A 285672-nucleotide genomic window follows, 5' to 3' on the forward strand; every position below is an offset into this window, starting at 1 on the left:
CTAACAGAAGTTACTGTGACTTCTGTATGATTGGTCTTTACTTAGCTGACTTGCATTCAAAGACAAATATTTTCTTCAGCCTCTTCTCATGTGCGAGTTTACAAAAGAAAAAAAAAAAAAAAAGATAAGACCTTACGGAGCAGTGACAGGTTCAAAGACGGTAAGATTTAGAATGCTGTATCCATAGTAACCTGTCATTTCAGAAGCAATAACGCTCATCTCCCAGTAGCTGCAGGATAGTGGACAGGATCGCTGCTGCCTGTGCCTCACAATAAGGGACTGGTATTCCTAGTCTGTGCAAGTCCTACCCAGCTCTGTCAACTTCCATTTAACTGACTATTTCTCAAACAGCAATTTAGAGAGAGAGAGCGAGAGAAAATTGAGACGAGTTCCAAAGTGACACCAAAGAGTTGGTCAGCTTTCAAATAAACAAACGGTGGTCTTGTTTCCACAACCTGAACTCAAAAACAGCACTGAAGGAAAACAAACGCATTAGCCTGCAGATCTTCCAGGATTTCTACCCGCTGTGCCGACACACCAACATCCTTCACTGCTCTGACACAGAAACACTTTAGAAAGCCCACGTGCAACCCAGAATCTCTCTGCATGCACTCCACTCACCCTACCCGCGTGAGAAGTGCAACACATTGAGCAGTGCAAGGAAATAGATTGGGTTAGATTCTCAGAGCTGTTTATTCCAAATGGTCATTCGCATTGTTTTATATATATATATATATATATATATATATATATATATATATATATATATATATATATATATATATAGAGATCGTAAGAAATGCCCCCAATAAAGTTACCGAACCAGAAATAAATAACCGAGGCATTTCATTAAGGGGTCTGTAAGTAGTCTGAAGTTGCTTCTTATTCCTTGTAGACTTGCGCTAATGACAATTGCAGTAAATAGCTTTGAGAATCCAGACCACTGTGTGCAGCATGTTGTATTGCACAAGATGCTAACCCACTAACCCTACCCCTTTTGTGATACAATTGTGTACTTGCATATATCATGCAAAAAGATGCACACATGAAGTACACTGTAACTATGCATAATAATATTGTGATGGTGTGTTTCCATCCAACAAGACACAACCTTGCAGCTCTAGCTCAAAAATGAATGTCATCTCCTAGGCCTGGTCCCAAAACCCTGCCGGTAAAACTCCTGCTATTCTCCTTGAAAACACAGATTTACAAATTACAAGCAAGCGCCAAAGAGCAACCACCAAAACAACACCTTAACTAACATCGAATACAACCTGAACGGAGTGAGCATGTTATTATCGTTAAAACAATCTGCATAAATCTGAATTGCATTGACTTGAAAATGACTGTGTGTTCCACACAGTAGATAATATGGATATATTGCAATCACTGCACTGCATGTTCTGAAATGAATATAACACATTATAGTGCTCTGTATTTGGGCTGCATTTAACACGGAACAGCTTTGAGTTTTAGGTGCACGTTGATTTCCTCATTCATTTCGTATGCATTATTCAAACCAAGTGTGTTGATTGCTGAAACTTTACAGTTTGCAAAAAAAGATTATATATATAACGATTTGAAAACCGAAAAATCTGAAGACAGCAAGATTTAAAATATATGATCAGATAATGGCATCATCGTAAGGCATTGAGAAAATGCAACTGGAGCCTGCTATATTGCTAATTAACCAGCTGCACATGTGCTGCCAATTCTATACAATATCAATACAGTGATTTTTTTTTTTATTTTTGCATTACAGAACAGGGAGAAACCTGACAACAGATCTGTGGCATTTATAATGCAAAATGGCCCACATGGATAGAAATGTGCTTGCTAGCACGTATGTGATTTGTGCCTGTTGTCTTCTGAGCCCTAAGCTATTGGATTTATAGCTTGCCTTTGCTGAAGACAGCACACTAATCCAGAGTGCCATCTTCTGGCTATATGAAGCATTAGTTTGTCTCTTTGCAACTGAATTAATCATCCACACTACATGCACAACGATTTAACTCGCAGGGTATTTAAAGCCTGTCTTTCTGTTTCTTTGATAAAGAGTGAGAGTCTACAGATTGTATGTGAATTGTTTTCTTGCATTTCTCTTACTATTTTACTGCATGCTGAGTGATTCTGGGTTATGTCAGTCCAGTATTCACTTGTTATATTTTTTTTCTCTAATCTTTCTTTACGTGGCTTTGAGTTGCCTTCTGCTTGTCTGGAGAATCCTAACTGCCAGCACTGCACAGCCTTCCTCTTCCATTCAGATCATGTGACAATGTGACCGTTCAACTCTGCTATTAAAAAATAAGCACTTTACTTTGTATTGAAACTTCATAAATCACATTTAATATGTGGTAATTGCTTTACATGATATGATTTATTACATTAGTATGACTAGATTAGGAGTCAATACCTTTAATAGAGCAAATCAGACAGGTCATGCTGAATGCTTTAATGCTGACTGTGCTAGAACTGTATATGTAATGTTCTGGTTCAGTCATCGACGCCACTCGCTTCTTACAGTATCCAGGTAGATTATATCAGTAGAGAACTGATAACTACTTCATTCTCATGGACAACACAGGCAGAAAAATAAGAAGCAAAAAGCCCCCTTATTAGAAGCAAGGCAGGAGAGATCCTTTCTCAATGGGTGGTTTTACAGCAGATATAAATATCCTGAGCCCCAGATGAGCTGTTATATCAGTGGGAAGGATTGCCGGTGTGTTAATGAGTGCCTGCTCCTGCAAACGCTGGTCCACATTAAATATAGAGACTGGACGCGGGAGACGGTAATCAGCACTTCACTTATTGTGCTGCTTTTACACCCTTTAATAAAGCCTCTGTTTTGAACCCTCGCTGTGTTCCGTTCCGAGTCCCTTTGTTGCCATTGCGGTTCATGCCGTCTTCACTCGCTGCCTAGTTAAACAGAGAGCTCTCAGATCATCCTCCCAAGTGCTTTGATCTATGCAGATACAGTACGATGCTGTATTCCGAGCTGCTCAGCTCTGCCTCTCTGTGAAAACTTCTCTTTTGAGCCTGGCCAGGTCCATCTGCTTATCCGCAGGCCTGGACTGTTAATATTGAAACACCAGCTGTAAATAACACTTTGCCAGGTGGCAGGATCGCCCGTTTAACTGTCTCCAATAACAATGTACACAATCAGGTGTAAGCATGACGCTATTAACTGGCTATTAACGGGGTGATAATCATTCTGGTCGCTGTTTAGGTTTCATTTTTACTCAGCTTCCATAGACACCCTCTTGCTCTTTCCCCTGTGTTACATTTGAAGGCTGAAGAGATTTCATTCTCTTCTTGTTTAGATTGGGGTCACTCCTCTCTCAGAGGTCACGATAAACATCAATATGGATACACTGTAATGTTTCAGCATTAATGTCCTCTTATTTGCATAATCTACCCTTGGTTCCAGATCGATGTGGACATTCATTTCAGCTTGTCTGGCGACAGACAGGACAGGGTGTTATGATGTGTTGAGATGTTGCAGCAATGTGGCTGTCAGGGTTACATTTAGAGTTTACTGCTGGGCTCACAGTCAGGCAGTGCTGTTAAGAGTCTATAGAATCCATTGGAATCTTCGAGGTTCTATGGAACTATTGTCACAGAATCCAATTGAATGTTCCAAGCTTGTATAAAACCCAGTGTTGATATTTAAAATATTCCTCTATTTACCAACACCACACAACTACAGTATCATATTGACTTACACAATATATATTATATATATATATATATATATACAGTATGAGAGAGAGAGAGAGAGCGAGAGAGAGAGAGAGAGAGAGAGCGAGAGCGAGCGAGAGAGAGAGAGAGAGAGAGCGAGAGAGAGAGAGAGAGCGAGAGAGAGAGAGAGCGAGAGAGAGAGAGAGAGCGAGCGAGCGAGAGAGAGAGAGAGAGAGAGAGCGAGAGAGAGAGAGGGGGAGAGGTGCAGAAACAGATATAAAGGGAGAGTCTTTGCATTTATGCACTGATTTTTCTGTGAGATTGCGGGGGACCATAAAGTCAAGAGCGTTTTTTTGGAATTGGTTTTAAGAAATCCCTTACTCTTCTTCATCTCCAATTTTCTATAACTTTTTATATCTATAGAAAAGATGGATTCTGAACAGATGTTTTCAGATGCAAGACATGATCACATACAGCTACAAGCTGCAGTGCACTGCACAGTAAGTGAACAGGACGTGCTCGCTCAGAGATCTGGTTCATGTTTGCAGGTTGCAATAGAGACTCATTGATCAGTCTCATGGTCCTGCTGCAGTGTGTTCAATGGAACAGAATTCAGAAGACCCCATTAACAGCACCATGCTCCATTGCTAACACTCATACACCCACACATGTTTCTATTTATTCTATTGAAACCCATGTTATTATTTCTATACAATCCCTCATCCTCCCACTTAATAGACTCTTCACTCAGTGGCATGGTCTGATCAAAGACTACAGAGCTATGTTTTTTAAAACCATAACACAGTGCCATTGGGAAGATCCATTCTTTTTGAAAAGTTGATGTTCCTAACGGGTTAACGCTGCTTACTTCATGCCATTTCTTTAACATACAAAAAAATGTGAAACGCAGAAAGCAACAGAAATTGATTGTGAATTTCTTCAATATAATGTAATTGGTACAATTTTTTTTTTTTTCAAGTGTTCTTTCAGCAGAATCATCCTCACAGTAATTGGGCTCTTTAAATCAGACCAGTAAAGGGTTTTTCAGCTCTTCTCCGCCAGTCAAGTTGTTTTCACAATACAGAACCCACACAAGTGGTTTGTTACCTTTCAGCAGCTCAGCCCGTAGGGTGCCGGTAATTTGAATAGTTATCTGGAATTACTTTTACTAGAAAATGCCCACCCAGATTTGGTCAAGCAGGTAGTTGAGCATAGATAGATGTAGGTTGGTGATCACGAAGGTTCAAAGGGAGGCCAGGCAACTTCACCCTGAAAGTTCAAACTGCCAGCAAGCAGGAGTCATTTATAATAAACCAAAGTCACAATAAACAGAATTACTGCAGCAGTCTATCTGTGCTTTTACTGTAGATGTGTCCAGAAATGTAAGAGAGCAGAGGCTGAGTGCGAGCAGTCGACCGCAAACGCCGCACATGAGCCCCTTAACCGCTGTGCAAAACAGCCGGGCTGGACTGCATTCTATAAAGCTTTTAACCTCATCCCACCACACTAGCCGACAGGGGACAGAATCTGTAAAGGCAACACATCACACACACGCTGCCCATAGATACACAGGGTCAGAACACTGGACAAACCCACACAGGTCCTGCAGAGGAGTTTCAACATGTAAAGATGATCTCATGACCACGATTTATAACAACTTTATATTCAGCTAATTCACTTGTACCAGGTTCTATTGTGTTTTACGCTCGGTTTACCATCTGTATATAGCAATGTTTGTGTGACAACGTTATAGAAGCCCACTCGGACTCAGACACAAAGGGGTAACAGGTGTATCGGTTTGCTATCACATCAACACACATCTTCAGATACAGTGCAGGGTTTTTTTGTGTTTGTTTGTACCGTACAACTTCTCTGCCATTTCACTGCAGTTTATCAGGCATTATTTGTCACACGAGATTCACAGATATTGCAATTTTTATGACAAAGTGTTATAAAGAGCTTAAAAAACCCTTAGGCGCCGCCTAACAGACTGCAGATCCCCAATTGCAAATTACCTTGGATGGAAGTGCTTGCTTGTGACTAACAGCTTTCTCTACAAGGAATATCTCGAATGATAAATGACTTATTACTTCCAGCCTTTAAAAGGCACCGTGCAATTTAGGGTGTTATATATCACTGAAATTGTTTTCTTCTGTAAGTTACTGAGCATTTCAAACAGCATACTTACAAAACCACACCAGCTGTCATAGCGGCATATAGATGGCAATGTCAAAAACAGCCATCCCGAGTGGCGCATCTGGTAAAGGCGCTCCGTGTGGCGTGCAGGATGCGCCCTATAGTCTGGCGGTCACTGGTTCGAGTCCAGGCTATTCCATTGCTGACCGTGGACGGGAGCTCCCAGGGGGCGACGCACATTTGGCTGAGCGTCGCCCGGTGGGGGGAGGGTTTAGGTCGGCCAGGGTGTCCTCGGCTCACCGCGCACCAGCGACCCCTGTAGTCTGACCGGGCGCCTGCGGGCTTGCCTGTAAGCTGACCAGAGCTGCACTGTCCTCCGACGCTGTAGCTCTGAGGTGGCTGCATGGTGAGTCTGCAGTGTGAAAAGAAGCGGTCGGCTGACGGCACACGCTTCGGAGGACAGCGTGTGTTCGTCTTCGCCGCTCCCGAGTCAGCGTTAATTGATGATTATATTCCTCAATACAAGCTGCACATGGCTTACTAGCTTCCCAATCATTAGTCTTGGCCACTGCAGGTCACATCTTACCTGCAAACTATGGGTATGTTTCCTTGTTTTGCAGTAGATAAAGATGTTCTGTAATATACCGTGGTAAGAGCATAGCAACGTGTAGTCAAGCATAGTGAAGAATGGTAAAGCACAGGCAATCCGTACCAATCACCAGTAAAGCATGGTAAAACTCCATGAACCCGCCAGGGCCCCCTTGGAATGAGATGTCTGTCACAAGGGTTCTATCCTGGTTAAATAGATACATTTCAATTTGAATGATTAACGTTGGGAAAGCATGGCACGCTAAGAGCATATATATTGTTCTTTATAGAATCTAACCGAAACAGGAGTCCCAGAGAGAGAACCATACTGTTCTACAGAGAATGGCCTGGGCCCTCTTTGTGTGAAAAAGCTTGCAAATCTACCAAGTAAACTGTTATTGTTTAGTTGGGGCAATCCTTTTAAAAGTTGACCACAGTCAAAACATAGCAAAGTGTAAAAAAGCAATAGGAAGCATGGCACCAGATGGGTATGTAAAAAGCTTATTTAAAAACAAAAGAACATGGCAAACCATGGTAAATGCATAGTATAATCACTGGAAAAGCAGGGCAAGCTGCAAAGTAACTGTGCAGATTTACCGTGATAAACTTGTATAAGGGAATTTAATTAGATTAATAGCTGCAGAATCACCCTTTCGGTAATGGGTAATGTTTGGTAAAAAGCCACAGAAGTAAGTCTGTCAGAGAGAAGTGAGGCTGGTCTTCCAGTAACACTGATCTGCTGCAGGTGTGCTGTGTAAATCAGTCTTCTGGAAGAGGGGTCCTTCTGGGAGGCAAGGGGGCTTAGAAAGGCTTTGTGCGTCCGGTGCTTTGCCACTAAAACGGATTACCAGCCAACGCTCATCAGATTGGGAAGACAACCAGCTGGATGCCAGGCAGGACAGTCAGTGTGGCTGGGATTACGTTTCATTATCACACTGCTGTTATTATATTGGTTTCAGAGGCGTGCTAAACAGTGCTTATGTTGGCTCTTACTAGCTTTATTATCACTGTCCCCTGAACCCCCTTTTATTGCACTGAGAATCCTTTGGTTCTTAACTTTAATTTCATGTTCCTTTTGGATATGCAAAGATTGTGTTACAACTGTTTAAATAACGTACCTGTCCTTTTTCTTTTCATTGTTAACATCCTGACAACTTTTTACACTTATGACTTTAAATCTATTTTGAAAATGTCCACTCTAGTGCACTGATAGTGTCAGGATTACTGCTCACATTGTCAGACAGGTAACACAGCGAGAATGATCCATGATGTGGTGCGGAACAGAAAAGCCAGAGCACTTTTTGTGTTTTTTTTTGTTTTTTTTTCAAATCGCTCTTCCTGCAGTGATTTAGCAGACAGATCTCCAACCCCAGTGCACAAGAGTGGACATTTTGAAAAGAGCTTTGAAACAGACTTTACAGTTATAAGTGAAAAAAGATGTTAACAATGAAAAGAAAAATGGCAGGTAGGTTATTTAAACAGTTGTAACGCGTGGGGACGTGCAACGCGATATTTTTCGGAACCCCGCTGCTTACTTTAAGGTACACGAGGAACTGAGCGGTTGTCAAACATTTTCTTCTTAAAATACACTTGAGAGCGACTTGAGAATCACGAGGAGCAAACCGACACTTTGCAGGACCAGATCCAGCCTGCCAGTACATTTTAAACCCTGTTTCGTGCACCCCACTGCAAAAATAAGAACGTTAGCATCATTTTTATTTGTGGGGCTCGTATGTCCCTTGTACCTTAAACAAGGTCCTATTGTAAGTGACTCTGCAGCAGCAGTTGTGATGCATAGTTCATCCCCCCAAGTCTCTGTAAGTCACTTAAAATGTACAGGAAATGATAAAGAAATATATATGTATATTATTCCTTCCTCTCTAACTACATTGGTTGTTGTTTAAATACAGAATGTTGGTAAAACAGTTATCTGATAGACTATTTGAATTGCCATAAAATACATATTTAAAGTAAAGAAAAGATCTTAAAAAATAAAGAAATTAGAAAATAAGGAAATTTATGAAGCACTTCGACTTTAATTAGCAGGAACCAGGCCCTTGATATAGTTCATCAAAGTGAATGTTAATGGGAAGAGAGAGCTTATCTATATGATTAGCATCAATAAGCTTTAAAAATATGCTTGCAAAAACTTGATTAACCATTGCTGAATTTAAACGCCTTCCTAATGCATTGTTAATGGTTAATAAATTATTTGCGCATGGTTCATGAATCACGAACTGTGTGCAGAAGTGTGGCGTCCGTGCAGCAATGACATGCTTTGTATTAAGTGATTGTGTAACCAGCATGCAGAAGAGTTTAACAGTGGCTTTCTTTTGTACATTAAGCATTGATTACCATGTTTTTATTGGCAGCACGTGTTTGCTTTTGCTTTCCTTTCACTGTATTAATGCTATCCTTCCTTAGCTGCCCGGTTCTTACAGTATATGACTACTCAGCGGAGTTCTGCATTAATTCAATGTATTGATTTTACAGCTTCAGCCACCAAGAAATAGGGTTTGGACCCAACTCCCAAATGCCACCGCATTTCCCAAACACTTCTGTTTGTTGTTTGTATATTTCTTTAAAACAAAAACAACAACAGCCTTGGAGATTCTTCAGCCACTGCCAACCCAAAGGTGCAAGAAACCGAGCCAGGGGATTACTGGACCTTAGCGCCTATCGAGCAAGCTCTGGAGAAGTTCAATGCAGGACCTTGGGTTACCTGATGCTCAATGCTGCAGCTTCAGCACCAGCTTAACTGCATTTAAACTTAACACAAAGGAATTGCTGCTTCTGGTAGAATTACAAAGCAATTTTACCAAACTTCTGGGAGCTTCTCTGAAACAACTTGGCTCATGAACAGCTAGACATATTATAAAATCGACGCAAAGTAGTTTAAAGCTGTACTGTGTCTTTGAACTTAGATTGAGGAATACCTAAAACAGGTACTGGTTCAAGTTTATATTTGGCAGCTAACCCACTGAAGAGAATCTGGCAGCTCTACAATCTGAGAAAGATATTTAATGACGAGGTTATTATCCACCCTTCCATCAGAGCTACACAACAAACACCGGCTTACTGGCAGTGACATCCCTTATTGAATACCCAAGTCATTCATAAAAACTCTTGCTTTTCCTAAACAGAACCTGGATTTCAAATGTAAACTATTATAAAAGTCTCACCCCCAGCACCCTGCTCCCTCATACCGCTCCATTACTAAATATTGGTTCTGCCTTTCTAATTAGGGTTATTAACATTGTTCACTTCCAAATCCAGGTACAATACCTGCAACTAACCTGAACAGCTGTCTACTGAGATTTACTTCAAGCTATCATGAGGATGGAACTCCTCCATACATTAACAAAGTCATTTTTCCCGATCACATAGTCAATAATGTAACAGAAAGTGTAAGTACAGATACAGTGATGCACCAGTGTAGTTAACGCACCTGTATTTCAATGCGTGTCTGAAAGTTCAGATGACCCTGCACCTGCGTCTGGTACACTCTGCTTGTCTGACGCAGACAGTGCTGGTTAAAGTTGTAATTCATTTTCATTTATTGTCTAAAATAAAGGTCCTGTGCAGCTGCTTTCATCAGCACAACGTTTGGGTCTCCTGTATATTCCTTCACTTGGAGGTTTGTTATCTCTCCTGCATGTAAAACGCATCACACTGTCTGGCACAGACTTTATTAATGTCTGTTTCGATTGCACATGGCCAGTTTAGATATGCAGTCCCTGGAATTATAATCTGTATTGTTCCTGGTAGGAATTTCAATGTGCACAGCCTGGGAGGAAGATGACAAAAGGAGATTTCAGAACTTGGATATTGGATTTTCAGAAACGTAGATAGTTACTATACAGTACATACATCTTCAATCCCATGACTGCTACTTCATGAAGTCTCGTAATCTCAGATTGAATCTTTTCTATTAAAATCTACACTGACAGACTGAACACAGAGAAGGAAAAAGGTTGTATTACCTGTAAAACACAAAGGAACTGGATTAGAAAAAACAGAGCACAGAATACCATTTCTTACGTAAAACTAATTTGGTAACATTTTACATTAAGTGTCTCAAATTACAGTGTATTTACATAGCAGTTTCTTAGTAAATACATCTGTACTTACACACAATTACAATGGTATTATGCATAGTTACAATGTACTTAATGTGTAATCTTTTTGCACAATATAACCCTAATCCTAACCCTATCCCTAATCCTAACCCTAGCAACTGTGTATTTACATATATCATACAATAAGTACACGTTAAGTACATTGTAACTGTGCATAATAACATTGTCATTGTGTAAGAGCACATGCATTTAATAAGTAACTACGATGTAATTACACAGTAAATTAGACACTTTATGTTGAAGGTTATCTTTATATAAAATACCACACTCTGTAAATGCTGTCCACCCTGCCCTTTCTCTTACCTGTATATAAAATACCACACTCTGTAAACGCTGTCCACCCTGCCCTTTCTCTTACCTGTATATAAAATCCCACACTCTGTAAACGCTGTCCACCCTGCCCTTTCTCTTACCTGTATATAAAATACCACACTCTGTAAACGCTGTCCACCCTGCCCTTTCTCTTACCTGTATATAAAATACCACACTCTGTAAACGCTGTCCACCCTGCCCTTTCTCTTACCTGTATATAAAATCCCACACTCTGTAAATGCTGTCCACCCTGCCCTTTCTCTTACCTGTATATAAAATACCACACTCTGTAAACGCTGTCCACCCTGCCCTTTCTCTTACCTGTATATAAAATACCACACTCTGTAAACGCTGTCCACCCTGCCCTTTCTCTTACCTGTATATAAAATACCACACTCTGTAAACGCTGTCCACCCTGCCCTTTCTCTTACCTGTATATAAAATACCATAAACCCAGCCGTATGTTTTCCAGTATTAACTACCTGTTTCACGCCTCCCACAAGTTCCGTGAAGGCTTTTTCAATGTATGGTAATTCTGTTTGATTAGATTTCATACTGATATGACTGATGCATTTCATCTGCCACAGTATAACTGCCTCTTGAGAGGTAATCTTTCAGTCATTGCTCACTGCAAAAGCATGCTGCTGGCTCTACCTGTAAACTTCCTGCCACAGAATGGCCGAACACTACAACATTTTTTTTTTTTAATTCCTATTATGATTTGTGATTTGAAAAAGAAATGCAGAAGCAGTTCAGCTCTTTATCTGAAGGTTTATTAACTGTACAGCATGTTTACTAGCAAATGTTGCTCATGTTTTGTTAATAATTAGATAATATAAAGTATAAACTAATCGGTATAATATTATAAAAACCTGGTCTCATTGGCAAAAACATTACCACAGTACCATCTTTAAAAGTTACACAAGCTTCACCTAATTCCAATGATCCTCTTGGAGTTGATAGCACAGAAGTAGGGAGCTGCTGTTTGCAGAACAGTTTCATCTGGGCTTATTTATTTATAAATTAGTTATATATACAGTATTAACTAATCATTAACAAAAAAATGACATCATTTGGTAACACTTTCCATGAAGTGTCTCTAGTTACTGTGTATTCACATAAGTTACTTGCTATAGTAAATACATGTGTGCTTACACAATGCTGTTATGCATAGTTACAATGCACAATGTGTCAATCTTTTTGCACGGTATATGTAATTAAACAATTGCATCAGAAAAGGGTTCGGGCTATATCGTGCAAACATATTTACACATTAAGTGCATTGTAACTATGCAGTAACATTGCAATGATGTGTAGATGCACATGTATTTACTAAGTAACTACCCTGTACATACAGACAGTAATTAGACACAATGTAACATCATTTGTTAACCTGTTCGGAAGCTGGTTGGTATCAGTTAATAAACCGAAAAAGCACCCCTAAAATAAAGACCCGTCATACAAACACAAGGAATGAAAGTAATTCAAAAATTGCTGAAGACTGAACAGTGAAGAAACTGCTCATTGATGATAGCACTGGAAGCACCCTTTCTTCTTGTTTCCATTTTAAAAGCAGCCTCTTGGCATTTGAATGATTAAACAAGTCGTTTTGAGAAAAGATCCATTAATAAAAAGAAACCTAATGACCGCTGAAACATAAGGGTCCTCCTCAAACACAATGCACAGCAAGAAGACTTGGCAGAGATGAAAGCTTCTTCCTTGCTGAGCTCTGACTATTCATGGAAATTATGAATGCCTTCCCCATTCCATTCACTGGCGGCTGCTGAGATTGCAATAGATTACACCGAAGAAAACTGGTCTCCCGGTCAGCTCTTAGCTTTTCTGATGCTCTCGACCGCTATGAGAATTAATAAGAGACCAAAATAACAAAGACTTAAATTAGCCAACCCATTGATGTAACAGAATACTTTAAAAAGAACACAAAGTTCTGCTTGACTGAAAGTTAAAAAATGTACTTAAATGCTGATGAAACTGTCCCAGGTCGTACGGGGGGGGAAAAAAGGCAGTAAAACGGCCTCGGAGCTGCTCAGAGCGACTGTAAATATCAACTGTCATGTGATTATGAACCTAGCATGAAGACTCAAACCCTCTTACAAACCATGAAGCTAATGAGTGCACTGATCCCTCGCCACACCCAACACAGAAATGAAAACAGGGTGGAGGCTGAGCACACACCAGCAACCCTGCAAGCCACAGGCAAGCACCTTAACCACTGTGCAAAACAGACAGGCTCGTCTGCATTCAGGGTTCTAGAGCATTTAACCTCCTCTCATCTCACCGACAGGGGACAGAACCCATAAGGGCAGGGCATCACACAGCACTGCCCGTTGCATCTGCCTCCAGCAGGCAGTGTTTGCCTGATACACTGCAGATGGCAGTCTCAGTGAGAATTCATACCACATGCCTTTGCTGTTATGGTGACGCAGAACCTAGATTAAGAGTTTGTTTGGCAAGATGGCATCACCAGCTTTCGGTATGAAATAGTAAACTGTTTTGCATAACTCCAACACAAGTGGAAAGGCATTGGAGACGATCTATAGGGCTAAATCCAGGGAGGGACATCGGTGCTGATTTATAACTTCAGGAAGGTTTCTGTGCAGTTAGTTAAGTAACGATGAGAGACCATTCCTGTTAGGCTGTTTGACTGTCTGAATATGAATGAAACAATAAAAGGAAATGAGTCTTCATCTAAACAATTTCAGTGTTGTATTCCGGACAATTGGATGAGCAGAATAGCCCCTGCTCCCAGTTAGACTGGTTCTAGATGCTTTACTGGACTGCTATTCCTGTCTGAAGAATAGATTTAAGAATGCACCTCCATCACGCTGTTCTAGGGATCCTGCTCCTAACCCTTCATTAATCACAGTTTAGTTTAAAAGACTTTGGAAGTTGCTCTTGAAGTGTTTTGCAACATTAGCAGGTCCTGTATAAAAATATGTTTGCACTTTATTACACTCAGCTATTCTTTTACTATGGGAGACTGTGATAACAGGGGTGCTTTTCTCATTTGAATGGATGCTAATGACAGTTTGGAGCAATCCACATTGTGAATTTCCCCTACAGTGTTCTAGTGTATAACACCAGCCTCATAAACCATGTCTTTATAACAGTCATTTTCACAGACGCAGGGGGGTTCTTTTCATGTTTTTAATATAATTATCAAATCTGGCTGCATTGCTAACCACTGCTGTGTAATTGCTATGAAAATAAAAAAAATGAAAATGTTACAGAGGAGCAGAGTAGCTGAGGAAATCAAGAAGCTGTCATTCCGAAAACAAATGAACGCAGGGTGCTAAATTCACACGACGTCACTCGAGCTTGAAGGGCAGGTACTGCGGAAAATAATTTAGAAGCCGGCGATGCTTCGTGGCTTTAACGCGCATCACATGACCTTCGACCTACAGTGATAAAAAAAAAACACTGTTGTGACGTGAAAATAAAGAATCGTCTGTTAAACTGAGACAACAAGCAATTCCCACAGAGCGCATCAGCTATACCAGTTTACTGACAGGAACCAAACTCTCCCCACTTTCCTTTTGTGTCCCCAGCATGCAGGCAGCACCCACCGGTGGTTCCATAATGTAACTGAGGGTTCCTTGAATTTACACTTTGCAAACACTGCCACCTGCTGGCTGAGCATGTCAGGGATCCGAGTTTTCTGCACGGAGCCAAGCTCCCTATACAGATGACACAATAAATCACAATCGCTGTTTTGTCGGATAGCTACAGCTGGAAGCGAGATGGCGGCTGCACTCCGTGTTAGCTTTGCAATGCTGAGCCATCGTGCCTCCAAGTAGAACCAGGAGAAGCAGATACAGCACGCCTCTGACTGGCGGGCTGGACTTTTTTAATTTGGCCAGTTAGCAAGTGTGCAGACGGGAACTCAGCAAAAGGCACCTTCAAAGCGTTGCGCTCCAGCGAGCAAACCCAGTCACTGGAATAATGTAAATCTGATTAAAAGAGGTGAAAGACAATATAGAAAAACTCCCATCATATTAGCAGAATAATTTTGCATAAATTCCTTTATAATGAGTGCATATGGCCAGTATAATACGTTTAATCCACCAATCATTTTGTGGAAATGGTCCCTTCTGTTAATGTTTGTGTTTTTACACAATCTAGGACAAGCAGAGGCTGTGCTGTGTGTTACAGAACAGATGCAGATTGGATTTAATGATCCAGGTGTGCCAATTCCATCTTTATCTGCCTTGAGAGCGCGCCGGTCCTTTTGGAACGGATTCCTCTTATCCACGGAGCTGCGGCGCGCTTCCTGATTGAGCACCACACTGTGGGAGGAGAGTGGAAGCTGGGGGTGTTGCAGCCTCAGAGAAGAGGAAGGTGGAAGCCTCTACTTTTTCCCCACTTGCATGCAGAAGCCTCGCTTTTTTAAAGCTTCTTCATCTTTATTCTATTATTGAATGCAGGCTGCAAATCTATCAAATAAACGGAAGATTTCTTAACAGAATGTATGCAGTGGGGAGCAGTACAGTTCTCCTGTTCTCTTCTCTCAGGCAGTAACCCCCTCACCTTCTACTCACTGGAGTTGCAATGCCCAATGCTGAATTCTCAATGAGTGACAGCTCCAAGCAGGTGGTGTAGGATGCCCTCCAAATTACAGAGCCAAACTTCAACGTGATGAAGATTAAACTTCCCGAACATAAAACCCGGATCTCAGAATTCATCCTAAACAAACACCACATAGCTACGCTGGTTATAGCAACCTGAGGAAATAAACCATTCCATAAGCAGCCACGCTTTACCATAAGGGCCACTTTTTTAGTTTATTCACGGTTAACAAGCGTTGTTCATTTTGAGCGAAGGGTTCTACATGAAGATCAGTATAAACCGTCACAGTGTTGTGTGATGCAACGTGCAAGGCTTAAGAGTTGTAGATTTAGAAGACATCTGATTAGAAAGGGAAAGGCATACCCTGAATGGCTTGTAGTTTTAGAACAGATCGAATTATAAAATAAATAAATAAAGGAGAACAAATGGGGTAGAGAGGACTAGGAGCCCCGCCTGCTGCTCCTGCATCCCTACACACGCCTAACATGTTTAGATACCACTGCACTCGTAAGATGACAAAACCATTACTTACCAGTGAAAAGCACCACATTTCAAAATCCATGCATTTCATTTCCCATATTGATGTTAAGAACAATTAATAATAATAATAATAATAATAATAATAATAATAATAATAATAATAATAATAATAATAATGACCCGGTCCTCCGTCTGTATTGTCAATCGGATTGCCACTTCAGTGCACACATGCTATACCGCACAGAAACTTTGGAGTAACAGATCACTTTTCATGAAGCCGTTTCTGTGCCGGGGCTTCTGCCAGCAAAGCTCCTGCTTGTTCTTCTTGTTGTTCAGCATGCGTGGCTCATCCCAGGCTCTGCAGTATGATTTAACCTTTCTGTCTGCCCGCTACGCCTGTGTATCTCCAAAATGTCATCCCTGTGTCTCATTTACTTACATCTATTAATCACAGCTCCTTCAGTACTCTGCGGAAAATCAATGAGGACAAGTCCATAGTGCTCCGAACTGATTCCTATTATTCCTCATTATTCTCATCGTTCCAAATCCCTGCTTCCCGCCTGGGGTTAAATACCGAGACACCGCATTTAAACTGTCCTTTCTCTCTGGTGGGACAGCTATGCTTTAATTCTGCGATCAATTAGATAAGAAACACACCACTGATTTAAATGCTTTTTCTCAGAGGCAGTTTTATTAAGAAAAATGACTGTGCCCCCCCCCTCCCCCCCCCGTCCCATAAAGAGAACGAGGAGGATTCCGGCTGCTGGGCAGATCAATAGCTCTGATATCCTGATGATGTTTCACCATATAAATATTGACAGGGCCTATGGGTTCTCATCCCAGAGCTGGCGTTTTAGCAATCCCGAGAGCCCTGTGGAATCTGAGTCCAAGTTTCTACATGCAGATTGCATTACCCCCGCTGTGACCCCTTGCATACCCTGCGGATCCTGATCAGAACAGGACGTCCTTGCAGAACAGAATCGTCTTGAGAATGCGCTCTTTGTTGGTCTTGAAATGAAGACTTCTTCTCGAACCCTTGTCGCCAGGTTATTTATTTTTCATTGGTTCAGTGAGCAGCTATTCCTTTCAATTAGAGGACGAGATTAGGTTCACTTTCATTAAGTTTTAACAACCCATCTGCGATAGCAACAGGCAACACAGTGTTAGTTTCAATTAGATTTAATGCATGGAGGTCCTGTATTGTGAATATGTTATATACTGTATATAATTCACCACCAGGGCTCTATAGAATTCCTGTTTATATCTGTTGCACAACGGCTTTCCCATTCTTGGTACATCAGAAACACTATATTATCATTTTGTATTACAATAAACACAAAAACAATACAGCTACAGAACATTCCTCTGGGGAGCAATACAGATACAGAACATTCCTCTGGGGAGCAATACAGATACAGAACATTCCTCTGGGGAGCAATACAGATACAGAACATTCCTCTGGGGAGCAATACAGATACAGAACATTCGTCTGGGGAGCAATACAGATACAGAACATTCCTCTGGGGAGGTCAGTCTCTCATTGTCCCTGTTTAGAGAAGAGGAACACTGTCAGCTCTAGCTGTGATACAGAACATTCCTCTGGGGAGCAATACAGATACAGAACATTCCTCTGGGGAGGTCAGTCTCTCATTGTCCCTGTTTAGAAGACAGCAGCAGTGACAAGGTTGTTAAAGTAATTGTAACTTCCATTACATTTCTCCGCCATGCACATCTATCTATTGTATCGTCTCAAACAGCAAGCATGCATTTCCCACCAGCGAGAAGGCTTCTGTGTTACAGAACTCTTAAGCATGGACGATGATCAAGGACACTTCCATTCTCTTTACATAAACCACCTCTCTGCAGACCAGTAATAAGAATCTTTTTAAAAGAAAAGTTGCAGTGGCTGGATAATAAATCTAAAACAGTGACTAAAACAAAAAAACCCCTCTGGGTTTCACCCTGACAGCTATTGCCATCAAATTCAGTGCTGGGTAATCTGGCTCATGAGTCACTGTGTTCTCGTGTTGTCTTCCTCTGCAGTGCTAATGGCAAGGGGATACTGTTGTCTTTTGGGCTCGTCCTATCTGTCAGGTTTTGTTTTTTTCCAAAGGTAATGGTACATTAAACACGGTGTCTCCTGTGCAGCCACAATGAAAGCGGCTGCATTTTTCAATCTGATAGGCGACCAGCAGTGGTTCACGCTCTTTCTTCTGTTACCGGCTCCGCTCAGATACAGTGATAGATTTGTTTGTGCAGCTATACTTCAACTGTGTCCCAGCAGCCATTTAAAGATCAGAGGATCACCGCTCCCCGCTCCCCTCTCCCCTCTCCCCTCTCCCCTTCAGGTTTATTGTGGAATTTGCGGTTGGAAAATGAATACCTTCTGTCCTCTACACTTTCATAAGATTTCATTTTGTTCGTGCATCCTTTCTGTTTACTTACCATGTTTACTAACCAGTCCTGCACAAATGTTCATTTTCCAACTTCTCGGTTGTCCCTACTGAAATTGAGATTTTTTTTTCTTCTATAAAACAGGAATTCTGCACAAAAAATTACTTTGTTTCACCTTTAATGGAACCACCATAAGCTATATTTTTTGGGCAGAAGTTAACCTAAATATTGTCCCATTCTTATCTGTGTCCATGTGTATCTAATTCCATGTGTGCTCACGTGTGAAAGTCTGCTCATTTTAAGATCATTCTTCCTGCTTTGCATCCATTATGTAATTATTTCCACAACCCCATGTTTTAGTATTTGTCTCATAATGGCCAGCAGCACACTGAATGCGTTTTTGAAGATAGCAACCCCATTTAACAATGGATGTATAACCACTGAGCCGTCCTGGTCAGACAGGACCCTCGATGTTTCTACAGCTTCATTAACACCTGAAAAAGAATCCCATTGTCTTAATGAGGGCTGAGATGACTATGAGCTGGGCTCAATCCTTACGACAGTCACCGGAATAAACAAGCTTATTTAGACTAGAAGAGACCTTGAGCCCAGGCCTCTTACTCAATCAGGATGCTACCTGTTGCCGTGGAAACAGCAGGATCTCTTATCTCGTCCTTTGTGTCTGAGCTGCTTTGAGTCGCGTGTTCTTTAAATTAACTTCAGCTACAGAGATAAGGCAAAGATGGACTTGAAGATGTTAAGACTGTAAGATGAAATTGTGGCTCTCTTTTCTGTTCTCATTATTTGTTAACACTACTAATATACAGTACTGTGTATAACGCCAATGGAATTTACAAGAAGCTTTGAAGTTTGAAAGCATTCTTGTTTTACTACTCCCTTACGGCCTCGGGGATTTTCAAAGGGAGGGCTGCCTCTCTTAATACAGACACAGACCAGCTCTCTCACGGCTCAGCTTCTGCCTTTCCTGAATCTGCATTCACTGCCTCTGAAACAACTTACTGCAGCTTAGCCTTAGGAACCAAAGTGACTGATACATTCATTGGTGAATTCATCACTTGGTCAACTGATTGATTGATTGTCCAACCCATCAGGGTCCCAGTTTGTTCTCCGCTCCACCCACGGGGGAGACTGTATTCTCATTGGAAAATGGGATTGTGAATGAAGTGGATGGCAATCCTGTGATTTCAGCACGTGCTGATTGTTGATTATTGACGTGGCGCTAGGGTGGTAGTCCAGAATACATCTCACTTCAGCTAGAGATCCTTTATTTGTTTTGCTCCAGTGAGCTTGTTATACAAATGAACGTTGGAACCAGTTTAACTGATAAATGGCTATACCGTTCTAAAAACAAATGCCTGAAGGATGGCATCTGTATTTCAGCCTAGCACCCTTGTCACTGAGTGTAGCCCTCTTTATGATCCTACTCCATGGTGTTCAAAAGCCGAAGAAGCTGCACGGATCAGGGAGGTAGTCAATATAGAAATATATGCCAGTCAGGAAAGTGCAGCCTGTCCAACACAGGGCTGTGAAGACAGGAAATACATGCTGCAAAAACTGAATTTCATCACTCATGACAGTATGGACGCTTATTGACACACGGTTAGATTGACACACGGCTAGACTGACACACGGCTAGATTAAGTGAAATTCAGCAAGAACAGCCTTTATTGCTGGCTGTCACATCTGTGGAAAGCCAGCCACTGACAATGAGACAAGGTGACAGGATGTGTTTTTTGTAAGCACCTTTCAGCATAACAAGTTTTGAGATTTTAAACTAATGTGCACTGTCTGTCGATAGGGAATAACTGGACTGAATACTAACAAGAGACTCTCTTGTGAAAATGCATATCGACCGGAATACCTTTTAAAACATACAGAGTGGGATGATGAGTAGCGCTCTAGCCCTTTCCTGAGACCATTATTTCCTCGTTCCTTGTATTATGAGCTGGTAAAAAGCGGGAGAGAGCACTACTGTACAACTGCTGGAAAATGAAAATGCGTCTTGAAGAATCCTGACACTAGACTGCACGCTGCTGCAGAGTGAAGAGAAAGGGTGCAGCTAATGAAGTCTGAGCACCTGAGAGAAGCGTTCTTTAAAGGTCACGGCCAGGAGGGCTTAACTCTCTCTTTACCTGTATGTTAATATCCTGCCAGCAAGAAGTGCATGTGCTGGCTTCTCACGCCCACGTCATTTCAGCTCCTTCGTTTCAATACGTTTGTTTGCACTCTTCTTAGTGTCTCTGGTAGTCTGTCAGGTTCGTAAAGCGACTGGCCTTCCAGACACTGCAGAAGCCCTTCCCCCCCGCCCCAGTGTGGAAAGCATCTGTCTGATTAATTCAGTGCAGCTCGGTTTCAGATGTGAGGGTCTATTGAAATTGGCATTGGCATGCATACTATTTTAAACACGGCACTATTAGGAGCGTAAACGAGAAAGTTACAGATTGACGAAATCAAGATGAAACTTAGAAGAAAGTCAAGCAGATAAGTAAACAAATGTTTCGGCTGGTTTTTTCACCCGTGATAAAGTCAAAGCTGTTCATCCAGTCTTAGTTTAAAAAAAAAAAAAAAAAAAACATCTATTAAACAACGTAGAGAGTTTCTAGCTATGTGTCTGCGATCACTCGGAGCGGTTCTGGGTTTTCATTGCTGTTAATATTGTGTTGTGTTTGTTTGGGTGGCGTTTAGCGAGCGTTACCTGCTTTCTGTTTGTAGTTCACAAGGCTAACAAGACCCTTGTCATTTTGAATGTGTTCATAAAGGTGTTTAAACTGGGGATAGAATTCCCATCAACGTCACCACTATTAGAAGAATGCACATTGCATATATTAAAAATGGGATATATTAAATATTGTGGTCACAAAATAAAATCAAAAATCAAAACAAAAAATATTAAGAGTGGGGAAAAGGGCAGAGTAAATGCATAATAGAGATGGTTAAGAGTTATAAAAGCGTGGTTAAATGTAGCAAAGCAGCAAATACATGGTAATGTGCAGCGTTACCGTGCAAGTTTAACCATGGGAGGGACAGCCCAGTCTCCTTCACCTGCTTACAAAACATCCTGTGCTAGTCAGTGGAGCGTTACTGTAAATGTGCACAAATACAGACACCTGTAACCTGCAAGCACCTTCCCTCCACAGGGAGGAAGCATTGGATTTGATCATCTCTCTGCTAACCTTCACTGGTTCTGGACAAATTATACAGAAACACAGAATGAAAAACAATTCTGCTTCGGAGCTGAGAACCCACAGCCCCAGAAATAAATGGCTGACCCCAGGGACCGCTGCCCTGAGTTTCAACTTGAACTGCTTCGCGTGTCTTTCAAATTCCATCAATGATGTACATTCCTCAAGAACAAACCGAGCATCGCCGGTCGCTTTTATTGAGCTTCGTGCAAGCCTTTATGTGTGTATATTATATCATCAAGAATATGTGACACGATCAAGGACCATATAGAAAAATATTATATATCATTTCTACAGATGATTTTTTTTTTGCTCTGTACTATTACTAGAGTAAGTTTTTAGAATAGTGCATAAGTGGTCAGAACTGAATTAAAGATATCATTAATTCAGAAGGCCTAATTAAATGTGAAACCTTTTTTTTTTTTTTAGCATAAGAATGAGCGTTGAGAGTAGCATTTGAATCCATGTGTTTTTGCTTTAACACATTCCTCTCACTGTCGTTCATGTGAATGTTATTTCTGGGATGTGACTCTGCTGCCACCTAGCTGTAACCCTGTGCAAGTGGCCTTGACGCCAGCCTTGGACCCCAGCATTCCTGCAATGATTGAAAACTAAGGATCTGATCACATTGTCACCCTGTGGGATTGCTCATCACCCGATCCAGCGCATGCTGCTGCAGACGCAGCGCACACACACACACACACACACTGCTTCAGAATGTACTTTCTCTGAGCTCTCATGGTTCACATCTGAACTGGAGGTCTGTTTAAAAAGCCAATGTCCACCCCTTTGCCACAAATCACCCTTCCTGGACAAACTAGCAGATTAGTCAGCCCATTAGATACTATCTGATGCGTCACCTCAGATGGATGGCTTTAGCTGGACATTTAGTCAAGAGATATATAGAAGCAAGAGGTATTTAGAAGCAAGCAACGAGTCAGACTAAAGTCAGATGCGGTACCTTCAGTGCATGTCAAATGTTGTTTTTTTTTTTTTTAATATCATTGAGGTTTTATAGGAAACCACCATGAACACACACACACACACACACACACACACACACACACACACACACACACACATACATATTAGTCCAAATATTATAAAGGCACGGTTTTTTTTGTTTTGTTTTGTTTAAATAATATTTGAAAAATACAACTCGCCTCAAGTCAAGGCTGTTGCGAACGTGCGTATTGAGGTCAGTATACAATAATGAAAATGGATCAAACTAGCTGCAGTGATCATGTGGATAAGAGTGGATTGAAAAGGCGTCAAGTATCAAAGGGATTACGAAGAAGTTAAGATGCAATTTTGAAGATCGCGGTTATCAGAAAAGCTGATTCACCCAGCAATTATCGTGCTGCAATTATCACCTAAAACAACACAGGCGGGGACAAAACTAGTGGTATTGAACGCCCACTCGGGGGAAAAGGTTTTGTGCACTGTGGGCTGTCTGTTTCTTAATGTCCCTGCTTACCTAACGAGTAAGTTACAGTATTTCAGTTACATTACTATTTTTGACAGAAACCTACGTTCATAATATCAGCACACATTTTATAATTCTATAGACTTTAACTATTGTGTGTGCATCGTTGTTCTGGCATTACCATACTGGAATATAAACCAGTATGTCTGGATTACAAACAACCATCCCAGCTTTACTGCATCAGAAGAGTCATTGAAGTTATCTTATCATCTTTATATAATGCCATTTTATCAACCCTTGTGTGTGCTGTACATTACTGTAATGTTTGTAATTTATCGTCTTTGAAGATTTCAGTGTCATTGTCAGTGATCTGCTGCTCTGTGACAGTCTGTGACCTGTGATCACAGACAAAATATGACAAACATGGGTATTACAGGCCATAACACAGACAACCGCTAAACTAACATAAACTAATTACAGCGTATAGAGGCTGACGCGTATATTATAATCAAACACTTTACAGTTTTGGAGATTACACTCACCGTGCAGTGTTGCTGATCCGCACGGGTTTTGCAGGATTCACAACTCGATTTCTTGTCGACCCCCATTTAGTCGCTGCCTCTGTTGATCAGTGGGATCCCGCTGCCTCGCCGGGGATTAAAAATGTAGGGTTGTAGCGCCTGTTCCCTAAACTTAATCGGGTCTTCGACTTCATCTTCTGTGTTTTCAGCGGCAGTCATGTGGGTTTACCTTTTTGTAAGTAGCTTCCAGTTTTATTCCGGCCAGCACGGTTTCTGAGTGTGATCATACACACAAAATCCATCATATCTTTGTTGTTTATTAATATTTTTTAAACGCATAAAAAGTTTTTCTATTAATGAAATCTATTGGATTGGTGTGTTTGACCTGCAAGGTACACTTTAAATCCCAATTCTACCCCAAAAACCATAACCTTGAAATCACTATCAGATTGCAATACTGTTATCCATTCTCCCAACAGGAGGACTGAAACCTTCCTCTCCATACAACAACACTGCTATTCAAAGTGTGGAGGCTCCCAGAGCGTTTAGTGCTGGAGCACACGCAGCTCATTCACAAAGACACTGCATACAGCTCATTGCTATATGTACTGCACAGCGGTGCCTGCTTTGTGGTTTCAAGGATGTTCTCCTAACACTACTCCATAATCAGAGCATCAATTCATTGAGAGAATGTGATTCCAGTTTCTGACCCAATGGTTTTAGTGGGTGCCGTGTATTTGACCAATTGTGCAATTTTCATGTTTAACCCTTCATTTACTGCAAGGGTGGCCACTCAGTCCAGGACGGTCACTCCACTCCAGCTCTAACAGGTAACACTAGATAATCAACTACTGCAGGGTCTGGATGGTTTAATTAAACAATTTAAAACAAAGACCAGCACTGGAATAGCCCCCCAGGAGCGGGATTGGCCACAACTGGCCTAGAGGGATGCATTAAATCAGGGGTTCCCAATCCTGGCCCTGGGGACCCCGTGTCTGCTGGCTGTCATTCCAGCCCAGTTCTCAATTACTTCATTGAACTATTCATTAGCTTAATTAGACCGTTTTAATTCTTCTCAGCTTTTAAACAGATGGAGGTTTCAAGTTAACTACACAGTTTTATACATGTAGCTTGAAATCAGAAACTTTATAGGCGCTGAGAACAATTAAAAAGGTTGTTCGAATTAAGCACATTATTAGTTCAATGAAGGGTTTGATTAAGTAACTGTGAACTGCGTTTGAATATAAACCAGCAGACACAGGAGTCCCCAGGACCAGGATTGGGAAGCCCTGCATGCAGCAGTTCAGGTTTCTAGTCCCTGCACCTGACTGCTACAAGAACATAAAGGATGTGTGTGGGGAAAAGTGGAACTAAACCAGTTCAAACCTTTGATTTACGGTAAACAGCCATCAGAGGAATGGAACATGACAGTTACAAGCATGGAGACTCAAACTTTCTTTGGCCATAATGTCATTTCACTCGCCCCCCCCCCCCCCCCATTTCATCTCCATTAGGAAGCAAGCTAGAAAATGCTCTCCACAAACATCCAGATAGACACAGGACGCATCATTGGACTGCAACAGTTTATTTAATTAACAAAACACAAGTGTTAAATGTCCGTCATACAGATGATCCTTTCCATATTCCCATGTGTGTCTGGAGCTGCAACTGATCCAGTCCATTCCTTGTGTATTTAATCAAGCTGCAGGAGAACAAGACAAACAAGCAAGCATGGGTACACATCCAACACACTTACACAATGCAAAGAGATACCACAAATACTAAGAGAAACAGCATTTAGAAGCAACATTAAGAGTTTGAAATCTAACATCAGCGTGTTTTACACAAGATCCACACAGTACGTTTGTGGATGTAAACATTTGAAACCACTATACTTGCTAGACAAATTCAAATAAAACAGAAGACACTGTTGAAGCATTCTGAACTCTGCAGACTTTCACATCTCGCACACCGCATGATGCAGAGCACAGACTTGTATAGTTTCAGAAACCCAATGAAGCTTTCATTGGTTCAATTAAACCTTTTAGAACAGAGGAGTGGAAGGTCCATCTTCCTGCGGAGCGCTGGTACCAGGTTGAGCGATAGGATCACACTCGTTTGCAATGAGAATACGTGGACAATTTTACACAGCAGTTTATAAACTACTGCTGCTACCGTCCCATGCTCGGCGTACCAGTAACTCACTCGCTGGACATCCTTCGGTTTTAGCCACGAAAATACTCCCAACTGCTTTTTACTTAAAGTCCGTTATGTTACAACTCGACTAAGTAAAATTTGCCATAACTGCCATTTTAAAAAGATGATTCACATTTCTGAATGAGTTTGTATCACTTTGAACCATGTGTGCGACCCATACAGCTGAAACAGGACACTAGAAACCTCTACAAAACAAAAGTATCCATCTTCTACTAAAGGACCTCCCTTACCTTGACGAAGCCGATGTCCTTCGCATACTGTCTGAAGCACTGCCGGCACATGTTCAGCCCATATTTCCGGATCAGACCGTGCCTGTTCGAGCACACTCGACTACAAAAAAAAACAAAGAAAAAAAAATCCACATGAAACGACCACATAAACATTTGTATCGTGTAGTTTCTGCGCTTTACTGTACTCTGAATCGACACCCAGCCGCCCTCCCCCCGCAATCCACGCACACCCGCCATCTCCCATCCAGCTAACCCGCATCTAAATCAAGGAGCCCGGCACTGCGCGGATCACACAGCCCGCTGTGTCCTGGGTAACACTGCTGCGTTTCAGATTCAAGACTATTGATCTTAACAGTGTGGTACAACAACACAGACATGTCCAGTAGTGTTTCCACTCTGGCGGTGGCGAAGCGCCGCCATGTTCCCTCTCCCCACGCGGGACGGGTTTTTTGTTCGTATCAGGCGAGGTATTTATTAAATACCTGCCCCGGATTCGAGCCCACTGCTTTAAAGTGAGTTAATTCGGTGATATATGACGGGGTAACTGACCAGGAGCGGGAACCCTGGCCGTATTTTCTCGGGTGACTCCAGTAGAGCTGCTGATGGCCCATCTTGTCTCTATCGCTCGGATATCGAAAAGGAAGGCCGATTCTCACGCATGCGCAGCTCAACCGTCCGGCCACACCGACTTCCGCTCTTAAGACTCCCACAGTGCACTGCGAGCCACCGGAATTGTAGTTTTTTGTGTGATTTATTTGTAGGCTCTCAAGCAAGACAGGGGTAACTGGTCTGCTTGCTGCAGGTCCCACAATCCTAGTTTAAACGTCCATCGCATTCATTAGCGCACGCTTCGTACATGATTCCATAGTGTAGGCTTAATCTAATCTAATTTACCAGACAGAAGAGCTTGTTGATTGTCCGGTTTGTTTGCGTCCATCAGTTATCAGCTGTGAACAGTTCTGTCGATCTGTCGTGTGATGTTAAATAGACTGTAATTAACGCGCGGTCCGCTTTGATCAAATAAAAAAAAACAACTGTAATAAACGTAACCAAAATCAGGATAGGAACGCTTCTGTAAAAACAGAGCTCGCTTCTCAACTCACTGTAGTAAAACCAAGTGACGTGCCAGTGCAGTGAACCGTGCTCCTCAGTGCGCCATTCAACAAACCTCTAGATGGCGCGCCTCTCTTTTTTCAGATTTCCCCCTGCTTTTCAAAAGATGATACTGCACTTGGGTTTCAAGAGTTTGGGATCATTTATTTATTTATATATCTTCTATACATATATTAAATAAATGCATACAGACATATATAAATCAATGCATACATACATGAATAATCGAGGCAAACAGATCTGTTTTAAATAACTAACCTTGCTACATCACTTCAGTGCTATAACTTTTCACCAATCAGATTACTATATTCACGGTGGTGGCTTCGAGCGGAGTTGTAGCCAATCACAGAGCGGTTTATTGTTTCAATGGTAATCGCCTGGTTTTTGCGCGGGTGTTGGTGTTTTGAATCGAGGATGTTTCGCTCCGTGTAATAAACTGTTTTCAAAGCTTTCTGTATCCCGTGTTGTGGTGGAAGCAGCGCGCACGTTGAGGGTTTCGGTGAGTGTAAAGGCTTGATCGAAGCTGCGAATGGCGTGTGTTATTCTGGAGACACGTACTCGTCTTCCCAGCGCTGTGTGTGTGTGTTTATACGAGCTGATCACAATCAAATTGCACAGAAGAGTTACATGTGAACATACACTGTGAGCTGTCATGTGAACATACACTGTGAGCTATCACGTGAACATACACTGTGAGCTGTGAGCGATGTACTCCGTGTGTTTATACGAGCTGATCACAATCAAATTGCACAGAAGAGTTACATGATGTGAACATACACTGTGAGCTGTGTGCGATGCACTCCGTGTTATAACGATGAAGACATGCCGTATTCAGACAGTGTGTTACAAACACTCGGATCTAAAGGATGCGTGTTTTGTCGAAACAGCTTTTGTGGTTTTAGGGTTATTATAAGCGCTTATTTTTTGCATAGCCACAACAGACAGGTTAATAATATATAAACAGTTAGTTGTATTTGTTTGAAACATCTGTAAATACACACGAGGCTATAATTGCTTTCATTGGAGGCATAAATTAAATACTAGTTTATGCAGCCCTCTGGGTAAAGCTGACATTACAAAGTAAAGCTGTTCTCCTTCCTCGGATCTATTTACACATTATCGTCTCATAACGTTAAATATGTTGCATTTTATGGTGTCTGTAAAATTAATATACTGCATTTTGTTTAACGTTGAAATCCTGCCCACAATGTACACGTTTTCGCTGCTAAAACCCTTCAGATTGCTTGAAGATCTGATCTCAAAGCATCAAAAGCGCAAGGTTTCTGTGCGTGACTCGTCAGTTTAACGCGAAATGGATGAATAGTCACCAAACCCACGCTGCGTCACTGTGATTTAGGAAAACAAATGAACGGTGGCACTGCACCAACATCGGCGATGTGGTTTCGAGGAGTCCGTGGTTATATTTATCCATTAAAACCTCTGCGAGATCTGGTTGAGTTTAGGACAACACGGAGACGGCGAGTGTGTCCAGCAGGAGGAAATGCCGACCCGATTCTACAGCGGTTTGTGAAGCGATTGACCAGTGGGCGTGATGGAGGCGTGGTCATGCTAGAGTTGCATCAGTACATCTTTTGGTTATAATTTATTTTATTTTTTTGGGTTGTTTGTTTGTTTGTTTGTTTTTTCTAGTGGCTTTCAGCTTCCTCCAGAGCTAATGGACTATGTTAATACTCGCTTTGTTTCAAAGCCCCAGTGTCTGTGACGTGCTGGAGGAACGCCCTCAGCCTCAGCGTGTTTTCAGTGTTGTTTTTCCCATGTATATAATGCCCCCTATACTTACTCTCGCCTCGTTTTATTTGAACCGAGACTGACGATGAAGCTTCAGTGTGAGGTGGAAGTTATCAATCGGATGCTGCCGACCTTTGGAATGAGAAATCGAGGCAAGGCAGCGAGAGCAGTGCTGTCCATCGGGAGACATTTGGACAAAACGTCGAAGATACAGAACATATATCTCATGATCTGCACCTTAAAGGACAAAGCAGGGTGCAAGTACAAGGTCAGTTGCTTTTGGTGCGCTTGTGTTAAGACCTTCAAGGCTTGGCTGATTCAGTATCATAACGCAGCACCTGTGTATCATCACTGTGCGCTCGTTTCGTTTTGGAGAAAGCATTGCGCTGGTTAATGAAGGGCGCAAGTTGCAATGGGCGACGGTAAAATGTTTGATATGCCAGGATTGGGTAAATAATGTACAAACGTACCATGTTACTGTACTGTGGAGAGCGCTACACCATAGCGACACTCCCTGCAAAACAATCCCTTGTTACTGTACTGTGGAGAACTTACACCATAGCGACACTCCCTGCAAAACAATCGCTTGTTACTGTACTGTGGAGAACTTACACCATAGCGACACTCCCTGCAAAACAACTAATTGTTTATTGTCGGAGAAAAACGAAAACAATACAAACACACTATGCTCAGGGCTGTTCCCTGTTCTGTTTTAAAGTGTATCTCTTTGGTTCCAGGTGTTAAAGGGTGGTAGTGCGATAGGATCCAGGGTTCTTGCTGTATTATAGTAATGCTTTGTGGTGACAGTATTCTCAGCATGTTCATGTATCAGAGTTGGGAGTGAACACTTAACTGTTTGGGGGAGTGGTGCTCATAATCAAGGCGGCTCCTGCCAGCATATTTGTTTCTGCTGAAACTGGGTTGCCTTGGAAATGGCAGCTGTATGGTCGAGATGTGCCAATGACTTCTCCTTTCCTCCCAATACAGTTGAAGGAGAACATAGAACAGTTTTTCACCAGATTCGTGGAAGAGGGGAAGGCCACAGTAAGACTGAAGGAACCAGCGGTAGACGTCTGTCTCAGTAAGGTATGCTCAATATAAAGAGATTCTTTAATAGCAGTGAGACTGAAGGGACCAGCGGTAGACGTCTGTCTCAGTAAGGTGTGCTCAATATAAAGAGATTCTTTAATAGCAGTAAGACTGAAGGGACCAGCGGTAGACGTCTGTCTCAGTAAGGTATGCTCAATATAAAGAGATTCTTTAATAGCAGTGAGACTGAAGGGACCAGCGGTAGACGTCTGTCTCAGTAAGGTATGCTCAATATAAAGAGATTCTTTAATAGCAGTAAGACTGAAGGGACCAGCGGTAGACGTCTGTCTCAGTAAGGTGTGCTCAATATAAAGAGATTCTTTAATAGAAGTGAGACTGAAGGGACCAGCGGTAGACGTCTGTCTCAGTAAGGTGTGCTCAATATAAAGAGATTCTTTAATAGAAGTGAGACTGAAGGGACCAGCAATAGACGTCTGACTCAGTAAGGTGTGCTCAATATAAAGAGATTCTTTAATAGCAGTGAGACTGAAGGGACCAGCGGTAGACGTCTGTCTCAGTAAGGTATGCTCAATATAAAGAGATTCTTTAATAGCAGTAAGACTGAAGGGACCAGCGGTAGACGTCTGTCTCAGTAAGGTGTGCTCAATATAAAGAGATTCTTTAATAGAAGTGAGACTGAAGGGACCAGCGGTAGACGTCTGTCTCAGTAAGGTGTGCTCAATATAAAGAGATTCTTTAATAGAAGTGAGACTGAAGGGACCAGCAATAGACGTCTGACTCAGTAAGGTGTGCTCAATATAAAGAGATTCTTTAATAGCAGTGAGACTGAAGGGACCAGCGGTAGACGTCTGTCTCAGTAAGGTGTGCTCAATATAAAGAGATTCTTTAATAGCAGTGAGACTGAAGGGACCAGCGGTAGACGTCTGTCTCAGTAAGGTGTGCTCAATATAAAGAGATTCTTTAATAGCAGTGAGACTGAAGGGACCAGCGGTAGACGTCTGTCTCAGTAAGGTATGCTCAATATAAAGAGATTATTTAATAGCAGTGAGACTGAAGGAACCAGCAATAGACGTCTGACTCAGTAAGGTGTGCTCAATATAAAGAGATTCTTTAATAGCAGTGAGACTGAAGGAACCAGCGGTAGACGTCTGTCTCAGTAAGGTGTGCTCAATATAAAGAGATTCTTTAATAGCAGTGAGACTGAAGGAACCAGCGGTAGACGTCTGTCTCAGTAAGGTGTGCTCAATATAAAGAGATTCTTTAATAGAAGTGAGACTGAAGGGACCAGCAATAGACGTCTGACTCAGTAAGGTGTGCTCAATATAAAGAGATTCTTTAATAGCAGTGAGACTGAAGGGACCAGCAATAGACGTCTGACTCAGTAAGGTGTGCTCAATATAAAGAGATTCTTTAATAGTTTTATACTTTTCAGAAGGTTGTTTAATTCCTGAATTAGATTGTAATGTCAAAAAACAGTCTGAAAGGTTTTATTTTGAGTGCACTAAGGGCTGTAGAAAAATGCACAGTAGTGCCCCGATGCACTAGTTATAGTGTAATATTGAACATGATGTGTGATACTGCAGATTGAATTCACAGTAGTGTAATATTGAACTTGATGTGTGATACTGCAGATTGAATTCACAGTAGTGTAATATTGAACTTGATGTGTGATACTGCAGATTGAATTCACAGTAGTGTAATATTGAACTTGATGTGTGATACTGCAGATTGAATTCACAGTAGTGTAATATTGAACATGATGTGTGATACTGCAGATTGAATTCACAGTAGTGTAATATTGAACTTGATGTGTGATACTGCAGATTGAATTCACAGTAGTGTAATATTGAACTTGATGTGTGATACTGCAGATTGAATTCACAGTAGTGTAATATTGAACATGATGTGTGATACTGCAGATTGAATTCACAGTAGTGTAATATTGAACTTGATGTGTGATACTGCAGATTGAATTCACAGTAGTGTAGTATTGAACTTGATGTGTGACACTGCAGATTGAATTCACAGTTGGTTGGGAGATTTAAAGTGTATTATGATTATGAAGTTACATTCTTCTAGTCTGACACAATTGTTCATTGTTGGCTCTTTTGCTGTCCAAAATTATACAAAAAGATGTCATGAGGGGTGAACTGACCATTAAAACTCCTGAGCTGGATTCTGTATCGCTTTTATCTGTGATCAGCATGTTGCTTTTTAAAATGAATTAATCGTGTATTTTGTTTGTCTTTTGGTATCTAGACCTGTGAGGGGCTGCTGTTTCTTGTGTTTTTTTTTATGCAGTATCTATTTCTATAGCGGTGATGCTGAATGTGTAGCACAGCCTTTGTTAGTCTGCAGACATAGAGAGCATGCTGCTGATGTGTGGGGACTGCTGTAGGACTGGCGTGACCTTTCCTCCAGATTCCAGGAACACAATCGCGTTTCTCAGCAGCTCCGTTTTACCCTGTGTGTCGTTACACTACAGAAAGGGCTGACTCTGGGTCCGCAGGGCTTGTACTGGGAAAGGGCTCGTTTTCATCTTCAGCATTGCACTGCTTTATTTGATTTCTTTTCGTACTTTTTGGCACAGCATTTGGATTTTGGTGTTGTGCATTCCTTGCTTGCAGATCTTCAGCCCTGCAGGCCAGTTTCACTGAGATTGAAAAGGAGAATTCTCCCGGATGGAAGGGGAGGTGATTCTAAGTGAGAAATCCTTCCTGGTATTTCAGAGCCTGCTCACTCATGCCTCATAACGCTGATGAAAGCACGTCTTGTTCGCTGTGGGGAGTTTTGACTAGGAGTGCTGGCTGAAAATGAAATATTTCCTGTGGAACTATGGCAGGGTGTATTTTCAGAAGTGAAAATGTCTAGTATTACCACATTGAATCCTGAGGCCCCTTTCTGTGATTTCACACATGTTGTGTTTATCATAACCCCCTGTTTTAGCCTCATCACATGGATAAAGGGTGAAAGTGCAGTTTTGTGCTTTGAATGAACTTTCTCTAGAAGAACAAAAGACATCAGGGGTCTGATTTGATTGGTCTGGGGTGTGATTTAAGAGCTGTGAAAGAATGGGTCTGCCATGAGACTGAAGCAATGACCTTGTGCCCTTCCCCCTTCATTACAGCCTGTTGTTATTCCTCTGCAGTCTGAACACACCCACACACACATCACACACGTACACACACATCACACACGTACACACACACTCATTCAAGCATTTCAGCTGGCTTCAGAGTCATACAGAATTTTCGCCTGACCCTCAAAGGAAACAGCATTACACAGCCTGCAATGAGCAATGTCGATTTTTCCTGATGGCTAGTTCACTAATAAGGTCAGTGCTGATTTTTAGATTCTCCTTGGTCTTGGATTACTTTAACCTGTTCCCAGTTTTCCAACCAAATAGTTCTATAGCCTCCCGTTTGTTTAGTGTGGGTTAGGTTGGAAATTAATTCCTTCTACTAAACAACAACGGATCCATTCAGATAATAATATGTGTTACATGGGTGGCAGTAAACATTTCCACTCAAGGAAGACAAGTGTGCAGTCTTGTTTGGGTAGGAAACAATCTGCGACTAAGATGTTCCCAGACACAGCAATATGTTTGATAAAATGATATGGCTTACAGGGTGAAAACCATTTTCTTTACACAATACCTTTTGGCCCTCTGCAGTACCAGGTAGTTTTAGGAAGGTGCCTTGTGTTGCAATCTCCTTTCTTATTCCTAATAATTGTGTACTTCCTGTTCTTGTCAAAAGAATATGCTGTTCTACAGCCACAGGCCAAACAACACAGGTATGGCAAATGCTGTCTGCCTGGCTAGGAGATAAGTATGTGAATAAGTTAGGCTGAAACTGACTCTCTCTCTGCTCTCTCTGCTCTCTCTTGCTCTCGCTCCCTCTCTCTCTGCTGTCTCGCTCTCTCTTTCTCTCGCTCTCTGTCTCGTGCTCTCTCTTTCTCTCGCTCTCTTTCTTTCTCTCTGTCTCTCTCTCTCTTTCTCTCACTCTCGCTCTCTCTCTGTCTCTCTCTCTTTATAGGCAGATGCCAACAACTTGAAGAACTTCCTGTCCGCTGCCAGGCTGGCTCACAGAGGGAGTGAAGTCGACGCGTTACCCTTGACTGCTCTGGCTCCCGCCCGGACCCGCGATGTGGAGAAACCCAAGAGCAAGATGAGCATCACCTCCAAGAAGGACTACCCGCTCACGTCCTGCTTCCCCTACTCCCTGGAGCAGCTGCAGGTGTCCTACTGCAGGCTGTCTCGTGTGGACATGCGCATGCTGACCCTGAAGAAACTGAGGAAGCTGGACCTGAGCAACAACCACATCAAGAAGCTGCCAGCCACCATCGGGGACCTGTGCTGCCTCGCCGAGCTCGTTCTGCACAACAACCACCTGGAGGCCTTCAGCACCGCCCTGTGCCAGTCCACTCTGCAGCACTCCCTGCAGTACCTGGACCTGGGCCAGAACAAACTCCGAGCCCTTCCCATTCAGTTCTGCCAGCTCCGAGAGCTCGTGCATCTGAAGCTGGATGACAATGAGATGCTCTGTCTCCCGTTCAAGATCGGGCAGCTCAGTAAACTGCGCTTCCTCTCCGCAGCCCGCAACCAGCTGCCGTACCTGCCCGCCGACTTCCGCAGGCTGTCGCTGGAGAACCTGGACCTTTTTGGGAACCCTTTCAAGCACCCCAATCCCCTGGATCACACTATTCAGTTAAAATTCCCCTTGACCTTGCTGGAGATGGCTTCACGGGCAGCAGTCAACTACAGGTTGGTATTGCTTGGGTTATTTCAGCTTTCCTAACTAGAACGTAAAAAAGGATCGCGAAGGGAAGGAGGGGGGCTCCTAACGGCCCCTCTTTAACTGTGTATGTTTGTGCCTTTCTTAAATTGAACTTGGATCTTAAGCAAAGGGAACACAATGCCACTTGCAACTTGGTTTCAGGAGACCAGATTTCGGGCCACTGCACGGTATACCAGGGGAGACTTGGGGTTTGATCGAGCCAAGTTGCCTCAAACTAGGTATCCCGGTCTCCTGAAACCAGGTTTCAAGCCACTGTAACGTGATACCTATCTACCTATCTGTCTATCTTGGTGACTGTGTTTCTAATGGTATCCTCTTTTCACTTTCTAACAGAATACCATACGGCCCTCAGCTCATTCCTGCGCACTTGTGCCAAGACCTGGAAGTTTCCAAAACCTGCAGTTGTGAAAAGGCGTGTCTGAACTTCTACATCCAGACCACCGTCAGCATGAACCTGCACCACGTGTCCCACACCGTGGTCTTGGTGGACAACATGGGAGGCACAGAGGCCCCCGTCCTCTGCTATTTCTGCTCCCTGACTTGCTACTCTGAATTCCTTGACAAATGCTTGCAGCGAGGCAGGTGATCGGAGGAACAGAATGCATTGCTGATGCACTTCAGACGAGTGCCACTGCAGCCACACAGACCCAGGGCAGAAGGGATGGAAATAACTTGTGATGACCAGGAGACAGCTGGGGAGGGAAATCTGAATGCTGGCTTCTTGTGAAAGTATTTTTTTCTGGTTTGTATTCTGTAGTGGATAGACGTGAGCCTAGGCTTGTGTTCTGTAGATCTGTCTGCCAGGAATTGGATGATCTGCTATTACAGTATCATTTACAAGAGTGGGTTTACCTTGGGGGGGCAGGGGGGGGGGGGGGGGCAGCATGCAAGCTTGCACACTGAACATGCTGAGGAGCATTGGTAGCTAAAACAACAATCTGGTATAGGATGTAATGTATTGACTGGTCAGTTTGGTTGCTTTTAAAAAAATTAAATAAATAAATAAATAAATAAATATATGAATGTATGCATTTGAAACGCAGGCTGTTCCTGATTCTATTTGACTGCAGGACTGTTTGGGTTAATAATACTGGGATATATTAAGCCATTGTTACTAGTGTTAACCAAGCCAGCCTTACTTATTGAAGATCTGTGTTGTTTTAAATTGAATATGCAGAGGGTGAGTCTGGCAGTGGCACATAAATTAGCAGCAAGCAACAGGACAGCATAGTACAGGCAGTACAGGAGACACAGTATTATACAGTATGTTTACATCATTCAACTGCAAGGATCATGCAGCATTAGACGTTCACTGAAATGATCTCAGTAAATGTTCCATCCCTGTGCTCTTAACTTGGTGGGGTGTATTGCACTGAAGTTCATTTGAACTCTTGATAGTTTTTTTAATTGGAAAGGGAAATGGTATTATTGAATGTTGGGGTATTTTTGGTTTCGTGAATTGTTTTTGAGGCCCGGGGTAATTGCAGCACAAACCAGTCAAGCTGTGTAAATGAAGCTCTTTAGAGTTCTGTAATTTGGAGCAGCACCACATTCCCATTAACTGCAGCATGAGCAAGTTAGAAAGGGTGCTTAATAAACTGAAGTACCACCTCAGACTGCCTAGGTGGTGCTCTTGCACTAGTACTGACCTCCTCACACTGGTCATAAGCTGTGTAAACCTGAGCCCCGTGGCTTACAGCAACCTGCCTTGCATTGAATCCACAAGCCGCTCTATCAGGAATCGCATCAACAGTCATCTTGTGAGACTGATCCCCTCCGGTGCTATCAAATCAGACCATTTCAGCTATGGCTACTTCAATATCAACCATTTAACTATTTCAGCTGTTTAATAATTGCTGCAGCGCACGCCTCATGAAAAACTTAACTGAGTGTGCTCTGATTCATGATCTGATTTGGTCCAGATACATTTTAATGTAAGGCAGTATTTCAGTTTTTGATCTTTACAAACATTACTGTGCTGATGTCCAGTGGTTATGTGTCTGATATGGACAGCAGTTAGCATGCTGGTCTCATAAATGTGCGTTCTTGTTATTGGCAGCTGTAATCTGGGTATGTAAGCATGTTTGATATCCAGCACTTCATATTTTGTCAGTTGCACTTGATATTAAGAACACATGTTAATTCTGTTGAGTGTGGATTCACTAGCAGTAGGAATACAGCTTGCTGATTTCAGGGTCGGAACGCCCCTCAATGTAAGTGTGTGTGGCTTGGGAACTGAACCACATTGAGGATGAGGGCTACTGGCTTGCGTTTGTTAGTGTACTTAGTTCTTTTAATAATATAGTGTGTATGTATATTCACTGTTATGTGAACTGTACTGTTTGCTCAAGGTCTTGTATTGAAAACCCTGTTACCTCACTACAACAAAAACAGTATGGCAGAAATATAAAACCTGAAAAAACTAATGTTTCCAGTTTTGGTAGTAATGTTTTGGGTTTTCAGTGCACCTGATAATTTGCATGACAACTGAAATACATGACAACTGAAATACATTACCACGTGTGTCTTTGTAACCAAACGCACTTCACCTCCACTAGCCAGTCTTCAACGTGTAGTCCTGGCAGTGAATTCAATTATTTAATAAATGTAATAAAATGTACTGGGTTTCTGTTTTTATTAATTACTTTAACTAAAATCACTTTCTATTTTAGCATTGCTTTTAAGAAAAATGGCTCTTTTATTTTGTAACACATTTGAATGCCAATAGCAATTTCAGACCTCTAAACTCTAGCTGGGACCCTGGGTTTTGTATGGACAACCAAATGACTCTTTTTTTTTTTTTCAATGTCTGTATACAGAAGGAGTTTAATAATTGGAGCCACATCTGTGCAACGGTTTCAGTTGCACTGAATTATGTACCAGTAATTCTACCCCTTTAAAAACACAAGTGTTAAAATGCATCATAACCCTGGTTTAGAAACCGCTTTAGAAATCTTGCAGCTTGGAACTGTATGCAGACGTATGCGTTCCATGAACTGTGTGCAGACGTGTGCGCTCCATGAACTGTGTGCAGATGTGTGCGCTCCATGAACTGTGTGCAGACGTGTGCGCTCCATGAACTGTGTGCAGATGTGTGCGCTCCATGAACTGTGTGCAGACGTGTGCGCTCCATGAACTGTGTGCAGATGTGTGCGCTCCATGAACTGTGTGCAGACGTGTGCGCTCCATGAACTGTGTGCAGACGTGTGCGCTCCATGAACTGTGTGCAGATGTGTGCGCTCCATGAACTGTGTGCAGACGTGTGCGCTCCATGAACTGTGTGCAGACGTGTGCGCTCCATGAACTGTGTGCAGATGTGTGCGCTCCATGAACTGTGTGCAGACGTGTGCGCTCCATGAACTGTGTGCAGACGTGTGCGTTCCATGAACTGTGTGCAGACGTGTGCGTTCCATGAACTGTGTGCAGACGTGTGCGTTCCATGAACTGTGTGCAGACGTGTGCGTTCCATGAACTGTGTGCAGACGTGTGCGTTCCATGAACTGTGTGCAGACGTGTGCGCTCCATGAACTGTGTGCAGACGTGTGCGCTCCATGAACTGTGTGCAGACGTGTGCGTTCCATGAACTGTGTGCAGACGTGTGCGCTCCATGAACTGTGTGCAGACGTGTGCGCTCCATGAACTGTGTGCAGACGTGTGCGTTCCATGAACTGTGTGCAGACGTGTGCGTTCCATGAACTGTGTGCAGACGTGTGCGTTCCATGAACTGTGTGCAGACGTGTGCGTTCCATGAACTGTGTGCAGACGTGTGCGTTCCATGAACTGTGTGCAGACGTGTGCGTTCCATGAACTGTGTGCAGACGTGTGCGTTCCATGAACTGTGTGCAGATGTGTGCGCTCCATGAACTGTGTGCAGACGTGTGTGTTCCATGAACTGTGTTGATAGTGGAGCTGCAGCGGGATCTACCCGCGGGCCATTCTTGTTTACGCTGCACATGAATTATTGAGTGTAACATTCATAATAAATCGGTAGTACAGACCGCGGGTGAATCTGCCCCTGTCTGTGCTGCTGTACTGGACATACAGAAACACCTGTACAATCTCCTGCAATGTGAACGCAAGGAACACAAGCAGTGACAGTGTGTGAGTGCTGTCTCCATACGGTATGGACAGTGGCTTTAGTGGCAAATGCAGCATTCGGCACACCATGGGAGTTACATGTTAGCAGCACAGTGCTGATAGACACACAGAAACATTGGAGTCGAAATCCACCTAAGAGGAGGAAGTGGTGCACCTCCCTAATAGAAAAAAAAAAAAATGTTTTTTTCTTCTAATATTCTCAAATGTACTAATTAACCAATTCATTTAGACGTGGTATTTGTATTCATTTTTAAAATACAAATACATACATGTAAGATCAAAATCCCTTTTCACGGTCTCCCCAGCGCACTGCTTGTCGAATCAGTGAATTTGGAGGTCTGCATACCCCACCGTGCAGTGCTGAAGCCGTGCTGTGACGTCACAGACGGGCTCTCTCGACTCTCCGGTTATCCGGAGCCCCCGGCGGCGCGGTGCATGGTGGGGGAGCGGTGGCAGGCTGGGTTCAGTTCAGCTATGGAGGAAAGTGAATGTGTAAATGCATCGCTTTATTAATCACAACGAAACTCGAATCGCAGCCGCGGAGACGAGGTGGCTGTAAAGGTACGTGAAAATATTATGAAACGAGAGAGAGGGTGCGGCGAACCATTGTGATACTGTTATTAATCTGGTGGGATCGCTAACGATTCAGTTCCAGTGCACGCTTGCATTGCAGCCTGTGTTGTGTACTGCAGGCATGTTAATGAACGACGACGCGGGGGGGTTTCTTGTCAGTTTACTTACTTAATTTTCTTGAAGATTAAATTGTTAATTATGCTTTTCACAGATGTTTTTATTTAGTTCTCTGCACATTGCTGTTTGTTCTTAATACCTGTAGATGTGTGTTTTATAACAAAGATAAATAGGGGATATGTCATTGAAATAATTCGGTTTTTACTGGAGTTTATTTTTAGTCTGATATGACAGCCGTGTTTGGTTTACTGTACGTTGAACGACACGTCAGTCTAACACTGGAAAAGGAGGATTGGTTAGAAATGTTGCGCCACTTTTGCAGTTTTGTCATTTTTGTATTTTTTTTTTTTTTTTTTTTTGCCACATTTCTGCTGTGTTTTATCTTGTTGCAAGACCGGAAACCTTCAGTCGGTTAGAGGAAATGGCAAGATACAAAAAAACAACAGCTTTACTTTACGTTTGCAGCGCTGCTCCGTAACATCGGACTCCTTATTCAAGAACCGATGCGTCACCGAAGTCCCGCTGTGCGTTGAGCGCAAAGAGAGATAGAGAGATCGAGAGATAGATAGAGAGATCGAGAGATAGATAGATAGATAGATAGATAGATAGATAGATAGATAGATATGTGTGTCACGTTACTAGCGAGGCATTGCACTATGCTGATATCCGGAGAAAGAACATTTAAACGGAAGAGGTTCACTGATGCGCTTTGTTCATTGTTACGAGTGAATACAGTAGCTGCTGAAGACGCTGGCCCGGTACTGTCAAATTAGTCTTTTTATATACATGTCTAAATATGTAGCGTGTGTGTGTGTGTGTGTGTGTGTGTGTGTGTGTGTGTGTGTGTGTGTGTGTGTGTGTGTGTGTGTGTGTGTGTGTGTGTGTGTTTTTCTCTCCCGGTTTTACACATTGCACACGTTTTGAATGACAATGTAGTTTGTTGTAAGTGCATGCTTGGACAGGAAATAAACACCTTCGTGTAATGTGGCTGCCCGTTACGCAACTCGAGGGTACTGAGATGTGATCCGCTTGCCTTGTGTACTGGTAGTGGCTGCTCGGTTGGCAGGCGCTTCCGTATAGGAGTCTGCACATGTCTTCAATGCCTGTTGTACATTTTGATGAACCCCTGGCTGAGTTCACCTCCACACTGGTCCAGGTTCTATTACATTGTTATTTGTTCCAAACTCACGTTCAGAAGCTGTTGTAAACACACCCAACACTCTCCATCCTTCTAAAGCTGGTCAGAAACGGTACACAGTGTCTCAATGTGACGAGCAGCCCTTCACTGTCCGGTGCTGAAGGGCAGGGCAATCTCTGTATGAAATCTGAGTGCTTCTGAGTGCCGTACGCAAGGGCATTAGGAACTACATTCGATTCTACAGTCAAGGTAAACACTCCCTACTTGGCTGAGCGGAGTCTGTCATTAGCAGCTGCTCGGACCCATGACTCGATTACTTTATTCTTTTATTTTTATATAGCGCCTTTCATCGTGGACCACCATCACAAAGTGCTTTACAAAGGTATGCTGTGAACTGTGCATTACATGCAGAGTCACTTACAATAAGACAGTAGGAGTTGTGGCAGAGGTAAGACTAATGGTAGAAGACACAGGTTAGCCAGTTTGTACTTTTCCACTTGACATGGCTTCTTGTTAGCTTCACTTTGTATGGCTGCATGTTGATAAATGCATGGAATGTCAATTCACATTCTGCCACACTGCTGGGAGGGGGTGGGACGACACAGCCCAAACCTTTACGTGTGAAGAATGATTCGTATCTATGTGCTTTGTTTTTCAGAAATCGTCTGGGACTGGGTTATTTTTGCAAGCTTGGACTCTGTAAATTGCTGCCTAATTGAAACTGGAAACAGACCATGGCCAGCTGGATATGTTTTGCATCAACAGCCTACTGAGGGGATCAATGTTTGTCAGATTTCAAGAGTCAAAAGTGAAGAAAAAGCAAGGATAAGATCCCTCGCTTTTATGTTTGATTTCTTACCCCATGTTGTAAACGGTGTCTTCCTCCTCTGAGTAGAGCACAGCTCACCCTGGGCTTGGGTCCTCTTCTGAGTAGAGCACAGCTCACCCTGGGCTTGGGTCCTCCTCTGAGTAGAGCACAGCTCACCCTGGGCTTGGGTCCTCCTCTGAGTAGAGCACAGCTCACCCTGGGCTTGGGTCCTCCTCTGCCTTTCTTTCTCTTCTCTTTTTTTTTTTACGTTTTCTTGGCTCGGTCACTGCCTGCCATGAGATTCCGAATTTACAAGCGTAAGGTTTTTATATTAACTCTGATAGTTGTAGCCTGTGGCTTTGCCTTCTGGAGCAGTGGGAGGCAAAGGAAAGGTGAGGTGTTCACCAGAGACACTGAGGCGGGGAGAGGTAACCGGGGACAAAGCACGTCTGTCAACAGAAAAGCATGGAACGAGACGTTACTGGACAAGGTGCAGAAACCCGAGGTGGACAACATGACCTTAGTTTATCGGGGGATCGTTTACCAGCTGAACTTTGACCAGACCATCAAGAATGCGGAGAAGATTACGAGCCGTCCGAAAGATGACCTGGTCGTGGTGGTCCAAGTCCACAACCGACCCGAGTACCTGAGACTGCTAGTAGACTCTCTTAGGAAAGCCAAGGGCATTGAAAACGTGCTGCTAATATTCAGCCACGACTACTGGTCCCCGGAGATTAATCAAGTTGTTGCCACCGTCGATTTTTGCCAAGTCCTTCAAATATTCTTCCCTTTTAGCATTCAGTTGTACCCTCAAGAGTTTCCCGGAAACGACCCTAAAGACTGCCCGAGAGACATCCTCAAGAAAGATGCCTTAAAACTGGGCTGCATCAACGCAGGCTTCCCAGATTCGTTCGGCCACTACCGAGAAGCAAAGTTCTCTCAAACTAAACACCACTGGTGGTGGAAGCTGCATTTCGTCTGGGAACGGGTGAAAGCCTTGAAAGACCACAGCGGGTTGGTTTTGCTCATTGAAGAGGACCACTACCTGTCGCCAGACTTCTACCACCTCCTCAAGAAGATGTGGAGCCTCAAGAATGAGCAGTGCCACGACTGCGACGTTTTCTCGCTGGGCACTTACACCCACGCCGGCTTCTCCAACAAGGCTGACAAAGTGGAGGTGAAAGCGTGGAAGTCGACGGAGCACAACATGGGCATGGCGCTGAGCAGAGAGACTTACCAGAAGCTGATGCAGTGCACCGACACGTTCTGCAGCTACGATGACTATAACTGGGACTGGTCCCTGCAGTACGTCACCGTCACCTGCCTGCAGAGGTTCTGGAAGGTCATGGTCAGTGAAGCCCCGAGGATCTTCCACGCTGGAGACTGCGGGATGCACCACAAGGAAACCTGCATGCCCCAAACCCAGAAGACCAAAATCATGAGCATCCTGCAGAGCAACGGCAACCAGCTGTTCCCCGAGACCATCCTCATAACCAAGAGGCTGCCTGTAGCTGCAGTTTCTCCACACGTGAAGAACGGTGGCTGGGGAGACATCCGAGACCATGAACTTTGCAAAAGCTACCGCAGGCTGCAGTGACATTCCTTTCCAGGAACTTCCGACAAAAAGCCTTTTTGAATTGCTTTTTTTTTTTTCTTTACAGACTGTTTCCATACTTAATGTTTTATGGAAGTGAAGCAAATAAAGTACAATGTGTCTTTTAATAACCAAGTAAAAAAAAAATCTTGTGGAAATTGACAGGAGTGTTGTGGTTTTATTATTATTACAGGCATGCTGTACAGGCTTTTGTAGTACTAGCCCCCCTTTATAAGTGCTCCTCCTAGCTTTCTGAAGCGAGAATCCAAAGGCTGATCTTAAGTTGTTTGGAAAGCGAGCTTGAGTCCAGCATACCCAGGCTTATAAATGGGGAGCTCATGTCTGTATCATTCAGCAGCAGGGTCATTCCATGGTGTGCAATTTAAAACAACATTCTATTTAAAATGATAATGCAGTCAGACAAATACAGCGGAATTACCTATTACTGATACAACAAACCTGTTCATTAAATAACTGTAGGGACTGCTGTCTTTCAGCTGTCTTTAAGGTACCAAATGATCTTATTTTATTATTGTATATTTTCTGGGGTGTTTTGGGGTAATGGAGATCTTTCTGAATTGACTGGCCAGCCCAGAATGTGTTGAGATTTGGTGAGGTAACTTGTGTTCACAACCCCGGGTCTTTTTTCAAGAAGTGCTAACCGCAAATCTAATTTTATTTCTTCTTTCCACTAAATAACTAGATAAAGGTGCTGCTACTTCCTTGTCTATCTGCAAGCCGGTCAAGTGACCTATAACACAGGAAATTATTAATTACAGGCTTGGAAACAAGACTCCCATTGCATAGCAGCGTGATCCATTTCCATTATACTATGAGTTTAATCAGACACACCTGAGATTGTTACACACCGTGGCTAATCAGGATCATGTTAAAACTTGGAATGGGGGAAAGTGCTATGCAATAGGAGTCTTATTGCCATCCCTGAAATACCAGGAAGAACCCGTTCAATTTGTTCTGATGCACAGCATTGTTTCTGGAACAATCTGTGAATTAAACTATAAAATACAACAAATAAACTGTACTAAGAGGGCAGTTTAAAACCTTGAAGAGCACTCCTCTTCTGAGATCCAACAGCCGTTTACAGACCTGAGAAAGTATAGCACCCTAAACAAACAACAGTACACACGCAGTTCAAGTTATAGTAAACAAAAGCATAAGCAATATTAATGTATTTGCATTTAACATCTTTTCATGTAAATGCTGTGTACGATTCCATGGAACCCGAAGAGACCCTAGATCCACGGGCGTGGTATGAATGTGTCCATTGTTTCTATTATAATATCTATAGATTAAAACGTTTATAAAAAATGCAGCTTAACAGACGTCTGCTGGCAGGCGTAATAGCAGTACAGTAGTATATCATGTTAGATTTCGAAATGTTACATTTTTCATCAGTTTTTTGATAAGTATATGGAAAACTACAAAGCGCTGGTATGTAATTCAGTATGGTAACTTAACATTATTCAGCAGGTTTCATTCGACTTCAGAAGCAAAGTTAGTTAATTCTATAGGGTGATGCAACACTGATGCTGTACTGCAGTACTCTGAGCTGTGCTAATGGAGGTGTTAAGTGTGGTTGTATTTCAACAGCTTGAGTAAACTAGCAATTTATTTAAACATTTTGGTCTCGTTGTGCACCCCATGGGCCCAGTTTTCCACTGTGGGCTAATTGCCAATGTCATACATTCGCTATAGTGGGGCCAATTAAGCTGCGATATTTCCCATAGGGGAAAATAAAGGGCCATGTGTCTTGAATGTCGCATCACAGGGAAGCTGCAGCTGAAGACTGGGTGAAACCTGGGAGACAGGGAGCTGTGACCTAACCCAGGGACTTCAACACGTTTAAAATACATGCAATGACAGCAGTGTGTGTGTGTGTGTGTGTGTGTGTGTGTGGTGAAATGGGGTAAGGAAAAAACACCAAGCAAAACAAGTCAGCTTTGCACTATAGAAACCTGTGGAAAATGACTGTGAATGTAGCGTGACATGTACTGGAAAATACAACATGATTCTAAATTATGCACAAGCTTTCAGCCTTGAAGGATGGTAAGAAGCAAACACTTTACCAGGAGCTACGAGGCCTGCTCCTCACAATAAAGAGTACAGGGTAAATTCTGAAGCCCTTCTGATACGGATGATTAACTAGATAGGACCAGATTTACACAATGCTGTTTAGAGAACATCTACACAATGGGAGCTTCCTTTTCATTCACTTTTTATTATCATTAATATTATTATTGTAAGTCAACACTAAGAACAATTACAGGGTAAGGCTCGCCGGTGAATTCAGACTTCGTATTCTACGCAGTCTTTTCCCATTATATAAGATGTTTGTCACTACTAAGATTTTTTTTTTTTTTTTTCACGCTTAGTCCAGTTCAAATAAAAGGTTATTTTGAAAAGAGAATGCAGAGCAGGTGGTGTGATTGCTTATAATCGTTACACTTCCATCTTTGTTAGTTTCCTCAATGACTGGCGGGGCAGACACGCAGTCCACTGACCCCTCCTTCTGCTCCGCGGGCAGGTCATCCTCGTCCAGCTCACTCCCGTCTCCCAGCGTCACCCTCTCCTCTAACCGGACCACTTTCTGTGCTGTATTAGCTGTGCCGGCGTCTAATGCAGCGTCATGGGGAGGGGAGTTGTTGCTTACAGATACTGGCTCCCTTGGTGTTGCTCCATCCATGGTGTTTGGCACTGCAGGTGGGTCAGCTGTTGCAGAGCTGTTAGTTAACACTGGACCCTTTCCATTGGCCATTTGAGACCCTGGCGTGACTGCAGTATCAGAGTTGGCAAGTCCCTCTGCTACGTGTGTGTGGCCCTCCTGCCCCGTCTCTTGGGTGAGTGCACCAGAGGAAGATCCCTCGTCATTCACATTGCCGCTGGGATTAGACATGACCACAGACGCAGCTTTTGGTGTTTCATCAAGTATTACGTTATACTTGTTCTGAGATTGGAAGCAGATGCCAGGCTCTTGCTGAAAGAGAAGTTATTAAAATGATTAATCTGGGCGACACAATGGATAAAAACAGGATTGTAATGCATCACATGTGATTTATAAATACAGACCAAAAGCTATAATGCTTGTATTTAAGTTTTGAATAGAAAATGTGTAGCCTATCCAGTGTGTGTATACTGTAGCGTTACCTGGGTTTCAAGGTTGTCTTTTGGGAACACTTCACTTGCAGCGTGGCTGTATAGACTTGTCTGAGTGTCCACAGGTGGTTTCAGTGCATTTGTAGTTTCCATATTGTTAAAAGAACGCTCCTTAAATAGAAAAGGCACATGCAAGATTTAATAAAATACAACACACACACAAAAAAAAAAATCAGCATGCACAACTTCAACATAAAAAAAAAAAAATCAAACTGAAACTAAACTGGGCCCAATGCCCTGAAGGTTAATTTACACCCTTCCTTTCTTTCCTAAAAGCTCCTAACACCAAGAAGGGCTTGGAGATGCAGTAGGAGCCAGCTCACAGTCCTCAAACACTGCCATGGTGGACTGCTTGCAAGAGCTCTCACAACTTCTAATTGTGATTTGACTGAAAGGCTGTCAGAGCAGAGGACATCGCTTCAGACAGCTCCACTCACTCTGAGGGGCCAGAGCGTGCTGACAAAGAAAGGAAAGGCTTAATTAACTACCAGGGGAACTAACTTTTCAAAGCAACACAAAAAAAAACCTGAGCCCAGAAAAGATAAAACATACAGAACACCAAAACTTACTACTGATTGAAAAAACTTGAAGATCAGCGATGTTTCCACAATTTCTCATTGTAACTTGAAGCATGTCAGTATTGTGTATCACAGCAGCTGCTGTTAATGCTGTCTTGGTAACTCTGGGTTTTAATTTACATAACAATATCAGTTACAGTGGGCTAAGCCAGAAAGCCATTAAGTATTGAAACAGTGTTAATCCAATACACTGGCACCTGTCTACCACACTGCATAAAACAACTATTACACAGCACATCTATCCTGAAACTACCAGCTTTCATTGTGTGTGTGTGTGTGCGTGCGTGCGTCAGTGTGTGTGTGTGTGCGTGCGTCAGTGTGTGTGTGTGTGTGCGTGCGTGTTTTATGAAACTAGCATGCAGGACTAAGATAGATTTTTACAAGGAATGAAAAGTGCTTTCACCACAGGAACTGTTGGCTAATTATTACAGATTCCATTTGCCAGCAGACCTTTCAAGGTTTCAGAAAAGTCTTTGCCGACCTCTTACACAGATGGGTTTTGCACATCACTTTACAGCAATGACTCTAGGTAAGCAAAGTGGTAATTTAATGACAGCTGCTGAAGGGGCTTTACTGGGTGGAAGCAGAAGCATGAACCAGTCAGTGCATTCTCCCAAGAGGAATGGCATGAACCGCTATCACTTCTGAGCTGCATCACATGCCATTTCAAGAGGATCAGTAACCTCGTCACTGCATTCTAGAGGGTTTCATCACTGGCCGCTGTGAGAATACGGGAATGCACTAGTTTAGGGTCTCCAGTGCTACAGACACTCTTCACAATGACAGGGGATATTGTAGCAGCCTGACAGGCGTTCAATAACTGTAGTATTGGCTTTCCTGGGTCTGGGACTTCACCCTGCATTGCCAGCATCATTTGTAGAAATTGTAATTATTTGGCCAAAGAAAGGGGGGTGGAGTTTAATGAACTGTTTTCAATTGTTTTCTGGTTTAAAAGTCATATTTTGAGAGAGCTATTGGTTTTAATTATATGAGCTCATTTTGGTCTTGATAGGTGACTAACATAATTAATAATAGTGACTAGGCAGGGCACAATGTGACCAGTCATTTTTACTGTGACACATCTGAACACCGTTTCCTGTCCGGATTTGCATTCAGCTTTGTTATTAGTAGTATTGGTTATATTAATATTTGTATGCTCACCTGCAGGTCCCTTTCTGTTATGCCAAAGCGAAAGGTTTGCCACAAGCCAACGCTTTGTGGGGACTTGGACAACACCACAGACACGGGAGCGCTGTGCTCACACACAGCCGCAGCACTGTGACTGCTTTGTAAATGGCATGCAGGGGGGAACTGGAGAACCAGTGAATAGGAGGCCTTCTCCAGCTCGCTGGTTCCAAATGAAACTTTATACGCTGTAGCTGTAAGCACGCTATTGAAGCTCTCGCGGACAATGCCTTTAATATCTATGAACAGAGTAACAGACGTATTATCTTGACTCAAATGGAAAGTAGGGCACCGAGGCTCGCTTTCAGACGGGCAGTCTTCCAAACTCTTCTCAGAAGCTTCGGCTTTAACTCGAGTCTGCAAATGATTTGGCAGTGCGTCGCAGTAATGAGCCGTGCCCGCTGCCACTTCGCTTTTCTTAACGGGGGGAATGGGTTGTGCTTCATCACTTTCATATGGCAGAGTTTTTTCTCCGTCTGAACCGCTTCCTTCCATAGAGTCCTCGCTACGTACCCCTTCCTCCCCTCGGGCTACGCCGCCTGTCGGAAAGGCAGGAAGCTCGCTTGTGTTTTTATTTGCAGTTGTTCTGAGATTGTCGTGCACCTGGGAATCACAGGCTGGGATTGTGTCACAGCTTCGGCATCCCGCTGTGCCGTTGCTGTCGCTCAGATCCTCCTCCACGGTACCGCCGGGTTCACTTTGCACTTCACAGACCGCCTGACTGCTGGCTTCGGGGACCGCCGGCAGGACAGGTAACGTGACAACCAGCTGCTTCCTGGCTTTGATGAATGTAGCTGTCCCTTGGTTTTCATTAACAGGATAAGGCAGTGGGAAGTCCAGTCTGTAAGCCGGTTTCTGGGACTGCAATAAGAAGCGGTTCTCGGTCACATCCAGGTCTGCGTCCCCAGCACATTTAAGCAAAGGCAAGTCAATGGTAATGACCAACTCTATGGGTCTGGTGCTGGGCGCAGAGTCTCGGGAGTATCGGTAATCTTGAAAGTCAACGAAAGTCCTGTATTTGATCGCATGAGTTGGGGTGGTGGGTTTGTTTTGCTCGTCCGAGTCTGATTTAATTTCGCCCTTCACGTTCCCGGCTTCATTTCGGCTCTCCTCCGCTCCGTTGCCGGCAGCACGGTGTGTGTTACTGTCATAGGGGTAAGGGAATTGCAAAGCGCCCTCGTCATTCGGCTCAGTTGACGGCTCCGCTTCTTTCGCACCGGACAGCGGTTTGCGAATGACAGTGGGGTGGGGGGCGCCTTTGTACTTTGTTTTCAAGGTCTTGGTGTTTTTCTTGTCCAGTTTCACATTAAATTGCTTCTGGATCGCCTCGATGGCCGTCTCATCGACCATTTTCTTAAACCTGTCGTTTCTCCCAGCCATGTAAAGAGTATCCGGGTGAAAAACTACATCATAAACCATGTGCCTCTCCGCCCGGGCGCCCATGTCTTCTCTCCCTGGCGCCAGACTGTATGGCAGAGACCACAGCTGCCCTGCTTTGCCGTCGCCCGCCTTCCCCGGTTTACAGACCGGCTTGCTCAGCAGGTCGTTGCTGCAGATGTTAACGAAGCATTTCTGAGCCCCGTTAACACTGGTTTTCAGTGCGTGGCCCGGCTGAGGGTGAATGAATTTCACACCCATGCCTCTCTCCTGCTCCATCATGGTAATTTCTTCTTCGTATTTATTTTTATTCTCCGGATTGGAGATTTCTTCAGCGTATTCGCGCAGCAGCTCTCTGAATTTCTCATCTTTGAACGCTTTGCTGAAGCGGTCTATTTCATCTGAGGTTAAATTTAAATCTTCCAGTTTTGAACCCGAACTCATCGCTGCTGACAGTTTACTTTCTAGTTTGTTTTTTTTCACTTGACAGTTTAAACTTCCCTTCTGTTTCAATTTACGCATATTCATCCGCCGCCGGATGGTCGCAGCTAATTTACATCATATAAACATAGGTAATAAAATATACTTAAACCATTTTGATTTATTACGTGATACAGAAAATCGATCAATCTGTTATAATGCATTTTTTTTAACTTAATAATGGTATAATTTCTGAATATTTTCCATCAAAATGGGTGTCTATTTTCTGATGACGAAAGTTCACTGCGACCGGGATATTAGGCTAGCTAAGGAGTAACACGGTCTTCTGTTTATGTTGCCATGGTAGCAGTGCAACGCTCTTCGTTGCTAGGGTAATCACGTGGTTGTGAAGGCAGGTCTTTCTCTGATGTTATTTTCATTTGAAACACATTCATGTAAATGCTATTTCTTAATTGATATTTAATTTCCTATGACTCACATTTTCTAGAGAGCACAAACGAGGTTACAGAGACCCCATCTGCATGTTTATTTATTTGACGGTTTTAATTAAGTTTCGTGAAGGGCTTGTTTTAAACCCCATTGTGTTTAATCAAATCACGGTTGCAGGTTATTAAACTTTTTGACAGTCTGTCCAGGTTTAACCGAACAGTCTGTTGACACGGGATTTGATGGATCAAATAGTTGGCACAGGTACAGACAGAAGAGCCATCTGAGAGAATGCGAATACTGAGTTTAATTTTCAAATCAGTTTTTAACCCTAACGGCTCAAAGAGAACGGTTAATTTGTTTGAAAGAATGCGTCTTTCTAAACCTCTGTCAAATAGATTTATATTTATGAACCTGTTCTAGACTGCAATTTGATTTTTTCAACTCGGTCTACACATTTTCCATCCATACAAAATGTTATTTAATCTTTTATCTAAGCTAATAAGTATAATTTAATAACATTTCATATAACAAAAAAGTAGAGTCTGCTACATGAACAAAAAAACAACACGTGTTTTCTATTGTTTATTTGTTCAGAGTACTGTATTTATTTATTTTTTTAAAGAGGAAGTGCCAACCACTTACAATGCAACAGTAAACAAACACGCACTTGTTTGGTCTGTTTCCTGGTGGTAGCACAGCACAGTGCACTGAATATTACATTACGAAAGAATGGATTAAACCGTCGCCCTGAAATCAATACTAGATTAATATATAATAACGGAACATGACTGTGCAGCACATAGCCTCCTGGAAGTCAGTTATGGCAGATTAAAGGGGGGGCCTGCAATGAGGGTAACCCGCAGGGCCATGTGAAGCAGATGATCTGGTGCAGTTGAACGCATGAAGGAGGGACTGCCTGGGGGCTTCTATGGCAGAGTGTACAATTTCAAATCAGTAACCAAATGAAAGTCATTACCTGGCAAGGCTCCTGTTCCAATGTCCAACTCACATCCCCACACACCCCTTAATTATGAAGCTGCAGAGGGTCTTTCTGCATGTCAGCCTGGGTTAGCATTCTGTCATTGCAATGTGTGCTAGCTGGTCATTAGCGTGCAGGAGTAAGTGCTTCGTTTATTATGAATAATGTACATGGTTTTGTCAATTTGCTGATTATTTCCAGCTTGTATGTTGTGTTGTGTTTAATAGTCTCTCGTGGTGTATACGTTCTTGTGTTGGTTTTTGTTCCATGGAGTTTGGACTGGCCAGGCTGTTCCTGCATGTCTGATCTTGGGAGTTCTCAAAATGTTTCCCTCCAAGCATCCTTCTGTGTGACCCTTGGTAATATATATGCAACAGCACCACCTGCTGGTCTCACAGTTCTGCCCCCGGCAGTTTCCTGTTACTCGTGGGGTGTCCCAGCTCCAGTCCAAAATGAAATCTTGTCCTGAACTTTGTGAGAAAGTTTCGGCGGTAACCAGGACAGCTGTTCCTGAAGAAGCTTGGCATTTTTTCCCATGTAGTCTAAACACAACCTGTATCCGGAACAGAAGAGGGGGATTGGAAGATTCAAAAAGAAACAGACACAGTCAGGCACTGAGGCAGGCATGCTGTAGACACAGAACCTCTTGTGGACCCTGGACAGGAATCTCAAGCATGTCAGAGGAGCAGATTCCCATTTCCATGCGACAGCTTGTCAAGGGGCTTAACGGATATGAATTACAGTCATGTTAGCCATCTGGTCGGCATAACGACAACTCCAACACCACCTGAGCAGCCCTGTCTCATCGAATTACACACAGCAACAGTGCATGCGCTTCAATACAAACAAATTAAGAGAGAACGCTGCTGGTGGAGATTTTTTAAAAGTTACAGAATGATCTGTTACAATGTGAGTGAAGCCCAGGCAGCCTGCAGTGCAGTGACCTCCCTGGAGAGCGTGTTTACTTTGCATGACTGTCATTTAATAAGGTTGCATCTCCTTCTCCTTCTCCCTGCCCCCCCCCTCCACTCCCCCCCCTCCACACACATACACTGTTCACTGGTAATACAGACAGCGCTCCCTCTGCAGCTCCCCATTCAACAGCTCGCTGCAGCGGTTCATTCACTGTGAGGCTGGGGTCTGTATTCCCCTGTTTAAGTGGCGTCAGTAATTCACTGTGTTCTGAAGTGCGAGTCAGACGGTGCAATAACACAACAGAGCCAGCATCCTCACAAGAACCGAACCACACAGCGGTGCAGCACGCAGCTCCAGGGGGTTCATTCTGCTGTCTCTTACTGAAGCACAATACTTGCCTGAGCAGGGTGTAAGGCTGGGTTTGGAAGACCAGTAAATCATTGCAGTGGCCCTGGTAAAAAATGATGAGTGCATAGACAGTGTTTAGATTCAAAACACCTTTCCAAACAATTTACTGCTCCCTGCAGGAATGAAAACAAGCTTCCATTCTACTGACAGTGAAAAGGAACACTTACAAGTGAATTATTCACTCAAAACTACAATTGTGGAGTAGTGGTTAGGGCTCTGGACTCTTGACTGGAGGGTCGTGGGTTCAATCCCTGGTAGGGGACACTGCTACTGTACCCTTGAGCAAGGTACTTTACCTAGATTGCTCCAGTAAAAACCGAACTGTATAAATGGGTAATTGTATGTAAAAAATAATGTGATATCTTGTAACAATTGTAAGTCGCCCTGGATAAGGGCGTCTGCTAAGAAATAAATAATAATAATAATAATAATAATAATAATAATAATAATGACATCTACAGTATGCTAGCTTATTGCACTATATCAGTATTTAATCATATCTAATGCAGTAAAAGGCAGCCCGAAGATATCAGCATGCAACAATCTATTCATCTTGCATTTCTGTCACAACTATGCTGTGGATCCCTGATCAAGAAGCCATCCAGGGGTCTTTCCATACCACACCCATGTACAAGCATGCTTGCGTGAGCAAGACCATGCCAGATGTATGAGAGCACTCTGGTGAAGAAGAACTACTACAATATTGGGGAGATGTTTTGCTTACTCTGTCCACTGAAAGTATGTCATCCTGGCTTCCTCCAAAAACAAACACTTCAGACTCCGGTCCTAGACAGGCGGTATGCCACAGCCTGCAGGGTCAACATACACTTACTCAAAACAGTGGCTGCACATTCCTATGAATTTCAATGCATTCACTGCTATCCCTGTGTGGTTCCACTTGAATTCATTATGAATTCCAGTGCATTCACTGATATCCCTGTGCGGTTCCATTTTAATTCATTATGCTTCGTGGTTCTATTATTTTTTTTTTTATTATCTTCAGGACTAGAAACATCATTATGAAATAACAACGAGGCATTTGTTATTCACATGTTACTCCCATGCAATCCTACGAAGCCACAGTGTTGTTAGCTGTCACACTGTAATCTACAGTTCCATCTGATAAATGACAGTTCTATCGAGATACCCACACTGCAATGTCGGGATCATGTGATCTAGAGAAACACTGTGGAATACGGAGATCTATCTCAACATTATCATACCAGAACCAAATTGAAATGTTTAGGAACATTAATACCTTGTGATCGCAGTGTAACCAGATTGGAATATAGAGCTACGACTGCTGATCAGTAATGCCATTTTAAATAATGGGTGTTATTATTTACCTTGGCTTATTCTTGGGTAAATGTTGAAGTTGGGTCCAGTTTTTTGTCTGGACATTAAACAACCAGCCATCGTCTGTAACAAAGTATTGGAATATTTGTGTCTGTTACAAAAAAACATTAATTTTATTGTAAGTTAATAATAATAATAATAATAATAATAATAATAATAATAATAATAATAATAATAATAATAATAATAATAATAATAATAATAAGCGTTTTGCATTGAAGACATTTCTATCAGAAGCTATTGATATTAAAGTTACTTGCCTAGAGGTTCACTGTTTGCACTTAATCCACCGAATAAGAACATCATGCAATCAGATACTGTGGTCACGGTGTGCCAGGAGCGGCCAACAGGCCTTATGACAGAAGAGTGAATTCTAAATGAATGGAGAGAGAGAGAGAGAGAGAACAGAGAACAGAGAACAGAGAATTGAAAAACAGCAAGCAGCTCTATATCCAAGAAGAATCAGGATCCAACAGGGCACTCATCAGGCACTAGAGATCCTGAATGGTCTTAAAAAATGACACCAAGATCATTACAATTTGAAAACGAAAGGTTATGAAAATCAACTGCCTGTTACACATGACCTATGAAACGTATGTTACACATGACCTATGAAACGTATGTTACACATGACCTATGAAACGTATGTTACACATGTTAGACATACAAAAAAAAGAAACAGGGTACTTACATGTTTGACCAAGTCCAGGTACCAAGGTCTAGACAGTGTATGTCATTAGTTCTGGTCCCCTAGTGTATAAAAATACATGTCATTCTTTAGCAGGTTACATCAGTAAAGTGCATAAAGAAATAGTTTCTTTTTTTTATACAGAATTGTCAAGTACAACATTGCAGATGAATCTTTTGTAAAACTAAACTGTTTCTTCCTGGTATCTTTTCACATCCTGTATAGCAGCAACTATCACTTCTATCGTGTAGAGTCAGTGTAACCAAAATATCTTCAACAGAAGACACAGCTAACAACAGGTAAGAGTTTAAACCTGGTTACCTTAATGCTTCCTTCGGTAGATCAGCACTCTCCCTCCAAACACAGAGCCTTTGAGCTGCACCTACCAGCACTATCCCTCCAAACACAGAGCCTTTGAGCTGCACCTACCAGCACTCTCCCTCCAAACACAGAGCCTTTGAGCTGCACCTACCAGCACTCTCCCTCCAAACACAGAGCCTTTGATCTGCACCTACCAGCACTCTCCCTCCAAACACAGAGCCTTTGAGCTGCACCTACCAGCACTCTCCCTCCAAACACAGAGCCTTTGAGCTGCACCTACCAGCACTCTCCCTCCAAACACAGAGCCTTTGAGCTGCACCTACCAGCACTCTCCCTCCAAACACACAGCCTTTGAGCTGCACCTATCAGCACTCTCCCTCCAAACACAGAGCCTTTGAGCTGCACCTACCAGCACTCTCCCTCCAAACACAGAGCCTTTGAGCTGCACCTACCAGCACTCTCCCTCCAAACACAGAGCCTTTGAGCTGCACCTACCAGCACTCTCCCTCCAAACACAGAGCCTTTGAGCTGCACCTACCAGCACTCTCCCTCCAAACACAGAGCCTTTGAGCTGCACCTACCAGCACTCTCCCTCCAAACACACAGCCTTTGAGCTGCACCTATCAGCACTCTCCCTCCAAACACAGAGCCTTTGAGCTGCACCTACCAGCACTCTCCCTCCAAACACAGAGCCTTTGAGCTGCACCTACCAGCACCCTCCCTCCAAACACAGAGCCTTTGAGCTGCACCTACCAGCACTCTCCCTCCAAACACACAGCCTTTGAGCTGCACCTACCAGCACTCTCCCTCCAAACACACAGCCTTTGAGCTGCACCTACCAGCAATCTCCCTCCAAACACAGAGCCTTTGATCTGCACCTACCAGCACTCTCCCTCCAAACACACAGCCTTTGAGCTGCACCTACCAGCACTCTCCCTCCAAACACAGAGCCTTTGAGCTGCACCTACCAGCAATCTCCCTCCAAACACAGAGCCTTTGAGCTGCACCTACCAGCACTCTCCCTCCAAACACACAGCCTTTGAGCTGCACCTACCAGCACTCTCCCTCCAAACACACAGCCTTTGAGCTGCACCTACCAGCAATCTCCCTCCAAACACAGAGCCTTTGATCTGCACCTACCAGCACTCTCCCTCCAAACACACAGCCTTTGAGCTGCACCTACCAGCACTCTCCCTCCAAACACAGAGCCTTTGAGCTGCACCTACCAGCAATCTCCCTCCAAACACAGAGCCTTTGAGCTGCACCTACCAGCACTCTCCCTCCAAACACACAGCCTTTGAGCTGCACCTACCAGCACTCTCCCTCCAAACACAGAGCCTTTGAGCTGCACCTACCAGCACTCTCCCTCCAAACACATAGCCTTTGATGCCCAGGGTTGTGCCTGCATGGGCAGCTCGAGGTGCTGGGTGAGTGCCCTGAGAATAAAATACAACTTTTCAGACAGATAGAATCACTCCCTGTACCTACACAGAGAGAATCACTCCCTGTACCCACACAGAGAGAATCACTCCCTGTACCCACACAGAGAGAATCACTCCCTGTACCCACACAGAGAGAATCACTCCCTGTACCCACACAGAGAGAATCACTCCCTGTACCCACACAGAGAGAATCACTCCCTGTACCCACACAGAGAGAATCACTCCCTGTACCCACAGAGAGAATCACTCCCTGTACCCACACAGAGAGAATCACTCCCTGTACCCACACAGAGAGAATCACTCCCTGTACCCACACAGAGAGAATCACTCCAGCCAGGTCATCAGCTCTCAGTAAGAAATGAATTTCTCTCTGCATGAGGATTTCTTTAACTTCTAACTTGATAACATCTGATCTGCTGTCAAAATGACTGAGACTAGGTTATTTATACTGCCCCTAAATCAAATGACTGTCCTAACCAAACAAGCCCAGCAGCGAAACCTCCTCTTTTTCACAGCAGGGTCCTGTCAGACTCCAGATTACCCAGTGGGTCAGGCGCACTGATTTAAAAACACACGCTGCTTTGGGAATCAGTTACCGCTGCCATGCCTCTAGTCTCAGTAAAACGATGCCTGGCTTCCCCCTCATGAAAAACATTTCCGTTCGCTTACTTGTGTGACTGGCTGGGTCCAGGTTTCTGTAGCGGGGTCCAAGACATGCACTTCATTATTCCACCCCCAAAACATCTCCCCCACCTGCAAGAGTGACGTGAAAGTGCACTGCAGTCAGCATGCTGGGAATGGCTGCTGATTCATGAAGGGAACAGCAAGCTGTCATTGATACAAGGAGCTGTGGAGACTCGTTACCCAAGACACCTCGTCTGTGCAGAAGCTCATGGAGTCACTCAGTTCATTCAGTTTCTTGCAGCCATAACCACCGAAGTAGATAATCCTAAAAAAAAAAAAAAAAAAAAGGGGCTCCTTAACCCTTCATGTGCTGTTCCCTATATTTATTAATGCATTCATTCATTCATTTATTTATTTATTTAGCGCTTTTTATTATTATTATTATTATTATTATTATTATTATTATTATTATTATTATTATTATTATTATTATTATTATTTATTTCTTAGTAGACGCCCTTATCCAGGGCGACTTACAATTGTTACAAGATATCACATTATTTTTACATACAATTCCCCATTTATACAGTTGGGTTTTTACTGGAGCAATCTAGGTAAAGTACCTTGCTCAAGGGTACAGCAGCAGTGTCCTCCACCTGGGATTGAACCCACGACCCTCCGGTCAAGAGTCCAGAGCCCTAACCACTACTCCACACTGCTGCCAAAAGCACTGTACAGTACATAGCAGAAAAGAGCACAAACCACAATACATTTGTATAGCATGTCACACGTACAACTGCCACAATCAGACCATTTAAATAGGAGGCTGTGTGGTCCAGTGGTTAAAGAAAAGGGCTTGTAACCAGGAGGTCTCCGGTTCAAATCCCACCTCAACCACTGACTCATTGTGTGACCCTGAGCAAATCACTTAACCTCCTTGTGCTCCGTCTTTTGAGTGAGATGTAATTGTAAGTGACTCTGCAGCTGATGCATAGTTCACACACCCTAGTGTCTGTAAGTCGCCTTGGATAAAGGCGTCTGCTAAATAAACAAATAATAATAAATAACAGATTTAAATAACAGTATACACATAATGCTAAAGCAGCAATTTAAAAGTTACATTAAAACCCACTAACATAAGAAAGCCATTTTATTAAAGTGTGTTTTTAGTCTTGCCTTGAAAACTGCTAATGGTCCCAGCTTCCCTGACAAACGAAGGCATTCCATAATTTAGGAGCTCTACAAGAAAAAGCCCTGCCTCCCGTGTTGCTTTTGTTGACCCTCGGAATAACCAGCAGCCCCGCACCCTGATGATAGCTATGTTAAATATCCAGTGACGTTTTGTTATTCTATTGATTTTACAGACGTACCTGTTATCATACACCCAGCAGGACAGTTTGTCTCTCGGTGTTGGAGGACATCCCTTGAAATTGGTGATTTTCTTCCACGTGAATTTTCCATTATTGTCCTTTAGGTTAACACAATAGAGCTGCAAAAAAAACCAGGCAGGTATCACATCAATACTGAACTTAGCTGTACAACCCTTTTATATCCCATAAACTATTAAATGTAGGAAGTACCTGCTTCTCTGAAAAAAAGGGTCCTAACTCAGCCCTGCCAATGACACCCTGCCTCATTGTGAAGCCCAGGAGTCCCTCCATCAGGACACCCATGCTGGTTTAGGGTCACTGGCGTTGCACACTTAACCTCAAATAGACTTGTTTACTTAACCTCTTTGAAGAGATCATCGTCCCCTCTTCAAAAAACAGGGTTTTCCTAAGCAGTCACCCCACACGTGTGCACTGGCTGCCAATTTAAAAGGAGTCCCTGAACGGGAAAGAGATTCCTTCATGTAATGGGGCAGCCAAGACAGCTATCATGTTCAGTATTTGACCAGTTTTGGGGGTATAAGGAATATACTGTTCTATACAGTGTGTCACACTGATGTGATGTTGCTGCTCACTTTACATGCCACTGCACGTCTGCTACCCACATTCCTACCTGGTTTGTATAGCCATTGTCATCATATCCACCAAAGATGTACATGACTCCATTCAGACAGGCTTCACAACTCCCGGACATTGGAGGTGGGATGTCTCCTTCCATCGAATGGGTTTCCCTGCACAAATGCGCAAGCAACAACTTCAATCACTGACTAAACTCTTTTAAATCTCCTTGATTTCTGCACTTCCAGTGCGCTGCTCTGGGGTGGAGGAGGGGTGTGTGCAGTACAATGAATGCTCACATCAAGTCATGTCCTGAAGTAACCAGCGTGGGGGCTGCAGTACGACAGGTCTGAACCCCCCTGGTGTGTCCATGGACCTGCTTCAACAAGCATCCTCCCAGCATGCCAGGGATATGACAAGCTTGTACCACACCACCAGAACCAAGGGAGAAACCAGCCAATGCTACAGCAGGGGTGCACCGCTCCGGTCCTCGAGGGCAATTCCACCGCTCCGCCCCTCCCTAATCTACATGAATGAATAGAGCTACTGCTGGCTCCGCCCCTCCCTCATCTACATGAATGAATAGAGCTACTGCTGGCTCCGCCCCTCCCTCATCTACATGAATGAATAGAGCTACTGCTGGCTCCGCCCCTCCCTAATCTACATGAATGAATAGAGCTACTGCTGGCTCCGCCCCTCCCTCATCTACATGAATGAATAGAGCTACTGCTGGCTCCGCCCCTCCCTCATCTACATGAATGAATAGAGCTACTGCTGGCTCCGCCCCTCCCTAATCTACATGAATGAATAGAGCTACTGCTGGCTCCGCCCCTCCCTAATCTACATGAATGAATAGAGCTACTGCTGGCTCCGCCCCTCCCTAATCTACATGAATGAATAGAGCTACTGCTGGCTCCGCCCCTCCCTAATCTACATGAATGAATAGAGCTACTGCTGGCTCCGCCCCTCCCTAATCTACATGAATGAATAGAGCTACTGCTGGCTCCGCCCCTCCCTAATCTACATGAATGAATAGAGCTACTGCTGGCTCTGCCCCTCCCTAATCTACATGAATGAATAGAGCTACTGCTGGCTCCGCCCCTCCCTAATCTACATGAATGAATAGAGCTACTGCTGGCTCCGCCCCTCCCTAATCTACATGAATGAATAGAGCTACTGCTGGCTCCGCCCCTCCCTAATCTACATGAATGAATAGAGCTACTGCTGGCTCCGCCCCTCCCTAATCTACATGAATGAATAGAGCTACAACTACAAACTACTGCCAGACAAAAAATAATAATAAAAATCAATGATGGCAAGGAATCCGTAAGCAATTTCTAAAACAAAAAAAGAGCAGGAGACAGGAAGCTGTTAAGCACTAAGGAAACCTTTTTATTATTGATGATATCGTTATTACATCTTTATTTTTATAACAACAGATTAAACATTATGCTTGTATTCAGCTCTCACCCTTATAAAAGTGTACCATGGTAAATGTGCATGGTAACTTTGTAATTTCCCCCCAGTTATACCATGCATTTACCACAGTATACACTGCCATGTCGCATATGCTTCACCATACCTCTCTGTGCTTTACAGTGCTTAGCTGTTGTGTGCTTCAGCATGCCTTCACTGTGCTTTATTACACCTTGCCATGCTTTTACTGTAGGAAGCTGTAATAAGGCTGATTTCTAAGCATGGCCTCGGATCTTGGGGCTCGTGTGGAAGATGGGGGCCAGTCCATGGGTATGGAGTTACTGTGCATTAGCTTACCATATCCCCATGTCAGTATCATAGGTCCATATTTCATCACTGGGTAGATACACTTCATTTTCAGCAATTGACTGCAGAAAACACGAAATGTGTTATTATTAATGAACCGATGCCACAGAGCAAGATCATATACCTGTCAATGCTTTCCTGAAAAAAAAAAATATATATATATATATACACACACACACACACTGACACACACACACACACACTGACACACACACACACACAGGGACACACACACTGACACACACACACACACTGACACACACACACACACTGACACACACACACACACACACTGACACACACACACACACACACACTGACACACACACACACTGACACACACACACACACACACTGACACACACACACACACACACACACACGTTTTATTTGTATTATTTCTTATTGTTATTTTGCTGAAACACTGCATAATATTCGACCGTCATATTTGAAATAGTCGCTGCGACTACACGTACTTCCTGTAGTGTAAAATATAATATTTTAAAAATGATATGCATTTCTAAAAAATAAAAAAAAACATATATAATAAAGCTCTATTTCGGTTATTCTTTTTTTTTTAACTGAAACTTGTCGTCGTTTCTACAGACGAGTGACTTTTGCAATACCCCTAGCTGCGGCTGTTCATCCTGACTGTGACAAAACTGTTCCTGTAACAATGTAAACAATGATATCATATTTGAAAACGTACCATATATCCCCCCCAAACATAAAGACAATTCCCATCTACAACGGCACAGTGGCCGCTTCTCTCCTCGGCTACCATTCGCTGCGATTCGGCCATTAAAAAGCACCTTAAAGCTACATTTCAAACACACGTTGAACCCTCGACCGCGCTGCTGTCACTGCAGCTGAACTCAGCCTTCAGACAGGAGGAGGCAAAGCACTACGGAGCGCGGGGCGGCACAGAAAGGTGTGAGGACACGCGGATGTAAACGTTCTTACAGATGCGGTTTTACGCGCAGCACAGTCTCGATTACATTAGATACACACGCACACGCAGAAACACGGCCAGCTTTAGGACCGCGCCGCCCCCGCGGAATCCGCGGGTTGCCTAGTAACGTCGACACGTGGTGGGATGACGACTGATGTAAACGGAAGTCCAGAATTTAGCGCGAACTGTTTAAGATGGCGAGCAGCAAAGTGAAAATTAAAGTTTCGTCGGCTTTCAAAATGCGGGGTCTCGTGCTTAGACCGTGAGTATAACCGAATCTGTGAATCTGTGAATCTGTGAAATAGCTTTTGGGTTAGTGCGCACGGCGCAGTCTTCCCTGTCGGTCAGTGCAGGCTGCAGAGCTGTGGAGAATGAATGGGCAGACACGGAGGGGCCGCTCAGCATTGCAAACTTACAGCAGCGCAGTCACCGAGAAGAAGCAGTACCGTCCTAGCGGGTGTGCTTGTGACCCTGACCCTGACCCTGACTCTGACTCAGTTATTATGTCAGGTGCATAGCTTCGTTTTTGTCAGATCGTGTTTTATAATGTACGGTGCAGTGTTTCTGTTTATTAAGAACAAGCACCTGTTAAAGTTGTAAAACTAGAAGTAAACACAGCAGGTATTTAACTGTATTAAAAAAATATATATATATGAAATGTTTCAGTCTTTTACACCTGATTTCAGCCACCAAGACTAACAGCTAGAATCTGTAAAAAACAAAACAAAACAAAAAAATGAAAGTCCGATTGTGTAGTTCACACTTAAAGTAAAAAAGGCAGGTGTTCCTACCAGTATGATTTTCACTTCCTCTGCTGCCAGTAGATTCTACTGGTTGTAATCACTCTACCAAAAAAATGGACCATCACTCACAAGATTGATTCACTTTTTATACAAATGCACATCAGGCTGGTTTCACTGTCCACAATTGGTCAGCGCCGGTGAAACCAGTCGATTAAGTAATATATAAAAGCACAGCCCCAGGTCCTCATGTACTAATGAGTGTTGCGTGTTCTCGTATTACTGTTCTCAGCGAGGCCAGCAGGTTCCTGGTGGAAGTTCTGGTGTCGGTCAGTGATCTGGAACTGGAAGATGTGATCGAACGCATCACCGATGTTGTTGAAAAGCAGCCCTGTGAGTACAATATAAAACACGCATGAAGATCTATTAATGCGTGTTTACACTGTGTGCATGTGGATCTATTAATGTGTGTTTACACTGTGTAATTTCAACACACACTTTGATTACTTCTGTCAAAGTGGCATTTCACCTTGACTCAGCACCAGTACTTCACTACCCGCCTTGCCCTCTCTTATTTAACCTGCACTTGTGTAGTTTGATTTAAGCATGTTGTATTTGTCTGCAGTCTCGATTCTGCTGTTTTGTTGTTAATTTCTAAATGCGCTTGCTTTTCTAAGTGACTTCTAATATGATCGAGCTGTCGATGGTCGAGTCTGCTGTCCAGGAATGCAGTCAGTCTTGTGATGAAACCATGTGAGTACAAGAATCCTCCTCTTTGCTTTCAGTTTTCTTTGTATAGTTTTGGACAGCTCTGTTTGTCAAACCTGCAAGTGTCTGCATCCCTGTGTTTCAGAGACCACGTCTTCAATATTATTGGAGCGTTTGATGTACCCCGATATCTCTACAGTTCAGAAAGGAAGAAATTTGTACCGTAAGTACAGTAGTGCTCACACTGGAACTGGAGCTCTCATTGCATGTGTGCTGCTATTTATTATTATTTATTATTATACTCGTAAGTATTCTGATGCAAATATTTAAAAATATGAATTAAAAGGGCTTAGTCATGTTAAGGAATCATGACTCATAAGTCAGTGTTGTATTGAGAATCTAATTTACAGTTTGAAATGTATGCTAACAGCTTGTTCATGTATTGCGATTATAAACACTCCTCTTGTTCTTATCTCAGCATTGCTATGACCAGCCATCCTGCACCAAGGATATGTGGGACAGCCAGGGACAAGGCTGAACTGTTCAGGGAGCGCTACACTATCCTGCAACAAGTGAGACCTTATTCAATTACTAAAGAATTGAGCAGAACCAGCGCATGCACATACAGAGGGCCCTCCTCATCACATAATCATCACACAGGTCCGGAGAGGCTGCGATTATTGAAATGCAATCCGAGTGTGTCAGACAGACGGAGGTACGGACTGACTCATGGGATCAGTGCACAAGGATCCCCAAACGTAGAAATAAAACTCAACACTTTTTGCCAAAAGGCTCTTGAGCAGTTCAAAGATATTCCGGAGGGGGGGCGACAGTACGCTCTGTAAAGCATGACGAGCGACAGCTTAATAAATAATATCCAGGTTGTTTTCGTCAGCTGTTTTATACAAACGGGTCAGTGCTGTCTCACCCATGATCTGCTGTTGCTCCCTGCCAGGTCTCATTGCCCTGCAGTGCATTCGTTCTCCTGGACGGATTTGTGAACTGGTGGAGGTGCTTCTGAGTCGGCCTGAGCTATTGTTCCTCTACATGTATTTCAAATTCAAGTTGTTTCTTTTTGTTCCTCTCACCAGAGAACTCACAGACATGAACTGTTTACACCTCCGGTCATTGGCTCAGATCCTGATGAGGGCAGGAACAAATTCCAGGTGAGATGAAACCAGCATTGCGTTTCAGTGCGTAAACAAACAAGATAAAAACAACAAATAAACCTATTTCCCCAACAGTCGAATCCCAGCTGGTGTCCGCTGCTTTAAACATCATTATAAAACCACAAAGCCAGATTTCAGAGCAGTCTGGAACATCTTATGCAGCTTGAAATGTGGTCTCGTAAACGATAGACTATCGGTACCAGCTGGAAAAAAATCCTGGATAAAGGCATTAACTAGACTAATGCTTTTAATATAACCCTGTCAGTCCTGTATTACGTTTGTTGACCTGAAATAATGCAAAATGAAGTTATTTAATTCAAAAAGGCACTCCTTTATTGAGTATGAGAACAGGACAGAACTGTTTTTATTCTTACATATATTTTGGTCAATTGGTCCAGTTACTTTAAGAACTCTAAGCAGCTCGAAGACAAGGTTGGACCTGGAGGTCCCTCCAGGATGGAAAGGGTTCATATGTACAGTTGCCCCTGTCTCTTGCGGTGTAACAGTATATGTGTCCGTGCTTATTAAAGTCAGGTTTGTTAGATCGTTTTCACACTTCACATTTTGTTTTTGGTTGCAGTTGAAGACAGTGGAAGCCCTGCTGGGTAGCACAGCTAAGCTTGAGGAAGTCATTGTTCTGGGTATGATCACACAGCTGAAAGAGGTTCGTCAGAAAACATACTGTAACAACACTCAAACAAGACACTGCCATACTGTAACAACACTCAAACAAGACACTGCCATACTGTAACAACTCAAACAAGACACTGCCATAGTGTAACAACACACAAACAAGACGCTGCCATACTGTAACAACACTCAAACAAGACACTGCCATAGTGTAACAACACTCAAACAAGACGCTGCCATACTGTAACAACTCAAACAAGACACTGCCATTGCCATACTGTAACAACACTCAAACAAGACACTGCCATACTGTAACAACACTCAAACAAGACACTGCCATAGTGTAACAACACTCAAACAAGACACTGCCATACTGTAACAACACTCAAACAAGACGCTGCCATACTGTAACAACTCAAACAAGACACTGCCATTGCCATACTGTAACAACACTCAAACAAGACACTGCCATACTGTAACAACACTCAAACAAGACACTGCCATACTGTAACAACACTCAAACAAGACACTGCCATACTGTAACAACACTCAAACGAGACACTGCCATAGTGTAACAACACCCTCTTCCCGTGAGGTCATCATGCAGCAAAGGTAACGCACTGTCTCCTAGTCTCATATGAGGTCATACATTTGCTTCTGCTGTGTGTCATCATATAAACACTAGAAGAGAGTTTTTTTTTGTACCCGTCCCCATCTGAGGTCGCTGTGCATGAAAGGGTTAAGATCACCAAGCTTGCTCACACCAACGTCCGGAAGATGATCTGATTAAATGTATTTCTTGCTTCTAATGTGTATTTCTGCAAAGATGACCTGCTGACCAGTAATTAATACATTTGAATGATCTTTATATCTGCACCCTGTTCATAGTACTAAATCATACTGTTGTATAAATATTTAACGTTGAAGCAATATTTCAATAATTTAACAGTATAACTGTATTTTTAATGACAAATACAGTAGTGTTTCCCCTGATTATAAATTAAAACGTTAACAATTATTATGTTTGATTATAATTTGTGGTTTGCATCAAGTGTTGAATACACGTACAAAATATATATATCATTTTTTTTTTAAAGGGAAAGTTCTACCTGGAAGACCCCACAGGCACAATCCAGTTGAACCTCAGCAAAGCAATATCCTTTCCATGTGTGAATTCAGTGTGTACTGACTTACAAACCCCACACTTACCAACTGAGACCCGAAACAGGGTCCTGGCTGCTGTCAAAGACTCGACGCTCAGATTAAACTTGGCGCTCCTGCCTTGTTTCTTTTATTATTGTAATTTCGTATTATTAGGGGTTTGAATTGATTAATGATGAATTAGTGAATCACTCCTGTGGGCTTTGAGCGATTAAAAAAATAATTGATCGATTAATCTACCTGAGTGCGGTATCAAAACACAGTAAAGAAATGTTGAAAAATGCCAGAGGGAAAGTGTGAGATTGCATGTAATAAATCTGTGTATATCAAACAATAGCTGGCATTGTGAAACGTGTGCAGTAAATATGGCCATGTTAATACTTTGTATTACTTGGAATTGTCTTTCAATGTAATTTCATATCGCAGCAAACAGGAGTGATTCATCGATCTACAGAAAATGACTTCTTCCTCCTCATGGTGAAGCGCTTTTATTAATACAGATCACACCAGTCTTATTATTATAGGGTTCACACACCCGAGTCTCTGTAAGTCGCCTTGGATAAAGGCGTCTGCTAAATAAACAAATAATAATATGATTATTTATTAGCAGTCTTGGGAACATAATTGTGTTGGTAAATTTGGGGTCCAACTGTATCTCACAATATTTACTGCATTTACTAAAAAAAAAAAAAAAAAATTGCTTATTAACAAAGCTTATTTTATTGGAAAACCGTCAAAATCTAACTTGGACATTTGTTTGCTTTTGGCTGTTGTTTCTTCTATAATGAAAATAATATATATTCTTTTCCTTAACCTTAAAGTTTACCAGTTTCATAGTGGATTATATACTGAAGCTTGTTTTGTTCTAGCAGAAGGTAACGTGATATAATTAGATTTGATATACAGCATGTCTAGGCAGCCCATTCCATACCCTGGACAGTTTCTGTGTGAAGAAGTGTCTCCTTCCCTCTGTCCTAAGTGTCTCCACTTCATTTCTAACTGTTTCCTCTGGTCCCGGTTTCTGTACTGCGCCCAAAGTAATGGGTTCAAGTTCAGGTTAATTATGCCAACTCCTTTTAAGATGTGAAAGACTTCAGTCATGCCCCCCTAGCTTGCATTCTAGGTGTGCAGTGGTGAAGGGGCAGCGTGTGAGGGATGATCCAGGTATGCAGTGGTGAAGGGGCAGCGTGTGAGGGATGATCCAGGTATGCAGTGGTGAAGGGGTAGCGTGTGAGGGATGATCCAGGTATGCAGTGGTGAAGGGGCAGCATGTGAGGGATGATCTAGGTATGCAGTGGTGAAGGGGCAGCGTGTGAGGGATGATCTAGGTATGCAGTGGTGAAGGGGTAGCGTCTGAGGGATGATCCAGGTATGCAGTGGTGAAGGGGTAGCGTGTGAGGGATGATCTAGGTATGCAGTGGTGAAGGGGCAGCGTGTGAGGGATGATCCAGGTATGCAGTGGTGAAGGGGCAGCGTGTGAGGGATGATCTAGGTATGCAGTGGTGAAGGGGCAGCATGTGAGGGATGATCTAGGTATGCAGTGGTGAAGGGGCAGCGTGTGAGGGATGATCTAGGTATGCAGTGGTGAAGGGGTAGTGTGTGAGGGATGATCTAGGTGTGCAGTGGTGAAGGGGCAGTGTGTGAGGGATGATCTAGGTATGCAGTGGTGAAGGGGCAGCGTGTGAGGGATGATCTAGGTATGCAGTGGTGAAGGGGCAGCGTGTGAGGGATGATCTAGGTATGCAGTGGTGAAGGGGTAGTGTGTGAGGGATGATCTAGGTGTGCAGTGGTGAAGGGGCAGTGTGTGAGGGATGATCTAGGTATGCAGTGGTGAAGGGGCAGTGTGTGAGGGATGATCTAGGTATGCAGTGGTGAAGGGGCAGCGTGTGAGGGATGATCCAGGTATGCAGTGGTGAAGGGGCAGCATGTGAGGGATGATCCAGGTATGCAGTGGTGAAGGGGCAGCGTGTGAGGGATGATCTTGGTGTGCAGTGGTGAAGGGGCAGCGTGTGAGGGATGGTATGCAGTGGTGAAGGGGCAGCGTGTGAGGGATGATCCAGGTATGCAGTGGTGAAGGGGCAGCGTGTGAGGGATGGTATGCAGTGCTGAAGGGGCAGCGTGTGAGGGATGATCTAGGTATGCAGTGGTGAAGGGGCAGCGTGTGAGGGATGATCTAGGTATGCAGTGCTGAAGGGGCAGCGTGTGAGGGATGATCGTCTGTCCTGCTGTTTCAGGGTGGTACGAGGACGCTGTGTTTCATGTCAATGCTTTTGGATTTCCACCGACTGAGCCCTCCAGCACAACAAGGTTATTGTTTTATTCATATCCCTTCTCTCTTACTGTAGTATTGAGAGTGACCTTGAATATGTGTTGTTAGCAATGTACAAGTGATTGTGAGCGGTTTAGTCATTTTGTTTGCAGAGCTTACTATGGCGATGTGAATTTCTTCGGCGGTCCCTCTCCCGCGTCGGTGAAATCCTCTGCGAAGCTGAAGCAGCTGGAGGAGCAGAACGAAGACGCCATGTTCGTCTTTGTGTCTGACGTGTGGCTGGACAGCGTGGAGGTGCTGGAGAAAATCCACACCATGTTCTCGGGTACTTGCACTTAAACTGGCACAGCTCTGAAATATCCAGGCATGGAAATAAGACTGCTCTTGCATTCCAGGTTTTAGCTTGATTAGTCGCAGTGTATAGTAACAAGCGCAGGTGTGTCTGATTAAACTCCTAGTAAAACCAGGAATGGATCAAACTGCTATGCAGTCTTCTTTCCATCCCTGATATCACAAGTATCTGAACTAATGAACTGTTCTTGTTTGGATTCACTTTGTGTCTCTGGTGACTTTTTGAATCTCAGAAGTTTAAAGCACCCCTGTGACTCAACGGGGCTCTCAGACATTCTCTCTAAGTGCAGCTGGTACACCAGAGTGTAGCCATCAACCTGCCCCCCCTGCAACACTCTGTAACGGGGCTGAAGCTCATATTGTTGTACTGCCTGCTGTGTCCCACAGGTTACTCAGCAATGCCGCCAACCTGCTTCATTTTCTGTGGAAACTTCTCTTCTGCCCCCTATGGAAGAAACCAGATACAAGCTCTTAAAGGTGAGTTGGAAATCCAATCATGGCTTCCGTGTCTACACTGGACAGCTTGAGTTATACTAAACAGCTCCAGAAAACCCTCTCAAATCAGAGCGTTTGCTGTTGTGCTCCTCGTTTGTGGATCTCTATTCCGGGTTGACGTTCGGCAGGATGAAACATTGAAAACATACTTTATTTTGAATGTGCTTTTAGATAATTGGTTGCAGCTGGAGTGTATTGTACATATGAACTCTCTTGTTTTGTTTTTTACTTTGTACAGCGCTCTGGGATGCAATGGTATGAAGGGTGCTATTTATATATATATGTACTGTAAATCACTAGGATGTTTATTGAATTGAATATTTTATTGAATTGATTTCAGATTCACTGAAAGCCCTGGCGGATGTCATCTGTGAATACCCCAACATCCATAAAAGGTCTGTTCTTAACTTCATGAGATATTTGATTGTAGCTGCTGTGTTGGAGCCGGTTGTTGAAAGGTCATATTGTCCTGTGATTGGACTGGAATGGGAATGGCTGTTCAGCGCTATTGCTTAGGATCTCCAGCCCAGCTCTAAGCAAGCTGCAAGCCAGGCACAGGCAGATTTCGAGAAAAGTGTTCTTTGTTAAAATGACATTTAGAATTGCATGCTCTTTAAGAAGTGTGGAAGATTCACGTTCATGTTTTGATGCTAGTGAACACTCTGCTTCTTATTTAAAATGGGAATGAGGGGTGAGCAGTGCGCCTCTCCCTTGCTTGGCTGGCACTGCGGTATTCCTGTCTTCTAATTCAGGGGGAATCGGAGGCAGGCATGTAAAGGCTCAGACCAGCTGCGTCTGCCTTCAGCTGTTTGCTGTCCGCAGCTTTCATGATTGATTTTTATACACCAGCAATGACAGGCTGGAGCATTAGCCTCATGCTGCTCTCCAGATAAGCTTTTACGTATCGTGGATGGAAATAAGACTCCTATTGCATAGCGGTGTCACCCATTCCAGGTTTTACTACAAGCTTGATTAGCCGCAGTGTATAGGTAACAAGCTCAGGTGTGTTCTGTTAAAGGAGTGGATGAAAGCACCATGTAACGGGAGTCTGATTCCCAGCCCTCACTTCACACCAGTCTCACCTTCTTCGTTCACAGCAGCCGATTTGTGTTCGTTCCCGGGCCCGAAGATCCAGGACCCAGTACAATTTTACCCAGGTAAAAATAAATAAAAATACTACTACTAATAATAATAATAAACGCATGCAAATTATTGTAAACAGACCCAGTTCCTTGAGGTGGATTCCAGGATAATAATTATTCTGAACACTTGGCTCCCCTGCCATCTGCTTCCTTATTTTCTGCTCAGACTGTCGTGTGCTCAGTAGGTTGGAAGCCCTCCTTGGGCTTCTGCCTGCTGGTCACTGGATTCAGTCCATCTGTCTGCAAACCAGCACACATGCCCCATGCTTTCAGATGAGCTGCTCCACTGATTAAAAAAAAAAAAAAAAAAAAAAAGTGAAATACTAAAAGAACCTCAGTAAGTTCCATGACAAACGTTGGGACTAGAAGCCTTTCTCGATCTCTTCAATAGCAGTGAAGTTCATTTTAGTATTTCTAAATTCAGCACTGTTTATTGTTTTCATAGATCTGGAAAGTAATAACATAAAAGGTATCTGCACAAGTTAGGAGGAGGAGATGGTTTTTAACACATTGCTCGTATGTGTTGCTGTATCTAATATGGCATGTCCTGTAAAAGTCTAAGTTCCAATTGGCATCTTTCAGAACAGTTCTAGTGCTAGCCTGCAGGGCATGGCTCCGTGATGATTTCATTGGAATATACAATGTTACCATCCTGTCAAGCCATGGCGAGCACTTGAGTAATTGAGTGAAACATCATTCTGTTTAGCTGCTGAATGTGTGCAACCTGTGGCCAGTGTTTCAAACCTGCTCCATTCTGTTTATTTCTTTAAGGCCCCCGCTGGCAGAGCACATTACAGAGGAGTTCAGACAGAAGGTGCCTTTCTCTGTGTTCACAACGAATCCCTGCAGGTGAAGGTGGAAATGCATTGTCCTGAGTGGAAGAAAACCTGTTCTTTCAGGTCCTTGTTCAAGAAATGGGAACCGTTCTGCAATGCTCATGTCTGTCACTTTCTCCAGGGTGAACTGATAACAAGCAGGCTTTGAACCTTCCGTCCTCGTCTCCTGAAGGCGCTGCGGATTGCATTTGTCTGGAATGCCATTTAATTGTTGAATTTATTGTAATTGTACAAATATTTACAATATGTGGTTATGATGAGGAGACGAGGAACTGGTTCTGTTTTTATGTACTGTCATGTTCCCATCATGTTTCTGGAACAATGTTTGTCTTCATGGTTTTATTTTGTATATATAATTTGTACTTTTTTTTTTTTTTTTTTTTTTTAAGAATTCAGTACTGCACACAAGAAATGGTCGTGTTCCGGGAGGACTTGGTGAACAAAATGTGCAGGAACTGTGTGCGTTTTCCAAGCAGCAGTTTAGATATTCCTAATCATGTGAGTAGAAACACATGGGACCTGAAACCCAGATTCTCTCTGCTCTTCATTGCTATGTAGACCAGGCTGCAGCCCCTCTAGATCTGGGATGCAGGCTCACATTTGCTGCAATGTGTCTCATCCCTGTTCCTGGTTCTCGCTAGAGTTCCACCTGCAGGCAGCTGTGTGTTTTTGCAGGGCCTCTCGTTGCACGCGGTGTGCTTGTGGTGGCTGTTCAGACTTTCTTTACATTTGCTCTGCAAACCCACTCCTGCCCTGTCCTCGGGCAAACCCATCCCTCCTGCTTTAGTCTTGAGATGCACAGTGTGAGGTTTGCATGGCATTCACATATAACAGATTCATTCATTACAGTCACCTCCCCTGACCTGTTTAATAAAACATACTCATTACAGCAAGTATAACCCTGTTTGTTTGTTTTTTTTCACAGTTTGTGAAAACTATTCTGTCGCAAGGGCACCTCGCTCCACTACCGCTGTACGTCAGTCCGGTGTACTGGGCGTATGATTACACCCTGAGGGTCTATCCACTGCCAGATGTTATTGTTTTCGCAGACAAATACGATCCTTTCAACATTGCCAACACAGACTGCCTCTGCATTAACCCGGTAAGCACGCCACTGTGTTCTAGCACTGCCTCTGCATTAACCCGGTAAGCACGCCACTGTGTTCTAGCACTGCCTCTGCATTAACCCGGTAAGCACGCCACTGTGTTCTAGCACTGCCTCTGCATTAACCCGGTAAGCACGCCACTGTGTTCTAGCACTGCCTCTGCATTAACCCGGTAAGCACGCCACTGTGTTCTAGCACTGCCTCTGCATTAACCCGGTACTTGGTTATTAAGATTAAATAGAGCAAGCATGTTAATGTAGCTGTTTATGTTCTATGAGATCCCGGGACACCTTCTTCAAAACCGGGACCATCCAGGGAAAACAGGGACAGGTGGGATATAAGGTGTATGAGAGAGGCTGCTGGCCCCTCATGTAAAGCTCTTCCACGCTGAGAGCGTGTTTTATATTATATGCTCTCTGATTTGTAGGGGTCCTTCCCTAGAAGTGGCTTCACTTTTAAAGTGTACTACCCATCCAACAGGAGCGTTGAGGACAGGTGAGCAATCTAATTCCTTCTGGCTGTGTAGAAAGGCACAGCTTGTTATGGTGTGTTATAAAATGCATGACTGAACCGAGTCCTCTTCCTGCTGTGGTTCACAGTGGCCTGTATTTTCCACTGTGTGCAAATTCCCCCCCCCCCCCCCCCCATAGTAAATGAATGAAGTGGGCAATTTACCCAAAGGGGTTCAACCATAACTGTTATACATGACACAGGATAAATAATCAATGTGTTTGTCTGTTTTTCAGTAAACTTCAGGGTCTGTAATGCGGAGTGCCTTCAGAATTGCCCTGGAATTCAAACCCTGGAAGACGTCCTCCGTACCGCTTTCATGTATTTATTGCAGCTGTATAATAATTCTGTATAAAATGTCATTCGGGTTTATTTTGCTCACAATTTAAATGTAAGAATCGTGTTCCCATGCACCCCCCAGTTCACAGCATTGTAATTCTGTTTCTAATCGCATGTTCCTTTAACGTTTATGTTTTTATCCAGACACAACGACAAATGGAAATTATAATGTATTAAATCTAGTACAGTTTTTATAAATCTGTGTTTTCTTTAATAAAATGTATTTTTTTTTCTCTGAGTAAAGTTTCTTGCGTGTATCAACTCAAGTTATTCGGAAAGGAACAGATTTGCTGAGCAAAGAGGAATAAAATCATGTTTATTAATAATAATAATAATAATAATAATAATAATAATAATAATAATAATAATAATAATAATTCAAATAGAAAGGTTAGGAACCCTGCCCCTGTGTGCTAAAGTGCAGTTCATATCTGTATGGTAAAACACGTCCTGTCTGGTTGTTTTGCGCAGGTGAAATCTCAACAATCTTGGGTGCGTTTGCGTTTGGTTCATTGGGGCTGGTTGAGTGCGGTTGGGTTTGTTTTGGAAGCGTATGTGAATGCTCCAGAAGCACTCCGTCCGTTTCAGAGTGTGTTTTAATCTAACTGAACGGAGTCCTTCTCAACAGGTGGTCTCAGTCCGTTTGTGTTCAGTGCAATGTGAAAGCACCAGCACTTCAGAAAAAAATGTTGAAGTGAACCAGCTTATTGACGGGAAATCCCAGGATAACAAACAGACAATCCAGCTGTGGTTTATCTCAGCAGATTGTAGCTTAATCAAATGGACCCCCGTAGTGATTAGTTTTAGCTCAGAATTTATTTTGATCAATTCCAGGTTTTTATGGATGACATTATACTTGAGATGACATAGCACCCTATGTAATAAAGCAGGTTATTTATGTAACATTGTAACACCACAGCTGGTTTTGGTCCAGGACAGTGTTGCAATGTCCTTGGATTAGCTCCTCCCGCTCGCCACACGTGCCCTTCTCAGCATGGTGGCTCAAATGACGCCTCCAATCCTCAACAAAATGGCGAAAGGTTTCGGACGTCTGCTACGTCACGTCCTGCCAGGCCTTACAGAGTAAAGCCTGTCTCTGCTTCCGCTTCCAGTGTAAACAAGATAAGCTCGAATTGTGTTACAAAGTTTAATGTTACTCAAAAAACAAAAAAGAAACGCAATTTGCAGACAGTAACGGTAAGAAAAAAATGCAATTTGTGTCGAGTGTTTTAAGATGATGTCGACTTTCGGCGTGTTTTAATATTATCGTTAACCTTGTTTAACTGCGAAACAGACAGTCCTTTCGATGTGCTTAGTGTAAACACGACAACACGGCATGTCTGTACAACCTTTGTGTGTGTATACCTATTTCAGTTGTGAATTTCTTTCCCAATAATCGTTCTTTTGCATCATGAAATGAATTGCACAGTTGTAATGGCGAGCGGTGTTTTGCAGGGTAGGAGGTGCACGGTTTATTGATATTGAATATCATTTCAGTACATCACGCCTCATCGAGAGCCAGCGAGTTTACTTTTTTTGCTTACAGAATCAATTCCGTACTTACTGAATCTTGTTGTAAGCCACGCCAAGTTATATGTAAGGGCCCCGTGTGGCGAGATATATTCAGCTGCCATTTCTCTCTCCGTAGCCTTATTTTTATTGGTTTATTTTCTATTTCCTTCTTTTACAATGCTCTGATGCTCGATCATATTCCCTTCTGTAAATGTTACCTTATTTGTATTATTTTCTGTATTTGTGTTTGTCCAGGGACTGCCAATGAAAATGAGCTCATAGCTAAATCATAGTTAAAAATTGTACGTTGTCCCTGTAAAATAAATACAATATATATATATATAAAATTTGGAAAAAAAATACACAAAATGTTTCAATGTTGTCTTTGCATATGCACAAAAGGTTTAAATTATAAAAGTTGTTCAATCTTTATTCTATATACTGTATATATCAATCTTTATTCATATATACTGTATATATCAATCTTTATTCATATATACTGTATATATCAATCTTTATTCATATATACTGTATATATCAATCTTTATTCATATATACTGTATATATCAATCTTTTTTTTTTTTTTTTTAGTGTTGTGCTCAGTGTCTAAGCTGTGTTCAGTGTTTGATTTGTATGCTTCAATTAACGTGGTGACGTCTATTTCTGCAAACAGGTGAAGATGGCAGATGTTGACGAGGATGATAATCACATGCAGGTAGAGGAGGATCCCGAGGAGGAGGAGGAGGATGATGATGTAGAGGAAATCGACGAGGAAGAACTGATCGATATCGACACTGAACTGGCTTCGGCCCACGATGAGAGTGTGGAGCTTGTGGCCCCCCCGGAGCGCAGTGGACACGTCGCAGTGTCAGACGGGAATTGCATGTATATTTGGGGTGGATACAAGGTACAGTAAGAGACCATGCTGGATATTTTCACCCTTTCAAGTCCTGTGCGATTATGACCTGTATGTTTGCACTCTTTTAACATCAGCTTATTTAGTAAGAAGATTCTCTGAGGTCATACGTTCCTCTACTGGCAAAGTATTACCTCTGACCAGTAGAGCTGCACCAGCTGTATTGAGCTCTCCACAGAAACCGGGCGCTGGCAGTCAGGTCAGGCTCACTGGTGCCGATCGGGCTCCTTTACCATTCACAGTGAAATAAGTGAAGAAACAGCTGCTTGGGTTTGTGGTGACTGATGCTTTTCTTAGACTCCATGGAGAACAGCAATGCAGTTTGTAATTCACACATTTGGATGTTTCATAAATGTTGTTTTTTGTTTTTTTTCTCCCTTGCAGAATGCACAGACCACAGGTTTCTATGACTTCTATTTGCCAAGAAACGAAATCTGGATTTATAACATGGAATCCAGACGATGGTGAGCCATTGTATAAAGATGTTCTGTGCTGTGTATATTAATACAGATAACAAGCGCTTTCTCTTCTAGGCTATTTATGGATTTTCATTTTCTGTTTAACAGCAGTCATGCAATGTGTTTTTTCTATACAGCAATCTGTACATTAGCTAGGATTGTGCTTGTTCAGCACAAGGCTCAAATCCGGAAGTGGGGAAGATTACATGTTTCACTTATTTTTCACATTTTGTGTGAGTGCCCGTTGAAACCAAAGGGAAACAATGACATCTTAAAGGGGAAGCAATTTTAGCCGCAGTGCAGGATCTTCATTGGGACTACTCTGCAGCAGAGTCCCAATCTCCCCCCATGGAGACTCGGATCCATCAGGACAGAGTAGGACCCCAGATCACTCCTCACTCCACATCGCCCTGCCTAGGACAGAGTAGGACCCCAGATCACTCCTCACTCCACATCGCCCTGCCTAGGACAGCGTAGGACCCCAGATCACTCCTCACTACACATCGCCCTGCCTAGGACAGCGTAGGACCCTAGATCACTCCTCACTACACATCGCCCTGCCTAGGACAGCGTAGGACCCCAGATCACTCCTCACTACACATCGCCCCGCCTAGGACAGCGTAGGACCCCAGATCACTCCTCACTACACATCGCCCTGCCTAGGACAGCGTAGAACCCCAGATCACTCCTCACTACACATCGCCCCGCCTAGGACAGAGTAGGACCCCAGATCACTCCTCCTGACCCCCTCCTCACTCCACATCGCCCCGCCTAGGACAGAGTAGGACCCCAGATCACTCCTCCCTACACATCGCCCCGCCTAGCCCCTACCGAGTTCTCATGTGTTTCGATCTGCAGGAAGAAAAGGGCCACCGAAGGAGACGTCCCCCAGTCCATGTCGGGCAGCTGTGCTGTGTGTGTGGACGGGGTGCTCTACCTGTTTGGAGGGCATCACGCCAGAGGAAACACCAACAGGGTGAGTGGGCCTGCATAATAACAAATCAACCCATTTCACAGAACAATCGGGTGCAGGCTGAACTGACATCATGCACCACTACGTGCAAAGGATATCATGATTTTTTTGGGGTGTGTGCGATTTCAAGGGACATCATTTACAAAAAAAATATCCAATCTGCTTGCAGGTTTTTCTCACCCGCTGACATATTAATTGTTCATTTTTGCCCCTTTCTGTCAATCCACAGTTGTACAGGCTTCCTCTGAGATCCACAGACACGCTGCACTGGGAGAAGATGAAAGAATTGAAAGGGATGCCACCAACGTCCAAGGACAAGCTCGGCTGCTGGGTGTACAAGAACAAGTAAGAGTGAAAAGCCAAGACCTGTCAGTGCTTCCATGTTTCAATTACTTTGTAATCCAGGCTTGTAATTGAAATGTAATACTAGACTCCCCACCCCTACACCTGTGACCTGTGACCTGTAACTATATTTGGTAGAATGGAAAAAAAAGAAATGTTTCGGCTCTTGACCTTCAGGGGTGTGTAACGTGGCAGGGTAGCGGTTTGTTTCACAAGCTTTGCAGTTAGTTAGCCTTGCGCAAGATTGCACGTGCAGGGCTGGGTGAAGGAAGCACATCTCATGCATTGTTCTTTTGTATGCATTCATGGAAAATTAATAAAGCAGAGAAGCTACAAACTTACTCGCACTAGTTTTGTCAATGCACATTACTACATTGCATTCATGCCTTTGCAAGGGCTGCTGTATTCCTAGCATGCTTATGAGCTTTCAGTAGTGATTTTGGAGTGCTTCAGTGTTGTGGAGTGCTGCATGGTAATAAACACACATTCTTATAGTTTAACTCAGAATGTGTGATTGTTGAAGCCTAAGTTGTTGCAAAGTTCTGAAAAAGCTGAGATCCAGTAGTTATTAGTTGTGCCAGAAGAACAGAAATGCACGTTTTAATTAATTAAATACATACTCTCCACACACACACACACACACACATGGACCTGTGTTTCCAGGAGCAATGCTAGACCTTTTACTATCTCAAAATCCAAAACTGCGGCTATAAAACAATGATCTGAAGTGAGCCAGAATGCATTAGTTTGTTTAAATAAATACATAAATGCCTTTGGGGCAGAGCTGGTAATCGTAGGGTTGCAGTCATGGTTAAAGCACTATAATTAAAATAATCGGGCAAGCGCACCTGTTTTACTTACGGAGACGTGTTCTCCTTTCACAGATTAGTTTTCTTCGGAGGATATGGCTACGTTCCACAAGGGACACATCTTGGAACGTTTGAATACGATGTAACGTCCTTTTGGGTAAGACGTTGCCCGTGTCTGTCTGTGTCTCTTGTATGAGTAGCATTCTTGTATGAGCACCTGATGGAATTATATTTAAACTTACATCTCCTTTTGTTGTTTCAGGCAAATAATGCTCCTCGGGGTTGGAATAACCATGTGCACGTGCTGGACCTGGAGACGTGTGCCTGGAGTCAGCCAGTCACAAAGGTAAGCTGATTGAAACTCGAGTTTTCTTCAGAATAAAAGGAGGCTCTTGTCTCCCAGTATGGGAGTCTACCTCTTCCTTCATAGATACTGGGACCCAGAACGTTGCTACTGATGTGAGTGTAGCAACACGTGCTACTGTAGCAGCGTGCACTACGTATTGATAGTACTGACAATGTTAACACATGCCTGTGGACGTATTCTGAAAGCTCTCAACAGCTGGTCCGTTCCTGTTATTATTAATGTTGATGTGATTGTCCTCTCTCAGGGGAACCCTCCTTCTCCCAGGGCTGCACACGCTTGTGCCACGGTTGGAAATCGGGGTTTTGTGTTTGGTGGCCGATACAGGGTAGGCACACTTATGTAAAGAAATACACATTTCTCAGTTTGACAAAAACAAAACACCCAAATGCATTTCAATGATTATGTTTTCCAAACCCCCTTGTCAATAGGAGTCCCGGCTGAACGACCTGTTCAGCATTAACATGGATACCTGGGAATGGACTGAAATGTAGGTATAGAGTACTGGAGGATTTTATTCATTGATTTATTTCAGGGATGGAAATAGACTCTGGTTGCATAGCAGTTTGATCGATACTACGATGAGTTTAATAAGACACCCGAGAGCTTGTCACCTATTCACACTGTGGCTGATCAAGCTGGTATTAAAACCTGGACTGGGTGAAACTGCTGTACAATAGGAGTCTAATTTCCATCCCTGTCTTTGTGTGTTTTTTAAAGAGCTCTTTAAACAGGGCCTGGCTGAGTAATAGCTTGTTTACATTGTACAGCACCAATGTGTTTATTTGTGTATACATAGATACAGCCAATCAGCACACTTGTGTTGACTGTGCGTCTCTGTCTCTCTGGGTGTTGACGGTCTGTCTCTGTGTGTGTTGACGCTGCCTGTCTGTCTGTCTGTCTGTCTCTCTCGCCACTTTTAGGATCGTACCACACCAGGGCCCCGTGGGGAGGTCGTGGCACTCCCTAAATCCAGCGTCCCCTGATCATCTCTTCCTGTTTGGTGGTTTTACGACAGATAAGCAGCCGCTAAGTAAGAGTCCAGAGCAGCATCTTAACAGAGAGATCTGCAAAACCCTTTCTTTATTCTTAACAGAGAGATCTGCAAAACCCTTTCTTTATTCTTAACAGAGAGATCTGCAAAACCCTTTCTTTATTCTCACAAATGCTTTGTTTTTTATACCTAGTGTTTACCATCCTTATTCTTAACAGAGAGATCTGTAAAACCCTTTCTTTATTCTCACAAATGCTTTGTTTTTTTTACCTAGTGTTTACCATCCTTATTTTAACCTGTTCATGCATGAAATACTGTTTTGGACACAATTAATATATTTAACATTTTTATATGGGGCGGGGGAGGGGGAGTGGCCTTCTCACATGAGGTCATCTTGCATTTGTGTCTTCCATGCGTCCCCATACAAGTTTGTCGTGCATGAAGGGGTTAATATTCCTGCGGTGTTTGGTAGAAACGCAAGCTGGGACAGACATGGTACAGAGAAGCCTGGTAAAACACAGCAGCTTGTTTAATACTTGACCATACAGATTTTCAGTCACTTTTTAGTCTAATGAAGTTTTAAACCTTTTAAAAAACTATCTTGTTTTTTTTATTAGGTGATGGCTGGCTTTACTGCATTAGCAGGAATGAATGGAAACCATTTAAACACAACAATGCAGAGAAGCCCAGGTAAATTCACACATTTTCTTTTTTCCTTTTCTAAGTTTATATATCTTTGTATGGGAAAATATATTTACTTGAAAGAAAAGCAATTGAGAGAAGTTTAGCTACAGACAAAGCAAAGGTTTTGCATTGCGCTTCCTTTGATATATACAGACAGCTAAGGTTTTACACTGCCTGCTCTGATGTTGTTTCTCTGCCTGTGACATGTCTGTAGGCTCTGGCACACTGCCTGCTCCAGCGAGGAAGGGGAAGTGTTTGTGTTCGGTGGATGTGCGAACAATCTGCTGTCTCATCACCGTGCTGTAAGTCAACACCTTTCAGGATAAACACCTCTTAATGGAATTCCATTCCCCGACACAGCAGATCAATGCACATCAATTCAAACTGTCAGATCAATGCACATCAATTCAAACTGTCAGATCAATGCACATCAATTCAAACTGTCAGATCAATGCACATCAATTCAAACTGTCAGATCAATGCACATCAATTCAAACTGTCAGATCAATGCACATCAATTCAAACTGTCAGATCAATGCACATCAATTCAAACTGTCAGATCAATGCACATCAATTCAAACTGTCAGATCAATGCACATCAATTCAAACTGTCAGATCAATGCACAACAATTCAAACTGTCAGATCAATGCACATCAATTCAAACTGTCAGATCAATGCACATCAATTCAAACTGTCAGATCAATGCACTTCAATTCAAACTGTCAGATCAATGCACGTCAATTCAAACTGTCAGATCAATGCACATCAATTCAAACTGTCAGATCAATGCACATCAATTCAAACTCTCAGATCAATGCACATCAATTCAAACTGTCAGATCAATGCACATCAATTCAAACTGTCAGATCAATGCACATCAATTCAAACTGTCAGATCAGTGCACATCAATTCAAACTGTCAGATCAATGCACAACAATTCAAACTGTCAGATCAATGCACATCAATTCAAACTGTCAGATCAATGCACATCAATTCAAACTGTCAGATCAATGCACATCAATTCAAACTGTCAGATCAATGCACATCAATTCAAACTGTCAGATCAATGCACTTCAATTCAAACTGTCAGATCAGTGCACATCAATTCAAACTGTCAGATCAATGCACATCAATTCAAACTGTCAGATCAATGCACATCAATTCAAACTGTCAGATCAATGCACATCAATTCAAACTGTCAGATCAATGCACATCAATTCAAACTGTCAGATCAATGCACATCAATTCAAACTGTCAGATCAATGCACAACAATTCAAACTGTCAGATCAATGCACGTCAATTCAAACTGTCAGATCAATGCACGTCAATTCAAACTGTCAGATCAATGCACGTCAATTCAAACTGTCAGATCAATGCACGTCAATTCAAACTGTCAGATCAATGCACATCAATTCAAACTCTCAGATCAATGCACATCAATTCAAACTGTCAGATCAATGCACATCAATTCAAACTGTCAGATCAATGCACATCAATTCAAACTGTCAGATCAGTGCACATCAATTCAAACTGTCAGATCAATGCACATCAATTCAAACTGTCAGATCAGTGCACATCAATTCAAACTGTCAGATCAATGCACATCAATTCAAACTGTCAGATCAATGCACATCAATTCAAGCTGTCAGGCTTTGCTGTGTCTTTCCTTTTACTACATTTTTACTGTCTTTCTTTGTCTTCATCTGTGGGCACAGACTTGAACACGTACCCATTCATTCACTCTAATACTTTCTTTAAAGGAGTATAGACCCCGAACCAGCTGCTGTTGAGATTGTTCAAGACTGCACTGTGCATGTTGTTGGCACCAGCTATCCCAAATGCAGGCAGTGGGTTTTAAATACTGACCTGAATGAACAGATGCAGAGGTGAATGTTATCGGTATCCTGGCACCTGCATCGCTGAAGGTTTAACTGCTGTGATCTGCTACCAGTTGATTTCAGAAAATGATGCCTCATGATTTTCGTGTTTTAAAAACTCTTTTTGCTCATAGTTACAGCAGTGTAGATCTCGGTGTCTTAATAAAGTTTGCTTATTTTTGTTCCTCAGGCCCACAGCAATGAAATACTCATCTTTGCTGTTCAACCCAAGTCCCTTGGGAGGTGAGTACGAAGCACACATCTGGCAGTGTGTCAGGTAACAGACCCAAGGCAGAGGCTATTGTGTTAACAGCTTCACTGCTGTGATGGAGGAGCCCCAAGGCAGAGGCTATTGTGTTAACAGCTTCACTGCTGTGATGCAGGAGCCCCAAGGCAGAGGCTATTGTGTTAACAGCTTCACTGCTGTGATGGAGGAGCCCCAAGGCAGAGGCTATTGTGTTAACAGCTTCACTGCTGTGATGCAGGAGCCCCAAGGCAGAGGCTATTGTGTTAACAGCTTCACTGCTGTGATGGAGGAGCCCCAAGGCAGAGGCTATTGTGTTAACAGCTTCACTGCTGTGATGCAGGAGCCCCAAGGCAGAGGCTATTGTGTTAACAGCTTCACTGCTGTAATGCAGGAGCAGGTCCGTAGGGAAAAAGTGATGGATGCAGAACTTTTCTTGGTGCTCAGATCGATGCAGGATCATTAAAATGATGTCATAGCAGAACAGCATGACGTATACTGAGAATGATGATGTATAATGAGAATACGCCAGATTGTTACCTGATATTGATGCCTTTCTAGCAGTCCTGAAAAAAGTTTAAAACAAACAAAAAAAATAATCTCTATACGTGTAGGCCTAAAACATGGTCTAGAAAGTTTGATTGTGTATAATCATCAGTTAGTCCGTTCCACAGTGGACTTGTCGTAAATTGTTGCTACCCGTAAAGGCAGAGATCTCAATTCTGCAGCCTTCATTGGAGCACCCATCACACTGTAGACTGTACGGTTTGCAAGACCTGGAGCATTCTCTATTTTTCTATTATTATTTATTTCTTAGCAGACGCCCTTAGCCAGGGTGACTTACAATTGTTACAAGATATCACATTATTTTTACATACAATTACCCATTTATATAGTTGGGTTTTTACTGGAGCAATCTAGGTAAAGTACCTTGCTCAAGGGTACAGCAGCAGTGTCCCGTACCTGGGATTGAACCCACGACCCTCCGGTCAAGAGTCCAGAGCCCTCACCACTACTCCACACTACTTTCTAACCCTGGAATCACGTTCCATATCCACAGACTGTGCCTGGAAACAGCGATCCACTTCAAAGAGATCCTGTCCGGGTCCTGGGAATGTCTCCCGAAGCACCTGCTGAGGAGCATCAGCCAGCGCGTCGGCAGCAACAACACATCGGGCTCCTGAAGCCTGCCCGGGAGCGCAGGAAGGAAATAGTTACGGAGCCATAGATTTGTCAAGCGCTCCATCATTTTAGTTTTTGCAGGCAGGTGCAACATGCAACTGTTAAATGTTTTTGCATGTGAATGGCAAATAGAGAAAATATTTTTGTGTAGAATTTGATTGCTTATACACGTGTATATAAATATATATATATATATTGTTTTAATTAAACTCTTGTGTTTGAAAGCAAAGAATTTACTGTTTAAAAAAAAAAAAAAAGACTGCATTGTTAAGAGAGTCCCAGGGTTTCCCTGGGCATCTTTTAAATTCTTTATTGTAAGTTTATGTTTTTCCGTCGTGTGCACCCGTCTTGTATAGTAAGTTGTGTGCACTTTTCTATTGGTGATTACAAACTCATTTTGATGCAGGCAGCAGACGTTCCAGAATGTCTTGCAGCAACACTGTTCATGCACAATGCAGACTGATGCTGGAGAGGTGACCCTCCAGCACCAGCACGTCTAATTCACATGTTGATGAACGCGTGCAGGGGGAGCGCCCCACCATGGAGCCTCCCTTTCACAGCACACACTGATGAACGCGTGCAGGGGGAGCGCCCCACACTGAAGCCTCCCTTTCACAGTACACACTGATGAACGCGTGCAGGGGGAGCGCCCCACCATGGAGCCTCCCTTTCACAGCACACACTGATGGACGCGTGCAGGGGGAGCGCCCCACACTGAAGCCTCCCTTTCACAGCACACACTGATGGACGCGTGCAGGGGGAGCGCCCCACAATGGAGCCCCCCTTTCACAGCACAAGCAGAAGTGCCTTCGATGGATATCCTGTTAAGCACTGGGGTGGGGAGACTGAAGAGTGATTTGTTGTAGAAATCTGTATTAAAATAAAACGTTTAAGAACAGCAGTCATACTGTGTATTTTGCCTTTTTTTGTGGGGGTGAAACAGCGTAGAGTACCTTGTAAATCGAGCGATATTAGTTTTACAGTCTATTCAATTCCTACACTTCAGGTGTGCGGTATTATTTTTTCACTTTAAAGTCTTTTTTTGACAGCAGTCCCCAGCAGGTTTAGGAAACCAAACAAGCAGATTCATTTCTTTTTTGCTGCCAGCAGGTTAGGCGCCGACACTTTCACTTTTCCAGCTATATTTCGGGATAAATCCGTATCCTGAAAAAAAACACAAAAAGGCAAATTAAAATGATAAGTGTATGTGTAAAAAAAAAGTTTAATTTAAATGATTTTATGTTGCTAAGTCTGGCTCTTCACAGAGATACAGCCGTCATTGCTGTTGCTAAGTCTAGCCCTTCAGAGATACAGCCCTCATTGCTGTGGCTAAGTCTAGCCCTTCAGAGATACAGCCCTCATTGCTGTTGCTAAGTCTAGCCCCTCACAGAGATACAGCCCTCATTGCTGTTGCTAAGTCTAGCCCCTCACAGAGATACAGCCCCTCATTGCTGTTGCTAAGTCTAGCCCTTCAGAGATACAGCCCTCATTGCTGTTGCTAAGTCTAGCCCCTCAGAGATACAGCCCTCATTGCTGTTGCTAAGTCTAGCCCTTCAGAGATACAGCCCTCATTGCTGTTGCTAAGGCTAGCCCCTCAGAGATACAGCCCTCATTGCTGTTGCTAAGTCTATCTCTTCACAGTACTTGAGAAGGTTACCTTCACACTGCGGAACAGATCTTTTTCTCTTGGTGTAGCGTCTCTGGCGTGCATGAAGCTGTGCACAGCGGTTCTAGCAGCTGTTATATTTAAAATTAAATTAAAAAAAAAAAAAAAAAAAAAGTTAAAACTCATTCATATGTATTGGACAGGGGGAGGGGTCTTTTGCAAATGTATTAAAATCAGAGAAACTTCTTGGGCTGTTTCTCAAATGCCCGTAGACTGTTCAGGTTCCAGAGATCTTACCTTTTCCTTTCTTCTGAGTTCCAGGGGTAAGTTTCACCTTGTACCTTAAAAACAAGAGGTAACCCACACATTACATCTGTGTACTGTGAGCAAATAAATGATACTCCTTCAAAACAAGAACCCACACATTACATCTGTGTACTGTGAACAAATAAATGATACTCCTTCAAAACAAGAACCCACACATTACATCTGTGTACTGTGAGCAAATAAATGATACTCCTTCATTTTATCATAAAACCCAGATTTCAGTGATATCTAAAGTTAAATTATGCCTAAGCTCTTATTTTTTCAAAATTATATATATATATATATATATATATATATATATATATATATATATATATATATATATATATATATATATATACACACACACACACACGCAAAAATGTTAATTAGAAATATTAAAATGATACTGTACATTCAAGCTTACAAACGTAAATGTGGTTCAAAATTTCCTATACATACCAATCTTGTGAAGCACTTAAAAATAAGGCATTACCATACCAGGTAGAAAGTCTAGCCCAGGGATTCCTTTGATGGCACACAGGTCACAGGGTGTCAATTTCAACTTGGACCTCGGTTTGCAATTGCCCAATGGTTCATTACAACTTCTGAGTATCTAAACAAAACTGTTCATTTAAAAATGCACCTTTGTCTTAAAACCACTGAAAGGTAGATGACTCACTTGTAGTTAGTGAGTGCTGTATAGGGTGAACACACAGGCACGGCGAACAGCAGCACATCCTCTGGGTGAGGCTGGCCTGTCAGAGAGTCGAGCAGGTTCTCCCCTTCCTGCAACGACACCCCACGGGTTAGGGTGTGGGTCAGGGTCAAGGGTTAGCGTTTGTGTTGTGTGTGGGTCAGGGTCAAGGGTTAGGGTTGGGTTAGTGTGTGTGGGTTAAGGGTTAGGGTTAGTGGATTACCACCAGGGATTCTCAAATCCAGGGTCAAGGTTTAAGGTTAAAATCCGCACTACTTTCCAGTGACACGTTTAGAGAGACACACTTCATAACATCCCTCATACCGTCTCAGCAATTGCTCTGTGTAGCCTACTGGTACATAAACCCCCAACTGAAAAACAGAAACAGCAAGCTTCGAATAGTTCAATTATATTTCTAGACCTCTGATGAAGCGCATCTATCTGAAATAGATGTAACCGAAAGGCAAGCTGTAGATCTCAAGCAGTTTACCACCTAATCACTGGAGTTGCAAGCACTCTTAGAATGATGAGAAGCAGCTCTCTGTGAGGCGTATTGAAATGTAGATCAATGCCTCACCTCTGGTCCTTGTGGCTCCAGATCTTGATCTTCAACATCCTGGAAAGTAAACAGGTGCTTCTGTTATTTCAACACAAGCAAACAGATCAGGCAGTTATGCTGTAAAGCTTACACAGGCTATCATGAAAATCAATTGCTATTAAAAGCAACTCGTTACAGGCATGGTACACGGAACATCTGTAACCTCATTCTGCATGCGGCTGTGCCGTCGCTGGCTTCAGCCTGAACTCAATCTGCAGGATATGCAAAACACATTCCGTTCCATTCCACAACCCTGCATGCTGGAAACACGACTTCCATTGCACAGCTTAACCATCGACACACTGGCTGTACGCTGCAGGAAGGTTTACCTTGTCGTCCGGTTCCTGAGCCACGCCCTCCAGAGCCACCTCTTGCATCTCCTTGGCCACCTCCTCCACTAGTATCTGAACTGGTTTCCTCCCAGCGCTCCCCTGCTGGCTCGCTTTGGGTTTCTGCATGCTTTTTTTAACCTGCTCCTCTTTCGATTTTCCTTTTTTTCCTTTCTTAACTTTCTCTTCTTTATTCGACACTGCAGACTGAAGAAAACAAACACACACACATACTGTAAATATGAACACTTGCAAAGAACATGCTCAGGTTATCATTAGGATGCCGATGCCTCTGGGTTTTGAAAGTGAAGGTGGAACCTATTTTCTTGCTGTACGGAGGATGTCAGTTTGTCCGGTACTAATGCTCTGGGCTCATCTGCGCTTTGAATAGCCTCTGTTGTACAGAGGATAATATTTCAATCATCCCGCTGTGCAACCGAGTAGCAATTTTGCAGTCTGTAAGGTTAGGATTAAAGTAAAGGTTTGGGGGTGAAATTCCTGGAAGTTCCTGCAGCATTTACCTCTGCAGGAAGCAACAACGTGCTTTACACAGAGCTGCACTGTGAGGTGCAATAGCATTCTTCATAGAGATCTGCACTGTGAGGTGCAATAGCATTCTTCATAGAGAGCTGCACTGTGAGGTGCAATAGCATTCTTCATAGAGCTGCACTGTGAGGTGCAATAGCATTCTTCATAGAGAGCTGCACTGTGAGGTGCAATAGCATTCTTCATAGAGAGCTGCACTGTGAGGTGCAATAGCATTCTTCATAGAGCTGCACTGTGAGGTGCAATAACATTCTTCATAGAGAGCTGCACTGTGAGGTGCAATAGCATTCTTCATAGAGAGCTGCACTGTGAGGTGCAATAGTATTCTTCATAGAGAGCTGCACTGTGAGGTGCAATAGCATTCTTCATAGAGAGCTGCACTGTGAGGTGCAATAGCATTCTTCATAGAGAGCTGCACTGTGAGGTGCAATAGCATTCTTCATAGAGATCTGCACTGTGAGGTGCAATAGCATTCTTCATAGAGCTGCACTGTGAGGTGCAATAGCATTCTTCATAGAGCTGCACTGTGAGGTGCAATAGCATTCTTCATAGAGCTGCACTGTGAGGTGCAATAGCATTCTTCATAGAGCTGCACTGTGAGGTGCAATAGCATTCTTCATAGAGAGCTGCACTGTGAGGTGCAATAGCATTGTTCATAGAGAGCTGCACTGTGAGGTGCAATAGCATTCTTCATAGAGAGCTGCACTGTGAGGTGCAATAGCATTCTTCATAGAGCTGCACTGTGAGGTGCAATAGTATTCTTCATAGAGAGCTGCACTGTGAGGTGCAATAGTATTCTTCATAGAGAGCTGCACTGTGAGGTGCAATAGCATTCTTCATAGAGCTGCACTGTGAGGTGCAATAGCATTCTTCATAGAGAGCTGCACTGTGAGGTGCAATAGCATTGTTCATAGAGAGCTGCACTGTGAGGTGCAATAGCATTGTTCATAGAGCTGCACTGTGAGGTGTAATAGCATTGTTCATAGAGCTGCACTGTGAGGTGTAATAGCATTCTTCATAGAGAGCTGCACTGTGAGGTGCAATAGCATTCTTCATAGAGAGCTGCACTGTGAGGTGCAATAGTATTCTTCATAGAGCTGCACTGTGAGGTGCAATAGCATTCTTCATAGAGAGCTGCACTGTGAGGTGCAATAGCATTCTTCATAGAGAGCTGCACTGTGAGGTGCAATAGTATTCTTCATAGAGAGCTGCACTGTGAGGTGCAATAGTATTCTTCATAGAGAGCGGCACTGTGAGGTGCAATAGTATTCTTCATAGAGAGCTGCACTGTGAGGTGCAATAGTATTCTTCACAGAGCTGCACTATGAGGTGCAATAGCATTCTTCATAGAGAGCTGCACTATGAGGTGCAATAGTATTCTTCACAGAGCTGCAATAGTATTCTTCACTCACCCCCAAGAGCTTCATCCGAAGCTCCCGGTCTTCCTCATCCTGATCCTTGTACTTCTCTTTGATTTTCTTCAGTTTGTTCTGAGTGAAGGAAAAACAACACAATTACAAACACATTACAATACACCTTTCCTTGTATCAGTAAAATGAAATGAACTGAATCCATGCTATCTCAGTGCCCCTAATAAGCATTTAAGCAGTCTAGCATTTAAGCACAGTGTAGCAATATGCAGCTCATTTTGAGGGGGTTCTGGTAACAGCATTCAGACAGACCCTGTCCCTGTGGGTTCGGTGCAGTCCGTTACCTTCTGGCCTCGTTTCACAGCCGGCTGGGATGTGCTGGTTCTGGAGGTTTCCTGACTGTCCGGATTGACTGCTGAGGGTTTCTTACTCTTCTTCTCCTTCTTCTCTTTCTCTGCTTCCTCCGCATCATCAAAATCATTCTGCTTTTTCATTTCTCTGGAAATGACAAAAGATGTAGTCATATATACAAGACACACACACACGCGCGCGCACACACACACACACACACACACAGACAGACAGAGACACGCACACATGCACATATGCACGCACACACTTCCATAAAACTAAGCAGTTTCTTCACCTTCTCTGCTTTGCGGACACACGTTTCCTTCCCTGTGCCGTGCCATCATTCTAAACAAAGAAACAAAGAAATAACGACTGTATTGATTTGTTCTGCTGACTGGCAACACACCCCATCTCTACCAGGGTAACCCATTACTGAAATACAGAATCATGCTTCAGTGCGTTTCAATAGTGCACATGATGTAATTGGTAGCATCACTGTGGTATTTTCGGTTTGAATGTGAAGCACTGAATTCTTCATCACAGTTCAGAATATCACTCCTCATTCATCTTGTTTATTGAATGCGTTTCCTGAGAATCCTTGCAGTGAACTGAACTGAACTGCAATGTGTGTATGAACTGAAAGCATGAAGTCCTCACCTGGCTTGCAGGGTCATCTTTACAAGTTTGAGAAGCTACTGAAATAGGCCTGGAAAGAGGAATGGTAAAAACACACAGCTTTAAGAACTTGCATATTCAGAACACACCAGCATTACTGTTTCTTACAAATACGAAGGCCAGCCAAATGACTTCTGGTGCAGGCTTTCCTTTAAGTGCAATATTTTACAACACTGAAACCCCCCAAAACTAACCCTGCTCCAGGCCTTACAATACAAAAGGACTGCAGTGTCAGAAAACAGGGACTCTGCTGCTTACCCCCAAAGAGCCTGAGGTTTCTTTTGACACCAAATACATATAGGGATGGAAATAAGACTCCTACTGTACAGCAGCCTCACTACAAGCTTGATTAGCCACAGTGCGTCTAGAGAACAAGCAAGGTGTGTCTTATCAAAGTCACTGAAACCAGGAGTGGATCACACTGCTGTGCATTTCCAGCACAGACATGGATTCCAATGACTCTGAAGTGAGCATGGGGAGCGTGTCATAAACAATACTGGTCTACAGAGGAGTTCAAAGTTCAGCGTGTAAACGACAGTGGTAAATGTTCAGAATGTTGCTAAACGATGAAATGTTATTAAATGATGCAGGTCACATCAAGAAGTTAGCCTTAGGGTTTCCACAGCAGTAAGTGTAAGCCAGTTTACTGCACATTCACAATATTCTTCATTGTCTTTTCCATTCATAATGAAATGATGCACACACATGCTGCAGTCATTTATAAAGAGAGATGGGAGGGCTTGTCTGATTGGTTACAAGCATTCCCGCTATCTTAATGTTTATGTGTGGATTCCCTACAGTTTAAACGTTAAAGGAAAACCAGCAGCCCTGTGGTACCTCAAAGGCTGGAGATGCGACAGGGTGATAGTGGTGTCTGGGTAGCTGAACTCCTCTCCTTTCTCTTCCTGATTCACATGAGCAGCGTTGTCTGCTCCCTCCCCCTCCTCCTTCTCCTTCTCCTCCTGGGGCCCGGGCGCTGCTCCCTGCTCCGAGGGGCTGCTCTCCTGCCCCTCGAGCCCAGGCACTGCTCCCTGCTCCGAGGGGCTGCTCTCCTCCCCCTCCTCTCCCTCTGTATCGGATTCCTCTGTGGAGTTCTCTCCCGTCTCCTCCGGGTCCCTTGCCTGCCTCTCCTCTCCATCTCCACTCCTCTCTTCCTCCCCCTCGTTGCTGCTGTCGTCTCCTTCAGAGGAAGGACACAGAGATCTTTACTGCAAGCCCGATCGCAATGGCACCCCGCTGTGAAGGTTTCATTGTGCTGAATCAAAATAAATACCTAGCAGCTCGGTGTCTTCCGACAGCAGGTCAGTGTTAGTGCTGGTCACGGTCTCCATGTCTTCTTCCACAGCTCTCACTTTCCTCTCTCCTCTGTGTCTCCACACACAGGGCTCGTCAACCTGGGAACCACCAGCAAAACGCATTCTCATTCACTGAGCCCAATCCCATCACAATACACTGAACTGCTGCTACTGTACTACAAAATACACAGATAGTTTCCCCACTCTCTTTAAAACAGAGCCCTTACAAACTTTGCCAAGGCAAACTGATTCACCAGCAAGCCGTACGCTGCCCCCTGGTGGCTATCCATGTTTTATGTTTGTATCAAACCTTTCCAGTCTCCCCAGCACTGCTATTTCAATGCAATCCCTTAATGTTGTTTTACCTTGAACAGGAAGCCAAATCCCATCATGAGATAGGAGGGAGGGAGGAAGTTCTTTTTACCTGAAATGAAGATCGCAGCGTCATTCCTGTTCAGGAGCCTGGAGTCATGCACAGCAATGTACAAACACTTGCCTGAGTGTATTACACACATATTGAATGGATCTGAGGCTCACTGTGGAAAACTGTTTCCCTGAGCGGCAATAGTTCACAGGGCAAAAGTTATTTTATGCATACCTCCAATGCTACAATTATATGATTGTGTCGTCTCCTGTGTACGACTCTAAAGCTACCCTATAGTAATCTTACTATAAGAATAAAGAATCTGTAGTAATCATATACTGCTGATTATTTTTAATGAGCGAGTCTTTTCCAAAAGACACAATTCCAGACAGAAATGCAGGATGTTGCCACATTCCAGCCACAAGTCAATAATAATAATAATAATAATAATAATAACAGGCCGTGGCTGTGGATCAATGCCTTGAACAGAAAAGGAGCAGTTGTGTTCTTTTGAAACACACAAGATAAATGAAAGGAAGTGCTCTCATTCTCACCTCTGATCATGAAGCTTCCAGTGGTCAGGTACTCCCCAGTGGGTGCGGTTTTGGACACCTGCAGGACAGATTGACAAGCTGGTTACGGTGCTACAGACATCGGGCAGTAAAGGGTGATGAATGAGACAGGGTTCCGGGGGCAGCGCACCGCAGCGTACCTGGTGATGGTGGACCCACCAGGCGCTGGTGATGACCTTCGCGTCCCAGGCAGCGCTGTAACAGACCGCCATGGTCCCGGCCTCTGTCAGAGTGCGAGGGGGGATCGGTTCTCCTGCAACACAGCACAGCTCAGAACACAGGAGAGACCAGAACACAGCACAGCTCAGAACACAGGAGAGATGAGAACACAGCACAGGAGAGATCAGAACACAGCACAGGAGAGATCAGAACACAGGAGAGATGAGAACACAGCACAGCTCAGAACACAGGAGAGACCAGAACACAGCACAGCTCAGAACACAGGAGAGATGAGAACACAGCACAGGAGAGATCAGAACACAGGAGAGATGAGAACACAGCACAGCTCAGAACACAGGAGAGATCAGAACACAGGAGAGATGAGAACACAGCACAGGAGAGATCAGAACACAGGAGAGATGAGAACACGGGAGAGATGAGAACACAGGAGACCAGAACACAGTACAGCTCAGAGATCAGAACACAGTACAGCTCAGAGATCAGAACACAGCACAGCTCAGAACACAGCACAGCTCAGCACAACTCAGAGATCAGAACACATGAGAGATCAGACCACAGCAGATGAGAACAAGCTCACAATCCCATTGTGAAATGATTCCCACAAAGGAGCTACAAGAGCAGCTCCTTCAGCCAAGCTGGTGCAGGATTATGCATGTCCCTCTCCACGTTACAGCTCCCCATTGCTGTTAAATGCACTGTTTTAAAAAGACCCCCACTGCCACAAAGAGGTCCAGGAGCATCTACAGCCATTGTATTTAAGGGAGAAAAAGAAATGAATAAAATCAATCACCGGAATGGTTTTTGATGACACAGCTCGTGGCTCCGTGGAGATCAGCATGCACGTAAATATCACCTAAAAAAAAAAAAAAGAATTAGAGACGGGACATGGCATTGTCAAAGTAAATAAACAGCCAAGCTTCAACACACTGAACAGAACAGATTCACGTGCCGGAGCGCGTCTGCATGCACCTGCTCTCAGGTATCTCTTGACAATCATCTCGTTCTGCTGCTGGTCTCTTCCTGCTATTACGAGATAATTCTCTGAGCTGATAAACCACAGAAACTTTTCAAACCTGAAAGAGAAAAAAAAAGAAGGCATCTTTCACGTAGAAAATGATCTTTTGATATATCTTTCTGCAACTTAAATATACTGAAAGCAAATCACTTGAAATGATAAAAATGTTTTCATTAAAAGGTTGTCAGCTGGTGACATGATCAGCGATTGAAATGCATCGCTCATGGGATTACACGGTGTGCCCGAACGCAGCCTCCTCACCAATATACTTTTCTTGCTTTCTGGATAGTGATAACTGTCTGGACTTCTTTAAGGGTCTGTTTGGTCTTCTTCTCCGCAGACTTGAAAGCCTAAGAATAAAAGAAAGAAAGAAACAAATCCATTTCATTATTTAAAACTCGTTAACAGTTCACATCACCACTCAACAAGTCAGAGAGATCTAATAATCATCATGATGCTGATCCAGATCAATTAAACAGGCTCTCAATAAAACATGCTTGTTGTTTTGAAGATGTACACAGGGTTCTGCAGGGTGCATGACTGTCAGCCTCGCAGGGTTCTGCAGGGTGCATGACTATCAGCCTCGCAGGGTTCTGCAGGGTGCATGACTATCAGCCTCGCAGGGTTCTGCAGGGTGCATGACTATCAGCCTCGCAGGGTTCTGCAGGGTGCATGTCTGTCAGCCTCGCAGGGTTCTGCAGGGTGCATGTCTGTCAGCCTCGCAGGGTTCTGCAGGGTGCATGACTGTCAGCCTCGCAGGGTTCTGCAGGGTACATGACTGTCAGCCTCACATGGTTCTGCAGGGAGCCTCACAGGGTTCTGCAGGGTGCATGACTGTCAGCCTCGCAGGGTTCTGCAGGGTACATGACTGTCAGCCTCACATGGTTCTGCAGGGAGCCTCACAGGGTTCTGCAGGGTGCATGACTGTCAGCCTCACAGGGTTCTGCAGGGTGCATGACTGTCAGCCTCACAGGGTTCTGCAGGGTGCATGACTGTCAGCCTCACAGGGTTCTGCAGGGTGCATGACTGTCAGCCTCGCAGGGTTCTGCAGGGTACATGACTGTCAGCCTCGCAGGGTTCTGCAGGGAGCCTCACAGGGTTCTGCAGGGTGCATGACTGTCAGCCTCACAGGGTTCTGCAGGGTACATGACTGTCAGTCTCACATGGTTCTGCAGGGAGCCTCACAGGGTTCTGCAGGGTGCATGACTGTCAGCCTCACAGGGTTCTGCAGGGTGCATGACTGTCAGCCTCACAGGGTTCTGCAGGGTGCATGACTGTCAGCCTCACAGGGTTCTGCAGGGTGCATGACTGTCAGCCTCACAGGGTTCTGCAGGGTACATGACTGTCAGTCTCACATGGTTCTGCAGGGTGCATGACTGTCAGCCTCACAGGGTTCTGCAGGGAGCCTCACAGGGTTCTGCAGGGTGCATGACTGTCAGCCTCACAGGGTTCTGCAGGGAGCCTCACAGGGTTCTGCAGGGTACATGACTGTCAGTCTCACATGGTTCTGCAGGGTGCATGACTGTCAGCGTTGTGCTTGTCATGCAGGTGAAGCTTGGTGCTCACGGCAGCTTCCAATCCTGCAAAGCATCCTTCTAACTTTCACAGTGTGGGTCAGGATTTCAATACTCAAGTTATCTGGACTGTTGTACTATACTGTGCACAGCACACGACCAGCACAGAAGTAGTTCTTTCAAAATGACAGGAACAACTCAAACTAAAATGACAGCGAGTGCAGCGCAGGCTTCTCACTGCCTCTCATTACCTTTTCTGCAGCTTCAACGGTCTTCTGTTGTTTCTTGGCCGCATGGCGTTTATGATCATAGTATCTGAAATACAGGTTCAATAATACATTACACTGAGGGGCCCCCAGTGCAGCTCAGCCAGCAATCGCATCACTGCCAGACTGGAACACTGTCAGGACCTCCACCACCACCTTGAACATGTCATGTTTGCACAGGGATAAACACTGTTGTGCAGGGCTACTCAACCCTGGTGCTGGAGGGCTGCTGTCCCTCCTGGTTTTTGTTCCAGCTGTATCCTAAATGACTTAATTGGACCAATTAAGTGCTTATTAGAAGCGTAATTGGTCCAATTAATCATTTTAGTGTACAGTTAGAACAAAAACCAGGAGGGACAGAGGCCCTCTATGTCTGTGTAGACTATGTCTGTGTAGCTGCATACTGAATACAGCATGAAGCCAACAAACCCAGAGGCTTGCTGATGAATGCACCCCCACCTACGAAACAAACCCAGAGGCTTGCTGATGAATGCACCCCCACCTACGAAACAAACCCAGAGGCTTGCTGATGAATGCACCCCCACCTACGAAACAACAAACCCAGAGGCTTGCTGATGAATGCACCCCCACCTACGAAACAAACCCAGAGGCTTGCTGATGAATGCACCCCCACCTACGAAACAACAAACCCAGAGGCTTCCTGATGAATGCACCCCCACCTACGAAACAAACCCAGAGGCTTGCTGATGAATGCACCCCCACCTACGAAACAAACCCAGAGGCTTGCTGATGAATGCACCCCCACCTACGAAACAACAAACCCAGAGGCTTGCTGATGAATGCACCCCCACCTACGAAACAACAAACCCAGAGGCTTGCTGATGAATGCACCCCCACCTACGAAACAACAAACCCAGAGGCTTGCTAATGAATGCACCCCCACCTACGAAACAACAAACCCAGAGGCTTGCTGATGAATGCACCCCCACCTACGAAACAACAAACCCAGAGGCTTGCTGATGAATGCACCCCCACCTACGAAACAACAAACCCAGAGGCTTGCTGATGAATGCACCCCCACCTACGAAACAACAAACCCAGAGGCTTGCTGATGAATGCACCCCCACCTACGAAACAAACCCAGAGGCTTGCTGATGAATGCACCCCCACCTACGAAACAACAAACCCAGAGGCTTGCTGATGAATGCACCCCCACCTACGAAACAACAAACCCAGAGGCTTGCTGATGAATGCACCCCCACCTACGAAACAACAAACCCAGAGGCTTGCTGATGAATGCACCCCCACCTACGAAACAACAAACCCAGAGGCTTGCTGATGAATGCACCCCCACCTACGAAACAACAAACCCAGAGGCTTGCTGATGAATGCACCCCCACCTACGAAACAAACCCAGAGGCTTGCTGATGAATGCACCCCCACCTACGAAACAAACCCAGAGGCTTGCTGATGAATGCACCCCCACCTACGAAACAACAAACCCAGAGGCTTCCTGATGAATGCACCCCCACCTACGAAACAACAAACCCAGAGGCTTCCTGATGAATGCACCCCCACCTACGAAACAACAAACCCAGAGGCTTGCTGATGAATGCACCCCCACCTACGAAACAAACCCAGAGGCTTGCTGATGAATGCACCCCCACCTACGAAACAACAAACCCAGAGGCTTGCTGATGAATGCACCCCCACCTACGAAACAACAAACCCAGAGGCTTGCTGATGAATGCACCCCCACCTACGAAACAAACCCAGAGGCTTGCTGATGAATGCACCCCCACCTACGAAACAAACCCAGAGGCTTGCTGATGAATGCACCCCCACCTACGAAACAACAAACCCAGAGGCTTGCTAATGAATGCACCCCCACCTACGAAACACCACAAGCAGGACTCTTACTTCTTGGCGTTGGCATAGGCAGACAGGCTGAGGTCGATGTCCACCAGCACAGGCCTGTTCTTCTGAACTTTGTTCTTCGGCTGCCTGTTCTTGTTCTTCTTCTTCTTGCCTTTCGGCTCCTCTGTTTCCTCGCCCTCCTCCTCCTCTTCCTCTGAGGCTCCGTACGGGTTCCTGCAGAGAGACAGCACCCTTCATCACACTGAATCCCTGGGAATACGGGCTTGAATCAGGCATGCAAGCCACGGGCAGAGTGCTGGTCATGTAGCAGAGGCCCTTCATGGAACACATCCAGACAGACGGGAGCCAGGCAAGTCACATGACAGCATCCCGTGTGGTTTGTGCAAATGACCCAGCTGCCACTCCACAGCTCAGTTCCAACCCGTTCTGCAATACCGTTGCACATGTGCAGGCTAATCTGTAAGCAAAACATTATAAGGTGCCGTGCTAATGAATTGTGGTGCTTTCAAACTAATTAAGGCCATTAAAATAGCTCTGGAAAGCACGTCACACACTGGTGGCAGGGTATGAAAATGCAGACCGACAAACACACAACCCAGCCCAAATCTAAATACTAGAAGGGTAAGAAGCAGCAGACAGCCCTCTGGATCTGAAAGCCAATGTGCTGCTTCTAGAGCCCCCTGAGAGAGGGTGTTACACATACTGGAGCAGCATGGAGATGTGGCTGGATAGAGCCCTGAGAGAGGGTGTTACACGTACTGGAGCAGCATGGAGATGTGGCTGGATAGAGCCCTGAGAGAGGGTGTTACACACGTACTGGAGCAGCATGGAGATGTGGCTGGATAGAGCCCTGAGAGAGGGTGTTACACGTACTGGAGCAGCATGGAGATGTGGCTGGATAGAGCCCTGAGAGAGGGTGTTACACACGTACTGGAGCAGCATGGAGATGTGGCTGGATAGAGCCCTGAGAGAGGGTGTTACACACGTACTGGAGCAGCATGGAGATGTGGCTGGATAGAGCCCTGAGAGAGGGTGTTACACACGTACTGGAGCAGCATGGAGATGTGGCTGGATAGAGCCCTGAGAGAGGGTGTTACACACGTACTGGAGCAGCATGGAGATGTGTCTGGATAGAGCCCTGAGAGAGGGTGTTACACACGTACTGGAGCAGCATGGAGATGTGGCTGGATAGAGCCCTGAGAGAGGGTGTTACACGTACTGGAGCAGCATGGAGATGTGGCTGGATAGAGCCCTGAGAGAGGGTGTTAAACACGTACTGGAGCAGCATGGAGATGTGGCTGGATAGAGCCCTGAGAGAGGGTGTTACACACGTACTGGAGCAGAATGGAGATGTGTCTGGATAGAGCCCTGAGAGAGGGTGTTACACACGTACTGGAGCAGCATGGAGATGTGGCTGGATAGAGCCCTGAGAGAGGGTGTTACACGTACTGGAGCAGCATGGAGATGTGGCTGGATAGAGCCCTGAGAGAGGGTGTTACACACGTACTGGAGCAGCATGGAGATGTGGCTGGATAGAGCCCTGAGAGAGGGTGTTACACACGTACTGGAGCAGCATGGAGATGTGGCTGGATAGAGCCCTGAGAGAGGGTGTTACACACGTACTGGAGCAGCATGGAGATGTGGCTGGATAGAGCCCTGAGAGAGGGTGTTACACACGTACTGGAGCAGCATGGAGATGTGGCTGGATAGAGCCCTGAGAGAGGGTGTTACACACGTACTGGAGCAGCATGGAGATGTGGCTGGATAGAGCCCTGAGAGAGGGTGTTACACACGTACTGGAGCAGCATGGAGATGTGGCTGGATAGGGCCCTGAGAGAGGGTGTTACACGTACTGGAGCAGCATGGAGATGTGGCTGGATAGAGCCCTGAGAGAGGGTGTTACACGTACTGGAGCAGCATGGAGATGTGGCTGGATAGAGCCCTGAGAGAGGGTGTTACACGTACTGGAGCAGCATGGAGATGTGGCTGGATAGAGCCCTGAGAGAGGGTGTTACACACGTACTGGAGCAGCATGGAGATGTGGCTGGATAGAGCCCTGAGAGAGGGTGTTACACACGTACTGGAGCAGCATGGAGATGTGGCTGGATAGAGCCCTGAGAGAGGGTGTTACACGTACTGGAGCAGCATGGAGATGTGGCTGGATAGAGCCCTGAGAGAGGGTGTTACACACGTACTGCAGCAGCATGGAGATGTGGCTGGATAGAGCCCTGAGAGAGGGTGTTACACACGTACTGGAGCAGCATGGAGATGTGGCTGGATAGAGCCCTGAGAGAGGGTGTTACACACGTACTGGAGCAGCATGGAGATGTGGCTGGATAGAGCCCTGAGAGAGGGTGTTACACACGTACTGGAGCAGCATGGAGATGTGGCTGGATAGAGCCCTGAGAGAGGGTGTTACACACGTACTGGAGCAGCATGGAGATGTGGCTGGATAGAGCCCTGAGAGAGGGTGTTACACATGTACTGGAGCAGCATGGAGATGTGGCTGGATAGAGCCCTGAGAGAGGGTGTTACACACGTACTGGAGCAGCATGGAGATGTGGCTGGTTAGAGCCCTGAGAGAGGGTGTTACACACGTACTGGAGCAGCATGGAGATGTGGCTGGATAGAGCCCTGAGAGAGGGTGTTACACGTACTGGAGCAGCATGGAGATGTGGCTGGATAGAGCCCTGAGAGAGGGTGTTACACACGTACTGGAGCAGCATGGAGATGTGGCTGGATAGAGCCCTGAGAGAGGGTGTTACACGTACTGGAGCAGCATGGAGATGTGGCTGGATAGAGCCCTGAGAGAGGGTGTTACACGTACTGGAGCAGCATGGAGATGTGGCTGGATAGAGCCCTGAGAGAGGGTGTTACACACGTACTGGAGCAGCATGGAGATGTGGCTGGATAGAGCCCTGAGAGAGGGTGTTACACACGTACTGGAGCAGCATGGAGATGTGGCTGGATAGAGCCCTGAGAGAGGGTGTTACACACGTACTGGAGCAGCATGGAGATGTGGCTGGTTAGAGCCCTGAGAGAGGGTGTTACACACGTACTGGAGCAGCATGGAGATGTGGCTGGATAGAGCCCTGAGAGAGGGTGTTACACACGTACTGGAGCAGCATGGAGATGTGGCTGGATAGAGCCCTGAGAGAGGGTGTTACACGTACTGGAGCAGCATGGAGATGTGGCTGGATAGAGCCCTGAGAGAGGGTGTTACACGTACTGGAGCAGCATGGAGATGTGGCTGGATAGAGCCCTGAGAGAGGGTGTTACACACGTACTGGAGCAGCATGGAGATGTGGCTGGATAGAGCCCTGAGAGAGGGTGTTACACGTACTGGAGCAGCATGGAGATGTGGCTGGATAGAGCCCTGAGAGAGGGTGTTACACACGTACTGGAGCAGCATGGAGATGTGGCTGGATAGAGCCCTGAGAGAGGGTGTTACACGTACTGGAGCAGCATGGAGATGTGGCTGGATAGAGCCCTGAGAGAGGGTGTTACACACGTACTGGAGCAGCATGGAGATGTGGCTGGTTAGAGCCCTGAGAGAGGGTGTTACACGTACTGGAGCAGCATGGAGATGTGGCTGGATAGAGCCCTGAGAGAGGGTGTTACACATGTACTGGAGCAGCATGGAGATGTGGCTGGATAGAGCCCTGAGAGAGGGTGTTACACGTACTGGAGCAGCATGGAGATGTGGCTGGATAGAGCCCTGAGAGAGGGTGTTACACGTACTGGAGCAGCATGGAGATGTGGCTGGATAGAGCCCTGAGAGAGGGTGTTACACGTACTGGAGCAGCATGGAGATGTGGCTGGATAGAGCCCTGAGAGAGGGTGTTACACACGTACTGGAGCAGCATGGAGATGTGGCTGGATAGAGCCCTGAGAGAGGGTGTTACACACGTACTGGAGCAGCATGGAGATGTGGCTGGATAGAGCCCTGAGAGAGGGTGTTACACGTACTGGAGCAGCATGGAGATGTGGCTGGATAGAGCCCTGAGAGAGGGTGTTACACACGTACTGGAGCAGCATGGAGATGTAGCTGGATAGAGCCCTGAGAGAGGGTGTTACACACGTACTGGAGCAGCATGGAGATGTGTCTGGATAGAGCCCTGAGAGAGGGTGTTACACACGTACTGGAGCAGCATGGAGATGTGGCTGGATAGAGCCCTGAGAGAGGGTGTTACACGTACTGGAGCAGCATGGAGATGTGGCTGGATAGAGCCCTGAGAGAGGGTGTTACACGTACTGGAGCAGCATGGAGATGTGGCTGGATAGAGCCCTGAGAGAGGGTGTTACACACGTACTGGAGCAGCATGGAGATGTGTCTGGATAGAGCCCTGAGAGAGGGTGTTACACACGTACTGGAGCAGCATGGAGATGTGGCTGGATAGAGCCCTGAGAGAGGGTGTTACACACGTACTGGAGCAGCATGGAGATGTGGCTGGATAGAGCCCTGAGAGAGGGTGTTACACACGTACTGCAGCAGCATGGAGATGTGGCTGGATAGAGCCCTGAGAGAGGGTGTTACACACGTACTGGAGCAGCATGGAGATGTGGCTGGATAGAGCCCTGAGAGAGGGTGTTACACGTACTGGAGCAGCATGGAGATGTGGCTGGATAGAGCCCTGAGAGAGGGTGTTACACGTACTGGAGCAGCATGGAGATGTGGCTGGATAGAGCCCTGAGAGAGGGTGTTACACGTACTGGAGCAGCATGGAGATGTGGCTGGATAGAGCCCTGAGAGAGGGTGTTACACACGTACTGGAGCAGCATGGAGATGTGGCTGGATAGAGCCCTGAGAGAGGGTGTTACACACGTACTGGAGCAGCATGGAGATGTGGCTGGATAGAGCCCTGAGAGAGGGTGTTACACGTACTGGAGCAGCATGGAGATGTGGCTGGATAGAGCCCTGAGAGAGGGTGTTACACGTACTGGAGCAGCATGGAGATGTGGCTGGATAGAGCCCTGAGAGAGGGTGTTACACACGTACTGGAGCAGCATGGAGATGTGGCTGGATAGAGCCCTGAGAGAGGGTGTTACACACGTACTGGAGCAGCATGGAGATGTGGCTGGATAGAGCCCTGAGAGAGGGTGTTACACGTACTGGAGCAGCATGGAGATGTGGCTGGATAGAGCCCTGAGAGAGGGTGTTACACGTACTGGAGCAGCATGGAGATGTGGCTGGATAGAGCCCTGAGAGAGGGTGTTACACGTACTGGAGCAGCATGGAGATGTGGCTGGATAGAGCCCTGAGAGAGGGTGTTACACGTACTGGAGCAGCATGGAGATGTGGCTGGGTAGAGCCCTGAGAGAGGGTGTTACACACGTACTGGAGCAGCATGGAGATGTGGCTGGATAGAGCCCTGAGAGAGGGTGTTACACACGTACTGGAGCAGCATGGAGATGTGGCTGGATAGAGCCCTGAGAGAGGGTGTTACACGTACTGGAGCAGCATGGAGATGTGGCTGGATAGAGCCCTGAGAGAGGGTGTTACACACGTACTGGAGCAGCATGGAGATGTGGCTGGATAGAGCCCTGAGAGAGGGTGTTACACGTACTGGAGCAGCATGGAGATGTGGCTGGATAGAGCCCTGAGAGAGGGTGTTACACATACTGGAGCAGCATGGAGATGTGGCTGGATAGAGCCCTGAGAGAGGGTGTTACACATGTACTGGAGCAGCATGGAGATGTGGCTGGTTAGAGCCCTGAGAGAGGGTGTTACACGTACTGGAGCAGCATGGAGATGTGGCTGGATAGAGCCCTGAGAGAGGGTGTTACACGTACTGCAGCAGCATGGAGATGTGGCTGGATAGAGCCCTGAGAGAGGGTGTTACACATGTACTGGAGCAGCATGGAGATGTGGCTGGATAGAGCCCTGAGAGAGGGTGTTACACACGTACTGGAGCAGCATGGAGATGTGGCTGGATAGAGCCCTGAGAGAGGGTGTTACACGTACTGGAGCAGCATGGAGATGTGGCTGGATAGAGCCCTGAGAGAGGGTGTTACACGTACTGGAGCAGCATGGAGATGTGGCTGGATAGAGCCCTGAGAGAGGGTGTTACACACGTACTGGAGCAGCATGGAGATGTGGCTGGATAGAGCCCCCTGAGAGAGGGTGTTACACACGTACTGGAGCAGCATGGAGATGTGGCTGGATAGAGCCCTGAGAGAGGGTGTTACACGTACTGGAGCAGCATGGAGATGTGGCTGGATAGAGCCCTGAGAGAGGGTGTTACACACGTACTGGAGCAGCATGGAGATGTGGCTGGATAGAGCCCTGAGAGAGGGTGTTACACGTACTGGAGCAGCATGGAGATGTGGCTGGATAGAGCCCTGAGAGAGGGTGTTACACACGTACTGGAGCAGCATGGAGATGTGGCTGGATAGAGCCCTGAGAGAGGGTGTTACACACGTACTGGAGCAGCATGGAGATGTGGCTGGATAGAGCCCTGAGAGAGGGTGTTACACGTACTGGAGCAGCATGGAGATGTGGCTGGATAGAGCCCTGAGAGAGGGTGTTACACACGTACTGGAGCAGCATGGAGATGTGGCTGGATAGAGCCCTGAGAGAGGGTGTTACACACGTACTGGAGCAGCATGGAGATGTGGCTGGATAGAGCCCTGAGAGAGGGTGTTACACACGTACTGGAGCAGCATGGAGATGTGGCTGGATAGAGCCCTGAGAGAGGGTGTTACACACGTACTGGAGCAGCATGGAGATGTGGCTGGATAGAGCCCCCTGAGAGAGGGTGTTACACGTACTGGAGCAGCATGGAGATGTGGCTGGATAGAGCCCTGAGAGAGGGTGTTACACGTACTGGAGCAGCATGGAGATGTGGCTGGATAGAGCCCTGAGAGAGGGTGTTACACACGTACTGGAGCAGCATGGAGATGTGGCTGGATAGAGCCCTGAGAGAGGGTGTTACACGTACTGGAGCAGCATGGAGATGTGGCTGGATAGAGCCCTGAGAGAGGGTGTTACACACGTACTGGAGCAGCATGGAGATGTGGCTGGATAGAGCCCTGAGAGAGGGTGTTACACGTACTGGAGCAGCATGGAGATGTGTCTGGATAGAGCCCTGAGAGAGGGTGTTACACACGTACTGGAGCAGCATGGAGATGTGGCTGGATAGAGCCCTGAGAGAGGGTGTTACACACGTACTGGAGCAGCATGGAGATGTGGCTGGATAGAGCCCTGAGAGAGGGTGTTACACGTACTGGAGCAGCATGGAGATGTGGCTGGATAGAGCCCTGAGAGAGGGTGTTACACATACTGGAGCAGCATGGAGATGTGGCTGGATAGAGCCCTGAGAGAGGGTGTTACACGTACTGGAGCAGCATGGAGATGTGGCTGGATAGAGCCCTGAGAGAGGGTGTTACACGTACTGGAGCAGCATGGAGATGTGGCTGGATAGAGCCCTGAGAGAGGGTGTTACACACGTACTGGAGCAGCATGGAGATGTGGCTGGATAGAGCCCTGAGAGAGGGTGTTACACGTACTGGAGCAGCATGGAGATGTGGCTGGATAGAGCCCTGAGAGAGGGTGTTACACACGTACTGGAGCAGCATGGAGATGTGGCTGGTTAGAGCCCTGAGAGAGGGTGTTACACACGTACTGGAGCAGCATGGAGATGTGGCTGGATAGAGCCCTGAGAGAGGGTGTTACACACGTACTGGAGCAGCATGGAGATGTGGCTGGATAGAGCCCTGAGAGAGGGTGTTACACGTACTGGAGCAGCATGGAGATGTGGCTGGATAGAGCCCTGAGAGAGGGTGTTACACACGTACTGGAGCAGCATGGAGATGTGGCTGGATAGAGCCCTGAGAGAGGGTGTTACACGTACTGGAGCAGCATGGAGATGTGGCTGGATAGAGCCCTGAGAGAGGGTGTTACACGTACTGGAGCAGCATGGAGATGTGGCTGGATAGAGCCCTGAGAGAGGGTGTTACACGTACTGGAGCAGCATGGAGATGTGGCTGGATAGAGCCCTGAGAGAGGGTGTTACACACGTACTGGAGCAGCATGGAGATGTGGCTGGATAGAGCCCTGAGAGAGGGTGTTACACACGTACTGGAGCAGCATGGAGATGTGGCTGGATAGAGCCCTGAGAGAGGGTGTTACACACGTACTGGAGCAGCATGGAGATGTGGCTGGATAGAGCCCTGAGAGAGGGTGTTACACACGTACTGGAGCAGCATGGAGATGTGGCTGGATAGAGCCCTGAGAGAGGGTGTTACACGTACTGGAGCAGCATGGAGATGTGGCTGGATAGAGCCCTGAGAGAGGGTGTTACACACGTACTGGAGCAGCATGGAGATGTGGCTGGATAGAGCCCTGAGAGAGGGTGTTACACACGTACTGGAGCAGCATGGAGATGTGGCTGGATAGAGCCCTGAGAGAGGGTGTTACACACGTACTGGAGCAGCATGGAGATGTGGCTGGATAGAGCCCTGAGAGAGGGTGTTACACACGTACTGGAGCAGCATGGAGATGTGGCTGGATAGAGCCCTGAGAGAGGGTGTTACACGTACTGGAGCAGCATGGAGATGTGGCTGGATAGAGCCCTGAGAGAGGGTGTTACACGTACTGGAGCAGAATGGAGATGTGGCTGGATAGAGCCCTGAGAGAGGGTGTTACACGTACTGGAGCAGCATGGAGATGTGTCTGGATAGAGCCCTGAGAGAGGGTGTTACACACGTACTGGAGCAGCATGGAGATGTGGCTGGATAGAGCCCTGAGAGAGGGTGTTACACGTACTGGAGCAGCATGGAGATGTGTCTGGATAGAGCCCTGAGAGAGGGTGTTACACACGTACTGGAGCAGCATGGAGATGTGGCTGGATAGAGCCCTGAGAGAGGGTGTTACACGTACTGGAGCAGCATGGAGATGTGGCTGGATAGAGCCCTGAGAGAGGGTGTTACACGTACTGGAGCAGCATGGAGATGTGGCTGGATAGAGCCCTGAGAGAGGGTGTTACACGTACTGGAGCAGCATGGAGATGTGGCTGGATAGAGCCCTGAGAGAGGGTGTTACACACGTACTGGAGCAGCATGGAGATGTGGCTGGATAGAGCCCCCTGAGAGAGGGTGTTACACACGTACTGGAGCAGCATGGAGATGTGGCTGGATAGAGCCCTGAGAGAGGGTGTTACACGTACTGGAGCAGCATGGAGATGTGGCTGGATAGAGCCCTGAGAGAGGGTGTTACACACGTACTGGAGCAGCATGGAGATGTGGCTGGATAGAGCCCTGAGAGAGGGTGTTACACGTACTGGAGCAGCATGGAGATGTGGCTGGATAGAGCCCTGAGAGAGGGTGTTACACACGTACTGGAGCAGCATGGAGATGTGGCTGGATAGAGCCCTGAGAGAGGGTGTTACACACGTACTGGAGCAGCATGGAGATGTGGCTGGATAGAGCCCTGAGAGAGGGTGTTACACGTACTGGAGCAGCATGGAGATGTGGCTGGATAGAGCCCTGAGAGAGGGTGTTACACACGTACTGGAGCAGCATGGAGATGTGGCTGGATAGAGCCCTGAGAGAGGGTGTTACACACGTACTGGAGCAGCATGGAGATGTGGCTGGATAGAGCCCTGAGAGAGGGTGTTACACACGTACTGGAGCAGCATGGAGATGTGGCTGGATAGAGCCCTGAGAGAGGGTGTTACACACGTACTGGAGCAGCATGGAGATGTGGCTGGATAGAGCCCTGAGAGAGGGTGTTACACGTACTGGAGCAGCATGGAGATGTGGCTGGATAGAGCCCTGAGAGAGGGTGTTACACGTACTGGAGCAGCATGGAGATGTGGCTGGATAGAGCCCTGAGAGAGGGTGTTACACGTACTGGAGCAGCATGGAGATGTGGCTGGATAGAGCCCTGAGAGAGGGTGTTACACACGTACTGGAGCAGCATGGAGATGTGGCTGGATAGAGCCCTGAGAGAGGGTGTTACACGTACTGGAGCAGCATGGAGATGTGGCTGGATAGAGCCCTGAGAGAGGGTGTTACACGTACTGGAGCAGCATGGAGATGTGGCTGGATAGAGCCCTGAGAGAGGGTGTTACACGTACTGGAGCAGCATGGAGATGTGGCTGGATAGAGCCCTGAGAGAGGGTGTTACACGTACTGGAGCAGCATGGAGATGTGGCTGGATAGAGCCCTGAGAGAGGGTGTTACACGTACTGGAGCAGCATGGAGATGTGGCTGGATAGAGCCCTGAGAGAGGGTGTTACACGTACTGGAGCAGCATGGAGATGTGGCTGGATAGAGCCCTGAGAGAGGGTGTTACACGTACTGGAGCAGCATGGAGATGTGGCTGGATAGAGCCCTGAGAGAGGGTGTTACACACGTACTGGAGCAGCATGGAGATGTGGCTGGATAGAGCCCTGAGAGAGGGTGTTACACGTACTGGAGCAGCATGGAGATGTGGCTGGATAGAGCCCTGAGAGAGGGTGTTACACACGTACTGGAGCAGCATGGAGATGTGGCTGGATAGAGCCCTGAGAGAGGGTGTTACACACGTACTGGAGCAGCATGGAGATGTGGCTGGATAGAGCCCTGAGAGAGGGTGTTACACGTACTGGAGCAGCATGGAGATGTGGCTGGATAGAGCCCTGAGAGAGGGTGTTACACACGTACTGGAGCAGAATGGAGATGTGGCTGGATAGAGCCCTGAGAGAGGGTGTTACACGTACTGGAGCAGCATGGAGATGTGGCTGGATAGAGCCCTGAGAGAGGGTGTTACACGTACTGGAGCAGCATGGAGATGTGGCTGGATAGAGCCCTGAGAGAGGGTGTTACACGTACTGGAGCAGCATGGAGATGTGGCTGGTTAGAGCCCTGAGAGAGGGTGTTACACATACTGGAGCAGCATGGAGATGTGGCTGGATAGAGCCCTGAGAGAGGGTGTTACACACGTACTGGAGCAGCATGGAGATGTGGCTGGTTAGAGCCCTGAGAGAGGGTGTTACACACGTACTGGAGCAGCATGGAGATGTAGCTGGATAGAGCCCTGAGAGAGGGTGTTACACACGTACTGGAGCAGCATGGAGATGTGGCTGGATAGAGCCCTGAGAGAGGGTGTTACACGTACTGGAGCAGCATGGAGATGTAGCTGGATAGAGCCCTGAGAGAGGGTGTTACACGTACTGGAGCAGCATGGAGATGTGGCTGGATAGAGCCCTGAGAGAGGGTGTTACACACGTACTGGAGCAGCATGGAGATGTGGCTGGATAGAGCCCTGAGAGAGGGTGTTACACACGTACTGCAGCAGCATGGAGATGTGGCTGGATAGAGCCCTGAGAGAGGGTGTTACACACGTACTGGAGCAGCATGGAGATGTGGCTGGATAGAGCCCTGAGAGAGGGTGTTACACACGTACTGGAGCAGCATGGAGATGTGGCTGGATAGAGCCCTGAGAGAGGGTGTTACACGTACTGGAGCAGCATGGAGATGTGGCTGGATAGAGCCCTGAGAGAGGGTGTTACACGTACTGGAGCAGCATGGAGATGTGGCTGGATAGAGCCCTGAGAGAGGGTGTTACACGTACTGGAGCAGCATGGAGATGTGGCTGGATAGAGCCCTGAGAGAGGGTGTTACACGTACTGGAGCAGCATGGAGATGTGGCTGGATAGAGCCCTGAGAGAGGGTGTTACACGTACTGGAGCAGCATGGAGATGTGGCTGGATAGAGCCCTGAGAGAGGGTGTTACACACGTACTGGAGCAGCATGGAGATGTGGCTGGATAGAGCCCTGAGAGAGGGTGTTACACGTACTGGAGCAGCATGGAGATGTGGCTGGATAGAGCCCTGAGAGAGGGTGTTACACACGTACTGGAGCAGCATGGAGATGTGGCTGGATAGAGCCCTGAGAGAGGGTGTTACACGTACTGGAGCAGCATGGAGATGTGGCTGGATAGAGCCCTGAGAGAGGGTGTTACACGTACTGGAGCAGCATGGAGATGTGGCTGGATAGAGCCCTGAGAGAGGGTGTTACACATGTACTGGAGCAGCATGGAGATGTGGCTGGATAGAGCCCTGAGAGAGGGTGTTACACACGTACTGGAGCAGCATGGAGATGTGGCTGGATAGAGCCCTGAGAGAGGGTGTTACACACGTACTGGAGCAGCATGGAGATGTGGCTGGATAGAGCCCTGAGAGAGGGTGTTACACGTACTGGAGCAGCATGGAGATGTGGCTGGATAGAGCCCTGAGAGAGGGTGTTACACGTACTGGAGCAGCATGGAGATGTGGCTGGATAGAGCCCTGAGAGAGGGTGTTACACGTACTGCAGCAGCATGGAGATGTGGCTGGATAGAGCCCTGAGAGAGGGTGTTACACGTACTGGAGCAGCATGGAGATGTGGCTGGGTAGAGCCCTGAGAGAGGGTGTTACACGTACTGGAGCAGCATGGAGATGTGGCTGGATAGAGCCCTGAGAGAGGGTGTTACACGTACTGCAGCAGCATGGAGATGTGGCTGGATAGAGCCCTGAGAGAGGGTGTTACACGTACTGGAGCAGCATGGAGATGTGGCTGGATAGAGCCCTGAGAGAGGGTGTTACACACGTACTGGAGCAGCATGGAGATGTGGCTGGATAGAGCCCTGAGAGAGGGTGTTACACATGTACTGGAGCAGCATGGAGATGTGGCTGGATAGAGCCCTGAGAGAGGGTGTTACACACGTACTGGAGCAGCATGGAGATGTGGCTGGATAGAGCCCTGAGAGAGGGTGTTACACACGTACTGGAGCAGCATGGAGATGTGGCTGGATAGAGCCCTGAGAGAGGGTGTTACACACGTACTGGAGCAGCATGGAGATGTGGCTGGATAGAGCCCTGAGAGAGGGTGTTACACACGTACTGGAGCAGCATGGAGATGTGGCTGGATAGAGCCCTGAGAGAGGGTGTTACACGTACTGGAGCAGCATGGAGATGTGGCTGGATAGAGCCCTGAGAGAGGGTGTTACACACGTACTGGAGCAGCATGGAGATGTGGCTGGATAGAGCCCTGAGAGAGGGTGTTACACGTACTGGAGCAGCATGGAGATGTGGCTGGATAGAGCCCTGAGAGAGGGTGTTACACGTACTGGAGCAGCATGGAGATGTGGCTGGATAGAGCCCTGAGAGAGGGTGTTACACACGTACTGGAGCAGCATGGAGATGTGGCTGGATAGAGCCCTGAGAGGGTGTTACACACGTACTGGAGCAGCATGTAGATGTGGCTGGATAGAGCCCTGAGAGAGGGTGTTACACACGTACTGGAGCAGCATGGAGATGTGGCTGGATAGAGCCCTGAGAGAGGGTGTTACACACGTACTGGAGCAGCATGGAGATGTGGCTGGATAGAGCCCTGAGAGAGGGTGTTACACGTACTGGAGCAGCATGGAGATGTGGTTGGTGTCCAGCTTGAGTTCCTTGACGGCACATGCGACGGGGTCTCCCTGCTCCTGCGCCTCCTTCACGATGAGGCCGATCTCAGCCCAGTCCACCTGATTGGCCAGAGCGCTGCGCACCACCTGGATGGCCCTGTCCACCATGTCGAGGTTCATCTCCACCAGCTCCCCCTTCAGCCTGTCCACTTCCTGAGGTTCAGACAAGACATGGAGCACTTACTATAGCGTGTAATAACTGGCCTTGTACAAACAGATCTCAAAGGAAAATATCATTCCATTGAAATATGTACATATATGTAAGAGGAGGTGGAGGGCCATGAAATAAAACTTGTAAGATTTGGCTGCTCCCGTTTCTCTCACCACACAGAGATCTGTTTCTCATGAACTGGGGAGTGATTGATTCACTTGTAATATGCTTTCTTGAGGTATATATAGATAAAAAACGTTTGTTTTGTTGCTGTTGTTGTAGAGCCTGATCGAAATTGTACTTGCTATAAATGTTATACATGTTTTACTTCTATATTATATTAATGTGAAACTGCCAAAGTCATTAATAAAGTTTTATTCTGAAAAGGATAATAAAACAACCATAAGGGAGCTCCCGTTCCCTGCGTGTCTTTCAGCTGCAGTGTGTGACGAGCCATGCCGGGCCACAAACAATGTCTTTTTTTGGGGGGGTCATGTAGAAAAATATATATACACACTTTACAGTTAGAACAAAAACAAAAGGAGGATAGCTAGAGAGAAAAAAACAAAACACTTCAGGGATCGAAATTAGAAAAATACCAGGAGGAGGAGACAGTTTTTCTTCCCGTTTTACCTGGGCCTGGTGAAGGGAGTCTAGTCTTTGCATGTGATCCTTGCGGACATTGTCCAGCTTTCTCAAGGCCTGCTTCTCCTGATGAAGAGCCTTCACGTCGATCTTCTGGCTTTCCATTTTGGAGTAAAATTCATCGACGGCCTAGAAAACAGAAAATAGAAGCGCGGGTCAGCTCAGCCACCGAGAGATCTCCTGGTCAGCACAGCCGCCGAGAGATCTCCTGGTCAGCTCAGCCACTGAGAGATCTCCTGGTCAGCTCAGCCCGGCGAGAGATCTCCTGGTCAGCTCAGCCACCGAGAGATCTCCTGGTCAGCTCAGCCCGGCGAGAGATCTCCTGGTCAGCTCAGCCCGGCGAGAGATCTCCTGGTCAGCTCAGCCGCTGAGAGATCTCCTGGTCAGCTCAGCCCGGCGAGAGATCTCCTGGTCAGCTCAGCCACCGAGAGATCTCCTGGTCAGCTCAGCCACCGAGAGATCTCCTGGTCAGCTCAGCCCGGCGAGAGATCTCCTGGTCAGCTCAGCCCGGCGAGAGATCTCCTGGTCAGCTCAGCCGCTGAGAGAGCTCCTGGTCAGCTCAGCCCGGCGAGAGATCTCCTGGTCAGCTCAGCCCGGCGAGAGATCTCCTGGTCAGCTCAGCCACCGAGAGATCTCCTGGTCAGCTCAGCCCGGCGAGAGATCTCCTGGTCAGCTCAGCCGCCGAGAGATCTCCTGGTCAGCACAGCCGCCGAGAGATCTCCTGGTCAGCTCAGCCCGGCGAGAGATCTCCTGGTCAGCTCAGCCACCGAGAGATCTCCTGGTCAGCACAGCCGGCGAGAGATCTCCTGGTCAGCACAGCCGGCGAGAGATCTCCTGGTCAGCACAGCCGGCGAGAGATCTCCTGGTCAGCACAGCCGCCGAGAGATCTCCTGGTCAGCACAGCCGCCGAGAGATCTCCTGGTCAGCACAGCCGCCGAGAGATCTCCTGGTCAGCACAGCCGCCGAGAGATCTCCTGGTCAGCTCAGCCGCCGAGAGATCTCCTGGTCAGCACAGCCGCCGAGAGATCTCCTGGTCAGCTCAGCCGCCGAGAGATCTCCTGGTCAGCTCAGCCGCCGAGAGATCTCCTGGTCAGCTCAGCCGCCGAGAGATCTCCTGGTCAGCTCAGCCGCCGAGAGATCTCCTGGTCAGCTCAGCCGCCGAGAGATCTCCTGGTCAGCTCAGCCGCCGAGAGATCTCCTGGTCAGCACAGCCGCCGAGAGATCTCCTGGTCAGCACAGCCGCCGAGAGATCTCCTGGTCAGCTCAGCTGCCGAGAGATCTCCTGGTCAGCTCAGCCGCCGAGAGATCTCCTGGTCAGCTCAGTCGCCGAGAGATCTCCTGGTCAGCTCAGCCTTGCTAGCAATGCACCTCAACATCGTACAGACCTTGTCAAAAGAGTCAAACTCCACACATGGGCTCTTCGAATGCTGTGCAAAATAAAATGGGTGGAACTCCTCATACCTGCAAGAAATAGAGCACAGGGTCAGTTTCAATAATCTAACAAGCAGAGGACCTTAATAGAATAATAATTATGCTTTATTTTTAATATAGCACCTTTCACAATCTATCCTGAATGGGACCGGAAGCCAGTGCAGAGATGCTAGCACAGGAGTAATGTGATCTTGTCTCTTAGTCCCGGTTCAGATTCTAGCTGCAGCATTTTGTATAAGTTGCAGTCGAGATACAACATGGCTATGAGTACCAGAGAATAGGGCATTACAATAATCAATTCTAGAAGATACAAAAGCATGCATCAATCTCTCCGTATCTGAATGGGAAAGAATACTTCTCAATTTGGCGATATTTCTTAGATGATAAAAATACACTTTAGTAATATTGCCCTATCGTTTACAAACCTATTTCAGTGGATGTAGCAACGTTACAACAAAGTGCGTCAATAACCTGCCCTGGACTTCGCAAGCATGGGCACAGCAGTACAGCAGAGCTCGGATTATCCAAACAGCCCTGTTGTGTGCTGTGCTCCTGTGCCCTGCTGTCACAGAGAACGCCCCGACCAACCCTCAGTCTCTGGTGTTTACAGAACAGTACTGTGTGGGATAGACTTCCAGGGGATGCTTACGTGAGCAGTTCTTCAGGAGGCTTGTCCAGGTCCAAACTGGGCTTCTTCTCCCGTTTCTGTATTATATAGCCCTGTAATGTGTGAACAGCAGCATACAGCAAGCGTCATGAAAGTCAATCTAGATCACAATTCACATCCCAATTGGGACCTATCAGCAGCAACTTCACATGCAGATCTCGCACTCCGTGCCAACGACAGAGCCTTTTAAAGAGGCAAACCACAGCAGCTTCTATAGAAACAGATTCCGTGCTTTTATTTCAGTGGCTGCCTCTAATCAAGCTGAGCGTGTACTTTCTCTAACACTTTGCATGACAGACCCCCTGACACAGTGTACGAGAAATACACTCTCAACTTGATTAGAGGCATCCACAGAACACTTCTAAACATACAATGCATGCACAGATAGACACAAAAAAATACAGTGTTCAGCTACAGATTCACTTAAAAAACCATTCTGTGTGTTGGAGACACACAAGCTCCAGTCGGGTGCTTGGAGCAAACATTGCAGAGCAGGAGCCAGTACCTTTCCTTGAAAGTCAGCAGTGCTCTCCATGAACTCCTCTGCCTTCTGCAGAGCAGCCAGTACCTTCCGCCCCTCTGAAACACAAAACCCCGTCTTCAATCAGAGGTGCGCTTGCTGCATGCGGTTTGTGTTTTCATTGATTCTCACTGAAGTGTTTCTGTTTAGTTCTAGTGTTCTAGAGTATACATCCCCTTATAGAAAGTTTACCATGATGTCTTTGCATTTCTTTTTCTTGGTTATACTGTGCATTTACCATCGTTTACCCTGGTTTGTCATGTTTAGTAAAAAGCTTTACCATACCTTGCTATTCTTTACCATGCTTTATTACGCTTTACTATGCATTTATTGTAAAAAAAACAAAACGTTTATAAATTACAGATGATCAAAACAGACAACACATGCATTACCTTGAGAGATGTCAAACTGGGCATCTATCTTGACAAAGCCAGAGAACCCAGCTCCAATCAGGCAGTGTTCAATTAAAGTGGAGCCGTACGCTGAAAACCAGAAAAATGGAAATAAAACCATCAATTCACCAATATCACATTTCAAACATACTGTATCGCTTCACCACTGCAATAGCTCTGTGTTAACCCTTCATCGTCACTTCACCACTGCAATAGCTCTGTGTTAACCCTTCATCGTCACTTCACCACTGCAATAGCTCTGTGTTAACCCTTCATCGTCACTTCACCACTGCAATAGCTCTGTGTTAACCCTTCATCGTCACTTCACCACTGCAATAGCTCTGTGTTAACCCTTCATCGTCACTTCACCACTGCAATAGCTCTGTGTTAACCCTTCATCGTCACTTCACCACTGCAATAGCTCTGTGTTAACCCTTCATCGTCACTTCACCACTGCAATAGCTCTGTGTTAACCCTTCATCGTCACTTCACCACTGCAATAGCTCTGTGTTAACCCTTCATCGTCACTTCACTACTGCAATAGCTCTGTGTTAACCCTTCATCGTCACTTCACCACTGCAATAGCTCTGTGTTAACCCTTCATCGTCACTTCACCACTGCAATAGCTCTGTGTTAACCCTTCATCGTCACTTCACCACTGCAATAGCTTTGTGTTAACCCTTCACCGTCGCTTCACCACTGCAATAGCTCTGTGTTAACCCTTCATCGTCACTTTGCACAAGTCCCTGCACCCATATAAGTCAGCATAGGGTTTAGAACATTATTATTATTATTAATTTATTTAGCAGACGCCTTTATCCAAGGCGAAGTACAGAGACTAAGGTGTGTGAACTATGCATCAGCTGCAGAGTCACTTACAACTATGTCTCACCCGAAAGACGGAGCACAAGGAGGTTAAGTGACTTGCTCAGGGTCACACAATGAGTCAGTGGCTGAGGTGGGATTTGAACCGGGGACCTCCTGGTTACAAGCCCTTTTCTTTAACCACTGGACCACACAGACCACACAGAACATGCAATACCTCTACTAACAGTACTGTATAATGAATCATGGGTCCCCCAAATACCTGCTGTGTGGGATTTATAATGATAAAACTAACACTGATTGAAATGGATGCGTGCAATGACAATGATATCCTGTACAGGACTCCTGTTTAAAGAAACAGATCATTCTTTTAAAGCTGTGGGTTAACATTGGATTCACTGTCCAGCCTACCAACCACATTCATCAAGAAATACTAGAGCTTCTCTGTATCCTCAAAAACAACCAGGCACAGCAAACTCACGAAGATGTGGATTAAGGATCCTCTTGAGCTGTTCACCCTGCGGTGCATTCGACAATATTTCTGTAAGCCTTGAAAAAAACATAAGAGAGAGAAATCCTAATTACTGTCATGATCTTTTCATTATTCAGAGCCTCCGAGTAACAGCAGTGGTATGACCTTGTGACTCTCTCAGTCTACTGCCAAATGGGACTTCGTGCCAAACAGGTACTTATATTATTTTCATTATCAGTCTATGCACTTTCAGTAAGTTTGAAAAAAATAAAAAAGTGTGTTAGAAAAATGCACTGGAATTTGAGTTGTAATTATAGAGCACAATAGCACAATAATAAGCATGGCAACGGCACTTTATAAAAATCATTCTTCAAATGTTTTTGCTTTTTGCACAGTTAAACCCAGACAGTCTTTCTCTGAAAGTATGAAATCTGGATGTCAGAACTAAAACGGAGCGATTCCCTTTAAATCAAGAGCTAAAGACGTGGAAGAGAATCCTCCAGACTGAACAAGCAGCGCGTGAATCCCCTGAATAACAGCTGCTTCCAAACAACAATACCTCCCCAGGCTCATCAGAGGCTGGGCTGCTTTGGCGTTTTCCACAGGGTAGCGCTCCCTCACAGCAATCTTCACGTCTTCTGCCTCTGCTGTTCGAAACCTCAGCAGGTTCAGAATGGTGTACTCGTGGTCTGTGAGAACGATATTCCCCTGCAAACACACCCAACGACAACACGTCACTCCAGCACGCTGACGGCACAGACAATCCTGCCAGTCTCAGGGTTACCGCATGAATCCACGTGCACTCGGACAGTATGGGACAGGTCAGGCTTTTCAACTCGCATTGCAATGCATTCTGGTGTACCTGTCTCAGGTGCCTTTCACAGCAGGACTCCACTTACCAGAATGCACTGGGGTGTGAATTGAACAGCCTGAACTGTCCTTCTGTACATGGAGTCACGTGGTCACCCTAGCCAATCTGAAATGTGCAGTCCTAGGAAGTTGCAGGCTATTACTTGCAGACTGATTGCATTGATGGTTCAGGCTTGCAGAGTCTCACCCTGTCGTACAGCTCAACAATCAGGTGATAGGCAGCTTCGTCTGAGCCGAACTGAAAGTCAACGATGCGGTCGACTCCCAGCTGCTTCACACACACCAGTCGGCGGGACTTCAGGTGCTTGCGGCACTACGAAGAAAATATCAGAATAAAAAAGAGAAAATATCTGGGAAGCTCACAGAGAGGTCCTGCAGCAAGCACAACTCTCACCTGGCTTCAGTCAGAACGGCACATGCATTGGAATTAGGGTGACCACATGGCTCCGTGTTCAGAGCCTGGGACAGCTCAGGGTATTCAGGTTCCACCGCACTGCATTCTGGTATGTTTTACATGTGGCTTGTCTTATTTGTTGAAGAGAAACAGGACTATACCGAGCAGAATGCGTTGGAATGGGTGTGAGGAACCCTGAACTGTCCCGGTGAACATGGTCATGTGGTCACCCTAACTGTAATAAATACGCAAGCCAGAACTGATCTCCAACAGCACGTGAACAAACAAACATCTTATCAGACGAATCTTCAGTTTACTTTCATGGCAAAGCCTGAAGGCATCATGTTCTTGGGCCATTCGAACTCTGTCGTGTGAATCCTGATCCCAGACTCAAGCAGAAGAACAGCTTTGGAGTCCGGCCTGCAAATCAAACACACCAACATGGGGGTCAACATGATCTTCCTCTGTTATGCAAATACAGATAGACAGAGTATTTTATTTTGAACATCTACCATGTGTCAATGTTATTATTATTATTATTAGTATGATGTTGTTGTTGTACTTGAGTCAAGTCTCATTATTGACCTCTAAAATGTTATCAAAATGGAATTAAAAAAGAAGTCTGAAATAAAACATTCCTTGAAAGAGCAAAACAGTCCTTCAAGTTTTGTGATGAAGGCCTGCAAAGTCCAAAAAGGTCCAAATGGTAGAACAGGAATGGAAGTCTGTAAATAACACCACTCCCATCTCCCAGCCTGAACCATTCTCGGTTTCACTGTGCGTTTAGACACACGTTAGAGCCAGCAAGCTCAGACGTGTACGATCCAGCTCACAGTAAAGCCTGAAGGAGCTCCCGTTGCTCTAGACTGCGGGTTACATCCCTGGATCTCGGTGGTGTTGTGAAGGTGTTATCCATGCAGTCTGCAGGACTCAGGGAGTGGGGCTGTGAGCGTGTCTGTTCACAACCCCACTCCCTGAATCTCGTTCATTACAGTACACCGCGACGCTGGACTCTAACACATATATACAGTACACAGTGACGCTGGACTCTAACACATATATACAGTACACAGTGACGCTGGACTGTAACACATATATACAGTACACAGTGACGCTGGACTCTAACACATATATACAGTACACAGTGACGCTGGACTCTAACACATATATACAGTACACAGTGACGCTGGACTCTAACACATATATACAGTACACAGTGACGCTGGACTCTAACACATATATACAGTACACAGTGATGCTGGACTCTAACACATATATACAGTACACAGTGATGCTGGACTCTAACACATATATACAGTACACAGTGACGCTGGACTCTAACACATATATACAGTACACAGTGACGCTGGACTGTAACACATATATACAGTACACAGTGACGCTGGACTCTAACACATATATACAGTACACAGTGATGCTGGACTCTAACACATATATACAGTACACAGTGACGCTGGACTCTAACACATATATACAGTACACAGTGACGCTGGACTGTAACACATATATACAGTACACAGTGACGCTGGACTCTAACACATATATACAGTACACAGTGACGCTGGACTCTAACACATATATACAGTACACAGTGATGCTGGACTCTAACACATATATACAGTACACAGTGACGCTGGACTGTAACACATATATACAGTACACAGTGACGCTGGACTGTAACACATATATACAGTACACAGTGACGCTGGACTCTAACACATATATACAGTACACAGTGACGCTGGACTCTAACACATATATACAGTACACAGTGACGCTGGACTGTAACACATATATACAGTACACAGTGACGCTGGACTCTAACACATATATACAGTGGCCTGGCTAGTCCAGGTCGTAATGTCGCGATAAACTCAACACTTACTTTTGCAGTCGGATGAGGTAAGTCTTGGTGTCTATATCGTAGACGTTGTTCACTCTCATTCCAAGCAAGCTGTGAAAACCGGTCAAAAGAATTTACAGCAAACACAGTCACAGACATTGTGTGAAAGCATTACACTGCAGCAGTTTAATTTAAAAATAAGGGTGCCGAACACATAAATATTAAACCGATTACAAATATCTGATTATAGTCTGATTAAGGCGACGGGACAGAAATGCTGTTGGGATAATGCGAAACTGGATTAGCAATGGCAATGGCAGCAGCATTTATAAAATGTATTACACACACGCCTCTCCTGCACCACACGCACGGACAGCGTGCCCCTAACTTTAAAATCACCTGCCGGGTAAGCGGGGTGCGGGGTGCGGGCTGTCACAACACTGATCTGCAGGGTCAATTACCTGCTACTGAGCTCCGCAATGACAGCTCTGATATCCACGGTGTTGAATCTTGACTTCATGGTGACGGTAATAACACATCCAGTTAATTCAGCTTCACAGGGTCACTGTTTCAAACTTCTGACTGGCCAAAGAGAGAGAGAATCCACACGCAGGCGCGTCGGGCTACGGAAAGCCTGCTGTTCTTCCTTTCTCCGCGTTTTTAAATGACCGAAATCATTATAGTGTAGCTCCATCGCCTTCGCGCTAGGGGGCGGAATTGTACACGTCTGACGTCACCGCTTCGCTGGATTTGCGTTTAAAGTGCCGCCTCGCTTCTCGCCGGGCGCGGTGGCGTGCGCCTGTAATCCACGCTGCTCGGGAGGCTGAGGCTGGCGGATCGCTTGAGCTCGGGAGCGCTGGGCTGCAGTGAGCTGTGCCGATCCGGTGTCCGCACTAAGAGCGGTATCGACATGGTGCTCTCGGGGGAGCCCGGGTCCTCCAGGTCGCATAAAGAGGGGTGAACCGGCCCAGGTCGGGAACGGAGCAGGTCAAAGCCCCCGTGCCGCTCAGTAGTGGGATTGCGCCGGTGAATAGACACTGCAGCTCAGCCTGGGCAACATAGCGAAACACAGTCTTCTTTTGTTTGTTATTTTTCTTTCCTATTTACAAACATTTTTTTTATATAGATAAATATTCGTTAATAGAAAAAGCTGTATTTAAAATGCGTGTGAAAAGAGAATATGTATTTAAAACAGAACAATGCTGCCTGGAAACCAGTAGAGGTCGCTGTTGAGTTTCAAGATTGTTTAGCTACATTGCACTTTTAGTTTTTGGTAATTTAATTTTGAATGATCTGTCAGCTGAGACACGTGTTGTTTTTACCTGGGGCGCCACACAAAGAACACTGTGGTGGATGTACCACTAGACGTCGCTGTTTGCCTAACAATTCGGTCTTGTGTGTGTTACCTACATAGAGCTAAGTGCAAAATCTATAATAATAATAATAATAATAATAATAATAATAATAATAATAATAATAATAATGTCAACTTCAATGTTCATCAATTCATTTTGAAGTGTGTATATTGTTAGATGCGTTCATTAAGTTCCGAATCATTAACCAACATACTTGCATTTGAAATCAGAATAGGGTTTATTCCAATTCTTACACTTGAAAGTCTTAGTAGTCAGTCCTGTCTTACACGTCACTTTAAATGCACTGTCTTACACGTCACTTTAAATGCACTGTCTTACACGTCACTTTAAATGCACTGTCTTACACGTCACTTTAAATGCACTGTCTTACACGTCACTTTAAATGCACTGTCTTACACGTCACTTGAAATGCACTGTCTTACACGTCACTTTAAATGCACTGTCTTACACGTCACTTTAAATGCACTGTCTTACACGTCACTTTAAATGCACTGTCTTACACATCACTTGAAATGCACTGTCTTACACGTCACTTGAAATGCACTGTCTTACACGTCACTTGAAATGCACTGTCTTACACGTCACTTTAAATGCACTGTCTTACACATCACTTGAAATGCACTGTCTTACACGTCACTTTAAATGCACTGTCTTACACGTCACTTTAAATGCACTGTGTTACACGTCACTTTAAATATAAAGGTTTTGAAAAAGGGTGTCTGTGTACTCTGTGTTCACTATGGGTAGATATCATTACATTTCTCAAGATGAATGCATTTGTATTGCCCAGTAAGTTCCCCTCGCCTTCCCCATCGTTATCTGTATATAAACCACACTCTCCCATGGTCTGCCATGTTGTTATCTGTATATAAACCACACTCTCCCATGGTTTGCCATGTTGTTATCTGTATATAAACCACACTCTCCCATGGTTTGCCATGTTGTTGTTTTTTGTAATATGCTGTCTGGACCTAACAAAGTGTCCCTATGCTTTGCCATGCTGTCCCTATGCTTTACGCCTTGTCATGCCTTTACTAGGCGACACTTTCAGAAGGGACACAGTTTATAACATACGTGTAATATACAGGGACACAGACGTCATGTCACCCCTTGAAACATGTTTGCCATTGTGCAGCTACGTGAGGCAAACGGACCCTTTCCTGCTCTGAAGCGTATACACTGCTTTCAAATCTTTACCGTACTGCAAACAGTTTTTGTAGTGTAATTATCACCAGATAATCTCAAGAAGAGAATTAGCATACGTGTCTCCAGTGGTTTGGGCGTTCTGTGAATTCAATTGTCACCCTTTTAATCTTAACCCATTACGGTGCGATGCAAGAAAGGGCATTTAGGGCAGCACCCCCCGGCTCGAGCGATTGTCTCGTGAACGGGGCTGCTGTTGAGCATTGATGAGTTTTATGCAAAGTGATATATGCAACAGAAAAGAGCGACACATTCTCTATTGACTACACATTGCATTGAGCTTAATGTAATGAGGACACTGTATTTACAGTGCGGCTCAGCTTGTGTTAAACTCACCTTAAACCACACTCGAACTACAAACATTGCAGTCCGCAACTGCATAGTTCTGTTTTATTATATAATGATATAGAAGATGTATATTACTAAATGGATAATGGTGACGGTTCGCATGATCTATTTAAAATGCAGGTTCGCTTTACCAGACTGCAGCATCAGGCAATGCCACCGGCACGCGTCCTGTGCCGTATTCGGTGCTAATCGGCCTGGAATCCGTCTGTTTTACGAACTCACCTTGGTGAGAACAGACTCATAAAACCAAGATAATAAATCACTTAGTAAGTGCCTGCTCGTTCAAATAACACCGCCCCGCTAAACGCCCAGTTCAGCGCAATGATTTCTATCTATCCTGCAGTCTTGTACGATACATTTATTTATATGTATTTATTTATAACCTTTGTTTACTGGTCTTGCGTAGCGTGGTGTCAAAAGAAAAACGAAATGTGTTCAAGTTAGACCAAAAAGCAGGCTGCCCTGGATCGCTCGTGTCTATGCGCTCACAGTTCTGCGTGGTTAATGCAACTGCAAAATTAACAAAATCCAGTCGCCGGGGGGTGGACGGCTCCATCCTTGGAAATGGAAATCGCTATGAGAAGGTGTGGTTTAGCGTGGAGTTCATTGAAGAGACCCGCCCGTTTGTAGGGCGTGTTAGTGAATGGCTCCACGGATGGTATACATGCGAGTCTCCTGACACGGGGCTCAGCTGCAGCCGCTCGCATATCAGGCGTGTACTGTTACAGCCAGAGTGCAGTGAAAACATCTGCACCCGCTCGGGACAGTATTATTAATAACAACACACTCCTCGCAATGCAGCACAGCCTAAGCATCGCTCTGACCTCCGCAGCACTTACCGTCCTCGTCTTCCTTCTCGCCGCCAAGGTTTCCATGGATAACGGATATGTGCGTTTACGTGAGAGGGATTTTAACAATGGAAAATTCAACTCCGTCGGGGTCTCGCAGCGTAATGCCTTACTGAGTGAAATCAAGGAGAGGCACAGGGGACTCCTGCGGTACTATACTGGCTCCGCCTGGGGCTTTTCATTGACATACCGAAAGGGACCGGCGGGTCGCGGCTTGGGGCTGGAAGACGATACCTTTTCAAGGACCCTTGAGAAGATAGACAAAGTGCATGTGAAAGTCCTCAGCACAGGAGCCGTCAGCGCTGCTGCTGCTGCTGCCGGATGCGAGGAGCTGCGCTCCATGAGTCACTTTGAGTTCCTCGGATCGGGCTACACAAAGCTTGTATTAAAAGGGGTTTTACCAAACGGCACGGCTGTGGCGCTGAAATCCGTGAACCCACAAGGGGTTGACATGAAGCGCTGCGTGGAGGGGTTTGGAGACGTGGAGGGCTGCTACAGACTGGTGTCCTACAAACTCATCAAAGAGATTGTGCTGTTGCAAAGACTGCAGCACCCTAATGTCGTCAAGGTAAGGTCTGCGGTGTGAAGTAACGGAGACTGTGTCGGCTTCATCCGTGCACACAAGACTGAACTTTTCTGACAGATGTTAACCAGAGACCAAAACCATTTAGGAGTCGAATATACATCTCGCGAGTTTAAAAACACCTTTTTTTTAACACTTCCGAGTTCAATGTCATTCAGTGGGGCTGCGGGTCGACTGCACGATGGTAAAGATGTCACAAAGTGACAATTAAGTGTCAAAGGGTGTCTGACATCATAGGCTCCGAACAGCGGCTTTACAAAACAATTATTATTGTTTTTTGTTCAAGGTGTTTTATTTTTTATATTAAAGACGTTATTTAATTTAAGACTGTATTTCTATATTTAAATGTTATTAACGAATCCTGCCCGATTGAATTAGCGCCACAGCTCCTGCTTAATAACACTCACACCAGGCACACAAAGACAGTGAGCAAAGTAAATAACAGAAGCGCATTAATTTAAAAACAAGAAACCCCGTAAACACGCTGTGTATCTTTGCACTTTTTAAATTGCTTTTCATCTCATTGCTTGAATGGCAACTTTAAATGAACTAGACACTAATATAAATAACATAGCAGAATACCAGGATGGCTTTGTTCCACGCATACGCCCTCCTTTTCACACACAGTACTGCATTACTGCAGTGTGGCGCTGCGCATGTTGACAAGACGCGCATATAGCAAGAAGACTTTGATCACCTCAAAACTACATTTCAAACTTTGATAAAATGCAACAAACTCTGCCATCCGCACAGGGACACTTAAGGAGACGTGTGGCATTGCTGTATGTCACCACTAATATTTATAGCATCCTGCTAATGCCATGGGGATAGATGAATACTGTGAAATGTCTATACTCTTAGCTATAGCAGTACTGTGGTTTTGGTTTATTCTAGTTTACAAAGGCATGTGCTGAGACTGAGCTTCTCTGTTTCTCCTCCTCTCCCTCTCACAGCTCCAAGGCCATTGCTATACGAGTGACCCGGGGGTGAGGGTCAGCGCAGTGCTGGAGTTGGGCTCCCCACTGGAGATGATTCAGCTCCTGCAGACCCCCTGGGAAGAGCGCTTTCGGGTAAGACAGCAGAGACAGGGGTTCAATCAGCAGCCACGGGCTCCCCACTGAGCAGACCTGGGGGCTGGAGCATCAGAGCCTGCAAAGGGACTAGTCCTGGGGGGTGGGGCTGGAGCATTAGAGCCTGCAAAAGGACTAGTCCTGCTGCAGCACGCAGAACACTGGCAGGACAATCCTGTTTTTTTCATACCAGCTTGTAAGCTTTGTAAATCTTTATTTTTTTTATGTGTAAAGGCTACACGCAATGGCAGATGTGTGTGTGTGTGTGTGCGTGCGTGCGTGCGTGCATGTGTGTGTGTCTGTGCGTGTGTGCGTGCGTGCGTGTGTGTGTGTGTGTGTGTGTGTGAAAGGGTTGAATTCACGCTGCAAACTGGAATACAGCATAATGCTGGCAGCACTACGGGGGCCATGCTCTGAGGGTCTGGCTGCATGTTGCCAAGTGTCACTGCCTGCTCTGCAGGATGAGCAAGCAGATATAAATCAATGGGATACAATTAAAAGTGTATGCCTGTGTATGGGTGTAGCACCAGTACCACTGCACTGCTATGTATCCAGTATGAGATTGCTGTGGCACGCCTATCATCAGTGCACCATTGTTGTTCAATGTAGTGTTGCTGTTTCTAACAGAGGTCTCTTTCTGTGCTTCTTGCTCCAGGTCTGCATGAGTCTGGTTAAGCTGCTCCACTACCTGGCCAGCTCTCCCCTTGGCTCGGTGTGTCTCCTGGATTTCCAGCCTCGTCAGTTTGTCGTGGTGGACGGGGAGCTGAAGCTGAGCGATATCGACGATGCCGTGGCGGGGGAGCTGTCCTGCAGGGAGGACCGCGACTGCACGCTCCAGTTTCCCACCAGGAACTTCAGCTCCCCCTGCTCCGCGGACGGACAGTGCAGAGGGCTGAACGAGAAGAGGAACCTTTATAATGCGTTCAGGTACAGAGAACCACTGCACCATGCACACAGCTCCCTTTTAAAACCTGAATCAGAACCACTGCACCATGCACACAGCTCCCTTTTAAAACCTGAATCAGAACCACTGCACCATGCACACTGCTCCCTTTTAAAACCTGAATCAGAACCACTGCACCATGCACACTGCTCCCTTTTAAAACCTGAATCAGAACCACTGCATCATGCACACAGCTCCCTTTTAAAACCTGAATCAGAACCACTGCACCATGCACACAGCTCCCTTTTAAAAAGCACTGGGACCAATACATTCCCTCAGCAACCTGTAGCAGGAGATACAGGTTGGGTTAAAATAGTTGGGGTGAAAGGATTAAGTGGTAGAGCACAGAATGGCCTTCAGCAAAGGAACTGAATTACATTGAACACAAAAGCAGTATACAGTGCTTGAATAATTCTCTAGTCACTACATGTGATACAGTACGCAGGTCTATCCCTTATTGCAGAGCTGTGAATCTGTGTTGTTTCATTGCTGTGGCTGCTTGTGGTTGATTCCTGGCTCTTTATGTTTCAGATATTTCTTCACATATCTGCTGCCACACCGTGCACCCCCCACGCTGCAGCCCCTTCTGGATGGGATTATGAATTCCACAGGTAAGAAGCAGCACAGTCTCCAACCTCTTTCATCCTCCACAAGTGAAGCGTGGATTAAACAGCTAACTGCTCTGTGTCTTCTATTCCTCAAGGGGACCTGAGCAGCGGGATAAACAAGACGCTGGAAGCATTTCAAGAGATTTTGCATTTGTACAAGTCTGGGCAATATTTGCAAAACGTGTCATCTTCCTTATTAAAAGGTAAACATTTGAAACATTTTTTTTGCACAGTGTGAGTCTCAGAAGTGTTGTTGTTTTTCCAGGGGTGTCTCTCAGCTTTTTCCCACCAAACACTTGAACAGATCTGCGCTCCAGTATGGAATGCAACACCATTGCAGTTATAGTGGCTGTTGCTAAGAATCTCTTTTCTCTAAGTTCCTAATTGCACCTTTGTCTTTGTTTGCATCAAACCGTGCATTGATTTGGTGCTAACATTGCACCGCACGTACTGGATTGTAAAAGTGCTTCTGTCCTGCGTCTTCCAGATTACGTATTATTAAAGGGATTTAGAACGAAGGAAAGCAACGACTACAAATGCTGGCCGTCCTACAAGCAGCAGAGCTGTTTGCTGTCTGTTCACGACATGAAGGAGGCTGCAGGAATCTGTAACTCTCACTCCCAGTGCCAGGGCTTCACTGTGGATCAGCACAGAACCTGGACAGGTAGGCTCAATACAGGTTACCTTGTCACACAAATCAATCCCTTCATCCAACCCTTGTACATGAGAAATTCCACCTTGTAAAAGAAATTCCAACTTGGTAGTTGATAGCAAAGGATGCGTGTGTGTGTGTGTGTGCGTGCGTGTGTGTGCGTGTGTGTGTGCGTGCGTGTGTGTGCGTGTGTGTGTGTGTGTGTGTGTGCGTGCGTGTGCGCGTGCGTGTACACATACTGTTCTGTACTTTCCCAAACAATGCCTGAGGCTTTCGGAGGGTCTTTTGAAACTCATATCAGAGGATTTGGGTATTAAGTGTGAGTGCAATTATAATTCCTGAGGCTGCCACCCACTGAATTCAATCACTTACAGAATCACAACTGTTTAAAAAAAAAAAGAAAGAAAAAAAAAGCTTTTGATAAGTGAAGCATAACTTTAATCTCAAAGAACTCAAAGGCGTATTTCACTTTTGAACATATTTTTGGATCATAGCGTAGACTTAATTGCATTTGTGCATCTCAGTGATTAAGTTTAATTGAGCTCTTTTATTCCTGCAGGGCGGAGCCTCGCGTCATTCAGAAGTGGTTTCAGTGATCTGATCCCAGATGTTAACTCTGCTATCTATGTGAAGAAGGATGCTGGCTTCAGGGCAACGGCATGAAGAAGAAACAAGATCACAAGGGGAAGGGATAACAAACGGAAAGGAATGTTTGAAAGAAATGAATATGATATATTTCTATGATGTGTGTTTGTGTTGAATATGATATATTTCTATGATGTGTGTTTTTGTTTTTGTTTTTGCACTGGGGTTGTTTGATCTGTGTGTGTCAGCCTACAATATCTTTGTTCAGATTTGTTTTGCTGTTTTATTTTTGTGGTGTTGTGATACATTCCGTTCTTCAAGGCTGCTTTCACTTCAAGGAAGCCGCAGAAGTCAGAGGCATTCCTAGAACTGACCCCACCCTGCATCTCATACAGTTGTGCTTTTGATAATGCAGCATCCACTGTGCTGCGGTGCCTTGCTGTGAAGCAGCAGAGCATGAAGCTGCAACACAAGGGGTTCTTTAGTGCACTGAACCCTGACTCTGCATGTCGGACACTTGAAATAGCTGATCTCAGAAAACAGCCAATCTGGAATGGGGCTGGGGGCTCGCTAGCAGAACCTTTGCTCTGTGCAGCTGCTGGCAAATAGCAGCCAAGCCAAAACAAATCAGCTGCTAGTAAAACCACTGTGGTGTGGACTTGGCTTTAGCCTCTTGGAAGTGGAAATCACAACATAAGACAGGTTAATGCAAGCAGACATCTCTGCACCAGAGTGTGTTAAAGGCAATGTGCACGTGTCTATAGGGGCTGCTTCAGGATCCTCTTCCAGCTTACAGAAGTCTGTCTTTGTTACCTGTGTGATTGTATTGACTCTATATTGGGCTTGTGAGCTGCTGTAGAAAGTGGCAGGACCAGAAGATGAGTCTGAATCAGTTTCAACATGCTGACTGATGTGAGAACTACGTCATGATATTTGTAACATGTATTTGATTGTGTTTGAATCGTGAGACCATGCCCTGTGGGTGTAATCTGACCTTATAGGTCGTGTTCATTCTTTCAAAGAAAGATCCCAAACAGTATTTATGAAACTGGAAATATATATAAATGTAAAATATTGTATAAAATAAAGAAATTCTGAAAGCTGCATACTTTTAAACAGTTTTCTTTTTACCCTGGATACAGCTGCAGGAGTCGTTGGTGTTGCAGCCACTGGAGCAAAAAGGATTGTTTTTTTTCACATTCTAGTGTTCATTTTTTGTTGGTTTGTTTGATTCATATTTATTAGTTCCATCAGAACTAGGCATACAGACTAGATATTTATATACAAAAAAGAATGTTCAACTGCAGTGTAAAATGAGTATTCAAAAAAACTTCAAAAAAGAAAATTGATGAATGTATACTTTGTGTACATTCTGTAACTAAAAGTGTGTGTGTATCTGTATGTGTGCGTGTGTGCGTCTCTGTGTATATCTGTGTGTGTGTATGTGTGTGTGTATGTATGTGTGTATGAACCCACCCAAGTATATAGTTTTGAAAACATGGCCGTTTGATGCACAAATATAAAGAGTGCAGGTCAGTCCTGAAAGAGAGGAATGCATGCAAATTATCACCTGTGGGGTCATTATATCTTAATTATTACATATAAATACCCTCCAAATTGTAGCCTTTTGTTATGGAAGGTGGAAAGCCTGCCTCATTTCAGAAAACAGTCAGAACAATTAAAGTAAATCTCTTTTTAGCACGACAATGGGACGCCATCTGCCTTATAAGGCTATGCTATTCAGGTAATGTATTTGTGAGATAAATAGTCCTGAACGGCTAAGCCTCCCTGTGTTTGTGTGGGGGAGGAAAGGCATTGTCTCAGTGCTGGCCCACTGTGTCCTGTCTTCAGGGCTTCAGATAACTATGTTTTGATGTCAACAAGGGGGCAGGCTACATGGCACTGCATTAAGAAGAGCTGATGGTGACATTTCATGAGAAACTATGTACTTGATGAAGCTTTACACTGATGATGTCATAAAAAAACCCATCTTATTCCTGGTTAACAATCATAAAAAAACACATTTCTAGATGTTTTATAAATCTTACTAAAGTGTGACTGAGTATCGTTCATATTACAAACTGAATGAGAAATGATCCCAGATATCCTCCCCTTGAAGACAACACTAACGATCTAGATAACCTTTGAACCCTCAGCAGAGGCCTACGCTGATGAGATAAAGAGGCACAAGCCGTAGCGATGACATAGCCCTCTGCGAATGTGGCTACTGTTTTTCAGCGTTGCTAAGTATGCCTCACTGCTCGGGCCGTCATTGTTTAAAAGTGTGCAGAACCCCGAAGACAAAGGGGCTGCTAGCTTTCAGGCAGAGGCATGCAGTCTGGTTTGGAAGAATCTGCAGGTACACTCCATGCCCTTGATGTGTGCTTTGAAAGCGCAGAGAAAGCGCTGTATTATTGACTGCAATGACAGAGGAGATCTATTGAACCATGAAAGAGAGCTGAGTGCGCCAGGTCATTCTCTTGAAGCGAGGGGGATCGTTTATCCCTTTGAAGAGGAGACATGATCCATCAGGCTCCACTACTGTGGAAGACAGGCTCAAGACTTCCATCAAAGATTGAAAGGCTGATAGCTGCTGAGAGGCTACTGTTCACTTCAGCAAGGGTAGCAGGTCTTGAAAATCCTCAGTCAACATGCTTTATTCTTTACTGGGCTCAGAAAGACGTTTCCAACACGGCTGTTCAACAGTCCATTACATTCCTGATCTTCCGTTTCTAAACACTAGGAATGCCCTTCGTTTGATGCTCTTTTTTTCTTCAAGCAGGAATAGGGAAAGCTTTCGGCATATTCTTGTGCTGTATCGCATGAGGGGTGCTGGTTAAAACACATCTTAATACCTTCATAAATTTGACTGCATGCAACAAAACGTTCCAAAAATAAAAGTGTATGGTTATATTTAAACAGAGATTTTCCTGATGCATTCCTGGTCACAAGAGCTTCTTTGTCATGAAGGAGTCAGGGTGTGTAAAGAATGCGTGCGTGTGTTTCTATGATGTGTGTGTTGTGTGTATCTATGTTGTGCATGTGTGTGTGTGTGTTGTGTGTATCTATGTTGTGCATGTGTGTGTGTGTGTGTGCCTATGTTGTGCATGTGTGTGTGTGTGTGTGTGTGTGTGTGTCAGGTCAATCTGTTATTGGTATAGCCCGGTTCAATTAGGCCAGTATTAAAATGAATACTGGAAACCTTTTGTATTTTGCAAAGCTGGGATGGGTCTCCTATACAACGCACGTGACCTCATCAGGTTTCCTCCTGGCCTCGAAGTGAGCTCAGAAGTTGGTGTAATTGAGACACGTCCACATTACAGCTGCAATTAACTCCTGCTTGTAAACGTGCTAACAAGCTGTCTTCAGACCCATTACCCAGAGACAACCAAACCAACCCCAGTCGCTCCGGGCTCCCACACAGGAAAACTGAGATTTCAGCTGCTTTCAAAAATTCCACCTTAGAGGTTTAGCATAGTAATAGTATCGCAGTGTGAGCATTGTAAAGAAACGTGTGGCATGGTAAATCATATTCATCAACATGGCAAACTAAGGTAAGCTATAGTAAATGCATTGTGTAACCATGGGAAAACTGCAAAAATACCACGCAAAAGTACAGCAGCAAACTTTTATAAACAAGGCTTGCTATTGATGTAACATGCACATCTAGTGTTTTTAAAATGCAGGACAGGGTTCAGCATGGTCACTCGTCAGAGCGCTGTAGGCAGCATGGTCACTCATCAGAGTGCTGTAGACAGCATGGTCACTCATCAGAGCGCTGTAGACAGCATGGTCACTCATCAGAGCGCTGTAGACAGCATGGTCACTCATCAGAGCGCTGTAGACAGCATGGTCACTCATCAGAGCGCTGTAGGCAGCATGGTCACTCATCAGAGCACTGTAGACAGCATGGTCACTCATCAGAGCGCTGTAGACAGCATGGTCACTCATCAGAGCGCTGTAGACAGCATGGTCACTCATCAGAGTGCTGTAGACAGCATGGTCACTCATCAGAGCGCTGTAGACAGCATGGTCACTCATCAGAGCGCTGTAGACAGCATGGTCACTCATCAGAGCGCTGTAGACAGCATGGTCACTCATCAGAGCGCTGTAGACAGCATGGTCACTCATCAGAGCGCTGTAGACAGCATGGTCACTCATCAGAGCGCTGTAGACAGCATGGTCACTCATCAGAGCACTGAGGCAGCATGGTCACTCGTCAGAGTGCTGTAGACAGCATGGTCACTCATCAGAGCGCTGAGGCAGCATGGTCACTCGTCAGAGTGCTGCAGGCAGCATGGTCACTCATCAGAGCGCTGTAGACAGCATGGTCACTCATCAGAGCGCTGAGGCAGCATGTCTTCATTTTTATTTGAATGTATTTGATTGCGTTTGTTTAAGCACTGAAAGTGTGTTTGGCTCCTGGCTTGACTCATGAAGCTGTATTTCACTCAGGGACGCTTCAGAAGAAGTGTTTATGCATGTATTACACATAGCAAAATAAAGACTTGTGTACTGCATTAATGAAGATGGTAAAGTAGTTAAAGCAATCACTCAGAGCATTGTCTTCCCCTGTGTAATTAGGTTAATTGCTCTGTGAAATCATTACCTGGTTAGTAATAAATGTTTATTAGAATGGTAATCAAATAGCCACCTGGGAGACACTGCAACTGGGGTGCAAACGGCTCTCACCTCACAACTTCTTGTTTACAATAACAGATACAGGAGAACAATCCCTAGAAAAACTACATTTTGATGTTTAGTTTCCCATGCTTTCCCTCTGCATAACCCCTTTTTGTCCCAAAACCATGAGCAAACATGGCAAAGCCCTTTCGTGCCTTGTTTCTGCTGCACGCGCTTTTCTACATGCACTTGTGAAAGAGGTTCAGACTTCAGAGCAAACCCAGGAACACACTGTGATTTTTCTGAGGTTAGTTTTAACTCCTCAGTCGAGGCTAGAAAGAAGGTGGAGCAGAATGGAACATGGGGGAGGCCTGGTCTGTGCAGACCGAGGGGAGTGAGTCTCTCAGTGCAAAGGCACCGGAAATCTCTTTAGTAAACACAGAGTTTCACTTCAAAGTGTCAGATGTCAGTGAGACCCCAGGGAAGCCTGCAGAAAGTTTACAGGGCTCCAGGAAGAGCTTAGCTGGGGTTTAACGCACTGCGGGCACCTGCTCAGGTGATAATTTAAATCCATGCAAGGAATTGCCACTGCTGGGTCAAATTAAACAGAGAGAGATAAGGCATAAAACACACACATCTACCAAGGCTAAGTACCTTCTGTAAGGACTGGATAATGAGACATACAGCCATGCGGACAGCCATAGGGATCTGAACACATACCTGAAGAGGAACTAGCACCAGCTCATTAGAAGTCATGTCCCCACTGGAACCTATCAGCAGCAACTACACTGCGGAGAGTATAGATCTCACACTCAGAATGTCAATGACAGCTTTTCATCTGTCATTTTATTTAGATTTAATGACTTACAATATGCTTATAAGTGCTCAGTAGCTACCTCTAACCAAGCTGAGAGTGTACGTCCTCTTTCACTCTTTGTATCACAGACCCTGACACAGCACACATATGTGTCCACGTTATTGTCTACTGTATATAGATGTTGATAACTGAACAGCTACAGTGGGTCTTTTATAATGATATGCTTATATCTGCAATGCAATGACGTACTGGTACCTTTGCAGTGTATTTCACATTAATAACAGACACTAGGACATCCACATTCCCGGCATTCTTGTTTCATATATAAACAGTGTAAAGGTGTTTTATTCTCCTCAGAGAACTCGACTCTGATAATTAGAAGCGTGTGTTTCTGTTGTTTCACCAGGGCCTTTATGACTTTCTGAATTTGATTCACACCCAACTCAGGGTACCAACAAAACGTTAAGGACCATTAGGAATGTTTTGCTTCAGGACTTTTTGTTTGAAGCCTCATTTTGATTAAGTAGGAACCAAGGCTTACTGTGTTGTGTGCTTTCCCAGTGTTGCTTATTCAGCCTCAGCTCACTTTCCGATCACGAGCCTCACCCATATTTAGCTGTTTTTTGAACCCTGTGCATAGCTCCTTGACTGGGAATCCTCACAGTATTTTTTTTGCAGTAGTACCTGTGAAATAGCAAGCCTTGGAAACAGAGGTTTAGTGGAGCATGCCTCCCCTCCCCCGTGCCTCCACGAAGCTCTTCAATCCTCTCAGCAATGCCTATTGAGGACTGACACCCTGCTGTTACAGTGAACCCATCACTCATTCAACTGTCTGAATGTGTTACTTGTTAATTAGATTAATGAATGATTAAAGACATGGCTTTCAATGACAGTGCATACCTCTTTATTTTTTCATGTCAGAAACACTCAGTTGCTCAGTTTTGCCATTCTCTCGGAGTCTGGTACAGGTATGCTCCTCTTTGGCTGTGCATCTATTGACAGATTTGTTTCAACTGCTCAGTACTTGAGGCTGTCAGCACTTGTCTAGAGTCTGACTGAATCACCGGGACACAGACCAACACCTTGATGTTCCCACCACCTCAGCACTGTGCTCAAAACCCTTTAATCATAGCAACATTAGCGCATGCTACTCCGAGTCAGGGAATGAATGCTGCTTCTGCTGAAACACAGACCCTGCCAGCACTTCCAATGTGTGTGGTATTGGCAGTGAAAGAGCCCCATTAAAGTAAAGAACACATGAGCTGCCTGCAGAAACAAAGAAGCACATGATCTATCTATCTATCTATCTATCTATATATCTATCTATCTATCTACCTATCTATCTATCTATATATCTATCTATCTATCTACCTATCTATCTATCTATCTATCTATCTATCTATCTATCTATCTATCTATCTATCTATCTATCTATCTATCTATCTATACATTTTTTATATATATATATAGAGAGGGTGCTCCACCTTTATGACACTGTAGTCAGGAGCCACAGTTACAAGATCATGCTATTTGTTTTCACATTATAACGAGTATGAAAGTGCTACTGTAATGGCAAATAGGAACCGGGTCAGTGGTGCTTTATAACCGATTCTGCAGTATGAAGGGACACCTTATAAAGTATACACATATATATATATATATTTATATTAAATTGGATTGAACCTTGTGATCCAGCTTTTCTTAACATTTCCCTCTGAATAGGCTGATGGAAGAGGGAGCCGTTCTTGGCCCTAGGCCCCTTTGCAGTGATCCCTATTTGAAATGAATGCCTGTCAGATCCACAGCCTTTAAAGTGCTGAGCGGGATTAAAGATGCGCACACTTTTCATCAAACTCAGAGCACTTAGTATTTTTTTTTTTTTACTTTCATAACAGTTTCTCTCAGTTTCCAAGGCAGCTGATCCTAATCACCAGTCTTCTGCTCCAGACATGAAAGGTACCGTTTCTGCTGAGTCAGTCATTCAGAACTACAGCTCTGTGGCTGCTTCAGCTCCAATCCATTTTAATAAGCTGCTGTAACCAGAAATCACCCAGATAAAATCATTTAGAGACATTAATACAAATACAAAACCAGGGATCTGCATAACCAAATGCTTTCAGCTAACCGGAGATGAAGGCTGTGGATTGTGATCAGATCGCCTCGAAATCAGAGGAGTTTTTCTACCCCGTAAACTCTCTCTTTATTGCTTAAAAAAACACTCTGTCAACGAGCCCCTCTTCTACCGTGTTAATGGTCTTACAGAGCGCACTTTCAGGGAGCTTTACTGTCAGGCTGCTTTGGGTCATATTTTCAACAGAGTAACAGAAATCAAAACAGCCTTGCAATGCGCCTTTATCTGCATAGAGGTTAATACTGAAGTTAATACAGCCTTGCAATGCGCCTTTATCTGCATAGAGGTTAATATTGAAGTTAATACAGCCTTGCAATGCGCCTTTATCTGCATAGAGGTTAATACTGAAGTTAATACAGCCTTGCAATGCGCCTTTATCTGCATAGAGGTTAATACTGAAGTTAATACAGCCTTGCAATGCGCCTTTATCTGCATAGAGGTTAATATTGAAGTTAATACAGCCTTGCAATGCGCCTTTATCTGCATAGAGGTTAATATTGAAGTTAATACAGCCTTGCAAAGCGCCATTATCTGCATAGAGGTTAATATAGCCCTGCTATAGGTCTTTATCTGCATAGAGGTTAATATTGAAGTTAAAATGCTTGAGATTTTCCCTGCTTTTATATGCTACAGTGTTTGACTGCACATGAGTCTCAGTGTGTTGCAGGATTGTAGAATTGTAATGTTATATAATCGCAATTCAATATGAACATGCAAATCTGAGGACCCAAAATAAAACAAAGCACTAGAAATGTCACTGTGAAGAAGGGATGTGGAATTCAAGAGTCACTATTTCACTGTGCAGAAGGGATATGGAATTCAAAAGAGTCACTATTTCAGTGTGCAGAAGGGATGTGGAATTCAAAAGAGTCACTATTTCACTGTGCAGAAGGGATGTGGATTTTGAAAGAGTCACTATTTCACTGTGAAGAAGGGATATGGAATTCAAAAGAGTCACTATTTCACTGTGAAGAAGGGATATGGAATTCAAGAGTCACTATTTCACTGTGCAGAAGGGATGTGGAATTCAAGAGTCACTATTTCACTGTGCAGAAGGGATGTGGAATTCAAAAGAGTCACTATTTCACTGTGCAGAAGGGATGTGGATTTTGAAAGAGTCACTATTTCAGTGTGCAGAAGGGATGTGGAATTCAAAAGAGTCACTATTTCAGTGTGCAGAAGGGATGTGGATTTTGAAAGAGTCACTATTTCACTGTGCAGAAGGGGTGTGGATTTCCAGCCTCACATATGGGATGCTGTCAGCATGGTATTCTCTGCTTGCTGACAGCTCTTTTCTAAAGGCTTCACGGTTCACCAGCCCCAGACTTGTTCTGGTCTGTGAAATGCGATTGATTTCAGGCTCCCGTCACACATGTTACCTGAGCGTGGGCAGTGAGGAGGAACGAAGCTGTGCAGCTCTCAGTGCCAGAGCACTTTAACCCCTGATGCTGCTGGACATGGCATGTCTGCTGTCTGACCAGGGCTTCACTCCAGTGTCCATCTGAAAGGGGTACGGGTTTGAACCCTCTCCACGGTCCTTGATTTGAAACTGCAATAATACAATATATACACACACATTAATAAATAGCATGGAGAGCTGTCCTAAAGAGGGTTACTGAATACTGCAGTGACGGCCATCGCTGAGCTGAGTGGAAGCACACACGCTGGGGTCTCCCTGTCAGTTTTAGGGCAGGACCTTTGTTTGATTGTGGGGTGGAGACCCCCTGCATTTCCATGTTAATCGGAGTTTCTCATCATGCTCTGCATTCAGCACCAGGGCTGTAGGGTATATGTGCTGGAGGAAATGAATTGATGAGAATGAGAGAGCAGCACGGCCTCTGCGCCCCTGCTGGGCAGTGTGGAGGAGGCTGCTGGAAGCACTGGCCCACTCAATGCAAGAGCCTGCTGTTTGGCATCATTAATGACAATTACACTGCTGGCTACTTACTGCCCTGCTGCACATTTACACTGTGACATGCAGGGGGGTTGCAGCATTATTAGGTAAAGATTAAGCAATCACTAAACTAACTGGAGCAAACTACAGCACAGCCACAGAGCTGCTGACACGCACACAACTGTTAAGAATTGTGAACTCCGGTTATTACTTTCCTGGAGGGACCCGAGATAAAGGGCAGTGTGCAGGTAGGGTGACAGCCACCTGGAGCTCCAGCAGCAGCATTAGCATACAGCTCAACAGGCACACATTGAGCCTGAAAGCATTCAGATCCCAAGCTCATGTCTGCTAAAGGAGTCCAGTCGTGCCCCTAATGAGACTGATTGTGACAGCCGCGGGCAGCACACAGAGACGCGATGATAAACTGGGCATCATTAGAGAAAATGAATGTTTTCTTCTCTGTGGACGGACATTCACAATTCATTCAGGTTACAAAGAGGAGGAAAAACGCAGGCAAAATGTTTTATGATCGTTCATCACAGGGGCAAAAGTGCAAAGGCTTTTCTGGAACAGTCTGAGACTGAGTACAGCTTAATCTCAACCAGATGAGGAAATGTATGCCTGGTTTGCAGAATGTGTCAGAATGAGCTGTTTTGTTTGTAGTAGCAGGACTGGGAGATTGGAATAACATTCCCGAGTAGTGAGTTTTAACAGCTATTGAGCTTCAGCAATGCAGAGCAGAGAGTGTTTTGAAAAGAGCTGGAATTGTTAAGAACTGTAAAACAAGCGAGTAGAAACAGCAACCCGGGTCAAAGCGTGTCGACCCACATCCTGAGGTGGGTCGCTGGGACCCGGGTTAACCCGGGTATGACCCAGGTACGTGGTTTCACACTACGCAGGATTGTGACCCTTAATCATTTACCATCGCTGCACAATAACAGGTACCATTAAAGAGCAAATGTCTTCAGATGACTGTTAGTTTTTAAAGACAAGTGCGATGTAGGCAAGCCTACCTGTCTTTATATTAGTAAGTGGAAACTCATTGTAGCGCCCAGCAATGAATTACCAGCAAAACAAACGGCTGCTGGAGTTCTATTGAGACGCTTTGGCTGATCTAGCCAGTCTGAACTGTATCTGCCTGGGCGCTGGAGCTGAACCGCCAGAGCTTGGAAGCACTTCATTGAAAACTTGGTGACGTGGCGCACCCAAGTGGCAAATCAGGGTAATGAAATTGAATTACCTGCACGTGTATTGTGATTTGTTCTGACCGTATTTCGATTGTAGATTCGTGCACTTTCTTTAAATTACGTTTTTCTTTGAAAATGTATTTTAAAAATAAGAACGACGTTGCCAAGCGCAGCACGCTATCTCTTTATAAACAGTCCCAATTACTGTGTGGTTTTTGTCATTCGTGACAAATATGATGTTATGGAGCTGAGCAAACTTTACTAAAAAGTTAATTTTCCATATTACAATATTCATCGTTACGTCTGCATTGTATTGTAAGGAAAGAAAGGGGCATTTCGTCGCTATATGTGCCATGTAGTGTAAGGGAAGACAATCTTAACGTCATTTAAAGTTTACATTGTATTCAAACTGCTAAAGCAGCTGCTTTGTAAATTGAAGGAGACGTGGGTGTAACCATTCTATTGTGACGTGTGTACATTTATGATGGGGCAGCAGTGTGGAGTAGTGGTTAGGGCTCTGGACTCTTGACCGGAGGGTTGTGGGTTCAATCCCCAGTGAGGACACTGCTGTTGTACCCTTGAGCAAGGTACTTTACCTAGATTGCTCCAGTAAAAACCCAACTGTATAAATGGGTAATTGTATGTAAAATAATGTGATATCTGTATAATGTGAAATAATGTATAATGTGATATCCTGTAACAATTGTAAGTCGCCCTGGATAAGGGCGTCTGCTAAGAAATAAATAATAATAATAATAATAATGAGGTGTATTCCTACCGGTGAACACTAGATGGCACCAGATGCACCGCTTTTAAAACATTACCGCTCCGGTCCTTGAATGGTAAAGCGTGGCGGTGCTTTAGTATTTTGTTTGAAATAAAGACTTTACATACCTGCCGCCCGCTATTCCATTGATCTGCAGCGTAGATACTCTAGCAGTACAACGAGCAGTCCTCATTGTTGAATGAAAATGAAAAAATGCACCTCATTAAATCAGCAGGCAGTTATAATGCAAGCTGCTGCAAATATAAAAAGTGCACAAAGCAGATGTCTGGTACAGGATGGAGAAACTGCATTCATTCTAGTCAGTGTGTGTGTGTGTGTGTGCATGCAGGTGTCTTTAGAGCCGGATCTGCAGCTTGTAACATGTGAGGGACTGTTCCGTTCACATGACAGATTAGCCATATTCCTGCAGCTAATAATGTCAGAGCTGAAATAATCATGTGCAGGACTTGCTAACCCTGTGGAATAATGATTGGCAGCAATACTAGCTGTGTCACCTGACTGCAAGGGCAGGGTTAGCAATACTAGCTGTGTCACCTGACTGCAAGGGCAGGGTTAGCAATACTAGCTGTGTCACCTGACTGCAAGGGCAGGGTCAGCAATACTAGCTGTGTCACCTGACTGCAGTAAGACCAGGGCAGGGTTAGCAATACTAGCTGTGTCACCTGACTGCAGTAAGACCAGGGCAGGGTTAGCAATACTAGCTGTGTCACCTGACTGCAGTAAGACCAGGGCAGGGTTAGCAATACTAGCTGTGTCACCTGACTGCAGTAAGACCAGGGCAGGGTTAGCAATACTAGCTGTGTCACCTGACTGCAGTAAGACCAGGGCAGGGTTAGCAATACTAGCTGTGTCACCTGACTGCAAGGGCAGGGTTAGCAATACTAGCTGTGTCACCTGACTGCAAGGGCAGGGTCAGCAATACTAGCTGTGTCACCTGACTGCAAGGGCAGGGTTAGCAATACTAGCTGTGTCACCTGACTGCAAGGGCAGGGTTAGCAATACTTGCTGTGTCACCTGACTGCAAGGGCAGGGTTAGCAATACTAGCTGTGTCACCTGACTGCAGTAAGACCAGGGCAGGGTTAACAATACTAGCTGTGTCACCTGACTGCAGTAAGACCAGGGCAGGGTTAACAATACTAGCTGTGTCACCTGACTGCAGTAAGACCAGGGCAGGGTTAAGATAGAGGCACTCGCATTTTCTTAAAGAGCAAATCTAAAAGCTGCATGGTTTAAAAATGTCCCCACTCAAAATCTTGAACAATCATTGTAGCAGACGCAGAGGAGTGTGTAGAGAGAAAGCTGTGGGGAGGTCCTTCTTGTGGAGAAGATTCTCAGATGCCTACCGTACCCCCAACTGTAACTCTACCCACAACCACAACCCTTACCAAAAACCCTAACCTTAACCCCAATCCTACCCCCACCCCCAAACCCAAACCCTAACCTTAACCCCAACCCTACCCCCACCCCCAAACCCAAACCCTAACCTTAACCCTACCCCTACCCCTGCACCCACCCCCAACCCCAAACCCAAACACTAACCTATTTCCTTCCTGCCAAGGACGAGCTGAAAGGGACAACTGATACAGGCAGCGAGTGGTGGGAAAATGCAGACTGTATATATCACAAAATACAAAACTATTATTATTATTATCAGTATTATTATTATTATTATTATTATTATTATTACTATTATTAGTGTTTCCAGGTGGAGGCTTGGCTGTTTCGTAGCGTCCCTCCACTCGCTGCCTGTATCATTTGTTCCTTTCAGCTCGTCCTTGGCAGGAAGGAAAGCCTCTCATTATTAATTAAACAGCAGGCTGATATGGCTGTGTGACCTCGGCTGGGAACACAGGGAAGGGGAGGGAAGCAAACACATTTATCAGCCAATCGAGGCTTGTCCTTCTGGCACTGAAGTGCTTTCTTTGCAATCAGAAGTGGGCTGTAGCGAGTTGCTGGAACTCTGTGGGTGGGTCAGACGTGTACAGATCTCCAGCTGGAAGTGTTTAGGGTTGACACTCGGCACAGTTAGTTATTTGTATTATTTTGAAGACGGTGGCTTTAGGCTGACTTTCCCTGTGGTTTCTGAAAAGAACTTTACATTTTTTTTAAATTGTATTAATTAGTTTCACATGATGTCAGACTGCGAGGGGCTGATTGGGGGTAAGTGTCAGATTTCTATTTACTGCTTCATCCTGTACTTGTGTGTGCTGTTCCTGGCTCACGCTGCTGGCTTATCCCATGATAATTCCATAGGGTGCAGGCAGCAGTATATATTCATGTAGTGTATATCCCTACACTGTATAACTGGGGGGGGGGTTGTGTTATTTTATGTGCTCCTCAGATGACACACACACTGTGACATGGCAATAAATGCACTAAATATAACCCTTTGTCTATAAATAGAAGGCACCAGAAAGCTTGTAATCCTTCAGTAATGGCTGCAGGGGCACGCATGCACATCGATTATTTTCTAGTGCTGTTGTATGGGAGAACATTTTCTATTCTGCAGCGGATTGAAGTTTTTAATTAGACAGTGGCTCCTAAACCCATGTTATTACATTGCTGTAGTCTGGTGTGCCAGAGAGTGGGACACACATTGATCACTGGAGTCCTTGTCAGCCAATCAGTGATCGAGCAGTGCTACTTTGTGTTCTGTGCGTGCAGTACCAGCCAATCAGTGATCGAGCAGTACTACTTTGTGTTCTGTGCGTGCAGTACCAGCCAATGAGTGATCGAGCAGTGCTACTTTGTGTTCTGTGCGTGCAGTACCAGCCAATCAGTGATCGAGCAGTGCTACTTTGTGTTCTGTGCGTGCAGTACCAGCCAATCAGTGATCGAGCAGTGCTACTTTGTGTTCTGTGCGTGCAGTACCAGCCAATCAGTGATCGAGCAGTGCTACTTTGTGTTCTGTGCGTGCAGTACCAGCCAATCAGTGATCGAGCAGTGCTACTTTGTCTTCTGGCTTTTCGAGTGAAGGTAGGTGCTCATTGCGATTATGGGAGCTGTCTGTTATAAACTGTATAAACAGCCACCTGTAAAGGCTGCAGGCAGCGCTCTTTTGCTAGCTCATTTGTTTTGTTATAACTCATTTCCCACGGCCCCATTCCAGTATTCACAAACACTGTGCATCCTGGGACAGTCTGTAAGTGCATCTGCTGCTTCTCATGAAGTGGGTCTACAGGAGCTCTGCTGACTGGCTCTGTCTCTAATGTTCAAAGGGGACATTTTGCTATTATGATTGACTGCTTTAAAATATGCTTAAGGCTTGTGATTAAAAAGCTGTTTCAGTATCATTCGCTCACTGAACGCACTGCACCAGATCCCAGCCTTGAGGATGAGTTATTGATTGCAGCACAATGTCTTTGAATATCGGTGAGGTCTCACGAGCTGGTAATACAATCCGGTAACACTTTCCATGAAGTGTCTCTGATTACTGTGTATTCACATAGCAGTTACTTAGTAAATACATCTCTACTTACACATCATTACAATGTTATTATGCATAGTTACAATGCACTTAATGCATACATTTTTTATACCTTTTTTTTCTACATACCTCTGCAGCCGTCTTCTTCCTCCGTCAGTCACCAGCTTGACTGATCAGTAGTTGTCGTGTGATACTGTGATCCCTGCAGCTTCGCTCCAGTTTTCATACGGTTGCATCCTTGCATATTTCAGGTTAAACCCCACTAGGTGTCGCTGTGAATCTACTCATTCCTGCACTCGATAACACTTCACATTAAGTGTCTCAAATTACTGTGTATTTACATTGTAGTTACTTAGTAAATACACGTGTGCTTACACATCATTACAATGTTATTATGCATAGTTACAATGTACTTCATGTGAAAATCTTTTTGCACGATATATGTAAGTACACAATTGTATCAGAAAAGGGTTAGGTTTAGGGTAATAACATGCAAAAAGATTTACACAAATGAAAAAGTGCAAAGAGTTAATGCAATGATAGATGAAACTGAAATAACATTGTAAAGCAGGGTGCAGACTTGAGCAGTGGACAGTAAAGTGCAATAATACTGTGACGTTGACCTTGGTGAACTGTTATAAGGGCCGTGCTGTAATGGCAGGAGGAGGAGCAGTACAGTGCATGTGCGATTCTGATGAGACTCTCGGGTAATTAGACCCCCCCAAGAGATACAGAACTGATTTCTAAAATGAGGGAACCGTTGAGTGCACAAACTGGGCTTGCCTGCTCTCTGCTAGCCAGGCACGGCTGAATGGCTTTGCAGCCTGCTGATGCGCTGCCATCAGGAAGGCTTCAAGTTAATTCACTGTGAGTGAGGTGAGGCGCCCGTGAGTCATGCGCTCTCTGAGACAGGCATTCCCGAAGAGACCGGGAAGAAAACACTTCATAACAAAGCAATGCCAGTGTGTTCACCGAAACCTTGCAGCCCTTTGGAATTAATTCCAGGTGCTGAGCAGCCAGGATTTAAAACCAATAAGTGAAACTAATAACGACAACTGATGTAGCTCATTAAGATACAGCATGCATGGCTGATGCTTGTTCTAATTAACGTAGTTGTTGAGCAGGGAGCTCTGGTTACTGTTAATGGAATTGCATTAATCAGGACCCACCGCCTGTCATTGGAATAAATTGGGCGCTGAGTTGCTTCACTCTAATAGGGAGGAACCTCAGTCTGCAGGGCTGCACCTACCTGTCCTCGGTGACACAGCTGGGAGATGAAACACCACTCTGTGGCGCTGCGTGATGCTCGTTACTGGAGACTCAGTGCCTGGGAATGTTGGTTAAAACCCAGTCTGGGAGCCACAGCACTTTGAACCTCTCGGACTGGTTGCAAACATCATACAAAGACAGAATGCATTGAATTGAGATTCTCAGAGAAGTACGAGGCAGCGATCAAATTGCATTTTCTATAGTGAGCTGCAGTGTTCTGAAATCTAATCGAAATGCCATAGGCTTGCATTACCACTGTAAGTGGATATGAAGACATTTTGAAGATGTGTTGTATGTAGCTTACATGTGTACAGCTGTGGACTGATTGTCTTGTGGAGAAGCCAGGTCTCAGCATCCTGACAGACACACCTGAAATGCCACTTCACCCTGCATGGTCTCACAGCGTGAAGGGTTCTGCACCACAGCTATCATTACACTGCAGATATACCACTTCACCCTGCATGGTCTCACAGCGTGAAGGGTTCTGCACCACAGCTATCATTACACTGCAGATATGCCACTTCACCCTGCATGGTCTCACAACGTGAAGGGTTCTGCACCACAGCTATCATTACACTGCAGATATACCACTTCACCCTGCATGGTCTCACAACGTGAAGGGTTCTGCACCACAGCTATCATTACACTGCAGATATACCACTTCACCCTGCATGGTCTCACAGCGTGAAGGGTTCTGCACCACAGCTATCGTTACACTGCAGATATACCACTTCATCCTGCATGGTCTCACAGCGTGAAGGGTTCTCCACCACAGCTATCATTACACTGCAGATATACCACTTCACCCTGCATGGTCTCACAACGTGAAGGGTTCTGCACCACAGCTATCATTACACTGCAGATATACCACTTCATCCTGCATGGTCTCACAGCGTGAAGGGTTCTGCACCACAACTATCGTACACTGCAGATATACCACTTCACCCTGCATGGTCTCACAGCGTGAAGGGTTCTGCACCACAGCTATCATTACACTGCAGATATACCACTTCATCCTGCATGGTCTCACAGCGTGAAGGGTTCTCCACCACAGCTATCATTACACTGCAGATATACCACTTCACCCTGCATGGTCTCACAGCGTGAAGGGTTCTCCACCACAGCTATCGTACACTGCAGATATACCACTTCACCCTGCATGGTCTCACAGCGTGAAGGGTTCTGCACCACAGCTATCATTACACTGCAGATATACCACTTCATCCTGCATGGTCTCACAGCGTGAAGGGTTCTGCACCACAGCTATCATTACACTGCAGATATACCACTTCACCCTGCATGGTCTCACAGCGTGAAGGGTTCTGCACCACAGCTATCTTTACACTGCAGATATACCACTTCACCCTGCATGGTCTCACAGCGTGAAGGGTTCTGCACCACAACTATCGTACTCTGCAGATATACCACTTCACCCTGCATGGTCTCACAGCGTGAAGGGTTCTGCACCACAGCTATCGTTACACTGCAGATATACCACTTCACCCTGCATGGTCTCACAGCGTGAAGGGTTCTCCACCACAGCTATCGTTACACTGCAGATATACCACTTCACCCTGCATGGTCTCACAGCGTGAAGGGTTCTCCACCACAGCTATCGTTACACTGCAGATGGGTTTCTTTGTAAACTGTCATTTCTGGTCCAGTCTGTACCCTTGCATTAAGAACTGGTGACTGGCTGAAGTATAAAACACACAATGGGACCTCTAGCGCAGGAGTTTCCATCACAATGGCTTGTAAATCAGACGCTAAGCTTATCATATTAAGAAGAATAGAGCCTGCGGATGTAACGTCTTGTAACTGAGACAGATGGATCCTGTGATGGGAGGTGACAGTTCTTTGCTGACAATAAAGAGCTCTCAGTATTGATTCTGAAATGAACCCTGAGGAAATCTGTACACACTGCAGTGTGGGCTGTAACATTTTTAGAGCTGAGTATTTTGAAGTGCCCAATGGGGAAAAGCATTGCAGAGAATCCATCCAGACTGCGTCTCAGTTGAGAGCTCCTCAGTTGAGAGCCACCATATACGATAACTAGTTACAATGAACTCTTACCCTAACCCTAACTCTAAACCTAAACCTAACCCTAACTCTAAACCTAAACCTAACCCTAACCCTAACCCTAACCCTAACCCTAACCCTAACCCTAACCCTAACCCTAACTCTAACCCTAACCCTAACTCTAAAGGATATGTGTACTTACATGTATGATGTATAAATATGTACACGTTAAGTCCATTATAACTCTGCATAATAACATTGTAATGATGTGTAAGCACACCTGTATTTACTGTGTAAGTGCTATGTATATGCACACTAAATGTGCTCCTGAACTCTGCAGCTCCAGTAAAAGTCTCGCCTGAAAACGTGTAAGTCACGGCTGTGCGTTCTCTCAGCAGTGACCTTGTCATTGTGTAGCAATGCAGTGCTGTGATATAAAGAACTAAAATGTACTGCCCTGTGCTACTTGTTGTTGTTGAATGTGCAAAACCCTTTCAAAGAGTAGAAATGCCTTTGGAGACACCGATGCTGTTTGTTTTTCATTAAGGAGATTAAGGACTTTCATGTTGAGTTAGTGCAGTGATGTCATCCTGGATATTCTGCCCCTGGAGAGATGGTAAAAGCCTCCAGCTGGGCTGCCTGGGCTCATTGTAATAAGATTGGACATGAATTAGAAAGGCACCACGTGAATGCAGAGCGAGGCCAGTGTTAACTGACTGCCTGTCTGAGATTGCAGGGTGCAAATCACTTTTTAATATCGCACACCCTAAACTGAAATACCTTCAGTGCCCCTTCGGCAGCATTTTACAATGGGTTGAATGGGGACTGTAGCACACTGGGTCTTTATTGGTGTGGAAATGTCTCTGCTCTGTATGAGTTCTAGAATTACTAGCTAAAGAATCACTTGAGCTGTGATAATGTTGCTTTACAGCACAGCATCATGAGCTTCCCTTTTGTCTGTCTTATGTAATGAATATTTCAATAGAGCAGCGTTAATGGGAAGAATGATAAGCCAGCCCGCATTGCTATCAAACACATTTACATCTTTCAATCATTTCAACCATCACCAGTAGTGTGATGATTCCTGTACCGTGGTGACTGTAACTGCTGGTACTTCAGCTTCTGAAACTGTTATCTTAACAGCATGCTCTATTCATGTAACATGAGATGGGTGTGTGCACCCAGCTGTGAACCCCAGGGCACAGTGAGGAGTGATGAGGCTGGGTGGGGGGGGGGGCTGGATTCTGCAGCTCTGGATTGTGTAGTGCTTGGTAGACCGTCAAGAGAGACTTACTGAAATACAAACACACAGGGTGAACTAGAAAAGCAGCTTGTGACTTTGCAGTGCTGTGTGAATACAATCTGACCCAATCCGTCAGCTACCTGATGATGCATTCCACCTGTTACTAATTACAAAGACACTGCTTTCCAGAGACAGGTGGAGTCCATCTATTATACATTTAACATGATGTTTGTATTGAGCTCATGACACATTTTATATGTGAACTTCCAATGCATAAAATAACCCCTGTACTGAGCCACATATCAGAACGGACACAAGGTCAAATCCAATATTATTTCAAGAAGCTGCCGCCTTTGCAGCTTGAGATGGCTTACAGCTCTTAATCTCCTTCTTAATGACATCACCAGATCCCTGCTGCGCTGTGGCAGAGGAGCGCTACTCAGCACAGCAGTGTCCACCAGCGGCTTGCTGTGAACTGAGTGCAGCACGGTAACCTGGGCACAGTCTGGAGATCTCAGCAGCACACATGCACAGCTCAGCAGACCTGGAGAATGGTGTCCCTGCCCTGGCCAGCATCGCTGGGATGAACATGAAGCCCATTCCAGAGGAGCCGGTTCAGAGCGATCATCTTGCAACTCCAGAGGCTGGTACTGCAGGTCATTGCTGCTTATTGATATCCCTGTGATACCTTTACCTAGAGCTGGCGTGTGATCGACGGGTTGTGTGGACGGGGGTGGGATCTTGTGCAATGGACAGATGAATGCATTGAATTCAATTGAAAAGCTAATTTATTATGCCCTATGCAAACTGAAAAAAAGAGCTGTTTTGTTATCATAAGAAGCATTTTATTTGAGCTGGTAGGTAGTGAGTTGCTTCAATTAAAGGCAGGAGTGTATGTGCTGTTTATACCAACAGACTCCCCTTTTCTGTGCTGTATTTCCAGTACAGTAAGACTCTGCTTACAGTAAGACTTTCTTCAGATTTCTCATTTAGTACTGGTGCATATAAACCTTAGAAATAGGAAGCACATTCGAATGCAACACAGAGCCACGTCCAGGCAGCCCAGCGCACACACAGGTGTAATCATGTAAACTAATCAAGGGTTTGCATTACTCGGGTCTGGCATGACAGGTGAACAGCTTGCATGCCTGCTCTGTGTAGGAATACAAAAGCAAGGCAATATCTTGAAGATAACAAAAGGGCAATGCGTCTTCACAGTGGGTACTTTAATACTGGAACGTTAAGCAGGTGGTTTTTGAGAGAGAAAAAGAAAAATGTTGTAAATCTATCCTGGGCTGTAATCCCATCAGCGGCTTTAGCTGAGTTTGATAAGCAGGGAATACCAGCTGCCACTGCTTCAGGACGACACACAAACAGCAGCTCACGCTGCAAAGTTATACCTTGTGTCTGAATGTCTAAAGCAAGCTGTGGCAAGTTAGTCTGGACACAGTAACCTGAGAAACATATTTATTATTGGACATATAGACTACAGGCCCTTTCGGAAAAAGCAAACCCTGCAGCAAGGAGATAAATATATATATATTTTTTTAAAGAATAATTTCACTACTCTTTTACTTAAACTGTCTTTAAATGAAGAGTGAGGTGAGCGTTCTGTTTCATTCAGGAGTCCGATGTATCTTCCTCTGTATAGCAGTGATGTCACTGCTGGATATATCCATGCTAATGTCCTTTTACTGCCACAGGATTACAGGCTATTTTTGTAACTGTGCTCAGGACTGTAACCCATGGCAGGCCTTTCAAAGCAAGGTCCTCTATTATACTGATAAATGACAGTGATGCCACGTAATGATGTGAAACAGCGAGCGAAGCAATAAAAACAGATGAAAACACAGAGATTAACATGCTTATCTGTTTACAGAGAACCTGCTGTGGTTTAAACATTTAGCAGCACATATTCAATGAGCTTTCATTTTTACATTTAGAGAAGGCTGGTTGCTATGTGGAAGAAGCCACAACAAACACTGCTTGCTGAGGGCAACATTAGCCATCATGTAAAACTGCAGCCCTCGACTCACTGTTACAGCGCTATATATAGGAGTATGAATTATTGCACAGTGATACATATCACACTGTCTTCAGTGTTTCTAGTGTTCATACGGCTACACAGCTTTTTTTCTGCAGGAATCATGTGCAGCAGTTTCCAGGTTTGGGAGTTTTATCATTCTGCATCACTTCAGCTTTATATTAGTAAGAAATAATGCATGGCAGACATGTGCCACATGAGTGTGTGTGTGTGTGTGTGTGTGTGCGTGGGTGTTTTATTACTGCTGAAACGGTCATTGCTTTCACAAAGTGCGTAACTAGACTGTGTGACTCAACCTTCAAGGTTGGAAGAACTAAAAATAAACGCTTGAGTAGTGTCAATATAAAATGAGTGAGGAAATGCAGAAAATGAAATGCCACTGTTGTCATTGTCACTGTTAGTTATTATCCTGTATTTTGAGGCAGTGCTCAGGGTCTCCAGTGACTATCCGATTCACAGCTTCAGATTCCAGCTGCTCTTCATTTTGTTTTTCAAAGAGTCTGACCTGTTCTTAAACACCACGGTGCATCCAGGAGCCTATTATTGGAACTGGAATGAAAATGCAAAGAAACTCTGGGCATGCAGTATAGAGGATTGAAACTCTGCATGCAGTATAGAGGATTGAAACTCTGCATGCAGTATAGAGGATTGAAACTGCATGCAGTATAGAGGATTGAAACTGCATGTAGTATAGAGGATTGAAACTGCATGCAGTATAGAGGATTGAAACTCTGCATGCAGTATAGAGGATTGAAACTGCATGCAGTATAGAGGATTGAAACTGCATGCAGTATAGAGGATTGAAACTCTGCATGCAGTATAGAGGATTGAAACTCTGCATGCAGTATAGAGGATTGAAACTGCATGCAGTATAGAGGATTGAAACTGCATGCAGTATAGAGGATTGAAACTCCATGCAGTATAGAGGATTGAAACTGCATGCAGTATAGAGGATTGAAACTGCATGCAGTATAGAGGATTGAAACTGCATGCAGTATAGAGGATTGAAACTCTGTGTATGCAGTATAGAGGATTGAAACTCTGAAAAGTTTCAAGTAAAGAAGTGTGTGCTAATGCCGATTTGGAGTAAAAAGCTGTGAGAATCCAGCGCAGTATGTTTTACATACAGATTGCATTCCCCACTCATCCACTCTGTGTCCTGAGTCCTTCAGCTGCTTCATGTTGCATGGTAGCAGTGTGGAGTAGTGGTTAGGGCTCTGGACTCTTGACCAGAGGGTTGTGGGTTCAATCCCCAGTGGGGGACACTGCTGTTGTACCCTTGAGCAAGGTACTTTACCTAGATTGCTCCAGTAAAAACCCAACTGTATAAATGGGGAATTGTATGTAAAATAATGTGACATCTGTATAATGTGAAATAATGTATAATGTGATATCTTGTAACAATTGTAAGTCGCCCTGGATAAGGGCGTCTGCTAAGAAATAAATAATAAATAATAATGGTAGGTGATTCAGTTGGGTGTGTGCTGTTCATTTCACTCATTAAAACCCGCTTGCAATCGTTTGATTGGTTTACAAACAGTCTAGTGAATTCTGAGCAGCCTGCCTCTCGATGGCTTCCTTGAATCTGCTGATTTCCCTTCATTCTATTGACACAAAACTGCCTCTTGTTCCCCTGTGTGGTGAAAGTGAATGAGGAGGGATCAATATTCCTAGATAGATAGCCCTCTGTTCATTACGTTCAGTGATTGCGTTAAACACGCTTCAAGCTGGGGTACCAGTGTCTTTTTACCCATCTGCTTAATCAGAGGAGAAAACCAGCAGGAATCTGTCTGTGGGTCTCATCTTAACTGTGTGCAGCAAAATATCAACTAAAACTGAGAAAATACATCAATAAATAACATGATTAATACCTTTGTGAACAGATTCAAACTAACTAAATAACTATATAAATAATGTGATTAGTGCCTTTGTGAATAGACTAACCCTAAATAAATAACTATATAAATAATGTGATTAGTGCCTTTGTGAATAGACTAACCCTAAATAAATAACTATATAAATACAATTTAAAAAGTGACATTCATGCTTTATCTCCAGTTCCATTGAATACAGCGTCTCTGAGATCTGCCAGCTTCTGCTCGAATCAGGAAATCTTTCTGTTTCAATGTGGTTTTAAAGCAGGGAAGGGTTCATATTCCCTGTGATTAATGATTGTCAGACTGTGATAAATTGAGCCAGCTTTGCTATTCACAGAGGCTTGTGTAACAGGTTAGCTGATGATCAGACAGGTGAGCAGGAATCACGAGAACAGCAAGCTTCACCTTCAGCAGTGGGATGTGTGCTTGAAACCAAGCAAAAACAAGAGACACCTTTCTGCAGGTCTTTCTGGAAAGAAATGAGCACCTGGCAGCAGCACTGCATACAGCCACAGACCTCTGTCCGTTCTCCAGGAGTCCTGTCTCCACTACCTTTCAGACTGAGCCTGGTGCTTTTATACATGTGGCCAGCTTAATTAGCAATCCATGATCGGACAGTCAGACCGCACGCAAACCCCTGAGGTCAACAGGGTACCCCTTGTTAAACTGCCTGTATCAAACTCACTGTAACCAGCACTGCAACAGCAAAACCAAGGCAGGTGAGCTAGGAGTCCTCTCCACAGGGCTAGACATACTGTACAGCATACAGTAATAACAAAGCCCGCAGTATAAATAAGTGATGAGGATTAACCACGGTCGTTGGCTATGGGTTTACTCAGTCTATGAAGTGATTCCATACTGAGATGCCCCCAGGCTTGCTCTCCGAGAGAAGCAGAAAGGACCTGAATTACTGAATGAATGAGATGGTCTTGCTGGAGCAGGTCTGCGTGTAGCTTTCCAAAGAGGTGAAATCAGAGCGCAGAGACAGCGGGACGTGTCAGAAACAAGCACGATTATGTCTCTATCTCTTCAAGCGCTATCTTTCTTTCTTTTTCATTTTTTTCTGCACAGAAAAAGTAAATGCTGGCCATGCAGTTAACATAATGCATATTTCCATCCGCACTGTGACCCATGAATAATTGAAGCACAAGATGTTCTGCCAGAACTGGAGGCTGTGTTTCTCGTGTACCGACACTCCTCGGCTGCATTCAAAACATATTACAATAAAAAACACATGCTTTCTATAAATGCGTTGTTACCCAAAAACAAAATAAAAAAACAATTGAACATTTTTATTCTACTATTAAAAATGAAATAAATACCCAAAAAATGAAAGAAAAAACTGTTCTGTAACTGGAAAATTATCTTTAGTGTTGCTGGCTGATATACAGAGCTGGGACTGTTTTAAAATAAAAGTCTCTTTCTCTCTCTCTCTTCTCTCTGTCTCGCTCTCTCTCTCTCTCCCCCCTCTCTCTCACCTCTCTGTCTCTCTCTCCCCCTCTCTCTCTCTCCTTGTCTCCCCCCTCTCTCTCTCTCTCTCTCTCTCTCTCTCTCTCTCTCTCTCTCTCTCTCTCTCTCTCTCTCTCTCTCTCTCTCCAGTTCTGGTAAGCTGCTGAAAGCTGTTGCATTAATTATATGAAAAGCAGAGCAGCCTCCCGTAGGTTTTAGCTGCAGCCCCAAACTAAATCCCCTTCTTGTGATCATGCCTGCCCCCGAGCGGTGGGGTATTCTTTCCATATGGCTCATTGCCTGCCTGCCTCTCTGCCTCTCTGCCTCTCTGCCTGCCTCTCTGTCTCTCTGCCTCTCTGCCTGCCTGTCTGCCTGCCTCTCTGCCTCTCTGCCTGCATCATCTTTCACTTTGCTGGGGCTGCCGGCTCCTGTGACAGCCACACACAGACTGCTGCTAAATTATCCTGCCTACATACTAGTCTGAATGATAGAGGAGAGAGGGACAGAGAGAGAAATATCCCTCTAGAGTCCCCGTTCCTCTCACTTCCTCCCTATCCCAGACTCAATGCAATTTTACGCTTGGCTTAGCTGGCCCATTCCAACCCCCCCCCCCCCCACCCCCATTCCTCCACATCAGGTGGTAGGCTGGTGTTTGCTCATTGGTCTCCGGCTGAGTGGCTGTATTTTGAAAGGAATCCAGCCCTGATTTTCTACTGGTCTAAGATTACTGTCAGGCAGGAATTGGAGAATGCAGTTTGGCAGCTCTTCACAGTGTATCAGTCACACACACCCACAGAAAGTCCTCTTTGCACTTCAAGCTCGTAAAAAAAAAAAAAAAAAATCTGACTGTTTGTGTCGTAACACGACAGCAGAAACAGAAAGACAGAGTCAAGGGGTGGGGGGCAAACCGAAATGAAGCAAGGACTTCTTAAACCCCCTCCCCACCACCACCAGCACTAACGCCAGCTCATTCAGAAAGAAGGCTGTGTTCACATGACATTATCAAAGCGAATGGGTTGCCATGGTAACTGACACTGGCTGGCCGACCCAAGAAAACTGGATGGTGTATGGAGGAAGAGCTCTTGTGGCAGGCAAACTAAAGTAACGGAGATATTGGAGAGAGAGAGGGAGAGAGAGAGGGAGGGAGAGTGAGAGAGAGAGAGAGGAAGAGGGAGGGATTGAGAGAGAGAGAGAGAGAGGGAGGGATTGAGAGAGAGAGAGGGAGGGAGAGAGAGAGAGGGAGGGATTGAGAGAGAGAGAGGGAGAGGGAGGGATTGAGAGAAAGCGAGAGGGAGGGATTGAGAGAGAGAGAGAGGGAGAAGGAGGGATTGAGCGAGAGAGAGGGAGAGGGAGAGGGAGGGATTGAGAGAGCAGGAGTGAGAGAGTAGGACCAGAATGGAGGACGTGGTTTCCAGCTATAGCAGCCTCTATGACACATCCTCGCTGCTCCAGTTCTGCAACGGTAAAGACTTTCTGCATTTATTACTGAAAAAAAAGTATGAAAGCTGTCTGTGTGATTCTTGCTCAAACAGAAATAGTTTTATCCTCGGTGTTGCCACGTGAAAGAGACAGGCTTCCAGGGCTTCCTGTACTTTCTTCTTGGGTTCTGGAGGCTTTCAAAACTTTCCTGTGGCAGTGATGTGCGCCCTGGGGCAGCTGGTGCAATGCAAAACTGAACACTTGAAAACTGCTCATTTCATAACATCTGTGTCCAGATTGATCTGTGGCAACAAAACAGGTTGGGCTGTGATGCTGTGTGACAAAAAAACATTTTAATGTAGTCTCTTTGGTCTACTGGGAGTGATTCAAATGTAGCAATGGAACCTTGATAAATTAGCAACATTGTTTCCTGCTGTCAGTGTTTTAATTAGGGGCTGTCTGTTGTTTGGGTGTTCAAGTTTTTTTTTTTACCTGTATGTAATGCCCCTTTCTCTAAAGATAATTCCAAAAAAAGACTGTCATTTGTTTGGGTCATTTTTTTTCAGGATTTTGGTTTTTATAAAAAGGTGTTTTTTTTTAGAAGTGCTTTACCAAAAATAGTCCCGGAGCTGTGTTTGTTTTTGATGTTATCGTCTTCACAATCTCATGAAGCATGAGAGCTGGCATGCATTGAGGATGGGTTTGTTTGAAGAGCATTTCAGAAATAGTTTCACTGCAGAGAAACAAAGGAAGTGCACTCATGTGTGTTTGGGATGCATTGTGGTGGTTCTGAATGTAGTATGGATCCCTGTCCTGGGTGTGATGTGTAGTATGGATCTCTGTCCTGGGTGTGATGTGTAGTTTGGATCCCTGTCCTGGGTGTGATGTGTAGTATGGATCTCTGTCCTGGGTGTGATGTGTAGTATGGATCTCTGTCCTGGGTGTGATGTGTAGTATGGATCTCTGTCCTGGGTGTGATGTGTAGTTTGGATCCCTGTCCTGGGTGTGATGTGTAGTATGGATCTCTGTCCTGGGTGTGATGTGTAGTACGGATCTCTGTCCTGGGTGTGATGTGTAGTATGGATCTCTGTCCTGGGTGTGATGTGTAGTATGGATCCCTGTCCTGGGTGTGATGTGTAGTATGGATCTCTGTCCTGGGTGTGATGTGTAGTATGGATCCCTGTCCTGGGTGTGATGTGTAGTATGGATCTCTGTCCTGGGTGTGATGTGTAGTATGGATCTCTGTCCTGGGTGTGATGTGTAGTATGGATCCCTGTCCTGGGTGTGATGTGTAGTATGGATCTCTGTCCTGGGTGTGATGTGTAGTACGGATCTCTGTCCTGGGTGTGATGTGTAGTATGGATCCCTGTCCTGGGTGTGATGTGTAGTATGGATCCCTGTCCTGGGTGTGATGTGTAGTATGGATCTCTGTCCTGGGTGTGATGTGTAGTATGGATCCCTGTCCTGGGTGTGATGTGTAGTATGGATCCCTGTCCTGGGTGTGATGTGTAGTATGGATCTCTGTCCTGGGTGTGATGTGTAGTATGGATCTCTGTCCTGGGTGTGATGTGTAGTATGGATCTCTGTCCTGGGTGTGATGTGTAGTTTGGATTCCTGTCCTGGGTGTGATGTGTAGTACGGATCTCTGTCCTGGGTGTGATGTGTAGTATGGATCTCTGTCCTGGGTGTGATGTGTAGTATGGATCTCTGTCCTGGGTGTGATGTGTCACAGTGTGTGGACAGCTTCAGGAAGTTCTGTTATCCTACTTCCCCAGTCAAGCTTCCCATAGTTAAAGCATAGCCAAGTGTAATAAAGCACAGTGAAAGCATAGATAAGCACTGTAAAGAATAGCAAGGTATGATGAAACATTTTAATAAACATGGCACACCAGGGTAAAGTCTGGTACATGCATGGTGTAACCACAGGAACAGCATGGGAGAACTACGGAAATCCCTCGTAGCTATCAAGCATCTACTGATACATTGTGAATGCGGTTACGCTGAATCTATTTGAGAGATTTCCACCAGCGCTTATTAAAGGAATATTCTTTGGCCTAGCTAGGAGAGGGTGTCTGTTGAACCTACATGTTCCCATGCCGGGGGTGTAGATACTAAGCTTGGAGTGGAGAAGCGTGTTTCCCTAGAGTGACACCCAGTATCAGTTCAGTAACATGAGGACATGCGATATATCTGTGTGCTGGGACAAACCAGCATGCAAGCCTGGAAAGATTCCAATACACGCCACTTGTATTGTGACAGTTCTATTGATAATGATGCAGTGTAAGTGCTCTATGTGCCTCTGCAGTGCAAATACAGCAGACGCCTCAGGTTACTGTATATGAATGAACCTGCCGTACGCATTTTTTCATATGGGGTAGGCACGAATAAATCTTTTTAGAGGTTTAAAGGATGGATTCATAATTGATACATAGCAATAATATTTATTGATTATCTAAGCAAAACAGTTATTGATTACTATACTCAGTTTGCTGAAGTGTGAAATGCCTGCTGAAGCGCTGGACTCTGACTGCACAGATCCCTGGAGGCGTGTAAGCTTGTGCCAGAGCCCCTCCCTGCTCCAGTTGTTTGCTGGGGTTGTTGGAGAGGTAAGGATTAACACTCTACTCATGTCTATGCTAAACCAAAGCCCTTCTGGTGGTGGCACCGCTGTACCAGCTACAAGGCAAGTGCTTCAATGAGCCTAACCTTCATTCGAGGGCTGCCCAGTCCTAATCTCACGCCTCTCTACAATCTAGACCTTGTGGTAGTTTAGAAGAGGTGGGACTGCAAGAGAAGGTAGCAGTGACCTGACAATGACCACAATATAGTGACTCTCATCAGCGGCATGTAACAAAAAAAAAAAAAAAAAAAGCACTTTACTGAATCCGATCTTCACTAATATGTTTAGGCACAGTGAGCTTTAAAAGCATTCTGAATTGCGAAGAGGAACTGGAATATCTTGCATCAAAGAGCTGTTGTTTTTACCAATTAAAAGCAGCTCGGATTCTCAGAGCGCTCGGGAGCGCCAGTCGAGCAGTCTACCAGGAGGATAAGATTGATGGGACAAGGCATCAGTATTCATTTCTGAGCCACACTGCTGCTGTTAATCTCTTTTGTTTCAATGCTGATAGAGGTTATTTTTTTTTCCCTCCTCCATGGCAGAAGTTATTTATTACTATTTCTTCTAGAGCACATTTTTTTTTTCTTCTAAATTTCTATTTTCATTGGCTTTCAAACCCCCGGCCCCACCCCCAGAAATCAATACAATATGTTGCAAGCGAACCTTGCTCAATGCACAAGAGCTATATGAAGTGCTTTACCAGCCCTGGCAGTCGTTTTCCAGACTCTCAGGTGGATGTCAGTAAGGGCAGGAGGGCCAGTGGACTGCGGGGGCTTCTTCACTAGGATGCTGAACCCCTCTTTAGAGTGGTCATCGCGAGCACTCCAGCAGCAAGGCCAATCAGTTTGTACAGAAAGATCAGCAGTGTCCTAGGGTCCTGACCTCGTGACTGAAGAGAGCATCTCAGACTCTCCGGGGACACACCTTGACATCGGAGACCAAAATAAAAGCAGCTTAGTGTGTGCCACCTGGGAGCAGCTTGCCAACGTGTGCCTGCCTGGCACTGAGCTCCTGGGCTGGGGTGCCATCTAGGAAGGGGTGGTGTGTGCTGATATAACAGCAAATGTGTCTCAGATTAACATAGTCCCTTATAAACGTTTACCATGGTATTTTTTTACAGTCTTCCCATGCGTTTCCCATGGTTATAACGTACTGTGCATTTACCATAGTGTACTCTGGTTTGCCGTGTTCGTTAATATGCTTCACTGTTCTTTGCAATGCTTCCCTATGCATTACCATGCTTTCACTGTGCTTTAATACACTTTTGTATGCTTTTACTGCGGGAAACTTTTAAAAGGGGTTACACACTTAGCAGCCACACAGGCTGCAGGATCAACCTTAACACATAATCATAAGAAGAACAAGTCAGACTGTCAGTCCTTACTCTGGGGTTTGCTAACAATTGTTTTTTAAATTGTGAACAGCCGGGTCAGGCAAAGGGAAAGTGCTGAGAATGAGGAAAGCTTGTGTAACTCCGGCTCACTGCAGTGTAAGGAAGGAAGATCCTTGAGTTGACGCTGCCTAACCCACAGAACATGCTATTTTCAGCACCCACAGCCTGAAGGAACAGAGCTCCCATCCCAACTCCTCTCTACAGACAGCAGCTGGAATTCGCTGCAGTATTATAATCATGACATTGATGCTGTATGGGCTTTTACTCGTGTGTGCTTTTAAAAAAACAGTAACAAATGGAGTTGGGGCTCAATTAGCACCACAGCTTTCACAAGGCTGCGACTCGTTCCAGACTTAATCGTGGTATGTGGAAAACAGAGTCATGCAAAACAGAGTTAGCTTACAAATAACCATTTACCCCTTTTCTTGACCAATTAAAGAGTAATTTAAACTACGAGCAGAGGAAATTGCTAATGCAATTTACAGTAACACTGAGCACTGCGCTTTGATTGAGGCCAAGAGCTTTATAAGCAGAGAGTAATCGTACAACACACAGGACGTTCCACCTGTAAGTCAAATGAATGAACCGTTTCAATATTTTCAAAGACTTAGCTGTCCGTGTTGGAGGTTATTAATCAAGCCATCTGGTATTGGCTTTGCCCAATCCTGTGTTACTACAGTCCAGGCCAATTCTAACAGTTTCCCCCAATTTTTTAATAATTGGACAAATAGATTATCCTTGCTGAAAACACAATTTTCGTTGACATTTTAGCATTGCCTGGCTCATACCTGCTAAGAAATGACTCACGTCTGCTAAGAGCTGAGCCTATGTTCAGCACTGCTCCGAATAAGAGGGGCTGCTTCCTTGCCATTCAGCACCTCCATTATATGGGAAGAACAAAACAAATACAATAAATGTTCTCGCTGTTTAAAATGAGGTCTATTTTAATGCTCGAATCAGACGCAGGAATGAGCCGCTGTGTAACTCTGTAGTTTTAGGATGGAGGTGTTCAGATCTCCCGCTGTTTGGCTCAGTATTAGATTGCGTTGGAGGAGGATAGGCAGACGCACCAGGGAACGTGCAGGTCAACAGGATGCGGCTGATTCAATTGAATAATCCCTTTGATAACAGGCAGCAGGACATGACTGTAGGGTACGTTTGGGCAGCTCCTGTAGCCAAAGAATGCTTTACCTGAATGAACAACGGGCAGGAAAAAAAAAGATTTCACACACAGTGGTTCTGCATTACCCCTTCTAAAAGTTCACCACACACGGTAATTTGGCAGTTTTCCCCACGATGTTCCCATGGTTAAACTATGCATTTACCATAGTGTATTATGGTTGGTCCGTGCCTCTCTGTGCTTCGCAATGCTTACCTGTGCTTCTGCTGTGGTAAACGTTTATAAGGGACTGCGAGTGTAAGCTTTAATAAACGAGACTAAATAGTTAGAAGCCAGTGCTCGAGGGCAGATTAGCACAGGCCAGTCCCAGCGAAGGTCAGTACAAGAGACATGAAGGGCTGTGCTCGGTGCAGGATGAACCGAATCATTATACAGATGTGACAGAAAGGGCTGTGCTCGGCTCTGGCTGAACCGAATCATTATACAGACGTGACAGAAAGGGCTGTGCTCGGCTCTGGTTGAACCGAATCATTATACAGACGTGACAGAAAGGGCTGTGCGCGGCTCTGGCTGAACCGAATCATTATACAGACGTGACAGAAAGGGCTGTGCTCAGCGCTGGCTGAACCGAATCATTATACAGACGTGACAGAAAGGGCTGTGCTCAGCGCTGGCTGAACCGAATCATTATACAGACAGGACAGAAAGGGCTGTGCTGGGCGCTGGCTGAACCGAATCATTATACAGACGTGACAGAAAGGGCTGTGCTGGGCGCTGGCTGAACCGAATCATTATACAGACATGCTCTAGTTTTTCAGTCTAATTACCAGAGAGCACAGTGGCGATGCTTCAAAGCCTGGCTGGCTTCAAGGAACCTGTTACTATGGAGTCGGTGGAATTAGCTTTTAGTTTAGCATTCTGGTTGCAGGAGAAGAAAAGGACTCATTACGGTCGTGAAGCAGAGACAGTAGCAAATGTGTTCCGTCAGGACAGGAATTAAACATGGAGCAGGCATTCTGAATGTGTATGTGTAAGACTGACCAAACCTGTGGCCTGCCACAGACATCTCCCACTATTCAACAGCAACAGCAGCGGCACATATCCTGACTAAGCCTAATGTAAGCTGAGCCCAGCAGTGCACAAGAGAAGCACAGTATTAAACATGTAGAATTCACCAGCGGTGCACAAGAGAAGCACAGTATTAAACATGTAGAATTCACCAGCGGTGCACAAGAGAAGCACAGTATTAAACATGTAGAATTCACCAGCGGTGCACAAGAGAAGCACAGTATTAAACATGTAGAATTCACCAGCGGTGCACAAGAGAAGCACAGTATTAAACATGTAGAATTCACCAGTGGTGCACAAGAGAAGCACAGTATTAAACATGTAGAATTCACCAGCGGTGCACAAGAGAAGCACAGTATTAAACATGTAGAATCACCAGCGGTGCACAAGAGAAGCACAGTATTAAACATGTAGAATTCACCAGCGGTGCACAAGAGAAGCACAGTATTAAACATGTAGAATCACCAGCGGTGCACAAGAGAAGCACAGTATTAAACATGTAGAATTCACCAGCGGTGCACAAGAGAAGCACAGTATTAAACATGTAGAATTCACCAGCGGTGCACAAGAGAAGCACAGTATTAAACATGTAGAATCACCAGCGGTGCACAAGAGAAGCACAGTATTAAACATGTAGAATCACTGCTGTATCGGGTTCAGGTGGGATGGTAGTGCAGATGCTCCATGGTGCTGTATCGGGTTCAGGTGGGGTGGTAGTGCAGATGATCCATGGTGCTGTATCGGGTTCAGGTGGGGTGGTAGTGCAGATGCTCCATGGTGCTGTATCGGGTTCAGGTGGGGTGGTAGTGCAGATGCTCCATGGTGATGTATCGGGTTCAGGTGGGGTGGTAGTGCAGATGCTCCATAGTGCTGTATCGGGTTCAGGTGGGATGGTAGTGCAGATGCTCCGTGATGCTGTATCAGGTTGAGGGGATGGTAGTGCAGATGCTCCATGGTGCTGTATCGGGTTCAGGTGGGATGGTAGTGCAGATGCTCCATGGTGCTGTATCGGGTTCAGGTGGGATGGTAGTGCAGATGCTTCATGGTGCTGTATCGGGTTCAGGTGGGATGGTAGTGCAGATGCTCCATGGTGCTGTATCGGGTTCAGGTGGGGTGGTAGTGCAGATGCTCCATGGTGCTGTATCGGGTTCAGGTGGGATGGTAGTGCAGATGCTCCATGGTGCTGTATCGGGTTCAGGTGGGGTGGTAGTGCAGATGCTTCATGGTGCTGTATCGGGTTCAGGTGGGGTGGTAGTGCAGATGCTCCATGGTGCTGTATCGGGTTCAGGTGGGGTGGTTTTGCAGATAAAGCAACTTGGGTGCATTTAATGATGGGCAGAATCGCTTCTGATTAACCTTTGACCCACAATTCTGCACACCCTTAGTGCCGACCATGAACACCACAATGGTTAGTGTGCACACCAGTGGGGGTGTTCTCCTTTGAGAATGCAAACGACGCTAATGACATTCTAGAATAAGCAGCTTTGTGAATAATATTCCCCGCTGTGTCGTCATCGTGTTGTTCTTCTCCCTGTGAAGATGTGCTGGAGGATATGCCTCTCTGGTAGCAGCCAGGCAGGTTTGCATTCTGATGTAATGAATCACGATTGATCTGTGATGATGACTGGAATGAGTATGTGGACAGACTGGAGTGGATTGTTTACAGTCTGACAAGAACAGAGGTATGCGTGTAAGGGGGGTTGGTTCTGAGAAAAGATCCTGGTCGAGTACTACTGAGAGACATCAGAGCAGGGATTTTCAAAGCATATCTTCTGAGAGTATCCAGAATCTGCTGTATGTGCATCATCACTTATTTGAAATGTGGTGGTGGCACAGAGTCTGGGCATTACGAAACAGTAGTTAAGGAAACCCCCTTGCAGTCTTGTTGGAAAGGCTCCCGGACATCACTGCCGGTTTATATTCTTACAGCCAAGCCCCTTTATCTTTATCTGTTGTATAATTCAAACCCTTACCTTACCGGTTTCCTAGCAACATGGCAGCATGTTGTCAGCATGGTTTTTACAGACCACAATACCCCACAGTAGAGAGACCAGGATGTCATTATTTGGTTCAGTTTTCAGAGGCATGTCATTTATATGAGGTGAAAGGTAAAAGGAAATCACTTGCACCCGTATGTCTTCAGAAGGTGCTGAGGCAGGGAAAGAAAAAATACAGTTTGTGTCGCCGGAGCTTTTATGAGGATATATTACATTTTCTGTTATCTTCCTAAAACCTTGCGAAGGCAGAACCGCGGCCAGCCCCTGGAGCTCTGGTGTGGGCTGCGTCTTTCTCTTTGTTTTCATTTGAACGTTTTAGAATCCCCGTGTGATATTGTCCTTCATAGGTCAATATAGAGTCAGTTCAGCAACGCATATGGTACAGAACACTGTTATGGGCTGTCTAAGCAGACTCTAATGAGCCCGGCAGCTCTGTTACGTGGTTTGCTTGTACACTTTGAACTGCTCAGGTGCCCGATACGTACAACTGCACAAGAAGTGTGCACACCCTTAAAAAAGTTCACCATAGTAAAAACATAGCCAAATGCAATAAAGCACAGTGAAAGCACTGTGAAGCATAGGCAAGCATTGTATATCCCAGAGAGGTACAGTGTGGTAAAGCAAATACTGTAGTGTACGTGCATTGGCTCAAACTGAGCTGCAATGTGATATGCATTTCCATCTGCGTGTTGTAAGGTTTGCGGAATATATTTAAAGGCAAAGTATGGTAATTGCATAGCATAGCCATGGGAAAATGACCATGCAAAGTTACTGTGAACAACCTTTTTATTTTCTAATGCATTGCAAAATCTGTTACCGGGCAATGTGTGCTCGGGGTCCGTCAAGCTCTAACAATAATGAGCGTGCCTCAGCTCCGACTCTCACCCTGTAGGCTGTAAAAGACCACACTGGACACGAATCAGTCAAGTAGCCCATGGCTTGCCATCCTGCCATAAGACCCAAGAACACTCACAGCAGCTATTGATCAGCGCATGTGCTTGGATCAGAATGAGTGGATTTTGCTGGTAATATGTTAATCTGACAGGAGCGAGGAGGGTACAAGGTACTGCGGTGCATATTCCCTGAACTGTTCTTACAGTACCATCTGAAAATACACATCCTTCCATTGCAATCTGGCTTTACTTCCATACAATGCTGTGTTTGTGTGTCAACAGCCAGGCAGGCAGGGAGAGCATAAAGAAGTGCTGTGCTGAACAAGAATAGTTCAAATGTGTGTTTTTCAAACAGCCGTTTATTTCATTTAATCAATACAAAATCGAGCTGGAAAATGAGAAAAATACTATTTCTTTGTTGTTTGTGCAGAAGCCAAAACAGTGACAGCATCTGTTCAAGATCTTGGCTCGAAATCTTTTCCAGAAAAGAAAGAAAGAAAGAAAGAATGTCAATCAGTATAAAAAGTTGCTTCAATCAAGTAATTCATGCGTTCTCAAAAAAGAAATATGTTGCATAACTAGCTGTTTGCTGCTGTGTGGTTGTTTTGAATTTTTGAATGGGGTGAGCATAGCTGTTACAGTACGCCTCGTTTATCTCACTGTTCTGCATTTACTGGTAATGTGTTTATTCAGTTTGCAGTCATTGTATTTTGCATCATGTGGCAAGTGTCTGTTGAACTGTACTGCATGCTGCAGAGATGGAAATGTATGACTTTGATGATGGAGCAAGCCTCTAACATTAGGGCAAAGCGCGTCTGCTCTGTAATGTGATTTTGGTGACATGCTTGCCCGGTCCTTTACCATCGGTGTTACACTTTGGGGATGTGGCCTCATTTGCATGTTAGCGTCGAGTGATTTCGATGACGGCGCAGACGTCTAACCAGGTAGGGCTCCTGCTGCCCAGCAGTCCAAGCTGCTCCACACCGAGCTTACCAATGAAGTGCGGCTCAGCTCACAGGACGTCCTGCAGTGGCTCAAACCGAGCCCCAGTGTGACCAGCATTTCCATCTGTGGATTGCAAGATTTTCAGAGCGAAAACGAATGAAGTGCATCTTCCCTTTGGGATCATACCCCATTATCACAAGCTTCTTCACAGTAGGGATATCCAGTAGCAGCTTGCCTCTTTCAATTATCTTCTTTTTTGTATTTAAAATTGGTCTTAATCAAATGGCGTTTTCATTTACTGTGGTAAAAGAACAGCAAAGTGTAGCAAACCATAGTGAAAGCATGGAAAAGTACAGGTAAGCATGGTTAAATGTATCTGCATGAGGAAAGCATATTAAACTACCAAATTACTGTGCAAAGATACCAGGGCAAACTTTTAAAAGGAGTTGCGCTGTAGGTTTGAGCTCTGTGTTTTTCTGCCTGCAGTTCATTTTTCCCTGAGGTTTTCTTTTAATGGACTTGGTTTCCACATGAATGGAGCTTTCCCATTAAATAAATAAAAGGTTTGAAATTGCTAAACTAGTGTTATATGAAGCGTTCACAGTACATGAGGCTGGGGTTTAGCATGTTTGAACCATGTGACTCCTCTATCCACTCCCAGCAGTGAAGCACCTAAAACATAAGTTACAAAAAAATAGAAAAAATAATAATAATAATAATAATGCATTTGGATCTGCACATACAGGAACGTCTGCCAGGTTTCCACAACAATACCCTTTTCAACTCCATTTCTGTTTAGCTTTATCTCCTACCTACACTTTAAAAGACCCCGACTGTAATCCCTCCGCAAAGCCAAAGCTTTAAGATAGCCGCTGCGATGAAAGGGGTTCTCGCCAGGCTTTGATGATAAAGAGCAGCAGCTCTGTTTGAATCACATTGCTCTCTATTCCTGTGCCACCAAGCAGCCTTGGAGCCCGGCAGCGCTTCCCTGCTGACTTTCTGTGGGTTCGCCCTGCTGGCAGTAGTTGTGGGATCAGTCCTCAGACAACAGTGTTACATTTATATAGTGCTTCTCATGCACTGACGCTTCTCAAAGGTGCAGTGACCGCGGAACACTAAATGTGGCTCCCATTGTGCGCTCCGTGACGCTCCACTTGCAGCTGTGAAAGGGTGCAATACCCGCAGCAGTGAGTTTCTTTTATAACATGCTTTGATATCCACTCATGACTAGCGCTCAGCCAGCTCATCTCAATTCACTCTGTCCCCTGGCCCAGGTTAGAAACAGGTTTGAGAGGTGCAAGACGGTTTCCTATGCAAGCTAATCCCCCTGCCCCAGCCAGGTCTGCAGTTCAAGTATGGCTTCCAGAGCATGGCATGCACGTTTTATATACAAACAGCTACTTGTTGACAGATGTCATGGCATGCTCCTCATCACAGCACACTGCTGGAATACTGTATGGTGTTTCCAAATGCATTTCACTCTTTTGGTTTTGGTGCACATACATGCTTTCCTGTTTGACTGCATGCATGCCCAGACTGCTAAACAAAGCAATCCAGTGCTTTCCTCCACTAACCCCAGCAGCCAGCGTGTTTTTAAAAGAGGCTGCAATCCCCACAGGAGACCTGGTTAAGTAATGAAACAGCATGCTCACAAACATGCTTGTAAGCACGCTATTGCTTTAGATGGACACTGCTGACCCGAAACAAGGACTAACAAATGTATACTGTGCATTAAGTCTCATTATTCAATTATGGATCCGTGCAGTCTCTTATGAAAGTGTCCCATAGTAAAAGCAAAGCACAGTGTAATAAAGCATAGTGAAAGCATGGTAAAACAGGTAAGCATTGCAGAAACCATAGTACATTATGGTAAATGCATAGTATAACCATGGGAAAAGCATGGAGGAAAATCCTAAATCACTGTGCAAATTGACAGTGGGAGGCTTGTATAAGGGGTACTGCAAGCACACAGCAGATAGGGAGGCAGTGCGTGTGGTAGGCTTGTATAAGGGGTACTGCAAGCACACAGCAGATAGGGAGGCAGTGTGTCGTGCTGCTCCATGTGTTTGAAATGCGTTTGCAAACGTGGGCATGCACGAGTGCGTGATGTGCATCTGCTTCTATTTATAGTGTTTAAATAGTTTCAACCAGAAGCTAACCTCAACCTAAAACTCCCTGTAATCTGCTACTTCGTTAGCTAATAAGCTTCTTTTAAGGCGTTCCACCTCTTTGTGAAAACTTGGATTAAATTGGATTGCCTGTTTTTTTTATCTTCTCAGGCTGGGGGTAATCCCTATAGGAAACGTATCTCTCTGCACTTTTGAGACTGATTGTACAGTCTGTGAGAGATGGTTCAGCTTGGAAAGGGAAAGGATCGCGTAGTATTACACTGTACGCTGTTGTTGCTTCTAGTAGTAAACATGAATTTATACAGCCACAATTTTCTTGATTCTCACAGAGTGCCACCTAGTGGCGCGGAGGTTGTAATTCTGCAATTTGGGTCTTAAAGAAGATTCTCATGTAATCCACTCACTTATCTGCAGCTGGGTTCAGTTACTTGCCTTGGAACTGATAATGACCAAAAGGCAACCCAGTGTATATTCAAGCCTGCACCAGCACAGCAATACCACAGCCTGGTGCTCTGGGAAGGGGGGGTGTTGAATTATAAATGCAGTGTGTGAAATATAATTTTTTTTTTTTTTTTTAAAAGCTGTTTCTTAAGCAAAAATAAATAGAAAACACTGCTGATTGCGTATCCTGCTCTTTATCGCTGGTACCTCGTGTGGTGTCTCTTTAGAAGCACAATATTATGACTGTGAAATGCAATTACACGAGGAGGCTGTAAGCATTCCTTCATCTTACTTGCAGTTACCTGCCCCTAGGATACATAGCACTGGAATCTAAATTAATATAGTACAAAAGCAACATAACTAGAGTCCTGGAGTCAGCGGAGCCTGGCTTTGTGAAGACAGCATCATAACTACAGCAAGAGATGCTTGTCTGAATAATACAGTCCTGCTGCTAATTACTGATTGCAGATGTGTCTTGTATCTGCAGAGAAAGTGCAAAAGATAACATAGATTTTTGTTGCTGTTGTTGTTGTTTTATTAAGATAGACTTTGCTCTGTTTTGGAAACAGCTCAATTCACATGACACTAACATCAAAGAAGAACAGCAGGGAGTGTGGTGGCATCAGATGCATGAATAACAAAAGCAAACAGACAGCAGAGCCAAGGCAGACCTTTAACCTATGTAGTGATACAATACTAAAAGGTACTTTTAAATGATTGATTATGAGTCAACAGCTCCTGAGAAGCTAGCCCAGTGAAGACATTGAGAAAGATTTCTAGGCAAAACTGCCTTTGACTTTGGCTTCCCAGCTATCTAAATCAAGAGTCAGCCGTGTGGGCACGGGGTTTTAGTTTTTATTTCCCGTTCTTGAATCTGTTTTATTCTATGATAAAAGGGAAGGAGATGTCTGGGAATGCAATATATTATTGTTTGCTGTAAGCAGATGCATTGGGATGTAGTTGAGGTAGTGGCGATGCAGAGGTGAGACGATATATCAGTCTGTCTCCAGAGACCCCTGTCTGGAATCCAGGAAAATTCTACTCTGTTAAAAGATAAATCACAAAGGGGACGAGAGTCTGCTGCTCAGCCTCATTAATCCTGCTGGGCTGGGGGCTGACAGTGGCGGGGGTGTAATCCCAAGAAGCTCGCAATGCACAATGCTGGGTGAATCTGTATCAACAAGCAGGCAGAAAGACCCCCAGACACCGTATACAGATCGCTAGCTGCATATGGATTGTATTAGTTTCTCAGTCACAGTACGGCTCAGTTCCTTTTTCAGAGAGGAATCCCTCCATTACGACCACCAAAGAAAAATGAGTTCTAGAACAGGGAGATGTTCAGATAAGAAGGGTCTGACAGACTGCACGAGGGAGTTTATCGTGATTGTTTGAATGTGTGTCACAATTTCATTTCCATTTCTAAATGCTCATGAGCTATCAAGATGTATCTGCAAGGATGATGGGATTCCATGACATTGTTCAGACGGCCCTTATCTGGGATGGGACATTAATCACTGCATGGGTGACATTAATGCATCTTATCATTACAGAGAAGAGAGCTGTAGAACTGAAACGCAGTATTAGACGCGTGCTGCCTGAGAGAGGGGGGATGGGGTTGGGGTAACCGAACCCTGATGGAGTTGTTTTAGTTAAACTGGAAGTCTTCATCCCGAAACAGTTACTCCCCCCCCTCCCCTGGGGATCTCTCAGCTGACTCGCTTGTTCTGCTAGATTACAAAAGCGAGTGTTGTTTGAGAAACAAATTCTTTCCATTAGCCACAGTCTGACCTACGTTATTCTGTCACTGAATCAACTCTGAGCTTCTTACTCATTCCTATGACTAATTTCATGTTTGTGGGAGTTCATTTGGGTGAAACATCAGGTATGAAAACAGGGCCCTTGCTGCATTGCAGTTTTGATTAGGCTCATCTGAACAGCTCATGTGTTCCTAGTTAAGCACACAGTAAAACCAGCATTGGGTGATACTGCTGTGCAATGAGAGTCTAATCTCCATCCCTTAACACACTGGGGAATGGGTGATACTGCTGTGCAATGAGAGTCTAATCTCCATCCCTTAACACACTGGGGAATGGGTGATACTGCTGTGCAATGAGAGTCTAATCTCCATCCCTTAACACACTGGGGAATGGGTGATACTGCTGTGCAATGAGAGTCTAATCTCCATCCCTTAACACACTGGGGAATGGGTGATACTGCTGTGCAATGAGAGTATAATCTCCATCCCTTAACACACTGGGGAATGGGTGATACTGCTGTGCAATGAGAGTCTAATCTCCATCCCTTAACACACTGGGGAATGGGTGATACTGCTGTGCAATGAGAGTCTAATCTCCATCCCTTAACACACTGGGGAATGGGTGATACTGCTGTGCAATGAGAGTCTAATCTCCATCCCTTAACACACTGGGGAATGGGTGATACTGCTGTGCAATGAGAGTCTAATCTCCATCCCTTAACACACTGGGGAATGGGTGATACTGCTGTGCAATGAGAGTCTAATCTCCATCCCTTAACACACTGGGGAATGGGTGATACTGCTGTGCAATGAGAGTATAATCTCCATCCCTTAACACACTGGGGAATGGGTGATACTGCTGTGCAATGAGAGTCTAATCTCCATCCCTTAACACACTGGGGAATGGGTGATACTGCTGTGCAATGAGAGTATAATCTCCATCCCTTAACACACTGGGGCCTAGGATTGAAAGAAGATTTAAACACTGCCACTTCTTGTGTCTGTAATGTGTGTAAAGAGAATAGTGAGGAGGTTTCAAACTCAGTCTGTCTGTCGTGTGTAAAGAGAATAGTGAGGAGGTTTCAAACTCAGTCGATGTGTGTAAAGGGAATAGTACTGACAGCAGGTCCTTTAAATATTTATCATTCATTCTCACTTTGATCCTGCTGTTCAGCATTTCCCAAAAGTATTTTTTTTGCATGTAGGAAGAATAATCTGAGCTATTGGGCTGAGCTAAATACATCATCCGTTGAAAGTACAGTGTACCGTCTACAGTTCCAGTCGTGCATGGTAAATAAAACACTCTTCAGATAAGCTGTTACAGTTCAGTGAAAACTACTGTCTACTACAGCAGATTCCAAACTTCACTATTAGTCTTTACACAAATGTTTCTTATGGGAAATGTTGTTCAGGTTACTACATCAATTTTCGTAGTGCAAAAATGTTTTCTGAAACATGCCTTGGCACTTTGTCAAAGGGAGCCTATGTCTGGCAAACCCTAATGGCACCATTGATTGTTGTGTTTCCTTGTTTGCTCCCTGTCCTGTGACGATCCATACCAGCAATCCCTGGTTCTCTCTCCGTTCCTCTGTAGATGACAGCGCCTCGGCTGCCAGCAGCATGGAGGTGACTGACCGCATCGCCTCCCTGGAGCAGCGAGTCCAGATGCAGGAGGACGAGCTCCAGCTGCTGAAGTCTGCACTAGCCGACGTCGTCCGGAGGCTCAACATCTCTGAAGAACAGCAGGCCATGCAGAACAGGAAGGGACCCACCAAAGGTAACCCCCAAACCTGCTTATGTAACATACTGTAGGGAGCCTCAGAGCCCTTCGTCTCCAGCCCCTGTCCAGGGCTGTTCATGTTTGCGAGGTTTCTGTTGTGCTTGTTTCCTTGGCAATGCAGATAGTCCTGCTCCCACCAGGGTCATTTAGCCTCTGGCTCAACTCTGCTCTATTGTAGCCATCTCATATAAAAAGCCCAGCCAGCTAACTGATCTATTAGGACATGTTTCTGAAAATCCGATTGAATTTTAATAAAAATGAAAAGTTACGATTGGAGTCCGTATCTGCCCCCACAACGTGTTGCAGGGTGTGTATTGTTTATCTTGTAGTCTATTAAAATGCAGGGTAGTGTCTTCTCATCTCCTCCTTCAGTTCTTTTTCTGTGTTCTGTCTGTTTCCTCTTCATTCTACACCTCCTCAGTTCTCTTTCTTCTCCCTCTGTTTCTCTCCCCTGTAACGCTATGGATCTATAGATCAGCCTTCCACCAAAAAAACAGCCCCTTCAGAGGCTGCTAGATCTGGCAATGTGTCCAAGCCAGGTAAGAGCCACAAAGCACCCTGACTGCTGTGCTGCGACCCCGGGGAGTTGCTTGGAGCTTGTGGTTTGAAACCCTCACACAGTAACATGGCGACACGGTTGTCTTTGTGTGTGTGACACTTTGTGGCATGGATAGCTAACTGAACTGTTAAAGCACAGTAAAGTGAAATTGACACAGATTGTTTTAAAGCCATTAAGAAGCATGATGTATGCATTTGTAAATCTTATTTGTAATATCATTTTGAAAGAACACATATGATTTCCTCAGGCTTCCTCAATTCTGCTTCCTTCAAAGATTGCATGGAAGCAAGTCACGTGCAAAGGATACAACATTCAAATTAAAATGTGTCTTTCTGCATGCATGACAGTCTTGCTCTTTGCTGAACTTTCCAATCTCCTAAGTCTCACGCTGGACCCATCACAACTCTTCCACATTCGGTGTGGTGTGGTATTGGGAATTCAGCTTGGTGCACATTCCTCGTGGATGCAGTGTGTTAGTTGCACTGTGCTCACCTCTCAGATACGGTGCTAAGCCTTTGCTAGGTCCTGGTTTCTCCTAGTATATATAGTTCCAGATGATTTTTTTTCATATTAATGTTTTTTTTTGTTTTTTTTTTATATATAAGTGTTTATCTGGCTCACTTGGTGGAATGGTGTAAATGATATGATTTTAATCAAGTCTACATTTGTACAGATGGTATCCAGATGCAGTAATTTAGACATGTATTGAATTCAGCATTGCAACACCTAGCAATATATATAGAGAGGCTTTATAATAAGCATATTTAGGTACTGCACAACTTCTCAGGGTTTAATATTTCATAAGTTACCGCTTGCTATTATTTTGTATGCTATACCACTCTACGGCTTGTTGCTAGTAAAACCTCCTTAATAAGAACCCAATGGGGCCAATTAAAATGGTTATTGCAATTCAGAGTGTGTATTGTTTATCTTGTAATCTATTAACTATGCAGAAGTTAGCTTGTGCTTATCCCAAGGCAGCCGAATGGACCCCGCCAGGATCAGGGACCGCACTCGTGCATCCTGCAGTACTGCTGCGGTTCATCCAGGCACGCAGCTGCATGTTCACTGGAACGCATGAGCACAGCGGCGTCTGTTCAGTAAACACATGGGGCAAGGCAGAGACAGTGCTAGTCTAGCCAGTGCTGAACCCCAATGCACTGAATCACTGAACCTCACTGTCCGCAATCTGCAGCCTCTTCTGATCTACCGTCTGTCTGCTGTAGAAACTGGCAAGCCAGTGTTATCAGTGCGGGGGCTTTCCTTTCCCATGGGTCTGCCATAGGGAAAGAGGATGAAATGGACAGCAGCTGGCCAGAAACAGTAATTAAAGTATGTAAGAATTCCACGTGTCGCACACGTTTGTTTAACGGAGTTCTACTGAAAATATCAGTATTAAAATACAAACAAGCTCTGCTATTGCAGCCACGTGAACACAGGTGCATTCGCTTCAGTGTGCATGTCTTTGCAGTCTTAGAGAATGAAGCACTCAGTCTACACCTTTTATTACGGCTTCAGCGTTTGCATTCCAAATCATTGTTCTTCTTTCTGTTACATTGGATTCCAGAATTTGAAATCATCAGTTCTGCTGTGGAAGCGGCGTTGCTACTTTGTTACTCTGGCATTCTGAAACGGCGCGATGAATCACTGTCATGTTCTTGATTGCTGTTTTTTTTTTTTCTTGTGTATTACAGCGAGACCGCTGATGCCGACATTGCCTCTAAGGCCCGTTGTGAATAATGGAACGGTACTACCAAAGAAAACGAGCGGCTCACTGCCTTCTCCATCTGGAGCCAGGAAGGACACTTCATCACCAGCAAACAAGAGGTACCACCGCCTAGGGGACCCCAACAAAGAGAATCATAGGGGGGGCAGTGCAGACAAGAGGTACTACCACCTCTGGGGACCCCAACAAAGAGAATCATAGGGGGGGCAGTGCAGACAAGAGGTATACCGCCTCCGGGGACCCCAACAAAGAGAATCATAGGGGGGGGGGGGGGGGGGGGCAGTGCAAACAAGAGGTACCACCGCCTAGGGGACCCCGACAAAGAGAATCATAGGGGGGGTGGCAGTGCAGTCTCCACACCCATTCACATGCTATCCTCACACTCTTTTTAACACTGCACTGGTGCGCTGGATAATTGCAGCAGGCTCTTTATGTACCACGGTTCTGGCAGCACTGTAAGAGCTTCCTAACTGTGCCTTTACTGGATGCGCCACTCTGGAGCCCCCGTACTGTGGGTCTTTAAGAGCCAGTGCAGGTGTGTTTTATTTCAACCCCGTTCTTTCAAATATATCTCTAATGAAATAAAAGATTAGGTGCATGCATGTTCTTGATCTTTCATAGAATTTGTAGAATTTCATGGCACCTCTGCTTCACTAGAGCAGGTGATGATGAAATGTAGAACATTGTTTGGATATACTGGATGTTAAGATGAGATACTGAAAACCTGCAAGGCATACGGGAGTGTGTGATCCTGCTTCTGGAAGGATCTTGTACAGAGTTAACGAAGCCTTCAGTTCAATTACTTGCTACAAGAAAAAAGGGAGTATTGAACATGATATCTGTCATTTCTCTAATGCAATTGTCACGGGTCCCAGGCCTCACGGAACCGATTGACTGAAAAGAGTGGAACAAAGACCAGGACAGGACGCGCAGACTCCCCCCAGCCTGGTCTAGACAAACCCATCCTGTGAATTACACGCCACAACACGGTCGGTTCTGAGGATATAGACTACAGACTGGTTTTTTTTTATAGTACCTGTTTTACAGTTAGTCCAGTTAAACACACAGAGGTGTTTTTCAATTGCAGTGAGTGAAGAGGTTGTATTCCACTGCTATCAATCAGCCATTCAATTACCGGCCAGAGCTGTGAATCACTGAGCGTGGGGCACAGAGGCTACCCATGTATCAGATTCATGTTCTCCAGTAGGGCTTTCCCAGGGCTGCATGCAGCTGCTGATAATATGCACTAATTCAGCCTGGCAGCTATCCCAGTAAAATGCTTGCTTTCACTTCATAGTTTCATATTCCCAGCTGATGCCTGAGCACATGCATCGTGTCATTGCATATGGACACACTCTTGTTTGAATCCTTCATTGTACATGTTTTTTTTTTCATATGGCTAAATCACAGAATGTACTGTAGGGAAGGGCGTTGTTAGTTTAAGGGTCCATTTGATCTCAATTATTACAACACAGTTCCATCTGGAAATGTTTTTTGTTCCGAGTGTTTTAATTGGTTGTAATTCGGAGTTCAGGGAGGTGCTACAGAGGGGAGGGGGAGGAGCATGCAGCACAGGTATTGGTTGATTGTAATTGACCTGGGGTGATGGGAATACAAATAAACAGTGGAGGGATATTGGTTCATTTTATTGTGATTCTTTTGCACCTGAAATCGATGTTTTAGTAGTTTATAAACTGAGATCAATTCTGTTAAAGCAAATATATTTGAGTTGTTAGTGAAAGGAACCAGCGGTTGCCTGGTCTGTCTCGTCCGTCCTCTCTGTTTTTCTGTTTTTGGTTTTTTGTTTATAGAAAATGAAAATGTCAGTTGCAGAATCCAGGCTTTTGTTTTTACGTTATGTTTCTTTGCTCTCATCACACTCAGTGTTTGATTAAATATCACTCAGCACTAACAGCACAGGAGGGGACCAGGAAACTGTTTGTAACGTCAGTTGGGATATACTGTGTAATCAATCTCTTCTTTCTTTCCCTGTCTCTCTCCTCCTGAATATAATCCCTGAGTGTAACCTTTAAACCTGTCCCCCCCTGCAACACAGTAAGAAATGACAGTAATTCTTTACATTGCGTCTGTAATTACTTTGCATTTACAAAGCCTCAGTAAATACACGTGTACTTACACATAATCACAGTGTCCCTGGTGTTGCCTACTGCCACTGTCTTTACAGTTCTGCGTTGTGATTTTATTGAGGATATTGTTCTTTGTAACTATTTGTGGAATCTTCATTGAATATATCTTCATTGTACATATACTACATTTAATTACAATATAAGTACAACGTTTCATTGTAAAACATTTTAAATAGATTTTCATGAAGTAGGATAGATAATGTCAAAGTTAGCATCATACAATATTATATTTCCGTTCCATTCAGATTGCTTTAATTACTGCTTTAATAATTCATATTGTACCACAGTGTCAACATTTTCTTATTAATATGAATATTTTATCGAGAGAACATGAAAAACTGCTCCTGTTGAAAGAGTGTTTAGTGACGTTTTTCAACAGAGGTATGCAGCAATAACATGAAGGTCAAGTAATAACATGTGAAAGAAATCCTATTCTGATGGAGGGGTGATGTGATTTGAATAGAAAGCCGCAGCGCCGCAGTCCATGTGCATTCTGCATTTCGTTTGTTATGTTTTCCTTCTCACTTTTCAGTGTTCATTTTTGTACATTCTGAGAAATGTAGAAGCTTCACACGAGTGAAAATGTACAATTCATTCGAAAACGAAGAAGAAAAAACTCAAGACTACTCACAAGCCCCCAGCACCCAGTGTCTGAGTTGTTGTTTATTTCCGGATTGGTAACTTTATTGGGTGTGTTGTTGCTTTGGAAAAATATCATGCTAATACAGCTTTGATAATCTATCCCATGGAGTCCTGACCCTTAATAACAATAAACAGTAGAGCTGTAAAATAGCATTGTTAGCTTTACCACCCTATGTCATTGTACAGCTTCATAGGCTCTTAATTCTAATCATTTCCAGGGCTGTGAAACCAGAGTAAAAATAACCCTAACTGGATAGACAGCACAGAGACTAATTACCCTCAGATCTGAAACAGTGCTGCAGGCGTGATTCAGGAAGTCAGTTGATTATGAATAATTTGAGATACTGATACAAGCTTCAGACCAAGGGACTGCAGCGGAGTCTTCTGCTGCTACTTCTCCTTCTCCTCCTCCTCCTCCTCCTTCCTCTCTAATTTTGACTGACACATTTGAGATTGCTGCAGAAATTTAAACAACTTTTCAGTATATTTTACATAATAAAATGATAATTTAGCAATTATATGAGCAATACAAATTATTCTCTGATCTCCAGAGTACAATGACCTACAGTATCAAGGGATTACACCAGTTATTAATTTTTAAAAGTATGTACCGGTGGGGTTTTACTTGAAGGAAACATCGAAGGAAAGAGAAAGGCACAGAGGAAACCAGCCGAAGATTTAGATATGCAGGGAGATATTGAACTAAATCCGTGAATTGAGGGTCCTCAAATGAAAGTAGCTGCTTTAATTGTATGGGGGAGGCTGGTTAGGCTTGCCGTCTGCACAGTCAGCTGTCACCCCACAAGATCTGCACTTAGCAGAGTTAAGAGACTATGATTAGCAGTAATTCACACCTCTCCCCTGCTCCTATCTGGTTAGTGTGGAGGGGAGCCTTCTGCTCTCCTTTGCAATTGTGATCTCTACAGGCTCTTCACCTCCAAACGGTTAACTCTTTGCAGCAATGGCAATACTGCATGTTTGTGTATCTTAATGGAGCTCAGCTGCTTCCCAGGTCATGATGATGATGATGATGATGATGATGATGAGGACGTTACCACCTACTAAGGCTAGAAATAATATAAGAAAACATGCTGCGAGACTTCCTGTGCTTGCCCACAGTACCATGCTGGACCCTGAGGGTGTCGGGTCTCACCAGATAACCAGCATTGGACCAGTTTAAATACCTGTGACACTGTGCTGATGTTTCTATGGAAGAGCACTCTCTCTGCAACATGAACAGAAACAAACGGAGCCCCTGGGTAGTGTAGCTAGGGGCAGCAGCGTTGTTTCATCTGTTTGATATTTGAATGGGCTGTTCACCATTGAGCACAATAAAGATCCCATTCTACTCCATTTACCCCAGTGCCTTGGCTAACTGGAACTACAGTTCAGTACAGGCTGCACATTTTAGCTTTGCCAGATTCACTTTTCTCTAATTTAATTACCAAACATGACCATGACAACACCACTGAATCTCAACCTCCACACTGTGTGAGGACAGGCTAACTGCTGATACGCAATGGATTTGTTCTGCACACGTATCTTCCGGTGCTGAGAACTCTGCAGATTGAGAGGATTGCAGTATACGGGTGAGTCGCTGTGAATGAAAGCACACAGTTGTTCCAAGCTTGTGAGTCCAGTCATCCGTAGGGACGGGGTGGATCTGGATGTCATGATCTGGCACTGTTGTGACTCGGATTACACTAGAGCCCACGCTGCATCGAAATGCTGATCACACTACTCTGATTGTCATCGCTGTCATGCTTGCCTCCATAATCAAACCATCTGGAGACACCTCTGGATATGCCATGTAACTGTAAAGTATAGTAAAGCATAGGTAAGCATGGTCATGACCAGAGCGGTATGGTAAAGCCTATTAGTGCATAGTATAGACAGGGAGAAAAACCTGGTCAAGCTGCAAAAATGCCATGCAAAAATACCCTGGTAAACTGTATCATTGTACCGGCAGCTCTTTACAGATATAGCAGCTGTAATTCTGGGGTCTGGGGTCTGCTCAATTGTTAGCACCCTCTGTTGGTGGAAGGTGTTATATAAAACGCACTCAGCTGTTCCCCCTGTTGTTCCCCCTCCCTCTCCTCTGACCAGTACTGTGAAGAGAGCCGGCTCGACGGAGCGGGTGGGGCCGATGCGCAGGGAGAGCCCGGGGGACCCCAAGAGCAGCCGCACCCGCACGGGCTCCACCAGCAGCAACTCCAGCGGCAAGAAGACCAGCGAGAGGTATGATGAGTCCCAGTGAACCCCTTAGCACATCATTACCATTACAGTGTTAGTATGAATAGTTACAAAGCACTTAACGTGTACGTTATTGTGCATGATCGAACCCTTTTCTGATGCAAATGGGGAACTTACATATATCGTGCAAAAAGATTTTCACATGAAGTACATTGTAACTATGCATAATGACATTGTAATGATGTGTAAGTACACATGTATTTCCTGTGTAACTACACAGTAATCAGAGACACTTGATGTTAAGTGTTCCCTGTAGTCGTACAGTATGGGAACAGTATTGTCCTGCACAGTGATTCATTGTGGGTGTTTTCTGTTTTTCATTCAGCAAACCCAAGGACCCCGTATTCAGTGCAGGTAAGTAAAATGCCTTGTTTATTGTTATTACAGATGGTAGCCTGGTTCCTTCTCAATGCCCTGTCTCAATTCACTGCTTCTCCTCAGTACTGTGTTTTCATTGCCATCTGTTTTCACGCTGTTACTCTTGACTGGAAAAAGAATATCTGCTTCCGATAATATAATGATTGGGCAGGATTCCATCAGTGCAGCAGTCATTAGGAGGCATTTCAAGTTATTGATTAGCGATTAAATATATATGTGCTTCATTGAAGTGTGTACCGCTCTAGGCTGTGCACCATATGGCCTGCTGATTTAGAGACGCCCATTTAATCTGCTGTGTTTTTATTACAGCTTCAAGCTGTATTGCGTGTGTGTGCGAGTGTGTGTGCGCGCGAGAGTGTGTGTGTGTGTGCGTGTGTGTGTGTGTGTGTCTGTGTGTGTGTGTGTGTGAGAGTTTGTGTGTGTGCGAGAGTGTGTGTGTGTCAGTGTGTGCGTGTGTGTGTGTGTCAGTGTGTGTGTGTGTGTGTGAGAGTTTGTGTGTGTGCGAGAGTGTGTGTGTGGAAGTTTGAATTTCAGCACACCAAATTCAAAGGAATAACATAAAGATATACGAGATGGGAACATTTCCTAATAAAGAATAGCGGATTTGTATCCTGAGTGTCCGATAGCTTAGGCTGTGTTTTCAGGTTAAGTTCGGTTAATCATCAAATGAAGCAACACAGGTAAAGAGCTGCTGTTTTCTTCAGACAGTACCTCACATGCTGAGCAGGGTTTCAAACCCGGGGATGAATCTTCATGCCCGGGGGATTCTGGTGCATGTACCTCACCCTGAACAGGGAGAGAAACACGCCCAGGATTTGTTCTGTCTGTAAACGACAGCGCCATCAGGGTCTCCTGTAACACTCCTGGCTCAGACAGACACAGCATTGACTGACTTGTAATAAAGTTGGACTCTTAGGAGCTTTTTAGAGCTGCTGGAGAAATGCATTTATAAAAGTAAGCGTGACTCATTAGCAACGTCCCTCGCATTGAGATCCCCAATGCAACATTGTGAAAATGCTTATTATAAATACATCAAACACAAATCTAATATTTCCTGTAAGGCAGGCGGCAGGTGTTAGGTGTGCTTGAGTGTTCTTCTCCTGCACATTTGTTTTTTTACCCAGTCCTTCTATCTCTGTCTCTGTAACCCCAAGGGAAACGCCGGGTGACGCACTGTAAAGGTAGGCCTTGTTACCCAGCCCGTGTAGCTCTCTGAGCATTGACAGTTGCCTAGGAGACCAGCCCTGCGAGTCTGCAGTGACACGCAGCCTTACTCCCCCCACCCCCACCCCTCCACACTCTCTCCTCCAGCTTGGAGTTAAAAATCCAGAACACGTTTATTATTTCAGAGCTCGTTAAAAATAAATTACTACATGGCAGCTGTCTAAACCAGTTTGATGGAACACTACTCAGCTCCTTCTGATTGCAGATCGGTTTTATTGATTTAATAATAATAATAATAATAATAATAATAATAATAATAATAATAATAATAATAATAATAATAATAATAACATTGCTGTGTAGTCAGTGTTTCCTTCATTAAAAAGCTGCTTATTGAGAACGCTGTTCTGTCTCCGTGGCACAGAGAGCTCTGACATACACAGAGAGCTCTGACATACACAGAGAGCTCTGACATACACAGAGAGCTCTGACATACACAGAGAGCTCTGACATACACAGAGAGCTCTGACATACACAGGGGTGTGCGTGTAGGAGTAACCTGCCCTGACCCCTCACCCCTGACCCCAGCACTAATGTGTGAAGAGACCTGTCTAACATGCCGTACTGTAGTTCTCTTCGCTGGTCTTGCATTAGCTTGTAACCCTAATCCTGTGTGGCTTTTTGCTAGTTTTGGGACCCCCCCCCCCCCCCCCCTCCATCCCTAGGCTGTCAGCTTGTTGTGATTATTAAAGGGTCTAAAAAGCTCTCCTAGATATCCAAAACTAGTACTGTAGGATAGAAGACTAGCTTATATTAACATTTAAAAGTGAACTTCATTCTATAACAGTGCTACTCAGGACTGCAGAATGATTCTACTCGTAATAATAAGATCTTGGTGCAGTATACCTGGTTATACTGCTTCCTGTTCCAAAGTGGTTTAGTTACTGTGCAGCACTAACCGACAGTCTTCGGCACACATGGATAACGGTGCAGTCAGGGAAGAGAGATTTAAAAATCACAGTCGGGGTAATTCAAATGTACAAACCTCTTGAGAGACCCAGTTCCAAGGTTCTCATGGAGGCCTTGATCTTTCAAAGCCTTCTTTCCTTCTCGTGTAGCCTTGACTGCAGACTCTTCCTTGCCTGTATGCATGCACAGTAGAAACGAGAAGAGACTGGCTGCCCACTTTATCATGCAGCAGTGTTGCAGTATTGCATCTTATGGCTGAGTGTTTATGTTATGGATGCACTGCTGGATCCTATGTTAATGTATAAAATGCTGAATGTAGCGCTCAGGATAGGTAAGTGATTAATCAGGCGCTGTTTGCAGCCTGGTATTGTGATGCTGTGTGCATGGTCCCTGACACAGTCCAGTGAATGAACCTCAAAGCGGACTGCCTCAGAGACAGAGCCGTGGCTTGTTCACAACTCCACACTTGTGATGGAAGAGTGCTGCTCAGGGCTGTCAAACCACACGATAGCCTCCTAAATGCGTTTGACTGGCTTTTAAAACACATTCCTCTTGAGACCTTGCTCTAGTCACAGATTCGCAGTTCAGGAAACGATATCATTGTTAAAGCAGTTCAAAGGGGTTTGAGCGTTCAGATAATGGGAGAAGTATAACCAAACCCTCAGAACGCTACAGTGGAGTCCACTTCTAGTGGGAAGCCCTTACTGTCACATTCACTCACTTTAAGCATGACAAATAAAGAATAAATAATAATGGGACAGGCATTCGGATTTATTCATTTTGTGTTCGTTTGTTTGTAACTGCTGTATCACTTCTGCCCTCCAACCACACCCTCCTCCCCCTTGCCAACCTTACCACTTTACCTAGTAACCGTGCAGATATTTCTGAGTCACCCGTCAAAAAGGATTGGATCTTCTGAGAGCAGGAGTCGTTTGTTTGGGGTGCTAGCGAAGCCGGTAGACCCTGAATCCGGGAGCACGTCCGACAGACCCCCTGCCCAGCCCGGATTCCGCAAGGCACCCTCCTTCACCCAGCCGTTCCCCCAAAGCCCCAGCCAGACCCTGTTTAGCCCTCTTGATATGTCAAGGTCACCTAGTTTTAGAAGCCCTCTGAGATCCCCGAGTCAGTATTTTCAGATATGTTTCTAGGTTCTGCCTCGTCTGATTGATTTTGTTGTTTAAGTGGCACAACCTTTAACGTTTCTAACACTACAAAGAGTTTTGTAACGTTTTGTTTTCTTTCTCCTGTACCGTATGTCTCTTTTTTTGTTCCTGTCTTCTCCTATTCTGATCAGTCTCGTTGTGTTTGCTGCTCTGTCTTGAGCATCTTGAGCGCGGGCACTTTTCCTTTCTGTCTTGTTTCCAGTCCCATCTCCTTTTGAATAGCATGGTTCATCTGTTAACACCTGTTGAGCTGGCTAATGAGACAAACTGCTTTCTATTCACCGTGCTCTGCTAGCCGTTGCATGTTTTGTGACTTGTACTTTAAAACGCCCAATAAAATTCTTTTAAAACCTGCATTCTTGTGTTTCCTGAACCTTCATTTCTCTTTTTTTTCTTGTTACGCTTTCCATGATTTCTAGCTCTTAATGCTGCCCTTGCTTGCATGCTGATTGTTGGAGCTGAACTGTCTTTTGAAGCTCTTTGTCCTTTTTTAGAGGAAGGGTATGTGAAAATGTTTTTGCGTGGGCGTCCTGTTACCATGTACATGCCTAAAGATCAAGTGGAATCCTACAATCTGGAAGCTAAAGCAGACCTGCCGGCCAAGAAGCTCAAACTGGATTGGGTGTATCCTTTTGTTTTTATACCCAAGCATTAGCTCAGCGCTGTTTATTTAGCAGGCTTCCAGATCCAGTCACTGCATCTAATAACCTTTTTTGCATCTGTTCAAGTTCATATAGAAACCCTTTCATGCATGAACTATAGAAAATAGCTGAAAAAAACAAAGACATTTCAAGTATCAATATATTTTTCACTGAATAATATAACACACTCATGTGAGGCTATCATGCATTTGCGTCTTCCATATGTCCTCATATAAAGACTAGAAGAGAGGTTTTTTTTATCGGCCCCCATATGAGGATGAAAGGGTTAAAGCATCACGTTTGAATACCTTAGCCGAGTCATGCAGCCTCTTCAGAGGCACTAACATTTCAAGCCTGGATGTTCAACTGCATGACACATAAAAAAGGGTTCTAGGTAGATGTAAAGGTGAACTGAATTGTGGGATTGCACATTGTGAGGTTTGCTCAAGCGCTCCTGGGAGTTTGTCAGGCTCTATTCAGCTCCTTAAAAAAAAAAACCAAAACATTTACATTTTGTCAAAAGGAATTTAGAATTGAATTCCCAAAGCATTTTCGCCCTTATTTTCTCAACACTACGCAAAGTTATGCACAGCGATGCAGCAACAACACAACAGCAAAAACTTGAACACAAATCAACAAATACACAGACCCAAAACTCCAGCTGCTGATCTCTCCTTTCAGACAAACAGAACAGAGGGGTGGATATGGATGAGTACTTTACAGCACGCTTTGGTAGGCCTAGTGGTGGGAAAGGGAAAACATGAAGGCTAGCAGCACAGCCCCAGATATAACATCAAGGCTAGCAGCACAGCCCCAGATATAACATCAAGGCTAGCAGCACAGCTCCAGATATAACATCAAGGCTAGCAGCACAGCCCCAGATATAACATCAAGGCTAGCAACACAGCTCCAGATATAACATCAAGGCTAGCAGCACAGCCCCAGATATAACATCAAGGCTAGCAGCACAGCTCCAGATATAACATCAAGGCTAGCAGCACAGCCCCAGATATAACATCAAGGCTAGCAGCACAGCACCAGATATAACATCAAGGCTAGCAGCACAGCTCCAGATATAACATCAAGGCTAGCAGCACAGCTCCAGATATAACATCAAGGCTAGCAGCACAGCCTCAGATATAACATCAAGGCTAGCAGCACAGCCCCAGATATAACATCAAGGCTAGCAGCACAGCTCCAGATATAACATCAAGGCTAGCAGCACAGCTCCAGATATAACATCAAGGCTAGCAGCACAGCCTCAGATATAACATCAAGGCTAGCAGCACAGCCCCAGATATAACATCAAGGCTAGCAGCACAGCTCCAGATATAACATCAAGGCTAGCAGCACAGCACCAGATATAACATCAAGGCTAGCAGCACAGCCCCAGATATAACATCAAGGCTAGCAACACAGCTCCAGATATAACATCAAGGCTAGCAGCACAGCTCCAGATATAACATCAAGGCTAGCAGCACAGCTCCAGATATAACATCAAGGCTAACAACACAGCCCCAGATATAACATCAAGGCTAGCAGCACAGCTCCAGATATAACATCAAGGCTAGCAGCACAGCACCAGATATAACGTCCGCCTCCAGGCTCCAGATTCTTTAAACTCCTTGACAAAACTTGCAGCTATGGGTACAGAGGCCGGGACTGCCGCTCAAACCTGTACCTGCTGCCGACCGGTGAGACTGTGTACTTCATTGCTTCAGTCGTTGTGCTGTACAATGTAGAAGAGCAGCTTCAGAGACACTACACCGGACACAACGATGATGTCAAGTGGTAAGAACACAAAATCCTACTTCTGTTTGGATTGTCAAAAAAGCTGATTCGAGATGGGCATTGTTTTTTTTTTTTAGCTATTGAGCCCCCAAGGGGGTAGAGTGTAGAGCCTTGACACACTATTTGAAACTTGTTTGCTTTCATAATACAGCCTCGTCAGTTGTCCTCATGACTTTTTAAATGCAACAATATTGTGGTGAACCTGAAGTCTTGTGCAATTCTGATTGATCGACGAAGAGGTGGGTGAGATATTAGAAGGGAAGCACGAAGCATCACTTTGAAAGATTTCGCAAGTTAAAGATCACAGCAGCAGCAGCAGCAGCAGCAGCAGCAGCAGCTCCGCTACACCTGAAATACAGTGAAAGTGAAACCCGTTATTATAGATCATGGAAACCTCATTGAGAATTAAATACGAGAAGCTGCTGCAATGAGAAGGTAACGTCAGGCTGCTCTCCCTGGTGTTTGAATGTTGTTTGTATTGCTGCAGTCAGTGCAAGCAGGGTTTCGGATGTCTCGGTTGCAGCAATATCATGTTGCAAGAAATTCTAAGTGGCATACAGAGCTTGTTACATACCATCGATGAGCCCTTTCTTTGAGTGTGATACTTGCGTGAAAGCACAATGGGTGAGGGTGCAGATACTGAGCTGTAAGGTAACACCACGCGAGGGTGCTGATGCTCAGATACTGAAGAGGAAGTGTACTACCTGCGGAGCAATCAGCACCCCACTACCAGTGTAGCCCCATCCTTTATAGCTGCTACCAATATACTGCAATGCACGGGGCTAGAATCAGCACAGGCTTTCCAGGAAGCTATCAGATGTTACCTGGACTAGCAATCCCAGTTAAAGCATAATGTGTTCCTGTAACTCACTCCTGCTGGCAACGCCCCTTAACATCAGGTGTTCTGCTCTACACCTGCTGCTTTTGTTATCCAGTGTAAATGTTTTTCAATTACCAGTCATCGTGCTGGTATGTCTTAACGCATCTGTAGTAAGTGAACGACTTTGGGATGCTTTCCATATCAGTGATTACGGGTCTTCTTGGAAGATGCTTTTTCTTTTAATAAAAACATTCTAGTACTCGGGCTCTGCGTGGAGCTAGGTGTGAAGTAACACATGTGTTTGTTTCTTTGTTTCTTTCTTTTTTCTTTCTTTTTTTTTTTTTACAGCCTAGCAGTCCACCCTGATAAAATCACCATAGCAACAGGGCAGGTTGCCGGAACATCGCCTGATGGAAAAGTAAGTGAATCTTCATTCAAGAGGGAAGAAAAACAAACTGAAACCTTTAAAAATAAATGAATAAAAACATAAAGACTTGTGTTCTATTAGAATAGAGTAGAAAACCAGTCACACTTGCTTGGGCAAGCTCAGTGTTTTTTCAGCATTTTGTTTTGTTTCGAGGTGTCGAGTCTGGGAGATGTGTAATGAAGCCCATGTGTGAAGAGGCTGGCGTCAATAAAATACAAATGTCTTTCCTCCTGCCATGTCTTTATAAGGTTTTTAAGAACAATGCAATCACAGTGTGAACCTAGATTTTCCAGGGCCTTTGCAAATCCATTTAATAAAGCCGCAGTCCTCTTGGTTTAACGCACCACGGATCATGGTCCCTGAATGCAGCCCTGTGCCTTCACTGGAACACAGATGCTTTATAAATACAGCTCTGTATCTTTCAGCAAGGTGAAGATGAGATGAGATGAGAAAGTGAGATTTATTTTACTTTCCTCTGACAAAACTCAGAAGCATAAAAGTATTACAACCCCTATTGCTACAAACAAGGAAAGTGATTCTATGGAAACAGTGTGGCACGTCTTCATGGAGATCAGTCCTATGAAGGATTCCTGTTTTGTTTTTTTCACAGCGCTCCAGAACAGCGAGCAGTTTCTTCTCTGACAGCTCGTGTAGTCAGTCAGTCAGTGAAGATAATAAAAATCCTGCTGTATGAAGACAGATGAGAAAGATGTTTAAACACTGCAGTAACCCTTTATCCGACTCTGCCTTCCACAGCAGCTGTGCCCCCACGTGCGGGTCTGGGACTCGGTCAGTCTGAACACGCTCCACGTGCTCGGAATGGGCTTCTTCGACCGGGCAGTGACATGCATCGCCTTCTCAAAATCCGTGAGCTCAGCTTTTTCATTTAAAAAATATGTATTCCTAGTAAAAATCAATCAATAAATACCGGAAGTTGATTCTGCCCTGCCCTGCATGAAGTGAAACTTCAACTGTCATCTTATTAGCAACGGCTCAATTGATTTCAGTGTATTCATGAGAACTCAAAAGCAGTGTTAAGGGTGCAGCAGCCAAAATGGTCCCCTCATCCTTTTATTTTCTGTTCCCTCTCCAACTTTTAGACCCTGTCACCAGCTGTCTAGTAAGCTCTCTAGAATAGAACAATTACATTTATTAATCAGTCAGTTCCTTAATGAAAAGACTTTTGCATGAAGCAAACATTAATAAACTGGACTTCATGCTGGGAAGAATCGATTTTCAGGTAGTCATTTCTTAATGACAGATATCTTTACTAGGAACACCTTAGATCAGTAATCACGTATATCTGTGTAGCATATTCTTACTGTGATTTATTACAGATTATAAATAAACAGATTTGCCAGCGATGTGTCTCTGGATGTCCCTGCAAAGGAGGTGCTTGCATCTCAGTGGACTGAATAAATAACTTTTAATCAATCAATAAACTAATGAATAAACCGTGTGATTCGCAGAAGGGAGGCAGCAATCTCTGTGCAGTGGACGACTCCAACGATCATGTTCTCTCTGTGTGGGACTGGCAGAAGGAGGAGAGGCTCGCTGAAGTCAAGGTATTCCATTGTGCGGCGTTATAACAGAATGTGACCGCTGAAAACGAGCCGCGACTCCAGAGCTTGAACTCCAGCACGTGGACTCATCAGCACGGGGTCGCCCCCGGATACGCACATATTTAAACAGAACATCGTTTAGAAGCATCCTGGACATTTGTAAATGTTTTTGTGCTCAGAGGGAAATACACCAGGGCATCGTGAGGAAAGAGTGCTCCCTTCGTGCACAGGAGCGCTGTAGATATGTGTAGATGCTCCTGGGAGCTTTTTTGATTGGATGAAAGGTTAACCTACATTCTGATAGGTCAGTGGCCTGTCAGCTCACAAGCTTATTGGCTAAAAAACTATCCCTAATCCCCAGCAATACGCATGAGACCCGGTTGCCTGAAGCTGGGACTTTGCTGCCGTCACAAGACTCTCATTTCATCTATAATTAGCACAGCAGAAAGAGACACTGTAACTGGAAGCGTTCTCTTTCCCTTCCATGGTCTGCAACATAATTACGTTCTGTTAACTTCGTTATGTGACAATACATCGAATTCGAAGTCCAGCATTTGCATTTTCTTTCTCCAGTTATGCTATTAGTTTTGTCCCTGTAAGTGCTCCAGTTTGATGTGAGCTGTTTGAAATCTCATTGTGTTCTCTGCTTTCTTCCTGTTCTGTTCTGTTCTGTTTGTCTCCAGTGTTCCAATGAAGCTGTGTTTGCAGCAGATTTCCACCCCACAGACACCAACATCATAGTGACCTGCGGAAAATCTCACCTGTACTTCTGGACCTTAGAAAGCGGCTCTTTAGTTAAGAAGCAAGGCTTGTTTGAGGTATAAAGGGGAAAAAAAATATTGCATTATTGAAAACTAGATTGAAAGATAATATGCAGCAAAAATAAATATGCCCATGTGTAGTTTTGAAGAAAGTTTTTCTTGATGCTCGAGTATTTAGATTCAAATCCATTTGGTAAAAGGCTAGTGAATTAACCCACAGTGCCACCTACCCCACTTTTTTTCCATGCATTTAAGCCTTGGAGAGGTTTTGTTTTTTTAGGGTTTATAATTGAGCCCCTAGGTAGTAGAATTAATATATAAGCCACCGTGCACTGTAGCAGAAAATTTTCTGTAAATAAAGATGATGTTTCTATTTGTTGCAGAAACAAGAGAAGCCCAAGTTCGTCTTGTGTGTGACATTTTCAGAAAACGGGGATACGATAACAGGGGACTCGAGTGGGAACATCCTGGTGTGGGGGAAAGGTAAATGCAGACTGGAGCTGTGCCCTGGTCTTCAGAGCGGGGGTAAAGAAGTCTTTCAAACCCTCCTCTCACAATATCTGAGTGCTGGGACCAACACAGGCTTTCCAAATTCCAATATTCATTTAACTTTTAAAGAACATTCCAGTGTGGAAACGCTGTGTTTGAATATTGAATTAGCAGGAAAACAGAAGTATAATGAGTACTGTATTACAGGAAAAAGAATCTCTCGGGACGCAGGACCTCATCAAATGACCTATTAAACAGCTGAATGTGTGCTGCTTATTTCACACGTCGTTTATGCATTGGTTTCTTTTGCATGATAACTTTTCGATAGTCATTTACAAATTCTGTTATATGAACAAGGTCATTTCTGCCACTGAATACGTTTCAAGCAGTGCTTGCCTGATTGTTTTAATATTTGAATACGTCCTTAGTAATGCAAACAGGAAAACATATGACAAAAACAATAGGTCCAAAGGCACGTACTGTTTATATACACAGTCCATATGCAAGAGAGCTTTGTTAGATGTGTTTTTTAAAAAGAGGACCCCTCCACTGTTACAGCGTGGCTTTCAGTCTTTGTGATTTCTTTGCTGTTTGTCTTGCAGGTACTAATAGGATTAGCTGTGCTATTCAAGGGGCACATGAAGGTGGCATTTTTGCACTTTGCATGCTACGCAATGGCACGTTAGTGTCGGGCGGTGGGAAGGACAGAAAGCTGGTCTCCTGGGATGGGAACTACCAGAAGATACAGGAGGTTGAGGTGAGAGCCGGCGTGCGTGTGTGAAGTCTGAATCCATGCCGCTGCAATTCAATATTCCTGGAATAAATGATCTGTTAGGGTTTGCATCTTCCGCTTTGCAGGTGCAGATAATCTGATTCCAGCATTCAGATTGGCTAACGTGAGACACTGGCCTATTAAAAACATTTGAGAGTATCTTTAGCGCTTCCTTAAGGTTCTGTGAATAGACCTCTTTGCAGACTGCCACAATGTCCTGTGAGAGGCTGGAGAACCACCGGAACCCTGATGTGAACATTCTTAAATAGGGTTCTAGAATTCAAGCCACTGGTTCAACAGAGACTTGTATGTACTGTAGATCGTATTTCCAAGAGCAGCTGTTGCTAATGAAAAAATAGCAAGCCTGGTCAGACACGCTATGCAAGTCAATATCAACCTGTGCCAGTCCCTCCATTTCACTTCCTGTGTAGAAATAACCAGACAGAAATAGGACTCGGATGAAACAGCATTTCCAAAGGCTGGTGCTTCCAGAGCAGTTCACTGCTGGCTATGTGCAGTACATACAGTAGTCCATACAGCCTGCTTAGCGCAGGGTGCGAACCCAAACCGTTCCAGCTCAGTATGTCGCTCTCCAGAGCTGACTAGTTGCTACCCTAAAACGTTGTGACATGTCTGATTACTCAAGCTTTCTATGGATACATTTCAGTGCCCTAGTATAGTTCTGCATGCTTGTTCAACCAAGTGCCCCTTTCTTCCCTCCCCACACAGATTCCTGAGTCATACGGTCCTGTCCGGACAGTGGCTGAAAGTAAAGGAGAGTGCGTTCTTATCGGCACCACCAGAAACTACGTTCTTCAAGGCACTTTATATGGGGAGTTCAACCCAATCACCCAGGTAAACACATCTGCACTCACTGATGGAAGCTTATTTAGAAAAGTGGAACTGGCTTGCACCAGCTGAAATGACTTGAATGCAGTTATATTTCAGAAGCAATGATGACTTTAAAACTCCCTGGGTGGACCAATCTTACACATACAAACCAGTGGATGCACACAGACAGGGTGCTCTCAATCTTACACATACAAACCAGTGCATGCACACAGACAGGGTGCTCTCAACCTTACACATACAAACCAGTGCATGCACACAGACGGGTGCTCTCAATCTTACACATACAAACCAGTGCATGCACACAGACAGATGGATGGACGTGATCAGTGCATACGAGTCCCTATTTCTTTGAAAGAGAATCATAGAAAGGGGTTACTTATAAATAATAAGTATATGAGATCAATAAAACATGTAGCAATCTGTAATTCTCCAAAAATGATCATCAAAATAAACAAAAATACAAGTGTGTTGTTAATGTGCTGTGATTTGTTGCAGGGTCACACGGACGAGCTCTGGGGCCTGGCAGTGCATCCATCTAAACCCCAGTTCTTAACGTGTGGCCACGACAAGCACATCACGCTCTGGGACTCCTCCTCTCACCACCCTGTCTGGAGCAAGACTATAGAGGTGAACCGCTACGCTAACCCTACCCTAACCCACCACTAACCAACACTATCCCTAACCCAACAGTACCCTTAACCCCAAACCCTAACCCAACACTATCCCTAACCCAACAGTACCCTTAACCCCAAACCCTAACCCAACACTATCCCTAACCCAACAGTACCCTTAACCCCAAACCCTAACCCAACACTATCCCTAACCCAACAGTACCCTTAACCCCAAACCCTAACCCAACACTATCCCTAACCCAACAGTACCCTTAACCCCAAACCCTAACCCAACACTATCCCTAACCCAACAGTACCCTTAACCCCAAACCCTAACCCAACACTATCCCTAACCCAACAGTACCCTTAACCCGAAGCCCTAACCCAACACTATCCCTACTCAACAGTACCCTTAACCCCAAACCCTAACCCAACACTATCCCTAACCCAACAGTACCCTTAACCCCAAACCCTAACCCAACACTATCCCTAACCCAACAGTACCCTTAACCCCAAACCCTAACCCAACACTATCCCTAACCCAACAGTACCCTTAACCCCAAACCCTAACCCGACACTATCCCTAACCCAACAGTACCCTTAACCTGAAACCCTAACTAGTCCTGTGTGTGTGGCCTGCTCCCTCTCTGGTGTTCACTGTAGTAACCCTTCTCTCCTTGCTCTCTGCAGGATGCAGCCCAGTCAGCTGGCTTCCATTCCTCTGGAGCCGTCGTCGCTACAGGAACGCAGACTGGGAGGTAAGCTGCATGAGCTCACAGGGTTCCCTTCCTCTTAGACTGAACAGAAAGCCAGGGCAAGGGTGACACCTGCTGGCCACTCAGATACACACACACTGTAGAATGCTGGAAATGTATGTGGACCTGTTATTTCTAATGGAAAGTGTAGTTCATCATAAACTAGAATTGACATGAAACTATAATTATATTAATCTAAAAATGTCGGGTTTTTTTATAGTCTTGAACATGAATAATTGGAGTAATGAAAAGATTGTGAAAAGCGTGCATAATATAAAGTACAAATATGTGCAATGTATTAAAGACCGTTTTGAGAAGCCCCTTTAGACTGCCTGGTCACTTTATTAGGATCTGTACCTCACTTTGGGTTGTCAGGGGAGTTTTCTTAAAACTTTTCCCTTTGGAATTCTCTATTCCTGATACCTCCGGTTCACTACCTCAGATACTGCCCTGCTGGTCCTTCACAAACACTGTGAGGGATGCACAGCTCAGATACTGCCCTGCTGGTCCTTTACAAGCACTGGAAGGGATGCACAGCTCAGATACTGCCCTGCTGGTCCTTCACAAGCACTGTGAGGGATGCACAGCTCAGATACTGCCCTGCTGGTCCTTCACAAACACTGTGAGGGATGCACAGCTCAGATACTGCCCTGCTGGTCCTTCACAAGCACTGTGAGGGATGCACAGGAACACACTCTTGTGCCGTACAGGGGCTCATATATAAAGATACAGAAGTAGGAGTGAATGCATGCTTGAGTTGCACCAGGCACTTGCTTTTCTGGTTGTCGTATTGCTTTGTTCTCGCCGGGGTGTTTTCTGCACATCCTCTTACCTCTCAACTCTCTCCACGTTTTTTGTCACAGGTGGCTTGTTTTGGACACAGAGACAAAGGACTTGGTCACAGTTCACACAGACGGCAGTGAGCAGCTGTCAGTTATGCGCTATTCACCAGGTTAGGAGGCAGGACACTCACTGTCACATTTCAGTTTGGGGTTTACCTGAAGACCGCTGTCCTCTCTCATACAAACTGTATGATGCTCCAACACAGGGTTTCCCAATCTAAAAGAAACTTAGTAAACGCAACCCTTCATTGAACTAATAATGTGCTTAATTAGACCTTTTCAATTTTTCTCAACTCCTAAAAAGTTGCCGATTTCAAGTTACTTATATAATTGTATAGTTAACTTGAAAAATCCAACTGTTTAAAAGCTGAAAACAATTAAAAAGGTCTAATTAAGCTAATGAATAGTTCAATGAAGTAATTGAGAACTCAGTTGGAATGAAAACCAGCAGACACAGGGGTCCCACAGGACCAGGATTGGGAACCCCTGTTCTAACAGAAGAAAAACTGGCCCTTCCTGACCAGTTCATGGCTATGGGGCCGCTATAATGGAAATGGAATCCAGTGCAGGTCTTTGTGGAAGCCCTGTTCTCAGTTGTTTCATTGAACCAATGAACCCTTCTTCCGGTGCTAAAGCTGTTAACTGCTTCATTACACCTGGTTACCCTGGTGCAGAAGGGCTCTCCAGAACTGATCTCTGCAAACCCTGAGGAATGTTTTAATCACTATCTTCCCATATCACTTTACAATGTATGTGGCAATTCAATCGCACGTAGCTGTTTCTGCTAGAACACTGTCATTCCAGAGAATCATTCAACATTTCATCCATTTGAGATGGCAGGTAAATGTTTAACTTGGATCAGTCTGGTCTTCACTGGCCCTGACTTTCACTTCTGCCTCTGTTTGCAGATGGTCATTTCTTGGCAATTGGATCTCATGACAATTACATTTATATCTACGGAGTGAGCGACAACGGCAGAAAATACAGCAGAGTTGGGAAGTGCTCAGTAAGCTTTTCTCCTTTGGGATAATTGGATGGAAAGACATTTAACACCATGTATTATTATTATTATTATTATTATTATTATTATTATTATTATTATTATTATTATTATTATTATACTGCTAGTTTCCTCATATACTGAATTCTAATCTGCAATTTCCAGTGTCATGTTGATTTAGGTATTTCAATGGGCTTATGCTACTGGCTGTACATTTCAACACTAATTCTAATTAGTCCCAGCTAACCCCCATGCTAGACAAGGAGAGATGAAAGCAGACCTCACCAGGCGAGAGGCTTGTGTAGGCAAGCTGCTTGACTGTGGTGTTTAGAGTAGACTTCTAATGACATGCACACTGTATGTGGCACTCGGAAAGCTCCAGGGCACTAAGGAGATGTTGAGATGCTGCATTTCTGATGTATTGCATTTGTTCCTCTCCTTTATATTTCAGGGTCATTCCAGTTTCATCACTCACTTGGACTGGTCAGTTGACTCCCAGTATCTAATGTCTAATTCAGGAGACTATGAGATCTTGTACTGTAAGTGACATGCAGGGGTTGAATTATTGAACCCATTTATTTATTTTGCTTCAATAAATTCGAATCATGTATAAAAAAATTTTAAAAAAGGAAATCATTTTCCAAGATGCATCCTGTGTAACGATTAAACATTCTTCTCTAGGCAAAAAATGAGATGGATGTAATGTGTGTGGAAAAGCAAAACACGTTGATTTCTGTACAAACAGTTGCTGATATAGTTGAAATACAAGTATTTTGCATAGGAACAGAATCACTTACAAGTGCAGTTTTTGTACACTTAATAGCTTGCCAACTGGATGTAATGAATGCTGTTGCACCTTGTCATTGCACAGGGATCCCATCTGCATGCAAGCAGGTAGTCAGTGTGGAAGCAACCCGAGATATCGAATGGGCCTCCTGTACCTGCACGCTAGGATTCCAGGTGTTTGGTGAGTCAGGCTGCAGTATTTCCAGCAGTCTCCTTGCACACTTTGTTTAGTTAATTTTACTACAGGTCTTAAATTAAGATTGTAAACGTATATACCACAGTGCACTCCCATGGTCGTATAATATCAGCATTGCTTAATGTTTTATTAACTAAAAAAAGTGTGTTAGACTTTGCTTGTTGAAGCATGATAGTAGATTCCCCATACTTTAGGTTAGATTACTGACCTGTGTGAAGACATATGGGTTATGCAGCATTAAGAAACACTGAAAGAAGCTTTGTAAATTCAAGCGTTTTGACACAAAGTCTTTCTCAGTGTCTGTAATGAATATCTCTTGCTACAGGACTGTGGCCCGAGGGTTCAGATGGAACCGATATCAACGGCGTCTGCAGATCTCATGAAAAGAAACTGTTGGTTACTGGAGACGATTTCGGAAAGGTTCATCTCTTCTCTTACCCATGCTCACAATTCAGGGTAAGATATTAATAGTAACCGTGCCTCTTAAACCATAAACCAAAAACAAAAAAATGGCATTTGGCTTGGCCGAGTACAGATCTCTACAGTTTGGGCCTCAACACATGTGCAGATACTCAGATCTCAGATTGTTGCAATGGGTTGCAGTAGGAATGCTTAAGAAGATGGAGGACCATGATCCCACACAGAAAGAGACAGAGCTGCAAACGAGGCAGGAAAGAGGAGGAGGAGGAGGAAAGGGATTGCTGAAGCACAGCAAAGTGTAGTGAAGCATAGCTAAAGAGTGGGAAAGCACAGGCAAGCATCAAAATGCAAATCAGACCCTTGTGCAAGTTTACCGCGGTATTTTGCATGGTATTTGTGCACTTTTCCCATGCTTTTTCCATGGTAATACCATGCATTCGCCATGATGTACCCTGGTTTACCATGTTAATTAATATGTTCTACCATGCCTCACTGTTCTTGACATTGCTTTACCATGCTTTCACTGTGCTTTGTTACACTTTGCTATGATTTTACTGTGGGGAACGTTTATAAGGGTACAACAAGCGGACGCAGCTTTCTATGGAGGTCAGACATTCTGTTATTACTAGTAATGGAAAATAAATAAATAACTTTAAAAAGTCGAATAATAGCGATCATGGCATTGCTGTGGCTTTATTGACTCTGTGATGACCTCGTGAACACGCGACAGCAATGCCATTACCCCTTGGGTATGGCAAACTATCATAGAACAATAGTATAATACTGCACAGTTCATACAGGAATGGTATACTTGGTGATAAAACCTCATGCCAGACAAACCCCTAATTCCTCTTAAGAAATAACTGCATTGCTTTGATTTAGTAAATAAATGCTTTGTGTTCTTTCAGGCTCCAAGCCACATCTATGGCGGACACAGCAGTCACGTGACCAATGTGAACTTCCTGCACGACGACAGTTACCTCATCTCCACTGGTGGTAAAGACATGAGCATTATGCAGTGGAGAGTTGTATAAGGGGGCCTGGAGAAATGAAGGAGGGCTCTGTCCATGGGGACAAACCCATGCAAGAAGTTTTCAACCACAAATGAAGCAAAGAAAGCGATTATTTAAACAAAGGCTGAATTTTACATTTCTGGTTCATCACAGCTCAGGAAACAAAAAAAAGAAAATGCGTTCAGAGCCCCAGCCACCACTCAGCCTTCAACCGGAGATCGTTTTTTATTTTGTGGCTAACATTGTACTAAGGGAAGGTTATATGCATATACTGCTTAGGTATTTAGGTAAGCAAAAATATAGATCGTAAACTGTCCTGTTTATTTTCAAAGTGTTTATTCTCGGTCACACCAATGCCTTTAGAGAATGTAAATATGTCTAGTTGTTTTTGTTTAAACGTCACTTCTTGTTGGTCCAATGCAATATCTTCTCCAGTATCAGCTCCACCTCGGTACCTGTTGCTGTTCTCACTGGATCATCACTCCCTGACTGTACACACTGCACACCTGTACGCTGTTTACTCCTGCAAACTGTACACACTGCACACCTGTACGCTGTTTACTCCTGCAAACTGTACACACTGCACACCTGTACGCTGTTTACTCCTGCAAACTGTACACACTGCACACCTGTACGCTGTTTACTCCTGCAAACTGTACACACTGCACACCTGTACGCTGTTTACTCCTGGACCAAGTCCACTGTGTTCCACTTCTGCCAGGGTTAAGCATTCTATTGAGTCTGGTGTGTCAGGACACACTGCCTGCCTTTTTAAGATTATATTTAATGAAGAACCAGATTATGAATCCGATCGTTAACACAGGCCACAGGCGAACGTTCTTAAAACGTGGCAGTTTCATCTCAAGGCGTGTAGGGAAGCTACAGCATATACGGGATAAATGCCTGAAGGTGTTTTTCTTTCAACAGGCTGACGTTACACATTGCTGAGCACTCATGACAGTGGACTGTATTATGCATTGTGTTTATAGTAAGGCCTCAATAGGTTCAAATCTTTGGAATCCAAACAAAGAACCTGTTGGATGAAAAGCAACTCATTTCTAAAAGATGCTGCCATTCAGAGTTTCCAGGAGTCAGCTCAGGGCCAGTATTTGCCTAAATGACTAAACTCCTAGTCACGTCCTTGTTGGATCTTGTTTAAAATATCCTTGTCAGACTTACCATTAACAAGTTACGTGAATGATTAACCATGAGAAGCAGCGAGGCTACTGCAGGCCTAGAGCTAGACACAAGGGCATCTGTTTGAAATGTTCAACTCAGAATTGAGATACTGCCAGCTTGGTTACATTGTACATGCTGGAACCGCATTGATGCACTATTTATCTACACAGGTGAAAAATGCAAATAAAAAACAAGTCATTCATTCATAAATAAACAAATAGACTTTGCAACAGCACTGATTAAAATAATGTGCAACTTCTGGTCCCCTGTGTGCCGTGCATGCTTGGTTTTGTACACCAGGCATAAGAAGCTGTCTCATTTTTCGTAAGAAAGGGGTATGGAATGGATATCTGACCGACTTCTGATTGTGAAAAAAAAACCAGATTGCAATGTATTGTTTACAATAGGGAATGTATGTAAAGACATGTGATAAAATAGTAGCTTCCCTGATAATGTTAATATAACTTTAATTTGTGCTTGACAGTATGTCTATGTGTGTGTGTGTGTGTGCGTGCGTGCATGTGTGTGTGTGTGCGTGTGTGTTAAATTCTCTGAGTCGTGTATCACTTGCTACAGTATGATGAAGCCTGACAATGTAAAAGACATGTGGCTGTCCATCCATTGGTCTCATTGAACACTGCTCAGCTATGCACTGCTGTGCTTTATATCAATACACTTCAGGATTGTGGCTTGTATTAATCAGTCCGTTTCACTACACCCACCACACTCCATACAGGGTTCATTTGGGTTGGGTTGAGTTTGTGCTTTCCTATTTTAACTGAACAGATTCTACAGGTTAAATAAAGAATGCAGTTTTTGCAGGTTCTCGGTAACCGTTCTAACCCAGAACACTTGCTGCTGTTACATTATTTAGCCACTTTGTGGCGCTGAGTGCTACGGTGTAATCAAGTGAACCACAGTTACAACGTCTGGCCACCGGTGGCACTGCATTCTATGCAAAAATTCCTAAATTGAAATAAATATCCAGCATCGTTTATCACTATCTCTAATTATAAGTTGTGGCAGGTTGGTCTGCAACACATGATTAAAGAAAGATTAATTATACATAGACTGGGAATGGGACATGAATCAGGAAAAACACAAATATGAGTGAAACGACAAGGAGATAGGGTTTCCAGCATGGAGCTCTCATCAATGAGAGATAGGGTTTCAGGGAGCTCTCATCAGTGAGAGATAGGGTTTCCAGCAGGGAGCTCTCATCAATGAGAGATAGGGTTTCAGGGAGCTCTCATCAATGAGAGATAGGGTTTCAGGGAGCTCTCATCAATGAGAGATAGGGTTTCAGGTAGCTCTCATCAATGAGAGATAGGGTTTCAGGGAGCTCTCATCAATGAGAGATAGGGTTTCAGGGAGCTCTCATCAATGAGAGATAGGGTTTCAGGGAGCTGTCATCAATGAGAGATAGGGTTTCAGGGAGCTCTCATCAATGAGAGATAGGGTTTCCAGCAGGGAGCTCTCATCAATGAGAGATAGGGTTTCAGGGAGCTCTCATCAATGAGAGATAGGGTTTCAGGGAGATCTCATCAGTGAGAGATAGGGTTTCAGGGAGCTCTCATCAATGAGAGATAGGGTTTCAGGGAGCTCTCATCAATGAGAGATAGGGTTTCAGGGAGCTCTCATCAATGAGAGATAGGGTTTCCAGCAGTGCTGCTGAACCGCTTGGGGTTAGAAGTTTCTTCAAAGGAAATTACTGGAGCTTCATTCCAGGATTAAATCTCCACCCAGACCCATCTTTTAAGAGGTTATGAATGTCGTGCTTATTTACCTCCTGTTTTGTCGTTACTTTGTGAGCAAGTCACTTAACCTCCTCGTGCTCCATCTTTCGGTTGTAAGAGACTGCAGCTGATGCATAGCTCACACCCCCTAGTCTCTGTAAATCACCTTGGATAAAGACATCATGCTGAATAAACCAATAATAATACTATAGGACTGCTCACTCTCACTGCTGCTCTTTAAAGCGTATTGCTGTCAGATCTTACAGCAGGGGTGTCTTTATTGACCCAAGTGCACCATCATGTGTATCCAAATCTGTCCAGTTATTTGAATAACTCCAAACTTGGAGGGTGGTCTAATTGCCACCCATTTGTAAAATTTTGGGAGCGGGTACGTAACAGTCCTTTGATTTATAATCCAATAATATTGTCCCAGTTGCTCATAATGTCTGGCACTCAGCCGGACTGCAATGTTAAAAGAGCCACAAGCCAGAACCAACACTACAGAACAACACACATATCTGAAACCACAGCAGTCTGCAAACACTGCTTATTGTGCGGTCACAGACTTAAGAGGAACCAGACCCAGAAATGATTGTTAGACAGGGGTAGACTTTTCATTGGTAGTCATCAACACTTTGGAAGCATTCTTCTAGCAGTTAATACAACACACATGGCTTTTCTGAATGTGTGTCTCGATTCAGGAAAATAACAAGCAGAGGATCCCATTAATAGCAGGAGTTGAATAGCAATGCTTTTTACATGGGGGGGGGGGGGGGGGGCATGTTATTGAGGGGCGTGCAAATGGAGCAGTGAACAGGAGAACAAACAGCTTCATCAGGTCATATTAAATCACATGTTATTGAGGGACGTGCAAATGGAGCAGTGACAGGAGAACACACAGCTTCATCAGGTCATATTAAATCACATGTTATTGAAGGGCGTACAAATAAGAACATAAGAACATAAGAAAGTTTACAAACGAGAGGAGGCCATTCAGCCCATCTTGCTCGTTTGGTTGTTAGTAGCTTATTGATCCCAGAATCTCATCAAGCAGCTTCTTGAAGGATCCCAGGGTGTCAGCTTCAACAACATTACTGGTGAGTTGGTTCCAGAACCTCACAATTCTCTGTGTAAAAAAGTGCCTCCTATTTTCTGTTCTGAATGCCCCTTTATTTAATCTCCATTAATCTCTGGTCCTTGTTTTGTTTCTTTTTTCAGGTCAAAGAAGTCCCCCGGGTTGACATTGTCTATACCTTTTAGGATTTTGAATGTTTGAATCAGATCGCCGCGTAGTCTTCTTTGTTCAAGACTGAATAGATTCAATTCTTTTAGCCCGTCTGCATACGACATGCCTTTTAAAATCGGGATAATTCTGGTTGCTCTTCTTTGCACTCTTTCTAGAGCAGCAATATCCTTTTTGGAGCAGTGACAGGAGAACACACAGCTTCATAGGGTCATATTAAAAAACATGTCTTGCAGCTGGTGTCTTTTCCAGAGTAAGAGCCAGTGCTGCTGTATCTAGTGATGTTTCTGGATCAAGTTTTGTTTTGCTGGCAAGACAACAGCTGTGCACTAGATGGCGCTGGCGCTTATTAATATAAAGACAATATGGCTGATGTAGCCTTCATTACCAATACAACTAGAACTGAAGAGCAGCTACTGAACTTACTGTCAAAGCACTTCAACAGAAACCACTAACACAGTACAGTACACAGTACAGTGCTCTAAGAAAACCCAGCGGTGATTTAATCCAGCCGATTAAATCAGCTCCTTGGAGTACTGGGAGATTGCAAACTACCCTACGCACAGAGGACATTGAGTGGCATAGATGCCAATGCCACGCACCTTCGGTTACACCACTGTGCAATCAGCGCGCGGTCAATGACACGGTAGCAGCTCGGCTGATTTTCCAGCTACTGTAGCAGAAGCGAGCTCTGTGCGTGTGTGTTTGTGTTTGGAGGTTTTTTTCTTCTTCCTATAGAGTAGGAAGCCTATGATCAGCAGTGGGCTGCAAAGTCCTAGCTGCTTCTGTGCTGAATTTCTGAGTGCTGTCACCCAGCGGAGGAGAAGAAAAGATGGCAACGCCAGAGCAGCTGTCGAGCGCCACAATGCCCAGTCTTTTTGAAGCGGCGACGGTCAGCACCGAGCGAGCATGGAAGTGAAGGTGCTGCTGTCCAGTTATGAGACAACGTGGAATAAAAAACAGAAACCCTTCAAAATCTCGAACAGGATTTTACTGAGCCGTGTGTCAGCATCAACAAGACAGTGACTTCACAAGAAATAGCCTCACAATAAATAATAATAACAACAACAATACTAGTACACGTTACTGATTGACGGGGCTGTTTTCGCCTGCGTTGATATAAAGATACATTTTCTTCATTTGAGAAAGAAAATGAGGTAAGAACCATATAAGTTTTAGCATTTTTTTTTTTTTTAATGCAACAAATCGTTTAGACGGGAATCAAAACGGTAAGACCGGGAGCTTTGCAGCGTGTATAGATACAGGCTTAGCTTCCAGGAGAGGGTTCTGTGTGCTGTCAAGCCCATTGCAATGATATATACATTATTACGACAGTACGCGTCAGACGCACTGGATGTTTCTCCCTGTTGTGATCACTAATTTGTGCTATGCATGTGTTTCATGGTATATTGTTGGTTGTAGTCTGGTTTGTTCAACACAGCGATTAGTGCTTTGGACATAAAGGGGCCGACATTGCAGAATTAGCTCGTCAGCTGTATTAAAAGGAAATTGGTATGCTATTTTGCAATGAACACAAACATGTTTTGCTGCTTCAAAAGAAAGAAAGAAAGACAGAAAACCAAAACCAACACGTAGAAGTGTAATTTATAATGAATTCACGTAAGCCTTGTCAGATATGCTGGTGTGCATTGGACTCTCACGACGTTTTGTTGTTTTATTTTTATTCTGGCTCTCGTCTTAAATGCATTTCAATTTGAAATGTGTTCCCTATGTGCTGTGTAAGGTCAGCTATTTTTAAAGTGCGGTGATAGATCCAATTTAATTTTTCTTGGGTAAAGATTTATGTTGCCAGGGAAACGAGACTATGCACATAAGCTCATTGAACATGACAGATTGAAAAATGCGTAACATAAAAAAACAAACAAAAAAACGGCATGCTGGAAAACGATTTTTCTTAAGGTAATCGTAACCGGCTTCTTAAAGCTGATTAAAAATCGCCAGCTTGTGAGTTAAAAACAGGTATTGTGTTACAGACCATGTGACGTCACACTGAAGACCTCCGTTATTAAAATGTGCCAATGAACTACCAGCGCAGCACACAGGACTATCCCTGGAAAGCGTCCTGAGGCATCAGAGGATTCTTAATGGTTAGGTATTGGGGTTGAGGTTGAGGGTTAGGGCAGGGGTTGCTTAAGGTTAGGGTTGGGGTTGAGTTAGGGACAGGGTGGCTTGATTTTGTAGAGTTGCCGAGCTCTGGAAGTGAAAGGTGGGGGTAAATGGCGAATGCCCTCGAATCATCTGATGCCCTCTGATGCCCCATAATTGGTCATATTAGTTCTACTTAAAAATAACATGGTTTTAATTAATGCACATTTCATTTTTTTTTTTTGCAAGTGTTTGACTGACCCTCATTCATTGCCTGTGTCTCATTCTCTATTCACACTGCTGATGCAATGCCGTGTCTCATTCTCTATTCACACTGCTGATGCAATGCCGTGTCTCATTCTCTATTCACACTGCTGATGCAATGCTGCGTCTCATTCTCTATTCACACTGCTGATGCAATGCTGTGTCTCATTCTCTATTCACACTGCTGATGCAATGCTGTGTCTCATTCTCTGTTCACACTGCTGATGCAATGCCGTGTCTCATTCTCTATTCACACTAGTGATACAATGCTGCGTCTCATTCTCTATTCACACTGCTGATGCAATGCTGTGTCTCATTCTCTATTCACACTGCTGATGCAATGCTGTGTCTCATTCTCTATTCACACTGCTGATGCAATGCTGCGTCTCATTCTCTATTCACACTGCTGATGCAATGCTGCGTCTCATTCTCTATTCACACTGCTGATGCAATGCTGTGTCTCATTCTCTATTCACACTGCTGGTGCAATGCTGTGTCTCATTCTCTATTCACACTGCTGGTGCAATGCCGTGTCTCATTCTCTATTCACACTGCTGATGCAATGCTGTGTCTCATTCTCTATTCACATTGCTGATGCAATGCTGTGTCTCTTTCTCTATTCACACTGCTGATGCAATGCTGTGTCTCATTCTCTATTCACACTGCTGATGCAATGCTGTCTCTTTCTCTATTCACACTGCTGATGCAATGCTGTGTCTCATTCTCTATTCACACTGCTGATGCAATGCTGTGTCTCATTCTCTATTCACACTGCTGATGCAATGCTGTGTCTCATTCTCTATTCACACTGCTGATGCAATGCTGTGTCTCATTCTCTATTCACACTGCTGATGCAATGCTGCGTCTCATTCTCTATTCACACTGCTGATGCAATGCTGTGTCTCATTCTCTATTCACATTGCTGATGCAATGCTGTGTCTCTTTCTCTATTCACACTGCTGATGCAATGCTGTCTCTTTCTCTATTCACACTGCTGATGCAATGCTGTGTCTCATTCTCTATTCACACTGCTGATGCAATGCTGTGTCTCATTCTCTATTCACACTGCTGATGCAATGCTGTGTCTCATTCTCTATTCACACTGCTGATGCAATGCTGTGTCTCATTCTCTATTCACACTGCTGATGCAATGCTGTGTCTCATTCTCTATTCACACTGCTGATGCAATGCTGCGTCTCATTCTCTATTCACACTGCTGATGCAATGCTGCGTCTCATTCTCTATTCACACTGCTGATGCAATGCTGCATCTCATTCTCTATTCACACTGCTGATGCAATGCTGCGTCTCATTCTCTATTCACACTGCTGATGCAATGCTGTGTCTCATTCTCTATTCACACTGCTGATGCAGTGCTGTGTCTCATTCTCTATTCACACTGCTGATGCAATGCTGCGTCTCATTCTCTATTCACACTGCTGATGCAATGCTGTGTCTCATTCTCTATTCACACTGCTGGTGCAATGCCGTGTCTCATTCTCTATTCACACTGCTGATGCAATGCTGTGTCTCATTCTCTATTCACACTGCTGATGCAATGCTGTGTCTCATTCTCTATTCACACTGCTGATGCAGTGCTGTGTCTCATTCTCTATTCACACTGCTGATGCAATGCTGCATCTCATTCTCTATTCACACTGCTGATGCAATGCTGTGTCTCATTCTCTATTCACACTGCTGATGCAATGCTGCGTCTCATTCTCTATTCACACTGCTGATGCAATGCTGTGTCTCATTCTCTATTCACACTGCTGGTGCAATGCCGTGTCTCATTCTCTATTCACACTGCTGATGCAATGCTGTGTCTCATTCTCTATTCACACTGCTGATGCAATGCTGTCTCTCATTCTCTATTCACACTGCTGATGCAGTGCTGCGTGATCTGCAGGGTTTGGAAGCGCGATTGGGAACGAAGCGGTTTCTATGCTTCTTCATTACACATTACTAAGGTAGTGTGGATAGGGTACTGAGGTCACGCCACCTTTAAGAACACTGTTAAATATTCAGTTCTAACAGAATATCGTGCTGTTTTACACACTGCCGTTCAGTCAGTGATCAGTCTGTTTGTATCGTTACACCCTAGACAGACTGGAACTGCAGGCTTAAAATGTGTATGTATACACTGTATTAGAACGATCCGCTGTGGTTATTTTCTATTGAAGAAAGAAAACTATTAGGCAGCAGAAGTGTTTTTAAATGATGTTGGACTTGGAAGAGATTTCCTTACGTGGGAATTGCCATATACTCAGCTTGTCACTGGAGATCACCTTGGCTTGGCAGGCTTGAGACTGAATGACGTTGGCAGCGAGTCTGTCTCAGTGCAATAAAGCAAACACAAAGTATTTTACAAGGTTAGCAACATTTAGCACCAGGATTCTTTGGCTGAATGAAAGGAAAACTAGCTACTGGGAAGCAAGACATTTTACAGTACTTAAAAAAACACATGGGGTATTTCTACAGCCAAGAGGAAATGCAGTGTTCTATAATGAAATGAACTGCTGCAATATGCATTGGGCTTCTGATTTTCAGTTTAACCGATAAAACAAAACAAATGAAATCGGCGTGTATCCAATAAACACGCAAAAACACTGGAAATGGGCACTCAAGTCACGTGGACTTGACCCCTTTCCCTGTGAAAAAAATAAAATAACCTAAAAATAAAAATCATAACTTTCCCAGTGCAGTCGGGCAACGTCCCTCCTTCCTGACTCGTATCTCGCATTGATTCGTTCTGAATACTTTAAAACTCGCCCTAACTACTGAGGGGCAGCACGTTCCTACATTGGTATTGGAGGATTGTAACCCGCTTGCGAGATTTAAACCGAGATTACAAGAAACGGAGGATTGTTCTTGCTCACGAGATTTAAAGCTGTATTCCAGTTCGACAGGGAGGATTTACACGCTTGTGGAATTTAAAACAGAATTGCAAATTGTGGTGAAATGTAAAAAAACACACAGAAACCCCAGAACAATGTGCCCATGACCAGCAGGATTTCATTGCGGAAGACAGCAAAGGAAAGAAGCTACAATTGAAGTGTGCCAGTACTGTCGAGTTACTATACATATTGTGACAGAAAAAAACTGAAGTAACCGAAAACCGTAATTTTATACAGTGTATAAAAAGCAAAAGCCCCGGAAAAAATAAACGATTACATATAACTTGAAAACAGCTATAAATGAAAAATGAAATGAATGAAAATCAGAAAACAGAGGCCCTAGTTAAACATTACTGTAAAATGTTTCTCTCTTTACCTGGCTTGTATCAGGTTTTAAAGTCTTGTAATTCCAAGAACCTAAAAAACAACACAGAAGTGATTTAATACAGGATCTCCCAGCAGCCCCTGGAACAGGCACATTGTGGAGTCTCTTCCTAGTAGCTGCTTGAACTTCAGCTCCATTCTTAAGGGATCCCAGTGATGCAGCATTAACAGCATGACCAGGGGACCCCTTCCATACCCTCACCACTCTCTGTTTAAAGAAGTGTCCCCTAATCTTTTAGCTAAGTCTATCTGCAGCTAATTTCCAACTGTGTCCTCTGGCCCTTCTTTCTGTGCTGTGCTTTTTAAAGTATTAGCTTTTCCAATTTGAAAAGCTTCATGCAAGTCTTCCTGCGTGCGGTGCTGTTTAATCGACACTCCAGAGACGCTCTGTACCGGGTTTAATTGCCTTTGTGTTGGTTCACAGCAGTCTTCTCCCCATAAACTCCAATGGAAGCTCAGGGTTCCGGGTGTGGAAAATAGCTGAGCTGTTGTAGTTGAGAGGTTTTTTTACTGGTCTGCACTTGACCTTCAACTGCAATTGCAAGTCGAAACGGACACAGAGGTCTGTGGTTAAAGAATGAATTGAGGGCTTACTTTATAAGCATGAAATGAAGCAGAATAGGATCTTATCATCGGCTGGTGAATGGAAAGTGCTTCCTTTATGAAATTACAGCTGCAGTGTTAACACAGCAGCAACAGGAAGCTTCACCTGTGTAATCGCTGCCTTAGTAAATAAAACGCGCTTTCTTACCACTTGTAAACGCCCATGCTGAGCTGATATATGAAAACATTGCGCTGCCATCAAGTTCAAAGGCTAGCAGTAGAGATAAAGAAAGGATAACAGCTGTACTGTTGTACTGTGAAAAAAAAGTCTAAACACTTTGACTTGTGGGGTTTCATCTGTAGAGATCTGTTGTTAGCTGTCCAAGTGTTGCACGTGATTGTAATGATTATTGCACGTTATTAAAATGCCTGTGTTACAGGATAGATGCCTTTATGTTCGTGAGCTTGTGTGAATTTCAAATCAATACAAATAACCACACTGTGTGACTGAGATGACAGTTCTATGCGAGGAAGGCTTCCAGAGAGAGTATGTGTTGATGCTGGTGTCAGCGTTGCCTTGCTGGTTGAATGATTGCAGCAGACTTATTTGCATCTGGTCCCTGATCTCCAAGACCCTTTTCCTTGTTCTCACAATTGAATTGTGAAGCTGACACCCTGGGATCGTTCAAGAAGCTGCTTGATGAGATTCTGGGATCAATAAGCTATAACAACCAAACGAGCAAGATGGGCCGAATGGCCTCCTCTCGTTTGTAAACTTTCTTATGTTCTTATGTTCTTAATACTGAACGTTTGTGAAGACACACACACACACACAGTATTTATCATGCCTGGTTGGCAAACATCCCGCTGCGTTCAGGCTAAATTTAGATTCTGTCTCCTTGCAGAACTGGCCTAGGATGTGATCTGTGAATCTACCTCTTGAAATCTGAGTCTGTGCTTCTTAGAAAGAGTGCCTCTCTCATTGGAAGGTATCCATGTGATACCATGAGTGCTGTATGACAAGCAGGACTCGTCTGAAACGACTTTCTGTGAAGCTGTCACTTGTGATGGTACAATGCAATCCGGAGGTGAGGAAGTGGAGCAGTCATTTTACAGAAGGTGTCATTAGATTATCTGGACGCTCTAATCCAGTTTTACCTGCTGGATGGTTTGTCTTTACAGTCCCTGGGTACAAACCCAAGGCATTGCCATGGATTAGTTGCACTGATTTGAAATGAATTATGAATTCACATCGAAGCACAATAAAGTGCGAAAGCCACATCCGCATGAAGATAACTTTAACAAACGATAGAATGTGCAATTCCCTTCCGTGTTTAAATCTGCCTGCATAGAAATAACCTGCAATAATCATGTTGTGATTCATTCCACTCATTCATTTTTAGCAATAACCATTTACTCTTCACAAGCAGGCCTATATGCACACCATCCCCCAGATACTGAATCAGCATTGACTTCAGCAGGGCCCCATTCTAAACGATTCATTTCTATGGTTTCCAAGGTTACCGTTGAGTCAGCCAACCACGGTGTGTGTTTCATCTTGCTGGCATTAACTGGCTGTGGCACTTTACAGGGTGGAAGTGGGTCAGTCAAGTCCCCCCAGGGCAAAATCCCCCTCAAGATGGAAAAAGGCATCCAATATAAGAGACAGGGTTAAGATTTGAGCGTTTCATTCTGTAATTAAGCAAGCGCTGTGTTCAGTTCTGTGTCAGGTGATGTCTGTGAGACACTGCAAAGCAATGCTTATGTGCAGGTCAGTCCGTGCTTATTATAGCACTCAGAATGCACAGTCCCTTCATTCCTTTGTCTTAAACAAAGCTGGACAGGAACAGCGCATTGATCAGGTGCGTTGCAGATTTGTTGCTGTTTTCCTGTTTGACGAGTCCTGAATGAGCTGTTGTTGTGGTAATATGACAGCTGTGATTCATATTTACACAATGAAGAGCTGCCCTTTACTGCTGTGTGTGACTTTTGCCGTGATAGCGGGCGTGCAGTTAGACTGAAGTAGAGGTGAATGTAGGCGTGGAGCTGAATGGGAGGTAATGCACAGAGATGCCAGACTACAGTTAATAGCTGCTGTCTGTGTCTGTGCCTGGCCAACTTTCAAACAGCCTTGTAAGGTTGTGCTCTGGCCTTTCATGAAGACCAGCTCTAATGTTTAAGGCTTGGGTAACACTGCATGTGAACTGGCTGGAATTCCAATGCACAGAAGACACTCGCTCCTCCTAACCCCTCCTCCAAACTCCCTGTGCACATTATTTATTATTAATATTATTTGTATTTATTTAGCAGACGCCTTTATCCAAGGCGACTTACAGAGACTAGGGTGTGTGAACTATGCACCAGCTGCAGAGTCACTTACAATTACGTCTCACCCGAAAGACGGAGCACAAGGAGGTTAAGTGACTTGCTCAGGGTCACACAATGAGTCAGTGGCTGAGGTGGGATTTGAACCGGGGACCTCGTGGTTACAAGCCCGTTTCTTTAACCACTGGACCACACAGCCTCCCATTGGGTTCTTCTTATCAGACGCGTCACGTAATCAAGGCTGCTCTGCAGATCCTTATTGTATCAGGAGACCTGGCCTTCGTGTGGATATTTCAAACGGCAGCTGTATTTCAATAGGCACTAAACTGGTGTTTCCAATGAAATTCTTTCACAATCAAGTCGTTTCTTCAGGAGGAAGAGGAGGATTGTTCATTATGACATCACAGTGGTAACCCATGGCAACATGTTATCACATGTGCAATACATGTTGTTATCTCTGCTGCAGGTGATCGATAACATGTTTTATTACATCAAATGCGTGACCACAAATAATACAACAAATACAATGAACCCTCCAAACTACACTGAGTTACAAAAAATAAAAAAACGATCCCGTCTGCTGCTTAGTTCAGGGCTGCCGTGGTGACTGTTTTAGACAGACTTTCAGCTTTTAAAGTAAGTGGTGTGTTGTGTTTTGTGTTTCGTATCTCCAGAGCCTCCAGCAGGGTGGAGAGTCGCGCTTCAGTTTTGTGGTTGTAGGTGTTTCTCTACTGCTGCATGTTTTGCATGTGGGTTCCTCTGCACAGTTCCTGGTAATTCAGTTTCTTTGAGCTACACTTTTTTTTTCTTTTTTTGGCGACTGCTATTTTTTACACATTAAGCCAGATTCTCAAAGCAATTTCCCTTGAAAAACGTCAATAGCATGATATTTTCATCCAGTGATAATAACACACCCAATAAAGACACCAAACCAGAAATAAACAACTCCTACATGTGACGCTGTGGCTCGTCAGTCGTCTTATTCGTTTTAGAATTGGAAACAGTGTTTCTTTCCCCCTCATCAGACAGAAATAATGCTAACGCGGATTTGTAGTGAATTCCTTTGAGAATGTAGCCCATTGTGTCAGGCTCAATGCTGTACAGTGGGGGAGCAGCCCTTTTAAGGGTGTGAACGACATGTGAGCGCTACCTTTCCACACAGTTGTTATTTTATTCCTGGAACACGATGTTTCTAATTTGATGGAAACTAACTGCTAGTGTACAATTTCGTTTTGGCTTAGCAACAAGAGCCACTTTTGATTAGAAGTCTAGCAACTCAGCAGGTGTCTGGCCTAACTGTATAGCATGTACAGCAGATGTGGTTCTCAACACACGTCCATCTGTATAACTGCTGTATAGCATGTACAGCAGATGTGGTTCTCAACACACGTCCATCTGTATAACTGCTGTATAGCATGGCCCTATTATGACATATTCCTATGTTCTCATTATTATTATTATTATTTATTTCTTACCAGACGCCCTTATCCAGGGCGACTTACAATCGTAAGCAAAAACATTTCAAGCGTTACAATACAAGTGAGGGCTCACTATATATATACAGAATATTATCCATAAAAAAATGACACTCTAGTCTTTATTGTGTCCCAATGCTGTTTGTTTTGTTTTATACCTGGTAAACACATACAGCTGTGTGTGTGTGTGTGTGTGTGTGTGTGTGTGTGTGTGTGGTGAGTGTGTGTGTGTGTCAGTGTGTGTGTGTGTGTGTGGTGAGTGTGTGTGTGTGTGTTTTCTGTATAGCAGTTGTCTGCAGTGAGTATTATTTTCATAGTGATTAAATCAGGGTCTCCTGTGAGATATCAAGGCTTTTAAATTAAATCCCAGTAAAGCTGGAACTTTAATTAGGACCCTTTACTTGTGCATTTTTGCGTCTAATAGAATTGTCAGGGTTACTTATAATGTCATTTCTAAACGGAGCGCCATCTGACCTCATTAAACTTAAAAAAAGAATCACTGAACGTTAAAGAAACGGAATAAAAAGACCGCCAAACGAGTCTAGAAAACGGGCCTTTGGACTCTAGATTAACTTCATTAAACAGCGTCACCAAAAGTTATATAAACTGTGTTTGGGGGATCGGTCTAAAAATACCATTTAAAAAAGGGTTTCCTGTGCTTCACGTCAGGACTTCCATTTAAAAAAGGGTTTCCTGTGCTTCACGTCAGCGCTTCCATTTAAAAAAGGGTTTCCTGTGCTTCACGTCAGCGCTTCCATTTAAAAAAGGGTCTCCTGTGCTTCACGTCAGGACTTCCATTTAAAAAAGGGTTTCCTGTGCTTCACGTCAGGACTTCCATTTAAAAAAGGGTTTCCTGTGCTTCACGTCAGCGCTTCCATTTAAAAAAGGGTTTCCTGTGCTTCACGTCAGCGCTTCCATTTAAAAAAGGGTTTCCTGTGCTTCACGTCAGCGCTTCCATTTAAAAAAGGGTTTCCTGTGCTTCACGTCAGCGTTTCCATTTAAAAAAGGGTTTCCTGTGCTTCACGTCAGCGCTTCCATTTAAAAAAGGGTTTCCTGTGCGTCACGTCAGGACTTCCATTTAAAAAGGGTTTCCTGTGCTTCACGTCAGGACTTCCATTTAAAAAAGGGTTTCCTGTGCTTCACGTCAGGACTTCCATTTAAAAAAGGGTTTCCTGTGCTTCACGTCAGGACTTCCATTTGAAAAAGGGTTTCCTGTGCTTCACGTCAGGACTTCCATTTAAAAAAGGGTTTCCTGTGCTTCACGTCAGGGCTTCCATTTAAAAAAGGGTTTCCTGTGCTTCACGTCAGCGCTTCCATTTAAAAAAGGGTTTCCTGTGCGTCACGTCAGCGCTTCCATTTAAAAAAGGGTTTCCTGTGCTTCACGTCAGCGCTTCCATTTAAAAAAGGGTTTCCTGTGCGTCACGTCAGCGCTTCCATTTAAAAAAGGGTTTCCTGTGCGTCACGTCAGGACTTTCATTTAAAAAGGGTTTCCTGTGCTTCACGTCAGGACTTCCATTTAAAAAAGGGTTTCCTGTGCTTCACGTCAGGACTTCCATTTAAAAAAGGGTTTCCTGTGCTTCACGTCAGGACTTCCATTTGAAAAAGGGTTTCCTGTGCTTCACGTCAGGACTTCCATTTAAAAAAGGGTTTCCTGTGCTTCACGTCAGGACTTCCATTTAAAAAAGGGTTTCCTGTGCGTCACGTCAGGACTTCCATTTAAAAAAGGGTTTCCTGTGCTTCACGTCAGCGCTTCCATTTAAAAAAGGGTTTCCTGTGCTTCACGTCAGGACTTCCATTTAAAAAAGGGTTTCCTGTGCGTCACGTCAGGACTTCCATTTAAAAAAGGGTTTCCTGTGCTTCACGTCAGCGCTTCCATTTAAAAAAGGGTTTCCTGTGCTTCACGTCAGCGCTTCCATTTAAAAAAGGGTTTCCTGTGCTTCACGTCAGCGCTTCCATTTAAAAAAGGGTTTCCTGTGCTTCACGTCAGGACTTCCATTTAAAAAAGGGTTTCCTGTGCGTCACGTCAGCGCTTCCATTTAAAAAAGGGTTTCCTGTGCTTCACGTCAGCGCTTCCATTTAAAAAAGGGTTTCCTGTGCTTCACGTCAGCGCTTCCATTTAAAAAAGGGTTTCCTGTGCTTCACGTCAGGACTTCCATTTAAAAAAGGGTTTCCTGTGCTTCACGTCAGGACTTCCATTTAAAAAAGGGTTTCCTGTGCTTCACGTCAGCGCTTCCATTTAAAAAAGGGTTTCCTGTGCTTCACGTCAGCGCTTCCATTTAAAAAAGGGTTTCCTGTGCTTCACGTCAGGACTTCCATTTAAAAAAGGGTTTCCTGTGCTTCACGTCAGGACTTCCATTTAAAAAAGGGTTTCCTGTGCTTCACGTCAGGACTTCCATTTAAAAAAGGGTTTCCTGTGCTTCACGTCAGCGCTTCCATTTAAAAAAGGGTTTCCTGTGCTTCACGTCAGCGCTTCCATTTAAAAAAGGGTTTCCTGTGCTTCACGTCAGGACTTCCATTTAAAAAAGGGTTTCCTGTGCTTCACGTCAGGACTTCCATTTAAAAAAGGGTTTCCTGTGCTTCACGTCAGCGCTTCCATTTAAAAAAGGGTTTCCTGTGCTTCACGTCAGCGCTTCCATTTAAAAAAGGGTTTCCTGTGCTTCACGTCAGGACTTCCATTTAAAAAAGGGTTTCCTGTGCTTCACGTCAGCGCTTCCATTTAAAAAAGGGTTTCCTGTGCTTCACGTCAGCGCTTCCATTTAAAAAAGGGTTTCCTGTGCTTCACGTCAGCGCTTCCATTTAAAAAAGGGTTTCCTGTGCTTCACGTCAGGACTTCCATTTGAAAAAGGGTTTCCTGTGCTTCACGTCAGGACTTCCATTTAAAAAAGGGTTTCCTGTGCTTCACGTCAGGACTTCCATTTAAAAAAGGGTTTCCTGTGCTTCACGTCAGGACTTCCATTTAAAAAAGGGTTTCCTGTGCTTCACGTCAGCGCTTCCATTTAAAAAAGGGTTTCCTGTGCTTCACGTCAGGACTTCCATTTAAAAAAGGGTTTCCTGTGCGTCACGTCAGCGCTTCCATTTAAAAAAGGGTTTCCTGTGCGTCACGTCAGGACTTCCATTTAAAAAAGGGTTTCCTGTGCTTCACGTCAGGACTTCCATTTAAAAAAGGGTTTCCTGTGCGTCACGTCAGGACTTCCATTTAAAAAAGGGTTTCCTGTGCTTCACGTCAGGACTTCCATTTAAAAAAGGGTTTCCTGTGCTTCACGTCAGCGCTTCCATTTAAAAAAGGGTTTCCTGTGCTTCACGTCAGCGCTTCCATTTAAAAAAGGGTTTCCTGTGCTTCACGTCAGGACTTCCATTTAAAAAAGGGTTTCCTGTGCGTCACGTCAGCGCTTCCATTTAAAAAAGGGTTTCCTGTGCGTCACGTCAGGACTTCCATTTAAAAAAGGGTTTCCTGTGCTTCACGGATGACAGGAAGATTCGCTTCCAGTCGTTTTTTCAAACACTCGATGCAGACGTTAATTGCCATTGATTGGCTGTCAGTTGTAAAGGTGGCACCTTTGTTATGCATATATGATGTGTTAATGAATACAGTACATCCTGAGTATATGTGCAGTAAATAGCTCGATATCAAACTGAAAATGCAATGGAAATCTTACAGTATGGACCTTGTGGCTTGTAAATCAGCGTGATGCTAATGCAAACCCAATGCAAATACAGTACCTGCCTCTGTGTCGCTTTAGAAATCATTCAAGCAGTGATTCATATGTTCCCAAGATAGAAAGACGCAGAGAGATTTGCTGAGTGATTCATTTATCCGCAAGCAATTCTGAAAGAAAATGTGGGCCAGCTGCATATTATATAACACGCAAGACCTGGTGCATTTGACAATGGAGCGAATTGCTCTTCAATAAATACAACCTTTCCTTTTATTGAAGTGAAGTGAAGTGAGGTGTGTCACAATCCTCTAATACAAATCGCATGCGTGTATAATGCCTGTTTGAATATAATTCCATGTGTGTCAGGCTTTGCCCAGGAAAGCCATCTTACTGTATTTCGGTATATCAGTAAATGTTTCAAGGGATTTTGATTGTGCTGTAATTGAAAATGAATGGTGTGCAATGGGATTGCCAGTCAGATTGATCATCCATGCTTTACTTTACATTCCTCTTATTGCCCCTGCGTTGCCAGTGAGCTGCCTTGAAAAGGGGGCAGTATCTTCCCAGGCCCCTACTGTCAAGCAGATGCAAAATAACCCCTAACTGTGCTGTAGCTCAGATTCAGATTAGAAACAGGTGCATATTTAAAGTTAGCAGACATGTTACAGTGCTGTGCATACTGCTACAAAGGACATTGAAATTGTTTTCTTAAGGTGTTGGACTCTCTGTACAGGACCGAACATCTCTGACCAAAAACATTTTATCTGCACAAAGTTAAAGAGTAAAGGGGTCCGCCATGTAAAGAAGGGAGCGAGTCAGTCAGCCGCGATTTCTAGTATATTTATATCATGATCTTCTGTGCTGTAATACGAGGCAGGGGGAGTCGACAAGCCGACAGATCAGAAGCAGAGAAACATGTGAAACCCACACAGGCCTGCGGGCAAGGTGTCAGCAAATAGACACAAAACTTACAAACACATCTCAGCCTTAGAGCAACTCTAAACAGGGTGCAAACATCCGAAATGCATAATGTCATTTTACTTTTGTAATCGCTGTATTGAAGTGATCGCATGCTGTACACTACAGTATGCTGCTTGTGATTTAGACTGTCACTGTGAATGGTCAAGCAGTGTGATGTACTGGCGCTAGGGGTCAATCTTGAGCAACAAACAGATCATGCATCTGGCTGTAAAAAAAAACCCGATAGCAAGGCTGTTCTGCTTTATGACTTGAAGGACGTTTTCAGCAAATTCTACAAGTGTAACTATTCCCTCTGTAAGCACGCTGCTGGATTATTCCATATACAGTACAATCCTGGGAGATTCATAATCAGTGTGTTTTCAATGTAAATATAGATTTGTGTTGGGTCAGGCAGCAATAACCATAATGATTGTGATGTCAGAGCAGGCAGTAAAGGTTATTGATGTGGATACCTACACAAGCTAGGCTGAGACCTCTGGAACTCTTCCTATTCCCTCCAGTCACGGAAGCAGCTTTCAAGCTGCACTGTCCTCGTCTGCTCTCAAAGCTGCCACACTGAGGTGAGAGGCTGTGCCACCTCTTTGCAACCTGCCTGAGCACGTGCAGGACTGTCTTTGCAACTCTAAAGCAGCACAAAGGTTAATCACAGATTTAATTTCTTAAAGAAGCAACCTAACCTCTTAGTTGTATTAGTTGTCTTTAAAGACTGCACCGGATCGTCATGTTCTGTTTCTGGCCTTGTTTGAAGGAGCATGACGTTTTGAAGACCAGCACTCTCTGCTTGCACACATTTCTTTAAATGAACACATTTCAGTAGAAAGAAATCTGTAAGCTGCACACACAGATTTGCTGTCTTTGTTACATGACGTTTTCATATGAAAATTGCAGCTAGTTTTCCTGTGGGGTTGTCCCCAATGTAAGCAGTACTACAGGAGTGCGGTTATACAGTTTTGATGGAGCGCTTTGAAATATAATCATACCTTCTGAACAACTGTGATCTCAATCTATGCAGTGTAAAGAGTCCAGACGGCCTTTATTTGCCACAGTTTTCAAGAGTCGCTCTGGTGGTTTCTGGATATGTTTCGTGTTGCTGTTGATATTGAAATGCTGCAGTAAGTCCAAACAGAGTGCAGTATTCAAGGCATGACTCGTCAGTGTCCTGGGTCGTGGGTATGAAGTCTCTGAACTTGGCAATGATGACAGAGCTCCAGGGTCAGTGGCCTGGCTCTGCTGAAGCAAGTGTCAGGGGATGATCTGTGATGTGTTCAAAGAGAACGTGGCTCTCACTTTGAATTCCATCATGTCACAAGACTGGAAACTGAAACCTTATTTATATTGCTATATAGATCTGTGGACATGCTGTGCATAGTTGTATCATTGCAGTAGAATGGGCATGAATAGGTTCCTTCCCCTTCATCATTGCTCTTGATGGTTTGGTGTGACATGAAGGATTATTGTATTGGTGTAGCATCTCCTCCTCTTCATTCAGTACATGTGTGTGTGTGTGTGGTAATTACAATGAGAAGCAGGCCTCTGTTTGTAAAGGATATTGCTCTAGTGCAGGCTGTGCAGTAGACCTTCACTCCTCTGAGTGGATGAGCACCTCTCTGCCTTGATGTGACTGGGCTGGCATGGTCACATGGTGTGCCGGCCGCCTCTCTCCTGCCTCAGCTGCTGCTGTCTGCACACTGCCGGCTGAGCTGAGGAGGTCTGTACTGCAGGCCAGCATTACCACATTCTACCTTGCTGGAGATTTGGGATAAATATGCAATATGAATGCATGCCATTTACTCGCAGCCTGAGCGCTAACCACCTGCATTTTCTTCAAGTGTTTGCTTTCTAATTTCCAGAGGGGATTTCGTCCTTCTGTTTGTTTTGCCAGACCATGTATTCGTTTGATGAATTCAGGTAAGCATGTATTTATACATTTTTCTTTTCTGTTTTGTTCAGAATGGTAACTGTATGATGTTATTTTTCATTGTGTTGTCATGTGCAGTATAGCGTGGGATCTACGACGATAGAGAGATGTGTCTTTTAGAAAGAGCTTTTAATGGAACAATGGATTTTGTGCGCATTTCAGTTTATCTACATGTGTTTTTTTTTTTTGTGGCACAGCCCCAGCAGCTGCAGACTGGCCACAGGGTGCATGTATTTAGGGAGCATTTCTGAAGGGGCTGTTTTTAAGGGGCTAATATAATTACAGAATGAATCAGCATCTGCAGAGAGGACTCAGCATTGCAGCTTGTTATTGTCCTCATTAAACTGAACGATTAGCTGTGCACACATAGAAGTGACAGCAGTAATATGAATGAATCTTTGTGCAGACAATGACTGTTCAATACAACATCATCTTTAAATAAGTAAATGTGGGTCATTTTCTGGTGCATGGAAAACTGAAATATTTGAGAACAAGAATACAGCCCCCATTCACAAGCATTGACTGAAAGAAAATGCAGGTGCATGGATTGCTTAGGTGCAAGGTAGTATGCAAGGAGTGTGTCGTTTTCTATTTGCTATAATGAGGGTGTTTGAGTTCATACAATGGTGTTTGATCCCTAATCTGAACTGACATCAGAGGTACTGTAAGAGGAGTAGAATAAGAAAACAAGCCAGGTGTCTGCTCTATTAGTTTCCATAGCTGTTTACTGGTGAGGCCTGATGAAGAAGCAGGAAACACTGTGCTGGATAAAAGCAGCCTCCAGTCTTGCACTGTGATGCAGTGTTACTGAGCACAGCACCCTGCTGTCACTCCATCCCATCAGAAAACACTGTGCTGGATAAAAGCAGCCTCCAGTCTGGCACTGTGATGCAGTGTTACTGAGCACAGCACCCTGCTGTCACTCCATCCCATCAGAAAACACTGTGCTGGATAAAAGCAGCCTCCAGTCTGGCACTGTGATGCAGTGTTACTGAGCACAGCACCCTGCTGTCACTCCATCCCATCAGAAAACACTGTGCTGGATAAAAGCAGCCTCCAGTCTGGCACTGTGATGCAGTGTTACTGAGCACAGCACCCTGCTGTCACTCCATCCCATCAGAAAACACTGTGCTGGATAAAAGCAGCCTCCAGTCTGGCACTGTGATGCAGTGTTACTGAGCACAGCACCCTGCTGTCACTCCATCCCATCAGAAAACACTGTGCTGGATAAAAGCAGCCTCCAGTCTGGCACTGTGATGCAGTGTTACTGAGCACAGCACCCTGCTGTCACTCGCTTCATCCCATCTCATTTTCTTTTATTTCTCCTCCCGTGCTCAGTGAGGGGCTGACGGAGGATTTCAATAAAATGATTGCTCGTCTCCGCTGTCTCTTCTGCTCCGTCCCAGGGGATGTCAGTCCCTGACCTTGGAAGCCGTGTATAGACCCGTGGATAGATCAGCTTAGAGACAGCTGCCATTGCCTGTATGGTCTTTCCCCTTCAAGCCAGGCTCACGCAGGGCTCACAGTTGTTTAGCAGGAGTAGTGCTGGTTGATGAATGCATTGTGATTGCCTGCCCCTACCCAGACCTGTGAGCATGTTGCAAAGGAAGCCGTCTTGGAAATGCAAGCGTTTCACTTTAAGGATTACATTGCTGTTTACTGTCTAATAGAAGCATACTGTATCACTCTGTAGATGGGCGTGGGGCGAGGGGGTTCTTCCATTTGTTTCACATGCTGAATCTTTTCTGGTGTAGAGCTCAACCGGTGAAATTGTTTTTTCAGGGGTGTCTTGAAGGTCGAGCCAGACATTCCCATAAACGTTTTAACAATGTTGATTCCTATTCCAGAAATTGAAAGTCTGGTTTTAGACCCTCCCAGTCCCAGTGAAACAGCCCAGGTTTTAAAACCTTGTCACTGCTTCCTTTCTTTACTGTATGTGTAAAACACGCCTGTGCAAACGGGTTAGAAACTTGTGTTTTCAATAGAAGAATTGCACAATAGCCAGACGCTGCCAGCTGAAGCTGTTTCTTTTGGGCAGATTGCTGGGAGTCGAGAGCAATTCAGCAGTAAGCAATAAATCTGCACCACACATACGCTTAGTGATTGCATTCAATGGCTTTGTGGGTACAGCCAGTGCAGAAATGGTGGAAATGTGCTTATTAAGATGTTTTATTTGCAGAGTGTATTGTAGCTGAATTGATTATGGACGGACTATTTTGTATTTTCTCCAAAGAAGCCAATCTGGGGCAATAATAATTCCTCCTGTTGGAATGCACAGCATGGCTGCCTTGCTTTATTGATTCAGAGATCTCTATCTGTGTGGTGTTTATACTGCATACACACAATCAGTGAGAGCCTGAGAGCGCTCAGGAATAGAGCTGTCATGGTATTTATCTGGAGGCTGATGTTTCAAGTGTCACATGTCTGCCGGTCCTGTTGATTCCAGTGTGCAGGACTGTGAACTAACCCTGGAGCCACCAACAACACGTCCCATAGCAAGTGCACAGCTGTTCACCCATCCATGCACAGAGCATGCCCAGCCCTGGTCACCCATCCATGCACAGAGCATGCCCAGCCCTGGTGACCCATCCATGCACAGAGCATGCCCAGCCCTGGTCACCCATCCATGCACAGAGCATGCCCAGCCCTGGTCACCCATCCATGCAGAGAGCATGCCCAGCCCTGGTGACCCATCCATGCACAGAGCATGCCCAGCCCTGGTCACCCATCCATGCACAGAGCATGCCCAGCCCTGGTGACCCATCCATGCACAGAGCATGCCCAGCCCTGGTCACCCATCCATGCACAGAGCATGCCCAGCCCTGGTGACCCATCCATGCACAGAGCATGCCCAGCCCTGGTGACCCATCCATGCACAGAGCATGCCCAGCCCTGGTGACCCATCCATGCACAGAGCATGCCCAGCCCTGGTGACCCATCCATGCACAGAGCATGCCCAGCCCTGGTGACCCATCCATGCACAGAGCATGCCCAGCCCTGTTCACCCATCCATGCACAGAGCATGCCCAGCCCTGGTGACCCATCCATGCACAGAGCATGCCCAGCCCTGGTGACCCATCCATGCACAGAGCATGCCCAGCCCTGGTGACCCATCCATGCACAGAGCATGCCCAGCCCTGGTGACCCATCCCTGCACAGAGCATGCCCAGCCCTGGTGACCCATCCATGCACAGAGCATGCCCAGCCCTGGTCACCCATCCATGCACAGAGCATGCCCAGCCCTGGTCACCCATCCATGCACAGAGCATGCCCAGCCCTGGTCACCCATCCATGCACAGAGCATGCCCAGCCCTGGTCACCCATCCATGCACAGAGCATGCCCAGCCCTGGTGACCCATCCATGCACAGAGCATGCCCAGCCCTGGTCACCCATCCATGCACAGAGCATGCCCAGCCCTGGTGACCCATCCATGCACAGAGCATGCCCAGCCCTGGTGACCCATCCATGCACAGAGCATGCCCAGCCCTGGTGACCCATCCCTGCACAGAGCATGCCCAGCCCTGGTGACCCATCCATGCACAGAGCATGCACAGCCCTGTTCAGCTCCTGAGCTCTGACGAGATCGCAATCCACGGTGCTACAGTACGGCGCCATGGCGAGACTGCAGGCCAAAGCATAAGGGTCAAGCTGCAGCCAGATTATGTACATACCTGATGATAGCTAGCAAATGAATGCATCAGGCATCACATTTCATTTTGGGGGTCTTCACTTTGCTCCGTGTAACATTGTGATGATTTAATTAGGGGGCCAGGGGGATAGGGAGAGCTGGAGACTTCCTACTGTACCACGACAAGCATGGCCCGTGTCCCGGAGGGAAAAGACGTGACGTCAGTGGGGAGGGGTGGGGGCAGTATGGCTCACAGCCCCCAGCCTCCATCTTCTGTCTCAGCTTCTACTGTCACCAGGAGCTGCGAGGTGGAAGCGTACTCTGTCCTGGGGCTCTGTGCAGCAGTGAGGAGGCTGTCTCTCGACACTGTCAAGCCCTGCATGTCAAATTCTGGCACGTTGCGTGCCTTGTCTACCTCTACGCATTAGAATCATTCTCGTCTGGACAGAACATAGGCTTTCATTATTTTCTTTTTTTAGCAAGAGTGTCAGAGTTCGGTGCAGCTTGTTCAGAGGCTACAGCTCAAGGAGACTCACTAAAGAAAACTGACAGATCGTTTCTTAAGATTAGTTTCTTGCGTCTGCGAGTGATCCTCACTGGATTTGTGGAAATAGGTTACTGTGTCTTCAAGGGTATAACTGTGGTCTGGTTATGCAGAGACAACTGTTACATCTTTTTTAGGCTCAGAGCAAGGTTTCAATGAAATCACCTTGAAATAAGTGGATGCAAGAATCAAATAACCTCTTTCTAGTTTGCAATCAGCAAAAGCTAACGGGCATCAAGAAAATATTGACATGCATGAAAAATCTGTACTTGTGAATCGGAGCAATCAGAGTGTCTGAAGAGGCTTGATGCGGTTGATGAATTCAATGCCAAACTGATTATATGTGTTTCCTACACTTAGGACATCTATGCGTATGTCGGTACACATTCGAGGGGCCTCTTCTTCATGTTCTTTTAAAAAGTGTTGGATTGTTGCAATGGCTTGTTGATGACTGTCATTTTCTACCACGTCCCTGTTTCTCATGAATGGCCGACAATGGCGGCAAACAGCTGCACCACGCCCTGACACAGAGATGTGTGATGAAGATCAGTCTCTCTGTTTAGATAAAAAAAAAAAAAAGAAATGAACAGCAGCATCTGGAGACGAGCGTGCGAGAAACACACAGAGATCCAGACGGGGTCGTTGATAATGAGCGGATCAGCTCAGAAAGCTGGAGGTGTGCAGAGAAAGCCGTGCACCCTGTGTGAGTCATGAAGCTGGGGATGGAGAGTGATCGGAATGATAATAAGAGCAACGTTCCGCCGAGAACACTGGGCATTCCCACTCACATGGAGGCTGTGGACTCGGGTTCCAGCGCCCTGCACAGCTGGAGGGAGGCTTCTGTGAATGACACAGGGAGATTTAACCAGGATAGAAACCTTGAGACTCATTTTCACAGGTGTTCTTTTAGGAATTTTTGAGCCTGTTTATTTAACGTATTTCATTTATTTAAAGGTTCTGCTTTACATTGTCACCATGTAATCAGAAGTAATGTGATGTGACGTAAAAAAACAAAAAGCAATTGAGTTACAGTAAAGCCTGATCGACAGCCCAGCATCTGCCATTGCTGAGAGGCTGGTGTGGGTGCCACGGATCAGAGAAGAATCTCCCTTATCACAGAACGCTTCACCCATAAGAACTTCCCAATGGAATGGAACTATTTTTTACTTTGTTCTTTAGTTCTGTTTAACTCTTCCATGCTTGGAATTGGAAGGGCTGATTTCTTCATGGTTTATATATAAAATAAAGTTATAAAAAAACCCATACATGGTAGCTCATTGAGGACATGGAAAAAAAAACAGATAAAAATGTGTTATGTCGAGATCCTGAGATAATTGATCACATGATCTCGACACTTTCCTATTTTTTTTCCACTGTCCGTAAAGAGCCCTGGTAGATTTTACTGCATGCATACATTGTTCATCGTCCCTGCATTTTAGCTTCCTAATTGCAAAGACAGTTTCCCTGTAAATTAGAAGGGTTTTTTTTTTTTGGTTGAACATTTTCTAACAGGGGAGGATTTAGAATAGGACATTTCATTTCAGCTAAAAGAAGAAAAAAAATTGGAAAAATGTGAAAACTAACATGCGTCAAAAAATAGAAAGAAAGCAGCACCTTCTGCGGAGCGGCGTGGAGATCCCATCAGCGACTCCGTGTTACAGCTGCCTTCTCATTTAAACTGTCTCCTGTCAGAGATTACAGGCCTTCCAAAGGGGAGCTCAGTCCTGGGGAATTCAGGGTTAAAACTGGAACAAGTTAATGATCGTCTGGAAATCCTCACCATAATCCTAAACCTCACAGCACTGAGGTCAGCAAAAAGAAATTCTGTTCCCACACATCCAGAGATTTGTTTCACTAAAATGATTACTGGTCTAAATAAAAGGTTTGAATCCCCTGTTTTATTCGTGTATTTGTTTCTGTATTTATTTGATGTAGTGTCTTGTGTTCTGGCACAGTTTGTCCCTGTGATTTCTATTATTATTATTATTTATTTCTTAGCAGACGCCCTTATCCAGGGAGACTTACAATTGTTACAAGATATCACATTATTTTTACATACAATTACATTATTTTTACATACAATTCCCCATTTATACAGTTGGAATCTAGGTAAAGTACCTTGCTCAAGGGTACAGCAGCAGTGTTCTCCTCTGGGGATTGAACCCACAACCCTCCAGTCAAGAGTCCAGAGCCCTAACCACTACTCCACACTGCTGCCCCATTTCTAACTCTAAAGTGTGTTGAGTGCTGTGTGACTTTTCTGAAATTATTTTTCATGGGGGACATAAATATTGACCGGGACAGGCATGCAAAATATAGACCGGACACTGCCCCAGCGGAGCAGCAGAGGGAGCTACTGAGTCAAACACAGCACACTCCACTGTTGTAGTCAGAATACTGTCTGTTTGTCATGTCATCACCACCATCATGTCAGTCTGTCTGTCCCCATTCATTAGTGCTCCGTGTGCTTCAATCTGGGGTGCGATGCTGTTTCACTGCACATTGCTAACCACCACATGTCTTTTAATCAATTGTATAAATAAACAGGGACAATTGTAAACACTTTCTAATTGCATCATTTAGACTGTATACTGTACTGTAGTATTAATGTCCCTTTTCAGCTTCGGATGCAGTTGTTTTGGTCATTGTGCATGTTCATATTAAGAGTATTCCAGCAGAACATAATGAGATATAGAGACTGGCGCTGAAGTGCGCAGCCTCGAGTCTCAACAAAGTTTAGTGGATGTAGACATGTGGCTCCACTAAAGATGCATACGATACAGAACAGTCTTGCTCTTTTAAAACGTAGTGTTTCAGTTTGAGGCAGGGCGGTTTCAAGGGCAGTAGATAAGCGTTGTTTTGCTAAACATTTCTGGCAGCCCCATCGAAGCAAGTTCTCTATTCAGCTTCCCTCGCATGTATTTCAGGACCTGTGCCGCTTCCCACAGCCGCTTACTCTGCTGTGTATCCTCAAAGCAAAGTGAAGTGCAAAAGCTAATAGAAAAAAATATATGTAAAAAGATTAGGACCTGAGTTTAACAGATTCCCCTTGCGCTTTAGGGTTCTTTACACACAAATGCAACAATCTGCTCTAACACAGCTGTAATTCACAACATACTGAGCACAGAACACAGCGACCTGCATCACATACCCTCTCCCAGCGATATCAAGGGCAACTGCATAACCTCTAACGCAGCTGTAACTCACAACATATTGAGCACAGAACACAGCGACCTGCATCGCATAACCTCTCCCAGCGATATCAAGGGCAACTGCATAACCTCTAACGCAGCTGTAACTCACAACATATTGAGCACAGAACACAGCGACCTGCATCGCATAACCTCTCCCAGCAATATCAAGGGCAACTGCATATATGGGCAAAGCCTGAATTAGCTAAAGCATTTCAGATCCTTCAGATAAATAATACATTTGTACTTAAAGCATTGCAGTGTGAGCTGCGGTATCGTCATCCCAAACCAAGTGCACATAGCGGAGCGGAAAACCCAGATGAATTCCTTCCAGTTGTGTTAAAGTGGAAGGCAGGTGGAAATGCACTGGGGACAAGCGAGCTGCAGTTAGATTGAAGCTAACCCGAGGGACCGAGTCCTAGAAAACCACAACGATTGATGGTTTAATTAAGACTGCAGATCTAATAGGACTGTTTGAAAGCATCAGCTGAGCTCAGACCCCTCTAGTGTTCTGCAGTTCAGTGGAGAGACGGGGTGAGAGATACGCAGAGAATATGATTTATTTTTGAACCTCTGCGAGAACGTGGTCTGACTGGGGAGGCGAGGCAGGTCCCCTGTTTACAGCACAGGCACTCTGCCAGCTGAGCTTCAGTCAATAGACTCACCAGAATCGCAATGAATCTGTCATCCACAGACATTGCTAGTAGACCATCTGGAGTAGCTGCCTGAAATAAATAAGGTTCTTGTGTAAGCATGCAACCTGGAATATACACACGCGTGTGTGTGTGTGTGTGTGTGTGCGTACTGTATAACGCAAATCAAATCCCAGCACCATGTAACTGGCCAGGTGATTAATCCAGTAAGTGGTTCAGCATTTGCCTCTGTTTTATCCAGCAGCTTTATCAAAGACACATCATTCATTATTCATTTTCCCAGCTTTGGCTGCGTAGCAGAATTACTGATTGTGTAATCTGCCAAGATAATGTAGTTTGCTTAGAGGATAATTGATGTGTGAGCAGACAGGAGCCAGGGCCCCTTTAGATCCTCAATATATTACATTGTATTACTAAAGGGGATTAGCTGCTGTATAATCACATTGATTTTAGATAGAATTCTGCATATTGTAGCAGTTCTCTATGCTATCCAATACATTGTGTAATAAAAACAAACAAAAAAAGCATTTTTGCAGAACCTTGTTTAAGTTTCTTTTTAAAGTTGTCCCTATTTTTAAATAATGTAAAATGTATGTAATGAATGCAGTGTATTACATGTATTCTCTACTGTGTCTCACAATACTGCACAGCACAGAACAATAGAACAAGACAACCTTTGGTTTGTCTAAAGAAGTTTGTTTTTCCTCTTGTAATGAACCGTATGACTGATTACGCATTGAGTTTGCTGCTGCTGCTCCTGCTGCTAATTCAACAGGAATCAGTGAAGCTGCTCGAGCCCCCGCTTGGGGGATGTTTTCAGACTCCACAGCGGATTTGAAGACGCAGTCTTATCCCAGGTTCCAGGTCAATATTCAAAGGGAATGCCCTGACAGAACGTGGCTGTGCAAGCTAATAATGAGTCCAGGATTATCTGACTTGATCTTTATGGAAGGGAAGCTGCTAAGTGTGCCGGGTCACGTGCCCATGTGGAGGACTGCACCGTTTGCATTCATGAATTATCCATGACATAAGCATGCAGTATGATACCAGGAGGCATGCTTTGCTGGGTCTGCTCTCTGTGATCTTTAGGAAGGTTGACAGGTTGCCTTCTGGCAGCACCAGGGCTGCTCTATGCAGCGGACATGTCAAAATCACTAGCACTCTGATTCGTGCCCTTGGATTCTGCAATGCAGGCCAGCCTCAGGCTGAATGTGACTTAATGCAGTGGCACTGAACAGGCTGGAGAAATGACATGTGAAGCTTTATGCAAATTGCCATCATCCTTGCAGGAAAACCATAAAATAAAGAAGAATGTGTAGCGCGTCAGACCGTGTGTGCATCTATTTAAAAGGATTAACTCATGCTTGACTAATGTGCTTGACTAATGTTAACCTTTATAGTCTGTTTCTAGGATTCACATTCATTCTGTGATTCACCTTGGACTTCAATGAAAAAAACAATCTCTGTAAGCAATGTGCAGACTGCATGATGTGTAGGTTTCGAGACACAGTGTGAGTCATGGAAATAGATTTTAATAGAAGACATCAACACATGTAGGCCTAAGCACTTGAAACATACAGCAGGCTTTTAAAATACATGAACGAACGCCCAGAACGACAGCGTATTTCTTCAAACAAAGATGTTGTTTAAAAAAATCTCGATCAGGGGCACGCAACCCACGGCCCGTTCTCGTCTCCCAGCGGCCCGACAGTGTGTTCATTTCATTTTATAGCGTAAAAGATTTTTTGACTTGCTTTTTCTAATTTTTTGCATATAAAGCAGCACTCCAACTCATTTAATGAGTCTTCCTCTCCTTTCTTAAATGCACAAACCCTCTGCATTCAAAGAACCCATTCCCATCGTAGGAGGCTTGTTGCTAGGGAGCTGACGTCGCTGCCCTGGGACTTTTACTGCGTTGCTGCCTGCTACAGCTGAACAACTCATCTGCTAAAATAAATACTGCTTCAGCGAGTAGATATTTCATTTGCTTTGTATTATTGTGCAATGCATGTGTATATGGTATAACAGTGCGATATTAATGCTTTGTTTTCAATTGTTTTGTATATTTTTCCCAGCTGGTCACATTAGGTTTAACTAGTTTTCTGGATATGCAGCCCGTGATAAAAGTTTGGTTGCGCACCTTTGATCTAATGGGAATAGTAAATATATATATATATATATATATATATTTTTATTGTTATTTTTTTTTAAGACTGCTTTTAGTTCCATAAGAAGTATGCTTTCATCTTGTCAGATGATGTTCTCACAAGTTATTTTGTATCAAAAAGAGGAACTATAATTTCCTGCCTCTGTAAAAATAGCCAGTGACTGTATCAGCACGACCAAAGGACTCTGGGCTTGGCATCTCTTTCCAGCTGCTAGCTGACGGTTATGATCCCCGCTGTGCTGATTGTTAATAGAAAGTCAAAAGCTCAGACGTTACAGGTATCCCAAGGTGTTGTTCTAGTATTTCAGTGGGCTTGGCAGTCCCTTCATGTATATGTATACAGAAGCCCCTTCATGGTCAGTTGTTTACTCTCCTGTATACAGAAGTTGAAGCTGATATACAAGCTGCATCTCGCGCTCAAGTTTCAGCATGTAGACCAAAGGATAGCCCGAGCTGTGCCTGCAGCCTGCCTGGCACACACTTCAGTGAATATGTGCCGGCAGATTGCCTCCAATGCATCTATATGGATAAATGTGTACTGTTGTAATCCATGGTAATAGAAGAGAAAGGTGAAGTGAAGTGAAGTAATGCTTTATGGTATATATATACTGTGTGTTATAGCAGTTCAGATAAACCCTGTGAAAGAACCCTGCTGAGTTATTTCATGAGAGGGAGAGGAGGACGTGAAAGCAAAGCTCTTTCACTAATTAGAAAAACAAATTCGGTCCCGTGTGCAGAACTAAAATTAGACTGTGTAGTATCTGTTTTAATTGGACTCTTTCTCCACTGCTGGAGACCTTAAAACAAATAAATATGTTGATTTAAATGATAGCTACACTGAGCAGCCCCCTCCCCTGCACACTGACATTCATCAGTGCAGCTGCATGACCACATACACCAATCCCAGACTGGCACTGAGGTCTGCTGTGTGAAGCACTGAGGGTTCAGAATGGCTGGATACAGTGTGCCAGGAATACGACAGTTAAACAGACAGGAAACCTGGACAAGGAGTTTACAAACTTGGATTTTGTTACTTAGTTGATAGGTTCTAGTTTTGTTAATACAATCAATAAATAGGTGTTTTACCTGTTTAAAAAAGGAGTTAATTAAACACTTTGAAAATACGTCCCAGAGCCGCAGAGTCCCGGGGAGGCTTGGAAAGCTGGAAGGTGGGATAGTTTGTAGAAACGTGCAATATATTTGCTGTACTTGCTAAAATAATTCAGACATCATTTTATGCTAGATATATCTTGCAGCATTATGTGTCTGTGGATATAGTTGTTACAGCGAGTGCTCCCTTTCATAGTTCCTTCAGGAGAGAAGAGAAAGCCACACACTGAAGTTATAATATGGAGGAAGGCAGCTAGAATGATTGTCTCTCTGCAGAAAGGAGGGTTTGTTTCAGGGCTGGTGAAATTCATTTCTGTTTGCAGACGTCATCCTGTGATTCATGCTGGTGTGCAGCTGCCTGTGAGGTACAGTGCTGTGATTCTGCAGATAGAACTGGAGGCCACAATTATTAATAGTCCAGCAACCTCAGGCTACCCAGAATACTGCAATGTCCTGTCTGCTCTGTGAACAGAGCCAGGGAAAGGAATTGAAGCAGACAAACAGGCTTGCTTTGTGTAAATGAAGGAGGGTGCCAGCCGTGGGTCTTGTGTGTCTGTGGAAATACAGCATGGTGCTGTTTATAAGGTGCGCTCGTTTAGAGAACTGTTACTGATATTATTCCTGGAGTCCCTCGTCTCCTCACCTGACAAGGTTCTGGTGCATGGTTATCCCATGACAGGAATCGGTAAGCAAGTCTGTGTTACAGTTTGTCTTTGTTACAATGTAACTGCCTATATCAGGAGAACATGGGAGACGTGATAGTGGAGAAGAACAAACCTTTGCAAAAACAAATAAAAAAAGAACAGAGGGATGTGAAAGTTGGCTGAAGTTCAGGCAGGGTTAGAAGCTTCCAGTCGCCCTGCTCACAGTCCTGAGTTTAGAAACTCAACCTTGTGTATGTGTATTATTGAAATGAACAGGGGCCAGGACTTTGAACAATCAGGCCCTAGCTAAATCTGCTCTGAAAGAACTGATCACACTTGAATGAGTCCCGTCTGCATCTGCAGGTTGACTGTTAGGAGTTGTTCTTGCAGCTATAAGGGAAGGGTACAATTTAACAGAGGTTGCTCAAACTCCTGGATATGGCAATCTTGAAATAATATAATGAATTGATGGGAGTTCTGAACCCCAGGAATGGGTGCAGCAGCAGCAGGGTTAGTGAGAGTTTCTAACCCTGGCCTTTGAGATTGGGTCTCATGAAAGAGTGTTGAAGTTAAGAGACATGCAGTGAAGCTGGTGCCGTTCGAATGAGCACAGAGTGTTTAGCACGCTTCTTGAACCTATAGTTTTGGTTTTTAAACATGACATGTTTCCTGTTGTGTTTCCTGTCTTTTAATAATACATTTTTTTTTTTTTAACAAAGTAAAGCTAGGCTGCAATAGCCACATCCTTCCAGTAAGCTCAAGGTCTGAGAGTGATCTTCAGCTCTGCTTGTAGTTCTCCATGAGCTATATCTATATCTATCGATACACATGGTATTCCCCTTCTAGAGGAAGCGTTTGCCAGCGGCTCAGGGCACAATGGCACCTCGGTAAGTAACATTTTCACTGCACTTTTGAGAAGTCTGACCAGCAGTCGAGATATCACAGCGCGCATTTTCTTTTTTTGGCTTTTCTTTTTACTGTTGTGCAGCCTGTAGGCTTCCAGTAAAATAATAAAAAAGGTCCTGTGCATTATTGATTATCACAGTGCAAGAAGTGGTCTTATCTTGATATGACTAACTGAAGGTCATTATCAGACAGTATTGACTGATTCTGAAAGTGAGTATTATGACATACTTTATTATATTATTATAACATGTATTGTTTTTCTAATGCTCATATATAATGGTCCTATTATACAAGCATCCCTGTGAGTGGAGCTTGTAATAATCTGCACATCTAATATCCATATCTAATATCCATATAGAATTTCAGATTACAACTTCATATTTTCAGTGAATACCTAACGGCACCCTTCACTTTCACCTGTCACCTATGATACCTGCCATGTCGGGATCATGTGACTTTTTAAGACCTAACACGTCGAGATATTGGCTTCACGCTGTATTCAGCAATTCTCAGGGTCTGGTTCAATAGTGGGTATTTTATTGATCCTAATAGTTGGTACACGGCTGTGTTCTATGATTCTCTCTGTAAAGTTCAGTTACAGGTGGTGTCACATGTTTACATACCATTCGATCAGATATGACGTTTCCCTTTATGCCCCTGGGTACATTTTGAATTTGTTCACAAAAGCTCCCATTTCCAGTTTGCCCGTACATTTCAAGTTGGCAGATGTGTCAGCCAATGCCTCCGCCTGTGTTAAAGACAGATTTGCTGATGAGAAGTTTGGGATTTTACTGGTGGTAGCACGCCGATGCTATCTATCAGCAGTGTGGCTGCCCCAAACCTCCCAATGCAAAACTGGAGATCAAAGCCTCGTCCACAGACAGCCTTGAGGAATCCCTCTTCCAGGACTGTGTGTGTCTGCCTCCCGCACTGATCTGCACCCTCAGAGACAATCACAACAAAAGCATCCTGTATCAGAGAGCAGAACATGAACCATTTAATTAAAACTGAGTAACTAAATCTCATACATGTCAAGGATCTTATTTGCATAATCAATGAATCAGTCGTGTGACGGACAGCGATCCAGAAGTGTGTGCTGCTTCACCGTGCAGGTCCCTCCACAGCAGTGTGGTTTCCTGTCTCCTGTTCAGTGTAACTTTACTTACTGAGGTGCATCTGGGTACCAGCAGCCTTGAAGCTAGTCGTGCTGTGTGCTGGTTATTCTTAGTCGTGCTGTGTGGTTTACAGGGTCCGCATTTAAGATTTAATTCAGCTGAGCAAGTCAAGAGTACCAAGAGACTCACAAGTTGTTTTTTTTTTGTTCAAAATCTGTGCCCAAAATTCACTGCAGTAAATACAGTGTATACAGTGAGTGTACAGTCTCTCAAACTCACTGCAGTAAATACAGTGTATACAGTGTACAGTCTCTCAAACTCACTGCAGTAAATACAGTATATACAGTGTACAGTCTCTCAAACTCACTGCAGTAAATACAGTGTATACAGTGTACAGTCTCTCAGACTCACTGCAGTAAATACAGTGTATACAGTGTACAGTCTCTCAAACTCACTGCAGTAAATACAGTGTATACAGTGTACAGTCTCGCGAATTCACTGCAGTAAATACAGTGTATACAGTGTACAGTCTCTCAAACTCACTGCAGTAAATACAGTGTACACAGTGTACAGTCTCGCGAATGCCCTCATGAAACTATCCTCAGCAGTTTCCTAGCTCTGCTTTTTATTGTATTTTGTTGCCTAAATTCAACATTCTATGATCAAAACATATATAGTTGCCTTATAATTTTAAAACTATTTTGAATGCAGTTCTATTGGCTAAATATGATTTCTGAGTTACTGTCTAACTGCATTTCCTGTGCTCTTCCGTTTAAAAAAAAGCATGCCCACACAACAGAGCAAAACCAAAGCTTTCAAAACTCTCAGTTGACAAACTGTTTGTTTCGATTCCAGAACGGTTTGATTCTGTACATGCAGTAAACACTGCGCATTCCTTCCTCTTCCGATTCCAGAACGGTTTGATTCTGTACATGCAGTAAACACTGCGCATTCCTTCCTCTTCCGATTCCAGAACGGTTTGATTCTGTACATGCAGTAAACACTGCGCATTCCTTCCTCTTCCGATTCCAGAACGGTTTGATTCTGTACATGCAGTAAACACTGCGCATTCCTTCCTCTTCCGATTCCAGAACGGTTTGATTCTGTACATGCAGTAAACACTGCGCATTCCTTCCTCTTCCGATTCCAGAACGGTTTGATTCTGTACATGCAGTAAACACTGCGCATTCCTTCCTCTTCTGTTGCTTCTAAAGTTTCTTTGCTTCTGCTTCCTTCTGTGAATGTATTTCAGACTGCCCTCCTTGCCAAGCGACAGCTCAGTCTGTTTTTGCACGTCTTATTAGTGCATTGGTCACGCTGTGTTCCCACTCTGGAGGTTTATTTACAATGTTCTGTGTTGACTCCAAACAGCAGCATTCCAGAACGCTTCTGATTTTGTGGTTTTCCTGCCCGTGTCGTAACATCACGACGGTCTCTCTGTCTACCCCTCCATCACACAACACTGCCTGTTACACAGAGCATAGGGAAATCATGGTAAGCGTTGTAAAGCATTGTAAAGCACGGGCTAGTGTGGTACAGACGACAAGAAGTCATTAAAGACAGCTCCCTGCAGCAGGTCCAGGCACTATCATTTTACAAAGGGGTTATCCTTTATTTACCTGCTCTGTGTTATTATCCTGTGCTACACAAAAGCTGTTCCAGTTTTTTTTGTACAGGATTCATGAAGGTATAAGACATGGTATAACGAAACAGCCTAGTCTAGCTTTTAATAGAGGTACATAAATCAAGTGCTGACTGATGGTTAATGCACACAGCCATGTATAGCATATCTTACGCTCAGGCTGTCGTGATGCTTTGCTTTATTTTAATATAGTAGTGACGGGCCGTGTCTCATGTTCTCCTCTCTCCTCTCTTCTCTCTTCCAGTGAGCAGAGTATTTGCCAGGCTCGGGCCTCTGTCATGGTCTACGATGATACCAGTAAGAAATGGGTGCCAATCAAACCAGGCCAGCAGGGGTTCAGCCGGATCAACATCTACCACAACACTGCCAACAACACCTTCCGTGTGGTGGGGGTCAAGCTGCAGGACCAGCAAGTGAGCGCCGGCACTGGGGCACTGGGGCGCCCCCTACTGAGGGGGTTTAGAAACTCAATAAGCAAGGAGAGACGTTTCCAAAAGAAGTCTGTCTCAGTGTCCATGATTCTGCAAAACATTTCAACCAGAAGTCTTTCACAATGTGCAAATGTTTTGACTAGAAGTCTTTCTCAATGTCTTCAATTCTAGTCAAAACATTTGCAGAAGTCTTTCTCAAGTCTTATGACATTGAGAAAGAGTTCTAGTCAAACCATGTGTCAATACTTATTACATTTCTTTTAATAAATTCACTACTATTGAGAGTTTAATAGTTATGGATGTTATTTTCACGGACACTTCATTAGTTGTGCTTCTACTGGCTAACTACTATTTCATGATAAGTATTTTGTTTTACACTATGGTCCTAATAGTTTAAATGTAGCTTCTTTAGTAGAATGCATGTCTTGAACCTCCAGGTGTGACGCATGTTACAGCACACAGACTTACCTTCCCTTTCCCTCCTGATTTCAGGTAGTTATAAACTATTCCATTGTGAAAGGACTGAAGTACAACCAGGCGACCCCCACCTTCCATCAGTGGCGTGACGCGAGGCAGGTCTACGGGCTGAACTTCGCCAGCAAGGAGGAGGCCACCACCTTCTCCAACGCCATGCTGTTCGCTCTCAATGTGCTGAGCACCCAGGATGGAGGTAACAGCGTCACAGCTTTACAGTTTAAGAGCAGGGTGCTGCAGATGCTATGAGGTGTGCAGTAATCCAGAGTGCTGATGCTGTGAGGTGTGCAGTAATCCAGAGTGCTGATGCTGTGAGGTGTGCAGTAATCCAGAGTGCTGATGCTGTGAGGTGTGCAGTAATCCAGAGTGCTGATGCTGTGAGGTGTGTAGTAATCCAGAGTGCTGATGCTGTGAGGTGTGCAGTAATCCAGAGTGCTGATGCTGTGAGGTGTGTAGTAATCCAGAGCGCTGATGCTGTGAGGTGTGCAGTAATCCAGAGTGCTGATGCTGTGAGGTGTGCAGTAATCCAGAGTGCTGATGCTGTGAGGTGTGCAGTAATCCAGAGTGCTGATGCTGTGAGGTGTGCAGTAATCCAGAGTGCTGATGCTGTGAGGTGTGCAGTAATCCAGAGTGCTGATGCTGTGAGGTGTGCAGTAATCCAGAGTGCTGATGCTATGAGGTGTGCAATAATCCAGAGTGCTGATGCTGTGAGGTGTGCAGTAATCCAAAGTGCTGATGCTATGAGGTGTGCAGTAATCCAGAGTGCTGATGCTGTGAGGTGTGCAGTAATCCAGAGTGCTGATGCTGTGAGGTGTGCAGTAATCCAAAGTGCTGATGCTATGAGGTGTGCAGTAATCCAGAGTGCTGATGCTGTGAGGTGTGCAGTAATCCAGAGTGCTGATGCTGTGAGGTGTGCAGTAATCCAGAGTGCTGATGCTGTGAGGTGTGCAGTAATCCAGAGTGCTGATGCTGTGAGGTGTGCAGTAATCCAGAGCGCTGATGCTGTGAGGTGTGCAGTAATCCAGAGTGCTGATGCTGTGAGGTGTGCAGTAATCCAGAGCGCTGATGCTGTGAAGTGTGCAGTAATCCAGAGTGCTGATGCTGTGAGATGTGCAGTAATCCAGAGTGCTGATGCTGTGAGGTGTGCAGTAATCCAGAGTGCTGATGCTGTGAGGTGTGCAGTAATCCAGAGTGCTGATGCTGTGAGGTGTGCAGTAATCCAGAGCGCTGATGCTGTGAGGTGTGCAGTAATCCAGAGCGCTGATGCTGTGAGGTGTGCAGTAATCCAGAGCGCTGATGCTGTGAGGTGTGCAGTAATCCAGAGTGCTGATGCTGTGAGGTGTGCAGTAATCCAGAGTGCTGATGCTGTGAGGTGTGCAGTAATCCAGAGTGCTGATGCTGTGAGGTGTGCAATAATCCAGAGTGCTGATGCTGTGAGGTGTGCAGTAACATAACGTAGTAAGAGGAATGTAAGAGTATCTAGTAAATGGCATCTGAAGAGAGTTGCTCCTGAAGGCTTTCCTGCTCTCTAGCTCCTGGATTGATCTGTTTCTTAGCGGCTTGAGCTGGTTGAAGATGTGACCCCCCCTCACTGGTTCCTGAGTTGACTGTGCTTGCCGAAGCCGTAGCTAACACAGCAGGGTTATTTATCAATCAGTGTCGTATAGTGCTTCGATACTATGTGGATCCCTTACTATTCCCAGTACACTGCTGTATAGATTTTGGTTTCTGGCTCTCCAAAAAGGTTTGTCACTGTGCCCTCTTCTGGTAATGCGTGGCAGTGACAGCAGATTTGCCAGTGTGAGAATTGGCTAATGGATCTCAATAAGACTAGTTAGCACTGATCTCAATCACCAGCTTCCTTCATACATGCGTGCCTGTGTACAGCTCTCATTAATAGGAGCCTGGTTCTTCTATTCCCAGGCCAGCACTTCCAGGCCCTGTCACAGCGCGGGGAGCTTGCTGAATGTCATTATTACAGGGGGGTTGAAACACACAGCACCGATCTCTGTGAAGGTTTCTGCTGTGAATTCTGGAAGCACGTTTCTTATCTTCTTTTTATTTATTTTTCGGCCTGGAACAGGCTCTTGGTTTATGCTTGATAAAGTCAATGTTTCTTTTTTTATTGCATGATTAGTTTACAAGCCTGGTTGAGATGAACTCAACTGAAGCAGGTCAAATTCATTGAAGCTCTTTTTTTTTTTTAAAGCTCAAATCATGGGTAATGGTTTTTCATTGATGACACCATTGTATTATTTTTTTTTTGGCTGGCTCTAAAATGTCTTCGGATTTGCGAGACAACTCCTTCAAATACAGTAGCAATGGTACACACACACCCCCCCCCCCCCCCCCCCCCATATTGAGCCGCTGCTCAGTTCTTGGGTCAGCGTCTGTTGGCTGTGTTTACCCAGGGAAATCTGCCCTGTGTTTCATGATTTTAGATAGCCAGGTTCCGGTTTCCCTTCAGTAATACACTGTGATCCCCAGCCCATTCCACACTGACATGAGGAGTGACAGGCAGAGCTGCTGGTTCTCAGGCTGCACTGGCGGCTGGGGACTGGAGGCAGGAGAACTCTTCTCCTGTTTCACCCCTCCGCTGGCTCTGCCCGCCCTGACTCATATATGGTGGAGGGGCTCCGATGTCAGCCTGCCTCACTGCGGAGCCCCCATTGGACAAGCCCACGTCCGAAATATCCCCGGAGTCTCCGAGTCCTTGGCAGCGCTGCTGTAGAGAAGGGGAATGCTGCTGGCCTGACTCTGCTGCCCAGGACTCCCCTGCCTGTTAGAAATCGGTTCAGACGCTGCTTCCACCCGATGAGAGCTTCAGCCCCGGACTCCCGGGAGTCCTTCATCACAAAGACAAAGGAGTACCTGCTGCCGTGTCTCTGCAGGCTCAAGCTGAGGAAATAACCTTGCTTGCTTTGTTTAAAAAAAGAGAAGATGCCTGGACAACCGGCCCAGGGAGTCCGTGCTAGAGGAATCATCTCCACCACCATCAACCTCAGCAGTAAGTGCAGAATATATTCCTTTGTAAAGAGAAGACATGCATTTAATCTTGATCTGTGTGCATTCACTGTGTCTATATATATACATACATATAGTGTGCTGTACATGCACACCTTTCCTCTTTCCGTTCTCGTGCAGTCCTGCAGTCGTTTTACTCGACTGTCTTATAACCCAGCTGCACACCCACATATGTATGTGTTTAGGTTGTATTTTTCAACAATCAACCATGTTTGTTTAACATCAGTATAATTGCCTTCATGCACATCCATATGCAGGAAATACCTTTGAAAATCTAGCCCACAGCTCCTATCCAGCAGGTTCTCACAATAGCCCTAGTGAAAGGACAACTCAAGCCACCAGCAACAATCAGCCGCTACCACCTTTCAACAGCCACTTACAGCAATCACTCAACCAGCCGGTAGCAACAGCAGCACTCTTCTCTATAGACAGAGAGCACAGGTCATAGCCAGAACACACTGGAACACACTGGAAATCTCTCCTGTGTTATGGAGGTTAATGCCATATGCATCACCTAGCAGAGATTGCACTGTTCCACTAGAAAACCATTGTAACCACTAGAAATAAACCATGACAATTCACCTGCACAGACAGCCTTACAGTGCATTAAAGCACTGTGGAAACTCCCATACGACCAGCCCTTCCAAGTCCAATGTGCTGTTTGCTGGACTGTCTCTGCAGTAAGGATGCCAGGAGCAGGGAGCTACAGACAACAGGCACATTCAATCAATCCCAGTCAAAACACTGGGATGAAGGAATGTGATGATTTAAATAAGTACAACAAGTTCAATGGAGATGAGGTTCGGACAGTGTCCACATCAGTGACAATCAGAGTGGGCCATTCACAGGGGTCACAAGTGCTTCCTATTGTTATCAGAGTGGGGCACGGGGCATTCACATGGATCACAAGTGCTTCCTATTGTTATCAGAGTGGGGCACGGGGCATTCACATGGATCACAAGTGCTTCCCAATGTTATCAGAGTGGGGCACGGGGCATTCACATGGATCACAAGTGCTTCCCATTGTTATCAGAGTGGGGCACGGGGCATTCACAGGGATCACAAGTGCTTCCCATTGTTATCAGAGTGGGGCATGGGGCATTCACAGGGATCACAAGTGCTTCCTATTGTTATCAGAGTGGGGCACGGGGCATTCACACGGATCACAAGTGCTTCCCATTGTTATCAGAGTGGGGCACGGGGCATTCACAGGGATCACAAGTGCTTCCCATTGTTATCAGAGTGGGGCACGGGGCATTCACATGGATCACAAGTGCTTCCCATTTTAAAGGCTAAACTGGGCAAATTCAAAAGGAGAGAGGAGATCTTTTCAGCTTTACTGCTGGCTTGAATAAAGCTCAGATTTTAGCTAAGGCTGCGGTGTGGAACACTGTAGCACGCAGTTCCATGCCATGCACAGTGTATAGGGATAATCGCTGTTCACAAAGAGCAACATGAGCGTGACTGCACAGCAACTCATTCTCATTAAACTCAGTAGCCTATTCTCCATATTGGAAGAGGACCTCTAGGGTGAGATGAAGTTACTTTTAGGGCGAGCTCTTGTTTCAGCTCAGTGCTGGTCTGTGTAGCAGAGGGGGCGGGGGAGGGGCTGTAAACACACAGCCGTCTCAAATAACCTGCTTTATCCTGATGTGCAGGTCCCTCTGTGCTGGCACTACAATCCACTGTGAAGGCTCACAAGTACATCTGAGATTGAATAATAGATCTCACTTTTATTTCCATCTGCAAATATGAATTACCCTTCTACAACACCAAGGGAGAATGGCCTTGTAACACACACGTGATAAACACACACACACACACACACACACTGGTTACACAGGTTGTACACAAACACTGGAGCTTTGAGGAGGAGCCAGAATGTTCATTATGACATCACAATGGCAACATGTTATCACTATGTGATCTCGCCACATCATTTATCTCATAAAGCGTATCACCGCTGGTTTTTTTAAAAAATACCCTAGTGGTTTGTGGTGCTGGTTTGTGGTGCTGTAGCTGGGGCATCTGTAGCCTGTTCTTTCCATGTGAGCGTCTCAGATGACTGTCCTCCTGTCAGACTGTCAGACTCAGAAGCGCAGTGGTACCCCAACAGTAACCCTTGCCAGCTATGTTCCAGTGATATTTCAGGTTATTTGTTTGCTGGTGCTTGCTTAATAACCTGAGTTCACACCATGAGGGCCTGACATTGTTCTTGTATCTATGGAAGCCACAAGTGAACTTAACACAGTACTGCATGTACCAGCAAAATATATTAGAAAATCTACAAACACTGTGTGGATATGATGAAGCACAGGAGAGTGTGGGACAGCACAGAGGTGTGTGGATATGATAAAGCACAGAGGTGTGTGGATATGATAAAGCACAGGAGAGTGTGGGACAGCACAGAGGTGTGTGGATATGATAAAGCACAGGAGAGTGTGGGACAGCACAGAGGTGTGTGGATGTGATAAAGCACAGAGGTGTGTGGATATGATAAAGCACAGGAGAGTGTGGGACAGCACAGAGGTGTGTGGATATGATAAAGCACAGGAGAGTGTGGGACAGCACAGAGGTGTGTGGATGTGATAAAGCACAGGAGAGTGTGGTACAGCACAGAGGTGTGTGGATGTGATAAAGCACAGAGGTGTGTGGATATGATAAAGCACAGGAGAGTGTGGGACAGCACAGAGGTGTGTGGATATGATAAAGCACAGGAGAGTGTGGTACAGCACAGAGGTGTGTGGATATGATAAAGCACAGAGGTGTGTGGATATGATGAAGCACAGGAGAGTGTGGTACAGCACAGAGGTGTGTGGATATGATAAAGCACAGGAGAGTGTGGGACAGCACAGAGGTGTGTGGATGTGATAAAGCACAGGAGAGTGTGGTACAGCACAGAGGTGTGTGGATATGATAAAGCACAGAGGTGTGTGGATATGATAAAGCACAGGAGAGTGTGGGACAGCACAGAGGTGTGTGGATATGATAAAGCACAGAGGTGTGTGGATATGGTAAAGCACAGAGGTGTGTGGATATGGTAAAGCACAGAGGTGTGTGGATATGGTAAAGCACAGAGGTGTGTGGATATGATAAAGCACAGGAGAGTGTGGGACAGCACAGAGGTGTGTGGATATGATAAAGCACAGGAGAGTGTGGGACAGCACAGAGGTGTGTGGATATGATAAAGCACAGGAGAGTGTGGGACAGCACAGAGGTGTGTGGATATGATAAAGCACAGAGGTGTGTCCATATGATAAAGCACAGAGGTGTGTGGATATGGTAAAGCACAGAGGTGTGTCCATATGATAAAGCACAGAGGTGTGTGGATATGGTAAAGCACAGAGGTGTGTCCATATGATAAAGCACAGAGGTGTGTGGATATGGTAACGCACAGAGGTGTGTGGATATGATAAAGCACAGGAGAGTGTGGTACAGCACAGAGGTGTGTGGATATGATAAAGCACAGAGGTGTGTGGATATGATAAAGCACAGAGGTGTGTGGATATGATAAAGCACAGAGGTGTGTGGATGTGATAAAGCACAGAGGTGTGTGGATATGATAAAGCACAGAGGTGTGTGGATGTGATAAAGCACAGAGGTGTGTGGATATGGTAACGCACAGGAGACTGTGGTCACTGAGAAGGCTGTGTCTCTGTGATGAAGGACCTCCACTGAAATATTTAACGCAGGCTGAGCAGTGCCCTGCTGCAGTGAGGTATTAGTTCCAGGCAGCGGAACCTGATCCCAGCTCAGAGGCTCATGTGGTTTGTAATAACGAGTCAGGTGTATAGAGCTCTGTGTAGGGTAGCGGAGCACTGAGCACACAATGGTCAGCAGGGAGTGGGTATGTCAATGCTTCTGCCTTTGCCATTGCAGCCGCTTCTTCCTCTGCAGAATGTCCTGTAGGTAACTAACTGCTTTCCATTCTCTTACCTGCATTGTCTGTCTGTGCCGTTAGCTGCCTCGCACTGCACTGTCGGTAGGAAATGTTATTTTTTATTTTTTTTATATGCTAGCTTTTGCAATTGTCCTTCATTTATTCACAGCTCTCGTGTTATAGTTACTGTGTGTTCATGCTTTTGCTCACCGGAGTTTCAAATCAATCGTTGATTTTGTGATTCTTTCTGTTTAAATGTATGACTTTATTGAAGAGTTTGATATCGATGTGTCATTGTTGAATTGTTTTGAAGCAGGTTCAGATACAGAAGGTGTGGCAGGATTTTGCTTCCCTTGTGTTCTTTATGAAGTCTCTTTGTGTACCCTGTGTATGTGTATATAGAAGAGGGAAGGTGCCCAGGGTCATTTGTTACATAATCGATGGAGGATGAAGAATTAAACACACAGCAGCAAGTTAATATTGCGTTTGGATGCACATGACATTGAGGAGTTGCATTTGTTCCATTCCAATTCATTTTCAGAGGTACATCAATCATCTAATAAGTGTTCTCATCGCCCTGCAGCCTGTTATATAAGATGTATCTGATTCTGCTTTACCGGGACAGTCTCGCTTATTCCATTCCGTTCTGTTCTCAAGTCGGCTGTGTTTCAGAGAGCAGCTTGTTGCATTTCAGAGACGTCACGCTGAGGTTTGTTCATTTTTTTTGTAGTGGTAAAGAATTCTTTTTTTTTTTGTTTCCAGTTTTATAAACACAACGGCCCCAAGTTAAAACAGGTGAGACTTGAAACCGCTCTGAAATAATTATTCTTTTGATTATCATTTAATGAGGCTCTGGGAAGCTGGTCCTTTACTGCGAGGTGCTTGTGCCTGCTGCAGCGATGTTTAAATAGGGAGCAAAGGGTCAAACTGCATTTGAGATGGAAAAGAAAGAGCCGGCTATTCACTTATAAAAATGTACCATTGTAAAAGCATAAAGTGCAGTAAAGCACAGTGAAAATATGGTAAAGCATAGGGAAGCAGTGTAATGCCCAGAGACATATGGTCATTAATATTAAAAAGCATGGTAAACCATGGTAAATGCATAGTATAGCCCAGGAGTAAAGCATGGAGAAAAACTGTGAAACGACCTTGCAGATTTACTGTGTCAACTTTTACAGGGTGACAAATATGTTTCCATTCTCTTTCTCTAGTGCTGCGCTTCATTTGAATTGGACACTATACAGTATGTAGCTGTAACATTCGGAGGGGGACCAAAATTACATCAGCTCTTAGGAGTCTTTTCAGAAGCAGCACATTGTAAATAACTATCACAGCAGAAACAGTAACAGGCAGTCGTAGAAAACGTGGGGTTATGCTTGTTTTAAATGGAGCAGGTTCCAGTGAGTGGGGTTATGCTTGTTTTAAATGGAGCAGGTTCCAGTGAGTGGGGTTATGCTTGTTTTAAATGGAGCAGGTTCCAGTGAGTGGGGTTATGCTTGTTTTAAATGGAGCAGGTTCCAGTGAGTGGGGTTATGCTTGTTTTAAATGGAGCAGGTTCCAGTGAGTGGGGTTATGCTTGTTTTAAATGGAGCAGGTTCCAGTGAGTGGGGTTATACTTGTTTTAAATGGAGCAGGTTCCAGTGAGTGGGCTGCAGTGTGGGGTTATACTTGTTTTAAATGGAATGCAGCATCCTTAGTGCAGGAGTGCAGACTCGGAGGTTGAGCAGTGTTCAGACTCGGAGGTTGAGCAGTGTTCAGACTCGGAGGTTGAGCAGTGTTCTTGCTGTGGTGATGAGAAGCTCGGAGCTTTAACATAGCTGATATGATCCGTGCAGCACTGAAGGTATTAAATAATAGGACATTTAATTACCTTCCCCGGGGGCAGAATGGGCACTTTAAAACATCCACAAAGAAAATGGCTTGAAACTAGATACAGATGATATCTTCAGGGATAAGGAACTGGTGTGGAAGGCAGCCAGAAACACAGAGTATGCAGCTCCCTGGAGCTGAACCAACTGCCTCTAGCTGCAAGAGGGAACCATGACTAATAGAGCTGTATAGAGAAGTGGGGTCCAGAATACTCTGAAGATTGATTAGAATACTCCCATCGCTGTGCTGCTAGCTCATTAACACTCAGCAGATTGATTAGAATACTCCCATCGCTGTGCTGTTAGCTCATTAACACTCAGCAGATTGATTAGAATACTCCCATCGCTGTGCTGCTAGCTCATTAATACTCAGCAGATTGATTAGAATACTCCCATCGCTGTGCTGTTAGCTCATTAACACTCAGCAGATTGATTTGAATACTCCCATCGCTGTGCTGTTAGCTCATTAATACTCAGCAGATTGATTAAAATACTCCCATCGCTGTGCTGTTAGCTCATTAACACTCAGCAGATTGATTTGAATACTCCCATCGCTGTGCTGTTAGCTCATTAACACTCAGCAGATTGATTTGAATACTCCCATCGCTGTGCTGTTAGCTCATTAATACTCAGCAGATTGATTAGAATACTCCCATCGCTGTGCTGTTAGCTCATTAATACTCAGCAGATTGATTTGAATACTCCCATCGCTGTGCTGTTAGCTCATTAACACTCAGCAGATTGATTTGAACTGCACTGCTCAGTGTATTGAGAAGGTCTCCACGGAATGTTATGTGGGGAGCAGGAGGGCCTGTAAACTGAGAGGGATGGTTCTGAACAGCTGACACCACGGACACCAGCATGTTACTTATCAAGTGTGGGAGTCTCTAGAACTTTCATGAGCACCACAAGACCACCAACAGATCAGGGATATCAATCAATCAGCAGCCTGTGTTTAAAAAGCTGGGGCAGTGTGGGACAAGCCCGCTGCTTTAGCACCAGTGAAAATGAATGAAGGAATCGATGTCATCTGGAACGTTCAGTATGTGTTGCCTGTAAACTGAATGCATTAAACTCTTTTACCCTGAACGAGCAATTAAGCAGACAGCCTAGGCTATGAATCACCCCACCACTTACACCTTCTGACAGCCTAGGCTATGAATCACCTCACCACTTACACCTTTTGACAGCCTAGGCTTCTAAAGGCCCTGTGCGTTTACACAAGCATTCTGGTTCCACCTCCTTTCGTGTCATTTTGTAAATAAGGCAGTGCTGAAATGCATGGATATTGGGTCGGATTGTTCTGCTTTTAAAGCCGATATGTACAGGCATGTGTCCTTTGTATGTAATGTTACTTATGTGTGTATTTATTGTGTGATCTTTGTATTCTAGCTTCCAAACAGATTTCCCTTTATAAACGAGGTGATCTCAGCTCCCATACACTATAATAAAGATACCATGGCACTGCACAGGCACAAGGGAGCGGGCCCTATACTGGCCCCATAGTGTATTGTTACAGGTCTACAGTTTAATATTGTATTTGTATGTATGTGCTTTTGTATGCTAAGTGCTCTGAGATCTTTAATGGCCCTAAAGCAGTAAATGTGCTCCGAATGATGGGACCTCTGACAGTTAGGTTTCTTTTCCACCATGTTGGGCGCTGGGAGATGAAGTAATCGATAAACTGAAAACTCTCTGTTTTAATAATTAGCTACGAGGGTCTGCCTTCTTCAGATAGCATGGTTTGAAAGTGACTTACAGATGAGTGTTCTAAGAACACTGAGACCCAGACAGTTCTGAGGCGGAGTTCCAATCCTAAAAGAATGCATTGTCTTCCAGGTTCAGTATATATATATTTATAAACTATCATAACCTTATCCCAGTATTTATCCCTCTTGCTCTTCTCCCAGGTCCAGCTGTCCAACGCCAAGTCCAGAATGGGCCCTCTTCAGATGATGTGGAAGTGCAGAGAAGGTAAGATGAGCTGCCTAACTAATACACAAAGCTCTCTCCCTGCCACCTGGTCCCTGGTGGTCGTAATCAAGGGCCAACACTGTGTCTATTGTTAGAAACTGAGTGGAGCGCAAGCTAAGGGACCTCACATTGGTTTCTGTGTTTCATTGCTGGCTGGTTGTATCCTTAGAAAATTACCCATAGTAAAAGCACAGCTAAGTGTGATAAAGCACAGTGAAAGCATGCTGAAGCACAGCTAAGTGTGATAAAGCACAGTGAAAGCATGCTGAAGCACAGCTAAGTGTGATAAAGCACAGTGAAAGCATGCGAAAGCACAGCTAAGTTTAGAACAGAAGACAGGAAGCACTTTTTTACACAGAGAGTTATATATGCATGGCATAGCCTACTAGGTGATATAGTCACATCTAAAACACAACATCAAAAAGACTAGATTCTGTGCTTTTAAATGAGGTCCCCCAGGAGGGGAGAATGGTGTGCTAACAAGGGATGAGCCTGGATGGGCTGAACGGCCTTTTCTTATGTAAATGTGCCGTGCGACAGGAAGTGAAATGCTTGTGATATCCTGTTGTGCGGGTGAGCTGGCGTGTGCCGCGTGATCGAGACAGGGCTGCATTATAAGGGATATCTCTCATTTCAATCAGCTTTTCTGCCGTCCCTTACTAAATCAAGGAGCTGTGTGCCATTCATCACATATTTCAAATCATGCAATTGCGTTGTGTGGTCATTGAAGCCAGTCAGTTAACAGACACTTATTATGAAGAAACAGCACAAATTCATCACAGACCGTATGTGCCGGTTTCCTATGAGAGATTCAGCTTTTGTGTATAACAAAGCAGCCCCAGTTCTGATGTTTTTCCCTTTGTTGGCAGGATTAGCAGCCCCACCCATCTCTGACTAACTGGGCTCAGGCTGGCCTCTCTAAGTGGAGAGGTTTCACCCAGACACACCTAGGCAGTGCCGCACCAAAACGCAATCACTGAATCACTGTGATCCTACTCTCATCACACTGCTTCACACTGGACTGAACAGACCTCCCCTCAATAACAATCAATACAGAGCTCCCCTCAAAAACAATCAATACAGACCTCCCCTCAATAACTATCAATACAGAGCTCCCCTCAATATCAATACAGAGCTCCCCTCAATAACTATCAATACAGAGCTCCTCTCAATAACTATCAACACAGACCTCTCAATAACTATCAACACAGACCTCTCAATAACTATCAATACAGACCACTCAATAACTATCAATACAGAGCTCCTCTCAATAACTATCAATACAGAGCTCCTCTCAATAACTATCAATACAGAGCTCCTCTCAATAACAATCAATACAGAGCTCCCCTCAATAACAATCAATACAGACCTCCCCTCAATAACTATCAATACAGAGCTCCCCTCAATATCAATACAGAGCTCCTCTCAATAACTATCAATACAGAGCTCCTCTCAATAACTATCAATACAGAGCTCCCCTCAATAACTATCAATACAGAGCTCCTGTCAATAACTATCAATACAGACCTCTCAATAACTATCAACACAGAGCTCCTCTCAATAACTATATATACAGAGCTCCTCTCAATAACTATCAATACAGAGCTCCTCTCAATAACTATCAATACAGAGCTCCTCTCAATAACTATCAATACAGAGCTCCTCTCAATAACTATCAACACAGAGCTCCTCTCAATAACTATCAACACAGACCTCTCAATAACTATCAATACAGAGCTCCTCTCAATAACTATCAATACAGACCTCTCAATAACTATCAATACAGAGCTCCTCTCAATAACTATCAACACAGAGCTCCTCTCATGCCATGTACGTAAGAGAAACCTAGCCAGGACAGAAACACCTGGTTACACCTTTTCAGGATTGTGCCTTTTCGTCAGTGCAGCGGTTTAACTTCATTAGCTGGGTGGAATCAGGGTGCAGCCTGCTGTCAGACAAAGGACCGAGTAACAGAGCCAGCTCAGGGATTCAGGAGGATTCTTTCATTTCGGATTTCTTATTTCTTAAAGGCAGATGATGGAGCAGCAGCAACTGCAGGCACAGGTGGAGAGGGACCGACGAGCTTCCACATCAGGTAGGGGCACAGCTCCCAGAGCAAGGGGGGAGAGGGGGAGAGATCAGAGGGGAGGGGAGGGGGCAGGGGCTGCAGTCAGTCAGTATGCTACCCTGGTCTGGATCAGATGGAACCCGTTCCCCTTTGCAGTAGAATAGAAGCTGCCCTTTAAATTGCCCCGTGGTGAAGCTCTGAGGGTGAATGGCTCTCCAAAGTCATCTCCACAGCCTGGTTTTGGCTGAGCTGTGGGTGGATTTGTAGACTACGTCTGCAGTGCAAGACTGAGATTAGAGGGAGCGGATGAGCCCCATGGCTGGATTCCTTTGCTGATTCTGTTTTGCCTTTCTCTTTGTTTAATTTACCTGTTGATTTTGTTTTCGTATTATACTTACTGTATATATATATATATATATATATATATATATATATATATATATATATATATATATATATATATTCCACCTCTATCTATTGCCTTTTTGTATTCCTGTTTTAGCTGCTTCTTTTTTCGTATTTTCTGTTTCTTCTGTCCTCATGACGTTGTGCTCACATTTCATTCCTTTCTCTGTTGACTGTTTTTCTGTCTTTTTAGTTGCCACCCTTCAGATCAAAGTGTCCCCTTCCCCCTCTCAGTGTCACTCCCCCCCTCCCGAGTACAGCCACTGCAGGACCGGAGCCCCACCCCCCTCCTACGCTAAAGTCACCTCTCGCTCCTCGTCCCGCGACCAGGACAGTGATATCTGCTGCAGCACCTTCCAGCCCGCAGCCCAGTCCTCCGATCCCCCCCACAGCAGCGCTCCGGCTGCCTCTCAGCTCAGCACCTCCCTGGCCTCCGCCTTCTCCCCGGTGCAGCCCGGTGTCGGCACCCTGTCTCGCAACGTCAGGCAGGTCCCCGTGTCCCCTCTGATGGGAGCATCCCACGCTCCCCTGCTGCCCACCAAGCCTGGAGCCTGGTCATCGCTGCCCCCCTCTCCCCCGGTGGTGATGGTGCTGCCTCCCATGAAGCCAGCCGGCCCCCAGCCTGTCCTCCCGGTGGCTCTGCCCCTGATCCCCCTCCAGAACGGCAGGGTTACAGGCCCCTCCGAGCAGCCAGGGCCCAACTGTGTCCCCCTGAACGGCCACCTGGAGGATTACTTTCTGAACCAGCTTTGTTCCTCCTCCCGGCACCTCTTTAAAAGCACCGACGGCTCTTTTGAGACCAGCCCCCTGTCCACTCACGCTGCCCCCCACCTGTCCCAGTTCCCCTCCTTCCTATACCAGCCCGGCCCCCCCTTCACATCCTCGCCCCCCTCTTACACCACCGTGTCGGAGGGGGCCCTGCCCAAGAAGACCCCCCCTCCTCCTCCTCTCACAGCCGCCGCATCCCACAGCAGTAAGTACCTCCGAGCCACAGGGTGCGCCGCAGCGTAGGTCTTGACCTCTAACTCTGGAGAGGGGCGGGGCTTGCTCTTGCTTCACCCCTGCTGTTTTCTAAACCGTGCTCCTGGTCCTGTCTGTAACTCCTGCGCCCCTCCACTGGGGGTTCAGTAGGGACATGAAACGCAGTCTGGGATGGGCCCGGTTCAGACTGAGTTGAAGAGGTCAGCACTTCTGCACGGCAGCGCGCCCCGCATCACTGACCCAGCCGCGGGTTCTGGTGTTTAGATAACAGCCTTGTATCTGAGCTGCCCCCTGACTTTGTAACTGTCCTTACCGACGCCTGACCAATTTCACACTTCCATACGTATTTTTTTAATACTTGCTGTGAATATGCATGTTTGTGTGTTTTTTTTATCATGTGCTCTTTTTTCTTTTTTTTTTTTTAAAACATGAATGCATCTGTAATGAAAAACCTTTGCCTTCCCGATGTCAAACCTTTTTCAAAATGTGTTTGAAATCCACACAGTCTAACCCTGAACACAAATCCTTCAAGGGAATGTAGAACACAATAATATGCACTGCCATTCCTTATATAGGGTGCAGTGTTATAGTTAGCATGGATTTATATAAATACATCTTTTTTTTTCTCAATAGCTCAATAGAAACAGTTAAACTGGATTTGACATTGAAGTTTTCCATCTGGACAGTGTGTTGTTTTCGGGGGGGGGGCTGGAATAACCACTGCCTCCTGCGCTGAGTGGCTGTGCTTGCTGTATGACTGACCCCCTCCCTGTTCTCACGCAGGTCCTCCTCTCCCGCTTGGACACCCCACGGCTGCCCCGCTCGCTCTGGCCCCCCCTCCACCTCCACCCCCGCCGGGCCCCCCTCCCCCCCCTCCGCTGCCGGCTGGTGGAGGGCCGGTTGCCGGGGGTGATGACAGTCCGGGGGCGGGGCTGGCTGCAGCGCTGGCTGGAGCCAGACTGCGCCGAGTGCAGAGGGTGAGCTCCTTACCTGCCGAGTGCAGTCAGATACAGCCCTGTGTGTTTCAAAGGGAGGTTCAGGGCTGCCTTTAATGGGATTATTTAACTTCTGACACACTATACCAACTCGTGTTCTTAGCACGTTAGTGCCTTGTGTGTGTGTGTGTGTGTCTATACATATATAGTCAATATAATAGACTTTGGTATTGATCTGATACAGCCATCTGAAATTTGCATCAGATGGAAACTATGGCACATTAGAACTTGCTATATTTTTTCATTCTTTTTATTAGATTTTTTTTCTATATATTATAAATGATATGGTTTAGGGTGCTGGCTAAGATACAGGCTGGTTTTAATCCTCTGATTTGCATGTCATATGAAAGTTGCTTGTACCAGACTGCAATGACATCACAATGACATCACAATGACATCACATTGCAATGCGCTGTGCCTGTGCTGGCTCTCACCCCGCTAGTCTGAAGACGGTTCCGGAGGCTCCAGTCCCAGTGGCAGCTCGAAGAACGAGGCCAATCGAACGAGTGGAGGAGGGGGGCTGATGCAGGAGATGAACGCCCTGCTCGCACGAAGGTTAGAGTAAGACAACAGGGGTTTTTTACTCACTTTCTTATCTTTACTAAGCATGCTCAAAAAGAAAGATTATATTCATGCAAACCCACAAACACTGTGCTCCTAAACCCAGACAGCTGGCTCAGACAACTTGCAAAGAAGTCTTGACTTGAACATCTAGGGGAACATCTCCTTATATTTACAGTGTAGATATGTATATATATATATATATATATATATATATATATATATATATATATATATATATATATATATATATACTGTATATAGAAAGAATAATGGCATTGTTATACTGTATAATATACTGTATGTATAATTACTAACTGGAGAGCCATCTGCTGGTGAAAAACTATACTGTCAGCTACAGCACTCAGCCACCAGATTCTCCTCCTGTGTACTCGTGTTACACAGCATTCCATCCTTTTAAAGATGCATTACATGAAAACAAATTTTTAAAAGGAAATTAACTCTGCAGTGTGCATTGAGCTGCTGTAAGGATGCTCTGAATCACAGTGTTGGATCACAGAGCTGTTCTGCTGTGTGTAACTCTGCTGTAATGATGTTCTGAATCACAGTGTTGGGTCACAGAGCTGTTCTGCTGTGTGTGACTCTGCTGTAATGATGTTCTGAATCACAGTGTTGGGTCACAGTGCTGTTCTGCTGTGTGTAACTCTGTTGTAATGATGTTCTGAATCACAGTGTTGGATCACAGTGCTGTTCTGCTGTGTGTGACTCTGCTGTAATGATGCTCTGAATCACAGTGTTGGGTCACAGTGCTGTTCTGCTCTGTGTGACTCCCAGCTGTCTGTTCTGCGTGCGACTGTCTGACAGTCCGCAGGTCTGTGAGTGAACATAAACTATACATCTTGTTTTTAACAGAAGGAAAGCAGCTACACAGACCGACAAACCAAGTGAAAAGAAAGAGGAAGAAAGCCAAAGTGTGAGTGATTAGCTTTCAGATATCAATTCACTTTGTGCACTTATTAATATCAAAGGGTTAGGGTTATATTGTGCAACAGGATTTGCACATTAAGTACATTGTAACTGTGTATAATAACATTGTAATTATGACCTCCAAGCTCCCAGTGCTGTGTAGGGCTAACTCCAAGTCTTGGTTTTGCAGGAGGATCCCAGCCCGTCTCCTTCACCCATTACTCGTGGACCTGGCCAGCAGAACTCTACAGGTAATAAGCCACTGATTCTACAGGAGCTGCTCTGTGAAGCAGGGCTGCCCCAGCCGTGTCTGTCCCGCACCTCTGATACCAGCGTTGATGCTAAAGCATTGGGATCCTTTAATGGAGCTTGAGATCAATCAGATACTAGGAACCGGACCAGCACTGATGGGCTGACTGGAGCTTGAGATCAATCAGATACTAGGAACCAGACGAGCACCGATGGGCTGAATGGCCTCCTCTCGTTTGTAAACGTGTGTTCCTGTGTTTATTGGCCATCAGTGATGATCAATCAATCTGATGGATTTGTGGATCAATGCATCTACCCAGCCACTCCTGGCCTGCCCAACCAGTTGAGCATCAGAATGAATGGATTTTACTGCTGTCCTGACCAGGCAGCACCAGCCTGATATTAAGAGTTCACAGCAGGGCTTCACTGCTGTCCTGACCAGACTGCACCAGCCTGATATCCAGAGTTCACAGCAGGGCTTCACTGCTGTCCTGACCAGGCAGCACTAGCCTGATATCCAGAGTTCACAGCAGGGCTTTCATCAGCTCTGCTTTGGGAATCTGGGCTTGGCTTTTTGTCAGTTCTAACATTTTTTCTACTGTGTTCCCCACAGATCCTCTGAAGAAGCCATGGGATCGAGCCAGTTCTGCAGACAGGTCTTCATTGGTATCAAGGTGAGGAGGGGTAACCTCACTCCTGACGGCACTCATCTTCACAGTGAGGAGCCAGCACACATCATGAAGCAGTGCTGTAGCCATCGCATGAGACTCAAGTATTTTTCCATTAGCAGAAAGTTAGTCGCTGCAGGGAGTGCACAATACAAAACAGCAGAGGCTGTGTGCTTCATTTGCTTAACTGACTCTGCTATCGCCTTGCAGGGAAACTGCTGCTTCCAAACTGGTTTCTATGCAAAGCCCTTCAGTAAAACCTGCCTAAGATCAAACCCACAGAACCAGAGAAACCACTCTGATAACTGATCCTCTGCATCAGCCTTTAGTAAAAAGGTCAGCTAGGCCTATATATTTGTATTATTGTTATTTTATTATATGATACAATCTAGTCTGGCCATATGGTAAAGATACCTCATCCACACCTTCACAACCTTCAGACAGCATTATAATGTAAAGCTATACGTTCTCACTCAGTTCCTTATCGTTTCTTGTTGTTTTACCAAAGATAATGTGCTATGATGGTTTGGGCAAATGTCTTATAATTCTTAAGAGTTGATGAGCACAAGGTGATGTCTGGGGCGGCGCTATAGTTTATAGATTTGTCCGTACTGGCAGATAATAGATTATTTATCCAGGTTTACTCTAACCCACAGTACACAGCCTGCACACACATGACCTTATCTGTGTTTAACTGCATACCCAGCCAGTGCAGTGGGCTGATCGGAGTCTGTGTTTTACTGCATACCCAGCCAGTGCAGTGGGCTAGTCGGAGTCTGTGTTTATCTGCATACCCAGCCAGTGCAGTGGTCTGGTCGGAGTCTGTGTTTTACTGCATACCCAGCCAGTGCAGTGGGCAGGTCGGAGTCTGTGTTTTACTGCATACCCAGCCAGTGCAGTGGTCTGGTCGGAGTCTGTGTTTTACTGCATACCCAGCCAGTGCAGTGGGCTGGTCGGAGTCTGTGTTTTACTGCATACCCAGCCAGTGCAGTGGGCTGGTCAGATTCTGTGTTTTACTGCATACCCAGCCATTGCAGTGGGCTGGTCGGAGTCTGTGTTTTACTGCATACCCAGCCAGTGCAGTGGGCTGGTCGGAGTCTGTGTTTTACTGCATACCCAGCCAGTGCAGTGGTCTGGTCGGATGGGTATAATTGCTTTTTTTCTCTTCTGTCTCTCTCAGGGTTAAACCAGTAAGCAGCAGCAATGATATGGCCACAGATGCCTTAGATTTTGACCGAATGAAGCAGGTAAGAAGAGTTCATTTTCATAGGTGACAACCAAATGTCCCAGCGAGGAGGTTTATAGAAGGGTTTTTACACTGCAGTGTGGGGAAGGGTTTCCTCTACTTGTGTCACTTGCACAATAAGAGCTATGTACTGTAACTCATAGTCCACTGTGCAAACAGCATGTGCAGTAATTCAAAAGTGGTGAGGGGATGGAATGGGTTACCTAGTCATGTTGTTGAAGGAGACTCTTCTTCACACAGAGAGTGGTGAGGGGATGGAATGGGTTACCTAGTCATGTTGTTGAAGGAGACTCTTCTTCACACAGAGAGTGGTGAGGGGATGGAATGGGTTACCTAGTCGTGTTGTTAATGCTGAATCACTGGGATCCTTTAAGATTTTTTTTTTTGTAAGAAGTTGTTAGATCAGTCAGCTGCTAGGAACTGGAAGAGCATTTCTGGGTCTAATGGCCTCCTCTCATTCAGTAGTTTTCTGCTGATCTGATGAAGCTGAATTTCACAAACTCTCTGCTGGCTTCAGTAGGATGAGTTGAGGCTGAATAGCAGCAGATTATTTAGAATCCAGGATCCCAGGCTTCCAGTAAATAGGAAAGGATTTTACACTCTCTTGTTGAAAACACTTGTGTTGTTCTTTGTGTTTTGTGCACCAGGAGATCCTGGAAGAAGTTGTACGCGAGTTGCACAAGGTGAAGGACGAGATCATTGATGGTAAGGGCTCTGGAGACTCAGCATCCGTTTCATCATTCAAAAGAACATGAAATTACATTTCGAATATTCAACTACCTGCCTACCAGCTCGTCTGAAGCAGTGTTCCACCTCCACTCATAATTGATGCCTTGTGAATATTATAGAATGCATTGTTCCCGTGCCAAGAACAGTGGAATTATCTTCTGCTGTTCCAGCTGGGTACTTCATTATGTAATTGAACACAGAGCTATCAATTAAACACTTAAAGACCTGCTTGGAAAGAAACTCTGCACTCCCCTTTTAAATAATGAAGGATCTGATTGCAAATTGAAAGAGCCACTGGTTCAGGCGCAGTCACCCTTGACATCATCTGTCCAGACCATGTGCTTCATTGTTAATGAATGAATGAAACCCCCGACGAGGTCCTGAAGCACCTCATTAAACCAGGAGTGGCTCTGCAGGGCTGCAGTGCTACCCCTGCTCTACTGACTAGCACTGGCCTCAATACCGGCTGCTAGAGACAGCTAGCGATACTCGGAGAACACGAGCATCAGCGCAGCACTAGATAGCTGCAACCGCTGTGTACATGTTGTTTGTATAATTATGCTTTCTGACCTGGAGATTACAAGCTATTTATCCTGTTTGTTCTGTTTTTTTTCCTGTTTGTTTTTGCAGCCATTAGACAAGAACTCAGTAGAATCAGCACAACATAATACCTGTGGAAGCGCGGGGAGTGGAGGAGAGCTGAGCGGAGAGTGGGGTGGAGAGGAGGCTGGAGGAGCGCGTCTGCACTGTGTGTTAGCTGAGCGGAGAGGGGGGTGGAGAGGAGGCTGGAGGAGCGCGTCCGCACTGTGTGTTAGCTGAGCAGAGAGGGGGGTGGAGAGGAGGCTGGAGGAGCGCGTCTGTACTGTGTGTTAGCTGAGCGGAGAGGGAGGTGGAGAGGAGGCTGGAGGAGCGCGTCTGCACTGTGTGTTAGCTGAGCGGAGAGGGGGGTGGAGAGGAGGCTGGAGGAGGACGTCTGCACTGTGTGTTAGCTGAGCAGAGAGGGGGGTGGAGAGGAGGCTGGAGGAGCGCGTCTGTACTGTGTGTTAGCTGAGCAGAGAGGGGGGTGGAGAGGAGGCTGGAGGAGCGCGTCTGCACTGTGTGTTAGCTGAGCGGAGAGGGGGGTGGAGAGGAGGCTGGAGGAGCGCGTCTGCACTGTGTGTTAGCTGAGCAGAGAGGGGGGTGGAGAGGAGGCTGGAGGAGCGCGTCTGTACTGTGTGTTAGCTGAGCAGAGAGGGGGGTGGAGAGGAGGCTGGAGGAGCGCGTCTGCACTGTGTGTTAGCTGAGCAGAGAGGGGGGTGGAGAGGAGGCTGGAGGAGCGCGTCTGCACTGTGTGTTAGCTGAGCAGAGAGGGGGGTGGAGAGGAGGCTGGAGGAGCGCATCTGCACTGTGTGTTAGCTGAGCGGAGAGGGGGTGGAGAGGAGGCTGGAGGAGCGCGTCTGCACTGTGTGTTAGCTGAGCAGAGAGGGGGGTGGAGAGGAGGCTGGAGGAGCGCGTCTGCACTGTGTGTTAGCTGAGCGGAGAGGGGGGTGGAGAGGAGGCTGGAGGAGCGCGTCTGCACTCGGAAATGTTTCTGTACATTTTAGAGACTTGACCCAAACTGCAGCTTGATACTTTCAGTCTGCAGAATGTTAAAAAATCTTAAATATGTTTTGAAGTTATAAAAACTGTTTTTCTAGAATGTTTTTTTTTTTTTCAAACAAGCGTTGCACACCATTTTATGTCAGCCTTTTATATTTTATATCTGTACTTTTTTGTTTGTTTTTGGTTGAAAGCACATACACTTTGCTTTATAGTTACATGACCTCGGTATCATTTGTACAGTTTGATTTTTGGTTTAAAAACATTTTAATTTTTGTTTTTTTCAATCCTTTGCCAACACCAATGTTTGAAATCACTGGGAAAAAAATAACAGTTTGAACCTGAACTAGTTGTGGAAGAATAGAAAATATGTTCTTGAATATTTCAACCTTATGAACAGTGCATCAGAACACCAGAGTATTTGTGACCATGTTGTTAATAAAATGTTTACTGGCTGCAAGGATTGGGTGAAGTATTATTTGTTTGTAAGTTTTTTCCCCTTTTGATCAAGTGCTTCCTGGTAAAATAATAATAATAATAATAATAATCTTCACTGCTTTTTAAATCCATTTCAATAAAACTGTGATGAGTGTCATCTTGTTCTCATTTGTTATGCAAACAGCTTCATTTAGGAGAAACAATTTGTCTGCTGATCTGAAATCATTCATTTCCAGCTGTGTTATGTTGTTGCAAACAGCATTGCAATATTTACCCCTAACAACACAGAAGACAGTTCTGGGAAAATGCATGCACTGTTCCAAATAGCTCCTTGCTTTATTTTCTCAATCGTACCAAATAATAAGTGCCCCCAGACACACACACCTAGAGGGGAAGAGCATGCATGAGAAACGCCTGCACGACATCACATGTTGCTCTGTGTGACTGGGTTGTGTGAGCAGCATCCCTGCCTTGTGTTCTGTGTCAGAACCTGCAGATCGGACACTGTACACCAGGGGTGGCCAACCACGGTCCTGCAGGGCCATTCTACCCCAGGTTTGACAGGTAAAATGAGACCGTTAACTACTCCAGGGTCTGGATGGAGGAAGGATTGTTTCCATTAAACATTTTAGAACAGGGTTGGAACTCATAACAAAGACCAGGAGTGGAAGAGCCTCCTTTGGCCACCCCTGCGATATACGATAGAGGGCGCTTGCTTGGCAGGTGCTTCAGTATCCAAGATGGCACAGGTGACCGAGAGGTGACAACGACAGCAAACAAAGGGCCACTGCTGCATTCCTGTTATTAACAGTAAACAACCCCTGGCCTTCACCCAGAACCCTGCCCAGCCCCAGACAGGTACAGGCTTGTGCTGCCAGGCGGTTCATCCAGGGTGTTGCTCCACATACAGAATGCATTTCTCGAGGTCTGTTTTAATTCTTCCTGAACTGTAACCCATTGGTTACTGTTTACTTCAAAAGCAGAGGTTTCAAGCATTTCTGGAAATGAAAGGGTTTTCTTAACAAAGAGCTGCACTGTTTGGTTTCCAACAACACCCCTAAAGAATAAAAGAGTCTGCAGTTGACACGGTATCCTGGGCGACAGCCAGCCTTCTTCATGTGACGTAAACACCTGGGCCAGCTCAGCTATCCTGGCTATTGATAGAAAGACCCGCTGTCCTGGCTATTGATAGAAAGACCAGTTCTCCTGGCTATTGATAGAAAGACCCCCTATCCTGGCTATTGATAGAAAGACCAGCTGACCTGGCTATTGAAAGAAAGACCCGTTCTCCTGGCTATTGATAGAAAGACCCGCTCTCCTGGCTAATGAAAGAAAGACCCGCTGTCCTGGCTATTGATAAAGACCCCACGCAACTGCTGCTACATGCCAGTGCTGTGCAATAGGCTTGCACCTTGCTCGTACCTCAGAAGTCTCAAATGTAGGTGTTCTGTGTCATGGCATTTACTAACGTCAGATAGGTCTGTTCTAGTTTAGATATTATCATTTGTAGTAAAATAGGCGGACCCTGAGCGATGGGATGAAACCTGTTGTACTGTGAGAGAGTCAGAACAAACCCTGGCAAGGTACTGGTACTGTCTATTGCCTCCGTGTAATGATTGTTTCTCTGCAGATTAATGATAACATTATTCAAAACCCCCATGCAAAATGTCCATTTGCAGACAGTACATGTAAATAAAGCACTTGACTTCACATGAACTTCAACATATCCCTCATTCCTTTTTAATGTTTAACATGGTATAATACATGCACCGCACTTTACGATGTTTATTTTACAATGCCCATCCTTACATGCTTCTACAAAACGGAATTGCAGTTCATTTTGAGAGGGGGGCAAATACTAAACGCTGGCTTAAATATTAACATCATTACAGAAGATTTTTAAAAAGTACATTTATTATGAACCTTGCTGAACTGGACTGTCGATTTATTAGATCATTCTCTAGATTTCAATGGAACCCAATCTGTACGTCGTTGCATTAGACATTCACAGGGAATATTTACAAGAGTTCATTTTGTACTCTTGACATCCACCTGCTATTCAGTGAAATGTGGAGGAGGGGAATGACGCCTAAACATTTTGCAAGGTAACTTTGCACTAAAGTCGCAGTTTTCCCATGCCTTTTCTATGGGTTAGACTGAGCAATTACCATAGCTTACCATGGTGTGCCATGTTGTTAAAAGGCTTTACCATACCTCTACTGGCTTTACTAAGCTTTATTACACTTTGCTAAACTGTTAGAAGGGCAATTTCTGCATTCAAACAGTGAGCCTATTGTCACCTCACCCATACCACTGTGTCTAATTCAACTCACTGTCACCTCACCCATACCACTGTGTCTAATTCAACTCACTGTCACCTCACCCATACCACTGTGTCTAATTCAACTCACTGTCACCTCACCCATACCACTGTGTCTAATTCAACTCACTGTCACCTCACCCATACCACTGTGTCTAATTCAACTCACTGTTACCTCACTGTTAATTCAGCCAGCCAATTTGCAGTGTTTTTTGTGACTGAAGCACAAACTATTGGACCTGAAGAAGCTGCCCCAGTGATTCTAATCCGGATTGGAGCAGGAAGTCGCACTTGGGTACCTAAAGATAAACTTTCATAACCTGTACTACTGTGTGCGTCTGTGTGTGTGTGTGTGCACTCATTGATAAAGGAAAGATCTAGGAAATGACAGAATATTTAATTTACAGAAACCAGTGCTGCAATATTGCAGTTGACAGAAAGAAAACAACGTATTTTATTTTTAAAACCGTCAGCTGGACCAACCTTTTAATACAGTGTCCAGTGCATGCACTGTTCAAAATAGCTCCATGGTATATTTCACAGAGAAGTGCAAACTGATCTTGTGTTGTGCGGATTTGCAAAGCTCTTGCTAAGACATGTGCAGAGTCAGCGACGTGCCATATTGCACAACCACTTTCAAGTGCATTTGTTTCTTCTTGTCATTTTGTAAAAGCAAAACAAAACTAAATCTAAAGCTATAGCAAATCCTGCCTGTCCACACAGATGCAAACACGGAGAATGTAGCGGTCTCAGTCCTCTTTCACTAGCTTGCATGTGCGTTTGACCCTGGCGTACGGGCCGATGGCGTCATCGAAGACAAAGTCCCACAGAACCCGCATCCAGGACGTGTGCTGCGGCAGGTCATCATAGAACTCGGCTGCCATCTTCTTCACCTGAAAGGAACAAGCGGTTTGTCAAAGCCAAGCAGCAGCAATAGAGAGTGTGTGGGGAGGGGGTTCAGCAGGAGACCGTAAAGCTGGAACTGATATGAAATTCTAAACTCTTCCTGCAGGGAGCACAAGCAGGGCTAGGGCTGCACCTGCATGCCTGTGGCTGGCCTCGGGGTTTAGAGGAAAGCAGGTTTCAAAAGGTGGAAAAAGCTTCGTCCCTCCGGCAACAACTGCCTTTGTAAACAAACTGGGCCGTCAACAAACAGGCTCTGCTTTGTGATCCAGCTGAGCACACCTGCACTCCCTGTGCCGAGTTTGGATTGGGGGATGTTTGAGTTTGTGTTCAAACAGACAGCTTCAGTCAGATACATGACGTTGTCTTGGAAACTATGAATCACATGAACACAGTAAATAAAGCATGCAGCCCTCCTTTTAAACATTAACTGAGTTTTATTATACTTTTATTCCTAAGTAATTAGGAAACAGTCAGAGAGTGTAATGACATCACAGATAGACCACGTGTTGGACTGGGAGCTCCAGGAAACAGAAGAAGAGACCAAAGCTTTGATTCAATTGCTGAAAGCATTCTCCCAATCTCAAAGCACTGATCGCAATCTCACACTCACTTAACTTGCCAACACCCTGTATTACTGGCTCATAATCTGGAAGCTTAGCTCCAATACCTAGAGTATAGTGTCTTTTCCTCTTTCATCTATTGTAAAATAAAGTTGTTAGTCCAAATTGCAGGCGAGTGCTGTAACTTGGCCAGCTTCTAACACTGTGTAGGTGGAAGACTAAACTTTTTGTTCTAACTAGCACACTGGACAGTTAAGCCGTTTACCAGCCACACAAACACTTGATTCACACACAGTTTACACATTAACCAAATACTAAGGCTCACACATTTCTTTAATTTCTTCACACGCAGACACGCACACACCCACCCACACCACAAACACACACTAACCCTGTGGCTGTGCAAACACAGACACAAAACCCATGAGGCAGAAATGAACCCCATCCCTGCCAACCATCACGAACACCATTACCCAACACTATTTACAGGCAGTCCTCTGCCCTGCCACAAGGTAGGCTGCTACATGTCCACAGGCAACAATTATGAACAAGGGTCTATTTTTTTTGTTTGTTTCATTTTAATAAGATATGTAAAAAATGTTATGTATAAAAATACATACACTAGATTTCAAGACCCAAAAAAAAAAAAAAAAAATTTGAAGCACATTCCTCAGGAAATTAAAAATCAATTCAGATTGAACTATAAACTAGATACTCTCGAAACATAACATCCTCAGGTAGTAAAACCTGTTTGTCTGAAACGTAACCTAGCACTGACATACACCAGCCCCGAGTCTGTTTATTGTACTGCCCTCTGAAAGTTGCCCTGTCATGCTGGTTGGCATACAAGAACAGCTTTGCCAAATCATTCCTTTAATACATACATCTTTTTTAATTTCCTTCATAAAAATGTGCAGCAATCTTTTCTTTTTTTTTTCTTAGAAAACACAGAATATTTGGCAGCTGTCCAGGATCATTAGTAAGAGTACCTGGCAGCTGTGCTGATAGCCATGCAAAACCTTTTCAAATGAAAGGCTGAAGTGCATCTCCAGTGCATGAAGATGAAGACAGGGGTCGCAAACAGCATTCACACACGTGCAATCATTCTGCAAAGTGAATCATGCAACCTGGCTCAATGTGTCTCTCAACTCTTTAACAGCACTAACCCTAACTGTCTTAATACAGTGAACAGGGCTCTGTCACATACACTACAGGAGCCACTGCACACTATTGTGTGTTTGATAGTTACGGGTTTATCATTAGCTTAGATCTGGTGATGAATGCCAGTCTCGAGGAGTGCCTTGCAGAGAACTTCCGCAGATCAGTGGAGTGTCAGGACACAGGAAGCACTCAAATAGCACACACTGTGGATAATAAGCACCGAAGATCTCAAATACACACTGTGGATAATAAGCACCGAAGATCTCAAATACACACTGTGGATAAGCACTAAAGGATCTTAAAGTGAAGGAGCCGTGAGCCACTATGACCCGTTTGAGAGGTGCAATGCATTCCTGTTACCCTGTGTGGCTTTTTGTAGTTCAGTGCTTTCCACACCTCTCCACTTCCTCCACCAAACCAGAAATAAAACACTGGACTGACTGGACTGGCTGTCGTGAAACCGCTGGACTGACTGGACTGGCTGTCGTGAAGCTGCTGGACTGACTGGACTGGCTGTCGCCTTTGTGTGTGCTGATGCACTTCATATCTCTGAAGCCAGCATTACACTTCAGCCATCAGCACCGGGCCAATAGGAAATCCACATTACCTGGAGGAACTGCGAGATCAAGTCTTAACTGGTTCCCACCACTGCTATCTCAGTCCAGTATTAGCATGAAGTAGATAACAGCGACGCTCATGTAATAAAACACATTACACACAGCGCCCTGGCCAGTGCTTCCTTGCTGTTTTTCCTGGATCTGCTAAGCAGCTGTGACCTTGACCCCATGTGTCAGAGAAGGTGTGTGAGAAAAGGGTTAGCTTGTGGAAAACTACCTGGAGAACTTCTACTGAATTTTAGTATGTATAACAACAAACCATGATCTCAACCCCAGAGAAGGCGTGTGAGAGAAGGCGTGTGAGAGAAGGCTTATCTTGTGGGAAACTCTCTGGTTATTAAAGGTGAGAGCGCAAGTTTATGACATGCTGTATTGCAGGGACTCGCAGCCTCTCAAAGTGGCCCTGCTTTTTCAGTTATTAAAGGTGAGAGAGCAGGTTTATGACATGCTGTATTGCAGGGACTCGCAGCTTCTCAAAGTGGCCCTGCTCTTTCACAGTTGTTGCAGCATTCCAGTTGGGGAATGTGATGCTATTATTCCTTCAACCAGTTTGTTGAGTTTCTCAGGTGGTGAGGAATCGGGCTTTTACTCGTTGGGCTTGTTTCACGAACACTCCTCAAATCACTCAGCCAAACTGAACCTCTGCAGTGGTGGGGGTGGAGGACGCGACAGTGTCCCTTTCTGAACCTTGTGTTTCTTTTTTATAGATGTTTTTTTGAGAACAGAATACACTTAAAAGGCAGGGCAAATGTTTTTTTTTTTTAAGTGGTGGAATTTTTATCACAATTGTAACCAATGACAACATGCAAGAACACACGTGTTACAGTGGGTGTGTTAAGTAAGTGAGCTGCTCCGAGCAGCTCAGTGAAAGAACACACTTAACAGCATGCTCCGATCCACTCCTCCTGAGCAGCTCCGTGAAAGAACACACTTAACAGCACGCTCCAATCCACTCCTCCTGAGCAGCTCCGTGAAAGAACACACTTAACAGCACGCTCCAATCCACTCCCTCTGAGCAGCTCAGTGAAAGAACACACTTAACAGCACGCTCCGATCCACTCCCTCTGAGCAGCTCAGTGAAAGAACACACTTAACAACACGCTCCGATCCACTCCCTCTGAGCAGCTCAGTGAAAGAACACACTTAACAGCACGCTCCGATCCACTCCTCCTGAGCAGCTCAGTGAAAGAACACACTTAACAGCACGCTCCGATCCACTCCTCCTGAGCAGCTCAGTGAAAGAACACACTTAACAGCACGCTCCGATCCACTCCTCCTGAGCAGCTCAGAGCTGCAGAGCAGATTTCATCAGTGATACGAGTAAGCGGAAAAATTCTCAGTTACTTAACACACCCAGTATACGAGTAGCTGTATAAAAGAACTGTCCACGGAGGAATTTGTGCATTTACATGAACGTACCCTTTCGTCTATAGAACTACTGAAGGAAACGTATTAATTCAATGTTGACATACGTTTCAACTAGAACTCTATTAGCAATGTTTTCACTGAATCGTTTGTTATGGAATTTAGTAACAGAAAACAGAAAAATAACCCTCACCGAAGACAATGAGAAAGAATTCTAAAGAAAGGTTTGTCACAGACTATATTCAAATTTCTTTCGGTATTTCTAAATGTAGCACTGCTGAGTGTTTTATAGTTATGGATGACCTCTGAAGCTTTGCTAGCATACTTATGAGTTTTCACTATTAAATGTGTTCATTTGAGCAGTGGAAGTTATGCTCAGGACCCTGACTGAATGCACTTGTGTAAATTCTCTTGCTGTAATGTTCCGATGTTGCTGTGTCTTTATCCATAAACACGCTTTACTGTCTTCAGAAACGAGCTACAGTGCAATCAGATCACTGGGTTTATCAGCATGGCTGTGGAGCGTTGTCTAGGAGTCTCCCTGTACACGCACGCACGCACACACACGCACGCAAATGTATTGAAATGGTACTTACCAATGGCAGCTTGCTGCCTGGAATGCTGGGGAAATCGTGGTGCTCCATGTGGTAGCCCACGTTAAAGGTAATGTAGTTCAGAGGTCCGTAGTAGGAATAGGTTTCATGTCCCTTGGAAAACATGTAATGCTCGGCGATGAAGTGCCCTGAGATGGGATGCAGTCCCATGCCGAGAATGGAGCCAGCCACCAGGTACACCACCGGCTTCAGACCCCACAGGTAGTAGATGATGAAGTCGGCCGTGAACTGGACCACGGCGTTGGACACCTCCAGTCTGGTGACGGGCTTGGGGTTGACGTAGAGCGGCCTCAGGGCGTAGAAGAGGGGCTGGAGGAAGAGCCAGACGAGCTTGCGGGCCGGGCTGCAGAAGAACCAGCCCTCCCAGTCAGTGGCGATGTCCACGTCCAGCCCGTCGCCCCCCAGGTAGCGGTGGTGGTCGATGTGGTACTTCTTGAAGGAGGCGGAGTAGGGCATGCCGATGGGCAGGTTGGCGAACATGGCGAACCAGCGGTTCCAGCGAGCCTGCTTGTTGCCAAAGGCCACGTTGTGGGAGATGTCGTGGATGGCCAGCGTCATGGAGTGGTTGACGCAGCCCCCAAAGGCATAGGCCCAGAACAGGACCCACTTCCAGGACAGATCCTTCACCAGGTAGCAGGCCAGCAGCTGTGTGAACACCATGCCCGACACGATCCACTTCAGATGGGGGTCGGCTCCCATCAGGGACTTGATCTCCGGGTGCTTGGCTGTTGAGAAATACAGGCGTGTGAAGGACATTCATTCTGAATTGTATCCCACTTTGCCTCCATGCAGTATTATTGACTGGGAATACAGTGATGTGGAACCAAGAGCTGTACAAACAATTCTGCATGCTTCACACACAGAGACTCATTGTACGGAGAGTCATAAAAGAGGGTTCATAATCCAGTCATTCAGTAATAGTGTAATGTAACACAATCTATTGTCTTCCTTTTAAAAAATCTGCATTGTATAAAGCAGAGTAACAGGTTTAGTTACTTCGACTGGCTGTAAACAAACCCTACCATCACCGGGTATGTTGACACATGACTCAGAGACTGTGTAGAAGAGCATGGTGTGCTGCCCCTGCTTTTTATTATCTCAACACACTTTGACTTCTGCACATCACACATTTTATAAACACACACGAGAACATAGGCAGGCTCCCTGAACTGCCCCCAGAAGCCAGTCCTGGTCGTCAATACATACCGCAATGTTAAACTGCCAATCAATTCACAGATTTGTGCCGTCCACATTTTTACACAGCCCTGTCACAACTAATAACGCATTAGATGTCATCTTAAAAGTCCAACAGAACTGGGCTGAACTGAACAACGCTATTCTGGAAAACCTTATGTGGAAAATGTGTTTTAATAAGTATGTACTGCTATATATATTCGAGTTTGCATTATGAGAGCGGACAGTCAGCGAGTCTCGGGGAGCGCTGGATATGGATGTCCAATAAGGACATGTTGCTTTAGTCTTAGTGTTAGGCAGTAAATATATATATTTTATTGGAGGGTTTCTCATTAGATGCATTTATAAAATATATGGTGTCACAAATAATTAGACATGTTTGTATTTAAACAAACACTGCTAGTGATCACACCATCAGAAATCTGCAAATACATTCACAGTTTGATCTGTGTTGGAAAAGGGTACGAAATAAATAAATAAAGAAAAATCATGACAGGGTGGCAGTGTGTAAAGGGGGCCCAGATACACTTGCTTTTTAATAATGCAAGTACTTTATATGTCCAGGTACGGATATTTCCATAGTCACTTTTAATATATCCAGTCATAGGATGAATATCCCATTTATATATATATAAATGGGATATTCATCTCCAACAGGTAACAGAGATGTGCTTCACCACTAATTTGAAATGATTGTAAAAGTAAGACACTACTGTAACAATCACGTTTATATTATGACACAGATTTAGTACAGTACTATCTGTTAAAATCACTGGAAAGTTATACAGCTGCTACAGTATTTGTAGGATCACCAACCACCTCTTTCCTATTGGTCACATCTGGGTAGAGCCCCACCTAGTGTCCACTTCCATTAATGCGGTTAATCAATAAAGAAAAATGAGTGTGGAGCATTATGTTGCCAGGAGTGTTATCTGCTCAATACAAAAGAATCAAAGGAGTGCCGTGTTGCTTCATCGTCTGTCGTTTTAGTCACAGTCATTGAGTGCATTGCTTTCAATAGCTCATTAAATGTATCTTTAACATATAATTACATACAAAAAATACAAAATGTGAATGGATACCTTGGAAACGGCCGGCAAACGAAACTCAAATACTGAGACGCTGAAACTGGCAATGTTTGAAACTGTAGTGTAAATCGAAGAAACAGACTCGGACTGTTTACTTGTCAAACAAGCAGCAGCAGAGGGATCTGTCCCATACACCGCGCTTAGACTCGCCCAGCCCGGCGTGTTAAAGCGAGGCACTTCTAAATCAAACCAGTCAGCTCCATTGTGGATGGGGCGACATACCCATTTGATATATAAACATTACAAAAACGAAAATACAACTATACACCTGCACTGTAAACAAGGTATAAACATACACTTGTAGCTTAGAATTTGCGGTAGATTTTATAAATCATTATTTTAATTGGACGACAAAAACATACCGTATGCTCGTTAACACAAAACATAAATCAAACACTCACACAAAAGATAAAAAGAAAAAACACAAGCTAGTTGTCCATGCGTACCTAAGATTTCTCTCCTTCTGGATGTGTGCGGTTGGTCGGTGTAGACCCACTCGAAGTCCACTCTTCCAGACTTGCCCATTTCGATTCGTCTCCCCGGCTCCTGAACCTGGCGGCTTTGACAGACTCTGTGCGGAGCGCGACAGTGGCGCTATCCTGAGCGCATCGACACACCTCTTCTACTCCGACAGAAGAAACAGGTGGAAGGTGTTGTAATTGAAAACTCCTCCCTGTGTGCAACCCTTCCTACATACCAACAAGTTTATAATAGGGTTCAGTTTAATATTGCACCATGGCCCGTGAAGTGGCTCTATTTCCTCCCATTCAATGTAAAGTCTTGATCCGATGAAAGGTGACTTCGTTAATGTGCATCACATGTGCTATATCCAGACGAGCACGAAGGGGAACTACACAGAGCCTGTGCACTGACTGGTAAACAGTAGCGCCCCGGCTTTCCCTGTTTAAAAAGCACATACTGGGGTCGGCAATTCCAGTCATCCAGGGCCGGATTCCTTTTATAGACGCCTTTCAGTTAGCAGCTGGTTAAGACCTGGGAAACACAGGTGATTTGACTTGTTAACCAAATTTGTAAGAAAATAAGAGCCGCGGTGGAATGGAAAGCAGGGACCCCCGCGGCCCCCGAGGACTGGAATTGCGACCCGTGCTGTAGAATATGCCGAACAGAGGCGAGCGAGCTTCACCTGCGTTAGCAGATGTGTTGCCATCTCTTACACATCGCAGAACTGAAAGCACTGAATTCAGATATTCCAATTACAGTATGTTGCTGTAAATGAAAACTTCCAACTACACGGATTTGAAGACTGCAAATACATGAACCCGTCAGATACACGCTTTGCGAGTAATCCGGAGAGTTTAACGTACCCTGCACACCGTCCTATCCCACTTGTAGAAACAACAGCAAACACACAGTTATTATTACTTCTGTGCGAGTACTGTGACACGTTTCACCCGAATGCGCACATCTGCACAGCGTGGTTGTGAGCACCTGTTCATTTTAAGACATTAGTTACTGGGCTATTGCTTTTGGGACAGCCCCGCCTAGTGCAAGCAATCACGTTGTAGTATTACAGCACCGTCTAGTGGCTATTCAGTATTACTACAATATCAATTCATTAAAATCAAGCTGTTCCTAATCAAAAATCATACAGGGCGTGACGTTTACATGACAACGTATATAATAACTGAAACACAGCTTCCAACACAGGCAGCAAGTACCAATATGTGGGTGAAATGTATTACATATGTCGAATACAAACGCTTTTTAAAATAACTTCATTACAGTTAGTAGTTAGGGTGTTTTAACTGTATATATATATATAACGTTGCTGTTGTATTTCGTTCAGGAATCGCCTGCACTAGCCCTCTACAGTGCTGCTTGTTGGAATGCAGACACTAGGCTACTTGATGCAATGACGTGTCCCCTTAGCAGAGCTCACGAGATAGGAATTTCTAAATGTAGATCTAATGGGCCAGCGTGCCATTGTATATCAGGCGTCTCATCTTTGGAACACACTGGCTTCAAACACAAGAGCAGCCCTTCGCAATAACTTTTTAAACCACTCACACATATTTATTATAAATCTAGAATTGTGTAACCAAACTTTTCAAAAACAGCCACGCTGGAACTCATTTTACATTCATGGAAAAGAAGTTTGTCTGTCGTGTGGATTTGAGTTTGCTTCCCCCTAGAGCTCTTTAAAGCCATGCAGTGTGGATAGACAAACACACACACACACACACATCACAACGGAGGCGGTGTGTTCAGTATCTGTGGGTTGCTATAGAAACTCTTTTGCACGCGGTGCAGGGTGGAAGGAGAGGGGGTCATCTTTCAAAAGATAATCCTACTCTGCACATTACAATGCATGGTTTCCGTTCAGGCTTTTATTGCAGTGCATTCATGTTTGCAATAAATGACACACCACACACCTTAGATAAACAACACAGGCATTGACTTTCCACTGTAGACAAATCTCAGCCAAACTGCCACATCCATACTTAATAAATGTATGACCCGGACCATTCACCCACAGCGGAACATCAGATCAGGGGTATTATTAAGGGTGTTATGAAGGTATTATTATTATTTGTTTATTTAGCAGACGCCTTTATCCAAGGCGACTTACAGAGACTAGGTTGTGTGAACTATGCATCAGCTGCAGAGTCACTTACAACTACGTCTCACCCAAAAGACGGAGCACAAGGAGGTTAAGTGACTTGCTCACGGTCACACAGTGAGTCAGTGGTTGAGGTGGGATTTGAACCGAGGACCTCCTGGTTACATGCCCAGTTATTTAACCACTGGACCACACAGCCTCTCATCATCATCATCATCATCATCATCATCATCATCATCATCATCATCATCATCATCATCATCATCATCATCATCATCATCATCATCATCATCATCAGTTTCCTTTTTTAATTGTCATTACAATGTCTGATATTAAATATGTAACGTTACTGTCTTTACACTTAGTCAGTCGAGTTGCAATACATCACTATGCTGGTCACTGTGATTCAGCACCAGTCCCATCCAGTCAGAGAATGAAGCCGTGAAGTCCTTCAGCTCGGGTTAAATATCACCCCCAGCCAAGCATACCCTGGATGGATAGATCTTAAACAATGCAAGCTTCTGGCATTCAAAACCACCGACAACATCATACTGCTGTGTATGACTGCGTGTCTTCACAAGCCTTGCTCCAAAGCAGAGAGACGCAGCTTCCCTTCACTTAGCTGCAGCAGCCATGGACGAGGACAAGTCTCGCGAGGTTTGTAAACCGAGCGGCGGCGAGATTTGGTTGGCCGGAGTTGAGTTATTTGTGTTGTCGAAGAAGGAGGAAGGGAAAGAGAGAGTGAGAGGGAGGGGGGTATCTGGAGTCGAATAGAGCGAGCAAGCGAGAGAGAGAGAGAGAGAGAGAGAGAGAGAGAGAGTGAGAGAGAGTAATCAGGGGATCCAACATGGCATCGGGCGATACGCTCTACATCGCGACGACCGACGGCTCGGAAATGCCGGCCGAGATCGTCGAGCTCCACGAGATCGAGGTAGAGACTATCCCCGTGGAAACGATCGAGACCACGGTGGTCGGGGAGGAGGATGACGACAAGCACGACCAGCCGATGATAGCCCTGCAGCCGCTAGTGACAGACGATCCGAACCAGGTTCACCACCACCACCACCACCACCACCACCAGGAGGTGATCCTGGTGCAGACGAGAGAGGAGGTGGTCGGCGGGGACGACTCGGACCTGCGGGCCGACGATGGCTATGAAGATCAGATCCTCATCCCAGTCCCGGCACCGGTCGCGGAGGAGGAGTATATCGAGCAGACGCTGGTGACGGTAGCCGGGAAAAGCAGCTCTTCCTCGGGAGGGCGGATGAAGAAAGGGGGGGGCGGCAGCGGGAAGAAATCGGGTAAAAAGAGCTACCTGAGCGGGGCTGAGGCAAGCGGGAGAAAATGGGAACAGAAGCAAGTCCAGATCAAGACTCTGGAAGGAGAGTTTTCGGTAACGATGTGGGCTTCTGGTAAGCGTGTGTTTATTTCTGCTTTGTTCTCCTTCGTTGCTGTAACAAAGCGGGCCTTGCAAGGGCGTTGGCCTTTAGCAGCCTCGCTTTTCTGGTCGTTGCCTTGGCCGCTTGTTTGGGAGAGTTTTTTGATGTGTCCCCCAGTCCAAGCTCGAATGGAGTCGGGATGAAATGTTTTTGTTTTGAAGGGAAGCCATGTTTTATGTGTTGATGGGCGCCGCCATGTTCCCCCGGTCCAGTATGGCGGCCCGAAAAAATGGCGTTGATGCGGCCGGGGGAAGATGGCGGCGGTGCGGGAGCGAGCGCGCTGCTGCGGGCCCGGGGAGTAGGCCGCAATGGCGCAGTTTGAGAGAGGAGAGGCAGGCTGCTGGCGTGGGGGAGGGACGGGGGGGCGCCAACACCACGGCGCTCTCTGAGACGAACCAAACGAGAACCAAACTCGGGTTCAAATATGTGTTTATATCAAAAAGGTGGTTTGTGTTTATATACACGAACTCGCTCATGTTAAAGCGTGTTCTCGAGTACTGTGCTGAACTGGCTTTTCAATGCATTTTCACGTTTTACAAGCTTAATTTGGTAGTGGATTATTGTTTTTATATATATATATTTTTTCCTTTTTTTTTTTTTTTTTTGCAACATTACCAACTCAGACCAGTTTCAGTTGTGTGGTTTTCAGTTGCATTTAAATGCCCATGTTGGTAACTGTGTGGTAATAATCGTGGTTGGTACACAAATACATTGCAAGTTAAAGATGATAAGTCGTGGTTTTGAGTTTACGAATTTGATGCGTTGTGTGTTTTGATTAAACTTTGAATCGAAATGAAATATTGTTCGAGTGGTAAGGAAGGGAGGTCTTGTGTGGTATGAATGGACGTTATCGTCATTTTTGAAATACTGTACCGTAGTTAGTACAGTGGCCGGCACTAGCTAGCAACCTGTTTATTATTATTATTATTATTATTTATTTCTTAGCAGACGCCCTTATCCAGGGCGACTTACAATCGTTACAAGATATCACATTATTTTTACATACAATTCCCCATTTATACAGTTGGGTTTTTACTGGAGCAATCTAGGTAAAGTACCTTGCTCAAGGGTACAGCAGCAGTGTCCCCCACTGGGGATTGAACCCACGACCCTCCGGTCAAGAGTCCAGAGCCCTGACCACTACTCCACACTGCTGCCCGTTCTGCTATATGCTGTATACACAAAACAGTAAAATTACACTGTGGCAGGTGTCAGCTTGCGCTGTGCATTGAAAGGATTGACTTTGCTGTCGGTAATTTATATAATTTATATTTCTTTATCAGAACACTGTTTTCAGCATTTTGTATTTTGGGGTTTAACACAAAATAGAGATTCTGATATTTATTGCACATTCGGTCAGGGCACTGTGAGGCATTTCCGTATGATCCAGGCTGGAAATCCTGTTCTGTTTTGGTTCATTTAAAAACGAATTAGTTTGATTTTTGTACAGTGTCCAGGGAGGTGCTGAAGAGTTGATGTACGGTACCCTTTTCCCGCTTAGTGTCTGCTCTGCGCACGTTACTAATAACACGTCATTTAATAACGCTGTTTTTATTGCTAGCTACATTATTCGAAACAATATATTATATAGATTGCACGTTCGTCGTAAAAATTATATTTTAAAAAAAAAGACACCCTTTAGAGCAGGGGTGCCAAATTCCGGTCCTGGAGGCCCGGTGTCCCTCCTGGCTTTTGTTCCAACCTTGCCCTAAATTACTTAATTGGACCAATTATTACCAATTATTGGTTTAATTAAGTAATTTAGAACACAGTTGGAACAAAAGCCAGGAGGGATCTGGCCCTCCAGGACCGGAATTGTGCACCCCTGCACTAGAGAAACAGATTGTGTTGTTTGTTAAAACGCCATGTTTTTAATACAGGCTGCAAACTCGGAGCAGGAATGAAATGAAACACTCTGAACCGGTCTGTCAGTTGGAATCACTGCAGCGGCAGGGCATTTGTTTCAGTAGTATGCTTGTAAAATCATCTGCATGCTAACTGCAGTGGATTAACATTGCAATCTGCACAGTGCGCCGCTTTCCACGCCAGGAGATGTGTTGTTATTGTTATTATCCCTGTATTTACATTGACTCATTATTGTGAATCTCTGTATAATGCAGCATTGTGTCGACTGATTTGGATGCTCTGTCTGGATACAGTTCTCAGTACATCTGCAAACATCTTAGTCATTTATGCTTTGTGTTTAGTATCCCATGCCAGTCCCACAGCTGCACACAGGTGTGATTGATTCCCTTAGTCCAGTGGTTTTCAACCTTTTCATCTCAAGTACCAGTGTTTCCAGCAGGGACCACCAGGTGTACCAGTAACTCTGTGCAATCTTAAACTGCTGTTGTAAAGCCCAGACCTACCCCATTACAAGCAGGTTTGTTGTGTCTGTACTTGGTGACCGCACCTTTAATTGTGCACAGTTGTAATATCGAAAACAGCATGCTGCAGCTCCCATGCTCAGTGTTAATGGAGTCCTGATCTGACAGCATGCTGCAGCTCCCATGCTGATTGTTAGTGAAGTCCTGATCTGACAGCATGCTGCAGCTCCCATGCTCAGTGTTAGTGAAGTCCTGATCTGACAGCATGCTGCAGCTCCCATGCTGATTGTTAGTGAAGTCCTGATCTGACAGCATGCTGCAGCTCCCATGCTCAGTGTTAGTGAAGTCCTGATCTGACAGCATGCTGCAGCTCCCATGTTCAGTGTTAGTGGAGTCCTGATCTGACAGCATGCTGCAGCTCCCATGCTCAGTGTTAATGGAGTCCTGATCTGACAGCATGCTGCAGCTCCCATGCTCAGTGTTAGTGAAGTCCTGATCTGACAGCATGCTGCAGCTCCCATGCTCAGTGTTAGTGAAGTCCTGATCTGACAGCATGCTGCAGCTCCCATGCTCAGTGTTAGTGAAGTCCTGATCTGACAGCATGCTGCAGCTCCCATGCTCAGTGTTAGTGAAGTCCCGATCTGACAGCATGCTGCAGCTCCCATGCTCAGTGTTAGTGAAGTGCTGATCTGACAGCATGCTGCAGCTCCCATGCTCAGTGTTAATGGAGTCCTGATCTGACAGCATGCTGCAGCTCCCATGCTCAGTGTTAGTGAAGTCCCGATCTGACAGCATGCTGCAGCTCCCATGCTCAGTGTTAGTGAAGTGCTGATCTGACAGCATGCTGCAGCTCCCATGCTCAGTGTTAGTGAAGTGCTGATCTGACAGCATGCTGCAGCTCCCATGCTCAGTGTTAGTGAAGTCCTGATCTGACAGCATGCTGCAGCTCCCATGCTCAGTGTTAGTGAAGTGCTGATCTGACAGCATGCTGCAGCTCCCATGCTCAGTGTTAGTGAAGTGCTGATCTGACATGTAACACAGACAGCTCTTATGATTACATGTTCCCATTTATTTTTCAGTAAAATAAAGTTTAAATTGCAGTGAGCTTCTTCTGCTGTATTTACCATATTAAATACACAACAGCAAGCTCATTGTCCTATATTTTCATTTGCACAATCTGAGCGCTACTGATTGTTCCTGCAATCAAATAAGTTGCAGGACATTTCATTTCATGCTCTTATTTCTTTGTTGTTTTTTTCTGAGCAGTACACTTCCTAATTACAGACCCAAGTATTTCTGTGTGTTCTGCTTTTACATTTCTTAAAATGGTCAGTTTGTGAAATAACTTAGTTTTCCCTGCAGCAGCTGACCGTGCTGTAGTACAAAACTCAGATACATTAGTGTTTTACATAATGGTAACAGCACTCTTAAATGACATGCCTGCTTCTGAGGCTGAAGAGATACTACCAGCTCATCATCTAACTGGGGAATCTGCTGTGCAATTAAATCAGCCTTAAACTCAGACGCTAAATGTAACTAAATCTGTTCTATCTGGGATGCAAAGATGCAACAGATGAGAAGTCAGTCAGTGTGGACTCCAAGCTTCATTCAGTTCACACTTTTTTCCTTTTCACTTTTGTTTCACGGAGCTTTTTGCTGCATTACAGCCCTTTCTGAATTATTTTCTTTATTTGAAGTTTCCAGGGCATTTTGTTAATGGTGCGTGTGCGACACAAGATCCTTGAGTGTTTTTATTTGTGTTTCTCGCTGTTCTTGTCCTACATTTCTTAACTGCAGCTGTTCATTGGAAGCTGCATTTTTACACAACAGTACTTGCACACGTTTGCTCACCATCACAACTGTTGCAAGAAGCTGGGGTTCCTGTATTGTGCTGGTGTAATACCTCTCTGCACTTCCAAGCACTGGTATTTCATCCAATTGTTACGTCCTCCTCGCGCTTCAGTTTATTAAAATATGTGTTTTTATCCAGACTGACGTCCTGTCGTATTCATAAATACTGACACATGCTTTTAAAGGGAGAGGCAGCATTTATGTGCCTAACCCCGAAACAAACTGTTTTTTATTGTCCCATTTTAGTCGCAGTATGGAGGCCTCAGTGGCCCATTTCCCTTGGTTCAGAAACAGAAGCTATGTGCGCGATACAGTATATTATACAGTTAACAGTGTAACCGGTCCAGTCAGGCCTGTGATGATTCATAACTACAGGCAGCCCCGGGCCATGGCTAATGTGAACCTGCATAGCTAGGAAACGTAACCTGGTACAATTCTACATGCAGTGACTGACTGAGGCGTCGGGTTTCCTTTAATATAATTTCTGTTCAGAAATTCAGAGCCTCTGAAATCAAATTGTCAACACTCTTGAATTCTTCGTTTTAAGTGTGCTAAACACAAAGAAGTGATCAGATGGTTATACACAGGAGGAAATAGTTTGTTGCTGTTGATTTACTCTGTGAACTGTCTGAAAGCCCGCTGTGCGTCTGTAACTGTATTATAAGAAGACACCGCTGCAATGAGATGCTGTGTCTGGTTGGACTGTGCTTTGTTAATGACAGTCTTCTAGACCGTGGGATCTGTGAGTTCAAGGTAAGGGATCACAGCTCGGTGATCCTGCCTTCATATTCCATATCCTACAGCCAGGGGGAGACAGAGAGCAAGTGGCTTCTCATCTGTTTGCTAGTGTAGAGATTGTGAAACTAGACTGTATAGATCTCAAATATTTTGGCAGTCTGCCTCACTAACTCCCTCAAGCAGTTACATTTCAAATCGGGAGTACATTTGCATTTGTTTGTTTTTGTGAAGAATCCCTTTTTTTAATTGGTATACTCTATTTCAGCCATCCCCAGAGCAGTCCTGGCTATCTCTCACCCTGATCGCTTTGATGACATGGAGAATGTGACAGCCCATAGTGAATGTTATCTCTTAGTAATACATGTGGCATCTCTCCCATTCTGGTATCCTGCATGCATGTTCAAACACTGTAGCAACCCTCCAGTAAACCTGCGCTGTGCAGAAGCTAAATAAAAGGGTTCTTCATTTAAGTGGAAGTCTTCTCTTCCATTTACCCTGGCTTTACACTGATGCTCATTCATGGATGCTGCAGGGGATGTTTGTTCAGGCATTATATTTCTAGATGAGTCTCTGTGGTTCAAACAAACTGAAATAGCAAGCTTTAGTCTCTTTAGAGGCTGGTGATTGTGGAGACTTGGCTCGATACGTAGCAGGAAAGGTCATTTGTAGAGGCTTTGCAACAATCCTGAATATTTTCAGTAGAGGCTGCTTCCAGATTGGGATGAAATGTGGTGTTAACTGAAGTTCAGAGCAGATTTAGCTGGAGCCTGTAATGTATTTATTTATTTATTTATTTATTTATTTATTTATTGGAGGGGGAGGGGGAGGGGGAGGGGGGGGTCTATTCATTTGAATGTATCTCAAATCAGAGCTAATTCCTTCTGCTTCTTCATGTTGGGGACAAGGTAAAAGTGGAAGAAAGATAATGATCCATTCAACAGATCTTGACACTTCTTCCTATCCTGTGTGAACTGCTGATGAACCACCTTTGGTTCCTGTTACAAACCGTTGAATTGTTACCTTGTGTCCAGTGAGCCATGGAAGTGCAATGCAGTTTCTTACTCCCTGGGAACATCCTGAGCAGATGGCTGGATTGTAGAATAACGTTTGGACTGGCTCAGCAGACTGTGCCGAGCACTTTGTGTCCAGGATCTTGCAGTGTACTGTGACTAAACCATTCAGAAGTGAAGTGTGTTAAGAAGAGGTAGCCCTGTCATGCATAACGAGATTCCAGGGCTGTTACATAGTCATTTCACCCACTGCAGGTTTTCCAACCAGCTTGATTAGCCACAGAGTGTCAAATTGAACTCCTAGTAAAACCAGGAATGAGTCAAACAGAGTCCCTGAATTCCACTACTTTTTGTACTACTCTTTAATGATGTAATGTTCTTTAGTCTCTTGTGCTAGGGATGGCCGTTTTGGTTTCTGATCGCACCCTCAATGAGATACTCAACTCCGTCACAAGAACCTGAATGCACTGTAGTAAAGCTGGCCTTGATTTCCATTGCAGATGACAAAAAGGACATTGACCATGAGACGGTGGTGGAAGAGCAGATTATCGGAGAGAACTCTCCTCCCGATTATTCAGAGTACATGACCGGAAAGAAACTCCCGCCAGGAGGCATCCCGGGGATCGACCTCTCTGACCCCAAACAGTTAGCAGAGTTCGCCAGGTGAGTCTCCTGTGCAGCATGCTGGACAGTGCAGCAAGTCCCAGCTACTCCACTGCACGCCTGTCACTTACAATCAAACAGCTGCTTCATTCATTTTACTTTCCATTCTCAGCAGACCTTGAGAAAGGCTCTGTTCTAAACACCTAGGAGGAAAGAGGTAGTAACTTGAGGTTTTTTCCAATCCTTTTTCTACACTTCACTGTCTTCGGTATCCTCTTCACTTCACCTCACTGACCTGCTCTGTCAAAGCACACACAATGAAAAGTGTAACTGCTCAGGGGAGCAGTGAGTGGGACGGGTGCTGGAGCTAATGAATGATAGGAGAAGGATTGTAGAACTATGGAGGCTACACTTTTAACCACCTTATGTTGAGAATAATCTTGACCTGGAACAAAATGACGGTGTGCATAAGCAGTCCCAGGAAATACTAAACACTGAGACTATGATTTGTTACTGTGGGGTCAAATAGACCTGAAACCTGTCAGGAGAGTTCAGTGGACGGTGTTAAAGTGGGGTGTTATGACTCTTCACACCTGCTGGCTATGTAGAGAAGGCCTTTATAGCTGCTCAGCTCTGATCTTGGTATAAGCAGGGCTGGGTCTGGCAGATACTCTGATAGGAGACCTGCAGGGAACATGAGTTCTGCTGTAGAAGCGGGGTTTAGTTGCTGAGTTGGGGTCTCTTTCTCTCTCTCTGTCTGTCTGTCTCGCTCTCTTGCTGTCGTTCTCTCACACTCTCTGTCTCTGTCTCTCTTGCTCTCGTTGTCTCGCTCGCTCGCTCTCTGTCTCTCTCGTTCTCTCATACTCTCTTGCTCTCATTGTCTCTGTCTCTCTCTCTCTCTCTCTCTCTCTCTCTCTGTCTCTCGTTCTCTCACTCTTGCTCTCATTGTCTCTCTGTCTCTCTCTCTCTCTCTGTCACTCTCTTGCTCTCGTCTCTGTCTCTTTCTCGTTCTCTCACACTCTTGCTCTCGTTGTCTCTCTCTGTCTCTCGCTCTCTGTCTCTCTCTCTCTCTGTCTCTTTCTCGTTCTCTCTCTCTCTCTGTCTGTCTCTCTCACACACACCTGGGCCTGAACTTCAAGATGCATTGTCCCTTAGTTGTGTTCGTGGTGTGTGTTCACTATGTTCCCCCAGTAGTCTGTTCATTATAAATGGATGGGCTTGTGAAGGTGTTCTGTAAGCCTAAGCTCAGGGCTTGTGTGTTTCAAAGCATTACAAGTAATGCTGAGCAGTACTTTGGGAGTTATTTGTAACTGTTTAGAGTTTAAACCGGGTTTGTAAAATGGCTTACCTTTTGCTAATGCCGTATCCGAATGAGCAATACATTGTGGTCCAGTTCAAATGTTCATATTAGTGAGCGCATGTAATCCACAAGTTGAATTAAGAACACACAAGGGGTGAAGCAAGCAGCGCTTTTGCTTCAGCTGTTAAAGTATGTGTAGAGGGGATGGATTCCAAAGGGGGTTAGGAAAAGGATCCTTCGATTCACAATCAAGTGATCCCACAAGTGACAGGCATGACAACTCAGATATGGATATTATCTTTCCAGCCCCTTCAATAGCAGTGAATGCCTCGTGAAACGGGAGCCCAATCGGTAAGTTAACCAACTTACTTCACTTTCACAGATACATACAGCTCATGATGTTTATACTGTCCATCGTCTATACAAATAAATACAGCTTCAGAGAAGTCACCCAGTGTTTTAGGCTTAACATTGCCATGCCCTCGCATTCTGCACGCTTGAAGTAGCTGCTGTTAATACTAGGAAGGTTATTAGTTTGTTTCCAATCATGTCTGAAGTTCAAGAGAGTGCTCACCCTAGTGGTCAACACTGGTATAACGCTGCTCATGAATACTGGTAAACTATACCCCCCACCACCACTCAGTGTTAGGAGGTTTGAATGGACTGACCCAAAGATCTGCACTTCCTGGTTTCGTTAATGTTGAACAAGTAATACCTGGGCTAACTGGTCTTCACCTTCCCAACACCCATAGAGAAAGGATTTTGTATCTGTCCTTCCTGTAGTGTTACAGAAAGCAGGCTGGTTTATAGAGGCATCTTGAAAGATGTTTGTAACAGACTGACAGTCTTTTAAAGCAGGTCAAAGTGCATGTTTTCAGAGAGGGCCTGGTCTGTAACTGTGAACATGAAAAGTGAAGCATCTTGAGTTCATTCACCTGGAATGCCTCGTTCGTTATTCTGTCCCTTCACTGGGAAGGGCAGCACCACTAGCGGAGGGGCCACACATTCACACTTGCATGGGTGGGGAGGGGGGGTTCTAATTATCGACCCCAAGCAGGATATGAACTTGTGACTTCACACGAAGGTGAGGAGGTACAGCTGGGGAAATGATTTGCTCCCCTTAACACATTTTAAAAGTAAGATAGCTTGTTTTTGTTGCATTAAAGTTCTTCAGCGAATATACAATATTGAAATCCGTCTGACCAAATAGACTGGATTGTTTTGACCAGCTGTACCACCATCAGTTTCGATTCTTAAGTAATTCCTTTACCGTTTCAGTAGTGTTAGACATTTTGTACCTTCTGTTGGTTAACTCGTTGTTTTTCTGTGTAGATGGCTTTTTTTTTTTTTTCCTCAAAGATTTTCGTTTTGTTTTGCAGGATGAAGCCGAGAAAAATAAAAGAAGATGACGCCCCAAGAACGATAGCGTGTCCCCACAAAGTGAGTACTGTGGTACTGTGAGAGAGAGAGAGAACAGGTGTCTCGCTGGCTTAGTGCTGGAGTGCTCTGTTACTGTAAGAGAGAACAGGTGTCTCGCTGGCTTTGTGCTGGAGTGCTGTGTTACTGTGAGAGAGAACAGGTGTCTCGCTGGCTTAGTGCTGGAGTGCTCTGTTACTGTGAGAGAGAACAGGTTTCTCGCTGGCTTAGTGCTGGAGTGCTCTGTTACTGTAAGAGAGAACAGGTGTCTCGCTGGCTTAGTGCTGGAGTGCTGTGTTACTGTGAGAGAGAACAGGTGTCTCGCTGGCTTAGTGCTGGAGTGCTGTGTTACTGTGAGAGAGAACAGGTGTCTCGCTGGCTTAGTGCTGGAGTGCTGTGTTACTGTGAGAGAGAACAGGTGTCTCGCTGGCTTAGTGCTTGCTGAATCTCCAATGGGATCGGTAGATAAATTGGGGCAGGCGTCAGTTTAACTATTTCTCAAGTGCGGTGGATAATTAATATGCATGTTTGTTCAAATCGGAGTGTCCACAAGCTTTATCGTTCTACTGGCTGTCTTTGTGGACACACCATTTTATTATGTAGGGTGAAAACTGAATGTATTCAAGGAAAAATAGGTAAATGTAAGGGGATGCAATTTTGCAATATTCTGGTATGTATTAAGCAACATAAATGATGATTAACAGCCAAGTCGGCTAATAATTGAACATTGGAAAAGCCAGTCAGCAAGCCAGCTATTAATATCCAAATGAAATGAAAGCGATGTTTTGGCTCTGTGTACGTTCCAGTGTCGCTGCACTGTGAGTATTGGTTTTGGGGAGGCTGGGATGCTGCCAGGGCTTGACTCGCCTTTTCCGGTTCTTCATCTCTTCATATCCTGCTCTTGTTTGCTTTGCCACCCAGGGATGCACAAAGATGTTCAGGGACAACTCTGCCATGAGGAAGCACTTGCACACTCACGGGCCGCGCGTTCACGTTTGTGCTGAATGTGGGAAAGCCTTCGTGGAGAGCTCCAAACTGAAGCGACATCAGCTCGTTCATACTGGAGAAAAACCTTTCCAGGTAGGGCCCTGATCCTCCAGTGCATGAACACACTGCTACTGATCATTGATGGGAACATGAAGAGCCAGTGTCCCTCTCGGTCATTGCTGGTAAATTAATATTGCACTGTGTGAGAGATTTCCAGACAGGACGAGCTACCTATTTATGGGTGATGGCATATGTTGTATTACTAGGGCTAAAGTGGGGTGAAAAAGGCAACAAATACCTGCCCCTGGTCGTCCATGCATTGTAAAACATTGTAATTCTACCATGAGAGAATAGAAGTGTAGTATACAACAACATACTGTAGATACAGCAACATGTTAGCATGCACAATATAGAGTACCCCACTGTGCTGTTGGGTTCCTCTGCAAGATTCACAGGGAAGAGGAAACTCTACCAGTTCTGTCAGATTTTTGGGGCCCTGTGTGAAACTGGTTCTGGTTTCAGGCAAGTTCCCATTAGGAGAGATGCTTTCATCACAAACATTTCTCTGCTGAATATTGCTTTCATGAAGTGTGGTTCTTTGAAGATTTGAGACTAGCCTTGTTTGTATTGGATTGAATGTACTTTATTTTGACGTGTTGGAATGCACTAGGTGATCTCCATGTGCTTCTGCAGCAGTTTGATGACGGCAGTACCGTGGTGATGGGTTTGATTTTGTTTCCCCTGCAGTGCACGTTCGAGGGATGTGGAAAGCGGTTCTCACTGGACTTCAATTTACGCACTCATGTGCGGATTCACACCGGAGACCGGCCCTATGTGTGCCCTTTCGACGGCTGCAATAAGAAGTTTGCTCAGTCAACTAACCTGAAGTCTCACATCTTGACACACGCGAAAGCCAAAAACAACCAGTGAAGTCCAGGAGGAATCCCAGCCCTGCACACAGCGGCATCTTCATGGAATATAGTCGGGCAAAAGTGATTAAACCACGACCCTTTGTATATTGTTTCTAGAAAAGAGTTTTAAAAAAAATAAAAGAAAAAAGGAAAAAAAAAGAAATGTACTTAACAAAGACTTTTTGATAAGTAAGGAGATAAGAAAAAAAAAAAAGCCTTTAAAGATGATGCTAAGCTTTTTCTCACTTTTAGTTCCGTTTTGTGAACAGGCTGCTGTTCTGTAAAACAAATCGCTAAAAAGGCCCATTTTCAGAGGACTCGAACTCCCCACCTTGCATCTAAAGACAATTCTTTATACAAGTGTGCTTTGAAAGAAAAAGCAAAATTGGACTGATTTACACAACAAAACAAATCTCTTTTTCACCCGTCTGCATAGAAAACATATTGCTTTTTTAATTTTGTATTTTAAGTGTGCATATTGTACACTTTTTTGGGGATATGCTTAGTAATGCTATGTGTGAATTCTTCTGAAGATTGACCTCTTGTAATAGATCTTCCTGGAAGAGAATGGGCAGTTACTGTACTACATGCATACTTCAAGTGTGTTTTTTTCCTGTAAAAAGTTACATAGCTTTTGTTTGCTCCCTAATTTGGTTGTATTCTTTTCTTGTTAACTCATTTTGTATAATTGTATCGTATAGCTGTAATGAAATCATGTAGACTCTAATAGCAATGTGGTTTAAATAGTGTTAATCAATTAAAACCATTTTAGTCACAGCTTTTAGTTTTATTTTTCCTGAAATGTACTGCCAGATTGGAACGGATTTCACGGCAAGCCTGTTTTCAGATGCATATACAAAAAACAAGAACTTCAACAAATGGTGCTCGCTTGCATTTGTACAATGTATCATACAGCCATCGCCATCCAACACCTGTTAATAATGTACCAATGAAATGGGCTCAAACCAAGCACTTAGAAAAAAACACTTGTTTTGTAATAAACCAAGCATTGATGGTTAGAATCAGTTGAAAGGGGCTTTCATTGTTTGTTTTTGGTCTTGGGTGGGATTGAGAAACCTTTCTGGCAAATGCCATGATGGCTTATTGTTAGATTTTTAGTTCAGGTTCCTTCGATTTTATTTTTCTTTCTAAGGAATAGGTAGTTTTGGTCAGTCCCGTTGTAGATGTTTCTGTCCACGGTACTTTTGATCCCTTGTCCAGTCTATAAATGTGTTGGTGGTCAGCCCTCCCCAAGTACAGGGATGCTGTCTTGAAAGCCCAGCTTGGCTCCAGGGAGCTCAGTGAATTGGGTGCTAGATGTATGGAGAGACACAATGTGTGTCTGTACGGGGGTGAAGGGACGCGTCCCAATCCGCTCTGTGTGTGTGTGGCTGTAAGGGGGTGAAGGGACGCGTCCCAATCCGCTCTGTGTGTGTGTGGCTGTAAGGGGGTGAAGGGACGCGTCCCAATCCGCTCTGTGTGTGTGTCTGTAAGGGGGTGAAGGGACGCGTCCCAATCCGCTGTGTGTGTGAGTGTCTGCGCTGGGGTGAAGGGACGCGTCCCAGTCCGCTCTGTGTGTGAAACATGTTTGGAGATCTCACGCTCAGTCAGCAAGACAAGACTTGCTTCCACACGTATTAAATGCAAATAAAACTCCCCGTTGTGTTCATTTGGTGTTTTTCTGTGTTGCATGATTTAAGCTAGTTTCCCCATGTCTAGGCTTTTTTTGTACTATTTGTTAAGTGATCAGTGCTTTATAAAAATGAAGGCAAACTGCAATGCTACCATGTTCCTTTTGAGAATGTCAGGAACCCTGATTATTCAGGGTCGTGGAGTGTTATAGATAGCATTAGGGGTGTTTTCATTGTTTTTCATCCACTGACACAGCCTTGTAATCCCTAGGAGGCTGCAGGTTGTGTCCTGTTCCTCGGGTGTGATGGATCTCGACACTGGAAGAATCCTGTGGGCCAGCGATACTGCGGGAGGAGATGGTAACTGGGAAGTTGGGACTTGAAATAAACATTTCTGGGGGTCACTTCCTATCTTTATAGCCTGGGTTGATTTTCAAACCAAACAAAGTGCTGCATATCTCTAATGTAGAATGCATGTAATTGTCCAGTCTCCTCCCTTCCGTCAGCTTTTCAGTATTCACAGGGTGTGACCATGTAAGGACAGCTTGATTCAAGGGGAGAAATCCTGCATACCTTTGCACTCGCATATAAAAGAATACAAAATAGCTGACCTTTCTGTTTATAACATTAAAAACGAACTCCATGCAAGTACAAAATCAGATGTTCTCACTACCCTTTAAATCCAGCAGAGGGCATTCTTGGAAAACTATCCCAATGTACAATAAAGCAGCAATGTGAACTAAACATTTCGCTTGTACTGTAGAGGGACACCTGACTCATGACAAAGAATGTGTGTTTTCTGATAAACGGTAATGTGTCTGGTGGTGTTATCCTTCCCATAATCAGTATTATGAAGAGATATGTTTTGATATTCAACATATCAATTACAAATCGGACACCTGTCCAGCAATGCCAGGGTTTCTGATCTGGAATGGCACTGTAAACTTCACCCTTGGAATAAACTCTTTCCATCTCAGAGACACAGCTGACATGAGGACCCCCTGGTAATACAATTAGTAATAAAGACAACAGAAGCCACTTCTTTAAAACCCTTTGCATTTTATTTTCATACATTACTTTGGTACAAGGAGCTGTGCTGTGCTTAGGTTGGCATCCGCACAGACAAGACAGCAGAAACACACAGTCCAGCGCCTCACCCACTTCACCTCCATCACACTGGCACTGCAATCCCTACTGTACAAACCGATCCCCAAAGGTTACATTGTTTCAGCAACGCAGAATTCTACAACAAGCAGACCTGCTCTATCCCTCCCCCTTAAAGAAAAAACAAAGCAGCACACGTTAGTTATGGGGTCAGACAATCCAGGTCAGACAAATATTGCACCTGTCCCGACATGGCTTATAACGCAGAGAACTTCAACCATGACTGTCCGCACGAAACGGATCCGTGAAGCAGGCATCGACGTGCTCTCTGAACTGGGTTCCCTACACTGGCTTCCGAATACCCTGTGAACATCACCCCATACTGCAGTCCAACGCCGGCGAGTTCAGGATCATGAATCTCTACACACAAACATTTAGTTAGCAATGTTTCTGCTGGAAATAAAGCTGGTTCAGTGGAAGACTAGTTTTTTTGGATTGTACAGTATTTATTTTGTTGGTTATTTTTATAAATCGACACCGTCTTCTTTTGGAGGAAAAGCAATTAGACCCGGAGATATTTATTTCAAATGAATCCTCGTTCTGGTTAAAAAAAGAGCCTCCCATAGTAACAGCCAACCCTCCCAAAAAATGCTTTTGAAAAAGGTTCAGTGCAATCACAGCAACCAGGCCCCAGCTAAAGCTGCTCAGAGCTGTCCAAGATTGTTTCTGTAGTAAAGTGAAATAGAGTGTCTAGGAAGCCCAGAGCTGCTTCAGTGCAGCTTTCGAGACTAGGCTGATTTCATTAAGCCATGATTTGCACATTTATATCACCACTTCTTCAGTCAAATGACCTTGTCTGTAAAACATTGAGCATTAATGATGCCTTTGCAGCAGCACAAAAAAAAAGATACAGATAGAAACAAAAAATAAAAACGCACCAAAACAGATGCACATTCAAACAGTCATCAAATGGGGGTTTGTATCGCCTATACAGGGCCATGCTGAGAAATTACTGCAGTGGAATAAAGCTGTGAAATTAGTAGTCCACTAGTAGTAACGGAGATTAAAATATATTTATATAAGTATTTATATATACTGGGCAACAACCAAACTCATTAAACTGAGTTAACTGGCCCACATCTCAAACCACAGGATTTAGAACAGATCTGCAAATCAAATGTCTACTCTTTCTTTCTTTCTTTCTTTCTTTCGGACACAAGCTCTCTTTTGGATATTGGATTGCACATTTCTCAGGTTCAGAAATCAGAAGCACATTAAGCAGACCCGTCCACGCGGCATCGCCTTACAGGGCTCAGCCCTTGAATCTGCCTTCCAGGAAAATTATTATTAACTTATTTCAAAACCAAGTTTTGAAATATCCTTCCGAAATGGACCCTGATCTGTGGGCAATGCAGAAACTGCACTAGCTGCTTCATGAACAGTAAATAAGCATTATATCTACGGAGAGGGTGCGATTTATGTTTTGCTGTGGTTTCACATTTACATCAAATGTACAATATATATAACAGCAGTACAGCCCTGAACGTATCAATAAGAGTTATTTCTGTACAGCACAGTCAAGCCTATATTACAAAAAAAAAAATTAAAATTAAATTAAAAAAAAGCTGCTTTGTAAAGGAAACAAAAACCTGCCTTAAAACTTTACTCAATACAGTTCTACCTCTTTTAAACTTGCATATATTAAAAAAAAAAGAATTCTCCCTAAAATTCCAGATCAGTAACAGAGCTCCCGCATGATCAAGCGGACGGCAGCAGCAGCGTGTGAGGATGAGGAGGAGAGAGTCACAAACTGGACTGCTGCTGCTGCTGCTGCTGCTGCGTTACTGGGGCCGGCTCGCAGTCCTTCACCCCCTCACCCTCCCCTCTCATGTACATCAGGAAGAGCGTGACAGTGGCGAAGGTAGCGGCGTTGACCGGGAATGCCCGCAGCAGAGTGGAGGTGAGACCGCGGGTGAACACCAACCAGCCTTCCTTCCGATAGCTCTGCTGCACACAGTCCAGGATCCCGTTATACTGCAGCACCCCGCCCACCCCGTCTGCCTGCAGCCTGGATTTGATCACATCCACCGGGTAAGTGGAGAGCCAGCACGCTATCCCGGACATGCCCCCTGCGAGCAGGAGCTTGGGGATCATGTAGGGGTCATCGGGCTCACAGCCCAGGGAGCGCGTGAGGCAGTCGTAGGTGAGGAAGTAGAATCCGAAGGCGGGCGCCTCGCGGGCAAGCGTGGTCAGCATGCCGCGGTTGATCCCCCGCACCCCTTCCTTCCTGTAGATCCGCACCAGGCAGTCCAGGGAGTTCTTGTAGTGCTTCCTCGTGGACTTGTACTCGCCGGTGCCCTGCATCTGCATGCGCGTCTTGGCCAGCTCCATGGGGCAGCAGATGACGCACTGTATGGTGCCTGCGGCCGACCCCGCGAGGAACTGGTTCAGCGGGCTGTCCCGCCCCAGCTGCCGCATCACGTTGCCCTGCACCCCGAAAACGATGGCGTTGATGAAGGTCAGGCCCATCATAGGGGAGCCGATGCCTTTGTACAGACCCAGAATCTGACAAAGAAAGAACGGGAAATAGCACCAGGAGATCGACGAGGGGACATTTTAAAAGATAGCAAAATTCTGCCAAAACATTATTTTATATATATATATATATATATATATATATATATATAATGTATGTATGTATGTATGTATATAGGACGTTTCCTGCCCCAATCTTAACATAGGTCAGACTCTCTAGACTCATCTTTGCAGGAATTGAATGAAACACTCCGGGCTGGCAGCTGAACTGTGTGCAATCGCAAATCACACACACACTGGAATAATAACCACTAGGAACAAAAAAACTAATATGGAAATAAGACTCCCATTGCATAGCAATGTGATCCATTCCTGGTTTTACTAGGAGTTTAAGACCTGAGTTTGTCACTGATACACTGGGGCTAATCAAGCTCTTAGTAACACCTGGAATGGGTGAAACTGCTAGGCAATAACAGTCTTATTCCCATCCCTGAAGTGACTATGAATACATGCGCTTGTGGCACAAGCAGCAAGTCACAAGCAAGGCAGCTGTAGCTGGCTAAACTGTCAATGTCTGTGCTGCAGGTTACAAATAAAGTGTCAATGACCCTGGCAGCTCTGTGCTGCAGGTTAGAAATAGCAGAAACTATTAAGAACTAGCCTATTCAAAAACACTGGATTTCGTAAACGTGATTGTTTGTTATCTGGATAAATGTAATCCAGCAGTGACAGAAAAACCAGATCAAAATGATCCAGATAAAAGGAATCTTGATCACAAAATATAGGATTACAAAATCCGGATCACTTTGATCCAGATGAAAATTTTTGAAAAACCTGCCCCAGGTCACCTGCTTGTTTGCCGTTCCTCTAGATGGCATGTTTAACGCAGGAGAGAAATACTCGCTCCGCCTCGCATGCCAACGACTTTCTGCACCGATTGAGGAGCATCAAGTCCTCATAGGTCTCCCCTCGGCTATTTGCAAGTCAGGGACAGCATACTTACAGACTCCTGTCGTACAATCGACTGGAAGCAGTGGAAGGTCCCGCGATACAAAGGCTTGTCTACATTTTGAACCTGAAGTCGGACCTGCGAAAGAAAAAGGACTGCATTAAAAACACAGCAGCACGTTCCTCTCCAGCACCAATCCACACGCACTTCAATCACACATACACTGCTACGCACTTCAATAACACACACGGAAAAGATATGGAATGAATGAATCATATTGAAAAACAGACAGTGGTTTTGATGGCTTCTTTTATCTTTGAAGAACTGGACTACTCTCTTTGTTTTTGTATTATGCCACACAATCAAGACTGAGAAACAGGAAGTATTCACCTTGACTGTACTTACTAGGTAACTCTCCTGTGAAGAGGCTTATCCCTCACCCACAAATTAACTAACCCCTTTGCTGTTAATGAAAGTAGCCCCTGGCTCAGAAATAAAGGCAGTTAAATGCAAACAAAATGCAAATAAAAATGAAATAAATAACCTCCTATTGCTGTTTCGACTGAATCGGAATTAAGACTATGCTCCCTGATGACTGGTGCAGTGTTTCACACACTAGAGCTATAAACCTCAGATTGTGCTCCCTGATGACTGGTGCAGTGTTTCACACACTAGAGCTATAAACCTCAGATTGTGCTCCCTGATGACTGGTGCAGTGTTTCACACACTAGAGCTATAAACCTCAGACTGTGCTCCCTGATGACTGGTGCAGTGTTTCACACACTAGAGCTATAAACCTCAGACTGTGCTCCCTGATGACTGGTGCAGTGTTTCACACACTAGAGCTATAAACCTCAGACTGTGCTCCCTGATGACTGGTGCAGTGTTTCACACACTAGAGCTATAAACCTCAGACTGTGCTCCCTGATGACTGGTGCAGTGTTTCACACACTAGAGCTATAAACCTCAGACTGTGCTCCCTGATGACTGGTGCAGTGTTTCACACACTAGAGCTATAAACCTCAGACTGTGCTCCCTGATGACTGGTGCAGTGTTTCACACACTAGAGCTATAAACCTCAGATTGTGCTCCCTGATGACTGGTGCAGTGTTTCACACAGTAGAGCTATAAACCTCAGATTGTGCTCCCTGATGACTGGTGCAGTGTTTCACACACTAGAGCTACAAACCTCAGACTGTGCTCCCTGATGACTGGTGCAGTGTTTCACACACAGAGCTATAAACCTCAGACTGTGCTCCCTGATGACTGGTGCAGTGTTTCACACACAGAGCTATAAACCTCAGACTGTGCTCCCTGATGACTGGTGCAGTGTTTCACACACAGAGCTATAAACCTCAGACTGTGCTCCCTGATGACTGGTGCAGTGTTTCACACACAGAGCTATAAACCTCAGACTGTGCTCCCTGATGACTGGTGCAGTGTTTCACACACTAGAGCTATAAACCTCAGATTGTGCTCCCTGATGACTGGTGCAGTGTTTCACACACAGAGCTATAAACCTCAGACTGTGCTCCCTGATGACTGGTGCAGTGTTTCACACACTAGAGCTATAAACCTCAGATTGTGCTCCCTGATGACTGGTGCAGTGTTTCACACACTAGAGCTATAAACCTCAGATTGTGCTCCCTGATGACTGGTGCAGTGTTTCACACACTAGAGCTATAAACCTCAGATTGTGCTCCCTGATGACTGGTGCAGTGTTTCACACACTAGAGCTATAAACCTCAGATTGTGCTCCCTGATGACTGGTGCAGTGTTTCACACACAGAGCTATAAACCTCAGACTGTGCTCCCTGATGACTGGTGCA

General features: G+C 44.6%; 14 protein-coding genes across 37 annotated transcripts in view; 8 read left to right on the forward strand and 6 right to left on the reverse strand.

Moving 5' to 3' along the window:
* Nucleotides 1-25033: 25033 nt before the first annotated feature.
* On the reverse strand, nucleotides 25034-26619 carry LOC117425169 (small ribosomal subunit protein uS14). The gene is made up of 3 exons (XM_034041898.3): nucleotides 26461-26619; nucleotides 25912-26011; nucleotides 25034-25166 (listed from the first exon to the last, which is right to left on the reverse strand). The coding sequence occupies exons 1-3, from the start codon at nucleotides 26520-26522 to the stop codon at nucleotides 25158-25160; spliced, it is 171 nt and encodes a 56-aa protein (XP_033897789.1). The 5' UTR covers nucleotides 26523-26619; the 3' UTR covers nucleotides 25034-25157.
* A 759-nt stretch (nucleotides 26620-27378) lies between these two features.
* Nucleotides 27379-37242, forward strand: LOC117421898 (leucine-rich repeat protein 1-like). Of its 2 annotated transcripts, XM_058988084.1 has the most exons (5): nucleotides 27379-27523; nucleotides 28852-29041; nucleotides 29761-29859; nucleotides 33861-34588; nucleotides 34956-37242. In XM_058988084.1, exons 2-5 carry the CDS (start codon nucleotides 28859-28861, stop codon nucleotides 35206-35208), a joined length of 1263 nt encoding a protein of 420 aa, XP_058844067.1. In that variant the 5' UTR covers nucleotides 27379-27523; nucleotides 28852-28858; the 3' UTR covers nucleotides 35209-37242. The 2 variants fall into 2 exon arrangements, with proteins under 2 accessions (XP_058844067.1, XP_058844068.1); XM_058988085.1 differs by lacking the exon at nucleotides 29761-29859.
* Nucleotides 37243-39097: 1855 nt separating this feature from the next.
* Nucleotides 39098-43108, forward strand: LOC117422019 (alpha-1,6-mannosyl-glycoprotein 2-beta-N-acetylglucosaminyltransferase-like). 2 transcript variants are annotated; one of them, XM_034036616.3, is made up of 2 exons: nucleotides 39098-39281; nucleotides 41207-43108. In XM_034036616.3, the coding sequence occupies exon 2, from the start codon at nucleotides 41652-41654 to the stop codon at nucleotides 42951-42953; it is 1302 nt and encodes a 433-aa protein (XP_033892507.3). In that variant the 5' UTR covers nucleotides 39098-39281; nucleotides 41207-41651; the 3' UTR covers nucleotides 42954-43108. The 2 variants fall into 2 exon arrangements, with proteins under 2 accessions (XP_033892507.3, XP_033892508.3); XM_034036617.3 differs by lacking the exon at nucleotides 39098-39281 and adding an exon at nucleotides 39778-40168.
* A 2061-nt stretch (nucleotides 43109-45169) lies between these two features.
* On the reverse strand, nucleotides 45170-49759 carry LOC117422198 (protein kintoun-like). The gene is made up of 3 exons (XM_058988086.1): nucleotides 47864-49759; nucleotides 46116-46235; nucleotides 45170-45945 (listed from the first exon to the last, which is right to left on the reverse strand). The coding sequence occupies exons 1-3, from the start codon at nucleotides 49706-49708 to the stop codon at nucleotides 45340-45342; spliced, it is 2571 nt and encodes an 856-aa protein (XP_058844069.1). The 5' UTR covers nucleotides 49709-49759; the 3' UTR covers nucleotides 45170-45339.
* Nucleotides 49760-50721: 962 nt separating this feature from the next.
* On the reverse strand, nucleotides 50722-61578 carry LOC117422136 (kelch domain-containing protein 1-like). 9 transcript variants are annotated; one of them, XM_058988093.1, is made up of 13 exons: nucleotides 61305-61564; nucleotides 60587-60657; nucleotides 58869-58986; nucleotides 58238-58356; nucleotides 57108-57192; nucleotides 56913-56996; nucleotides 56157-56237; nucleotides 54484-54542; nucleotides 54053-54165; nucleotides 53783-53855; nucleotides 53161-53245; nucleotides 52427-52479; nucleotides 51389-51666 (listed from the first exon to the last, which is right to left on the reverse strand). In XM_058988093.1, exons 1-13 carry the CDS (start codon nucleotides 61395-61397, stop codon nucleotides 51534-51536), a joined length of 1167 nt encoding a protein of 388 aa, XP_058844076.1. In that variant the 5' UTR covers nucleotides 61398-61564; the 3' UTR covers nucleotides 51389-51533. The 9 variants fall into 9 exon arrangements, with proteins under 9 accessions (XP_058844071.1, XP_058844070.1, XP_058844075.1 ...); XM_058988088.1 differs by lacking the exon at nucleotides 52427-52479 and having other exon boundaries at nucleotides 50722-51666; nucleotides 57117-57192; nucleotides 61305-61577; XM_058988087.1 differs by lacking the exon at nucleotides 52427-52479 and having other exon boundaries at nucleotides 50722-51666; nucleotides 61305-61574.
* An 82-nt stretch (nucleotides 61579-61660) lies between these two features.
* LOC117422259 (DNA polymerase epsilon subunit 2-like) lies at nucleotides 61661-73234 on the forward strand. The gene is made up of 19 exons (XM_058988096.1): nucleotides 61661-61809; nucleotides 62580-62680; nucleotides 62965-63040; nucleotides 63141-63218; nucleotides 63474-63567; nucleotides 64087-64161; nucleotides 64745-64828; nucleotides 65892-65948; nucleotides 66782-66830; nucleotides 68190-68262; nucleotides 68377-68549; nucleotides 68963-69052; nucleotides 69411-69465; nucleotides 70168-70227; nucleotides 70984-71061; nucleotides 71438-71546; nucleotides 71974-72150; nucleotides 72582-72649; nucleotides 72901-73234. The coding sequence occupies exons 1-19, from the start codon at nucleotides 61742-61744 to the stop codon at nucleotides 72917-72919; spliced, it is 1584 nt and encodes a 527-aa protein (XP_058844079.1). The 5' UTR covers nucleotides 61661-61741; the 3' UTR covers nucleotides 72920-73234.
* Nucleotides 73235-74058: 824 nt separating this feature from the next.
* On the forward strand, nucleotides 74059-84263 carry LOC117422260 (kelch domain-containing protein 2-like). The gene is made up of 14 exons (XM_058988121.1): nucleotides 74059-74200; nucleotides 75189-75422; nucleotides 75816-75895; nucleotides 76748-76865; nucleotides 77092-77207; nucleotides 78089-78170; nucleotides 78276-78359; nucleotides 78625-78705; nucleotides 78809-78867; nucleotides 79301-79410; nucleotides 79989-80061; nucleotides 80270-80357; nucleotides 82125-82177; nucleotides 83239-84263. Exons 2-14 carry the CDS (start codon nucleotides 75195-75197, stop codon nucleotides 83360-83362), a joined length of 1296 nt encoding a protein of 431 aa, XP_058844104.1. The 5' UTR covers nucleotides 74059-74200; nucleotides 75189-75194; the 3' UTR covers nucleotides 83363-84263.
* On the reverse strand, nucleotides 84217-119183 carry LOC131697646 (ribosome quality control complex subunit NEMF-like). The gene is made up of 32 exons (XM_058988097.1): nucleotides 119011-119183; nucleotides 118592-118660; nucleotides 117003-117105; nucleotides 116479-116604; nucleotides 115981-116129; nucleotides 115431-115498; nucleotides 114125-114214; nucleotides 113718-113791; nucleotides 113195-113265; nucleotides 112500-112575; nucleotides 111103-111243; nucleotides 110263-110471; nucleotides 96926-97096; nucleotides 95030-95093; nucleotides 93526-93614; nucleotides 93219-93322; nucleotides 93040-93102; nucleotides 92210-92322; nucleotides 92052-92109; nucleotides 91499-91557; nucleotides 91112-91232; nucleotides 90676-91018; nucleotides 89821-89869; nucleotides 89459-89508; nucleotides 89157-89310; nucleotides 88855-88932; nucleotides 86897-87103; nucleotides 86547-86585; nucleotides 85955-86061; nucleotides 85264-85307; nucleotides 85018-85097; nucleotides 84217-84524 (listed from the first exon to the last, which is right to left on the reverse strand). Exons 1-32 carry the CDS (start codon nucleotides 119067-119069, stop codon nucleotides 84447-84449), a joined length of 3306 nt encoding a protein of 1101 aa, XP_058844080.1. The 5' UTR covers nucleotides 119070-119183; the 3' UTR covers nucleotides 84217-84446.
* A 2404-nt stretch (nucleotides 119184-121587) lies between these two features.
* Nucleotides 121588-127086, forward strand: LOC117973885 (extracellular tyrosine-protein kinase PKDCC-like). The gene is made up of 7 exons (XM_058988120.1): nucleotides 121588-122892; nucleotides 123861-123977; nucleotides 124633-124904; nucleotides 125452-125531; nucleotides 125624-125731; nucleotides 126016-126192; nucleotides 126740-127086. The coding sequence occupies exons 1-7, from the start codon at nucleotides 122272-122274 to the stop codon at nucleotides 126841-126843; spliced, it is 1479 nt and encodes a 492-aa protein (XP_058844103.1). The 5' UTR covers nucleotides 121588-122271; the 3' UTR covers nucleotides 126844-127086.
* A 13064-nt stretch (nucleotides 127087-140150) lies between these two features.
* On the forward strand, nucleotides 140151-195861 carry LOC117422295 (echinoderm microtubule-associated protein-like 1). 7 transcript variants are annotated; one of them, XM_058988104.1, is made up of 24 exons: nucleotides 140151-140365; nucleotides 168909-169091; nucleotides 169568-169633; nucleotides 171348-171480; nucleotides 176275-176406; nucleotides 176747-176775; nucleotides 177954-177980; nucleotides 180590-180719; nucleotides 182378-182527; nucleotides 183696-183765; nucleotides 184531-184641; nucleotides 185244-185339; nucleotides 186020-186154; nucleotides 186481-186580; nucleotides 187189-187343; nucleotides 188088-188213; nucleotides 188706-188837; nucleotides 189512-189579; nucleotides 190440-190528; nucleotides 191327-191424; nucleotides 191870-191957; nucleotides 192290-192385; nucleotides 192726-192856; nucleotides 193729-195861. In XM_058988104.1, exons 1-24 carry the CDS (start codon nucleotides 140335-140337, stop codon nucleotides 193852-193854), a joined length of 2502 nt encoding a protein of 833 aa, XP_058844087.1. In that variant the 5' UTR covers nucleotides 140151-140334; the 3' UTR covers nucleotides 193855-195861. The 7 variants fall into 7 exon arrangements, with proteins under 7 accessions (XP_058844087.1, XP_058844081.1, XP_058844082.1 ...); XM_058988098.1 differs by lacking the exon at nucleotides 140151-140365 and adding an exon at nucleotides 146571-146819; XM_058988099.1 differs by lacking the exon at nucleotides 140151-140365 and adding an exon at nucleotides 146571-146810.
* A 2683-nt stretch (nucleotides 195862-198544) lies between these two features.
* LOC117424829 (ena/VASP-like protein) lies at nucleotides 198545-252661 on the forward strand. Of its 7 annotated transcripts, none has more exons than XM_058988109.1 (14): nucleotides 198545-199148; nucleotides 230385-230553; nucleotides 231064-231241; nucleotides 241728-241791; nucleotides 243822-243886; nucleotides 244458-245237; nucleotides 246029-246222; nucleotides 246683-246801; nucleotides 247675-247735; nucleotides 247919-247979; nucleotides 248591-248651; nucleotides 249826-249892; nucleotides 250539-250596; nucleotides 251251-252661. In XM_058988109.1, the coding sequence occupies exons 1-14, from the start codon at nucleotides 199144-199146 to the stop codon at nucleotides 251286-251288; spliced, it is 1920 nt and encodes a 639-aa protein (XP_058844092.1). In that variant the 5' UTR covers nucleotides 198545-199143; the 3' UTR covers nucleotides 251289-252661. The 7 variants fall into 7 exon arrangements, with proteins under 7 accessions (XP_058844092.1, XP_058844090.1, XP_058844089.1 ...); XM_058988107.1 differs by lacking the exon at nucleotides 198545-199148 and adding an exon at nucleotides 214213-214529 and having other exon boundaries at nucleotides 246683-246795; XM_058988106.1 differs by lacking the exon at nucleotides 198545-199148 and adding an exon at nucleotides 214216-214529.
* Nucleotides 252662-254350: 1689 nt separating this feature from the next.
* LOC117422154 (sphingolipid delta(4)-desaturase/C4-monooxygenase DES2-like) lies at nucleotides 254351-263886 on the reverse strand. Its single transcript, XM_058988124.1, has 3 exons — nucleotides 262908-263886; nucleotides 260162-260904; nucleotides 254351-255849 (listed from the first exon to the last, which is right to left on the reverse strand). Exons 1-3 carry the CDS (start codon nucleotides 262984-262986, stop codon nucleotides 255706-255708), a joined length of 966 nt encoding a protein of 321 aa, XP_058844107.1. The 5' UTR covers nucleotides 262987-263886; the 3' UTR covers nucleotides 254351-255705.
* A 1914-nt stretch (nucleotides 263887-265800) lies between these two features.
* On the forward strand, nucleotides 265801-278401 carry LOC117422474 (transcriptional repressor protein YY1-like). 2 transcript variants are annotated; one of them, XM_058988122.1, is made up of 6 exons: nucleotides 265801-266454; nucleotides 272908-273070; nucleotides 274617-274661; nucleotides 275690-275750; nucleotides 276648-276806; nucleotides 277461-278401. In XM_058988122.1, the coding sequence occupies exons 1-6, from the start codon at nucleotides 265890-265892 to the stop codon at nucleotides 277641-277643; spliced, it is 1176 nt and encodes a 391-aa protein (XP_058844105.1). In that variant the 5' UTR covers nucleotides 265801-265889; the 3' UTR covers nucleotides 277644-278401. The 2 variants fall into 2 exon arrangements, with proteins under 2 accessions (XP_058844105.1, XP_058844106.1); XM_058988123.1 differs by lacking the exon at nucleotides 274617-274661 and having other exon boundaries at nucleotides 265803-266454.
* Nucleotides 278402-280843: 2442 nt separating this feature from the next.
* The window catches only part of LOC117422579 (mitochondrial basic amino acids transporter), an 11310-nt gene continuing 6481 nt past the window's right edge, over nucleotides 280844-285672 (reverse strand). The window contains exons 3-4 of the mRNA XM_034037740.3: nucleotides 283898-283981; nucleotides 280844-282924 (exon numbers count right to left, since the gene is read on the reverse strand). Coding sequence (XP_033893631.2) covers nucleotides 282163-282924; nucleotides 283898-283981 — 846 coding nt within the window. The 3' untranslated portion in view covers nucleotides 280844-282162. The remainder of the gene's footprint in view (nucleotides 282925-283897; nucleotides 283982-285672) is intronic.

Source organism: Acipenser ruthenus, chromosome 15 (assembly GCF_902713425.1).
Source record: "Acipenser ruthenus chromosome 15, fAciRut3.2 maternal haplotype, whole genome shotgun sequence".
Lineage (NCBI taxonomy): Eukaryota > Metazoa > Chordata > Actinopteri > Acipenseriformes > Acipenseridae > Acipenser > Acipenser ruthenus.

Coding starts and splice junctions, on each gene's coding strand:
- LOC117424829 (XM_058988106.1), top strand. CDS start 214,507: ATGTATTCGTTTGATGAATTCAG. Junction 230,554..231,063: donor TCAAGCTGCAGGACCAGCAA/GTGAGCGCCGGC, acceptor TCCTGATTTCAG/GTAGTTATAAACTATTCCAT. Junction 245,238..246,028: donor AGCCGCCGCATCCCACAGCA/GTAAGTACCTCC, acceptor GTTCTCACGCAG/GTCCTCCTCTCCCGCTTGGA.
- LOC117422260 (XM_058988121.1), top strand. CDS start 75,195: ATGGCAGATGTTGACGAGGATGATAATCACATGCAGGTAGAGGAGGAT. Junction 76,866..77,091: donor CCAGAGGAAACACCAACAGG/GTGAGTGGGCCT, acceptor GTCAATCCACAG/TTGTACAGGCTTCCTCTGAG. Junction 78,171..78,275: donor ACGATGTAACGTCCTTTTGG/GTAAGACGTTGC, acceptor TTGTTGTTTCAG/GCAAATAATGCTCCTCGGGG.
- LOC131697646 (XM_058988097.1), bottom strand. CDS start 119,069: ATGAAGTCAAGATTCAACACCGTGGATATCAGAGCTGTCATTGCGGAG. Junction 92,323..93,039: donor TGTCATCAAAAACCATTCCG/GTGATTGATTTT, acceptor GCTGTGTTGCAG/GAGAACCGATCCCCCCTCGC. Junction 91,233..91,498: donor GATTTGGCTTCCTGTTCAAG/GTAAAACAACAT, acceptor GGTGGTTCCCAG/GTTGACGAGCCCTGTGTGTG.
- LOC117425169 (XM_034041898.3), bottom strand. CDS start 26,522: ATGGGCCATCAGCAGCTCTACTGGAGTCACCCGAGAAAATACGGCCAG. Junction 26,012..26,460: donor GGCCAGGGTTCCCGCTCCTG/GTCAGTTACCCC, acceptor TTTTTTTTGTAG/TCGAGTGTGCTCGAACAGGC.
- LOC117421898 (XM_058988084.1), top strand. CDS start 28,859: ATGAAGCTTCAGTGTGAGGTGGAAGTTATCAATCGGATGCTGCCGACC. Junction 29,042..29,760: donor AAGCAGGGTGCAAGTACAAG/GTCAGTTGCTTT, acceptor CTCCCAATACAG/TTGAAGGAGAACATAGAACA. Junction 34,589..34,955: donor CGGGCAGCAGTCAACTACAG/GTTGGTATTGCT, acceptor ACTTTCTAACAG/AATACCATACGGCCCTCAGC.
- LOC117422474 (XM_058988122.1), top strand. CDS start 265,890: ATGGCATCGGGCGATACGCTCTACATCGCGACGACCGACGGCTCGGAA. Junction 275,751..276,647: donor CGATAGCGTGTCCCCACAAA/GTGAGTACTGTG, acceptor TTTGCCACCCAG/GGATGCACAAAGATGTTCAG. Junction 276,807..277,460: donor CTGGAGAAAAACCTTTCCAG/GTAGGGCCCTGA, acceptor TTTCCCCTGCAG/TGCACGTTCGAGGGATGTGG.
- LOC117422295 (XM_058988098.1), top strand. CDS start 146,690: ATGCACAGCTCAGCAGACCTGGAGAATGGTGTCCCTGCCCTGGCCAGC. Junction 189,580..190,439: donor ACAGGAACGCAGACTGGGAG/GTAAGCTGCATG, acceptor TTTTTGTCACAG/GTGGCTTGTTTTGGACACAG. Junction 191,958..192,289: donor AGACTATGAGATCTTGTACT/GTAAGTGACATG, acceptor GTCATTGCACAG/GGATCCCATCTGCATGCAAG.
- LOC117422154 (XM_058988124.1), bottom strand. CDS start 262,986: ATGGGCAAGTCTGGAAGAGTGGACTTCGAGTGGGTCTACACCGACCAA. Junction 260,905..262,907: donor CAGAAGGAGAGAAATCTTAG/GTACGCATGGAC, acceptor ATTTCTCAACAG/CCAAGCACCCGGAGATCAAG. Junction 255,850..260,161: donor CAGGCAGCAAGCTGCCATTG/GTAAGTACCATT, acceptor TGTTCCTTTCAG/GTGAAGAAGATGGCAGCCGA.
- LOC117422259 (XM_058988096.1), top strand. CDS start 61,742: ATGGCGAGCAGCAAAGTGAAAATTAAAGTTTCGTCGGCTTTCAAAATG. Junction 61,810..62,579: donor CGGGGTCTCGTGCTTAGACC/GTGAGTATAACC, acceptor TACTGTTCTCAG/CGAGGCCAGCAGGTTCCTGG. Junction 63,041..63,140: donor CAGTCTTGTGATGAAACCAT/GTGAGTACAAGA, acceptor CCTGTGTTTCAG/AGACCACGTCTTCAATATTA.
- LOC117422198 (XM_058988086.1), bottom strand. CDS start 49,708: ATGAGTTCGGGTTCAAAACTGGAAGATTTAAATTTAACCTCAGATGAA. Junction 46,236..47,863: donor TAACAGAAAGGGACCTGCAG/GTGAGCATACAA, acceptor TTTCTATTTAAG/GAGCGTTCTTTTAACAATAT. Junction 45,946..46,115: donor AAGACAACCTTGAAACCCAG/GTAACGCTACAG, acceptor CTTCTCTTTCAG/CAAGAGCCTGGCATCTGCTT.
- LOC117422019 (XM_034036616.3), top strand. CDS start 41,652: ATGAGATTCCGAATTTACAAGCGTAAGGTTTTTATATTAACTCTGATA.
- LOC117973885 (XM_058988120.1), top strand. CDS start 122,272: ATGCAGCACAGCCTAAGCATCGCTCTGACCTCCGCAGCACTTACCGTC. Junction 122,893..123,860: donor AGCACCCTAATGTCGTCAAG/GTAAGGTCTGCG, acceptor TCCCTCTCACAG/CTCCAAGGCCATTGCTATAC. Junction 126,193..126,739: donor TCAGCACAGAACCTGGACAG/GTAGGCTCAATA, acceptor TTATTCCTGCAG/GGCGGAGCCTCGCGTCATTC.
- LOC117422136 (XM_058988087.1), bottom strand. CDS start 61,397: ATGGCCGAATCGCAGCGAATGGTAGCCGAGGAGAGAAGCGGCCACTGT. Junction 56,997..57,107: donor GCACAGACGAGGTGTCTTGG/GTAACGAGTCTC, acceptor TCACTCTTGCAG/GTGGGGGAGATGTTTTGGGG. Junction 53,856..54,052: donor TGCAAACAGTGAACCTCTAG/GCAAGTAACTTT, acceptor ACTTTGTTACAG/ACGATGGCTGGTTGTTTAAT.